This window comes from Saccopteryx leptura, chromosome 10 (assembly GCF_036850995.1).
Source record: "Saccopteryx leptura isolate mSacLep1 chromosome 10, mSacLep1_pri_phased_curated, whole genome shotgun sequence".
NCBI classification, from domain to species: domain Eukaryota; kingdom Metazoa; phylum Chordata; class Mammalia; order Chiroptera; family Emballonuridae; genus Saccopteryx; species Saccopteryx leptura.
The window spans coordinates 62702864-62991221 of record NC_089512.1 but is presented as its reverse complement, the minus strand read 5'-3'; the positions used below and the strand labels follow the sequence as shown (position 1 = coordinate 62991221).

At 41.6% G+C, this 288358-nt stretch overlaps 1 protein-coding gene, 1 non-coding gene and 2 pseudogenes across 41 annotated transcripts; 2 read left to right on the top strand and 2 right to left on the bottom strand.

Annotated features, from left to right (window-relative positions):
* Positions 1-58755: 58755 nt before the first annotated feature.
* Positions 58756-59026, top strand: LOC136382258 (small ubiquitin-related modifier 2-like; annotated as a pseudogene).
* Positions 59027-64194: 5168 nt separating this feature from the next.
* On the bottom strand, positions 64195-271932 carry SLMAP (sarcolemma associated protein). 40 transcript variants are annotated; one of them, XM_066351570.1, is made up of 25 exons: positions 271810-271932; positions 270310-271606; positions 171873-172026; positions 159014-159086; positions 153077-153113; positions 149387-149449; positions 143607-143702; positions 143301-143372; positions 140843-140983; positions 139628-139765; positions 138437-138605; positions 138300-138350; positions 137780-137830; positions 130785-130847; positions 109887-109946; positions 100926-101006; positions 100377-100436; positions 84897-85019; positions 83275-83349; positions 80369-80689; positions 79815-79932; positions 73865-74036; positions 69460-69594; positions 67420-67509; positions 64195-66046 (listed from the first exon to the last, which is right to left on the bottom strand). In XM_066351570.1, exons 2-24 carry the CDS (start codon positions 270505-270507, stop codon positions 67426-67428), a joined length of 2535 nt encoding a protein of 844 aa, XP_066207667.1. In that variant the 5' UTR covers positions 270508-271606; positions 271810-271932; the 3' UTR covers positions 64195-66046; positions 67420-67425. The 40 variants fall into 40 exon arrangements, with proteins under 40 accessions (XP_066207667.1, XP_066207668.1, XP_066207664.1 ...); XM_066351571.1 differs by having other exon boundaries at positions 171879-172026; XM_066351567.1 differs by lacking the exon at positions 67420-67509.
* LOC136382708 (small nucleolar RNA SNORA33) lies at positions 135594-135734 on the top strand (annotated as a pseudogene).
* On the bottom strand, positions 203566-203672 carry LOC136382650 (U6 spliceosomal RNA). Its single transcript, XR_010747276.1, has one exon. It is a non-coding gene; the product is annotated as a U6 spliceosomal RNA (small nuclear RNA).
* Positions 271933-288358: the final 16426 nt, after the last annotated feature.

The following is a 288358-nucleotide window of genomic DNA, read 5'->3' as shown; positions in this document are numbered from 1 at the left end:
ACAGAAATGTCAAGTTACTTACCCAAATCACACAGCTGGGAGATTGCAAGTCTGGGTCTTATACTCAGGCCCTCACAGAAACCACCCTCCTAACCATTGCACCTCATAACTTCTATCCTTTCTCCCTCAAACCCTGTTCTCTGGCCAGATCGAACCATTTCAGTTCCTCCAAAGATTGAGCTTTCTCTCACCTCCCAGCCTTTGTACTCCCTGCTTGCTCTGCTCAGCACCCTCCCCTTCCCGGGCTCCTGGGCTCCAGCAGCACTTACTCAAGAAGTTTTCCCTGACCCTTCAGACTGGACAGAGCCCTTCTCCATCACCAGCTCCAGTAATCCCCTGTGATGGTTTGCAAAGTGCCCTCTCTTTGATGATGTGAGTGCCGGAGGTCAGCCTCCTAACTGTTGCCAGGAACTACACTGAGGCCAGTGCTGTGCAATAGAGACTGTTATCATTTCCCCTTTACAGAAGCAGAAACTGACTCAGCGATGGGGCTTGATGCCAAGTGATTCCTACCATGAACTCACTCTCTAGCCAGCCTGAATTGCTTTTGGATCCTCAAACTGCTGTGCTAGCTCTCCTCCTGCCCTCTGCCCTTTGAGGCACGGAGGGGTTGAATCACTTGGTCACACAGCAAGTTAGGCATTGAATGACATCACCGTTATTGTAGGCAGAACAGTGACCCCTCAAGATGGCCACATCTGGAACTTGTGACTGTCACCTTCTATGACAAAAAGACTTCGCGGATGTGATTTATTAAGAATCTTGAGATGGGGAGTTTCTCCTGGATTATCAAAAAGGGCCTGATACAATCGTAACAGTCATTATAAGAGAGTGTCCTCCTGTCACTTTCATAAATGATGGTCTCTATCTCACAGTGTTAAATGAGTTTAGGCTGTCATAGTGTTAAATGAGTTAAGACATGTGAAGGGCCTGACCAGACGGTGGCGCAGTGGATAGAGCATCGATCTGGGATGCAGAGGACCCAGGTTCGAGACCCCAAAGTCGCCAGCTTGAGTGCGGGCTCATTGGCTTAAGCAAAAAGCTCACCAGCTTAGACCCATGGTCGCTGGCTTGAGCAAGGGGTTACTCGGTCTGCTGAAGGCCCGCGGTCAAGCCACGTATGAGAAAGCAATCAATGAACAACTAAGGTGTTGCAACAAAAAACTGATGATTGACGCTTCTCATCTCTCTCCAATCCTGTCTGTCCCTATCTATCCCTCTCTCTGACTCTCTCTCTCTATCTCTGAAAGAAAAATAAAAAAAGACATGTGAAGGGCTGGGCATGGTGCTTGGCGCAGAGGAAGTGCTCCATAAATGTTGGCAATTAGCTACTGTCTTAGTTTGGGTTTCCTCACAAGTAGACTCCCAGTCTAGGATTCAAATGCAAGACATTTATTGGGAAGTGACCCCAGAAAGCCTAGGAAGGGGCAGTGGGAGGTGAGATAGGCAAGGAAGGAAGCCCACAAGGGTGTTCATGAGGGGGCTGCCTGGCCCTGAGGGCAGGAATGGGGGTAAGCCTCAGTATTGCTATCAGGCCTGCTGGGGAGGAGGGCCGTTCGTTAGAGGCTCTTCTGGCCTACCGAGAGTGCAGGCAGAGTGTGACACTGCCAGGACTGAACAAGGCACTTCATGAAAAACACTCACCCAGCAACCAGGTGACCAGAAAGTCACTGGGCTAAAGCCCTGGATGCTGGCAGCTGAAAGAAAATGGCCAAGCCTGAGGGGAAGCAGGTAGCACTGGGAGTGTGCTACGGACATCACACAAGACCATCCCAGCCTGGGAACCTTGGTCCTGGGGACTAGGATCTGGGGCTTACACACAAAGTGGCTCCTCTAGGAGAGTGTGGCATCTTCACCTTGAAAACAAGCAGGCCCAGGACAGAGGCCTGAGCCTTCTGGGTCCCTCTGTGCAGTTAGGAGAGACCCTTGCCCAGTCTCATTTACTGAATTTCTCCACATATAAGATGCTCCCATGTGTAAGACACACCTTAATTTTGAGGCCCAAGTTTGAAAAAAAAAATGTATTACATAAAGTTATTGAACTCAAGCTTTATTCATCATTAAAATTCATACAACTCATCACTATACAAACTGCCATCCATTAGCTTGTCCTCATCTGTGTCTGATGATGAATCACTGTCTTCATAGATTGCCTCGTCCTCAGTTCCATCTATGGCATTTGAAATGCCATAACCACTATATAAGACACACCCAGTTTGTTTGTTTTTTGGTTTGTTTGTTTTTGTATTTTTCTGAAGCTGGAAACGGGGAGAGACAGTCAGACAGACTCCCGCATGTGCCCGACCGGGATCCACCCGGCACGCCCACCAGGGGCTACGCTCTGCCCACCAGGGGGCGATGCTCTGCCCCTCCAGGGCGTCGCTCTGCCACGACCAGAGCCACTCTAGTGCCTGGGGCAGAGGCCAAGGAGCCATCCCCAGCGCCCGGACCATCTTTGCTCCAATGGAGCCTTTGCTGCGGGAGGGGAAGAGAGAGACAGAGAGGAAGGAGGGGGGTGGGGGTGGAGAAGCAAATGGGCGCTTCTCCTATGTGCCCGGCCGGGAATCAAACCCGGGTCCCCTGCACACCAGGCCGACGCTCTACCGCTGAGCCAACCGGCCAGGGCCGACACACCCAGTTTTTAGACCCCAGATTTTTCAAAAAAGGGTGTGTCTTATACATGGGGAAATACAGTACTTTCTCCAAAACACAAGGGTGGGTAAAAGTAGGTTTAGTGTTTAGTATGGAAAAAGACATGCAGAATATGATTATTACAATAGCTCTTATTTTATTAAACATTTTTTAATTTATTGATTTGAGAGAGAGAGAAACATCCATTTTATTGTTTTACTTATTTATATGTTTATTGGTTGACTCTTGCAAGTGCTCTGATGGGGGATTGAACCCACAACCTTGGTGTATCGGGAAGATGCTTTAACCAACTGAGCTATACAGCCAATACTACAATAACTATTAACTCAAAAGAATTTCACAATGTAACAACAATAATAATAAGACAGGTAATACAAATAAATAATACAATAATTAGTAAATAGATAATAGAATAAACTCTGTGTTTCGTGTACTCTCAACAGTAAACCTACTTTTGCCCCACCTTGTACAGGGGTTGTCCAGGATAGGCTAAAGTGGGAATATTAACAGATCCCCACTGTCCTGGTGAGGTCTTGACTGCGGGTGGCTGAGAGGCTGGCTTGGCAGCCAGGGCCCCAGAGGCTGATGAGAAGGTGCTGTTTATGGGCAAATTTCTGGTGGGAGCCAAGCAGCCAGAACACCAGTCATATCCCTGCTTCCTCCAGGAAGGCAGAGAGGCAGGAAGGGCCCGGGAAGGAGGGAGGGGGGGTGGGTTGAAAAGGTGAGGGCAGAGAAGATGACCTTTTAAGAGAACATGAGCCATGAGGCTGAGTAGTCTCGGGTGGAGGCAAGGCTGTCATAGCTTTCTGAGATATTTGGGGCATGAATAATGCTCGGATTGTGGGGGTGGACACAGAAAGGAAAGCAGGGAGAAGTCTTGAGAGACAGGGAAAGGCCAGCTGCTCTGTAGCCACAGCAAGTTGAGGCCTCAACCGCATCTTCCCCAGAACCAAGGGATGAAGTTTGGTTACCATCCCAGGGCACTGGCAGGTAGTTGATGGTAGGGACTGGGAGCACGGGAACGGGCTTGGTTTGAACATCAGGCCAGAGCTCTGGGACACTGCACCCCAACATCTTCTCAGTCCTTTATTTGTTCTGAACCCTAGAGGAGCCCAGTTGAGAGATGTGGCCAGGTGTTCAAAAACTGGGATTCAGGACAGACTGTGACTTCATCTGAGATTCCAAAAAGAAGCTTTTTTTGAGGTGTTGCTTAACCCTGGGACCTCCACCCTCAGCCTCATGACCTGTAGGTTCAACCTCATCTGTCCTCTGAGAACAGAAGAGAATTCAGTGTTACCTGTTAGTCTCCCTGATCCAGGAGAGCCCACAGTCAAGAGCCAGACAGTCCAGGTTCTATTCCAGCTCTGCCATTCACCAGCTATCTCCATCTCACCCACAGCTCTACCCCTGCACCTGGCACAGGGTCAGCCAGACTGTAAGTGCTGAATGAATAAAGAAAACATGTGGCCTGACTGGGCGGTGGCGCAGTGGATAGAGCATCAGACTGGGATGCAGAGGACCCGGGTTCAAGACCCCGAGGTCGCCAGTTTGAGCACAGGCTCATCTGGTTTGAGCAAAGCTCACCAGCTTGGACCCAAGGTCGCTGGTTTAAGCAAGGGGTTACTCGGTCTGCTGAAGGCCTGTGGTCAGGGCACATATGAGAAAGCAATCAATGAACAACGAAGGTGTCACAATTAAACACTGATGATTGATGCTTCTCATCTCTCTCCGTTCCTGTCTGTCTGTCCCTATCTATCCCTCTCTCTGACTCTCTCTCTGTCCCTGTAAAAAAAAATAATAAAAATAAATTTAAAAAATTAAAACAAAAAGAAAGAAAACATGTGGCTTGACAGGTGGTGGCACAGTGGATAGAGCATCGACCTGGGATGCTGAGGTCCCAGGTTTGAAACCCCAAAGTCACTGGCCTGAGCATGGGCTCATCCAACTTGAGTGCAGGGTTGCTTGCTTGAGTGTGGGGTCATAAACATAACCCCAAGGTCACTGGCATGAACCCAAGGTAGCTTGAGCAAGGGGTCACTGGCTTAGCTGGAGTCCACAAGTCAAGGCAGTATGAGAAAGCAATCAATGAACAACTAAGGTGCCGCAACTATGAGTTGATGTTTCTCATCTCTCTCCCTTCCTATCTGTCTGTCTCTGTCTCTCTCACTAAAAATAAATAAATAAATAAATAATAGAAAAAATAAAGAAAACAATTGGATGGATAGATGGTTGGATGGATAGGTGGTGGATGGGTGGACAGATAAATGATGGGTGGATCAACAGGTGAATGCATGAACAGACGGGGCCAGGATGAGGGGCAGCACTCTTTCAGGCTACAGGTAACGCAGGGCATCACCAGTATGTGGCCTGAAGAATCTACGTCCTGTCCCTGCCCTGGGTGAGTGTTTGCTCAACTTTTATGTCCACAATGCAATTAACTGCAAATACCCTCAACCCACAGAGACAGCTTCTAGAAAGTCAAAGATCCCTGACTTCCCTGACCAGGAGGAAAGTGAGGGTCCTGCCGTCCATTGTGGTTGGCTTCAGGGTCTTTGGTATTGAGTTCCTCAAAAGCTCACAGTCTCATCTTTTTATTTTCTTTTTATAGTATATGGCAAAACATTATACTTCAGTCTCCCATTTTATATCAGGGATTTACAGTTTCCTGTGACTTCTTCTGAACTTTATGCTCCTGAAAAAGTATTCACCCAGTAGAAATCATATGTACTCTGCACTCTATTTCATTTTAATATGACATTATTTTTCATGATACTATTTATTTGTGTAACTGCTGGTGGCTGTGGCCAGGCTACCAGCTGCACATTAATTTACTTAAGCATCTATCATGGTCTGACAACTGAGTGGTTTAGGTCTCACTAGCCCAATTATCCCTGTGGGTGGGTGCAGAACAATGTGGCCAGTGTGTGCTACCTTTGTGTAAAAAGGGTGGGGAAAATATATACATATTTACCTGTCTGTGCATAAAATACCTTTCCAGTGAATCATAAGAAAATGGTAACGTTGTTATTTTCAAGAACACAGATGGGGAGAGGTTTTTCTCCTGTATCCTCTGCATAGATTTATTTATTTATTTATTTATTTTTTTTTACAGAGACAGAGTCAGAGAGAGGGATAGATAGGGACAGACAAACAGGAATGGAGAGAGATGAGAAGCATCAATCATTAGTTTTTCGTTGTTATTTATTGACTGCTTTCTCATATGTGCCTTGACCGTGGGCCTTCAGCAGACCGAGTGACCCCTTGCTCAAGCCAGTGACCTTGGGTCCAAGCTGGTGAGCTTTGCTCAAACCAGATGAGCCCGCACTCAAGCTGGAGACCTCGGGGTTTAGAACCTGGGTCCTCCGCATCCCAGTCTGACATACTATACACTGCGCCACCACCTGGTCAGGCAGGAGCATAGATTTCTCAAAAAATAAGTTGAGCCCTGGCCGGTTGGCTCAGTGGTAGAGCATCAGCCTGGCGTGCAGGAGTCCTGGGTTTGACTCCCGGCTAGGGCACACAGGAGAAGCGCCCATCTGCTTCTCCACCCCTCCCCCTCTCCTTCCTCTCTGTCTCTCTCTTCCCCTCCCGCAGCCAAGGCTCCATGGGAGCAAAGTTGGCCCGGGCGCTGAGGATGGCTCTGTGGCCTCTGCCTCAGGCGCTGGAATGACTCTGGTTGCAACAGAGCGACGCCCCAGATGGGCAGAGCATCGCCCCCTAGTGGGTATGCCGGGTGTATCCCAGTCGGGCACATGCGGGAGTCTGACTGCCTCCCCGTTTCCAACTTCAGAAAAATACAAAAAAAAAAAAAAGTTGAATTAACATTTTAAAAATTCAGATTTCCTCCAGAGGTAGAAGCTAGTTCCTGCCCTACCCACTTGAGGGTGGCTTAGACTTACTGACTCGCTTCCAAAGAGTGAAGTTTGACAAGTGAAAAAGAGTCACTTCACAGCAAAGCAGACATGCTGACCAGGCACCACCTTAACCACAAGCTCAAGGTGAACCTCATCAGTGGTCCCTGTGGGTGTCACAGATGTGATAAGAAGGGCACCTCACCCTGGGTATTTTTTCTAAAAACCTATAATCCAGTTTTATTAGCAGAAAACCTCCAAATGAACCCAGATTGGAGACCACTCTCCAGGGTTCCTGCCAGCCCTCCTCAAAACCTTTCAGGAACAACTGTCATAGATCAGAGGAGAGTCATGAAGCTAAATGTCAGGTGCTTCCCTGGAATGAGTCTTGGAACAGAAAGAGGACATTAGTGGCAAAATAGATGAAACCCAAACCAAGTCTGAAGGTCAACTAACAGCAATGTGCCAATGCCAATTTCAGTTTCTTGGTCTGGCAACTACATACACTGTGGTAATATAAATGTTAACGGGAAAAACCGGTGAGGGAACTCTCCGCATTCCCTTTACGACTTGTCTGTAAATCTGAAGCAATTCCACAGTTAAAAGTTCATTTAGCCTGACTAGGTGGTGGCGCAGTGGATAGAGCATCGGACTGGGATGCAGAGGACCCAGGTTCGAGACCCCGAGGTCACCAGCTTGAGCGCGGGCTCATCTGGTTTGAGCAAAAGCTCACCAGCTTGAACCCAAGGTCGTTGGCTTGAGCAAGGGGTTACTCGGTCTGCTGAAGGCCCCCAGTCAAGGCATCTATGAAAAAGCAATCAATGAACAACTAAGGTCTCGCAATGAAAAACTGATAATTGATACTTCTCATCTCTCTTTATTCCTGTCTGTCCCTCTCTCTGACTCTCTCTATCTCTGTAAAAAAAAAAAAAAAGAAAAAAGAAAAAAAGAGGCCCCAAGTTTAATGAGCTATAAAATAAAACAAGCAACCGTACCATAGGCCTTTTGGAATAAAAGTTTTTCTCCTTTGGTCTCTGGTCTTAGGAGCACCAGTTGTGATGAGTCAGGAAGGGTGGGGCAGGCCCCACGTTTTCATCAGCAGTTCATCTGGTGAGGTCTGTTCAGGTCTGGTGTTTGTCTGGGGTGGGGGGAGGCTGCTTCCACATGAGAAATTGCTGTTCCATTAGAAATAACATGAATTCCCTCAGTGTTGTGGTTTGCATCATTTGAACATTCTCTAGATGGTTTCTTGTGTTCCTTTTTGCTGGAAATGGTTTCATGCTCAGGAGGTTTGGAGGCCAAAGTTTTGGTGCCACATATGCTACTGGCAGGAAGACACCAGCTTGGGTGGGGAGAGTCTGGAGCTCAGTTTGCCTAACTATAAAATGGGATGGTAATTTCTCTCTCATAAAGAACATGTGGGCCCTGGCCGGTTGGCTCAGCGGTAGAGCGTCGGCCTGGCGTGTGGGGGGACCCGGGTTCGATTCCCGGCCAGGGCACATAGGAGAAGCGCCCATTTGCTTCTCCACCCCCCCTCCTTCCTCTCTGTCTCTCTCTTCCCCTCCCGCAGCCAAGGCTCCATTGGAGCAAGGATGGCCCGGGCGCTGGGGATGGCTCCTTGGCCTCTGCCCCAGGCGCTAGAGTGGCTCTGGTCGTGGCAGAGCGATGCCCCGGAGGGGCAGAGCATCGCCCCCTGGTGGGCAGAGCGTTGCCCCTGGTGGGCGTGCCGGGTGGATCCCGGTCGGGCGCATGCGGGAGTCTGTCTGACTGTCTCTCCCCGTTTCCAGCTTCAGAAAAAATAAAAATAAAAAAATAAAAAGAACATGTGAAAGCACGCTGCAAAGGTATGATCAGTTCAAACATGGCAGGATGGAGAGTGAGAGGTTGAGGGTCGGTGTGGAAGTAGCCCAGAACAGCTATCCTCAAATAGGCTTGGTGGACGGGGGAGAGGGGACATGAATCTCAGGCTTTTGCTTTAAAATTCTTGAAAACTTAGCGTTCTAGACCATGTGGGCCATGCACTAGGGTCAGGGTCAGCTTCACGGCCATGTGGCCCTTGCTGTTGACAGGATTCTGTGCTTAGAAGGGCCCAGCACTTGCTTCCTGCTATTTTGTCATCACCTTGAATGCTTCATAATTTCTGAAGCAGGGGCGTCACATTTTCATTTGACACCAGGACCTGCAAGTTATGTAGCCACTCCTGCTAACGGCACTCTTATGTGTGAGGGCTGAGGTTGACTGGGACTTGAAGGGCAAGGAGGAAAGGAGTGGCTGGAGGGGCAGAGAAGTGTGAGGCTGAGGCCTCGGGAAGGAGCTGGGCTGGGAGGGAGGGTTTTCAGGAAGTCCTGCCTCTCTGGGAAACTTGCCTTTCAAATTCCTAAGTAGCCATTGGTGACACTTTCATTTTTTGATGACGGGTGGAATTTGGTTTTGGACGGAGAATGTGTCAGGATTGGGTCCCGCTCACATCCTGGCGGGGAGGAACGGTGGAAGCAGGTCCTGGGTGTGCACTGGATACCAGCTGCCATGTTGGCTGTGTTCGCCCTGAGAGAACAAACTAATAAAGTAGGGCTAAAGGCCCCTGCTCACTCTCCTTAATCTCTGTCCCAGGTTGAGTCTGAGCAGGGGGTCTATTATTTCCTTGAGTCTCCATACTCTGGGATTTTGAGGGTAAGGGACAATAGTTTCTAGTTGGGAACTCAAGTCTTTTGAGTCTTGGGGGAAGGAAAACCTGGCTAACAGGAAAAGAGAGCTCAGACCTTCACTGGGGCCTCTGCCTCTTGCGTTGTGCCTGGATTCCACTTGGAGGCTGGCCAGCCCCCTACCTGCCCTGACTTTACCCCTGGCACTGCCCCTGGCTGAGGTCCCATAGGGCCCTGCCCAGCCCCACCTCCACACCTTTGTCCCCACCTGAAGCTACACTCCTCCCAACTCAGCAGTCCAAATTCTACCTACGCCTCAGGGCAGGCCAGACCTCCTCCTCCTTAGGCTTCACCAGCTTCTCAGACTTCCACCGAACCCTCCCTCTGAACACTCACAGCACATTGGGTGATGGTACGGGGTTGCCAGGCCACTGTCTCAAGGTTTTACAAGGGTTTATATATTGGGTTTATGTATTATGTACCAACCTCTCCCACAGTCCCCATAAAATTCAGTGATGGCCCTTAAGTGCAACTTAGTAAATGGCCACGAGTGTGGGCTCTGAAGTCAGAGAGACCTGAGTTCAAGTCCTGGCACTACCAGTGTGATCTTGGGTACCTTACCCAGAATTCCCGAGCCTCAGTTTCCCCACCAATAAGGTGAGAATTATGTCAAAGTTTCATTAAGAGAATGTCTAAGTGAAAGGACAATAAACAGTGCCTGCTGACATTATTATTATTGTTATGACTGGATATGGATGAGGAGGATTCTAACAGAACCAAAGAATATCAAGGATAATGGTCAACACAGACTCGTCATGTTCCAGGCAATGTTCTAAGTGCTTAATGTAGGAGTCAACCCTGTGAGGCCAATGTTATTATTATTTTCCCCATTTTACAGAGGGGAAAACTGACATCCATAGAAAGTCATTCAGTGGTTTGCCCGACATCACAGTTAATGACAGGTGGAGATGGGCTTTTGAACCCAGACACCCACTAGCTACACTAGCCCTCCACCACCATGCTGCCCACCTCCTCTTCCATGAGCCGGGGCTGGGCTGCTGCCAGCCTCTTCTGACCTGGTGCCAGGTACCCCCAACACTCAAGAAAAAGTGCTTTGCTTTCAAATGTGTTAGCTTTCCAGGTAGCTAATATTTACTAGCAAAGACCATACTCTTGGGACTAGGCAAAAGATTAAAGTATCTCATTTAATCCTCAAAGCAACACTGCGTTAGATACCATTGTTAGATACCACCGTTTCAGAGATAGCAACTGAACTCTGACAGTTTAGGTAACTTGCTCAGGGTCACAGTGGAGAACATGGCAGAGTGGGGACTTGAAGCCAGGTTTGTGCTGTGCTCCTCCGCAGATGGAAGCAGACAGGTCCCTTTCTGCAGCGGGTCCTTGGGGCCCATTGGACATTCCTCAGTCTGTAAGCCAGCCTCTAACTCACAGCAGCAGACTTTGGGAGGCTGGAAGAGGGATGGTCCACCCACTCCCTGGCTCCAGGAATGTGATTAGGTTAGGGTAAGCTGGCCCCCCTCCAGCTCTTCCTACTTTTCCAGCCTACTCTTCCCTGACCCTCCCCCAACTCCCAGGCTGGAAGAGGCAAGCTCTCACTCCTGGTTTCCAAAAAGCTTGGTTTTCCTGGAAGGCAGGATGAGAAGGGAGCAGCTTAACTTTCCAGTAAACGCTGAGGGTGAGTCAGCCCTGGACTGGATAGCTGATGCCCTGCCTCCAGTCAGGGGCTGGACCAGATGACTTCATGGGATCCTTCCCTCCTGGCCTGGCCACTTTAATGCCCAAGAGAGACTGAGGGTGGCTTTAGCCATGATGTTAGGGGCATCCTATCAATGTTTGGAGCCTGCTCCCTCCCAGTTTGGGGTTTTTGCAGATTTTACATGTATTCTGCTCCTATCCCTGTTCCAAACCACCCTAGCTGGATACCATGTTCTATAGACTTTGATTCAGTGTTTCCTTTAAAAGGACAAAAAAAGTTCTGGAGGTGGATAGTAGTGATGATTGCACAACAATGTGAAAATACTTAATGTCACTGAACTACACTCAGAAAGAAGTAGACTGGTAAATTAAAAGAAAATTTTTTAAATTGGTTTTAGCCAGAGAGGAAGGGAGAGAGAGAGACAGGAACATCAATTTGTTCTTGTATGTGCCCTGACCAGGATCAAATCGCCAACCTCTGCACTTCAGGCTCTGCATTTCTAACCAATGGAGCAACCCGGCCAGGGCTAAACTGGTAAATTTTTAAAAGACAAAAAAGAGCCCTGGCCCGTTGACTCAGTGGTAGAGTGTCGGCCTGGCGTGCAGGAGTCCCGGGTTCGATTCCCAGCCAGGGCACACAGGAGAAGCACCCATCTGCTTCTCCACCCTTCCCCCTCTCCTTCCTCTCTGTCTCTCTCTTCCCCTCCCGCAGCCAAGGCTCCATTGGAGCAAAGTTGGCCCAGGTGCTGAGCATGGCTCCATGACCTCTGCCTCAGGCGCTAGAATTTCCTCTGGTTGCAACAGAGCTACGCCCCAGATGGGCAGAGCATCGCCCCCTGGTGGGTGTGCCGGGTGGATCCTGGTTGGGCGCATGCGGGAGTCTGTCTGACTGCCTCCCTGTTTCCAACTTCAGAAAAATACAAAAACAAAACAAAACAAACAAACAAAAAAGACAGAAAAGAAACTAAGTTTATTATGAAAAATTTCAAATAAACACAATAGTAAAAAACATAGTTCAATGAATTTCCTTATACCCATCATCCAGATTTAACCATCAGGATTTTTGACATTCTTATTTCAGCTATTCTTGTTTTCTCTCTTATTCCTTTTTTTTTTTTTTTTTTACAGAGACAGAGAGAGAGTCAGAGAGAGGGTTAGATAGGGAACGGAGAGAGATGAGAAGCATTAATCATCAGTTTTTCGTTGTGACACCTTAGTTGTTCATTGATTGCTTTCTCATATGTGCCTTTACCGTGGGCCTTCAGCAGCCCGAGTAACCCCTTGCTCAAGCCAGCGACCCTGGGTCCAAGCTGGTGAGCCTTGCTCAAACCAGATGAGCCCGTGCTCAAGCTGGTGACCTCAGGGTCTTGAACCTGGGTCCTCCACATCCCAGTCTGACACTCTATCCATTGCACCACCGGCTGATCAGGCTCTTATTCCTTTTTTTAAAAAAAGCACTTTAAAGCGAATCCCAGATGTTATGTCATTTCATCCCTACATTAGTATTGGTCTCTTAGAAAATGTGGATTTCTTCAGATGTAACCTTAATTCTATTATCACACCTGATACAATAAACTGATTCAAATAATACTCTCTTTTCATTAGAGGATTTTAAAATTACAACTTCATCTCCTTACAATTATAACAATATCCTGTTATACTTTTCACTTTCTATTGTATATAACTTATTGTATTTTTGCTTATCTTCTGTCTGTCCTCATTCGCCTATAAATTCTACAAAGGCAGGAATCTTTGTTTTGCTCATCGATGTATCCTTAGGTCTCGATCAGTGCCTGGCAGATACTGGGTGGCTCAATAAATCTTTGCAGAATGAATATTTATGAATAACTTACTGAAAAGATATCTGAATGCTATATAAGATGATAAAATAAGATAAAAATAAGTCAGAAATGGAGATATGAAATAAAAATAAGAGTAAAAGGAGGCTAGGAGTGAGGTTGAAATAGAACAGAGCCATGAGACCTCCTTACTTACTAGAGATAGGTCATCAATTTTGCTTGAGCTCTTAGCAAACAAGGTAAATATAGAAACTTCGTTCATTCATTTGACACATATTTATTGGGTGTTCATTATGTGCTAGACACTGTACCAGGAATTGGAGGATACAGTAGAGAACAAGAGAAATATGGTCTCTGCTCCACTGGGGTTTATATTTCGTTGGGAGGGAGACATAATACATCCTTATAAGTCTAGACAGTGATTTATGCTAAGAAGAATATAGAACACAGACAACAGACTTGGTGGGGGCTGGTTTAGCAGGCATGCTTAGGGAAGTTGATGAGGTATGCAGTGGTTTGGGTTTTTTTGTTTTGTTTTGTTGTTTTTTCTTTTTCCCTTAATTTGAGAGGGTGGGGAGGAATGGAGAAAGGGAGAAATGGAAAGAGAGAAACATTAACTCATTGTTCCACTTATTGTTTGATCCCTGACCAAGGATCAAACCCATGACCACAATGTGCCAGGATGGTGCTCTATCCACTGAGCAACCAGCTAGATCCAGGTATGCAATGGTTTGAACTGTGGCTCCCAAAACATATGTCCATCAGGAATCTCAGAATGTGACCTTATTTAAAATAAGGGATATTGTAGATATAATTAAGGTAAAGACCTCTAGGTGAGATGCTCCTAGAATAGGGTGGGCTCTAAATCCAATGATAAATACCCTTTTAAGAGAATATTAATTTAAGAAGACACAAAACATGGAGAGAAGAGGGCCATGTGAAGCTAGAGGCAGAGGTCTGAGTGCCGAAGCCCCAAGCCAAGAAACACCAGAGGTTGCCAGCAGCCACTGGAGGTGGAGAAAGAGGAATGGAATGGATTGTTCCTCAGAGCCTCCAGAAGGAACCAAACAAGTTGACACCTTGATTTTGAACTTATGGCCTTCAAAACTGTGAGAGAATATATATATTTCAACTGCTTTAAGCTGCCAAGTTTGTGAAAATTTGCTATGGCAGCCCTAGAAAATTAACGCAAGGCCTGAATGATGAGAAGAAGCCAGCCCTGGAAGGTTCTGGTTATAGTCTTCCAAACAGTGGAATGTGCAAAGACCCAGAGACGTGGTTGATACGTCAGTGGTTCTCAGCCCTGGCTGCACATTAGAATCATCAGGGATCCTCAAAAACAACTTCTGAAGAACAATAAAACCAGACTCTCTGGAGGTGGGGCCCAGGCATTAGTATTTTAAAAAATAATTTATTATTATTATTTTAAAATTTTTCCATTGATTTTTTTTAAATTTTATTTATTCATTTTAGAAAGGAGAGAGAGAGGGAGAGAGAGAGAGGAGAGAGATAGAGAGAGAAGGGGGGAGGAGCAGGAAGCATCAACTCCCATATGTGCCTTGACCAGGCAAGCCCAGGGTTTCGAACCTGCGACCTCAGCATTTCCAGGTCGACACTTTATCCACTGCACCACCACAGGTCAGGCAATTTTCCATTGATTTGAGAGAGAGGAAGGGAGAGATGGGAGGAGAGGAGCAAGAAAGAGAAAGAGAAAGAGAGAGAAGTATCAACTCATTGTTCTACTCAGTTGTTCCATTCAGTTGTGTCCTCCTTGGTTGCTTCTCACACGCGCCCTAACCCGGGATTAAGCTTGCAACCTCGGCACATCAGGACACTTTGCTCACTAAGCCACCCAGTCAGGGCCGCATTAGTATTTTTTAAAATCTCAGACCATTTTAACTTGCAGCCAGGGGTCTACCACTGAGTTCCATGTTTCACAATCTTCACAAGGCAAAATAATTTATAAAAACAAATTATTAAATTCTGAAAATAATTTCTGGCACCCTTAGCACCCCTGGGAAGTTTGCCCGGACCCGAGCTGTCAGGCTCTTCAGGTGGTCACACATACTGTATAACTCCAGTAGATTACAAAAATAAAGAAACAAAACCACAATTTTCAGCTAATCCCATCAAGAGCTGGAGTCTATTTCTCTCCCTTAAGTCTAGGGTTGGCCTGTAACTTCCTTCAGCCAATGGATCCTTAGCAAAAGTGATGCAAGCAGAGACTAGCAAAGTGCTGGGGCGAAGTACTGGGCTCGCGCCCTGTTGCTGCTGGGCAACATTAGACACCTCGGGAACGGGCCCAGGCTGGCCTCTGCAGGGTGAGAGGCTGGGCAGATGTTCCAGCCGCTGCAGGGTGAGAGGCTGGGCAGATGTTCCAGCCGCTGCAGGGTGAGAGGCTGGGCAGATGTTCCAGCCTCTGCAGGGTGAGAGGCTGGGCAGATGTTCCAGCCGCTGCAGGGTGAGAGGCTGGGCAGATGTTCCAGCCGCTGCAGGGTGAGAGGCTGGGCAGATGTTCCAGCCGCTGCAGGGTGAGAGGCTGGGCAGATGTTCCAGCCGCTGCAGGGTGAGAGGCTGGGCAGATGTTCCAGCCTCTGCAGGGTGAGAGGCTGGGCAGATGTTCCAGCCGCTGCAGGGTGAGAGGCTGGGCAGATGTTCCAGCCTCTGCAGGGTGAGAGGCTGGGCAGATGTTCCAGCCGCTGCAGGGTGAGAGGCTGGGCAGATGTTCCAGCCTCTGCAGGGTGAGAGGCTGGGCAGATGTTCCAGCCGCTGCAGGGTGAGAGGCTGGGCAGATGTTCCAGCCGCTGCAGGGTGAGAGGCTGGGCAGATGTTCCAGACTCTGCAGGGTGAGAGGCTGGGCAGATGTTCCAGCCGCTGCAGGGTGAGAGGCTGGGCAGATGTTCCAGCCGCTGCAGGGTGAGAGGCTGGGCAGATGTTCCAGCCTCTGCAGGGTGAGAGGCTGGGCAGATGTTCCAGCCTCTGCAGGGTGAGAGGCTGGGCAGATGTTCCAGCCGCTGCAGGGTGAGAGGCTGGGCAGATGTTCCAGCCGCTGCAGGGTGAGAGGCTGGGCAGATGTTCCAGCCTCTGCAGGGTGAGAGGCTGGACAGATGTTCCAGCCGCTGCAGGGTGAGAGGCTGGGCAGATGTTCCAGCCGCTGCAGGGTGAGAGGCTGGGCAGATGTTCCAGCCGCTGCAGGGTGAGAGGCTGGGCAGATGTTCCAGCCGCTGCAGGCTAGAACTGCTTAATCGTCCCACCAAATCAGAAGAAATATTAACTGTTGCTCTTCAAAACCACCATGCTTTGGGGGTTTCCTTATGCAGCAAAGGGTAATTGATACACCTACCTTTAATTTTCCCCCCCAAATTAAGAGTAGAGACACCTTTGTCATCAAAATAGAGTTGTGTCTTCTTAGAATAACATAGTTATAAGTTTCATAAAGCCATTTCTTTTTTTAAAAATTTTTATTTTATTTATTTATTTATTTATTTATTTATTTATTTATTTATTTTTCTGAAGTGAGCAGCAGGGAGGCAGATAGACTCCCGCATGCGCCCAACCAGGATCCACCCAGCACGCCCACTAGGGGGCGATGCTCTGCCCATCTGGGCCATTGCTCTGATGCAACCGGAGCCATTCTAGCGCCTGAAACGAAGGCCATGGAGCTGTCCTTAGCTCCTGGGTCAACTTTTTGCTCCAATGGAGCCTTTGCTGCAGGAGAGGAAGAGGGAGAAAGAAATAAAAGAGAGGGGGAAGGGAGGAGAAGCAGGTGGGTGCTTTTCCTGTGTGCCTTGACTGGGAATCGAACCCGGGACTTCCACACACCAGGCAGATGTTCTATCGCTGAGCCAACTGACCAGGGCCTATTTTTATTTTTAGAGAGAGAAAGAGAGATGGCAGAGGAGCAGGATGCTTCAACTCCCATATATGCCTTGACTGGGCAAGCCCAGGGTTTCAAACCAGTGACCTCAGTGTTCCAGATCAACGCTTTATCCACTGTGCCACCACAGGTTAGGCCAAGCCATTTCTTTATTGTCCTGAATTGGGTGATGGCATGTGTCAAAATGAACACTGGGGGTGGTGGGTGGAGGTAAGTATGATGGGGCTCCAGTGTCCTGAGAGCACCTCCTCCCCTCACCTGTAACCACCCATTCTCACCCTGCTTCCATTCTTAATTAAACAACCAAGAAGAGCTCTTCCCCATGCCCACCACATTTTCCAATCTAAGTATCAAAAGGTTGTAGGTGTGTGTTGGGTGTCACTTGTGGGTGAGAAAAGTAGTCAGGACACTTAAGTTTGGATGCCAAGGTGTTAAATTTTGGGACCATCTGGAAGATTTATGTAGTCAATAAGAGAGACAGTTGAAATCAGGATAACTCCAGAAAATTGCAGTTGGGCAGCCACAGCACATTTGGGGGATTCCAGACTCCTCTGGACCTGGAGAACACAAGGTAAACCCCCTCCTTCCCTCCCTAAGCCTGTCTCTCACCTACCCTGAGAGATTTATGCCCTTCAGGGAGACCACAGGGAGTGCAGCTCAGGGCTGCATTCAGGACTCTGGTTAACTCCATCCTGACCTGCTGCATGTTGGCAGGAGCATGACTTCTGGGACGAGCAGGACTTAACTAGTGCCTCCATGTGCCAGGCACCACACTGATGCTACTGCTAACCTCTCAACCTTCCCCTCCCAGCACCCCTATGTTACAGGTGAGGAACATGAGGCCTAAGAGCTGAACTGATTTGCCCCAAGTCTAACAGTCAGTAATGATAGTACTAATAAAAGTAATCATTGTAATAATATAAAACAGTACAGTAATAATAGCAATAATGATAGAGTAACAATACATTCTATTGAGCTCTTCTGTATCAGCTACTATGTGCCTTATGTGTATTTGCTCCATTTAACCCTCAACTTACCTCTCTGAGGTAGGTACTATTATGAACCGCACTTTCCACTTCATGCAGCGGGAAACTAAGGCAGAGACAAATAAGGACACTTATCCAAGTTCACAAATCTAGGAAGTGAGGGGGAGCTCAAACCCAACTGTGGCCAATCTCAAAGCCTCTTATTAGGGTCACTTTAGTCATAGTAATCACAACAGCAGCAGGTATAAACTTCTTTCTCTGAGTTTTGACTTATACGGGAGCCTTGCCTGCATTATCTAATTGAGTCCTCACCACAAGCTTGTGCAGCAGAACCCTCTCTGTGCCCAGTTTCCTCGTCTGTGGAAAAAGGCTTACCAAGAGAATTAAGCGAGTTACTTTTTTACATCACATAAGACAGTGCCAGGCACATAGGAAGCATTCAGTTAAGTATTATTCTCTTATGTTATTGCATCGTATTATTTCCTTGTTTTTTTAAGGATAACAACCCCAAATCTCCATCATAAAAGTTTAAGTCCAGCTCACATCTTGATTTGGTGTAGGTCAGGGAGGCAGAGGAAGAACTCTGCAAACATCATTCAAGGGCCCAGGCTCCTTTTACCTTTTGGCTTCACCGATTTCAGGTGCTCTAAATCCTCTCAGCTGAGTCAGTAGGAGGGATGAGAGCTTGGATGGTGTGTGGGAGGTTTGTCAGGGGCCAGGCCTAGAAGTGGCACTTATGATTTCTGCGGCACAAGTCATATAGTCACTCCATACTTCAAGGGGGTCTGGGAAATGCATTCTTGTTGGTGCCCATGAAGAAAAGAAGAATGTGAATATGGTATATACTATTTCCATTTTAATTCTGTCTCTAGATAAAGAACTGAGGCCTGCCTGACCAGGTGGTGGCGCAGTGGATAGAGCATCGGACTGGGATGCTGAAGGACCCAGGTTTGAAACCCTGAGGTCGCCAGCTTGAGCATGGGCTCATCTGATTTGAGCAAGGCTCACCAGCTTGGACTCAAGGTTGCTGGCTCGAGCAAGGGGTTACTCGGTTTGCTGAAGGCCCATGGTCAAGGCACATATGGAAGCAATCAATGAACAACTAAGGTGTCGCAATGAAAAACTGATGATTGATGCTTCTCATCTCTCTCCATTCCTGTCTGTCCCTATCTATCCCTCTCTCTCTGACTCTCTCTCTCTCTCTCTCTGTCCCTGTAAAAAAAAAAAAAAAAAAAAAGAACTGAGGCCTGATCAAGGTCCCAGCACTAATCAGTGGAGCCACACACTTACATGTGTATCCTGAGCCTTACGGGCAAGTGGGAGTGTGGTACCCTTTGCCACCTGCAGTGCGGTGGTGGCTCCCATGGCTATGTCACATTGTCCATATACCTCCCCTTTCCATGACCCAGCTTATTACCCTCACTCAGGAGACAGGCATGGTGTCCAAGGTACAAGCTTGCTCTAATCAAGCCTTTAATGAGCCCCAGCATCTGGTATAAGCAAGAGGCCACATTTAACAGATGCTCATCACAATGGGATTTTATACAAGGACTCACGATGTTCAGTCAGTGTAGGGTCCTGAGGGGAACTAGACCTGCAAATGCTCATGGTCTGTCCTAATGGGAAAGAGCAGAGAGCTCCTTTGGGAACCTAATGCCAGGCCCCTAACAGCCCCTGAAGATCACCTTAAATCAACCAGAGGAAAGTGGTTGGAGCAGAAAAGCCTGGGGGTGGTGGAGAGTGGAAGTCAGCTGGATCCAGTGGGAGACCCAGACACGGGTCACCTAAAGCAGAAATAGAATGAGGGCTGATGTATAGTAGGCACTTACTGCATTTCAGGCCTCCCCAGATTGTCTTCTTCAGTCCTCATGACAACCAAGTCAGTAACATACTATCATTACCCCCATTTCCAAGATGGGGAAACTGAGGCACATAGGGAGGCAGTGTCACTTGTTCATGGTCAGGTAGCTGAAAGCAGGCAGAATTGGAACTTGAGCCCTGATGTGTCTGAGGCTAAACCCTGTATTCTTCCAACTCCAGACTCTGCTGCCTTCCTGGGCCTGGGAGGTGGACCCTGCAGAGCTCAAGAGCCAGGAAGACACAGCAGTTTCTAGACTTTCCTGACGTTGAGTATAACAATGGGAACCTCAGGCTGAGGGTGTGGGACTGCCCAGGGCCTACCGACAGCAGCTTTCTTTTCCCCAGCATCTAACAGGGCAATGACTTGGGAGACCTTTGTGTAGGGGAGGATCAGAGGCCCACACTCTGGACTCCCCAATGCTCCCACCCCAGCTGGGCTCCCACCTCATAGCTCCTAGGTCTTCCCGGGGGCAATTCCTGGCAGAGTATGTGCTCAGGAAATACTTGTCAAGTGGATGAGTAAACAAATGAACAAAAGAATAAAAAGGTACAGACTTTTCTCTCAATGTTATCTTGATTTTTTGTTCATATTTCTGTATTCTGTATTTTGTCGTTCATAAGGAGCACATTTTACCACCTCTGTGATTAGGTCAATAAATCTCATAATCGCTGTTGGCAAGGTGGCAGTTGTACTAAAATTGTCACTGCCTAACAAATATTTTGATCCACTTATTTCAACTCTATTTTTTATGCATGTAGAGATGCTATGTCATATAATAAAGAAACTTTTCCAATGAGAAAAAAGTGAAAATTCTAAGTGATAGTAGCTTTCCATCAGTTTAATTGGTAGAGTCTTCTCTCCCTTAGTGGCACATGAAATATGGTGTGTTCTTAAAACCCATGGCATCACCCCATTAAAATTAATAAAAATTTATGAAAAAACCCCAAAAAACCCATGACATCTTGGAGCCAATGAAACACAGTATATATCATGAGCATCTGCCTCTCAAGGAGGGAGACAGCTAATAAGCACTGAGCTCCTCCCGGATTCACATTCACTATCAAATTACAATTAGATAATTAGCGTCTAGATCTTATTATTACAGTGGTCCCTCATCTATCGCGGGGGTTAGGTTCCAGAACCTCTGGCAGTAGGCAAAAATCTGCTAATTAGCGACCTTATATTTATTTTACTATTTATATATATTTTTAGGCTTTATAAACCCTCCCCACACTCTTATAAACCTTTCCCACACCGTTATTAACCTTTCCCACACTCTTATAAACACTTACTATGCTCTTAAACCTATATAATTTTCACAACATATAAAATTCTATGTGGGTACTCACCAGTGAATATACTACAACATGAATGATGAAGATGATGAATTAGCTGTGCGGTACTGATGATGATGAAGGTGATGACAAGTGAATGTACTGTACAGCAGTGGTCCCCAACCCCCGGACTGCGGACCAGTACTGGTCCGTGGGCCATTTGGTACCAGTCCGCAGAGAAAGAATAAATAACTTACAATATTTCCGTTTTATTTATATTTAAGTCTGAACGATGTTTTATTTTTTAAAAATGACCAGATTCCCTCTGTTACATCTGTCTAAGACTCATTTTTTTTTTTTTTTTTTTGTATTTTTCTGAAGTTGGAAACAGGGAGGCAGTCAGACAGACTCCCGCATGCTCCCGACCGGGATCCACCTGGCACGCCCACCAGGGGGCGATGCTCTGCCCCTCTGGGGTGTTGCTCTGTCACAACCAGAGCCATTCTAGCACCTGAGGCAGAGGCCATGGAGCCATCCTCAGCGCCCGGGCCAACTTTGCTCCAATGGAGCCTTGGCTGCGGGAGGGGAAGAGAAAGACAGAGAGGAAGGAGAGGGGGAGGGGTGGAGAAGCAGATGGGCACTTCTCCTGTGTGCCCTGGCTGGGAATTGAACCTGGGACTCCTGCACACCAGGCCGACGCTCTACCACTGAGCCAACCAGCCAGGGCCTAAGACTCACTCTTGACGCTTGTCTCAGTCACGTGATACATTTATGAATCCCACCCTGAAGGCTGGTCCGTGAAAATATTTTCTGACATTAAACCGGTCCATGGCCCAAAAAAGATTGAGAACCACTGCTGTACAGCCAAGAAGAGCATTACAGCTCTTTTTACCACAAAAATAATTAAAATAATAAGTATATAAAAATACCTATATACCGCAAAATCCTGCAATATAGCGAAAAATCTGCAATACAAAATTAGATATATACAATTTTAAAATCCACAATACAGTGAGACCACAAAAAGTGAACTGTGATATGGTGAGGGATGACTGTATTCCCTCTTTACTGGTGGGAAACTGAGGCATACAAAAGTCAAATTACTTCCTCAAGGTCAGTGAGATGCAGAACCAAGACTTGGCAAGCAGCAATTTCATGCCAGAGCTGGGGCGCCAACCACTGGTCCACCCTGCCTCCCATTTAGTGAGCAAAGAGAAACACTAGGGTTATCATTTCCATTTTTAACACCCGGTCGGGTGATGTGACAGTTTGTCAACGTTTATTGAGCACTTACTGTGTGCTAGGTAAGCCCTGTGCTGGGGGCCATGGGGAATCTCTGTGAAAAGTCCCCAGGCTTCTCTAGGTATACCAGATCGTTCTAGGTGTACAGAACCTTCACCTATCATTTAACTTAAACATCCATATAATGGTCATATACAATTTCAGTGCAAGCAAGGTATCTCAACAGCTAGGAAGAGCAGACTGGAGGGGCACAGCCAGTGTGACAATCCAGTAGGGCTTCACAGAGGTGGTAGCTTAGACCCACAAACCTCTTCCAGGGCTTTAACCAAGATCCAACGGGAGCTGCCTTCCTGAGACAGCAAGAAGTGGATTTCATTGGTAGGTGGTGCGTTGCCTACTGTTGGCTTTGCCCCTTCCTGCCTGTCGCAGCAGGCACTTCAGCCCAGACCTTGGCCCTGGCCCCTCTCGGAACCTGGGGAGGCTGTGAGGCAGAGAAACACAATGCCTAGAGCCTCCTGGGGGATAGACACTCAGCCTGGCTGCTGTGTAATCTCTGGGCAGGGACAGTCACCAAGTCTCAGACCCACTCAGAGGCTGTCCTCCATGCCAAGGCCAGCAGCTCCTCCTTGGCTGGCCTGGACCCAGGACTTGCCAGCTCAGTCTGCTGGATAACTCATGCAGCTCTGGGTCTGAATCCTACATCAGTCATTTATGAGAGTAACTTGGGCTTGTCCTGCTAAGCCTTAGTTTCCTCTTTTCTAGAATGAGGATGTTAACAGTACGGATATTGCAGTGCTTCTGGGAGGATTCAGTGACAAGGCCTGTGGGCCCCATACTCAACACAGTGCCTGACAGCGAGTGAATGCTCAGGAATAGGAATGGTTGGTGGGGCCAGGAACCTGGGGCAGGGTGGAAGATGCCTGCAGAAGCCAGAGTCAACTCTCAGGTGCCTGGGGAGAGTTGGACAGCTTATTTTTTCTTGGCCTCAGTTGAGGCTTCTGTAGAATGGGGATAAGAACAGGATGGCTGCCTTATATTGTCATGATTCAGCAACATAAACACACATACAGCAGGTACTTAATAAATGGCAGATTTTGTGATGATCTTATTCACCTCTGGCAAAAACCTTCCAGTTATCTCCATTTTTTCAGAAAGAAAAACGTACAGAGAGGTGGAGGACTCGCCCCAGTCACACAGTGGGAAGGGGTGAGGTGAGGCTTGACTGGGAGTCCTTAGGCTGAACCACCAGCTCTCCCCATCACCAGCTCTGATAAAGAATCAGTAAGGGGCCTGACCAGGCGGTGGCGGAGTGGATAAAGTGTCAGACGGGGATGCCGAGGACCCAGGTTCAAGACCCCGAGGTTGCCAGCTTGAGCGCGGGCTCATCTGGTTTGAGCAAAGCTCACCAGCTTGGACCCAAGGTCGCTGGCTCGAGCAAGGGGTTACTCAGTCTGCTGAAGGCCCACGGTCAAGGCACATATGAGAAAGCAATCAATGAACAACTAAGGTGTCACAACGAAAAACTGATGATTGATGCTTCTCATCTCTCTCCATTCCTGTCTGTCTGTCCCTATCTATCCCTCTCTCTGACTCTCTCTCTGTCTCTGTAAAAAAAAAAAAAAAAAGAACCAGTAGGGGTAGCCCTGGCCAGGTAGCTCAGTTGGTTAAAGCTTCTTTGCAATATGCCAAGGTTTCAGGTTCGATCCCCAGTCAGGGAATATACAAGGATCAACCAATGAATACATAAATAAGTAGAACAACAAATCAGTGTTTCTTTCTCTCTCTCTCTCTCTCTAATCTTTCCACTTTCTCTAAAATCAATAATTTTTTTTTTATTTTTCTGAAGTGAGAAGTGGGGGGACAGACAGACTACCACATGTGCCCGACCAGGATCCACCCAGCATGTCCATGCTCTGCCCATCTGGGCCATTGCTCCGTTGCAACTGGAGTCATTCTAGCACCTGAGGCGCAGGCAATGAAGCCATCCTCAGTGCCCAAGCCAACTTTGCTCCAATGGAGCCTTAGCTGCGGGAAGAAAAGAGAGAGACAGAGAGGAAGGAAAGGGGGAGGGGTGGAGAAGCAGATGGGAATTTCTTCTGTGTGTCCTGGCCAGGAATTGAATCGGGACTTCCACATGCCAGGCCAATGCTCTATCACAGTGGTAGTCAACCTAGTCCCTACCTCCCACTAGTGGGCGTTCCAGCTTTCATGGTAGGTGGTAACAGAGCAACCAAAGTATAAATAAAAAGATAGATTTAACTATAGTAAGTTGTTTTATAAAGATTTATTCTGCCGCCTGACCAGGTGGTGGCACAGTGGATAAAGCATCGGACTGGGATGCAGAGGATCCAGGTTCGAGGTCGCCAACTTGAGCGCAGGCTCATCTGGTTAGAGCAAAAAACCCACCAGCTTGAACCCAAGGTCGCTGGCTCCAGCAAGGGGTTACTCGGTCTGCTGAAGGCCCGCAGTCAAGGCACATATGAGAAAGCAATCAATGAACAACTAAGGTGTCGCAATGTGCAACGAAAAACTAATGATTGATGCTTCTCATCTTTCTCCATTCCTATCTGTCCCTGTCTATCCCTCTTTCTGACTCACTCTCTGTCTCTGTAAAAATATAAACAAATAAAAAAAAAGATTTATTCTGCCAAACTTAGCGAAAATCCAACATAAAGTACTTGCTAAGTAATTATTATTAAATGCTTTAACTTGCTGTAACTCTGCTTTATAAATTTTATAAAGTAAAGTTACTTCCCTACTTTATAAATCACCATTACTGTGGAACCGGTGGGGGGTTAGATAATTTTACTACTAACAGAGATACAAAAGTGGGCGGTAGGTATAAAAAGGTTGACTACTCCTGCTCTACCACTAAGCCAACTGGCCAGGGCCAAAATCAATAAATTTTTAAATATTAAAAGAAAGAATTAGTGGGAGTAGAAACATCTTGGGTGTTACAATCAGTCAACAGCACCCAGGGCGTCTGACTCCCTATCTAGGAGTCTTCCTCTGACTCAGTCTTCCTGTGTGGCACCTACCCTGGGCGGGAGGGAGCTGTGAGCTCTGGAGTGAGTACCCAAGGGGAAAGCTGCCTCAAGAGTCCGGCAGTCACTAACGGAAGAAAGGACAGCAAAGCTACTTATGTGTCCACCACATTATTTCTTTTGAGCCTCATAACCCCTGAAAGCATGTATCAGGTGTCATTAGCCCTAGTTCTCCCTATATAGGAGAAATCCGAGCCTAGAGAGGTTAAGAAATCTGCCTGAGGTCACACAACCTGAACATAACAGGATCAGGATTCTAATTAACCAGTGGGGCTTGATTCACGGGAAAGACAGAGCTAAATAAGGAGAGCTTAGGGTGAGGAAGCCTCAGAAAGGGTCCTCAGAGGCAGCCCTTCCTTACATGGTTATATTGCTGGAAGGGGACAAAACAAGGGAAGAAGGAGGAGGAGATTCTGTTTGGCATTTTATTATTTTATTTTATTTTATTTTTTCCAGAGTAACAGGCTTTATTGAAAGGAAGAAAGGAACCCTGCCTTGCACTTCTCAGGGGAGAAGAGCGCAGGTTACAGACTAGGGGCAACTTATATAGTGTTTGGGAGAGCCTGAGGGGATACTGAGGCAAAAGTCCTGGTATGTCTGGAATGCTCCTCCTTGGGGTGGCTTGCCAGCTTCTTGGAATTCCTCTGTCTCAGGGGCAATAGTCCAGTAAGGGTGAGGTCTGACAGATAGCGGAACATCAAGAGGGCAGTTTGGAATTCATGTATCTATCATTTCTCAACTCTTGCCAAGCCAAGTCCCTCATCCAGTTAAGGAGGTCATCAATTTCCGTGCTGTGAGGTCTGAACCAGGTGATGTCCTCGAAAACCTTTCTGGTCCAGCAGGGGTTCAGGACAGGGTTAGACTGCCGGCCAATCAACCCTGTCCTGGGTTTCGGCACCAAATGTTGGAATCCATGGGAGTCCGAAAGACCAGAGTAACAGGCTTTATTGAAAGGAAGAAAGGAACCCTGCCGGCAATTCTCCAGGGGAGAAGAGCCCTGTTTGGCATTTTAATTTTTTTTAAATTTTTATTTATTGATTTGAGAGAGAGGGGGAGAAACACTGGTATGTTGTTCCACTTATTTATGCATTCATTGGTTGATTCTTGTGTGTGCCCTGCCTGGGGGTTGAACCCGCAACCTTGGTGTACTAAGATGACACTCTCACCAACTGATTTACCTGGCCAGGACTTTCTGCCTGGCATTATTGAGTGTGTTCCCACATGCCATGTCCCTTACCACTTCAGTGTCTGTGGCCTGGCTTTCAGCTGCCAGCACCAGTTTTCTCCAAGTTGCCATGGTCCACCCTGTGCCACTGAGCAGGCCCAACATGACCCTTCTGTCCCAGCACCCTCAAGGAGACTGACAGCAGACAGCCCATACATACTCCAGCTCCCTGGTTCCTCAATTGGCCTGTTCCAAACCATTTCCCAGCGTGGTGGTCCTAAGCCCGTCACCCACAGTGATGACCTGCCCATTCACAGACTGGGTACCAGCTGCCTTCTCCCTGCACCACTTACCCACTTCCCTGCTTGTGCTCTCTGAGGTTTCTCATCTCAGGATCTACTTCTGGGACCAGCTTGACCAGGGGTGATTTTGTCCCTAGGGACACTCAGCAAGGTCTGGAGACATTGCTGATTGTTACAGTGAAAGAGGGGGAAGATGTTACAATGCACAGAGCTGTCCCCAACAGCAAAGTTATCTGGCATAAAACATCAACAGTGCTCTGGTTGAAAATCCCACTGAGAGGCCTCTTCCTGGTGAGAACCCTCTGGCATCTTTGACCTGTCAAGAATGGCCCAGCAAAGGTGGGGTAGGGACAGGCTTGAAGGGTGGGGGATTAGTTTGTGGTCCTCTGGCTTTTGCCTGCCTCCCATCTCCCCCTTCCATCTCCCACCCATTCCGTGTGGTTGTGCTGCTCTGCTGTCTCAGAGCCACAAGATCCAGTGCAAAGGAGGGCATCCAAGGCAAGGCGTGGCCAATCCGAAACCCCCACCCCACACCATGGTGGTCTGTTCAGGGGACAGCCAGTCCTGTTCTAGACAAGCTAATCAGAATATTCTCTAGAACTTTCCCACCAGAGATGCTCACTTTCCACTAGGACTAGCAAAGCTTAACTGACAAATGCGAGAGGGCAGACCCTCATGACAAATAGATAATTTGGTGACATGAATCAGAACCCTCCCTTTCTTGGAATGTGTAAAGCCAGTAGGCACGGCCACCATCACAGCTGCCTGGCCCATGCAGGTTCGCACTGAATTCGGACAAATGGTAATGAAACAGAGCCAAGAACTGATGGGCCATTACCTTTAATCCTAGCTTGCTCCCAGAGGGCAAGTAAAAACACACACTAAGCTCCAAAACCCACTCATTCAGGGCTCACAAAGCTACTGACTTATCCGAGTTTCCTAGAATCAAAGGTTTCTAACTCACTAGCCTTATTCACCTCTGTTCTCCATCTCCTTCTCTCTACAGCAGTTCTCAACCTGTGGGTCGTGACCCTGGCGGGGGTAGAAAGACCAAAACACAGGGGTCGCCTAAAGCCATCGGAAAATACATATTTCCCGATGGCTTTAGCCGCTTAGAAGCAGCGCTACCGTCTGCAGCAGCGCTATTCAGCTTGAACGCACGCCATTATGGACGTGCGTTCCAAACTGAATGTCCGCGGTCATGCGCAGATGTGATTGCATCATCCGTCCGGGGCCTAAGGGGCGGGGGAAGCGGGGGGGGGGGGGGGAGGGGGGGACGCTCCACAGTCCATAGCAGTGCATTATGTGTGTCCGTGTGTCCGGCGCTTGTGGTGTCATCAGTGGGCGGGTGCAGCAAGCGCCGGAGGACAGAAGCCTAGGAGGCGGAGAGGCAAGAGGCGGAGAGCCAAGAGAGCCTGCGAGACAGCCTGCTGGTGTAAAAAAGGTTAATAATGTAAAAACAGTACACACACCATACACACAATACTGTGTAAGGGTAGGTGCTTTGTGTGTAATCATTACACAGTACACAAAGCAGCTTACACTTACACAAAGCACCATACATTTACACAGTGTGAACTACATCGATCTTATACTATAAGAGACCACTATAAGATGTAGTTCACACTGTTCCCCAATGTATAATTATCTCTCACTATTTTCCCATATTCTGAATGAGGAAACTGCTGAAATCAGCGGTTTCCGGCATTGACTCCGCCTCCTATTGATTTCATTGGGAGTGCGGTAGATTTTGTGGAACAGAGCTCCCGAGAATCTCGGGTTACCACACAATCCACCGCAGCCTCCTTTTGATTTCAATAGGAGGTGGAGAAATGACAGTTTCTGACACATTTCTTCCTCTCCTATTCAAGTCAATGGGAGGCCGTAGCAGATTCCGCTCAAATATAGAGCATGTTGCTTAACTTTTTCCACGCTAGAACTTTTCCTAGAGCAGAAAAATTCCAAAGGTGGAATCCGCCCAATAGACTGAAAGAGGCCTCACACTGAGGAATCTGCTGTGTGGATTCTGCAGTGTAAAAGATCTGCCTCCAATAGAAGTCTATTGGGGGTGGCGGATTCCACCTTTGGAATTTTTCTGCTCTAGGAAAAGTTCTAGCATGGAAAAAATTAAGCAACATGCTCTATATTTGAGTGGAATCTGCTGCGGCCTCTCATTGACTTGAATAGGAGAGGAAGAAATGTGTCAGAACTGCATTTCTGCCGTACAGGGGATCTCTCTTCTGCAGAATCCACGGGTCTCCCATTGAAGTAAATGAGATGTGGATTCCACCGCAGGAACTGCTGCTTTATAGTGTGAAAGAGCCCTGAAAGATACCATGCTGTGCAGAAACTGCAGTGTATCCTATGACGTAGTTCACACTGTTCTATATAGAAAACTTGCCACTAACCTGGAAAAAAACAGATCTATTAGTTAAGCAGCTATTTACGGAATGGTAGCCCCAATACACTAGGTAAGGAGGTCCATTAGTAATAAATATTTCTCAATATATAATTAAATATTGTTTTTGTGATTAATCACTATGTTTAAATTGTGTTTGATTTGTAGCAATGAGAATATATAATGCATATCAGGTATTTACATTCTGAATCATAACTGTAGCAAAATTACAGTTATGAAGTAGCCACCAAAATTATTTTTTGGTTTGGGGTCACCACAACATGAGGAACTGTATTGCGGGGTCACGGCATTAGAAAGGTTGAGAACCACTGCTCTACACAAACTGGCTTCTCCCTCAGCACTCCACCATCTTGGCTGCTTCTCCTCTCCTCCACGTGGCCCTTCTCTGCTCTCTCCTCTCTAATGCTAATCTCAGGAACCGAGAGAGCAAGCTCCTGATCTGCCCTACTTTATAGTGTAGAAATCAAAACCTTTAATCCAATATACAAACAAGGAAGTCTCTGATACAAAGTCACTTATATGAGGCATAATGGGATTCCTCATGAGAGTGCACCATCCCACATCAAAAAGGGTGGGAAAGGCTTAGTCTTAAAACTAAGCCTTAGGCTATAAGGATCCTGACTGCTTACAGCCTGTCCCCCCACATCCAATGCAAACTATAAGCGAGCAAACATATATATCATATTTACAAACTTATTTGACCAACAGAGTGCCTTTTCTGTCCTGACTAATAGGGCACTGTAGCTGCCACTGGGTTGGGAATTTCCTGTTCTTTTATTGCATCACGCCTCTTCCCCCTTCCAAGAGCCTTAAAGAGGAGTCTGCCCTCCACAGGGCCACCCAACTGCTCATTGATGCCCTCAAGTGACTCACCTGTCTGTCCACAGAGAACACCTGCCCCAGCCTCTCATCACATCACACAGATGAAGAGATTGTAGCTGGGTGTAAAGCCAGCAGGCACGGCCAGGGCCACTATCACAGCAGCCTGGCTCATGCAGGTTCGCATTGGATTCGGACAGTCGGTAAAGAAACAACGGAGCCAAAAGCTGATGGGCCATAGTCTTTAATCCTAGCTTGCACTCGGCGGGCAAGCAAAAAACACACACTGGGCTCCAAAACCCACTCACATTCAGTGCTCACAAAGCTACTGACTTATCCGAGTTTCCTAGAATCAAAGGTTTCTAGCTCACAAGCCTTATTCTCCTCAGTTCCCATCTCCTTCCTTCTCTCTACACAAACTCTACACAAACTGGCATCTCACTCAGCACTCCACCATCTTGGCTGCTTCTCCTGGCCACATGGCCTCTTTCTGCTCTCTGCTCTGCTCCCTCTGCTCTCTCATGCTAATCATCCCAGGAACCAAGAGCAAGCTCCCGCTCCGTCCCCATTTTATAGTGTAGAAATCCAAACCCTAATCCAATATACAAAATAGGGAAGTCTCTAATACAAAGTCACTTCTCTGAGGCATGATTGGATTGTACCACACCACATCAAAACGGGTGGGAAAGGCTTAATCCCAAAACCAAGCCCCAAGCTACAGGGATTCTGCCTGCCCACAGAGACACACATTAATATCACCTGGGCAACGGCCTCCACGTAGGCAGCGCCACTTTAACAAAGTGAGCATAATACATTTTATCTGCCCAACACTGGGAAAGCAGCATGTCAGCTTGGTAGGACTCCCCGGGGCAGTGGTCTGCTTGGGCCCCTTTGAGGACCTGATGTAAGCTATGGATGGCCCTCCGGCAGGGGTCCCCAAACTGCGGCCTGCAGGCCACATGCGGCCCCCTGAGGCCATTTATCCGCCCCGACGCACTTCCGGAAGGGGCACCTCTTTCATTGGTGGTCAGTGAGAGGAGCATAGTTCCCATTGAAATATTGGTCAGTTTGTTGATTGAAATTTACTTGTTCTTTTATTTTAAATATTGTATTTGTTCCCGTTTTGTTTTTTTACTTTAAAATAAGATATGTGCAGTGTGCATAGGGATTTGTTCAGTTTTTTTTTTATAGTCCGGCCCTCCAACAGTCTGAGGGACAGTGAACTGGCCCCCTGTGTAAAAAGTTTGGGGACCCCTGCCCTCGGGGGTTCACAAAATTCCTGATGCCCGTCCCTGCCCTGCCTATCCTCTATTTGGGTTTTTCAGGGGACCTTTCTATGAATTTTAGACTGGGTTTGAATCCTGAATCTGCTGCTTCCTGGATGAGTAAATCTGAGCAATTCATTCCCTCTGAGCCTCAGTCTCCTCATCTGTAAGATGTGAAGAGTGAAAAACACCAATCCCTAGGGTTGTTATTGGGGTGAAGATTACAGGAGATAGTATAGGCAAAACCCTCAGTCTAGTGTCAGGTGCTTAGCAGGCAGTCAATATTTTGGGGTAATAATATTCTGAAAATATTTCTGTTTGAGAAATAGAGGAGATGCCCTGGGCCATCTTTCCCATCCTAAACTAGCAAGGCAAGAGGCAAGGAATCCTCCCTGTGGCTGCGGAGGAGGTGGGTGTGGAGGCCAGAACACTCCCACAGGGGACCTTCCTCGTCAGTTGGTTCTTGGTGGTGCAGCCTGGCGTTTGCAGGCTCCCCTCACCCCTGGCACACCCAGGCCCCCACCCCTGTGAGTCAGCCCCACTCCTTAAGGCACAGCAAAACCACAAGTCACTTCCTGGCGGCCCCAAACAAAGGTCTAGGATCCACATTGCGGGAACTGACCCCTTATCACTCCTCAGGCCTGATAAGAGGAACAGGAGGGTCTGAGTCACCCCAGAGCAATTAGCTGTTTCGTGACTTGCCCCAGCCTCAGGCCTGCTCCAACCCCACTGAGAGCTCAGAGCTCCTCTGATTCCCCAGCTCCTCCACAGCCGGCCTGGTGCAGGTCCACCGGAAGGAACCAGCTGAATGCCTCTGGGAGGAGCAGCCACGCAGCGCTCCCTGGAGTTGATCAGATCGGCAGGCTCCTGTGGGGCGGGGAGGGGGGCAGGGGACAGGAGCAGTGTGCAGAAGGAGGGGAAAGGTGAAGGGAGGGGCAGGCCCTGCCCTCCCGCAGGAGGAGCCGTGGTGGCTCGGCCTCCTCAGTGGCCCCCAGCCTCCCAGCAGCCCCACTCTGGTCTGACTCTCCTCCAGCCAGCAGCTAGAACCATCTTGACAGGACATCTGCTTGTCCTTTTCTGCTCAGAACCCAGCCGTGGCTCCCTGCTGCCCTTGGGGGAGAGGCCAGGTTTTCTTCTGACCCCCACGGATCATTCCTGCCATCCTGCAGATGGAGCCCCTCACAGTTCCTACCTAAGAACTTCTCACACTTCTGGGTTTCTACTCCCAGGACCCTAAGGAGGATGGGTATAGGAACTTTCTGGGTGAGTGGGAGAGGTTTGAGGAAAGGCATCCTGGACAACGTAGCATTTGAGCTGTCCTGGTATTCTGACAAGAAGGAGAGGCAGAAGGAGAGAAGGCAGGTGATTCCCAAACAAGCCAACAATTCCACTTCACTAGTTTCTCCCCGAGCAAGAGCCTGGCCCTCTTCCCAGGCAGTGGCTTCTAGTGGAAAGAGTGGGAAACTCAGCACTTACCAGTTTTGTGACCTCAGACAAGTGTCTCTTTATCTCTGATCTTCTCTGTTAACCAGGCTGAGGTAATCTGTCAGGACTGCTGGGGGAGAGGAGAGCCTGCCCGGTGTATCGGTGCCCAGTGGATGCCTGGCCGTTTGGTCTAAGGTGGTCTTCTCTGGGCAGTCCCTTGGTTGTCTCGCTGGTCTGGGTCACGGGAAAGGGCCAGGGTTGAGGGGAAACAAGGTCAGGCCAACCCTGCTTTTCCAGGTGTTCCCAGCTGTTTGCTCCTTGGGGCTGGTGGGAGCAAATTCTTTGCACAAAGACAGGAAAGCAGAGGTGCTCTGTGGCAAAGGCAAAGCTCACAGTGGTGCCTGGTACAATCTGAGGGTCTGCAGCACAGAGAACTGGGCAGAGGAGTCACAGAAGAGGCTCTGGATCCCCGCACTGCTCACCCTCTCGAAGCGCATCCACTCAGGATGTCACAGAAGGGGACACTGAGACTTGGACAGAGTTGGGACCTGCCCTAGGTCACATAAAGGCTTCCAATTCAGCTCCCCCTCTGCTTATTTGCAAATTTACAATCATTGACAGAGGACATTCTATCAACTATCTAGAAGATGGTATTCCCTCACCAACGGTGGTTCTAAGAGAATTCATTTTATAATATATACACATTTTAAACAGCTTTATCGAAGAGTAATTTACATGCCATACAATTCACCCACAGTAAGTAAACTGATGACTGATTTTCAACAGCTGCTCAACCACTTCCATCACAGTCACTGCCTCCCCCACCCAACCCCAGGCAACCACTGGTCTGTCTGCCTCTATAATTTTGCCTTTTCTAGAAATCTCTACCCTCTTTAAAAAAAAAAGGAAAAGAAAAAAACAAGAAGAACTCTGCTCTCTTCCAGGCCTGGAAAGGGGAGGACTTTGAGGACAAAAGAGATGTGTCCATGAGGGGCCTGGCGAGTGACTCCTGGGCCTCCTGGGGGTGAGCACACTTAGGGGCAGCGAGGCCTGGGAGTGGGGGCTTCTCAGTCCTAAAAACCTATGCCTTGCCTGACCTGTGGTGGCACAGTGGATAAAGCGTCGACCTGGAAATACTGAGGTCGCCGGTTTGAAACCCTGGGCTTGCCTGGTCAAGGCACATATGGGAGTTGATGCTTCCAGCTCCTCCCCTGTTGGGCAGATAAAATGTATTATGCTCACTTTGTTAAAGAGGCCATCGCCCAGGTGATATTAATGTGTGTTGGAGATCGTTGTAACCTGGGGCTTGGTTTTGGGATTAAGCCTTTCTCACCCTTTTTGCTGTAGGGCGGTACAATCCAATCATGCCTCAGAGAAGTGACTTTGTATTAGAGACTACCCTATTTTGTATATTGGATTAAAGGTTGTGAAGCTACACTATAAAATAGGGGTAGAACGGGAACTTGCCGCTTGGTTCCTGAGGTTAGCATGAGAGAGCGGAGAGAGTAGAGCCAGCAGCTAAAGGAGGCCACGTGGAGGAGGCCAGGAGAAGCAGCCAAGATGGCGGAGTGCTGAGTCAGATGCCAGTTTGTACAGAGTTTGTATCTGGGATAAGGAAGAAGATGGGGAACTGAGGGAAATAAGGCTGGTGAGCTAGAAACCTTTGATTCTAGGAAACTCGGATAAATCAGTGGCTTTGTGAGCACTGAATGTGACTGGGTTTTGGAGCCCAGTGTGTATTTTTACTTGCCCGCCGGGTGCAAGCTAGATTAAAGACTATGGCCCACCAGTTTTTGGCTCCATGGTTTCTTTACCGACTGTCCGAATCCAATGCGAACCTGCATGGGCCAGGCTGCTGTGATAGTGGCCCCGGCCCTGCCTGCTGGCTTTACATTTGGCGTAGTCGGCAGGATTCGAACCTGCGCGGGGAGACCCCCCCCGGCACTGCCTGCTGGCTTTACATCCCCCCTTCTCTCTCTCTGTCTCTCTCTCTCCCTCTCTCTCTCCTCTCTAAAAATGAATAAATAAAAATTAAAAAACAAACAAAAAAAAACCTATGCCTTCATTTCACAGACAACAATGACAGTGACAGCACGATGGTTACTACTCAGGGCTGGCCTGGCCAGGTGTAAAGCCAGTAGCCACGGCCATCATCACAGCCGTCTGGCCCATGGAGGTTTGGACAGATGGTAATGAAACAATGGAGTCAAGAACTGGTGGGCCATTACCTTTAATCCTAGCTTGCTCCTGGCAGACAAGTAAAAACACACACTGGGCTCCAAAACCCACTCATTCAGTGCTCACAAAGCTACTGACTTATCCGAGTTTCCTAGAATCAAAGGTTTCTAACTCACTAGCCTTATTCACCTCTGTTCCCCATCTCCTTCTCTCTGCACAAACTCTACACAAACTGGCTTCTCCTTCAGCACTCCACCATCTTGGCTGCTTCTCCTGGCCTCCTCCACGTGGCCTTTATCTGCTCTCTCCTCTAATGCTAATCTCAGGAACCGAGAGAGCAAGCTCCCAGTCTGCTCTACTTTATAGTGTAGAAATCAAAACCTTTAATCCAATATACAAATAAGGAAGTCTCTGATACAAAGTTACTTATCTGAGGCATAATAAGATTCCTCATGAGAGTGCACCACCCCACATCGTGCAATCAGTCAAGGGTGTGGGGAAAAGCTTAGTCTTCAAATTAAACCTTAGGCTATAACCACCCTGCCTGCTTACAGTCTGTCCTCCACACCCAATGCAAATTATAAGCGAGCAAATATATATCATATTTAAAAACTTATTTGAGGCCCTGGCCGGTTGGCTCAGTGGTAGAGTGTTGGCCTGGTGGGTGGGAGTCCTGGGTTCAATTCCCAGCCAGGGCGCATGGGAGAAGCACCCATCTGCTTCTCCACCCCTACCCCTCTCCTTCCTCTCTGTCTCTCTCTTCCCCTCCCGCAGCCAAGGCTCCATTGGAGCAAAGTTGGCCTGGGCGCTGAGGATGGCTCTATGGCCTCTGCCTCAGGCGCTAGAATGGCTCTGGTCGCAACAGAGCAATGCCCCAGATGGGCAGAGCATCGCCCCCTGGTGGGCATGCCAGGTGGATCCCAGTCGAGTGCATGCGGGAGTCTGTCTGACTGCCTCCTCGTTTCCAACTTCAGAAAAATACAAAAAAAAAACCCCAAAACAAAAGAACTTATTTGAGCAGTGGCGCAGTGGATAGAGCATCGGACTGGGATACAGAAGGAACCAGGTTTGAGACCCCAAGGTCGCCAGCTTGAGTGCGGGCTCATCACCAGCTTGGACCCAAGGTCGCTGGCTCGAGCAAGGGGTTACTCGGTCTGCTGAAGGCCCATGGTCAAGGCACATATGAGAAAGCAATCAATGAACAACTAAGGTGTCGCAATGAAAAACTGATGATTGATGCTTCTCATTTCTCTGCGTTCCTGTTTGTCTGTCCCTATCTATCCCTCTCTCTGACTCTCTCTCTGTCCCTGTAAAAAAAATAAATAAAAAATGTATATTATAAAACAAAAAGTTATTTGACCAACACCAGGTTGGCTACCCTACCTTGAAGGAAGGATAGGTCTGGATGTAGATGGCAGGATGTCCTGGCTTCCCCAGGACCCGTGTGTAAGGTGCTCACTGGGGTGCTGACAGGGCTAGTCCTCCCAGCTTGGATGGCACGCTGTGGGGCCCAGGGAGGCCTGCTCTCTCTGGCTGGCCTAGTTCTAGTTCTAGCAGAAAGGTTCTTGTTCCCAGCTTCTACTTCTGAACCCTGATAAGTTCTCCATGGGTTAGGAGTGTTGTAGTGACCAGGGAAATCACATTCCAAACTAGACCCAGAGCAAGCAGCCAAAAAAAGGCTCATTTACAAAAGCAGGACAAGTTCAGAAGCAAAGCTGGGACCTGGGCTGACTTGGCCTACAAATCTCCTGGACAGGTGAAAATCACAGAGGCCTCCCCTGTCCTAATTAGGAACTTGCTGTGTTTTCTGGAGACTGGAGGCAGACTATACATTTTTTTTTCTGCCATGACCATGCCTGGGAGGAAGGGAAGCTTTCCAGTACTTCCAGTAGGAGAGACTTCTCTCCCCAAAAAGAGTAAAGCTGTGAATCTGTGAATGGGCGTGACTATGATGATAATAATGATAAAAACAGTGAACATGAGCTTCATATGTGCTATGCCAGGTGCTATCTTATGGAGGATGTACCATTATTATCTGTACTTCCCAGATGAGAAAACAGGCCGAGAGAGGTGAAGAGGAGTCACACACAGAGGAGTGGGAAATGGAGCTGGGAGCTGAACCTTGGAAGTTGGCTCCATTCACGCCCTATGCAGTACTGACTTCTGCCGCAGATGCCCTCCCTTCCCCTGAGCCTTGTGAATAGGCCAACACTCAATCTTGAAATATCAGAGACCCATCAAAGCTAACACCAAAGGGGCTCGTGCCTCTGCTCTTTTCAGTACTCTAAACTGACCCTATGAAGTCAGGGGTCTGTGATCCTGAGTAATGAGAAATGAATTTGGTAGGTAGTTGTTACAAGCTGAATTGTGTCTCCCAAATGATGTTCAAGTCCTAACACACACATCCCCACCTGTGAAAGTGACCTTATTTGGAAATAGGTTCTTTGCAAATATAATCAAGTCAAGATGAGGTCACACTGGATTAGGACAGCTCTAAACCCAATGACTGGTGTCCTTATAAGGAGAGGATGATTTGGAAACCACAGATACACACACAAGGAAGAGGGCCACGTGATGACAGAGGCAGAGACTGGAGTGCTGTGTCTACCAGCCAAGGGACACCAAGCACTGCCAGCAACTAAGAGCACCTGGCAGAGAGGCCTGGGACAGGTTCCCCCTTGGAGCTTCCAGAAGGAGCCAGCCCTGCCTGCATCTCGATTTTGGATTTTTGGCTGTCTGAGCTGTGAGAGAACACATTTCTGTTGTTCCAAGTTACACAGTTGGTGGTAATTCGTTATGGCAGCCTGTAAAGCCAGAAGCCACAGCCAGGGCCACCATCATAGCAGCCCAGCTCATGCAGGTTTGCATTGGATTGTACCACCCCACATCAAAAAGGGTAGGAAAGGCTTAATCCCAAAACCAAGCCCCAGGCTACAAGGATTCTGCCTGCCTTTAGCCCACCCCAACACACATTAATATCACCTGGGTGATGGCCTCCTCGTGTCATCTTTAACAAAGTGAGCATAATACATTTTATCTGCCCAACACAGCCCTTGCAAACTATTTTTCCCCTCAAATCTCTTCATCCAGCTTTGTCATTTTTTGGGTTCCCCCATTAGTGCATTAAAATAAACTTTGACATGAGGTTACTATATACTTGTATAAGAACCCTTTTGCAAATGATTTTTGCCATAGCATTGACTCTGAGCTGTTACTTCAGTTTACTCCATTCACTGTCTGAGTGGAGTGTCCCCACTGCCAGTCCCTCTGTCTCAGGCACTTGGAAAATCCAGGCTGAGTCCCCAGCTCCCCATGGATGGCGGGAGGAAAACAGCCCTCTCAGCCTTGGTCTTTTTAGCAGCTGGGGGGCAGGTCAGCCCCTGCGACTGCATGCTGAGAGGTGGAGGGCTGGGAGGATTATCTTCTTAAACCTAGCCACACCTGAGGAGTGGGCAGAGAAAATATGTGTGAACCCATGCCAGAGGTGCTGGGGGCTAGAGCTGTGACACGAAGCAGACGGCCAAGCAGCCCCCTGAGGACAGGGAGGTCACTTTGAGGCTGACTCACTCCGACTGGCAGAGGAGAGTGTACGAGGAGGAAGTCAGCCCCCCTGAACCAGAAATAGTGGGAGCACAGGGTGGGCCTGGGAGCGGGCACTTCATCCTTCGCCCCAGTGCATGCCAAGGCTTCCAGGACGAGGCCCAGGGGCCAACTGACCTCCTCTCCCAGGACATCTTCAGAGCTTAGGCATGTGATGAGATGTGGGTGGGACAGCAAGCGGGTTTGAGTCTCATCTCCCTCGTCTACTCACTGTGTGGTCAGGAATAAGATTCTGACCATCAGTTTCCTTACTTGGAAAATGACCACCTTTCCCACTAGTTCCCAGGAGGACTTAAAAGACCCAGGCCCAGAAAGCACCTCACACAGGGCTGGGAATAAAACTGGCATTTAAATGCTTAAAATTTTTTAAAAAAAGAAAGAAAAAAGAAAAAAATCAACATTAAGTCATCCTCAAATACTCCTTTGGATTTTGTTGAGGAAATCACTCTGAACAGGAGAGTGGAATGTAAAAGCAACTTGTCATTTTTTTCCCCCCAAAATTGAAAATGTTTTTCCATGTAAAAAAAATTACTGCATTCCACTAATTCTAAGATGCACATTTTTTTCATATTTTAGCATCTCAAAAACATCTCAATTAGTAAGATATGTCTTACCAATTGGTGACATGTTGGAGTTTAATTGGTAGCAGTTTGCCTTCAGGGTAGAGTATAAAATAAGGGTATCTTTCAATCGATGACTTCTTAGACTTATGAAATGTGGTCTAAACTGAACTCATTGTATAGAGTTCAGACACAGAGAGGTATACACAGGAAAGGTTCCAAAGTCCAGAACACCGCCGCCCTGACGACAGCCCCCTCTGGGTGAAAGTGCACATTTATTCTCATTCTCTTTAATTGCCCAGCAAATATCAGACCAGTCACCCCCACTCCCTCCAGTGCACCTGAGCCAAATGAATGCTCATCCAAAATGGCAACATGTTACAAGTTTGGAGTTCATGATCATCACCTTCCCCATGTGGCTGATACTGCCCCTGCTGCCCAGCCCTGACTGCATGGTAGTGCCCTGTGCTGACCGGGCTGAGGGAGTTGATGACTTCAGCCTTCAAAAAATGTATGTGCAGTGCAGTTTGCAGTGTTACTACTTGCAAGTGACACCATCAGGGAGGTGTGGGCCCTGAGGAGGGAAAGCAGTGGAACTCGGAAACGTGCAACAGGCTTTTTTACCCTGTGATATGATTTAGCAGGACCACCACGGAGCCCTCACACTCAGCTCTGTGCCAGCTTAACCAAAATGGGAAGAAAGAGGCACATAGTTTCTTGGGTTTTTAAAAAATATTTTATTTATTGATATTTTAGAGAGAGAGAGAGAGAGAGACAGAGAGAGAGAAGGGGGAGGAGCAAGAAGCATCAACTCCCATATGTGCCTTGCCCAAGGTTTTTGAACGGGCAACCTCAGTGTTCCAGGTCGATGCTTTATCCCACTGCGCCACCGCAGGTCAGGCAGAGGCACATAGTTTTATAATAACCATGTGTTGACTCTGATGAACAGGTAGTGTCTGTCAGAAACACTGGATCTGACTCTGAGAACCACATTCTTCAAAGGAGAAAGGGAAAGTGATTTGTCTAAGGTCATTTTATTAGTGATCAGCAAAACCAGCCTGGAAACCTGTCTAGTCTCTTAGCATGCAAATCTAGGGTTCATTCAGCCACGTCACGTGACCTCCGGGGAATGCCCTCCCAACCCCATCTGCCATGTACAAAATCTACTTTGCTCTTAGTCTACCTTCCCCCCACCCCTTCTGTGGATTACAACTTCAACAGGAGACTGAAATGAAAGGCAAGGGGAAGGAGGCGGGAAATACACCAGCCTGGGGCCCACCGGCTATGAATGAGACTTCTGTTTGCCTGCCTTGTGCGCCTGGAATTTTGTATGAAAACAATGAACTGGAAAGAGGTGAAAGCATGTTCCCCAAAGCAAGGCCACCCCCCTTGCTTTATAAAAGACCTGCTTTGTTTAAAAAAAAAAAAGTAGCGGAGAATCTGGGGAATACACTGAGATCTGGGGGTGTTCAGGAGTTTGGGGTTGACATGCCAATGCCTAGGAAGAGGCAACTTACCCTAAAAATCAGGAGCCACACTGAAGCCTAGGATTTCACTGTATCTTCCTAACTGCGCTCATATTTGTGTGATGAATTACACAAGCCTGCAAATGCTTTCTCAGACATGTTCTCAACAGAGTGAGAGCTTGGGGAGGGTCAATTAGTGTGATTTCTTCCTCCTTATCTCTGGCTGTCTTGGGAGTTGGACAGACTGGCTGGGGTCCTGGCTTCTGCGCCTGTTAGATTCAGTACTTTGTGCACGGTACCAGCTGCAAAAGGGAGACCGATCCGTGGCTGCCTGGCAGAATGGCTATGAGGATTAAATGAGCTCCTGGGTAGCGGGTCTGGCTTACGGCAAGACCTCAATCAGTGGTGGCCACCAGCTGCTATGGCTAGTAAAAGGTTTACAGTAAGGCTGAGCATACCGTCTAGCCTGGAAGCATCTGAGTATATCATCTGGATGTAAGTCCCATCCATAAAACAGGGCATGTGGGGGGAAGCAGCATGTCAGGCAGTGGACTGAGTGATGCTTCAGGTGGGGAGGGCTCGACAGAGTTGGGGTGCTGGTTGAAAGTCAAAAAGCTGTGCAGCTGTTCATTTGATCTACAACACACAAGATCTATTGAGGGTCCAATTACATCACTCTTCTCCCTCAACCCTCCCAAGTCCTCACTGCACTAAGGGAAATAGTTACTATCCTTACAGTGGCCAAAGGGCCTGGCACAATTGGGTTTCCACTACCCCTCTGGCCTCCATTCCTACCACTCTCTTCCTTACTCACTCTGTCCTGGCTCTCAGGCCACAAGGCAAGCATGCTCCTGCCTCACCGGTCTTTTTTTTTTTTTTTTTTTACAGAGACAGAGAGTGAGTCAGAGAGAGGGATAGACAGGGACGGAGAGAGATGAGAAGCATCAATCATTAGTTTTTCATTGCACGTTGCAACACCTTAGTTGTTCATTGATTGCTTCTCATATGTGCCTTGACCACGGGCCTTCAGCAGACCGAGTAACCCCTTGCTGGAGCCAGCGACCTTGGGTTCAAGCTGGTGACCTCGGGGTCTCGAACCTGGGTCTTCCGCATCCCAGTCCAACGCTCTATCCACTGCGCCACCGCCTGGTCAGGCTGCCTCACCGGTCTTGCTCGTGCTATTCTTGCTGCCAGATGTGTTATTCCCTCATATAATTCAAACAGCTCCCTCATTTACTTCAGACTTCTGCTCAAATGTCATCTTCCCAAAGAGGCCATCTTTGACCACCTTATATAAAATAGCAACCTGCCACTGGCATCCCCATCAGCTGTATCATGCTAACTTTTCCTCCAGATACCTTATCAGACCATGACATACTTCATAAGATATATAAATTTGTTATCTCTCTCTCCACTAGAATTTAAGTTCCATGAAGGCAAAGATTTTGTTTAGATAACTTGCTAGGACTTAGTATTATGCCTGACATGCAATGGGTGTTCCAAAAAGTAAAGATTAAATAAATAGCTCTCTGGTAAGAGAACACAACAGGCTGCTGAACACTAATATGGCATGAGTCCTTTTTTGTTGTTTAGAACCAACGTTTGTTGGCAATTGCTTCATACCAGGCATTGGATTAGGCCCTTGACATGATACTAGCTTATTTAAGCAAGTATTATCATTATTTCATTTTTTATTTTTATTTTTTTACTTTGACAGAGAGAGAGTCAGAGAGAGGGATAGACAGGGACAGACAGACAGGAACGAAGAGATGAGAAGCATCAATCATTAGTTTTTCGTTGCGCATTGCAACACCTTAGTTGTTCATTGATTGCTTTCTCATATGTGCCTTGACCGCGGGCCTTCAGCAGACCAAGTAACCCCTTGTTCGAGCCAGCGACCTTGGTTCCAAGCTGGTAAACCAGATGAACCCGCACTCAAGCTGGCAACCTCGGGGTCTCGAACCTGGGTCCTTGGCATCCAAGTCTGACGTTCTATCCACTGCACCACCGCCTGGTCAGGCATCATTATTCCATTTTACAGATGAAGAAACTGGATCTCAAAGTTCAGTCCCCTTACTCAGGCAGTAATGGCAGAGCCAGAACTGCACACAGTGCTCACAGACCTGGAGTGTGGGCTTCTAGCTACAACAGTGCTCATGCCTGATGCAGCTGGAGTCTGGGAAGGTTGGACACTGGAACTAGGAGGTTTGACAGGTGACCTGTACCCATTACTACATTATTCTAAATTTATAAATCCTCCCTCAATAAGCAGGCATTTATTTTATAAATTTATTTTATAATAGGAAAAGGATACAGGTTGATCTGACTGTCTGGCCATCTACCAGGAATCACCACAAGAGTGAGTACCCTAATGTGGGAGGTTGCCCATGGCTCTTCTGCGAGCCTCTGAATCTCAGACTCTCTGGGAACCTGGTTAAGAGCAGCAGGGATCTGAGGACTACTGTACAGACGGTGATGGCAGGAAGATAACTTTCAGGCCAGCTGTGAGGACTGCAACTATTACCAGGGGTAGGTAGGGCGAAGATGGAGGAGAAACCTTCCTCCACAAGTGCAACCACGTGACTTCTTTTCCTTCTGGATTCCCACACCACGTCAGCTGCAAGGTCTGAGCCTGGCTCGCTTAATTGATGACACCTTCCCCAAATTGAACTTGGCTTTGGAGCAGTGACAGGGCTCGCCTTTCCACCCAGAAACAACAGACAGACTTTTCTAAGATGACCCAGCCCCACCCCTTGTTGCAGTATGAGTTTTTGTCCCTGCAGGTGTAGCTGGGAGGAAAGGAATGCTACCACGTTTGAACCCTCAAGTCCATGAGACCGCCCTTCTCCTCACCCTCCAGTTCTCAGTGAACATTATATCAGGGTTAAGAAACCAATACTCGAAGCAAGAAGTGAAAAACCAAGAGAATGCCCTTGTTCTTAGGTAGTACACATTAATGCAAAGGAACACGATGAATGAGTTGACATTCTTTAGCAGTTCAGAAAAAATTGTGTGTGTGCGTGTACACATATGTCGAGAATGATAAAGCCAATTGGGCAAAGTATATACAAAACATTAGTGAATCTGGGTGAAGGGTAAATGTGAGGTCCTTGTGTTTTCTTGCAATGTTTCTGTAAGTTTGAAATTACATCCAAAAAAGTTACAAAGAAAAGAAAGTATATGTGTGCTAAATTAACAAGGTGCTCAGCTTGGTGTTTAGAAGAGCCAAGCAAAGGGTCCAATTCTTTTTCTTGTGCTAAACCCAGTCAGGAACTGGAGAAAATTGTGATCACCTCATTCCTCTTCCCATGGGTCACTCTGGATACTCTTAAGCTTCCTGGTATGGAAAACATCCTGCTTGGACAAGAGCTTTGATCATAAAAATGCACTAGATGCCTGGAGCCTGAGATTGCAAGGGACTGCTGGATGAGATAACATGGAGGGTGAATTGTGGGTACTACCCCATAAGGAGGCCAAGGCAGGGTCAATATGGAGAGAAAACTTGCAGTATAAGACTCCTAGGGCAGTAGGGGCTGGAGTTCTGGCCTTGCCCTTAGGAGCTCACAGTTTAATAGAAAAGCGAAGCTACTCATAAGCAACTCCTAGTGTGGAAAGTGATCAGGGCAGGAGGAAGAGGTCACAGAGAAAGTCCTCCAGGGGCCAGAGCACTGAGGCTGCTTGGGGGAGTTTTCTAAGGAGAACTAGAGAGACACAGAGAGACAAATAGAAATGTCCTGCAGTGTGGCCTCCTGATAAAGTCCTGCATATGGCAGCCCGCTGGCTCCTCACTACCAAAGAGGGAACCCTCCCCTGCAGCCTTTACAAGGTTCAAGGTCTGAATGCTCACCCAGCTCCCTCGGTTTCAGCCATTTTCCCACCACCAGTCCTCTCTTCTGTTTCCTCCCAAACCCTGCTCTTCCTCCAAGCCCAGCTCCAGTCTGCATGAAACCACTCACACACACCTGATGCTTTCCTACCTTCCTTGCAATGCTTTCCTGTTACATCCCCAACAAGCCCCATTTTTCTTGCCTTTCAAGACCGCTCCGCAAAGTCTGCCCCCTTCCAATTTCTCAAGCTGCTCCCTGGAGAAGTCATTTGATTCTGAAACAATATGGCCATTAGTATGATTTGGTTGTTCAAACATTTAAATCTCCCTTGGGATGCATGAACAGAGAGAGCTATTCTGAACTGACTGACCCCACCACATTCTCTGCATGCAGTTCAGATGCTTCTGGGAGCTATTCTTGAAAATCCTGACAAACCAACACTGGCTGTTCCAGAAGACACTCAGTGTGGAAAAGCAACCTTGTCACATGAACAGTGAAAGGAACCAAGCTTGTTGGGACTTATGCCAACTTGGAAAGGTGCATCCCAGCAACTCAAGAGTTGTCAGGAAAGGAGTTGAGTTCTGGGTAGCAAAGATTTCAGAACTAGGGCCAATGAAGTTTGGAGATACAAGGTCTCCAGACTCCAATGGCAAGGACCACTTTACATTATGACATGCTGTCATATGTGGTTGTGCGCTTCCTGTTGCAAGAGAAAGCCAGTTGAAAATGGGGAAGCATATAGACTTATCTTGCCCACAGAAGCTCTCAAATGTTTATTAGGGTAGTCTCCAGCGGTCTAGGGTGACCTGAGAAAAATAAGGGCAACATGATGCTGAGGTTTTCATTTAAAGGGCTTTTCCTTTTTCAGTGAGTGAGAGAGAGAGAGAAGAGAGAGAGAGAGAGAGAAAGGGAGAGAAGCATCAACTTGTAGTTGTGGCACTTTAGTTGTTCATTGATTGTTTCTCATACATGCCTTGACTGGGGGCCCCCAGGTGAGCCAGTGACCACTGGCTCAAGCCAGCGACCTTGGGCTTCAAGCTAGTGACCATGAAGTCATGTCTATGATCCCACGCTCAAGTCGGGGACTATGCGCTCAAGCTGAGGAGCCTGCCCTCAAGCCAGCGAACTTGGGGTTTCGAATCTGGGTCCTCAGCATTCCAGGTCGATGCTTTATGCACTGAGCCACCACCTGGTCAGGCAGGGCTTTTCTGTTGGGGACTGAAAGCCAACAGGGTCTTTGCAGTTTAGAGTTTTGGGGGACAGAGGTATAGGGAACTGGCAATAAGCTGACAGTCTGCCCAACCCCCCACTTCACTTGTTCTGTGAAATTGCTAAAGGCTATTTTTTTCCACACCTTCATGTTAGCTATGGTGCTGGATTATTTATACTCCTCCTATCCCCCATGTCCCTCAGAAAGTCTTGAGGCAATTTATTTTATCCTTTGTTTTGTGAAGTTAAGATGTTATGTATGGTGGGAGTTTTCTGCACTTGGTAGAATTCTTGGGATGCCTTGGAAAAGTGACTTTGTTTTAATGATTCTTTCATTTGCTAATGGCCTCACTTTGCCCTATAAATAAAGCAGGTAGTGGGGTGGAGGCTTGCTTTTTGCAAGCTATCTCTTGTGTTGCAAAGAGACACCCCTCCCCCAAGCCCATCCTTTTTCTCTGTAAGCCTATTTTTCTTAATTCCGCACCGTTCCCACTCAGGACCTGGAATTACTAGCCACGCTGGATCGTGGCACTTTTCCTTTTCTGATGAGTCCATAATACAAAAAGGTCAGAAACCAGGTTTTTTGGTTTGGCACCAAAACTCATTTGGCAAAAACTCCTGTTCTGAACTGACATAGTTATTTATAGCCTTTACTTATTCCACTTAGTTGAATATTCATATGGTCCACTAAGGAAATTTTACATTTTACGGCCCCGGCCGGTTGGCTAAGTGGTAGAGCATCGGCCTGGCGTGCAGGAGTCCCGGGTTCGATTCCCAGCCAGGGCACACAGGAGAAGCGCCCATCTGCTTCTCCACCCCTCCCCCTCTTCTTCCTCTCTGTCTCTCTCTTCCCCTCCCACAGCCAAGGCTCCACTGGAGCAAAGTTTGCCCGGGCGCTGAGGATGGCTCTGTGGCCTTTGCCTCAGGCGCTAGAATGGCTCTGATTGCGGCAGAGCGACACCCCAGAGGGGCAGAGCATCGCCCCCTGGTGGGCATGCTGGGTGGATCCCGGTCGGGTGCATGCGGGAGTCTGACTGCCTCCCCGTTTCCAGCTTCGGAAAAATACAAAAAATAAAAAATAAAAAAAAAAAAAAATTTTACATTTTATGATGGAGTGTTATATGTACCATATTAGCTTTCAAAAATGTAAAAAACTTTCAATTCCAAAACAAATCTGGCTTCCAGGATTTTGTAAGGAAATGGGAACCACTGTTAAATGCATCCTACTTTTTAGGTGTTTAATGAACTTTCTTTAATGACATTGTGAAAGTAAATAGTAGCTGTATGTGTTGTTTGCTTGTTTGTTTTTATTGATTTTAGAGAGAAGTAGGGAGAGAGAGAGAGAGAGAGAGAGAGAGGAACCCTTATCTGCCTCTGTATAGGCCCTGACTGGGGATCGAACCAGAACCCTTTGCACATTGAGACGACACTCCAACCAATCAAGCTATCCGACCAGAGTTGCATATAATTTTTTTCTTTTCTTCTGTTTTTTTTTTTTTAATTTTTATTTATTAATTTTAGAGAGGAGAGGGAGGGGGTAGGAGCAGGAAGCATCAATTCCCATATATGTGCCTTGACTGGGCAAGCACTGTGTTTCAAACCAGCAACCTCAGCATTCCAGGTCAATGCTTTACCCACTATGCCACCACAGGTCAGCTCTTCTGTTTTTTAATAAACATACATTGTTTATTTCATAATATAAAGAGTCGACAACCCTGTATCTAGCTCTGCAACTTCTGGAACATTTTATTGTTCTGTGAGATTCAATTCTGACTTCACAGATTTAAGCTTGATTGGAACAGAGGTTGCCAGCTGGTAGCCACACTGGCCACAGTGAGCCTGCAGGAACATCGTGTTCACCTCACACAGTACATTCTCCTTTCGCTTTAATTTGGAATGTGGACAAAAAGAATAGTTTCCAGAGTCTTTTTCTTTTAATTAATTAATTAATTAATTTTTGTATTTTTCTGAAGCTGGAAATGGGGAGAGACAGACAGACTCCTGCATGCGCCCGACCGGGATCCACCCGGCATGCCCACCAGGGGCAACGCTCTGCCCACCAGGGGGTGATGCTCTGCCCCTCCGGGGCGTCCCTCTGCCGCGACCAGAGCCACTCTAGTGCCTGGGGCAGAGGCCAAGGAGCCATCCCCAGCGCCCGGGCCATCTTTGCTCCAATGGAGCCTTGGCTGCGGGAGGGGAAGAGAGAGACAGAGAGGAAGGAAGGGGGGGGGGGTGGAGAAGCAAATGGGCGCTTCTCCTATGTGCCCTGGCCGGGAATTGAACCCAGGTCCCCCGCTCGCCTGGCCGATGCTCTACCGCTGAGCCAACCGGCCAGGGCCTCTTTTAATTTATTGATTAGAGTAGAGAGAGAGGGTGTGTGTGTGTGTGGGGGGGTAGTGGGAAACATACAGTTGGGTTTGTTTTTTTTTCTTTATAGGGACAGACAGAGAGAGTCAGAGAGAGGGATAGATAGGGACAGTCATCAGACAGGAACGGAGAGAGATGAGAAGCATCAAACATCAGTTTTTCCTTGCGACCCCTTAGTTGTTCATTGATTGCCTTGACCACAGGCCTTCAGCAAATTGAGTAACCCCTCGCTCGAGCCAGTGATCTTGGGTCCAAGCTGGTGAGCTTTTTGCTCAAGCCAGATGAGCCCGCACTCAAGCTGGCGACCTGAGGGGTCTTGAACCTGGGTCCTTGGCATCCCAGTCCGATGCTCTATCCACTGCGTCACTGCCCGGTCAGGCTGCAGATGCTTCTTGTACGTGCCTTGACCTGGCAAGCCCAAGGTTTCAAACCAACGACCCCAGCGTTCCAGGTCCACACTTTACACACTGTGCCACCACAGGTCAAGCTCGTTTTCAGTTTCTCTTGAAAATTCAGAAGCTTCTGACAACAGTCCTGCATGGCATACAATCAGCTGAAACCAAGAAGCAGGTGGGCCTCTCAGTTTTCCAGCTGACCCCTCTGTCTACTCAAACACCCAGCTGGCTTCACTGCCATTGCACGAACTAGAGAAGACTGCCTTTCCCACGGGAGGATTGCTGGTCACCAGCTCCATGTAGGAATGGTGCTCCAGACAAAACTGCCACACAAAACTAGGAGGCTCCTGTGCCAGGGAAGGCCTGGAGCAAAGGATGCTGGAGGCTAGGAGGCCAAGAGCCACTTGCTCGACTCAGTGCACTCCTTAGCAGATGACAAAAAAATTTCCCTTAATTAGAAATTCCTTCTCCCTTTCACAGAAACTCCTGCAGCTGCAATTGTTAGGAATATTGTCACAGCCTGTCTGATGCCCAGCTGTGGAAAGCCTGTGTGGAATATGGTCCTTTGTCCACAAGGATGGCAGTATTGTTTTCTGAGAAAAGTTTCAAAAAATGGTATTAGTACATTTGATTTTTTTTTACAGGGACAATATAAAGCAAAATAAAAGTTATAATTCTTGGTTATTCAACCAATACATGTCCAAACAAACTCATCATAGCACTTTAGCAGTTCCCTCTTATCCATGGTTTTACTTTCCAAGGTTTCAATTATCCGCGGTCACCTGTGCCCAAAAGTATTAAATGGAAGATTCCAGAGATAAACAACTCTAAATTATAAATTGCATGCCATTCTGAGTATTATAGGGAAATCTCAAGCCGTCCCATCCCATTCTGTTTGGGATGTAAATCACCCGGCTGTCCAGCGTATCCATGCTGTATACCAGGGGTCCCCAAACTATGGCCCACGGGCCACATGCAGCCCCCTGAGGCCATTTATCCGGCCCCCACCGCACTTCCGGAAGGGGCACCTCTTTCATTGGTGGTCAGTGAGAGGAGCATAGTTCCCATTGAAATACTGGTCAGTTTGTTGATTTAAATTTACTTGTTCTTTATTTTAAATGTTATATTTGTTCCCGTTTTGTTTTTTTACTTTAAAATAAGATATGTGCAGTGTGCATAGGGATTTGTTCATAGTTTTTTTTTATAGTCCGACCCTCCAATGGTCTGAGGGACAGTGAACTGGCCCCCTGTGTAAAAAGTTTGGGGACCCCTGCTGTATACACTCCCTGTACCTTAGTAACTTTAGCTGTCTCAGTTATCAGATCAACTGTTGTAGAACTGCAGTGCTGTGTTCAGGTAACCCTCATTCTACTTATTAATGGCCTCAAAGTCATTTACTGGAACTTTTATTGCAGTATGTTGTTATAATTGTTCTATTTTATTTTCATTGTTGTTAATCTCTTACTGTGCCAAACTTATAAACTTTACTTTAGGTAAAATATGTACAGGGAAAAAACAGTACACATAGGGTTCACTACTATCTGCATTTACAGGTATCCGTTGGGAGTCTGGGAACGTATTTCCCTCAGATTAGAGGGGCCACTATATTGGTAAAATATGCTACTCTTATAGAGATGGTCTGTTTAATGGAGACAGAACTTTCTCCCTCAAACACAAAGCATGGAAGACAATATAAGAAACATCTATGTATCTGTCATCACAAATGAACACATGTAAAATTCTGCCCCCTGTGCCTTTTTAAAGAAATAAAGCACTCATCATCTCAGTGAAAGCTGACGTCCTTTCCGCTTCCCCTTTGCTTCTCTAAATCTCATTTTCTTTGCACCACCATTCCAGAAGCAAATATATGAAGTTAGTATTTCTACTGCCACTAGTTACCATTTTCCTATGTAGAAAACAGAGTGGTTGTCTTTCATTCAATATTGTTTGAGTTCTAGCAGAGTTGATGCACATAAGCCCACTTACAAATTTTAACTGTTGTATAGTATTCCATCATATAGACCAATATACCCCTATTAATCTTTCCTTATTGACTGACATTTAGGTTGTCTCTAAATTTTTGCTGTTATATAGAATGCTTCTGTGAGCAAAGACTGTGCACATACATCTGAGATTCTCTAATATATGTAATCAGAATAGGGATTGTTGGCCAGTGTTATACATTTTCAGCTTTGCTAAATACTATACTGGTCAATTGCTGTCCCAAGTGGCCATGTCAACTTACATTCTTGCTTGCTATGAATAATTCCCATTTTCCCATACCTTTACTAACTGCATGGTCAGGCCTTCAATATTTAAAATATGAAGATGCATTTAAAACACCTAAAAACAGGGCACAATGAAAAGCAAAGTGAAGATGGAGATTTTCGATTTTCATATATCTCATTGGTGTTTTAGTTTGCATTTTCCTGACCTTTATAATATATATATATATTTTTTTAATTTTTTGTGTGTGTGGCAGAGACGAAGATAGTCAGAGAGAGGGACAGATAGGGACAGACAGACAGGAAGGGAGAGAGATGAGAAACATCAATTCTTTGTTGCGGTTTCTTAGTTGTTCATTGATTGCTTCTCATGTGTGCCTTAATGGGAGGGGGGTGCAAAAGCCAAGCCAGCGACTCCCTGTTCAAGCCAGCAACCTTGGGCTCAAGTCAGCAACCTTTGGGCTCGAGCTAGTGACCTTGGGATCATGTTGATGATCCTATACTCAAGCCTGCGACCCTACACTCATGCTGGCAAGCCTATGCTCAAGCCAGATGAGCCTGCAGCTGGTGACCTCGAGGTTTCTAACCTGGGTTCTCAAAAGTCCCAGGTCAATGCTTTATCCACTGCACCACCACCAGTCAGGCTTGACAATTCTTGAATCTTTAAATTTCTTCATAAATATATCAGTTTTTATATATAGTCAAGTTGGCAGTTTCTTATCTATAGTAAAAAAAAAATCCAGTTGGTATGTTGATTGGAATTACATTTATAAATTCGTTTTGGGAGAATTCACATCTTTATGAAGCCTTCCCCCTCATGAACATAATATATTTCTCTATTAATTTAAAGCTTTATTCTCGATACTTCATAGTTTCTGTTGTTATCAGACATAGGCTTTTTTCTATTACATATTAAAATTAGTTATTACTGGTACTCAGAAACATTACTGATGTTTGAATGTTGATCTTATTCTGAACAACCTTTATTCAATTCTCATGAGTCCTAATATGAGAGCTGATAGATGCTCTTGAGTTTTATATATACTGTAGATCAGTGGTCCCCAGCCCCCGGGCCGCGGACCGGTACCAGTCCATGGGCCATTTGGTACCAGTCTGCAGAGAAAGAATAAATAACTTACATTATTTCCATTTTATTTCTATTTAAGTCTGAACGATGTTTTATTTTTAAAAAATGACCAGATTCCCTCTGTTATATTCGTCTAAGACTCACTCTTGATGCTTGTCTCGTAAGTTCGACAATTATATTTAAAAATACCACAGTTTTGGCCCTGGCCGGTTGGCTCAGTGGTAGAGCGCCAGCCTGGCGTGCGGGGGACCCGGGTTCGATTCCTGGCCAGGGCACATAGGAGAAGCGCCCATTTGCTTCTCCACCCCCCCCCCTTCCTTCCTCTCTGTCTCTCTCTTCTCTTCCCGCAGCCAAGGCTCCATTGGAGCAAAGATGGCCCGGGCGCTGGGGATGGCTCCTTGGCCGCTGCCCCAGGCGCTAGAGTGGCTCTGGTCACAGCAGAGCAACGCCCCTGGTGGGCGTGCCGGGTGGATCCCGGTAGGGCGCATGCGGGAGTCTGTCTGACTGTCTCTTCCCGTTTCCAGCTTCAGAAAAATACAAAAAAACCCCCAAAAAACCACAGTTTTTACGCCGGTCGCATAATTTTATTTTGTGCATTTATCTGTCCCATCCAAAAGGCCAGTCTGTGAAAATATTTTCTGACATTAAACTGGTCCGTGGCCCAAAAAAGGTTGGGGACCACTGCTGTAGATGACAAAATCTGAAAATGACAAATCAATGTCTCCCTGTTCAGCCCCTTCATTGCATTTCTTCCCCCCCTGTATTTTTCTGAAGCTGGAAACGGGGAGAGACAGACAGACTCCCGCATGCGCCCGACCGGGATCCACCCGGCACGCCCACCAGGGGGCAATGCTCTGCCCCTCCCGGGCGTCGCTCTGTTGCGACCAGAGCCACTCTAGCGCCTGGGGCAGAGGTCGAGGAGCCATCCCCAGCGCCAGGACCATCTTTGCTCCAATGGAGCCTTGGCTGCGGGAGGGGAAGAGAGAGACAGAGAGGAAGGAGAGGGGGAGGGGTGGAGAAGCAGATGGGCGCTTCTCCTGTGTGCCCTGGCCGGGAATCGAACCCGGGACTTCTGCACGCCAGGCCGATGCTCTACCACTGAGCCAACCGGCCAGGGCCGCATTTCTTATGTCATTATAGCATTAGCTGGTACAATGTTGAGAATTTGGGGTGACAATGGGTATTATATCTAGTTCTTGACTTTAATAAAAATGTTATTTAAGTTATCCCATTAAGTATGATGATTGCTGTACATTTAAAAACACACTTTAAAAAACTATTGTGGAGCCTTGGCCAGTTAGCTTGGTTGGAGCATCGTCCTGATATGCCAAAGTTGTGGGTTCAATTCCCAATCAGGGCACATACAAGAATCAACTAATGAATGCATAATAAGTGAAACAACAAGTCAATGTTTTTTTCCCTCTCTCTCTAAAAAAATTAATAAAAAGAAACTATTGTGGGAAGATCAAATATATACAAAAGTAGAACAAACAGTATAATGAATCCTCATTGACCCTTCCTCATTTTCACAGATGGTGGTAATCTTTTTCATCTACTTTGAATACTTTTTTTTTTTAAAGATTTTATTTATTCATTTTAGAAGAAGACAGACAGAGAGAGAGAGAGAGAGAGAAGGGAGGAGGAGCAGGAAGCATCAACTCTCACATGTGCCTTGATGAGGCAGCCCAGGTTTTTTGAACCAGCGACCTCAGCGTTCCAGGTCGGCGCCCCATCCACTGCGCCACCACAGGCCAGGCTACTTTGAATACTCTTGAAAGAAGATTCTCAGGATTCCCTATATCATATAGCATACATTAAAAAAATCTTTTTAGAGCAATTTTAGGTTCAAAGCAAAATTGAGCAGAATATATATGTAGAATGCTTTTTTTTTTTTAAGTTTTATTTATTTATTTCAGAGAGAGGAGAGAGAGAGAGAAAGGCAGGAGGGAGGAGCAGGAAGCATCAACTCCCATATATGCCTTGACCAGGCAAGCCCAGGGTTTCGAACCGGTGACCTCAGCGTTCCAGGTCAACGCTGTATTCACCGTGCCACCACAGGTCAGGTGAATGCATTTTTTTTTTAAAGCTCAGAAAATTCCTTGTTTTTGCACTTCTCAATAATGTTGGTTAACCTTATGAACACTGACTTTGGTAAGTGACTACAATTTTTGGTTTGGTTACTAGAAAGTTTAGAGCTTTATGTTCAGGGTTGCATGAAGTAATTTTTTCCCCCTGTTTTATATCCTTACTCATTTTACTTTCTTTTTTCCCTTTCCCCGCTCATTTTAACCACACTATTCCATATTTTAGGTATCTGTGTAGGCAGATACAGAAAAAAGGCAGGCCATAAATAAATGCTTACTCAGTATAATTGGTAAAAATCCGGCCTGACCTGTGGTGGCGCAGTGGATAAAGCGTCGACCTGGAACGCTGAGGTCTCCGATTCGAAACCCTGGGCTTGCCCAGTCAAGGCACATATGGGAGTTGATGCTTTCTGCTCCTCCCCTTCCTCTCTCCCCCCTTCTCTAAAATGAATATATAAAATCTTAAAAAAAAAATAATTGGTAAAAATCCCATTGAGATTTTATTATTATTATTATTTTTTTTACAGAGACAGAGAGAGAGTCAGAGAGAGGGATAGACAGGGACAGACAGGAAAGGAGAGAGATGAGAAGCATCAATCATCAGTTTTTTGTTGCGCGTTGCGACACCTTAGTTGTTCATTGATTGCTTTCTCATATGTGCCTTGACCGTGGGCCTTCAGGAGAGCGAGTAACCCTTTGCTGGAGCCAGTGACCTTGGGTCCAAGCTAGTGAGCTTTTGCTCAAACCAGATGAGCCCCTGCTCAAGCTGGTAACCTCGGGGTCTCGAACCTGGGTCCTTCCGCATCCCAGTCCAACGCTCTATCCACTGCGCCACCGCCTGGTCAGGCAAAATCCCACTGAGATTTTAAAAAAATGTAATGATTTTAGAGAGAGAGCAAGACTAGCAATTACAGCCTAGGGAGAGGTAAGCTGTGAGGAGAGGGGTGTGTAGCCCAGTGTGCTCAATAAAATCTGTCCCTTTAGTTTCTAACCCAGTGGTAGAAGGATGTAATTTTAAGAAAACTGTCTACTTTGAGACATATTTTTCTTTTTTAAATTGATTTTAGAGAGAGAAAGGGAGGAGAGAGAAGCAGAACTCATAGTTGTTTCACTTTAGCTGTTCATTGTCTCTTATTTGTGTCTTGATCGTGGGGCTCAAGCTGAGCCAGTGACCACTTGCTCAAGCTAGCAACCTTGGGATCATGTCAGTGACCCAGTGCTTAAGCTGGTGACCTTGGGGTTTTGAACCAGGGACCTCACTGTTCTGGGTTGACACTCTATCTACTGTGCCATCAATGGTCAGGCACTTTGAGAAATCTTGGATGAAAATTTCTAAATGTAAATTGCAGGTATGAAAGCTATCTTGAAGATACAGAAGCTTGGTAATTCTTCATCAAAAGAAATGCATTTCCTAAGTGTATTTCCTTGTTTTGGAATTTCTACAACTTGTTCAGAATCAATATAAACGATACAAGGTATGGGGACACAAGAAATAATTTTCTTCTCACCTTTCTAAGTTCTTCTGGCTGGGCTAATGAATTAACATGAAACAGATGAACAGAACATGTCAAAAATTTATTACATATATACATGCAGGGGTTCCATAAGAATATGAGACCGGAGGTTGAAGCTTATGTGCCATCTGGACTGAGAAGGGGGGCAGGGGTGTGGGACTTCAAAGGGAAAGTTGGCAATTCGCTGATAGATGAGAAACAGCAAACATGTGGTAGACAAATGTCCCAGGAACAATGGGACAGAGGGGAGTCCAACAAACAAGCTCTGCGAGATTTCCCCATCTGCCACACTTCATTCATACATGCTAGAGCAGCGGTTCTCAACCTGTGGGTTGCGATCCGGCGGGGGTCGAACGAACAAAACACAGGGGTCGCGACCCACAGGTTGAGAACCGCTGTGCTAGAGTAAATATGCTAAGGCTCCCTTTCTGAAGCAGGTTATTTCTAATCTTAATTCCTTTAGGCAGATAAGGGGGAGGGTCAAAGGATCTTTCTGAGTCTTTTGTTTCTTAATAACCAGCTTAAAATCAATAGCCCCGAAGTCCTATTTTGGGGTGGCAAACTCTGGTCCACCTCAAAGGAAGATATAATTCTTACAGAAGTCTTTTTAGTTTTTCCGTAAAATCAAGTTGAGCGCCTGACCTGTGGTGGTGCAGTGGATAAAGCGTTGACCTGGAATGCTGAGCTCACCAGTTCAAAACCCTGGGCTTGCCTGGTCAAGGCACATATGGGAGTTGATGCTTCCTGCTCCTCCCTTCTCTCTCTCTCTCCTGTCTAAAATGAATAAAGTCTTAAAAAAAGATCAAGTCGAGCAACAATTCATAAGTTTCCTAATGGGAAGCCAGGAGAGGAACCTGTCTCTAACTCCCAATGATCCCTTAAGTTTCTTGGTATCTATACCCTAAGTAGTCCCCTACCTGCATTGTATCTGAGTCAGTCTGTGTGACCAATAAAATATGGCAGCGTGGTGCTATATCACTCCAGATTCCAAACATTTCTGTCCTTGTGCTCTCCTCTCCCTTGCATTACTTGCTCTGGAGGAAACTGGCTGCTGTGTCTTAGCAACTCTGTGAAGAGGCCTGAGTGGTGAGGAACTGAAGCCTCATGTTAACAGCCACTTGAATGAGTTAGAAACTAATCCTACAGACCCAGCTAATGGTTTGATTGCAACGTTATAAGAGACCCTGGTCCAGAACTATCCAGCTAAGCTGCTCCCAGATCCTCAGAAACTTTATGAGATAATAATCAATGTTTGCTATTTAAGGTGATAAATCTTGGGGTAATTTGTTATATGACAATGGATAACTAAAATAATAGATTTTGAGGACTTTGCTATAAAACAAGACCAGAAAAAATAAATGCATTTTAGGTATTCAAAGATAAATGACTTGAGCATCAGATAAAAAATTGTTTATTTGAGGTGCTCTCACAGGACTTACTCATCTCCACTAATTAGAAGGGTTTTATGTAGACCCAGCACATATATAATCCATCACCTAATTTTTGGCTCAAGTATTTAAAATATAAAGCAGTTTCTTTATTTTTTTTGGCTAAGTTACATGACAATAAGCTCCTCCCATGGATTTTTTTTTTAAAGATTTTATTTACCCATTTTTAGAGAGAGGAGAGAGAAAGGCAAGGGAGAGGAGCAGGAAACAACTTGTCGTTGCTTCTTGCATGTGCCTTGACCGGGTAAGTGCAGGGCCTCAAACCAGCGACCTCAGGTTGACGCTTTATCCACTGTGCCACCACAGGTCAGGCCCTCTGGATTTTTTTTTTTAAAGATTTTATTTAATTGGCCCTGGCCAGCGGTTCAATGGATAGAGCATCAGTCTGGCATATGAAAGTCCTGGGTTTGATTCCCAGTCAGGGCACACAGAAGAAGTGACCATCTGCTTCTCTCCCTGCCCCCTTCTCTCCCTCTTTCTCTCCCATAGCCAGCTTGATTGGTTCTAGTGTGGCCCACAGTGCTGAGGATGGCTCTGTTGGAGTGCATCAGCCTCAGGCGCTAAAAATAGCTCCGTACTTGAGCTTCATCCCCAGACGAGGTTGCTGGGTGGATCCCAGTTGGGATGCATGCAAGAGTCTGCCTATCTCCCCATCCTCTCTCCTAAAAAAAAAAAAAAAAAGATTTTATTTATTGAATTTACGGGGAGGTGGGAGGGAAGCGAGGAGCATCAACTCATCGTTGCTTCACTTTAGTTGTTCATTGGTTGCTTATCATATGTGCCTTGACTGGGCAAGCCCAGGGTTTTGAACTGGTGACCACAGTATTCCAGTCAATGATCCATCCACTGCGCTACCACAAGCAAGGCTTCCCTTGGATGTTTTTATTTTATTTATTTATTTTTAAAATTTTTTTTTTATTTGTTCATTTTAGAGAGGAGAGGGAGAGAGAGAGAGAGAGAAGAGGGGAGGAGCTGGAAGCATCAATTCCCATATGTGCCTTGACTAGGCAAGCCCAGGGTTTCGAACCGGCAACCTCAGCATTTCCAGGTCGACGCTTTATCCACTGCGCCACCACAGGTCAGGCCCTTGGATGTTTTTAAATGTGATTTTATTAGCTACATAAAATGCTAAATTAGAATGTCCAACGTTAAAATTATACCAAATTTAGTTTGTAGAAGAAAATGTGATTAGTTCTATATAAACTGACTCAAGAAAAACAAAAAGTTGATTAAAAACATCCAAAACACATTAACTCTTTGAAAATTAGTTATGAAGTGCATGAGGAGGAGGGGTGGTGTGTGTGATGGGGCAGTTAAATAAGCATAGGCTACTTCTCAGAGCAAGATTTCAACCCAAACCAGAATAGCATAACTACATAAAGATTTTAGAAACAGTGAAGTAACATCTAACAGAAACCTGTTTTTCAAAAAGTGAAAACAGATGAGGCTTCTGTGTTCCCTTTTCATCTTCTTGAAGAGCCCACCAGGAGAAACGGTTCTCAGAAGGAATGGCTCCGCCCCATTGAGAGGGAAAGGAATGCTATCTAAGCAGGCATGCTTGCCTCAAATTCTATATGGAACAAAATGATGGGACAAAAATTACATACAAATTTAGGATAAAGAAATCCTCTGGGATGTAATTTCATAGAGCAGATGTTTAAATCTCTGCTAAATGAAGTCTGGCTCTCTAGATATACTCTGGCCAATTTGAAGTCAAAATAAAAAGAGATGAACAGTAATAGTGGACAGTGGGAGCATAACCAGTTCTTTTGCTCTCCCCTCCCCACACCTCTACCCATGCCCCTATTGCTTTTATTTATTCTCAGTGTTCTTGTGTTGTTGTTTTTGTGTGTGTGTGTGTGTGTGTGTGTGTTTTGTTCTTGTGTTTTTCACAGGCTTTATTTCAGTATCCTTGTACAACAGGGTAACAAATCATCTAAGATCTGAGCTGAAAAAAGCTTAATTTTTAGGAAGAAATAAACAGCTGCTTAGTCTACTGAATGAGCAGCACTGCAAACACAAGCAATAAGGTATAGTGAACACTTGCTTCTATGTGTAAAAGGTCTATTGGCTCCATCTAATTCATAACCCAACCCATCAATGGGAGATAGATTTCTTTCAAACAGTCTTGCTAAGACACTTCCCTGGCTTAAAAAAAGAAAAAAACCAAAACCTTCATTAGTTACCTGTTACTTGCAAGGTACAGTTCAAACCATTTAATAGGGCAAAACTTCAAGACAATATGTCAAACCTTAAAAATGCTTTCCAATCACAATGCCTTTTCTAGGAAAATCAATCTCATATCTTAATGGATTTGCAAAATTAGGTATTTCAAGAGAAACCAGTTCCTGGTCACTTCCTTCTTCTTCTGCTCATGGTGCTGCTTACGTACTGGTTTGGTGCAGACCTGGATTCTCTTTTGTGAAGCGACAGCTGAGGAGACTCAAGCATTCACCATGGCCAAAGAAAAGCCCAAGGAAGGAGCCAAAACTGAGAACAACGATCATATTACTTGAAGGTGGTGGGGCAAGATGGTTCTGAGGTGCAGTCTAAGATTAAGAGGCATACACCATTTAGTAAACTAATGAAAGTCTATTGTGAACACGTTTGTCAGTGAGGCAGATCAGATTCTGGGTTTGATGGGAAATAGACACACCTGCACAGTTGGAAATGGATGATGAAGACACAATTGATGTGTTCTAGCAGCAGACAGGAGGTGTCTACTAAAAGGGAACCTGCTACTTTACTCCAAAACTATGTTCCTCACACTAAGAAGACATTCTCGACTAGAAAACCACAGTGTGGTTCCACCACATCCTGATGACTACTGTATAGTTCTTTCTTCTTTCATTTTCCCCTTCCCCATTCCTTTATTGTACATCAAGTAATTGTTTTATGTGCCTAAGCATTTGCATTTTTTAAAAGTAAATGACCAATAGTATGTTTTAATCAACATCAAATGGAGATGGGATGGGGAAAAATACTGGTTCTGTGAAAACACCCCTTTTTCCATTCATGGCATGCTCATTGAGCTCTTATCTTTATATTCCAATAAGTTTTTTTTTTTTTTTTTGTATTTTTCTGAAGCTGGAAACGGGGAGAGACAGTCAGACAGACTCCCGCATGCGCCCAACCAGGATCCATCCGGCACGCCCACCAGGGGTGATGCTCTGCCCACCAGGGGGCTATGCTCTGCCCCTCCGGGGCGTCGCTCTGTCGCAACCAGAGCCACTCTAGCGCCTGGGGCAGAGGCCAAGGAGCCATCCCCAGCGCCCGGGCCATCTTTGCTCCAATGGAGCCTCAGCTGCGGGAGGGGAAGAGAGAGACAGAGAGGAAGGAGAGGGGGAGGGGTGAAGCAGATGGGCGCTTCTCCTGTGTGCCCTGGCCGGGAATTGAACCAGGGACTTCTGCATGTCAGGCCGATGCTCTACCACTGAGCCAACCGGCCAGGGCCTCCAATAAGTTATTTTGCTCTCATTGTATAACAACAACAACAACAACAGAAACACAGAAGTCCTTGCATACCTTCTTCAATTGGATTTTTTTTAAATGTTTATTTTATTAATTTTAGAGATAGAGGAAGGGAGAGAGAGAGAGAGAGAGAGACAGGAACATCAATCTGCTCCTGCATGTGCCCTAACCAGATACTGAACTGGTAACCTCTGCACTTTTGGACGATGCTCCAACCAGCTGAGCTATCGGCCAGGGCTCATTTGGAAAAATTTTAATGTTTTCATTTATCACTATAAAACCAAGAATAACTTTATAACTTTTTTATAAGTAGCTGTTACATGTAGAACAACCTGTCTTTAAGTGGGGATAAATTACTTTAAAAGAAATGAGTCTTAGATAGTTTTCCCTTAAGTCAAATGTCTTAAATGTCTTTTTTTTTTCTTTTCCAAGTGAGAGGAGGGGAGATAAAGAGACACACTCCTGTATATGCCCCGACCAGGATCCACCTGGTAACCCCTAACTGGAGCCGATGCTCTGCCCATCTGGCTACTTTTAGCACCTGAGATAGAGGCTCCATGGAGCCATCCTCAGCACCTGGAGCCAACTTGCTCAAACAATTTGAGCCATGGCTGTGGGAGAAGAGAAAGAGAGAGAAAAGGAGGAGGGGTGGAGAAGCTGATGGTCGCTTCTCCTGTGTGCCCTGATTGTGAATCAAACCTGGGACTTCTACAGTTAGGCTGATGCTCTACCACTGAGCAAACCTGCTAGGACTCAATTGTCTTGTTTAAATAAATTTATTTGCAATTTAAAAAGAGAGCATGAGAAACCAGTCTTGTTCTGCAGACTTAACTAGAAGGAAAACTCACCTCTGGCTATGCAGCCAAGCAGCTCTGGCTTGGATGGTTAAGGATGAGAAAGAATGCATCCCTCCTCTATGGCTTTATAGGCTCCTCTAGTTCACTCTATTTTAACTGCCAGCTCCTTTGCCTGTATTTTTCCTCACTACAAAAAAACCTCTATGATGATAGGGACTGAGTATTATGCCAGTATCTGGCACAGTGCCTCATATCAGACACTTAGGAAGTACTTGCTAAATGAATGGATATAAAACCATTGAAGCCTGGAGACAGTGGTGAGTAGCAAAAAGAAAAAAAATCATCTTAATTCTAAACTTTATACCTATTATTCTGACTTTGAGTAAGAAATTATCTGGACTTTTCCCCTAATAGGCAAAAAGGTGAGAATGGATTGCTAAGATTTCCTACAACATTCTATGTATATGTAAACAAATCATGTTTAAAATTATGGTATAAGACTGATTTTTAAATGAACACATCAGAAATTCATAAATGCAAATGCACTTAATCCTCTTTAAATGTAGATATTTTGCCTGACCAGGTGGTGGTGCAGTAGAGTGTCGACCTGGGACACTGAGGACCCAGGTTCGAAAGCCTGAAGTTGCCAGCTTGAGTGCTAGCTCACCAGCTTGAGTGTGGGGCTTGAGCGTGGGATCACAGACACCACCCTAAGGTTACTGGTTTGAGCAAGGGGTCACTGGCTCAGCTATAGCCCCCCAGTCAAGGTACATATGAGAAAGCAATCAATGAACAACTTAGGTGCCGCAACTAGGAATTGATGCATCTCATCTCTCGTCCTTACTGTCTGTCTGTTTCTCACTATAAAAAAAATGTGGAAAATTTGACAAGTTACTTAAGTCATTCAATTATGGAAATCAATTTGGAATTCTGCAGAATTCTTTTTCTTTCTAATTCAGAGCAAAATTAAATAGCTTTTTAAAACCTTACAATAGCAACATATATTTACTATTAAAAATAAGTCAGAAATCATAAAAAGAGAAGAGAATTAACCCACAATAATTGAGACAGAAGCACTACTGTAGCTTGGGGTATAACTTTCTGATTCCTCCTGCTATAAACATATCCTGTATGTCTACATTCTTTCTTTAAAAAAATTATTAATTTCAGAGAAAGAACAGAGTGAAAGAGTAAGGTGAGGTGAGGGGAGGAACAGAAAGCATCAACTAGTAGTAGTAGTTGCTTCTTGCATGTGCCCTGACCAGGGAAGCCTGGGGTTTCTAACCAGCAACCTCAGCATTCCAGGGTGATGATTTATCCACTGCGCCACCACAGGTTAGACTACATTATTTCTTTATAAAACCACGGTTATTCTACACTGGTAACCTCTTTCTTTTACCGAATACAATATAAATATCCCACCTCCCCCACATAACTTGCAAGCACAGTAATCTGCAGAATGGCAATATTAATTTAACCAACGACTCATTGCTAGATATCTAGATTGTTTACCCATCACTATTACAAAAAGAAAAAAAAGCTACACTAGCCCTGGCCGGATAGTTCAGATGGTTAGGGCATCCTCTCAAAGTGCAGAGGTTGCCAGTTCGATCCCGGGTCAGGGCACATACAGGAACAGATAGGTGTTCCTATCTCTGTTTCTGTCTCCTCAAAAATAAAATCAACAAATAAAATAATAGAAATGGTAGTTAAAATTTTGTGCACATAATTATGTTCTCAGAATAAATTTCCAGAAGTGAGTTTTTTTGAGCAAGGCTGTACATTTTTAAAAACTTTATTTATTTATTTTTTTACAGGGACAGAGAGAGAGTAAGAGAGATAGACAGGGACAGACAGGAACGGAGAGAGACGAGAAGCATTCATCATCAGCCTTTCGTTGTGACATCTTAGTTGTTCATTGATTGCTCTCGCATATGTGCCTTGACCGCGGGCCTTCAGCAGACCGAGCAACACCCGCCTCAAGCCAGCGACCTTGGGTCCAAGCTGGTGAGCCTTTTGCTCAAGCCAGATGAGCCCGCGCTCAAGTGACCTCGGGGTCTTGAACCTGGGTCCTCTGCATCCCAGTCCGACGCTCAATCCACTGCGCCATTGCCTGGTCAGGCAAGGCTGTACATTTTTAACACAGTTATTTTGTATGTAGTTTTTTTCTTCTTTAGTAGCAGATTTCCATCTTTTTGCTAATAGATAGAATCACTGAAAGCAGCCAAAAGTTACTGGGGGTCAAGTTTGGAGATTAAAGTAAGAGATCAAGCTAGACAATACTATATTTGGTTGGAAGCCTCTGATTATTCAGCAATGTGACTTGTTTTCACATGCCACTCAAAGTAATTCTGAAGGCAGTTACAACGGGCTTTTCATATTACTTCCCAAAGACACAACTATGAAGAGGATAGAGCTAAGTGAACATGCTTTTTTTCGTTTATGACTTTGCAGTTATATCTCATTCACACACAGAGAAAATCTTGCCTGACCAGGCAGTGGTGCAGTGCATAGAGAATTGGCCTGGGTTGCTGAGGACCCAGGTTCAAAACCCCAATGTTGCTGGCTTGAGAGCAGGGTCACCAGTTTGAGCATGGAATCACAAAGATGACCCCATGGTTGCTGAATTGAGCCCAAGGTTGCTTGCTTGAGCAAGGGGTCACTCGCTCTGCTGGAGCCCTCCGGTCAAGGCACATATGAGAAAACAATCAATGAAAACTCAAGTGCCGCAACTACGAGTTGATGGTTCTCACCTCTCTCCCTTCCGGTCTGTTCCTATCTCTCGCTAAAAAAATAAAAAAATAAAAATCTTAACATCTCAGTCAATCAAAATAATTTTAAACAACTGTAATTTTCATCTAACTTAAATATTTTTGATATTTTTTATAGTATGACATTCTCATAAACACTCATTTGGCACTCAAATGACAGTTCACATACATTCATAACACCACTAAGAATATAGATATTATTCTCTCCATTTTATAAAGGGGGAAATGAAGACTCAGAGAAGATAAATGGTTTGCTCAAAGCAACACAGCGGATAAAAGGCAGAGTTAGGATGCCAGTTTGGTTCTGTGTAGCTTCAAATCCCATGTTCTTTTCATTTTCTGACTCAGGCACTTTGTGCCTTTGAATAATTCTTAAGTGTATCATTATAGGGTTGTTCAAGTCTTAACTGCTATGATTAAAATTCCTTAATGGTTCTATTACTACCAGTGAATAATCCTACTCTTTATTTAACCTGGAAGTGAACTAACAAAGCTGGAGGTATTGCTTATGAATAGGTTCATTTATATTCTTAAGAAAAACTGGCAGTAACTACAAAAACCCATTTATTCAATTTAAATAAAGTAAATATTGATACTAGACTTTACATTTAGAAAGACTTGTCTGGCAAGTGAGTCATGTTTTAACAATAACCATAGTAAAAGGGGAAAAAATTAGAGCAGCAGGTTAAATAAAAGGTTAATAAAACCTGGAGGAAACAGCTCAGCGTTTTCTTTTAAACCCCGTAGAACACCAAACATACATATGTTGCACAATGAGTCACTTTAAGAAAAGACTTATTAACAATCCAATAGAGTCAGCACTAAGAATTTCAATCATATCCAACTCAAAAATGCATAGGGAGAGTAAAGTTATTTTATTAAATCATGCACATCACGTGTGTTAGTGCAAATAGTTTAATCTGTACTCCAGAAATTCTATTGTACTTTATATCTTTACAAAATAGATTTAAAACAATTATTTACTTTAAAAAATGTAATTCTGAAGTTAAGCATTTCAGAACATTATTTGCAATAACCTATATACAAGAGGTACTGGGTACCACTGGCATATTAGCATTCTGTGGTGGAGTGGCTTCCTGCAACAGAAAATGATGAAATGAACTATATATGACAGTATTTTCTACAAGTCATCTGTGACTAATTCCTCCATAAATCTAGTGATCCTTCCAACAGCAAATCCCAAATAGCCTAAAATATAGTATAAACAATGACTTCCAAACATCACAAGGCAAATTATAACCTAAATTTCTATTTCAATATTTGGCTGGCCTGTGGCTTGCCACAGAACATTCAAGCCAGTTCACTGACATTCCCTCCCAAGTCTTCATTGCCTGAATAATTTTATTATGTGATACTTTAGGATATATTGTGATCTAAATAAACTTTATTGACATAACTGTAGTGCCGCACAAAACCACCTGTTTTAAATTTATAATATCAAGCAGTGTTTAGGTGCTTCACTGTGCATGGAACACTATTAATCTTGGGTATAGTGCTTCTCATGCACAGAACATCCCAATTAACAACGAAAAAAAAAAAAACCATTTGCATACCCAACCAGGAAATCTGTTGGTGGGTAACAATAGCTTACTTCGAACATGAATTAACTTTGCAATATTATAATCAAATTAACTCAGTAAAAGCTTATCTAAAGAGATATCAATTCTTTCTTCAATTAAACATGCTTTGGAGGAAGAGATGATAGAAAAAAAAATCATGCTTCCTAAAATGCTGCATATGAAAAAGTAACTTGGCTTTTAAAGAAAATATCTCTTTAAATACATGAGGTTCAATAAATTACATTCCAATTGACTCAACAGTTTGGTTTACTGCATTGAAATTATATAATTACCATGTTTTTTGCTTCCAGAAATACTTCAGTTTGCTCAAGAAAATACACACTCTCATGGAAAGTTTTTCAGAGTTGATGTCCTCCACATCATCAAGTCACGTTAAGGCTGAACAAGTGTGCACATAGTCCCCAAATTATCACTAGAACAGAATATTTACCAAGTGTATTATTTCTCCTTAAAAAAAAAAACTCACACAAAGAGTTGTCTCTAAGTCTTGTTCCCAATAGCTCAGTGGTTTTATAACAAGTAAAAATGGCGTAAATATGTAAAAAATATATATATATGTGTGTATATATTTAAACTGATAGGCACTGAGCACACAGGGCCTCTCTTCCCATGTATGTATCATTGTTTGGTTTGGGTAGTTATCAAATCAGAAAAATGGATTATCTGGCCATTAGAATTCAGAGTAAAATACCCATAAATTTAACGTTATAAATGATTTGGTGTACCAAGAAGCCTACTTTAGGCCACCATAATATTCAGAATCCCAACATACTAATTTAAAAATTACATGAAAAATTGCAAGCAAATTATTGCTTACAATAGAATAAAGTCACAATTTTATATTCTCTTTATAGACAGATACATTTTATATAATTTAAAGCAATGACCCTACATCTATATTCTTGCACTTCTGTTTTAAGAGGTAAAAAGGAAGAAAATGGTTCTGTTTGTCCCCAGCATGAGTGTGATGCCAGCTTCTAGAGGGAGGACGGTGTACAGACTCAAGAAACGCTCTCATGGAGAAGCTCTGGCCAGACCTGGCACGTACAGCACGATGGCTGTCACTGCAACCAGGGCAGCCAACATGGGCATCCAGGGCCAGGGTTTCTGTGTGGAAAGAAACCAAGAGTCAATATCACATTCTCCCCTCTCTTTTCATACCTATGACCCCTTGGATTCCAGGGAGTCCTGAATACTTAGAATATTAGAAAAATCTTGTCTTTGCATAAGAATAAATTTTAAAAAGAAAATAAATAAAGGTGAGGGAGTGCAGATGTCAAGAGAGCCATAATAGCAGAAACTCTTTTAGAGGACCACTGTGTAGAAGCCTGATACATCTCAGCAAGTCCTGGGCAGTTTTCAATTTTGCTATAGCTGAAACCTAATAATGACTTCTAAGAAACCCTCTGGGTTCAGCCTGCTTTATTTACTCCGGTACCCACATATTACAACTAACTGATGTACACAGATGTCTGGAGTATGTTTCTGCCTAAAATGTTTATTTCTTGATAAAAACCAGACTTGCATGGTAGAGTAGTTTTATACAAAAGGTTGATGGGTAAGGTAATAGAAAGAAAATGGTATAATCTTTTAATCTTCTAATTTGAAACCACATAAGACAAAATCAGATAGGGTTCAAGATGGGAAGATGCTATTTAGGGACTCTGCATATCTGATACTTTTGGTAAAGACCATGTCCAGTGTAATAATGTCATGTGATCTTCTCATATGATCTGCTAACATGCATGCCTGTTGGAGGCAAGCATGGAGGGGGGGCTGTTACCTCTTAACTTTCAGAGGGACTTATAGTATCAACTTGCTTTTGGTTGATAGCTTTATTTTCACTAGTGTTCTGACTGAGAAAGTTGGCTCTTAAGGAAATATTTTAATGTTGCAGAACAGGGCTCAGAAAGATATGGGATAGGTTTACTCTCTTAAGTCAGTGCACATTGGGGTTGAGATTCTGAGCCAGTGGTCCATTATGCTAATTTCATCCTTTTTCATCTTCATAGCCACAGTGTAAATATAGCAAAGGGTTAGAACAAAGAAACTACACTATGGAAAAGAAGAGGGAAGGGAGGAGAGGGAAGAAAGGTGGCTAAAAACTTCATAGAGGCAAACTCTTCATTTCTCATTAAAATCTGATTAAGAATATAATTGGGAAGGGATGCTAATATTGCAGAAATTCATAGTTTACTCCAGTTTGCTAGAGACAAAGACTCAGTTAAAGGCAGAATATTAACAATTGATTAGGTTGCAATTAATTCATGGTTAGCATTACTACAAAGGAAACAAGACAAAATGTTATATGATTAGTTGATTGTTCAGTTCATTCGTATGACACAAAACATGGCATACTAAATGAAGGGTTTGCTTCAGGTAACAAATACCTGTGTGGTTTTGCCATGCACTATATTACAAATATGGCACAAACAGGTGACGGGGACAAACAGACAAGGACTCAACAGTAGTGCTTGTACCTTTCTCTACCACAATGGACCGAAACACCAAAACAGGAAAGCCAGGAATAGGCCGATGAATACGGCTGGGACGGGTTGTAAAATGGAAGGCTAAAGAAGGGAAGGGATATTAAAATCATTTTATGCTATAAAAATAATTTAGATAAGATGATTTATGCCCCAGGAGGGTGGGAGGAAGGGTAGAAAGACTAAGGTAATAGAAGTAATAGCACTCAGATTTTGCAAAGATCCAAACATTTTAAAGACATCTAATACAATCCAGAATGATGGACTGTGTGGTATGTAAGCTGACAAACTACCAGTCTAAAAGGAACAGCTGGAGGCAATGGGCAATGTGGGTGTTCTTTACATCCTAATGAAATGCAGTACAATGAGATAGAGCAATAAAGATACTGCAACAACTGATGCTCTGCTTGATAGTACATTATTTTTGTTCCATACTTGGAATCCATTATTTGACAATAAGTATATTGGAAATGGCTAAAGTTTATTTTATCTCTGCACCAAACCTTTTTTTTTAAAAAACAAAAACAAAACTTTTGCTTGAGGTGGTATTGCTTTACTTAAAAATAAATGCCCTGTGGTGCATGCTTTCTAAACCAAGCAAGAAATCTGACACACTGTATGATAAACTTTGATACAAGAAGATAGGCAGCTAAGTGTCAGGGCTTTCAGTTATATTACCAAATGTAATCAATTGTTTAAAATTAGGAGAAAATTACTACAATGAGTCCAATATCGTAAAAAAGAAAACTGACCCTTAAGGGAAATTATTTGTACAACTACAAATCATAGCAAGATTACTTTTGAAAAGGTTCTAAATGATATAGGGGACCAATTCTGATTATGCTAGATGTCTTCATAGGTTAATTTAGTAGAAGGTAGACTGAAATTCCATATTCAGAAGGGTATGAATTAACATAAAAAAAAGGAGTAACCATATTTGGAATCAAACCATTATGAATTTGATTTTAGAAAAGTTCTGTAATCTACATTTTCAAAATAAATGCAATCCATTTTTGCTTAGCCTAAAGCCTCTGGACCCATCAACTTCTAAAAGGCTTCTAACTAAGCAATATACTTTATGTTCTAAAAAACTAAGACTTTCTTTAGCAAAGGACAGTTGGACACAACTCATGAGCATTCTGTGACGGTCATGCAACATCACTCTTGTACTTGTGCAAGTTAAGCAGAGTGCTTTCCTCTACAGGAAGTGTGTGACTCATGCTCACTGCAGTGTCTAAGCCATAACAAAGGTTTGAAATAAGTCAGAGCACAACCAATCACACTGAACACCATCCATCAGTTAGGTCCCACAAAGGCAATGATTACCAAAACATATAACACAACATTTATTTAGTATAACATCTTTTTAAAGACCACCTGCCTTTCTAGCAAGTGAAAAACAAATCAATATTTTAAAAACTCAGTGTACACCAAATTATTCTAATTTCACACACACACACACACACACATACACACACACACACACACACCCTACAAAAACTCACCAGTATTTCCTAACATTTATGGGAGGCCAAAATGACACTAAGTTTTTTAGGAATGTGCCTTAGTGAGAAAATTGTTAGTATAAAATGAAAATCACAATTAAATCCCCATTTTTGGATACAGCCAAATGCTAAAGAATCAAAATGAACTACTCTGTCTCAGGTGGGTCTGTGGAGGTACAATGCTTCATTTCCCAGCAGGGGAAAAATAAGAGCCAGATAACAATTTAATGATAGAACTTCAGATTAATTTGGGAAAAGCAGACAGTTCATAGGTAGTTATTTTTTTGCAAACAGGCTCTTCCTCCAGGTAGTCCTCAGGCTCTTCTAGAGGTACAGGTTAAAGGAGTAAATTCTTAACTAAAAATTTGATAACACAATGATTCCATCATGGCATTTCATAATGAAAAGTTTAGTTCATGTGTAGTACAGGCCTTAGTTTCTTAAATCAGTAATGAAATCCTCTGAAGACTCAATTTCACGGCTCTCACCTGCCTCTCAAGCAAAGCTAAGCCAAGTTGCAAAGACTTACATTATTTCCTTTCTCTCGGAGCAGCTTCAGGTTGTCTTTACATTGTTTGAGCTCATCTGTGATTGATTGTTTTTCCTGCTCAGTCATTTCAAACTTCAACTTCAGTTCTGACAGTACAGTCTGTGTCTTTTCATACTAAAGGCAAAGAAAAAAAGTGTGCAGACTCAACTTAAATGTGTATGAAGTTACAGTTCTAATCAGGCTTATAAACCAGACCATATTTAGTCACCTATAACACCAAAGTCAAGTCTTTTTGTTTTAAAAAGGATAAGAATCACTTGCACTAATAGTCCTTAATGTTAACTTGATTCTTTTAAAAAAATTTTTATTATTTATTTATTTATTCATTTTAGAGAGGAGAGAGAGTGAGACAGTGAGGGAGGGGGAGAAAGAAGGGAGGAGCAGGAAGCATCAACTCCCATATGTGCCTTGACCAGGCAAGCCCAGGGTTTTGAACTGGCGACCTCAGCATTCCAGGTCGACACTTTATCCACTGCACCACCACAGGTCAGGCCTAACTTGATTCTATGTAAGAATTTTCCTTCTGGCTCTGAAGTTAAAAAAATGTTGAGAAGTCACCATTGTGTCATCTGTTTCTACTATAAAGGATCACTTTTTCCACTAAAGTGAGTTAGAGGAGAAAAGTAAAATTTCAAACTTGAGCAAAAGAAAACAAGTAAAGAAAAACTCCATAGCTTAATTAAATGGCAAGGTTAGAAAGTATGAGTTTATATCCTGGTAAGCAATGTCAGCCAAACTATTTTAGTCTTGAAGTAGAAAGTATTAATTCCCATTATCCCTCTCTTTATCCAGCATCATAGGTTATTAAAATGTTTTGATAAGTGTATTTCTAGGCAAATAAAGCAAAGAAATGTATCTAAAGTACCAACCATTATGTCTAGGGACATTTCTATTTCTCAACTTAAACTTATAAGCATCAATTAAAAACAATTTTAAAAAATATATTTCTGATAGATGTTTTTCATAGTGAAACATGCTACTTCCTGCTCTGGAAAACAGTTCACTGTATATAATTTGATCTTCAGATTCACTAGCTATCCCTCGAACACAGGTGAGGTCAACAGGAAACACAGTATGGTTTCCCCCCAATTTACATGCCCCTGGAGGCAGGAATTCTAGACTGATTCCTCTTTTAGGTATTGCATCTTACATGCAAGCTGGGCTCTCAACCAAAGAGCAAAGACTGTTGCTGCTGGCAGTGCCTTTGTCTTGGCCTCTGCTGCCCTACTCTGCCAGCTCTGAAGGTTTCAGATGGAAGAGAGAAAGACAACGGCTGAGTATAAAATAAATATGCTATGGATCTGCTATACTGAAAAGATTTCTCCTCTCCCCTAAACATAACCCATGAGGCTGGAACATTTCCAGTTCCTTTCTGCCTGTATCCTAGAAACTCCTCCATAAAGGACATATCTTGATATGGAGCTTCTGAATAATGCAAATACCTTGGAGTGATTGATTAATTTAGGAACTTATCATTATGTACTCTAAAAGTAAATAGTAAAAAGGATGTAAATGTATAAAAACATCAGTCAGAAGAGATAGGGGTAGGGGAAACAGGGTCAGCAGAAAAGTCACCAGAAAAATGGGAAGATATGAATACAGAGAAGGGGATAGAATCTGAAAGAAGCGCGTGGTCACCTACCAATGTTCCCAGAACAAGTCCAGGTAGTATGCCAGTGCATGAGTTAAGGAGTAAGATTCGTGGACTTTCAGACAGACTTTTTTGTGGGGTCTGTGGACTTCCTTCTGGAAGGCAGAAGGTTATGGGCAGGCTGCCAAGAGAAATTCAGTGTACCTAGACTAGTCTCTGCACCTTAGAAGACAATCCATTCTCAATAATCTGACTCTTAATAGTGAAAAACAAATAAATGAAAAGTGCCTTGCTGACCTAAATGTTCCCTTACTTTCCCTTTCCACCATTCTCACATCCAGCCTGCCCCTTACACCAAAGCACTTAAGTTACTTCTCCATTCCAGGAGCTGTGAAGCAGTGACAGACAGGAAGGAAGGCGGCTCAGTAGGGAAGATCCGGCTTTTTGCCTTCGGCATGTGAGAGGGGTAGGAAGCACTCTGTCCTCAGGGCAAGCTGGTGAAGCCAACCGCCTTTTCTGAGTCAGTCTGTGCAGGGTGACTTGTGTATTCAATGTATTATGAATCCAAAAGATATTCCTACTCAATTAAAATTAATGTAGATGCTTTCTTAAGTCAAATATAAAGATGATAGACCATTTTTTAAATTAATATTAAGGATTCAAATTTCCTGTTCTCATGAATATTTTTGTTGTTGTTAAATGTTCAAATAAAAGCTGCCATATATAAGCATTTAATTGTTGGAACAAAGGTCCCCAGAAGTCTTAGTTTCACACCTCGCTTGGATGTCAGTTATGCTCCATCTTGCTTTCTAACTCAGAGGTGAGAAACGAGCTAGTTCTGGTTAAAAGAAAAATACCACACAATATTACCAACACCTTCGGTTTGCTTTGTAAATAACCTTGCTTAAGAGCTGGTACTATTTTAGCCTTTCACAGTGCTGAAGATATACATAATGATTATATACGCACATTAGTATGATTCTATGAGAGAAAGGAGAACAAAGGGGAAACACTGAAAGGGAATATATGTGCATTGATAAAAGGTAGTAATTCATTTGCAATGGATTACACAGATGTAATAACCTCATTAAAGAACATTTTAGTTACAGACTAGTATCCAGTAGTTGATATCAGGATAAACGGAAAGAGAAGCAATTTTACATTACATAAGAGTGTGATGACTACACAGCATTTCACAATAGAAAACATTGAACAAGAAAATAGAAAAGAAACATATTGACAAGATCAGATATATTTTTATATATGCTGCATTTAATGCAATCCAGAGGCTATCAACAGTTTAGATTCTGTGACAACATGCCACTGCCATTTGTGGAAACAGATAAAGCATTTTGCACTGATGGCTCAGTGACCAAAAACAGGCATAATGCAACAAAAGGGTAATGAATTCATAGTAACATACAACAAAATCATCCTCCAACCACAGCATTCGTCCCAGACTTTGAAAGAATTATGGCACATGGACTGGAAGAACACAAAGTGCTTACAGTATTAAATAGTAGGATATTTACTTTGGCACAAAATTTGTGTTCCAACCAAATAAAATAATATTTCTCCCCAAACAAATATCCTTAGCAAGAGGATAAAACGAATATATTACAAAATCAATATGGTCACATATAATGTTACAGTTTTGGTTTTTTTCTGTAGCAACAAACATGAAGACAGAAGAACAATCACTTCCAAGTTCAAGAGATACTACAAGGAAAGTAAAGTACAAAGAAAAACTGCTTTGATTAAACAGATCTTCTAAAAACAATTTTGGGAAAATGTGTTACTAAAGACAAAGAATTGTCTTCAACTTTCTTCTATTTATAACAAATCCTTTGTTTAAGAGAGTCTACAACTAGGGTGGGCCCCAGTAGTAGATCAAGATGCATCAGCCTTCTCTATCCCCAGAGCTGGTCAGAAGTCAATACAGGGAGTAGTCCAAGGCCACAGGACTGAAAACAGCTCTTACTGACCCACTGTCAGTTTCAAGGCTTTGTTCAGGAAGAGGCTGGGTGGGGTTTCTGCTTTAAAGTCAACCCTCACCGTTTTTAACATGATTCTTTTTAAAAGCCACTAAGTCACGATTTTAAGCAAAATGACATGAAAAGGAAGCATGCATAATTGTGAAGAGGAAGAAAATAGGATGGGGCAGTGGGAAGAAAGTAGGTCAAAGCATATTATGTTTGGCTGGCTGGCTGTGAGGTGAATTTTAAATAACTTTCCAGGTCAGTTTCATTTGAGGGGTGTAAACAGCATTATGGTTTGGCCTCACTTTGCTTTCTAAAGTATTATAAGTTAAATAAAATACTGTCTTTGAGAGAGAAAGAATGAATTTAGTGATCTGGTACAAAGGGCTTATCATACATGTCAACTAACTGGTATAGAACTGTTTGTTATTTTTTATTTATTTAATTTTTTTGAGAGACGCAGGGAGAGGAAGACAGGAACGTTGATTGAGCTGCTCCTGTATGTGCCCTGACTGGGGATTGAACTGGCAACTTCCGTGCTCCGGAGTGATGTTTCAAATGACTGAGCTCTCCAGCCAGGGCTGAAAAAAATTTTAAGGTAATTCTGTATATTTATATTTTTGAGGCCAAACTCTACAGATGAATTGTCTATATGTGGACCATGATACACAGCTAGAAATCACCAAATATAGATGTTTCGAGTATCAACTTTGTAATAGGTAATATAACTTCGTTTCTAGCTAGCATGAATATCTGGTTTGCTTTTGGCTTTCAGTCCAACCATAATTGGGCTCAAAATGTCTTTTCGCTTTACCTCTTTCTGTACATCCTTTGCTTGGTTTTCAGCCTTAATGAGAAGAGTTTTTAAATTAGCTGAATCCCGAAGATGCTGTTCTTTCAAGAATCCCATTTGATTCTCAAGCTCTTTCCTAGTCATCTGAAGGATGCTGAGATCACTGGTAAGTTCTAAACTTTGCTTCTGAGAACTGTAAAATAAATATTGACAGAGTTATTCATATAGAAACTAGACATAGCAGGAAGTCCAACTCCTTATACAATTCACTAGGAAGGATGAAGTAGATTTCAAAGGAAAAAAATGTAAAAAAAGAGTACGATTTTCAATAAGCAAAAAGCGTTAAAACACTAAAAAATGCAAGTAAGTTTAAAGCTGTGTCCTATTTTCAGATAATCAAATATACACAAAGGCTGATATTTAAAAAACAGAAGTAGGAGGTGACTATATTTTGTTATATCACATTATATTAACTATCATAAAAGATTCAATGTAGGGCTTCTATAGGAAAGAATAGCATGTATTTCAACTATTTTCTTATAAGTTTAAACTTCACAAATAGGATGGTGGACAGAAACTCAAAGTTTAGAAGCCACTGCCAACTTAAGTAAAGCAACCTAATCAAATGAGAAGATACACAAATTGGGGAAAAGCACGGAACAGAGAAGTAGGAGGCTGCAATCAAGACCTCAATTCTGCCACTATTTAGTTGTGGGATGTTAAGCAAGTCATTTAACTGGTATAATATCCTTCTCTGAGTAAGCATTTCCTGAGCTCTTATATCTGTGCCAGGAACCATGATATACAGATACAAATAACACAGGGAGAGCCTCAGTGCCCTCCACGGTCCAACATGAAGACTGAACCCAATTTCTGAGGCTGTTTTTTGGCTTAAATTCTATTATTTTTATAACTTGATTATAAAAAAACACCAATTTACATACCAGGAAAACAGCTTGACAGGCATAAATAGAAATTCTTGATTCAATTCCTTCTACATCATAGACAGCAAAAAACAAAACACCCATATAATGTACTTGTATTAAAAAATTTGGCTCCTGCCCTGGCCGGTTGGCTCAGTGACAGTGTTGGCCCAGTGTGTGGAAGTCCCAGGTTCGATTCCCAGCCAGGGCACACAGGAGAGGTGCCCAACTGCTTCTCTACCCTTCCCCCTCTCCTTTCTTCCTCTCTCTCTCTCTTCCCCTCCCGCAGCCAAGGCTCCATTGGAGCAAAGTTGGCTCTGGCGCTGAGGATGGCTGTGTAGCCTCCATATCAGGCGCTAGAATGGCTCTGGTTGCAACAAAGCAATGACCTAGATGGGCAAAGCATCGCCCCCTGGTGGGCTTGCCAGGTGGACTCCGGTTGGGCACATGCAGGAGTCTGTCTCTCTGCCTCCTTGCTTCTCACTTCAGAAAAATACAAAAAAAAAAAAAAAAAAAAAAAAGGCTCCATATACAACTGAAATAGTTAAAGGAAGGTAGGGTTTTCAAAATGACTGCTTTATGCCTCTCGGGATTAATCATAAGACTCAGATTCAATACTGTAACTGAGGTACTATGGAGTATAAATCACATTTTGATTGTATGCTAGACAGATTCTTAGGGGGCAGGGTCTAATGTCAGGCCAATATAGCTAGGAACTAAAAGGCAGAAAAGAACCTGTGAAGAAAGACTAGCTTCTAAATACACATATGCTGAGGAAGCTTACCAAATAAATTTAGAGAACTACTAAACCAGAAAACTTTAACAAACAGAATTAATTTCTTTAAATAGTTTATGTGAGTTTAGGCAGACAACTTAACCAATGATTTAATAATATATATATTCCACACTCCAGCACCTAATATTTTTAAACCATAAGCTCCTAACTCAAAAGGAGTTTGTTGGCTTATTCAATACTTAAACAAAACTTAAAAGTAAAAAAAAAAAAAAAGCAATTAACAGTCTGTCAGAATCCAATTAATTACATCTCAAAATGAGAGATCAAGTCTGAATATTTAAAATATCAATAATTGCAAAGTAAGAATAACTTAAGATAATACTGGTAATCAAACATCAGTATTTCTTCTTGTTTCCAAATTAATGGATTCACTAAGGTCCTAATATACTCCAAATATGAAGAACTTGAGTGTCTACATCAGTTTACACATATTTTATACCAAAACAATTTGCCTAAATGTATTGTTTTGGGCCTTTATTTTGTCCTAGATATATTTTGGAATTTCTTTTACAAACTTTTACATGTTATAAACAAACATGTCTCTAAACATTCAAAAATATGTATAAATGTGTGAAAAGACTACGTAAAGATTCGACTCTGAAAGAGGAAACAGTACTGTACAGATGCCGATATGAGAACCTGTGGTACTGTCAGGACACTCAATCAGCACATCTTGTTCCTTCAACTACCAGTAGTTCTTGATCTTTAAAAATGTTCAATCAGGCCCTGGCCGGTTGGCTCAGCGGTAGAGTGTCGGCCTGGCATGCGGGGGACCCGGGTTCGATTCCCGGCCAGGGCACACAGGAGAAGCGCCCATTTGTTTCTCCACCCCCCCCCTCCTTCCTGTCTCTCTCTTCCCCTCCCGCAGCGAGGCTCCATTGGAGCAAAGATGGCCCGGGCGCTGGGGATGGCTCCTTTGTCTCTGCCCCAGGCGCTAGAGTGGCAGAGCAATGCCCCGGAGGGGCAGAGCATCGCCCCCTGGTGGGCAGAGCGTCGCCCCCTGGTGGGCAGACTCCGGGTGGATCCCGGTCGGGCGCATGCGGGAGTCTGTCTCTCCCCGTTTCCAGCTTCAGAAAAATACAAAAACAAAAAAAAAAAAGTTCAATCAATATTACAGCTGTTTTTGTTTTTTATAAGCAGATAATGAGGCTTACTATTTTCTGACAGATCTGGTTCTTTCTTGTTTTTTTCTAAAGCTTGTTTTTATGGGAGCTGACCTGGATCACTGAGTTTTTGCCAACCTTAATGCTCTTGAGGGGTGTAACCATAAAGTTAGCAAGAGAGTAATGACTCCCATTTTTGGTGTACTGGGGAGAAGGAGATAGATTAATTAAGAGTGGCTTCAGCCTGGCCTGTGGTGGTGCAGTGGGTAAAGCACCGACCTGGAATGCTGAGGTTGCCAGTTTGAAACCCTGGGCTTGCCTGGTCAAGGCACGTACAACAAGGAAGCAGTGAACAGCTAGAATGAAGCAACTACTTGTCACCCCCCTTCTCTCTGTAAAATCAATAAATAAATTCTTTTTTTTTTTTTAAAGGTTTTATTTATTTATTTTAGAGAGAGAGAGAAGGGGGAGGAGCAGGAAGCATCAACTCCCATATGTGCCTTGTCTGGGCAAGCCCAGGGATTCGAACCAGCAACCTCAGTGTTCCAGTGTGATGTTTTATCCACTGTGCCATCACAGATCAGGGCAATAAATAAATTCTTAAAAAAAAAAAAAAGCAATGCCTTGAGATTTAAAAAAAAAAGAGTGGCTTCAATAATAATCCTGATCAGGTGGTAGCACAGTGGACAGAGCTTCGGACTGCGACGCAGAGGACTCAGGTTTGAAACCCTGAGGTTGCCGGCCTGAGCACGGGCTCATCGGGCTTGAGAGCGGGCTCATCCAGTTTGAGTGTGGGGTCACTGGCTTGAGCCTATGGGTCACTGGCCTGAAGCCTAAGGTCGGTCGCTGGCTTGAGCAAGGGGTCAGTCACTTGTGCTGCTGTAGCCCCTCCAGTCAAGGCACATATGAGAAAGCGATTAATGAACAACTAAGGTGCCACAATGAAGAATTGATGCCTCTCTTTTCTCTCCCTTCTTGTCTGTCCCTCTCTGTCTCTGTCACACACACACACACAAAATGGCTTCAATAATAAACAGGCAAGCCCTGGCCGGTTGGCTCAGCGGTAGAGCGTCGGCCTAGCGTGTGGAGGACCCGGGTTCGATTCCCGGCCAGGGCACACAGGAGAAGCGCCCATTTGCTTCTCCACCCCTCCGCCGCGCCTTCCTCTCTGTCTCTCTCTTCCCCTCCCGCAGCCAAGGCTCCATTGGAGCAAAGATGGCCCGGGCGCTGGGGATGGCTCTGTGGCCTCTGCCCCAGGCGCTAGAGTGGCTCTGGTCGCAACATGGCGACGCCCAGGATGGGCAGATTATCGCCCCCTGGTGGGCAGAGCGTCGCCCCATGGTGGGCGTGCCGGGTGGATCCCGGTCGGGCGCATGCGGGAGTCTGTCTGACTGTCTCTCCCCGTTTCCAGCTTCAGAAAAATGAAAGGAAAAAAATAAATAAATAAACAGGCAATACTCCCAACTCCTGAATAAGAATACAAACACTGCTTAAATAAAAATATAGAATATCATTTTAAGTGAGATGGAGACAGGAAGGGAGAGAGATGAGAAGCATCTTTTAATTGTTTTATGGGTTGCTTCTCATACATGCCTTGACTGGGGGTACCTTCAGTTGAGCCAGTGACCTTGGGCTCAAGCCAGTGAGCTTGCGCTCAAGCCAGATGAGTCTGTGCTCAAGCTGGTGATCTCAGGGTTTCAAACCTGGGACCCCAGTGTCCCAGGTCAATGCTCTATCCACTGAGCCACCACTGGTCAGGAATAGAATATCACATTTTTAAGGAAAAAATAAATTTTGAACTCTGCAACAAAATTTTTGTGGGAAAGGAGGACTCCACTAAATTTGCTGAAATAAATCTATTGTATTCATTGGTTTGCATGTAAAGTACTAGATTTAGGTTCAACTGATTTAGAGCTTTTTTTTTTTTTTTACAGAGACAGCGTGAGAGTCAGAGAGAGGGATAGACAGGGATGAATAGACAGGAACGGAGAGAGATGAGAAGCATCAATCATTAGTTTTTCGTTGCGACACCTTAGTTGTTCATTGATTGCTTTCTCATATGTGCCTTGACCGTGGGCCTTCAGCAGACCGAGTAACCCCTTGCTCAAGCCAGCGACCTTGGGTCCAAGCTGGTGAGCTTTGCTCACACCAGATGAGCCCGCGCTCAAGCTGGCGACCTCTGGGTCTTGAACCTGGTCCCCCGCATCCCAGTCTGATGCTCTATCCATTGTGCCACCGCTTGGTCAGGCTAGAGAATTCTTGATCTTATACATTTATATGTATAACTTATATGTAATATAACCATTTGAAATTCAGAAGCTGAATCTGTATCTTTCAATAGTATGAATTCTTTATTATTGTCAACTACTGATCACCCTTCTTAAAAGAAGGCGGGATCGGCCCTGGCCGGTTGGCTCAGTGGTAGAGTGTCGGCCTGGCGTGAGGGGGACCCAGGATCGATTCCCGGCCAGGGCACATAGGAGAAGCACCCATTTGCTTCTCCACCCCCCCCTTCCTCTCTGTCTCTCTCTTCCCCTCCCGCAGCCGAGGCTCCATTGGAGCAAAGATGGCCCGGGCACTGGGGATGGCTCCTTGGCCTCTGCCCCAGGCGCTAGAGTGGCTCTGGTCGCGGCAGAGCGACGCCCTGGAGGGGCAGAGCACCGCCCCCTGGTGGGCAGAGCGCCACTCCTGGTGGGCGTGCCGGGTGGGTCCTGGTCGGGCGCATGCTGGAGTCTGACTGTCTCTCCCTGTTTCCAGCTTCAGAAAAATACAAAAAAAAAAAAAAAAAGGCGGGATCACTGACATGAAAGAAAAGCAAAATTGTATTTAAAATTTATTATATTTAGTTTATAAGGTAAGTTCAATCACTAATTATAGATCTTTGCTGTTTGTTTAGAAATTTTTTTTCGGGAGGCAGCATTTAATGAATCTGTATTCCATGAGTATAACAAAAGGAAAGGAAGTTGTATGATGATGGTGGTGATACAAAAAAAAATGAAGTATTCATTTAGCATAGTGACCCTGCTAAATAGCCAAAATGAGTCTGGCTGAACAGTTTGTTTTAAAAGTATATTTAAGTATCAAAATTAAATTAAATTTAGATTAAAATTTAAGGTAAATATTTTGAAGCTAAAAAAGTTCTTGCATACTTGTGCAGTTCTTTTTCTTGTCGCTGAAGTTCTGATGAGAGCAAAACATTTTCCTTTTTTAGAGAATGGCATTCAGTTTCCAATACATTCCATGCCTTTCTCAACTTCTCTAGTTCACCTAAAAGAATCACAAAACATATTCATTAATATAGTAACATAACTCCCATAATAATTCAGAGAATAAAGGGAAGAATTTCAAAGAACATCTTTCTTTCCCCTGAAAAACAGATTTTATATGGTTATTCTTAGTTTCCTGTTACTCTGCATCTATAACTGCAGAAAAGTCCCATCACCTTGAACTTTGGTAATTCTTTTTCCTACTTTACTTTTATAAGACAAATAGTTTTTAATAGTATTTAAATAAAATATAAAATTATTAAAAAAATTATTTTATTATAGAACTTGTAGACTTGAAGAATGTTTATAGCCCCACTACAAGACTCTGCTTTGTACAACCAGTTGCTATCAAAGAGAAAAATAGCCTGAATGGTTAATGTTTACAGGTTATAAGGTTATCATTGTCAAGAGTTAATATGTAAAATACACTTATTCACCTTGTAGCCTTGTTGTTTCCTCTCTCTGCTGGTCTTCACACTGTTGACATCGAAGTTGAAAATTGTTTTGTAGGCTTGTGATTTCTTTCTCATATTCAGACGCTGCTTTCCGCCACCGCTCAAGATCACCTCGTACCTTCTTAAGCTCTTCTTGTAAAGAAGCAATGTCAGTGTCCCGCTCAGAGGCAGCCTTTGCTGCTGCTTGATGAAGAAGCAAAATTTCATCTCGGGCACTAAGCAATTCATCTCGAGTGCTTGTGATTTCACTGTCCTTCTCTTCCCGGAGATTCTCAATATTGATGTGCAACCTCTGCAGTTGGGCTAAAAAAGTATATTTATTTATCATTTTCTTAATCCACAGCAATCAGGAATAAAAGAACAGCCCATACAGGACTGTAGTCACTACACAGCCCAGGCTGTCATAGCTGTTTGTTGCTTTTGAGTAAACTGGACAAGCAACCTATGTTTAATGCACAAAAGGTCAAAATACAGAAACACAAAGGAACCAAAGTAATCTTTATTTCCCCCACACAGAGAAAATTGATTCTATAGTACTTGGTACTTATTCTTCTAGGTATTTTCCATGCATTTATATATACATAAAAACAAAAAGGGAGGGAGCATAATATATGTAATGTTCTCTATCCTGCTGGTGACGAACATCTCTTAATAACAAAAAATCATTACACTAACTTTTTTTTGACAAATCCTTTATTTTAGACATTGTAGGCTATTAAGCTTTTATAACTATAAACAATATTGCTTATAACACAATTCTAATTTTTTTTCTTATGGTGAATTCCTAGACATAGACTTGCGTGGTCAAATGGAAGCATTAGAAAAATCTTTGATTTTCTTGTTTCAATTTTCTGTTCAAATGTCAATTCCTTGAAGCTTTCTCTGATGATTTACCTAAAAAAACCTCTCTATCATTCTCTATTTATTCTGTCCTTATTGGATGTCTCATTATATATTTATTTTCATGTCATTTATCTTTTTAACTAGACTGTACATCTCATGCATGTTCTATCCCCAATACTAGCAGAGTAAATAATCAAGAATTATTGGTTGAATTAATAAAATTAATGAATACTGCCTAATCAAAGAGGTACATTTTAAAAGATCTGGTCTTATGCCCTCACAGTAGAACAGGAAATAATCTGTATAAAATAATAACTAGCTTTAGGACTAAAATACTAGTTTTGATAACTATAAAACAAGAAAATTATAGATAGAAAAAGTTCCTTAGATAGAAAGAATAATTAAAATAATTAAGAGGATTTAAGGCCAGGAAGGCAGGAGGTTGCTCCATAAATAATCATTAAAGAAAAATATTATGCCTTTAAAAATTTTAAGAAGCAGAGAGGTAATAGGTTCAAAATCTGAAAAGACAGAGGTAATGACCACAGACTTGTGGACTAAGTACTGAAATTACATGCTGGCACTAGGGGGCACTCCTTGATGCCTAGGTAAGCCATCTTTAGGACAAAAGGCAGCACTAAGTCAAAGGACCTTCAGGGAAATCTGCCTTTATACAATACAAAATAGTACTTTAGATTCAAATAAGACTTATATAAACTAATGAGTAATAGCATTACACTATAATAAAGATTTAAAGAGTTTTCAACTGAGACATATAACCTACACCAGAAATTCTAATTTAATCATAAAAAAATTAAAAATTTAAATAATTCAAATATCCCACTCAAAAAAATAAAAACAAAAAATGAAAAACAAGCCCAAAGACTGGTTTTTCTCTGGGATAATTTAGGGCAAATATCACAGGCTTCATACAATGAGTCTTCATTTCTTCTAAAGTGAGATTACTTGTCTATTTAATTTCTTTTCACCCTATTTCTCAAACTAAAATTTTTATTTTTTTGTATTTTTCTGAAGTTGGAAACGGGGAGGCAGTCAGACAGACTCCCGCATGCACCCGACTGGGATCCACCGGCATGCCCACCAGGAGGCGATGCTCTGCCCATCTTGGGGTGTTGCTCTGTTGAAACCAGAGCCATTCTAGCGCCTGAGGCAGAGGCCATAGAGCCATCCTCAGCACCCGGGCCAACTTTGCTCCAATGGAGCCTTGGTTGCGGGAGGGGAAGAAACAGACAGAGAGGAAGGAGAGGGGGAGGGGTGGAGAAGCAGATGGGCGTCTCTCCTGTGTGCCCTGGCCGGGAATCACCCTGGGACTCCTGCACACCAGGCTGATGCTCTACCACTGAGCCAACCGGCCAGGGCCTCAAACTAAAAATTTTAAATATCATTGGTTTCCTCTTTGACAATGAAGGCAAATTAATCTTGTTTTAGGAATCTTACAATAGCATAGGAAAGAAAGATCTCTCCTGGGGTATCTCACAATTATAGCTGCACAGTAGCAGGAGCTCCAGTTCAAAGAAACCCTTAATAGGCAGTGGTCTTTCTGGTCATTTCTGTACCAACCCTGTGATAGCCCACTAAACGGGGGTTGTGAAGAGGAGCCTTTACCACTAAAGGCAGCACAGGAACCATTATTCTATTTCATGTGGTGTATGATTTTTGTTGCAATGACAAGTGTGTTTGGACATTATTAATAATGCCACCAAAAAGCTAAAAGTGCTGATGCACAGAGCAGCTCAAACTCATTTCCGGTCTCAAGGGTCTCTCTGTAGTAACTCACTACAATAACTCAGAAAATGACAACCCTATCAAATCCGTAGTTTCACTCCTGCTCTTCCCACTCCAGTGTCTTGTTGGAGTATAGGGGAATCTTCCCTTGTATCATCTTAAAAAAAAGCTCCCCCAGTTAGAGTCTCAAATTGTAGAGAAGAACAAAAGCCATGAAAAATGGGAACTCTCTGCACTCTTATTTTCTATGCCTCTTGAATCACTAAAAACAATCTCAAATACCTGGGAGTGTTCCATACCTTGAAGAACCTGTATTTGTTTAGTGGATTCCTCAACTTGATTTCGATAGGCTTTTCTTTCTTCTTCCAAAAGAGCTAGAAGTAAAACACAGTATATCTAATTTTGTGAGTTAATGAAAGTATTCAGGTTGGGCAGCTGGAAATTTCTTAAACATTCTCTTCTAAAGGTTAATGAAGGAAACAAAAGTTAGGCAATAAGTATCATCAGTATCAGCAGACAGTTTACAGATTTTAGGAGCACAAAACAGTAGCAAATAATAAATCTATTCAATTGAGTAAGTGGCATTTTCTAGACATTGAATCACCAAGATACGTGCTATTCTTCACATGAGAAGCATTCTTGATAGTTGTTAATCAGCATTTTGTGCTTAAATTTATAAAACAAACTTAAAATCCTCATGTGTACTACCAAGTACCTAGAAAGTACTGACTAAATAACTGCTGTTGCCCTGGCCGGTTGGCTCAGCAGTAGAGCGTTGGCCTGACGTGCAGGAATCCCGGGTTTGATTCCTGGCCAGGGCACACAGGAGAAGCGCCCCTCTGCTTCTCCACCCCTCCCCCTCTCCTACCTCTCTGTCTCTCTCTTCCCCTCCCGCAGCCAAGGCTCCATCGGAGCAAAGATGGCCCGGGCGCTGAGGATGGCTCTGTGGCCTCTGCCTCAGGCGCTAGAATGGCTCTGGATGCAACAGAGTGACGCCCAGAGGGGCAGAGCATTGCCCCCTGGTGGGCGTGCCGGGTGGATTCCGGTCGGGCGCATGAGGGAGTCTGTCTGACTGCCTCCCTGTTTCCAGCTTCGGAAAAATGAAAATAAATAAATAAATAAATAAATAAATAACTGCTGTTTGCTAAAAACTTTTCAATTAATTAATTAGCTTGGACTCTCCAAAAGGTTCAAGTCAAATGAGTACCAACTCAAATTTCTTCAAGAAACAGAAAAGAAAGGAAGTAGCAACTTCTCCTTGAGAATCTTCTTCCAGGTCAGGAAGGCCATCTTAGAGATCATGAAGACTCCAGAGGCCATTAACTATCTCCTCATGTTAAGGCTTTTTAAAGTACTAATTGACTACAACCAGATAGTTACAATAAATGATACAGAAATGTAAGCTCTAGGGGGAATAGCACAGACTCCATTGGCCTATGACACTATAGGTAAGTGAGCTACTAGAAAAGAAATGGTTGGGATGTTAGAAGATTCTATACCTTAACCTAGCCTGATTCCTCCCATTTACTGATAAATACACTAAAAAGTCACACAGAATATAAATCTTCCTTACCTTATAAACTGTGTAGTATACATTAGAGTAACTAAAATTGAAATGTATATACATTATGTTTTTTCCTTGTGCTGCACTTAATATGTAATTAATTATTAAGATCTTTCATTGTTAGAGGTCTTTCTTGATGGTCACACCAAAAATGTGAAGGAAGTAGAGCAACTGAACGCTCCCAACTTTACTTATTTGAAACATAAGTTCAGAGAGGTTATGCCCCAAGATCACATATCTAATAAAGTTGTGGATCTGAAACAAGATACCATGCCTCTGGACTCCAAGTTTGGGGCCATTCAGTTGTATCATGTTGCTTCCATATCCCGTAAAGAATCAAAGTAACCTTGATCTCACCTTGAAGTTCAAAGCATTTTTGTTTACTTGCTCTAGCTAGCTCCTGGGCTTCAATCAAATCCTTGCGAAGATGATGAATTTCTTGTTTTGCCTCAATTTCTGACTGTGCACCTTGCAAGTCATCTGACAAAAATGTTTATTTTAAAAGCAAGAGTTAGTATCATAATATAATTGCTACTCCCAAAGATTAGCAATCTCTTTCATGTTTAGACATGCATAGTTAAACACAGAACAACTGAGTTAAATAAAACTTGGAAGCAAATTATATTAAGCATTTTAGTCATTTTACTCTGAAGAAAGAACACAAGTACAGGTTAAATAAATATATTAGTAATTCATAGCATGGTATTATAAAAATACATATTAATCCATACTAAAATGATAAATTTCACTCTGTAGAGCTTATGTAAGGTCTGAAATTTAGTAAAACAGGCATAATGCTATTCTTTATCAATTTTGAAATTCTTGATATCAAGTCAGAAAAATTTCTCTTTTAACTTAACTGGAAATGGAAAAACAGAAACAAAGTTGGTTTTTCAAGAAACAGTGTTTAGCATGATTTCCCCGATTGTGCGATACAAAATAAAAAGTAGGCTGAAGGCTGCACTGTGCTTACTGTGGTATCACTGTTTTCCCAGCACTATACACAGCAAATATACTTGCTGAATTATTAAATGATGCAACCGAAATGGTTTTATCAAAATAAATTAGGTCCACCATTACATCTCAAATATGCCTGCTCCCCTCCCTGGCTTCTTTCCTGTTTAGTCACGCTGCTCATCCTTCACTGTATGAAAACTTTCTGCTACTGAACAATGCCTGAATAAATCAGGTAGGTCGTATTCTTTAAGTACATGCCATTTGGCTATTACTTTCGTTTACAAGTAGCTCAGGCATAACAATTTTAATCCACCAAAAGAGAATTGAGAATAAAATATTACAATACAATCACAGAAAGTCTCAAATGTTATATACACATATTTTCACACTCATCGATCACATGAGGGGAGGAGGGAAAACTCTTTCTTATAGTAAAAGCCAGCTAATAAATGTAGAAGAAATGATAGAATTATAAAATCACTATTTGACAAGTGAGAGTTGATTCAGGAAAAAATCAATAGATGCTAAAATTAAATAGATAAAAGGAGTAACAGGAAATTTACATACCAGTGATAAAAAACAGTTCAAAATCAGATACCCCCTTATATGATGTCCAGTACTATTATTGTTATATCCCAACCAAAAATGCACAGCTAATAATGAGGAAACATAAGGTATAGCCAAACTAAGGGACATTTTATAGAATAATGGTTCTCTTCAAAAATGCCAATGTCACAAAATACAAAGAAAGACCTGAGGAACTGTTCCAGATTAGAGACTAAAGAGACATGACAACAGAATGCAACATATAACTCAGGATTTTCTTTGGTCATAAAGGTCATTATTATTATTTTTTTACAGAGACAGAGAGAGAATCAGAGAGAGGGATAGATAGGGACAGACAGACAGGAACGGAGAGAGATGAGAAGCATCAATCATTAGTTTTTCATTGCAACAACTTAGTTGTTCATTGATTGCTTTCTCATGTGTGTCTTGACCGTGGGGCTACAGCAGACTGAATAACTCCTTGCTCGAGTCAGCGACTTTGGGTCCAAGCTGGTGAGCTTTGCTCAAACCAGATGGGCCGTCTGACTAGGCAGTGGTACAGTGGATAAAGCGTCGGACTGGGATGCAGAAGGACCCAGGTTCGAGACCCCAAGGTCGCTAGCTTGAGCGCGGGCTTATCTGGCTTGAGCAAAGCTCACCAGCTTGGACCCAAGGTTGCTGGCTCCAGCAAGGGGTTCCTCGGCCTGCTGAAGGCCCGCAGTCAAGGCACATATGAGAAAGCGATCAATGAACAACTAAGGTGTCGCAATGAAAAGCTGATGGTTGATGCTTCTCATCTCTCTCTGTTGCTGTCTGTCCTTATCTGTCCCTCTCTCTGGCTCTCTCTCTGTCCCTGTAAATAAGTAAAAACAAACAAACAAACAAAAAAACCAGATGGGCCCACGGTCAAGCTGGTGACCTTGGGGTCTTGAGCCTGGGTCCTCCTCATCCCAGTTTGACACTCTATCCACTGCACCACCGCCTGGTCAGGCCATAAAGGTCATTATTAAAGCAACTGACAAAATGTGAGTAAGGTCTGTGAATTTGATAATAGTAATAATATAACAATGTCATTTCCTTTTGAGATCTGTATGATGGTTATGTAAGAGAAATAGAAAATTCACACTGAAGTATTTAGGAGCTATGATACCTGCTGTCTTCTCAATGGTTCAAAGGCACAGAGGGAGGGGAAAGGAAGAGACAAAGGAAGATAAAGGATCTATCAATTTCGGCAAAATGTTAACACCATATAGGGTGAAATGTTAACATTTGGAGAATCTGGATAAAGAATATAAAGAACTCTTTATTCTATTCTTAAAACCTTTCTAAGTCTGCCCTGGCCGGTTTGGCTCAGCGGTAGAGCGTCGGCCTGGTGTGAGGGGGACCCGGGTTCGATTCCCGGCCAGGGCACACAGGAGAAGCGCCCATTTGCTTCTCCACCCTTCCGCCGCGCTTTTCTCTCTGTCTCTCTCTTCCCCTCCCGCAGCCAAGGCTCCATTGGAGCAAAGATGGCCCAGGCGCTGGGGATGGCTCTGTGGCCTCTGCCTCAGGCGCTAGAGTGGCTCTGGTCGCAACATGGCGACGCCCTGGAGGGGCAGAGCATCGCCCCCTGGTGGGCAGAGCGTTGCCCCCTGGTGGGCGTGCCAGGTGGATCCTGGTCGGGCTCATGCGGGAGTCTGTTTGACTGTCTCTCCCCGTTTCCAGCTTCAGAAAAAAAACAACAAAAAACCTTTCTAAGTCTGAAATTATATCAAAATAAAAAGTTAAGAAAATTTCTACATATACACACATACAAGTAAAGAAAATATGGTAAAATAGTAACAATTGTTGAATCTTGTTGGTGGGCATGTATGGGTACTCTTGGTCCTCCTCAACTTTTTTGCTTTTTATTTTTATTTTATTTGCAAGATAGAAGCAGAGACAGAGACAGACAAGAAGGAAGAGAGATCAGAGGCATCAACTCATAGTTGCGGCCTCTTTAGTTGTTTACTGAATGCTTCTCATATGTGCCTTGAATGGGGGGCTCCAGCCAAGCCAGTGACCCCTTGCTCAAGCCAGCGACCTTGGGTCTTGAGCCCAAGTCCTCAGCATCCCTGTTTGATGATTTATCCACTGTGCCACCACCTGGTCAGGCCAATTTTTCTTGTGTTTGAATGTTTTCTTAATTAAAAAGGTCTTTGAAATTACCAATCCTAATGACACAGTCTTAGAACGAGTCCCAATCATTTCTTCCCAAATTCTTCTTCCTAACCTATCTTGTTTTTCTGTATTCTAGATCAGGGGTCGGGAACCTTTTTGGGTAAGAGAGCCATGAACGCTACATATTTTAAAATGTAATTCCATGAAAGCCATACAACGACCCATGTACATTATGCATTATCCAATAAAAATTTGGTGTTGTCCCAGAGGAGAGCTGTGATTGGCTCCAGCCACCCGCAACCATGAACATGAGTGGTAGGAAATGGATTATAATACATGAGAATGTTTTATATTTTTAACGTTATTATTATTTTTTATTAAAGATTTGTCTGCGAGCCAGATGCAGCCTGTGGCTCATAAGCCATAGGTTCCCAACCCCTGATCTTAGATTGTAAGACTAGAGCAATTCTCTTATTTATATTAAGGACCTATGTTGACTCCTTTGTGTATCAAATCTAGATATCTTTATCTGACTTTTATTTATTTATTATTCTGAAGTTGGAAACAGGGAGGCAGTCAGACAGACTCCCGCATGCGCCCGACCGGGATCCACCCGGCACGTCCACCAGGGGGCGATGCTCTGCCTATCTGGGGCATCACTCTGTTGCAACCAGAGCCATTCTAGCGCCTGAGGCAGAGGCCACAGAGCCATCCTCAGCGCCCGGGCCAACTTTGCTTCAATGGAGCCTTGATTGCGGGAGGGGAAGAGAGAGACAGAGAGGAAGGAGAGGGGGAGGGGTGGAGAAGCAGAGGGGCGCTTCTCCTGTGTGCCCTGGCTGGGAATTGAACCCGGGACTCCTGCACGCCAAGCCGACGCTCTGCCACTGAGCCAACTGTCCAGGGCCTTTTATCTAACTTTTAAAGTTCTCCATAATCCAGTCATCACTTATTTTCATTTACTCACTAACATACTCAATTCCTAATAGTCCCCTTAGTAACTCCAGCTCCTGACTACATTCCTCATTTATCTTTGCTCATGTCAATCTCCTTTCCCCCTCTGAACCTGTCATTTAGAGCCCAGGCTCAAGCCTCCACATCTAGCACCATGACTGCATCTAACTCCCAGCACACAGTGGTTTCTTGCTTCATTTCTAGAATTTGACAGTAAAACCCAAGCAAACCAGGAAGCCTTCCAAGTTCCCTAATTGTTTAATAGCATTTAGTTTCATTTTTAAAAGAACATGAATCCATATAGGATTTTTGAAAAGACCTTTGAGGTCAAGTATCACACTCCTTTCAATTGATAGATGAGGAAATAAAGGTTCAGATTTCAGAAATGGCTTATACATTTGGGAAATGGTGAAGACAGTACTAGAATTCTCACTCTAGCTCAACCATCTTTCCTATAAATGATGGTACCTTCTTGGTTATATCACAGCTATTAAGCAGTATGCTTTCCTAAGAACCAACTCTTATTTTTTAATCTAGAAATAAGAGGATTCCTATCATTGTTTTCTTTTTAGTCATAAATGTTAAATGCATATATGTTTCACACTTCTGCTCCATATTATACGGAACACACTATACCCCATCTAATATGATGTTAGACATACAGTAAGCACTTAACTGGTTAATATACAAGATAGTCAAAGGTTTGCATATAAAATGTGTAAACTTTAAAAATAATAACCATAAATGGCCCTGGCCGGTTGGCTCAGCGGTAGAGTGTCAGCCTGGCGTGCGGGGGACCCGGGTTCGATTCCCGGCCAGGGCACATAGGAGAAGCACCCATTTGCTTCTCCACCCCCCTCCTTCCTCTCTGTCTCTCTCTTCCCCTCCCGCAGCCAAGGCTCCATTGGAGCAAAGATGGCCCGGGCGCTGGGGATGGCTCCTTGGCCTCTGCCCCAGGCGCTAGAGAGGCTCTGGTCGCGGCGGAGCGACGCCCCAGAGGGGCAGAGCGTCGCCCCCTGGTGGGTGTGCCGGGTGGATCCCGGTCGGGCGCATGCGGGAGTCTGTCTGACTGTCTCTCCCCGTTTCCAGCTTCAGAAAGAATAAATTTAAAAAAAAAATAAAAAAATAAAAATAATAACCATAAATAAATACAACTAAAGAACTTTTATCTTGAGGAAGGGGATCTTTTCATAAATGAATCGTTAAGTAATCCTTCTATCACAGCAGATCTATCAAAGCAAACTTTTTATTATTATTGATTTTTAGAGATAGAGAGGAAGGGAGAGGGAGAGAGAGTCAGAGAGAGAGAGAAAGAAAAGATAAAGATTTGTTGTTTCACTTATGTATGCAGTCATTAGCTATATGCCCTGACTGGGGATTGAACCCGCAACCCTGGAGTATCAGAATGACACTAACCAACTGAGCTACCTGCCCAGGGCTAAAGTAGATATATTTCTTGTCTGCAGCAGAACAATTCTCCTGATCAGTGATGTTGTGAAATAAAACTAATACTTGCCTTTCAAATTTTCAGATTTTATGTTAAGTAATTATTTTCAGGAGACAATTTTAATTTAGAAAACAAGTTCTAAAACAAGAATCAACAGCCTGACCTGTGGTGGCGCAGTGGATAAAGCGTCGACCTGGAAATGCTGAGGTCGCCGGTTCAAAACCCTGGGCTTGCCTGGTCAAGGCACATATGGGAGTTGATGCTTCCAGCTCCTCCCCCCTTCTCTCTCTCTGTTTCTCTCTCTCCCTCTCTCTCTCCTCTCTAAAAATGAATAAATTGCCCTGGCCGGTTGGCTCAGCGGTAGAGCATCGGCCTAGCGTGCGGAGGACCCGGGTTCGATTCCCGGCCAGGGCACACAGGAGAAGCGCCCATTTGCTTCTCCACCCTTCCGCCGCGCTTTCCTCTCTGTCTCTCTCTTCCCCTCCCGCAGCCAAGGCTCCATTGGAGCAAAGATGGCCCAGGCGCTGGGGATGGCTCTGTGGCCTCTGCCTCAGGCGCTAGAGTGGCTCTGGTCGCAACATGGCGACGCCCAGGATGGGCAGAGCATCGCCCCCTGGTGGGCAGAGCGTCGCCCCTGGTGGGCGTGCCGGGTGGATCCCGGTCGGGCGCATGCGGGAGTCTGACTGTCTCTCCCTGTTTCTAGCTTCAGAAAAATGAAAAGAAAAAAAAAATAAATATGAATAAATTAAAAAAAAAAAGATTTCATTTCTAAAAAAAAAACAAAAAAAACAAGAATCAACAAACTAGTTCTCTGTACCACATAAGAAGGACCAGTATTTTAATTAGAGCAAATATGATGTCATGTATCAAATAATGTATATATATAAATTCTACATAGTGTTTCATCATAGAAGTAAAAATATTAACCCAAAATCTTTACAAATTAAGTTTAATATAAACACTAATTACTATATTCAAACTAATCAAGTAGTTAAGTGTGCAGATACTCATTTCAGAAAAGCAAGTGACAAATTTTTTTCCCCCAAAGACAAATGAGCAAATCTTTTTCTGCTAAGGTTGATCAACGGCTCATTGCATTTCACACAGTTGTGTAGGAAAATGTACTACTAGTTTATTGTGGCTTGAGTCTATTCTCATGGTGTCTTACTTTTGTCACAGAAAGGGACCTTTTGTATCAATCTACTTCACCATCTTGGGAAAAGTGTTGTGATGTGTATCAGTGGAAAGTATTTAGAATAAAGAGAAAAGAAAGTCTTACTGACCCAAATCTATTTTGTTTAGATGTACAAGTCAAATGGAAATAATTTTTTTTGGAGCTATGATGGCATAGAAAGTAACAATCTATTTTCCCTTTAACACAAATGGTTTATATTTAGAATTACCTGGTGTATGTACAGTATGGGTCAGAGGTTAGCTTTACTCAGACTAAGGCTAAATCCTGTAAAGACATCCATGCCACACAAGAACCCATTAAATCAGTGGTAGTCAACCTGGTCCCTACTGCCCACTAGTGGGCATTCCAGCTTTCATGGTGGGTGGTAGCAGAGCAACCAAAGTATAAATAAAATAGATTTAACTATAGTAAGTTGTTTTATAAAGATTTATTCTGCCTAACAGTGAAAATCCGACATAAAGTACTTGGTAAGTAATTATTATTATATGCTTTAACTTGCTGTAACTCTGCTTTATAAATTTTATAAAGTAAAGTTACTTCCCTACTTTATAAATCACCATTACTGTGGAAGCAGCGGGTAGTTAGAAAATTTTACTACTAACAGAGATACAAAAGTGGGCGGCAGTATAAAAAGGTTGACTACCCCTGCACTAAATGAACCAACCTTGGCACATGCTATACTTACATGATATTCTAAATTAAATTTGGTCTATTTCTTCTTAAGAATAACTGGAGATTTAACTTAAACTCTGCTCTTTGCTCTAAAAATAAAGATACTATGAACTACTTGGTAAGGGCCAAATCAAAGCATTTTCCCAAGTTCTATTTTGCATGTTTGCTGAGGCTGATGTAGCCACATGTTAACTCATCTACTGATAGAAGTGATCTGGCTGAGGCAGCAGGCCAGGTGGGTGTTTCCTTTTACAACTACCAGCACTCCTCCCTTTGGAAGGTCTGATGACAGTTCAGGCTTGGTTGATGAGAACAACCTTTATAATGGAAAAAGACTGTTTTTCCCTTGTGGGTATGTGCAGCCATATGAGACAGTCCTAGGGAGCAGCCTGCAATTGCTGATTTTCACACCTTTGCCATTCCTTCTGACCAGCTAAGTTCATTATTTATTTATTTATTTTTGTATTTTTCCAAAGTGAGAAGCAGGGGGTGGGGGTGGGAGTGGACAGACTCCTGCATGTGCCCAACTGGGATCCACCCAGCATGCCCACCAGGGTGTGATGCCCGGCCCCTCTGGGGCATTGTTCCGACACAATCAGAGCCATTCTAGCACCTGAAGCAGAAGCCATGGAGCCACCCTCAGTGCCTGGGCCAACTTTGCTCCCATGGAGCCTTGGCTGCAGGAGGGGAAGAAAGAGATAGAGAGGAAGGAGAGGGGTAAGGTTGAAGAAGCAGATGGGCGCTTCTGTGTGCCCTGGCCAGGAACCGAACCCGGGACTTCCACAAGCTGGGCTGACGCTCTACCACTAAGCCAACTGGCCAGGCCTGCTAACTTCCTTCGTGATAATTGGATCTTTAATTGGTTCCTTTGTCCTCCCCATTGTTCTCTTCTTCCTCCTCTATAATTTTCCCTTGCTTCTATGGTCCACCCCTATGCAAAGAATTTCCCAAAGAGGTTAGCTGTGCTCTCCAAAGTTTCCACCACACCTATTTAAAACACTATCAACACTCTTTCATGATTGTAGCCTGTGCATGTGTCTTATCTTTGTATCTCTTAGATCAATGAATCTTTCAAAAATAAATGACAATGACTTTCTAGTCCTAGTTTCTGTTTTGCACATCCAAAAGCATTTCTAGTTTCCAGGGTGACAATATCAAACAAGGGCACTTTCAAATGTGAAAGGGACCACTTTTAATAATTCCCTGGGACAACAGGCATAAATGGTTCTAGGCAAACCAGAGCCTATGGTCACCATTTCTGTTTGGCCCAAGCCCAAATAAAACCATTACTTTCTTACCAGGATACCTCTTCTTCCAGAAAGAAATACTTCTTTAAATAACATCACCATCCTTTTGGGCATTCAGGGTCAAATGCTAAAATTATATCTGACTTTCACTTCTCTCTCATATACTGATTCTTAGACCTATGGATTCCAGATTATTATAAAGGGATTCCAGATTGTGATCAAGAACTACAGGGCCCCAAACTAGACTTTCTTCTTTGATTTAAATTTCCACAACAGTCATTGCAGTTCAGACTGTCAGTGATTACCTACACCTCCTAAATGATTGCCCTACCTCCAGCTTCCAATTTATCCAACAAATCCCCCAGAAATATAGGTCTAATCAAATTTCTGTGCTGAGGCCACTGAATTCCACCAAAATAATCATCCCAACTTATCTAGCTTGTCGTTTTTTTTTTCTAGCTTATAGTTTTTAATATTTCCTTTGAGACAATATCTCAATCTTCTCTTCTTAAAACCCTAAAAATGTATTGCTATCAATATATTCTCCAAAAGTCAAGAACTAAAAATAAGAAATAACTGTAATTCAATTATCACATTGAAAATAAGTAATTCCTTATTGTTGGGCAGATAAAATATATTATGCTCACTTTGTTAAAGATGGCGCTGCCCACATGAAAGCTCGTCGCCCAGGTGATGTTAATGTGTGTTGGGGGCGGGCTATGGGCAGGCAGGATCCTTGTAGAATGGGGCTTGGTTTTAGGACTAAGCCTTTCCCACCCTTTTTGATGTGGGGTGGTGCAATCCCATCATGCCTCAGATAAGTGATTTTGTATTAGAGACTTCCCTATTTTGTATATTGAATTAAAGGTTTTGATTTCTACACTATAAAATGGAGGCAGGACGGGAGCTTGCTCTCTTGGTTCCTGGGATTATTAGCATTAGAGAGGAGAGCAGAGAGGAGAGAGCAGAGAAAGGCCACGTGGAGGAGGCCAGGAGAAGCAGTCAAGATGGCGGAGTGTTGAGTGAGAAGCCAGTTTGTGCAGAGTTTGTGCAGGGAGAAGGAAGGAGATGGGGAACAGAGGTGAATAAAGTCTGGTGAGCTAGAAACCTTTGATTCTAGGAAACTCGGATAAGTCAGTAGCTTTGTGAGAACTGAATGTGAGTGGGTTTTGGAGACCAGTGTGTGTTTTTACTTGCCCGCCGGGTGCAAGCTAGGATTAAAGATGATGGCCCACCAGTTTTTGGCTCCATTGTTTCTTTACCGACTGTCCGAATCCAATGCAAACCTGCATGGGCTAGGCGGCTGTGATGGTGGCCCTGGCTACTGGCTTAACACTTATTATCAAGTATCCATTTGGAATTAAAAACTTCCCAATTGTGTCAAATTTCTTTGGCAGTTGGATTGTTCAAATGAATATGTAAGCAATGTTCACACATTACATTTAGTTGATAATACATCTCTTAAATCTCTTTTAATTTATAGGATCCCCATTCCTCTTTACTTTTCCACCGCAAATCTTGCAATTTACTTGAAAGTGGGTCATGCATCCTACAGAATTTTCCACATTCTGATTTTGCTGTTGTATCCACATTTAGAATAAGCCCCTAGCCTAGCTCTTTACAAGTCCTGGAAGTTGACCAGATTCAGATTCAGGGTTTTTTTTAGTATTGAATACGTCATAAATGGTGTTACACATTTTCAGGGTCATCTCAAAAGATACTTCTTCTATGAGCTCAACCTGCTTTCCTCCCCATCTTCCAAAATAAACAAATTTTAAAAATCCGAACATTCTTTCTCCTTTCTTTGACTCCTAATTGCAACATCTACCAAGAAGCAGCTTATCTTCTGTAACCTTTCAATCACCATTTGACTAGAAACTCCTCCCACTCCAAGGACAGTCTTATCAGACTTTGAAACCATGAATTGCCCTGGTACAGTTCCCTAAGTCCAGCAATCTTGCATTCAATACCACTTGGACTGAATTCCAGTTTTCTTTTTATCATTTTTTGAAAATGATTTCAAGCATAGAAAAACTTGTGGTTTAAGCCATATTTTTATTTCTCGTTCAAAAGTGGCATAAATTGGTTGAAAATAATTAATATTTCAGGAAAAAGGTACTCTTGCTATCATCCTCTGTTGGTCAAATACATTTTTAAATATGATATATGTTTGCTCGTTCATAGTTTGCATTGGGTGTGGTGGACAGGCTGGAAGCAGGCTGGTCGTTACAGCCTGAGGCTTAGTTTTAAGACTAAGCTTTTCCCCACACCCTTGACTGATTGCATGATGTGGGGTGGTGCACTCTTATGAGGAATCCCATTATGCCTCAGATAAGTGACTTTGTATCAGAGACTTCTTTGTTTGTATATTGGATTAAAAGGTTTTGATTTCTACACTATAAAGTGGGGCAGACCGGGAGCTTGCTCTCTCTTTGTTCCTGAGTTTAGCATTAGAGAGGAGAGCAGAGAAAGGCCACGTGGAGGAGAGGAGGAGGAGCCAAAATGGCAGAATGCTGAAGGAGAAGCCAGTTTGTGTAGAGTTTGTGCAGAGAGAAGGATATGGGGAACAGAGGTGAATAAGGCTAGTGAGCTAGAAACCTTTGATTCTAGGAAACTCGGATAAGTCAGTAACTTTGTGAGCACTGAATGAGTGGGTTTTGAGCCCAGTGTGTGTTTTTACTTGCCCGCTGGGAGCAAGCTAGGATTAAAGGTAATGCCCACCAGTTCTTGGCTCCGTTGTTTCATTATCGTCTGTCTGAATCAAACGCGAACCTGCACGGGCCAGGCGGCTATGATGGTGGTCGTGCCTACTGTCTTTACATCCTCTTATTTACATCTCATGGTAAATGTTTAATCTACTTTATTTTCTTAATCCTAGATGACTAACATGAAGGTTAGCATACTATAATTCCAAAAAAACATTAGCTATTTTTTTAAAAAAAAGAGTAAAATTTGAAAATAATGGTTCCAGAAGTCCAGTGTAGGGTTTCAATAAAGAGAATAAAGGGGCTACTTAATCATAGCTCCTTTATACAGTTATAAAGGTTAATACTGTGGTCTAATAATTTACTATTCATTTAAGAAAAACACTCTGTCAACCAATTGAATTTATATAGATTACAAAGCACAACCACACATAATCAAGCATAACCCAAATGTTTCTAATAAACAGCAGTGAATACCGTACATTATATTTAAGAATTTATAGCCTGACCTGTGGTGGCGCAGTGGATAAAGCATCGACCTGGAATGCTGAGGTTGCCGGTTCAATACCCTGCACTTGCCTGGTCTAAGGCACATATGGGAGTTGATGCTTCCTGCTCCTCCCCCCTTTCTCTCTCTCTCTCTCTCTCTCTCTCTCTCTCTCTCTCTCCTCTCAAAATGAATAAAAAAAAAATTAGGAATGGAGTTTATGGGTGTTAATTATATAAAAAAAAGAATTTATACAAATCTTACAAAAGAAAAAAACAATGAATTAAACAACTATTTAGGGCCATCGTAGCTGTTTCTTGGAGACATTTCTAAAATATCCCTGACTTTAAACTGGTTGATTGTTCTTTATATCTAATTAGCGACTGAATTAAGTCCATTCTTAAAATCAAGCTGCAAAATCTTTCAATAGGTGTTGATAAAGATACTACTTTGTTACCAAAAATTGGCAATCATGGCCCTGGCCGGTTGGCTCAGTGGTAGAGCGTTGGCCTGGCGTGCAGAAGTCCCGGGTTCGATTCCCAGCCAGGGCACACAGGAGAAGCGCCCATTTGCTTCTCCACCCCTCCCCCTCTCCTTCCTCTCTGTCTCTCTCTTCCCCTCCCGCAGCCGAGGCTCCATTGGAGCAAAGATGGCTCGGGCACTGGGGATGGCTCCTTGGCCTCTGCCCCAGGCGCTAGAGTGGCTCTGGTCGCAACAGAGCGACGCCCCGGAGGGGCAGAGCATGGCCCCCTGGTGGGCAGAGCATCGCCCCCTGGTGGGCGTGCCAGGTGGATCCCAGTCGGGCGCATGCGGGAGTCTGTCTGACTGTCTCTCCCCGTTTCCAGCTTCAGAAAAATACCAAAAAAAAAAAAAATTGGCAATCATATAGTAACCTAAGACAAGTTTGGGGGTTCTATTTTTGTTTTTCTACGCTAATGTGAAGTAAGGTTAAGAAATTCTTCACCAATGGCACCCCAAGCAATTAGCATCATCAGGACACCCACCCTCCCCTTCCACAGGCACCTTGCATTTTCCAGTCTTTCTCTCCCACAATTTTCCCTTTTTATGGGCACTCATATAGATATAATTTAGCCTCCTGTGGTACTCAAGGATTAAAAAAAAATTCCGTGACATGGTAAAGTAACAAACACATTATTATTATTTTTGAAGATCTAATTGTCTTTATTAAGTGATTTATGAATTGGGTAGTATCCCATCTAGCAACTAGAAGGGCATTCATTATTAATTGGTAAAGATCCACCACCAACAACCACTTTTTCCTAATAGATAAAGTAGACAATTTTTTTTTTTTAAATCTCAGAATCTCATTCAATTGATAAAAAGGTACTCTGTAACAGACTGGTCTGTTTTTATCAATCACCATTACTATTATAAGTGTCTTCATTATGGTGCAGTGCTTAACATGTTATATTTCCAACATCATGGTAAATGCATTATTTAATTTAATCCTCAAAATAATCCTATGAAGTCAGTTTTTCCCAGTCTGACAAATAAAAAGAAGTGAAGCACAGAGGGTTAAGCAATCTGCCCAAGGACATATTACAAGTAAATGGCAAAACTGAGATTAAGCCCAGAGCTCTTTGACTCTTAGTTTCTTGGCTAGAGTGTTACTTTCCTAATGCTCTTGTGGTTTTATAACTTTGATGTAAGAGGTCTGTTATTAATTCATTCAACAAATATCTGAGTTTTACTGAACATCTGGCATTCTGGTAGGCAGTGATATAAAAATAAAAATTTAGAACAGACTGACAGAATTACAAAAGCACAAGTAATAGTTGAATATAATTAACACGATCATAAACGCTACTTATAAATCAATCTGAACTTGCTGCTGAAAAGATTTCTGGAGATTTCTATAGTAAAAAAAAAGACCGTAAGAACAGCTACCTTTGTATGACAGATTTTCATTACTCATTCACCTTCCTTTTTGTTTCTCTATGTTCCCACAAAGGCCCAAGGGTTTTCAGTAACAACTTTTTAAAAATTTATTTATTTATTAATATTAGAGAGGAGAGACAGAGAGAGAAGGGAGAGAGAAGGGGTGAAGGCACAGGAAGCATCAACTCCCATATGTGCCTTGACAGGGCAAGCCCAGAGTTTCAAACTGGCAACCTCAGCATTCCAGGTCGACGCTTTATCCACTGTACCACCACAGGTCAGATCAGTAACAACTTTTTATATAATAACAGTATTGCATTTCTGTGAGGAATCAGAAATGATCCAAGATGATTTCTGGACTATGCGATTATTAACTTAGATTTTTTATTTCAACACTAGAGAAAAAGCATGCCTTATCAACATTAAAGATGCTCTGAGAGGTGTGATGGAAAATATGCTCAGACTTAAAGACAAGTTGGCAATTCATTGCCTGGGTCAGTAATCTTCAGGGCTTCCCTTGGTAATGGAATTCAACCAAAGGTGGCTCAAAGAATCATATGAGCTTCAGTGTCCAAGGGAAGGAAAAAAGGCCAGGATGCCCAGACTAAGAAACTCTTAAGAAAAACAAGTAATCTCTTTGTTAATCACCCTCAATCCTCATTATTGCACAACCAGGACAACAGAGAGGTCATGCAAGGTGAAACGAAGGCTTCCTGTGTAATCTAAAACTCAGGGTCTGGACTGGGAAATCCCTTAATAGCCTAGCCAGAAGCAAAAGTATTTCTACACAGAAACTTCCATAGGCTGCTTTTCTGCTGCTGATTTCAGAGAGCTTCCTGGTGTTGGTCCATTGCTACCAACATGCTTAACCAACTGGTCTGAACTTATATGTATTTCCTGTGTTCAATAAGGCAACATAAAAGAGTCTAAAATGCTGATAATCACAGATTTATAAATAAGCCAACCCAAGGCACTTCATTTTAAAAACACTTCTATAAATGCTGATTTATTACCTACCCACTTCATTCTAAATAAATAAATATCAAGACATTATATACTCCTTATTTACAAGTGAGACAAGTGAAAGAATTTATTGCACACAGCACTTATTTTACCCCCATATCTAGATGAATGTCCTCGAACCTGGCTATTTTTATTAGAGAAGAAAAACCAGAAAATGAGAAAATTTACAACTGCTATGCTATCATATGATAACAGAGCAAACAGATGGCTTTTTCAAGAAAGTTAATAGTTCTACTTTTTTCTAATTTATGTTAAAAGTAATAATAAATTTCTATCAGAGACATCAAGGTAAACACAAAAAAACATAGCTACATCTCACAGTCTATCACTTTCTGCTTTGCCCTTTATAAACTAGATTGATACAAATAATTTCACAATTTAACTATTTTTGTTTGAAGCATTGGCATCAACACCAACATTTTTATTTTAGCTCCTGCTACTTTACAGAACCTATCCTAAATTTTTCATTAAAACTTAAAACTTCACATTATACCTGAAACTAATTTTGTGGCAAGGGGTAAACAACCTGATCCCCTGGTTTAAAATGTCATAAAAACATGTTAAAGTACCTTTTAATAGGGACACTTTAGCAAGCGGTTCATTTAGGTCTTGCTCATCCATTTGGATGTCTATAGGGGGAAAAAGATAATTACAAACAGTACTCAACTCGATCAGCAAGTTGTCACAATCAAAATAAATAACTAAAATTTATATTCCTATATTCCTATTATATTGTTTTCTTTTTATGATTTTATTTTTTTAGAGAGAGAGAGAAAGCAGTATCAGGAAGCATTAACTTGTAGTTGCTTCACATTTGTGCCTGGACCAGAGAAGCACAGTTTCTAACTGGTGACCTCAGCATTCCAGGTCCATGCTCTATCTACTGTGCCACCACAGGTCAGGCTCCTATTGCATTTGAATAGTTGAAATTTATACAGCTATTGTATTTGGATAGTTTTATCAATATACCAAATAATCAAGAAAGTGATTTGATAAGTGGAAGCACTGCTTTTCCCTCAAACACAAACTTTCAAATCTCCACCCACATTAACCTAAATATCTAAACTGTTTGCTAACGGTAACATCTACAGATTAATAAACATTAATTTAAAGCTCACCTGTAGTGTCGTCACTACTTTTTTCCTTGCTTGGACTCAGAGTATCTGATAAATCAGATTCCTTTGCTCTTGCCTGGTTTTCTACCAAGAAAAAAAATTAAAAGTAGAATCTCATTATAATCAAATAGCTTCCATCGATAAAACTGCTTCAGGCTATGCGTGCTCTAAATCTACTGGTATGCAAAATACTTTCAAAATCAACTGAGGTCACTAAGTCTCTTACTTCTTCACCACTCTAGTCCAAAATGGAATGCTGGTTATTACACGTAGCTCATATTAAATTATAATGTGGATCATGTCTGCTGTGCAGAGGGCTGGGGCTTTTGTTCAAGGCTGTCCACTGGCCAACTGGAAATAAAAATGAAGCAAGCTTTGCTCAAGTATTCATAGAACTGCAACAAATATAGCAAAATTCCCAGGACAATGTGGCATTGTATGAAGATGATGAAAGAAAATGGCTCTATTATATAAAAACACTAGTAATGTCGCCTTAGCAAGAAATATTTACATTCATAACAAAACTGAAATAAAATCACAATTAGTTGTTATAAAAGTAACGTTTAAAACAATAAAATTAACAGCTTTTTATATGTAAAGAAAATACAACAGAACCTAAACCACAATGAGAGAAAAACCTTTTTAAAAAGTTGTATATTTGCAACTAGTGTGCTACCTAATCCAATGAAGGTATTTTAGGTATAATTTTCAACAAAATAATCTCAAAAATCCTTCCTGTAACTCTAACAATTAATTATAGATGACTGACAATAAATTAGGCCCTAGACTTTCATCTAAAATGACACATCTATACATTCTATGATATGCATTAGGATAGCATTTACAGTGATGATTATTCCTCTGACCATAATCCTATAGCATCTCCCTATTCTCCACAAAGCCTTGGACAATTAACCATAATCTGGTCCCTGCATTGATTCCCACATGAGCTCTGTTTCACTCACACCCAACTCTTTACAGGGCCTCAGCATGTCAGCTCATTATGACCTGAAATTCTTTGCTTAAAGCTGAATTTCCCTAAACTCAATGACCATTCTCTCTTCTTTATTCATTCTGTAAGGTACAGCTTAAGTCCTATCACCTCTAAGGAAGTCTTCATATCTCCAGCATGCTGCTCCATTTTATTGCATCTTCTGTGTCACATAATTTAGAAATTAATCATGTTCTATTTGATATTATTCTGTTTGCATATATATCTTACTTCCTTAGTGAGATTATAAATTCATTAAGCATATAATTATGTTTATAATGTTATAAAATTATAACTTACTTTATATGTAATTGACTGTACTATTTGCGGTGATATGTATAAGAACTTAAATGTACATATCTACTTCTAGTATTTTTCCTAAGGAAATAATAGACTACATATAGTATCTATAAAAATGTTCACTGTAGCATTGTTCATTAAGAAGTGGAAAATAGCCTGACTAGGTGGTGGTGCAGTGGATAGAGCGCCGGATTGGGATGCAGAGGACCCAGGTTTGAGACCCCGAGGTCGCCAGCTTGAGCACGCAGGCTCATCTGGTTTGAGCAAAGCTCACCAGCTTGGACCCAAGGTCGCTGGGTCGAGCAAGGGGTTACTTGGTCTGCTGAAGGCCCGCGGTCAAGGCACATATGAGAAAGCAATCAATGAACAACTAAGGTGTCACAATGCGCAACAAAAAACTAATAATTGATGCTTCTCATCTCCTGTTCCTGTCTGTCCCTGTCTATCCTTCTCTCTGACTCTCTCTCTGTCTCTTAAAAAAAAAAAAAGTAGAAAATATTCAAGATATTGAGTACTATTAAGTAAAAATAAAGTCTGTTAAAGAACAGTATACATAGCCCTGGCTGTATAACTCTGTTCATTAGAGCATCATCTAGATATAGATATGCAAAGGTTTCTGGTTCAATCCCAGGTCAAGCAAATACAACAGAAACAGATCGATATTTCTCTCTCTCACTCTCTCTGTCTTCTCCTCTCTCACTTTCCTGCTCCCTCCCTTCCTCTCTCTAAAATCAATAAAATAAAAATTAAAAAAAAGAAAAGTAAGTATAATATAACCCCATTTTGATAGAAAATAGTTATACATTTAGCTATGAATTTTTTAAATGTTTATTTTACTGATTTTAGAGATAGAAAGGAAGAGAGAAGGAGAGACAGGAACATCAAATCTGTTCTTGTATGTGCCCTGACCGGGGATCAAAAAGGCAACCTCTGCACTTCAGGACGATGCTCTAATTCAGTGGTTCTCAAACTTTTTGAAGTTGGGGTGCATTTAAAATCCTACAAATAATTGTAGGTGCACTATATACAAATTTCTGAGAAATATGTTATAATAATTAAGTCAAATATTAAAGAAAAAAAATAAAGTCCAAGCGTGCTTTTATGGTAATAAAACAAAATAAATATGACAAAATTAAATTTATTCTGACATTAAAAATCATTTTAGGGCCCTGGCCGGTTGGCTCAGCGGTAGAGCGTCGGCCTAGCGTGCGGAGGACCCGGGTTCGATTCCCGGCCAGGGCACACAGGAGAAGCGCCCATTTGCTTCTCCACCCCTCCGCCGCACTTTCCTCTCTGTCTCTCTCTTCCCCTCCCGCAGCCAAGGCTCCATTGGAGCAAAGATGGCCCGGGCGCTGGGGATGGCTCTGTGGCCTCTGCCCCAGGCGCTAGAGTGGCTCTGGTCGCAATATGGCGACGCCCAGGATGGGCAGAGCATCGCCCCCTGGTGGGCAGAGCGTCGCCCCATGGTGGGCGTGCCGGGTGGATCCCGGTCGGGCGCATGCGGGAGTCTGTCTGACTGTCTCTCCCCGTTTCCAGCTTCAGAAAAAAAATGAAAAAAAAAAAAAAAAAAAAAAAAAATCATTTTAGGCCCCCGGGTTCGATTTCCGGTCAGGGCACACAGGAGAAGCACCCATTTGCTTCTCCACCCCTCCCCCTCTCCTTCCTCTCTCTCTCTTCCCCTCCCGCAGGGAGGCTCCATTGGAGCAAAGATGGCCCAGGCGCTGGGGATGGCTCCTTGGCCTCTGCCCCAGGCACTAGAGTGGCTCTGGTCGCAACAGAGCAACGCCCTGGAGGGGCAGAGCATTGCCCCCTGGTGGGTGCGCCGGGTGGATCCCGGTCGGGCACATGCGGGAGTCTGTCTGACTGTCTCTCCCCGTTTCCAGCTTCAGAAAAAGAAAAAAAAAAAAATTTAATGTTACATTTTTTGAGTTATACTTTTTAGAATTTGTAAAAAAGAGGAGTTAAAAAATAAAAAAACGACAAAAAAGTTATCTTTATATATATATAGATACATTCTTAGTAAGATTTAGTAAATTTGGCAGGTCTCTGTGCAAATGTGTTAAGTTTTTTCATTCTTGTGTTTATGAGAAACATGAACCTGATATGTCCTAGTGATTTCTTCAGTGTTTGGGCATATATTTGAAAGGCAAACTCTCATTTCCTCATCAATACATTGAAGAATTCCTCTCTTTCTACTCTTAATTGTGTTGAGTGCAGAAAATCCCCACCAGGGGTCCCCAAACTACAGCCGTGGCCACATGCGGCCCCCTGAGGCCATTTATCAGGCCCCCACCGCACTTCCGGAAGGGGCACCTCTTTCATTGGTGGTCAGTGAGAGGAGCACAGTTTCCATTGAAATACTGGTCAGTTTGTTGATTTAAATTTACTTGTTCTTTATTTTAAATATTGTATTTTTTCCCGTTTTGTTTTTTTACTTTAAAATAAGATATGTGCAGTGTACATAGGGATTTGTTCATAGTTTTTTTTTTATAGTCCGGCCCTCCAATGGTCTGAGGGACACTGAACTAGCACCCCGCGTAAAAAGTTTGGGGACCCCTGACCTCCCACCATACATATCATCTTAACTTTACACTGAGCAAAAGGACAGAAGAAACTTGCCTCCAGTCTCTCCCAGAACCATGGGGGTAGTGTAAACAATCCAGCACCACAGCTTAACAGACTTTTGCAAGCTAATCAGGCAAGGGAGGTGGGGGGTTGGGCAGACTGTCAGTTTACAGCCAATTCCCCACACCTCTGTCCCTCAAAAATCTAAACTCCAGGCCCTGGCTGGTTGGCTCAGTGGTAGAGCGTTGGCCTGGCGTGGCGTGCAGAAGTCCCAGGTTCGATTCCCGGCCAGGGCACACAGGAGAAGCGCCCATCTGCTTCTCCACCCCTCCCCCTCTCCTTCCTCTCTGTCTCTCTCTTCCCCTCCTGCAGCCAAGGCTCCATTGGAGCAAAGATGGCGCTGGGGATGGCTCCTTGGCCTCTGCCCCAGGCGCTAGAGTGGCTCTGGTCGCAACAGAGCAATTCCCTGGAGGGGCAGAGCATCGCCCCCTGGTGGGCAGAGCATCGCCCCTGGTGGGCGTGCCGGGTGTATCCTGGTCGGGCGCATGCGGGAGTCTGTCTGACTATCTCTCCCCGTTTCCAGCTTCGGAAAAATACAGAAAAAAAAAAATCTAAACTCCAAAAACCCTGTTGGTTTTTTGGTCCCCATCAGACACATATTTCTTTGGAATAACATAGGACGCGGCCCCTGGCCGGTTGGCTCGGTGGTAGAGCATCAGCCTGGTGTGCAGGAGTCCCGGGTTCGATTCCCGGCCAGGGCACACAGGAGAAGTGTCCATCTGCTTCTCCACCCCTCCCTCTCTCCTTCCTCTCTGTCTCTCTCTTCCCCTCCTGCAGCCGAGGCTCCACTGGAGCAAGGTTGGCCCAGGCACTGAAGATGGCTCCATGGCCTCTGCCTCAGGCGCTAGAATGGCTCTGGTCGCAACAGAGCAACGCCCCAGATGGGCAGAGCATCGCCCCCTGGTGGGCATGCCGGGTGTATCCCGGTCGGGCGCATGCGGGAGTCTGTCTGACTGCCTCCCCATTTCCAACTTCAGAAAAATACAAAAAAAAAAACAAAAACAAAACATAGGACGCACCTGGAAATCTTCTAGGGTTGCACCAGTGCACCCTGGCGCACACTTTGAGAACCACTATTCTAATCAATCAAGGTATCTGGCTAGAGCTAGCTAGTTGTAAATATTTATTTAAATGTAGGAGAACCTACAGCAGAGATACTAATGGTTACTTCTAAAAACGGACATAGGGGACATTTACTTTCTAACTTCATATAGTCATACTTTGTTTAAAATTATAGTGAATATATACTGTTTTATAATCAACTAAATCAAGATGTATTTTTCAGTTTGAAAGCAATAAAAAACCTATCTAAAACCATTTCTGTCCAAATATTTAATATAATGTTAAAATAGAACTTGTTATGGCTATTCTATACAAGAACATCCCTAGAATTTGTGGCTTAACGTGTGAAATGGATGCTGGATTACAAAAAGCCTTTGCTTCTTTTTTCACTGACATTTCTAGTCAAAGGTCAACGCTGACAGAAAGGGAATTAGACCAGAAGTAAAGTCACTGTATATGGAGGCCCCTAGGCATCCGATGGTGCATTCATAGTGTGCTATAATCAGACATTTCTGAATGTTCTAGTTTTGATCACAAAGTTTCAGCCTCAAATAAGGCAGACTAATACGTCTAACCCATATACAGGATGAGGCAAAAGTAGGCTTAGAGTTGTTCATATAGAAAATACAATAATAAATACAAGAACAAACTCTGTGTTTAACGTACTTACAACTCTAAACCTACTTTTGCCCTACCCTGTATATAGATAGAAAAGGAAGCACTCTAGGGGAACAGAAAGGAAGAAAAATGACTCCTTTGATTTTGATACTATTGGCAATTTTATGATCAAGACAGTGAGGTAAAAATTCTTTTGGCTCAAAATTTTTATTTTATATTTAGAGTATTAGCCAAGAATATAAAATTGCCTTAAAAGTTGGACCAAATCTAGCCCTGGCCAGTTGGCTCAGTGGTAGGGCGTCAGCCTGGCGTGCAGGAGTCCCGGTTTCGATTTCCGGCCAGGGCACACAGGAGAAGTGCCCATCTGCTTCTCCATCCCTCCCCCTCTCCTTCCTCTCTGTTTCTCTCTTCCCCTCCCGCAGCCAAGGCTCCACTGGAGCAAAGTTTGCCCGGGCGCTGAGGATGGTTCTGTGGCCTCTGCCTCCGGCGCTAGAATGGCTCTGATTGCGGCAGAGTGACGCCCCAAGATGGGCAGAACATCGCCCCCTGGTGGGCATGCCGGGTGGATCCTGGTCGGGCGCATGCGGGAGTTTGTCTGACTGCCTCCCCGTTTCCAACTTTGGAAAAATACAAAAAAAAAAAAAAAAAAGTTGGACCAAATCTTTTATTAAGATCTTACTAGAATATAAGCTCCATGAAGGCAGAGATTTTTGTCTGTTTTGTTAACTGCTATGACCCCTCCCACCTTATTGCATAGAACAGTATACAGTCCATAGTGGGTGCTTCAAAAAAGGATGATCAAAGGCACAAATAAAAAAAAAGCAACATTTTAGCTAGTCAATGTATGATCCATCATATTTATGTCCATTACAATTATTATATGGAGGCAAACCCAATCTATTTAAGAATGAATCACAGGATACAACAAATGACTGGTGAAGTAACAACTTCTTTTCAAAACCCATATTCTTCAGTTCTGAAGCAGCACCCAGCTTTCTAGTATAAAAAGTCATTACTGGTTCATTTTCTCTGCAATATTCAATCACTAAGATAAATACCAATAGTATACAGAAAGAATGGAATAACAGCTACCCACATCAATACCAAAACTATCTCCAAACTGGGAAGTCACAACGTGACTACTATTTTCACTGAATCTTGGTGAAGACATAACAAAACAATCATACAGGCTGCAGGCCACTTCAGTTAGCACTAGAATCAGTACTTGGAAAGAGAGCAACGTTAAGGATCAAGAAGGAAATGAAGATCTAATATTTGTGTGGACACCAGAAAGGTGCTTTCTGCTTTATAAACAATATTTCATTAAGTTCCCCCAAAACCCTACAAGCTAAATCTTGTCGATCCCATTTTACAAATGAGAAAACTGAGGTTTAAAGAGCTAAGGTAAGTTGCTGAACGGCATATAGCTAGTGGCAGAACTTGAAACTGAATCCAGCTGTCTTACCCACTCATATTTTTACTACTTTCACCCCTAAAGCAACTGTAAACATACAATAACTGCAGACCGAATAAGGGCTTAAACAGAAAGCATATGCAACCTATGATTACATTTGTATTAAATTAGGTGAAATATCTGAAGAAAATACTAAGATTGTACAGCTCAAAATTGGCAATTTCTAGCAACTGATACTTTCAATGCAGAAAAGAAAATTCCCCCCAAAACATCACCAATGAAATAAAAATAAGACAATATAGCCAGATCCAAAAGAAAATATATACTTTATGCCAGATATGAAATATTTAAAATATAATTTATTTCAGTCACCCACTTTGTTACAAGTACTACCTCTGCATGTTTACTTGAGAAGTATTAGAAAAATGTCTGCTGACAGAAATGTCTCTGGGTATACAAAACTTGTATTTGTACTATTATTCGTAAAGAGTGTATTGTATTCTCTTATATGGACTTACTTGCTGTAATTTATTTAACAAATGCCTTTCTTATTAGACACTTATGTTTTTCTTTTTGCTTTTAAAACATTAAAACAAATACCCTTGCACATTTGTTCAATTGCTGAAATTGCTGGATCAAAAAGCATGTTCTTTAAAACTTTCAATATATATTTTACAGCCAGGTTTCAAAAAGAAACCAGTAAGATTGCATAAAACTTTTTCAAAAATGACATTACATACTTTTAAGCATATATAGTCTAATTCAGAATGCATTAAAAACAAGAACCAAGATACTTTCATTTAATTAAAGAAGTGCTGATTTTCTTTTCCTTTGATATTTTTTCCTAAGGCTCTACTTCTACTTCCAAGTGTTGGCTATTCAACCGGCTAATCTGAATAGGTATTTAGGTGGTGAAGTAAAAGTTATTTTAAAGTCTGTCCTCATCTCACTTTAATAAGATGAAATAAATTGCCTTATGTACTAAAAATAGTTCACTGTTCTGAAACTCAATGCCTGTTTGCCAAAACAATATTAGAGATACATAGTCTATGCATTCTTTCCCCAAATATGGCATCTGCCATATACAAAATTCAGAATGGAAGCCACCAGATATCTGAAATAACATTATCCTTTCAAATATTTTAAAAAGCCAAATAGATCCAATTACTTTCATTAAACAGAATATATTGAAATCGAGTATCCAAACCTCGACCACTCGTTTTAATTAAAATGACCGGGAATCTAGCTTTAGATTTTATACTGCTATGGTCTGACAAAAGCCCTAGAATAGGAAGCATATCCCATCAAATCTGCCCAATTTCCCTATGCACAAAAGTGACTTGACAATAAGATTCTTTAAAACTCATTTATCTTCTCTAAGTCTGACAACTGAACAGAAAATAAATTAACAGAATAAACTACTTCAGGCAATTATAGGACTATTCATTATAAAATATAAGAAGAATCTAACATATTCACTTTTGTTTAAATCAAATTGAGATACCAAAAATGAAGAAAATATTAATTGTAAGAAATGTTAAAGGTATAATATCCCTCAAAATGAAACTGCAAACATTTTTGACCTGTTGTTTCAAATAAATCTTATTTGTATTGATTAAAAATTGTATTGATTAAAAATGTGAGATCAAAGCTAAAAATAATGCTGGAAGTGAGAGAGCCCAACAAATCTTTAATACTTAAAGAGACCTATTCTTAGCATTTGAAAACACACACACACATATATACCTCTTTTAAAAATAAACTTTCCAATTAAAACATCCTTCTTAAAACAGAACTATATTTTATATTATTATACAATACTACTACCGGACTGCCATCTTGTGAGCTATAAGAAAGAAACTGATTATTAAAATACTATAACCTTGAAAATGTACACTAACCTTCATTATTCAAGAGTTGACAAACCCACAGAAAAATCCCACAGAAAACAAACCTTTTGAAAGCTTTGTGTCTTCTACCACTTTGGTTAGATGCCCCTCGACGATCAGCTTCTCTGCCAAAGAAAATAAACGTTACTATCCAAGCCCAAACAGAGTAGCATTTCCCTGAGCAGGGCAGTGTAACACATTCCATGACCAAATTTAAAGATGATAACATTACTCCCATGACTAGGCTTGAACAAAAGCTAGACCCTGACAGGGGAACTAAGAGAACTCGAACTACAACAGAGGAATCAGAGTAATGCAGAAATCTGAGGGTAGGGGAACAATTTGCCTTTTATTTTCATTAGTTTTCACTTTATTTTAAATGCTTAGAACTTTTTTAAAAAGCACTCGGAAAAGAAAACACAAAGCAATCCTCTTTAAATCAAGGATATTAAGTTGGAATAAAGAAATTCTGAGAAGGTAACTGATTTAAAGAATTCAAATTATATTATACTAATAGTTTACTTTTCTCTATTGATACAAATCAGCAGAGAAGCCTATACAATAAAACATTTTTCAGGAAAATGAATCATTTTAGAAGAGCTAATTTAAAAAATAAACATTTTTTTGTTTTGTTTAATGAGGAATTCTCTGTAAGGCTCCTTATAATTTAAGTCAGATTTTCATATTCTACATTTCACTGAAGAGAATAATATATCCATCCCATATATTCCCTTATTTAATCCTGTATGTCAGCTGGTTTCCTTCAGCTTACACTTTTGTGGTATGTGATATAAATTCTCTATTCTTTCACTCTTCAACCCACCACAGCTTGGTCTACACTACACTCACAACACAACTGAAACTGCTCCAAGATCACTTCCTATCTTTCACATCCCATGGCTCCTTTTCAAATTTCATTTCTTACTGGCTCTGCAGCATGAGGCACTATTTGCCCCAGCCTCCTTAAATAATAATAAATAATAGTAAACATTAAAAAAAATTTTAAAGGCACCAAAGTAATAGATTTAGATAATTTTTAAAGTCACTAGTCCTACGATAGTCTTACAAAATATATAATGTGAGCTATACCACTCCACTCCATTCCTGAAATTCATTTCCTATAAGCAACAACTTTTAAACTTTAGACATTTGCTCTGGTTTTTACATTTATATTTTAAAATAATTTATTGTGACTTCTTTATTTTTCATTTTAGACATTATTTATTGACAATCTCTTTGGGGGATTAAACCCTTATATCCTACTATCGTCCTCATAAAAAATACTGATTATGATTGCCCATTTATAATCGGTATTTATACATGTTATGACTATTATTTATATATCAGTCATATAATATACTGTATTTCTCTTATACAACCATTTAGTATTTTTGGAGCTTATAATGCCTTATGTTTTGTTAATTATTTTATGTATCTATCTCAAACACAGCCAAATTTCTTCTTTTTTTTATTTTTTTAGTGAGAGAGACAGGGATAGAGAGAGTGACAGAGAGGAACAGATAGGGACAGACAGGCAGGAAGGGAGAGAGATGAGAAGCATCAATTCTTTGTTGCGGCACCTTAGTTGTTCATTGACTGCTTTCTCCTATGTGCCTTGACGGCGGGGAGGGGCTACAGAAGACCGAGTGACCTCTCGCTCAAGCCAGTAACCTTGGGCTCAAGCTGGTGAGCCTTGCTCAAACCAGATGAGCCCGCACTCAAGCTGGTGACCTCGGGGTTTCAAACCTGGGTCCTCCGCGTCCCAATCCAATGCTCTATCCACTGCGCCACCGCCTGGTCAGGCTCTCATATGTGCCTTGACCAGGGGGGCTACAGCAGAGCGAGTGACCCCTTGCTCAAGCCAGTGACCTTGGGCTCAAGCCAGCAACCTTGGGCTTCAAGCCAGAGACCTTTGGAATCAAGCCAGAGAACATGGGGTCATTTCGATGTTCCCACACTCAAGCTGGATGAGCCCACACTCAAGCCGGTGACCTTGGAGATTTGAACCTGTGTCCTCTATGTCCTAGTCTGATGCTCTATCCACTGCACCACCGCCTGGTCAGGGTTTTTTTTCCTTAATTTTATTTTTTTTACCAAGTCCTTATAGAACCATAAAACTTTCAAAACTGTCAAACATATAAAGTAATCTATCACATTATATATTTCCCTATCCCTCCCTTCCTCCAGCCCTTTAATCTTCCTTTAGTACAGTCTGGGCTGTATCCTGTGCATAATCCCTTGCTCCCAAATTCCAAATCTTCCTCTTCTTGCTTTTACTCCCTTGGTTTATTGCAGGGGTCAGAAACCTTTTTGGCTGAGAGAGCCATGAATGCCACATATTTTAAAATGTAATTCCGTGAGAGCCATACAATATGTTTAACACTAAATACAAGGAAATGTGTGCATTTTGTGTAAGACCAACACTTTTAAAGTGCAATAAGTCTCTGAATTCTTCTTAATAATGTTGTTATGCTGTTGCTAACCAATGTTGAATAAAGTACTTCTTACCATTAATGCGACTTCTGGTGCTGCATGGTTTTGCTGATGGCTTTGTAGTCTGGTTGATATGTGGTGAGGTTAAGCTTCATGCAGGCGTTGAAACTTCCATCCGTTAAACGTGATTGTAGGTTGGTCTTAACAGTCTTCAGATGTGAGAAAGACTGCTCACAAGCATACATAGAGCCAAACATTGTCAATACAGCAATACTCACATGCTGCAGCGTGTGGTATGTGACGGGAAGCGCGTTCCAAGTTTTGACAATCAGCTGGTCCGCGGGTTGAAGTTTTTTCATTTCTCCCCACTTTTGTTTGCTCGCCAACTCTGCTTGCTGTCGTGCAAGTCTTTCCAAATCTTCATTCAGTGACTTGAACTTATTCACCCACATGTCTGAGGCCTTCATGTCAGCAGCTTGTAGTTCAAATCTCTGACAAAGACACCAGGGATGTAACTCAGGTCAGTGCTGTCCACTGCACATTCGTGCGGATGGGTGATGAACTTAAAAGACGAGTGCGCTCACAAAATTCTCCAAAGCGCGCTTTGAATGACTGCAGGAGATTAGATGTGAAGCCCGCTAGCTGCTGGAGATCAAGATGTTGAGCAGAGTCATTTGCTGTGCATGCATCTTTAAACTCTCCCAGTTTTTCAAAGTGTAGTAAACAACCTGTTTCAATGTCAATGTCGGCAATGAAGAGTTCCAGCTTGTTTTCAAATGCAAACACTGCTTGTTGAAGGGATAAGACTGTATTTCCAAAGCCTTGCATTTTCACATTGAGCTGGTTCAGATGTTCAGTCATGTCCAAGAGATAGAACTTCAGGAGCCACTCAGTGTTAGCTAACTCAGGATGCTCGACATTTTTCATTTCAAGAAAAGTCCGGATTTTGCTCAGACAAGCCGCAAAACGGCTAAGCACCTTCCCTCTTGACAACCAACACACATTGCTGTGCAGAAGCGGACCAGGATAATTATTCCCAACTTCATCCAGCAGAGTTTTAAACTGGCGATCATTTAAAGCTCGGGCAACAATAAAGTTGACCACCCGAATGACCAGTGACATCACCTCAACAAGCTGCTCACCACACATCTGAGCACAAAGTGCCTCCTAATGTAGGATGCAGTAAAAACTTAGGATGGGTCTCTTTTCATGTTCACGAAGCGCTACAAATCCTCTGTTTTTCCCCACTATGCATGGAGCACCATCAGTACACATCGAAAAAAATCGGTAGATTTTTTTCTTTAGCAAACTCAGTGAAATAATTGAATAAATCCTCCCCTCTTGTTGTCTCTTTCATAGACAAAACAGCAAGACTTTCCTCATGTACTGTGTCACCGACAGCATACCTTGTAATCAAGCTGAACTGGGATAAATGGCTTATGTCTGTCGACTCTTCTAAAGCGAGAGAAAAGAATGGTGCTGCAGGCCCTGGCGGGTTGGCTCAGCGGTAGAGCGTCAGCCTGGCGTGCGGGGGACCCGGGTTCGATTCCTGGCCAGGGCACATAGGAGAAGCGCCCATTTGCTTCTCCACCCCCACCCCCTCCTTCCTCTCTGTCTCTCTCTTCCCCTCCCACAGCCGAGGCTCCATTGGAGCAAGCATGGCCCGGACGCTGGGGATGGCTCCTTGGCCTCTGCCCCAGGCGCTAGAGTGGTGGCTCTGGTCGCGGCGGAGCAACGCCCGGGAGGGGCAGAGCATTGCCCCCTGGTGGGCAGAGCCTCGCCCCTGGTGGGCGTGCCGGGTGGATCCCGGTCAGGCGCATGCGGGAGTCTGTCTGACTGTCTCTCCCCGTTTCCAGCTTCAGAAAAAAAAAAAAAAAAAAAAAAGAATGGTGCTGCATTTATGTCTTTCACTTGTGTTGCTTCATTTTGATTTGCCATCATGATGGTACGATCGTGAACAGTTCTTGCCGACAGAGGCATGTCTTTTATTCATTTGATTATCTTGTCTTTATCCAAAAAGTCATCAAAAAGTTCACTGGCAACATTAAGCATGAATGTTTTGACATACTCCCCATCTGTGAATAGCTTTCCATTTCTCACAATTGCTAAAGCACCAGCAAAGCTAGCCAAATTCCAGCCACCTTGTTGGGTCCAAACACGGAGTTGCTGGTGACTAGCTTGCACTCTGTACAGTAGCTCATGACATGCTTTCTTCCTGCTGTCTCGCACTGGATATTTCGATGCAAATGTAGTATGGCGTGTGTTGAAGTGCCACTTTATAATTGACCGTTTCATCGATGCAATTTTATCATTGCATATTAGACACACTGCAGAACCTGTTCTCTCCACAAAGGCGAATTCCTCTGTCCATTCCTGCTGAAAAGTACAATACTCCTCATCTTTTTTTCTTTTAGCCATCTTCTTCGTCAAAAGGGTTTCTGCAATTAGCTAGCTGACTACTTGATTAAAAGGAGGGAAGTTTACTTCCTGACCTCACAACAACTCATGTACGTTATGCATTATCCAATAAAAATTTGGTGTTGTCCTGGAGGACAACTGTGATTGGCTCCAGCCACCCACAACCATGAACATGAGCGGTAGGAAATTAATGGATTGTAATACATGAGAATGTTTTATATTTTTAACATTATTTCTTTTATTAAAGATTTGTCTGTGAGCCAGATGCAGCCATCAAAAGATCCACATTTGGCCTGACCAGGTGGTGGCACAGTGGATAGAGCGTCGGACTGGGATGCGGAAGGACCCAGGTTCGAGACCCTGAGGTCACCAGCTTGAGCGCGGGCTCATCTGGCTTGAGCAAAGAGTTCACCAGCTTGGACCCAAGGTCGCTGGCTCCAGCAGGGGGTTACTCAGTCTGCTGAAGGCCCACAGTCAAGGCACATGTGAGAAAGCAATCAATGAACAACTAAGAAGTCGCAACGCGCAACGACAAACTGATGATTGATGCTTCTCATCTCTCTTCGTTCCTGTCTCTCTGTCCCTGTCTTTCTCTGCCTCTGTAAAAAAAAAAAAAAAAAAAAAAGATCCACATTTGGCTTATGAGCCATAGGTTCCCGACCCCTGTTTAGTGTAACATATCCTTGGATAATTTCCTGAAACAGGTAGAGAGAAGGCCACTGCTTTGTGGCTTTGTTCCTCTGAAAATGTTCTTTTGCCCTCACAATTGACTGATGGTCTGACTAGATACAAAATTCTACAGGAAATAATTCTCTTTCAGAATTTTGAAAGCATTTTTCCATTGTCTTCTAGTTTAGACTAGGTAAGTTTAATGCCAGTCTGACTCCTGTTCCACCAGTATGTATAGTAGAGACTTCTTGTGCTTAGCAATGCCTAGCTTGCCTCTCCTTTCTGGGCATCTGGGAGGAATGCATGTTCCAATTCCTTAGAACTGAGGAAGGTCCACATGACTGATTCTATTGAAAGTGTTTGAGAGTAGAATTTTCTATACTTTTCTCTTTCTCACTCTAGAAACTACATGTTGAGATGGCAAAATCATAAAATGATAAAGCCTCCATTAGCCTAGATCCCTGAGTAACAATGTGGAACAGAGTGTTCTCCTTCACCATAGACGTGTAACACAAGTGAAAAATAAATGTTTATTCAATTAAGCCATTACAATTCCAGGGTTTATTTCTATACTATAATTTAGTTTATTACAAGTAATATAAAATCCTTTGTTTCTCTTGGCTTTTTTCAGAATCTTCTCTTTATCCTGGGTATTCCTAAATTTCATACACCTCAGTATATGCTCTTTTTTTTTGAGATAAAATTCACATAACATAAAATAATCTTTTAAAGTAAACAATTCAGTAGCATTTAGTATATTCACAATGTTATGCAACCACCACCCTCATCCAGTTCCAAAACATTTTTATCACCCCAAAAGGAAACCATATATCCTCCCTCCCCAGCCTCAGCAGTCAGTCATCTGCTTTCTGTCTCTATGACTTCCTATTCTGGATATTTCATACAAATAGAATCATACAATATATAATTTTTTGTTTCTGGTTTCGTGTGTGCTCTTTTAAAATACATGGTGTTAAGCATTCAGTGCATCTTTTCAATTTAGAATCTCATAGCTTCAACTCTAAGAAATTTTTTCATTAATAAATTCTCTATTCTCTCACTTCCTCTTCTACTCTCTCCTTTCTCATACTCTGGGAATATTATTCAGATGTCAGATCTCCAGGATTAATTCCATAATTTTCTTAAAACTTCACTTTTTTCTTAAAACAAAAAAATCATTGAGTTTTTTTCCTGTATTTTCTAGATGATCCCCTCTATTTTCTCTTCTAATCCTTCTACTGCTTAATTTAAAATATATATCTGATATCATTTTTTTTTTTTTGTATTTTTCTGAAGCTGGAAACGGGGAGAGACAGTCAGACAGACTCCCGCACTCGCCCAACCGGGATCCACCCGGCACGCCCACCAGGGGGCGATGCTCTGCCCCTCCGGGGCGTCGCTCTGTTGCGACCAGAGCCACTCTAGCGCCTGGGGCAGAGGCCAAGGAGCCATCCCCAGTGCCCGGCCATCTTTGCTCCAATGGAGCCTCTCTGTGGGAGGGGAAGAAAGAGACAGAGAGGAAGGAGAGGGGGAGGGGTGGAGAAGCAGATGGGCGCTTCTCCTGTGTGCCCTGGCTGGGAATCGAACCCGGGACTTCTGCATGCCAGGCCGACGCTCTACCACTGAGCCAACCGGCCAGGGCTGATATCATTTTTTAGTTTTCAAGAATTCTACATGTATTTTGTTCCTTTTTAAAAATAGCATCTTTATCTTGTTTCATCCATGAACCATCTTATCTTTCTGAAAAAAAAAAAACATTTCTCAAAAGTTTTATTGTTTCCTGTAGTTTTCGTGTTTCTTCCTCTTTTTTTTTTTTGTCACAGAGATAGAAGACAGACAGAAACAGGGACATACAGGGACAGACAGACAGGAAGAGAGAAAGATGAGAAGCATCAATTCTTTGTTGTGACTCCTTAGTTGTTCATTGATTGCTTTCTCATATGTGCCTTGACCAGGGGACTACAGTAGAGTGAGTGATACCTTGCTCAAGCCAGTGACCTTGGGTTCAAGCCAGTGACCTTTGGGTTCAAGCCAGCGATCATGGGGTCATGTCTACCCTGTGCTCAAGCTAGTGAGCCCACTCTCAGCTGCGAGCTTGGGGTTTTGAACCTGGGTCCTCTGCGTCCCAGTCTGACGCTCTATCCACTGTGCCACTGCCTGGTCAGGCTCACGTTTATTTTTTAGTCACCATTTCTGTTTGCTTTTTATTTGTTTTGATCTCTTTCTCAACAGAAAATTTCCTCACAGTCTGATGATGTTGGCCATCTCATCATATTTAAGGTGAGGCAATAAAAAGCTGACAAAGCCTGACCCGTGGTGGCGCAGTGGATCAAGCGCTGACCTGGAACACTGAGGTCGCCAGTTCAAAACCCTGGGCTTGCCTGGTCAAGGCACATATGGGAGTTGATGCTTCCTGCTCCTCCCCCATCATCTCTCTCTGTCTCTCCCTTTCTCTTCCTCTCCAAAATGAATAAATAAAATCTTAAAAAAAAAAAAAAAAAAAGCTGACAAAGTTCTATGTGCATGGGCAGGACTTGTTACCTGCTGGGCCACACACTGGCAGTTTGTTGAGACCTTCAACTGTCAGTATCAGTGTTTTCTCTTGGTCTGATCAGTTTCTCTGGAGTAGACTTCTCTAACCTCCTTTCTGAGGAATGTAAACCAAGTGACCAGCACTATGATTCAGCATACAGGCTTTCATTTTACTTCCCCAACTTTTTTTCCCCTCATTTTAGTGAGAGGAGGGGAGGCAGAGACAGATTTCTGCGTGAGCCCGGACCGGGATCCACCCAGCAAGCCCACTAGGGGGTGATGCTCTGCCCATGTGGGCCCTTGCTCCATTGCATCCAGAGCCATTTCTTGCACCTGAGGCAGAGGCCATGGAGCCATCCTCATTGCCCGGGGTTAACTCACTCAAATCAAGTGAGCGTTGGCTGTAGAAAGGGAAGGGGGGGGGGAGAGAGAGAGAGAGAGAGAGAGAGAGAGAGAGAGAGAGAGATAAAAGCGAGAGGGTGAGGGGTGGAGAAGCAGATGGGCACTTCTCCTGTGTGCCCTGAGCAGATTTCAAACCCAGGACCTCCCCATGCCGGGCCAATGCACTATGCACTACCACTGAGTACACTGGCCAGGGCTCCCCACCTTTTTCTTTTTTCTTTTTTTGTATTTTTCTGAAGCTGGAAACAGGGTGAGACGGTCAGACAGACTCCCGCATGCGCCCGACCGGGATCCACCCGGCACGCCCACCAGGGGCGATGCTTTGCCCCTCCGGGGCGTCGCTCTGTTGCGACCAGAGCCACTCCAGCACCTGGGGCAGAGGCCAAGGAGCTATCCCCCGCGCCCGGGCCATCTTTGCTCCAATGGAGCCTCAGCTGCGGGAGGGGAAGAGAGAGACAGAGAGGAAGGAGAGGGGGAGGGGTGGAGAAGCAGATGGGCGCTTCTCCTGTGTGCCCTGGCCGGGAATTGAACCCGGGACTTCTGCACGCCAGGCCGACGCTCTACCTCTGAGCCAACCAGCCAGGGCCGCTCCTCACCTTTTTAAGTAAGATGCTCATACCTCACTTACAGCCATGTCTGAGTATCCCAGTCTAGAGACTCTCTATTTTCAGGCCCAGAGAGCAAACCTTCAGTCTTTATGCAGGAGAAAAGAAACATTTGTCTCTCTGCATGGACTAGGGGAAGAAAGATGTACCACCTCTCATTCCTGCTCTGCTCTGCCTGACAGGTACTAAGAGCCTCTGATAACTCAGCCACATTTTTAACTTTCTTTGGGCTTCCTTTACCTCTTCCCACTTGCAAGCCCTTCAGCAAGCAAGAATAAAAATCCAAATTTCTTACCACTCAATTATCTGTTTTATGTCTTCCAAAATTTTGTCGACATCTATTATCCATTCTAATCTCCACTCCCATTCTCTTTGTCTTTGCAATCTTATGTCTTTTATGAACTTTTATTATGAATGGGTCCACATTTAACAAAAAATTTACTGCCTCCCTTTTAAAACTCTTTTTCCTTTGACTTCTAGGATACCACCTATTCCTATTTCTTTTATGTGCTTGCTCATTCCTTCCATCTCAGCCTCTTTATTGGCTTTCCCTTCTTCTGATTATTATCTAAATATGTGTTAGTCTTCAAAATCTCTGTCAACAACAAGAAAAATTATTTTTAATAGCATTAACTACCTGCTATGCTTATAATTTCTAAATGTTGATGCTTAGTGTAGGCCTTGCTCTTAGGTCTCAGAACCCTATTGTCTAACTACTTCCCAAACATCTTCACCCAGAAATCTCACAGAACTTAATCTCACCATCTCTAAAATAGAATTTATCTTTTCTTTTCTTTCTCCTCTACATACATGGATATGGTATCTCTCTCTCCTCCTTTCTATAGCTTTTCATTTATATCTCTATTTAGCTATTGAAGCATCTATTTATGCCTACCCATCCCAATATACTACTAATCTTTGTGTGTGTGTGACAGAGAAAGATAGAGAGAGGGACAGATAGGGACAGACAGACAGGAAGGGAGATATGAGAAGCATCAATTCTTCGTTGCAGCACCTTAATTGTTCATTGATTGCTTTCTCATATGTGCCTTGACCAGGGGGCTACAGCAGAGTGAGTGACCCCTTGCTCAAGCCAGAGACTTTGGGCTCATGCCAGTGACCTTGGACTTCAAGCCAGAAACCTTTGGGCTCAAGCCAGCAACCCCATGCTCAAGCTGGTGAACCTGCACTCAAGCCAGTGACCTTGGGATTTTGAACCTGGGTCTTCTATGTCCCAGTCAGATACTCTATCCACTGAGCCACCGCCTGGTCAGGCCATACTACGAACTTTTAAGATTCCTTCAAGTGTTTACTATGCATCAGATACAATACTAGGAACTCTTCATCGAGTATCAAGAGAATTGTGGGAAATCTAGGAATTTAGAGTCTACTAAAAGTAGGGAGATATCGTTAAATTAGTTTTTCCCATTGATTTGCAAGACAGAAACAGGGAAAAAGAGGAAGAAAGAGAAAAAGAAAAAGAGCACATCAACTTGTTCCATTTAGTTGTGGATTCACCGATTGTTTCTCCCACATCCCCTGATGGGGGATCAAACCCATGACCTCAGCATGCTAGGATGCTTTATCCACTGAGCCACTGGCCAGGGCCTTGTATTAATAATTTAGTTCCTAAAACAATTCTGACACAAAATACAAGTTTCACAAATGTTTGTTTGTTCTATGAATACAGCAAATAATAAAACATGAACTTTGAAAGCCATTCTAAATCTCTAGTATGCTGAAGATCTAAGTACCATCTTGTTTAATAAATTATAAACACATAACACATCAGGAGTAATTTATTCCTTAAAACTCTCTCACCCTTAGAATCAAGTCTGAAGTCTTTACTATTACCCACAGTATCTATGTGATCTAGCCCAGGGATCAGTCAACTACAGCCACATAGGCCTGTTTGGTAAATACAAACACAGACAGGTCCATTCATTTAGAGATTAAACTACATTGGCAGAGTTTAGCAGTCTCAAAGGAGATTTTATAGCCTACAAAGCCTAAAATACTTACTCTCTAGCCCTTTATCTTTTTAAAGCATTTTTATTATTCTAAAACTCCAATTTCAGACCCACTTTGGGTTCCACACATTTCTAGCTCACAGACTCATGTACAACTCTTCAGTTTAATACTATTCCTATTCAGATCCCACATACCATCTTTGTCACTCCCTTTTGCATTATATTCTTTTATTTTTTCTTCAGTGGACTCATTATTACCCAACATGATGTTTTATTCGTTTTTGTCTCCTCAAGGAAATGTTTCCGTTAAAGCAAAGCTTTCTTTGTCTTGTTTATTTCTATAACAACAGCAGCTAAAATAATGCATGGTATATGCATAGTAGACGCTTAATAAATATTTGGTGAATTAATGAATTGAGCATCTTTTTTTTTTTTTTTTTAACAGAGTCAGAGAGAGGGATAGACAGGGACAGACAGACAGGAACAGAGAGATCAGAAGCATCAATCATCAGTCCTTCGCTGCGCACAGCGACACTAGCTGTTCATTGATTGCTCTCCCATATGTGCCTTGACCGCGGGCCTTCAGCAGACCAAGAGTAACCCCTTGCTTGAGCAAGAGACCTTAGGTCCAAGCTGGCGAGCCTTTTGCTCAAACCAGATGAGCCCGTGCTCAAGCTGGCAACCTCGGAGTCTCGAACCTGGGTCCTTTTGCATCCCAGTCAGACGCTCTATCCACTGTGCCACCGCCCAGTCAGGCTGAGCATCTATTTTTAAAGGGACCAAACTAGGAAAAATTATTTGAATATTTTCTTCATTCTAAAACTAAGACTTATATACATATAAAAATATTTGAATAGTACTAGTATATAAGTGCTAAATATTAATTACCTGCTGCTACTATTACTATTGAAATTATTTAAGGTTTTGTGTATTATCAAATCTGGTGAATTATTAGTAGGCTATGATTAAAAAAGAAATATTGTTTTTAAAAAGGTTTCTATAACTGGTTCACAAACTTGGGGTAGAGACCTCAGTTTGTTAGGAGTACTAAAAGTCAGAGACCTCTAAGAATCTCAAATGAGAAATTCCAAGTAATAAAAACTGGAGGTCTAGGCCCTGGCCGGTTGGCTCAGTGGTGGAGCGTTGGCCTGGCGTGCAGAAGTCCCGGGTTCGATTCCCGGCCAGGGCACACAGGAGAAGCGCCCATCTGCTTCTCCACCCCTCCCCCTCTCCTTCCTTTTTGTCTCTCTCTTCCCCTTCCGCAGCCGAGGCTCCATTGGAGCAAAGATGGCCCAGGCGCTGGGGATGGCTCCTTGGCCTCTGCCCCAGGCGCTAGAGTGGCTCTGGTCGCAACAGAGCGACACCCTGGAGGGGCAGAGCATTGCCCCTTTGTGGGCAGAGCGTCGCCCGCTGGTGGGTGTGCCGGGTGGATCCCGGTCGGGCACATGCAAGAGTCTGTCTGACTGTCTCTCCCCGTTTCCAGCTTCGGAAAGATACAAAAAAAACGAAAAAAAAAACTGGAGGTCTTGAAGGAGCTATTTACTTTGGCACAACTGGGAAATAAAATAAGAGGATTTTCTGTCTTTTTGAAAATTTCCTATTTTTGAGGAATACTCTAGAAAGACAATTATTCATTTTCTCTTATTTTAAAACAATATTGTGTCCTTTGCCAGAGGGCTCCGTTGGGAGAGTGTTGTCCTGGCATATGGATGTCCCAGCATTGATTCCTGGTCAGGGCACACAAGAGAAGTTATCATCTGCTTCTCTCCCCCTTCTTCTCTCCTTTCTCTCCCTCTTCCTCTCCCACAGCCAGTAGCTCCATTGGTTTGAAAATTGGCCCAGGTGCTGAAGATAGCTCGGTTGTTCTGAGTGCATCAGCCTCAGGTGCTAAAAATAGTTTTGTTGATTTGAGCATTGGCCCTGGATGGGGTTGCCAGGTAGATCCCAGTCAGGGTGCATGCGGGAGTCTGTCTCTTGATATCCCCTCCTCTCACTTAAAACAAAACAAAACAAAACAGCCTGACCAGGCAGTGGTGCAGTGTGACCATTAGGATTAGGATGTGGAGGACCCAGGTTCGAGACCCCGAGGCCTCCAGCTTGAGCGCAGGCTCATCTGGTTTGAGCAAAGCTCACCAGCTTGGACCCAAGGTCACTGGCTTGAGCAAGGGGTTACTTGGTCTGCTGAAGGCCCATGGTCAAGGCACATATGAGAAAGCAATCAATGAACAACTAAAGTGCCACAACAAAAAACTGATGATTGATGCTTCTCATCTCTCTCCGTTCCTATTTGTCCCTATCTATCCCTCTCTCTGACTCTGTCTCTGTAAAAAAACAACAACACAAAAACAAAAACAAAAAAACCCAAAAATACAATATTGTGAAAAACAACACAGAGAGACATAAAACACAAAAATTCAGGTTAATAAGCCTTTTTACAGTGGTAGAGCGTTGGCCTGGCGTGCAGAAGTCCCGGGTTCGATTCCCGGCCAGGGCACACGGGAGAGGTGCCCATCTGCTTCTCTACCCCTCCCCCTCTCCTTCCTCTCTGTCTCTCTCTTCTCCTCCCGCAGCCGAGGCTCCATTGGAGCAAAGATGGCCCCGGGAGCTGGGGATGGCTCCTTGGCCTCTGCCCCAGGCGCTAGAGTGGCTCTGGTGGTGACAGAGCGACCCCCCGGAGGGGCAGAGCGTCGCCCCCTGGTGGGCATGCCGGGTGGATTCCGGTAGGGCGCATGCGGGAGTCTGTCTGACTGTCTCTCCCCGTTTCCAGCTTCAGAGAAATACAAAAAAAAAAAAAAAAAAAAAAGCCTTTTTAAAGCAAATGTCTATATGACTAGAATGACTAGACCCCAAATCAAGAAACAGAACTAATCCCCATCCCCAAAGACTTCCACATTCCTTTTTCCAGTCCTGACTTTTATGGTAATTTATTTCTTGTATTTCTTTATGGTCACGCTACCTAAATATGCATGACCCAATAATACAATATAATTTTAGTGGTTTTGAACTTTAAATAAATGAAATACTACAGTATATATTCTGTTGTATCAGGCTTCCTTCATCTAATACAGTGGTTCTCAACCTGTGGGTCACGACCCACAGGTTGAGAACCACTGATCTAATATATCTCAGTGTATTTATCCATTTGACTACTGAAGGTCTTCTGGGTTGTTCTGGACTACTGTGAATAATGAGGTTGCAAAAAATCTTATATTTGTACCTGAGGTATATGTGCAGGCATTTCTGTAGGGAACCTACCAAGGAGTAGAACTAATAAATGTGTATTTGCCAACATTTGAAAACCTAAGCACTTAAGTTTGGTCAGAAAACATGATGAAATTGCAAAAACTAACAAAGCTACAAAGTCTGAATAGAACAGAATCAAATTTATTTCCTGGTTGATAAAAATACACTTGAACTAACTACACTACCATGCACAAAATAAAAATTAGAAACAATGCAAACAATGCATTGAAAAGAAGCTCAAATATAGCACAGGTGTGCCTAGACTGGATTAAGTTCTTAAAGCTAAAGAGTCACCTTCTTCACAAGACAGCTACAACCCACTGAAAGAAGAAAATAGACAATATTGACTTTCAGATATTGATGTCAGTTGCCTAGGAATCTTATACTGACAGAGAGAATACATGAATATAAAAGAACTATATAATTTGTTGTTGTAACTAACAACCTGGAAAATATTTCTAAATCTCAAAGATAGGTTTCACCCAAAAAATAATGTTGTAAGTAGGGCATCAAAATAGTGTGCTTGAAACCAATTTTTAATATGGCATGCATACTGATATAAAAGTTAATCTCTATGTAAGATACATATTACTTTATCAGGAACAATAAAGCTAGATCAATCAGCTTTCACTATCTTGTGACTGGGAATAAAAAGGAGAAAACCAGGCCTTGGCCAGTTGGCTCAGTGGTAGAGTGTCAGCCTGGCATGTGGAAGTCCCAGGTTCAGTTCCCAGTCAGGGCACACAGAAGAAGCACCCGTCTGCTTCTCTACCCTTCCCTCTCTCCTTTCTATCTCTCTCTTCCCCTCCTGCAGCCAAGGGTCCAAAGCAAAATTGGCCTGGGCACTGAGGATGGCTCTGTGGCCTCCATCTTAGGCGCTAGAATGGCTCCGTTTGCAACGGAGCAATGCCCCAGATGGGCAGAGCAATGCCCCCTAGTGGGCATGCAGGTGGATCCTGATTGGGCACATACAGGAGTCTGTCTCCCTGCCCTTCTGCTTCTCACTTCAGAAAAATAAAAATAAATAAATAAAAAGGAGAAAACAAGTTACTTCAATAAGAAAGTACCCACTAAAATCCCCCTCCCTAGCATATGAGTAAGTTTTCTACCTATCTATTATTATATGTACCAGGCATTACTTAGAATGTTTAGTAAATATCATCTCATTTAATTCTCATACTAATCCTATTAAGTAGGTACTACCATCCTGTTTTACTAATGAAGAAATTGAGATTTAAAGAGGTCACAATGCCTACAGACATACTACTGTCAGTGAGGGAGCAAATCAGAATTCACACCAACATCCCTATGATCTTATTCTAAGCATTATAAATAAAAATGCGCTGAAGTCACCTAACGTATTAAAGGGAAATAGAGCAAAGAAACTGACATTATAAATAACATCAAGATACAATAAAAATAAATATAAATAATCAGCATTCAATCTCAAATCAACAAATTTCCAATAAATTTTGATTTTCTATACCTGTGTCATCCAATTTAGTAGCCATTAGTTACATGTGGCTACTGAGCTCTTAAAAAGTGAGACGTGCAGTTCACAAAGTAGAAATAGAGCTTTAGAAACTCAAAGAGGAAGTCCTGTGAGTTTGCTAATTTCAATAATACAGATTTTTACAAGGTTATTTGTTCCTGCGGCAAAATAAAATTAAAGCAATTTTTGCTACAGAAGACAGTTTGCATCTTTATAAAAACAATTACAGAAGCTATTTGTTCTAAAACCTAAGAATAAGGAAGAATAAATGAAAAAATTGGAATTCAAAAATAGATTGAAAACTAAATGAAATGAGCCCTGGCAGGGGTAGCACAGGTGGTTAGAGCATCATCCCTATATGCCAAGGATATGGATTCGATCCCTGGTCAGGGCACATACAAGGATAAGCCAGTGAATGCATGGATAAGTGGCACAACAAATCTCTCTCTTCCTCTCTCTCTAAAATAAATAAATAAAAATTGAGAAAAAAAAATTGAAAAGCCAGAAAATTAGTAACATCTAATTTAAACTCAGGAGTTTTCTTATAATGAGGACATAAACTATTATGAGCAGGGAGGGACCCACACCAAGTATTTTCTATTCTTTGTCATAAAGTGTTTTGGCTTAGGAAAATAAGTTTAAAAAAACGAAAAGTTTAAAATCTGTTTGATGTAGTATATGTAATCAGAATAATACAGAGATTGTTTATAGCAGCTGATCTCAGAGTGATGAAAAGTAAACAATAACAAGAGCAACACCAATTCAATGCATTCATTACTCCAAATAAGGCAATTTCTATGTGACAGCAAAGCTCTAAAGAAGAGGAGGAAATGAGAGAAGCAGACCCAGATAGTAACTGTGATTTTAAAATGCAGTGGGAGACAGGGAAAGAATTTTTCTAAAAATCATGAAAAAAATCACTAAGACACGAAATATAAGAGAATTAGACTCTTGTCTAATAATAATAAAAACTGTTCAGTCTCCTAATAAACACAGATTAAGAATTCAAAGACATGAGGTTTACTTCAGGGAACTTTTTAACTCTGCCATCAAAAGTAAGATGCCCTTGCTGGAGGACACAATTTCTGTCTACAAAGCAGACCTCACTGGAAAGTTTCTCTGGCACTCAGCAGTGAGCCTCTGCCCTCTCCTAGACACAGCAGCAAAAGAAATCAAAGGGGCAGGCAGCAGTCCAAAGAAGACTGTCTTTCACTCTATGTCCATGAAGTGATAGCAGGTCTTCATGTCCTTAGATTCTCTTTTATCTTTTTACTCAACATACAAGTTAATCAAGTGACTGAGTTCAAGAAATATGTATGAAACAGATTTAAGAGATGCACAATTTAACTGAGAAAGCATCTTTAGCAGAACACAATAGTCTCAACACATTAAGTTTCACAGTAAACTTTTAAGTAACTTAAAACTTGCAGGGAACATGGAATGTCGAATTCTCCTTAAATCAAACTTCATGCCTGAATCTCTGAAGAAGAAAATATTGCTAGGGCTTTTTAGCAAGTTTTACTGAAGTTACTGGTTAATGGTAGATTTTATATGGTGTATTTTTTGTTTGTTTGTTTGTGGCAGAGAGAGTCAGAGAGAGGGACAGATAGACAGGAAGGGAGAGAGATGAGAAGCATCAATTCCTTGTTGAAGCTCCTTAGTTGTTCATTGATTGCTTTCTCATATGTGCCTTGACCGGGGGTGGGGGCTACAGCAGACTGAGTGACCCCTTGCTCGAGCCAGCAACCTTGGGCTTAAACTGGTGAGCCTTGCTCAAACCAAATGAGCCTGTGCTCAAGCTGGCAACCTCGGGGTCTCGAACCTGGGTCCTCCACATCCCAGTCTGACACTCTATCGACTGTGCCACCACCTGGTCAGGCTATATATGGTGTATTTTTATACAGAAAATTTATTTCACAGTTCTGGAATTATACAAAAATATGTTCAAATCTAATCTCTTTGCCTTGAATTAAAAGCTTTTCTCCTAAAAAAAGAATGAAAGAAACAGTGTATTTTACCATAAAAACAAATTGAAATGTATTTCAACTCATTTAATATCCTCAAAATCACTTTATAATGGAGAGAAGCAACAACTAAACTGTCTCTTATGGCTTCATAAAATCTCTCAATAAATTAAAAACAGGCCCTGGCCGGCTGGCTCAGTGGTAGAGCGTCGGCCTGGTGTGCAGGAGTCCCAGGTTCGATTCCCGGCCAGGGCACACAGGAGAAGCGCCCATCTGCTTCTCCACCCCTCCCCCTCTCCTTCCACTCTGTCTCTCTCTTCTCCTCCCGCAGCCAAGGCTCCATTGGAGCAAAGATGGCCCAGGCGCTGGGGATGGCTGCATGGCCTCTGCCTCAGGTGCTAGACTGACTCTAGTCACAACAGAGCAACGCCCTGGATGGGCAGAGCATTGCCCCCTGGTGGGCGTGCCGGGTGGATCCCGGTCGGGCACATGCGGGAGTCTGTCTGACTGCCTCCCCGTTTCCAGCTTCAGAAAAAAAAAAAAAATACAAAAAAAAAAAAAAATTAAAAAAATAGACATCCAGAATCCTACAGAGGTGAATTATTTGCTTTCTAATTTTTAAAACACAACGTGAATTTACACTGTACAAGCACAGTAAATAATGAAAGCTATGTATTTAACATCTGCTTTTTAAAATACTGGAAACAAAAATATGAAGTGTCACTGCTCACAGAATACACACTTCATGTGCAAGATCATAAATCAGTTCAAGATAATAAAATAATCCAAAATTGTTTCAGAAGTTCACTTGAAGATTTTTGCTGAAACTGCCTTGCTTACCACAATACTAATTAAACACAACAATTTCCATAATGGCAGCTTGTCATATAATAATAAAAATGATCCTTGTGACAACAAATTGAACTAAAGGTAACCCTTACTATGCCAACTCTGGCTATTCAAATTTAAGGAACCAAACAGATTTAGAAATTTTTGATATAAAACTGGTATCCTCATTAACCAAAATCTTGCTACTGAAACACAGGACCAAACAAATTCATATAGTGGGCTATATTCTCCAGCTACTTGAATTTCCAGTCCAAACTTTCACAATTTATACTTAAGAATCAAGTAAATTCCTATGTCTAGAAATACTTCTTTGCTTATAAATCTTTTCCTCCTATCCCTTCCTCCCTCTTTCCTGTCCTGTCCTTTTCTTTCCCCTTCTTCTCTTCCACCCTCCCTCCCCTCTCTCTTTTCCTTCTTTTCCCTTCTTTCAAGATTTTATTTATTGATTTTATTTATTGATTTTACAGAGAGAGGAGAAAGAGGTAGGGGGAGCAAGAAGTATCAACTCATAGTTGCTTCACTTTCATTGTTTATTGATTTTATGTGCCTTGACTGGGCAAGCCCAGGGTTTCAAACCAGCGACCTCAGCATCCCAGATTGACACTTTATTCGCTGCACCACCACAGGCCAGGCATTTCCCTGTACTCTGGTTTACTCTTTGTCCAAAAGAACATGATTTTATATTCTTATCTCCCCACCACCACCCATGTACCACATTCAGCATCTTCCCATGCCATTACATAATCCTCATGAACATTTTATGGGTTAATACTCCCAATGAGAAGACTGTTACAATTTATGTAACTTCTGCTCTACCTCTGAATATCTATTTGGTTCATTTTCTGCCTATAACTATGATCCAATAAAAGTCTCCAAACATCTTTTTATTTAAAGTAAACTTTGTTCTGCATTACAACTATAGCTAAATATTTTATACATTTTATATTTTAAATGATTTTTGTAAATTGTTACTTAGTAAAACACTGTTTTGACAGTTCTCTGTTCTTAGTTCTTTAAGCTCAAAATATAAATGTTATGTTTATTTTGAATTCAAAAGTTCAAAATAAACATAACATTTAAAAAATCATATGTATTAAAAATAAGTATAAAATCTTTCTCCTAAAAATTTATATTTGTTTTTTATATATTCTGCTTTTAGTTGGTTTCAGTGGGTACCACTTATTTTGCCCCAAACTGTGTGCCAATTTTCTATAAAAGTGAGATTTAGTAATCAAAAGATAAAAAGATGTACTTATTTTTGCTTCATGAAAAATTTTTGTTCAAAAGAATTTTAAAGGACAAAGAAAAATGTCATATTTACTAAATAATTTGCCTCAAAGTATTATTAGATTTACATTCAACATTATAGTCTCTAAATGGACAAAAACAGAAGCTTTCCTAAGACTATTAAGTGAAATCCCTTAAAATATCTCTAAGGAGTATAACATTTGATCTGCTGCAATATCAGGTATAACCCTTACAAACCCCAGGTGCCGTGGAATGGAGGTCGGGGGAAGCAGACCCACAATATGAATTCCTGAACTAAAAACTAGGAAAACCACTCATTTCAGAAAAAGAGAGCAAAGAAGAAGAGAAAATGCCTGACAAAGTATATGCCTGATAGGAAAAGTATAGCTATCATCAACGAACTTCACTACACATAGTAACCTTTAATTGTTACTAACAAGTTCAACAGAATATCTTGACCTTGTGATTGTTACAAATTTAAGAAGTCATGAGCCATGTAATTTTCAAGAAGGAATTCACCATACTTTTGTTCAGAATTCAGCAATCACCTCAAAACCAACCTATCAATCTTTAAAGATAGCCTTGCACAATAACTTTCCATGGGGAGGCAGCTGATGTCAGACTATAGGACAATCTGTTGCTACTCCTTCCCTAGAAAACTCATGTTAGCCTAACGGTCACCTTCATATCTGTGTGTTCAAACTAAATCACTGTTTCTGTGCTTCATCTAAGCAGCTTATTTAAGAACCTCAAAATACAAACCTAAGACAGAACTAGAACATAAGTAAAACAGGCTAACGTTATGACTATCTCTTAAGTTTAGGTGCTTGACATTCTATTTTATTTCCTGCTCAATAATGAGTTTTAATTAACAAGCTTGAAACTTCCTTTTTTTTTTTTTTTGGGGGGGGTGGGCAATATGAAATGTTCACCTCCATCTGTGAAGGGCAAATGCAACAGAAATATTTTTCTCAAAAGAGAAACATAAACAGTATGAAAAGGTTCACTGCTGTCTGAAGATGGTCCTTTGTGCACTGCCACAGTAACAAACACATTGAGCTCTTCAGTTTTCCTCTCCCTTTTTCAATTTTAGTCCCTTACTTCATTAAAATCAATGTAAAAAATACTCTGTACTCACTCTGGCATTCTATGAGTTGATGAATAAAAGTGCAGTCCTCGCCACTCTTTGAAAGCAAGTGCTCTAATGAAGAGAGAAACGCCTTTAAGGATATAATTTGTTGCTGTTTTTGAAAACCAACAGCAAAGGTAGAAAAACTAAAATGTTTCAACATAGGTAATTCTGAGTAAAGTTAATAAAAGTTTAATATATTTTAAACCTAACATTAGACATATTTTATAGTTAGGGTGAAATGACTAAAGATTATAGTTATATAATCACTAATTTATATCCTGAATGGTTAGCTTTTAAAGGTGCAGTTTCTATCCAAAGTACTCAAGAAAACCACAGAAATCTATTGCTTTAACAAGTTTCAATTCCTGATCAGGGCACACACAGGAATGGATTGATGTTCCTGTCTCTCTCCCTCTCCCTTTCTTCCTTTTAAGATCAATAAAAAAATAAACATAAAAAAAAAGAGTTTGTAACACTTTTAAAATACACCTTTCTTCATGAGAGCTTAATAAATAACCTTAACTAATTTTAAAAATTTACATTTGTTCTTACTGAATTAATTTTCAAATGACTGTACCCTAACAGTCCCTCTTCAAACCTATTCAAATTAGGTAGGACAGAAAAGTACTTTATGAATAACATTAAATAATGCCTTAAAAATTTTAAGAAAATGGGCCCTGGTCGGTTGGCTCAGTGGTAGAGCGTCGGCCTGGCGTGCAGGAGTCCCGGGTTCGATTCCCGGACAGGGCACACAGGAGAAGCGCCTATCTGCTTCTCCACCCCTCCCCCTCTCCTTCCTCTCTGTCTCTCTCTTCCCCTCCCGCAGCCAAGGCTCCATTGGAGCAAAAGATGGCCCGGGCGCTGGGGATGGCTCCTTGGCCTCTGCCCCAGGCGCAAGAGGGACTCTGGTCTCTGCCCTGGTGGGCAGAGCTTCGCCCCTGGTGGGCGTGCCGGGTGGATCCGGGTCAGGCGCATGCGGGAGTCTGTCTGTCTCTCCCCGTTTCCAGCTTCAGAAAAATACACAAAAAAAAAGAAAAGAAAATGATGCAATATTTCAATTTTACACTTTCATTTCTCAGTCTTCCCTTTGAGTCACTTAATCTGTACTTCATATACTATCAAAATACTACATTGTTTATCTCTGTCCACATAATTAAAATTAGTGCCTGCACATTTTAAAATAAGAGCTTGGTAAATGGTTTTTCTTAGGTCAAACAAAATTTTTTTATTTTTTAATGGGTTTAGAGAATTAAAATATAACAGTAGTTTAATAAAAATTTTAGCCCCTTTACTATAATGATCTTGAGTTTGTCAAAGAGTTAATTTCTAAATTTGGATAACATCCTTCAATTACATACTTGTATCTTTCAAAACTACCAAATAGAGTTAGGAAGTTCAAGTCTTAAAAATATACTCTAATACGATGACTCTCTGGAAAGTGTGAAAGCACTAAAACCTGTCAAAGAGAACAATGAGTTAGTACTCCTCTGTAAAGGTCTTTTTTCTCTTCTCCATCTCAATCCACCCTACCCCTCTTCATCTCAACTTTGCTTAAGAAGCTGGCATCCCTAATCTGGTCACTTGTCAGCCTCTCTTGACATCCTTACTGATAAGTCTTCTTTTTCATTTTCATAATCAAATCCATCATTGTCCTTTATCTAGTTACACATGTGCAGAGCCTCCAGTCTACAGTCGTCACCAGTATAAGTCAGAAACATGGAAAGAAAGGTCATGTTCTAGAGACCAAGGCATTACATACTTAGAACAGAGATATAATATAGCCCCCAAAAGAAAAAAAACTGCAACAGAAAATTGAAATTTAAAAATAATCAAATAAATAGCATTTGCCAATTGGAGCCAAAAAAGTCCAAACAGGAGCCCTCAACTCAGTAGTAATTACTAAGATAAAAATATTTGTTTTGGGCCCTGGCTGGTTGGCTCAGCGGTAGAGCGTCAGCCTGGCGTGTGTAAGTCCCGGGTTCATTCCCAGTAAGGGCACACAGGAGAAGAGCCCATCTGCTTCTCCACCCTTCCCCCTTTCCTTTCTCTCTGTCTCTCTTCCCCTCCCGCAGCCGCAGCCGCAGCCAAGGCTCCATTGGAGCAGAGTTCGCCTGGGTGCTGAGGACAGCTCCATGGCCTCTGCCTCAGGCGCTAGAATGGCTCCAGCCACAACAGACCAATAATCGCCCCCTGGCGGGGATGCCGGGTGGATCTTGCTCGGGCGCATGCGGGAGTCTGACGGCCTCTCTGCTTCTAGCTTCAGAAAAATACAAAATAAATAAATAAATAAATAAACAAACAAACTTGTTTCAGCCTGATCTGTGGTGGTGCAGTGGATTAAGCGCCAACCTGGAATGCTGAGGTCTCCAGTTCAAAACCCTAGGCTTGCTTGGTCAAGGCACATACAAGAAGCAACTAGGAGTTGATGTTTCCCGCTCCCCCCCATTTCTCTCTCTCTCCCTTCTGTCTGTAACATCAATAAATAAAATCTTAACCCTTTGAATAGTGAGTTTTTTTCATGCTCGCTGACCCTCGCAAGTGAGTTTTTTTCAAAAAATGAAATTAGTTCCAGTTACAGTTTTAGTAACTTAAAATGATGTTTGTTTGATAATCAACTTATGGAAATAAGAAGAACATACATTTGCCTTTTTTTAATGTTACACATTTTAAAAATAAATCGATCGTACTCTAGATGGTCAGGAGGCACAAAAACGTACATGAATGTTCGTACTACTAAAATAGTTAAGAAAAAAACTTGTTTTACATAAATCCTATCTAAGTTATAACATTTTTAGAACTAAACTATACAAACATTGTTAAATATAAAAACTCACTTGAAACCAAATCTTAACCTAACTAAAGGACTTGATAAAACTTATTTGAAACCAAATTTCAAATGAATACCACAGGACCTTAGATGACATTTATTTTTTATTTTTTTGTATTTTTCTGAAGCTGGAAATGGGGAGGCAGTCAGACTCCCACATGCACCCGACCGGGATCCACCAGGCACGCCCACCAGGGGGCGATGCTCTGCCCATCCAGGGCGTCGCTCTGTCACGACCAGAGCCACTCTAGCGCCTGGGGCAGAGGCCAAGGAGCCATCCCCAGCGCCCGGGCCATCTTTTGCTCCAATGGAACCTTGGCTGCGGGAGGGGAAGAGAGAGACAGAGAGGAAGGAGAGGAGGAGGGGTGGAGAAGCAGATATGCGCTTCTCTTCTGTGTGCCCTGGCTGGGAATTGAACCCGGGACTTCTGCACACCAGGCCGACGCTCTACCACTGAGCCAACCGGCCAGGGCCAGATGACATTTATTAATTCAGGTAATTCCACCATCTGTCACTAAACCAAAAAAATCACCCTTTTATCTACTGACTTTAATACCAGGATTTGGCCTGACCTGTGGTGGCGCAGTGGATCAAGCGTCGACCTGGAACGCTGAGGTCACCAGTTCAAAACCCTGGGCTTACTCAGTCAAGGCACATAGGGGAGTTGATGCTTCCTGCTCCTCCCCCCTTCTCTCTCTCTCTGTCTCTCTTCTCTAAAATGAATAAATAAATTTTATAAAATTGAAAAAAAAAATACTAGGATTCTTCATTAAAATGTTTACTGTACCAGTTTAGGTAACATACAAGATTAATATGAAAAGATAAATATATCTATGATTTCCACAAAGGCATCTCCTGAGACACATAGAGAAATGTCTTTCAGATAATATACTTTGAACAATGACACTTTTAATATTCCATTACCTGCCTGACGGATGGTGTCTGACAGTGGATAGCACATCAATGTGGGACACTTAGGTCCCAGGTCAAAACTCCCTAGGTTGCCAGAGCTTAAGCATGGAGTCACTGGCTTGAGTATGGGATCATAGACATGATCCCATGGTTGCAGGCTTGAGCCCAAAGGTTGCTGGCTTGAGCAAGGGGTCACTGGCTCACCTGGAAACCCCCCCGCCGGGGTCAAGGCATGTATGAGAAGTAATCAATGAATAACTAAAGTGATGCAACTACGACTGATGCTTCTCATCTCTCTCCCTTCCTGTCTCTGCCTTCTCTCTAAAAAAAAAAGAAAAAATACTTTACTTGATTTCCTGTCCTTGGGAACTCACTTGGCCAAAACTATAGAAGATGTCACTGAAAATCTGAAAGAAGTGTGGGGGTGGGTGGGTGGGTAGTATGTCTATGATACTAAATAGGACTGTAGAAATATAAAGAAAAAGACAGATACAGAACCATAATAGAGAACCACAATACTTAAAATGCATTTTATTTATCCATAGAGTTTCCGATAAAGTTTGATTTTCTGTATGTGTCGTCCAATATAGTAGCCATTAGTTACATATGGCTGCTAAGCTCTTAAAAAGAGAGATGTGCTATAAATAAAATATAGACTGACTTCAAATACTTATTAAGGAAAAGAGAATATTAAATACTTCATTTATAATCTTTTAATGTTAAAATAACATTTTGGATATAGTGGGTTAAATTAACTGTTTTACTAAAATACAGTATTAAAGTTTTACCTGTTTCTTTTTATATTTTCAATGTAGTGATCAAAAAAGATTTAAGTTTTCCATTGATTTGAGAGAGAGAAAGAGAAGAAGAGAAATGAAGGGAGAAAGGGCAGGAGGGAGAGAGGGAGAGGGAGAAAGAGGGAGAGAGAAAGAGAAAGAGAGAGAGAGATATCAACTCATCATTCCACTTAGATGTTTCATTTAGTTGTGCACTCATTGGTTGCTTTTTATATGTGCCCTGACCAGGGATTGAACTCGCAACCTCAGCATGCCAGAATGACTATCTACCAAGCCACCCAGCCAGGACCAAAATCTTTTAAATTACGTATGTGACCCTTGTGTTTCTTCAGAATTTTAGAGAAAGCTGGCCATAGTAAAGCCAAGTTACGAGCCTTAAAGACAGTGAAGTCATTAAGGTCCTTGAAAATGGCTATAAGAAAAAAAAATTACATATGTGGCTCTCTTAATATTTGTATTAGTGCTCTTTTATACCCTCTAATATATTCAATTCAAATGCAAATATATTCAAATTATGCTTATTAATAAGATATTTAAAATTTTACAGTACAAACCTGTATTTATAACAGCTATGTTAGATTTAATTTCAAAAATGGAGTTTACTGGAGAAGTTTTAATCTTAACATCTCCAGACATTTTTGAAATATTCTATTATATTATACTTGGTTGTCTTTCTACTATTTAAAGGGTAATTTTAGTTAAAATCATATCTGATAGCCCATTATGGCTATAAACTTTGGTAATATTGGAATACTTGATAACTGGCTTATTATTTTATCACAAATGATTCAGAATAGATTCATCTTATTCCAAAATCCTCTCTGTAACTAACTCTGGTATATGAAGGTTTTGTGCATATCCAGATATTTAATACCCAGTTTCTTTAAAAATGTTTTATTAGTCACTGTCACACTACTCAATTTATCACCACTAAAAAAGCAAACATATCAGAAAAGGGAAAATAATTATATCAAGGAATATCTCAAAGTAGCCAAAATATCTTATTCAGTCCTAAGTCAAGGAGCTGTCTAAAACTAGCTTATATACATCTATTAGAACTGGCAAAAAAAATTTAGGCAGTAATTTGACAACTCTAAATAGTATAAAGATGGTTCAGTATATATAAAAGGATTCTCTCAACTGAAGGAATTCATACTCATATCAAAAGAGTAAAGAATTTGAATAAAAAGTATACATGCCAGAAAGAGAATAAAAAGGCAAAATAATAACAGAAAATATAAATTCATTTAAGGATGAAAAGCTTTTAGAAGAGGAGAATTAACTCATTTTATATATGTTTTCTAAATATACTTATGAAACAGAAATTAGTAATATTGGTACAATGAATATAAACTACACCTTTAAAAATTCTCAAATTGGAACTCAAGCAAACTAAAATTTTAAAATGTCAATGTACTTTACAAAACATATATAGAATAGTCAAATAACAATGATTAAAGAAATTTTTTAAAAATTTAGTTTCAAAATTCATTATATATTCAATATTAGGTCTTGATCTTGCGGCTTACATATACACAATTACTTGAGTATATTTTGCCAGTACTTTGATTAAAAACCAATCAAATAAAAACAAAACAAACACAAAGTACTTCCTAACTTTATCAGAGTTTGGCTGTGCCTGAGAACTATAAAAATATCCCGATACATGGAAAAAAAATATTTAGTAAATTGTTCTGGGTATCAACCATTTATCTTCCACTGGCTTTTATATAAAAACTGAGCTGAGAGGCATATAGATTTGCAAACAGAAAAAAGTTTTATTCATATTGTACTCCAAACATCTAATGCAGAATCTGGCACATATTTGGTACTCATTTAATGTTGGATGGATAGGGAAGGGGGAAAAGTGTGTAGGTATCTTCATGACTGAAGGAATTTAGAAGCCATTGGGAAAAAGTACCTCACGTAGTAGTAGGAACACCAACAGTGGCTACAGATTTTTGGCAAGAGATAACCCGAACTATCCCCAAGGTAGGATCATAGTGCCAAGAACTAATAAAGGATTTTTCAGATGGCAGAAATGACTGACCCTGTTTTCTCTGATCTCTGAAACAAACGAATAAGAAAGCAGTTTCTACGACATGCCAAGGGCTCAAAGGGATGGTAAGTAAACTCTTGGCTGGGGCACAAATATGAAAAATGGAGGCCAATTATCCCCAGGAAGCAGTATTTGGTGAAAGAAAAGTATAGTTCTTTGAAAACTGTAGTGGAGAAAAAGCTATATTATTTTCTTATTATTTGAATAATCGTAATTTCCATATATAACAAAGGATATTGAACCATAGATTATAACATTAAGAATAATAAAACAAAGGGATTCAGTGGTCAGTGAACTGCATGCTTTTTATTCCAAACACTTAAAACCTTAAAACCCTGACCTCTCTATTCTGCTTAAATAATAAAAGGATATTATGAAAGAAAAATATTTAAGTTTTTTACACTACCTTTTTCTGTGCTCCCATTTATTTTAGGTAAGAAGTCATCAACTTGTATCCCTAGGATTAAGACAGTGTATCATTGCCTGATCAAAGAAAGTATTGCTTTAAACCTGGTCTCAAGTGAAACCATGGCATTTCGTATTCCTACTTTCATTAACACTGCATAGAATACTTTACATTTATTTTTATAAGAAGTGTTCAACTTGCCATCTTCTCTCAACACAGAGAAAGACTACAACTGTTTAGTAGTCTTCCAATGACTCTCAAAACAAACAAACAAACAAACAAAAAAAGACCCTGCTATCCATGTATTTTTCTCATTTAAATATCTCTAGTGTAATGTCTCAGATGCAGAAATTCCATTCATCTCAAAGGACTAAACAATGGTGCCCACTGGTGGAAATCAAGCATATTTTAAAGCAAATTTTATGAAAGAGTATAGATACTTCATACCTATGTGAGGTAGTAAACATCAAAAGTTTAATGATAAAATTCAGTTTTAATTAAGAAACTTGATGACACCTACCTAAGCTGTTGCATTCTTTAAGAGTTTTCTCCTGAAGATGTTCTAACCGTACTGTAAATAAAAGTCCAAGAAAAAGATATTTCACAGATAAAAAGAAAAAAATCAAATTAAATCAATTTCTGAATTAGCTAATTTACCTTGTAGAGCTGTTAGCCTTTCATTGGTGAAGTCATTATCAGCTTGTAAAGCTTCTATTTTTGCCTGGAGCTCCTGTTCTTTTTCTTCCATTTCATCTATTTTATGCTGTAATTCCTTTTTCTCAGCTTGTCCTTTCTGTTGGATTTCCTCTTGTTTTCCCTCTGCTACCTGTTGAAAAACAAATAGAAAATTCAGTTATTTAATAAAACCTGACCTTGTTTTATTTTTTAAAATTTTATTTTATTGATTTTATGGGGGTGGGGAGGCCATGTGAGAAGTATCAACTCATAGTTGCTTTGCTTTAGGTGTTCATTGCTTGCTTGTTGCTTGTCATATGTGCCTTGACCAGGCTAGCACAGGGTTTCAAACCATTGACCTCAGCGTTCCAGGTACCACCACAGGTCAGGCAAAACCTAACCTTGTTTTAAGATACCTAAATCAAAACTGCTTTTACTCACGAAACTTCTAAGGAGACTATTCAATATTACAGAACATATTTATAAATATCAAAATGATGTCAAAAGTGATCCGCACTGGGCATGTCTTCAACACCTAGGAGAAAAAAACTTGTGGCAAGCAAGCAGGCCTCAGTATAGAAATCAAGTGGTCAAACGAAAACAGATTTTTTAAAGAGGGAAGTAAGGTTTTTCCCTTGAAATTACTATTGCTGCAATTAGTTTACAAGTTCTAAAATATAACTTATAACATTTAAAGGACAACTTGTATGATCTGTCCTCACCCTACATGTCCTACAGCTACAGAGAGCTGAAGATGAAGCACAGGCAAAAGCATCCCTAGGAAACTACAAGGTTAAAGCAGATCACTCCAAGGTTCTTCCAGGGCTTGATCAGCACTAACAGCTCGGCCTTGCCCTTGGGCCTGCCTATAGATAAGCAGATCGAAGTTAAAAATATAAAAGTCTGAAAATCTTGAGTTTCACTGCCCATTGTGATGTACTGACTATTTATTTCCATCCAGAGAAACTATGACAGCTTTTATAGACTTTCAATTATCTATGCCTATGGCAATGGAGTTTGGGCTAAATGGAATATAAGCACCTTACTTTTACTATAAATTTCAACCATTACCAAATTTTACATCAGCAACTGTTCAGCAATACCAATTCTTAAGCTATCCAGTGTGTTAGGGTCAATTAACTTAATATATTTTCAGATTGAGTAAATACATACCTTCAATTTATCAGATAAATCTTTAATTTCATTAACTGCTCCATTATATTTATTGGCTAATTCTCTTAATTCTTCCTGAGTCCGTTCATTCATTTCTTTCAGGTGGGTACATTCATCTTCAGTATTACTCAGACTTCGCTGCAATTCAAGTTTACAGGTAATTGATTTAGAATAAATGCACATTCTAAATGTAAAACGCCGTGGGCTGTTCTAAATCAGCATCTGCCCTGAACTTCATTTAAGTCTGAGTTAAATAACAAAAATTTCAATTTATTCCAGGTACATGCTAAAACATAAATACAACTAAGAATTTAAAAAAACACAAACAAAACAGGGACAGAGAGGAGAGAATACTAACTTTATATAATTATACTTTTAAAAGGCCAATGTACATATTATTTAGTCTTAAAAATATTTTAAGCCTATCAATTCCTGAAAGCAATTTAATAATATGCAGTAATCCATTTAATAACAAAATTATAAAACAATTAGCAACTTTCTTTCCTTGTATGTCAAGTTAATGGCATGACAGTGAATCAGTCACTATGGGATGGGGCTATTATAGAAACTATCCCATTATGAAGGTATGTTTACTATTTATTTTACAACAGGCATTTAAACTAAATTCAGTTAACAGATAACTTCTGTGGTAATTCTACATTGGTTCAAAGGAATTGACCTGTGTTATCAATAAGGTTGTTTTTAAAGCAATGAGAATCATATTTTGTTTGTAATAGACTTAGAAAGGATCTTAAAGATAATCTCCCCCTTTGAACCTTTAAAGTTAAGACACAGTTCTCCTCTCTAGGGAATGGGTAAAGGAAGAATAATTAGTGTAAATTATCTGCCTTATACTGACTATTCTTAACTGGAAGAAAAGCAAACTAAGGTGATGGGAAGCAATTCCCTAGCACATATCACAACCCATTGTGTGGAGGATGAATCCTAAGCAGAGTGCAAATAGTAAGATGCCCTGGTTAGACTTTCTTTCCACAATCACTGACTAGGAACCATAAGCACCAGGACTCACACAGTGATGTTGCTTATGTTGGAATTTCTGACAATGAAAACAGCATACTGCTCCTTCCCATCTGACAGACAAAAAATATTTCCTACCTGTATAATAATACCCAAGTTTAAAATGTCCTGAAATATTAGCATTTTATGCTAAAATTAAAAAAATCATACTATTTAATATTTGTTAAATCGAAATACCTCAACTTCTGAAAGTTTTCTAACCACTTCAATTTTCTCCTGAAGAACCCGCCTCAGGGACTCTTTGGCTGTCATCTCATAGTTGTGTTTATCCTCCTGTAATGCTATGAGTTCCTTCCGTAAACTGTCTTCTGTTTGATTCTAGGATTAAAAGATATTTATAATTATAGCCAAGTTATTTTTAAAAGTATTTACCATTTGAAAAAATAACATATTATGATGCTCTTTAAATTGTATTGATACCTCCAAACACAAATGATGCTGACCCTGTATTAATTGAAGCTGCATTGAAAAGATGCGTTAGTTAAATTATGCCTTCACAACTATATTAATTCATACTTCCAATAGAAAAAAAAAGTCAAAGGAAATTGAGAATTTGTCTCAAATATACAAAATGAATTATTTCTTCTATTTTTCATATTCTTTGCAATCCACAATATTTACATTTGTGGACAAAAATAATCTATTACCTTTAAAGGGCCCTACCATTTTAAAACAATGATTAACCAAAAGGAATAAGAACACCATGGGAAAAGTTGATTCTAAGTCTGAGGCAGGAAATATAAAAGATGAACCTGGAATATCTTGTCTTATCTGATAGAAGGAAGCTATTGAAGTCTGCTAGGGTTCTTCCAAAAGGACTCATGTGCCAACATACAGAAGTTTCCATGGATCAAAGATGGGATAATTTCAGCATCAATAAGAAAAACAAATACAATAGGTTGAAACAAGACCAAATATATTTAAATTTAAGTTGGGAGGAAGAAACAGTTCTTGGTTGTTCTTTGGTAGATAAGAAGAAACCAATTCATTATTTTGAAATTTAGTAAATAAAGAGAGAAAATCACTTATTCTGCTTTTCCTAAAGAAAATGTACCTCAGGGTAACCAAACGGTTTATGAGAAGTTTTTCTTATACAAGTAATTCAGCTAATAAATGAAAGAATGATGAACTTACATCACCATTTTCATAACCCTTAACCATTTGAGTAGTGAGTTTTTTTCATGCTAGTTTTGTTTTCAAAAAATGAAATTAGTTCCAGTTCCAGTTTCATTAACTTAAAATCATGTTTGTTTGATAACCAATTTATGGAAACAAGAAGAACATACATTTGCCTTTTTTTAATGTTGCCTTACACACTTTTTTTTTTGTATTTTTCTTAAGTGAGAAGTGGGGAGGCAGAGAGACAGACTCCCGCATGTGCCCAACCAGGATCCACCCAGTATGCCCACCAGGGGGCAATGCTCTGCCCATCTGGGATGTTGTTCTGTTGCAACCAGAGCCATTCTAGAGCCTGAGGCGGAGGCCGTGGAGCCATCCTCAGCGCCTGGGCCAACTTTGCTCCAATGAAGCCTTGGCTGTGGGAGGGGAAGAGAGGGAGAAAAAGGAGAGGGGGAAGGGTGGAGAATAGATGGGTGCTTCTCCTGTGTGCCCTGACCGGAATCAAACCTGGGACATCCACACACCGAGCTGACGCTCTACCACTGAGCCAGCCAGCCAGGGCAAGCCTTACACATTTTTAAAATAATTTTTTTTTTTTTACTCTGGATGGTCAGGAAGCATGAGAGCATACATGAATGTTCATTCTACTCAAAAGGGTTAATGAAATAGTGGATCTAGGCAAGGACTATCAACAACTGCTAATATCTCAATAAGAAAGAGAACTAGACATTATGGTACCTCCTGATGAAAGTACACAATACCATTCATGAAGTGTGTTGGCAAAAAATTAAATGAGACCTGGGCTAGTTGGCTCAGTAGCAGAGTGTCGGCCTGGTGTGTGGATGTACTGGGTTTGATTCCTGGTCATGGCACACAGGAGAAACGACCATCTGCTTTTCCACCCCTCCTCCTCTTCCTTCTCTCTATCTCTCTCTTCCCCTCCAGCAGCCATGGCTTGGTTGCAGCAAACTGGCCCTGGGCACTGAGGATGGCTCCATGACCTACACCAGGTGCTAAAATAGCTCAGTTGCTGAGAAATGGAGCAACAGCTCTAGACGGGCAGAGAATCACCCAGTACACAGCTTGCCAGGTAGATCCTGGTCGGGGCACACCCGACCTCAATGCCTCCCCACCTCTCATTTAAGAAGAAAAAGAAAAGTAAATAAACTGAACTTAAGTCATATCAAATCCTCAGGTCAAACTATCAATTTATGGTGTGAGAGGGGAAGTTACAAGAATGTTTAAATAACAATCCAGATTGACATAAATTATAGAGAACAAATGACCCAAATTCTCCAACAAATATCAACTGTGATAGAAAAAGACAAAAAGTTGTACATGGATATTCACTATACAGTTCTTTCTACGTACATGTATGTTTGAAATTTCCTATAATGACAAAAGATGAAAAAGAATGGTGAAATGTTGTAGCATGTACTCAAAATGACAGTCAAAGAAATGAAGCTACATTAAAAAACTATGCATTTTTCTTTATGTACTTTAGATTAATACCTACTTTGGAGCATGCCTGTAATTGGTTTCCCATAACTTCTAACCGTGATAAGAGTCTATCTTCATCTATTAAAGCCTGTTAAAGAAAAGTCAAATATAAATAAAGTCCCAGAGTAATGAAAAATAATATATCAAGAAGGTTGCTACTGCTAAAAAAAGAGAAAACCATAAAACTGACCAATATCCAGTGTAAAATGCTAAAAAAACTTTGCTTTTGCTTGCTACAAAATTTTAGTTTTAGTTTAATCAACATCTAAGGAATATTAAACTATGGTTAAATGTTTCTTAAAAATAAAGGTAACCAGAATACCTGCCAACTGGTATCAGAAGCCTCTTGGGTGATGGCTAGTAGCCGCTGAAGTGTAGCTAACTTCTGCTCCAACATCTGTTCTCGATGTAAGGCCTCCTAATATTACAAGTTACAAAAGAAATTCTAATTAACTCAGCATGATTCCTTTGAAAAGTAATCAATTTTTAGCACATTCTGAAAATTCTCTCATATTACATTCCACTTTGTATCTTACATTCATTCATTCATTCATTCATTTATTTATTTATTTATTTATTTATTTATTTTACAGAGACAGAGAGAGTCAGAGAGAGGGATAGATAGGGACAGACAGGAACAAAGAGAGATGAGAAGCACCAATCATTAGTTTTTCGTTGCAACACCTTAGTTGTTGATTGATTGCTTTCTCATGTGTGCCTTGACCGTGGGGCTACAGCAGACCAAGTAACCCCTTGCTCGAGCCAGCGACCTTGGGTCCAAGCTGGTGAGCTTTGCTCAAACCAGATGAGTCTGTGCTCAAGCTGGCAACCTTGGGGTCTCGAACCTGGGTCTTCCGCATCCCAGTCCGACGCTCTATCCACTGCAACACTGCCTGGTCAGGCTGTATCTTACTTTTAAACTTGATAAATCTACTTTGTAAAATATATATAAGCCACATCACGCTGGCCTCATTTTGGCTGTAACTACTATTATTAGGGGTGCTCTAGCTGCAACTTCCCCATAACAGAAAACAAGAGTTAAAAATAAACACTTAGAGTAGAAGAATCTAACAAATGTTTTAATCTTGAACTTTATAAAAATCAATCCATCTCAGAACAAGCTAATCAATTTCATTCCAAACTAAACCAAAACAATCTGGTGTGTAACAAATACTTCTTTATTTCTTTTTTGACAGAGACAGAGAGAGTCAGAGAGAGGAACAGATAGGGCCAGGCCGACAGGAAGCGAGAGAGATGAAAAGCATCAACTCGTTGTTGCGGCACCTTAGTTGTTCTTCGATTGCTTTCTCATATATGCCTTGACTGGGGGGCTGCAGCAGACCAAGTGACCCCTTGCTCAAGCCAGTGACCTTGGGCTTCAAGTCAGAGACCTCTGGGCTCAAGCCAGCGACCCCGCACTCAAGCTGGTGAGCCCGCGCTCAAGCCAGTGACCTCGGGATTTCGACCTGGGTCCTCCATGTCTCAGTCTGACGTTCTATCCACTGCACCACGACTGGTCATATACAAATACTTTTTAATGGCTTAGCTGCACAGATATGACAGCTAAAATAAAAATATCTTAATTTTTCCTGTGCAAAATTTTATATATATACACACAGTACATACACTGTTTACAAAAAGAGAAACTGCTTCACTCTCAAAGCCTATTGTATTTTCAGGTGTTTTGATTCTGTGACTGTATATCACTTAGCAGCAATTCGATATGCCAAAAATAAGTAAGACTCCAAGTACTAGTTCAATGTAACTAAGGATCAAGGAGTAATATAACTATTGGCAGCTGCAAAGAAATACTTTTACAGAGAAGGACATTGGTGATTAAGGCCTTATTGCTAGGTCACTTGTTAACATCTGATAGCTGTTAAGAGGGTCTCCTTTACTGGAAGTCAAAGTGAAAATGCTCACACAATTGTGGTTTTGGCACATCTTTAATTTCACTTCTTCTATTTCTGTTGTTACCTGAAAAAGAATAGTTCCTACTCTAATACCTCTGAGCCACCTCAACAGAGAAGTATATGCTTCAAACACAGTACTTGAGTTTTAAAGCATGCACTTATTGCTCTCCACATCCTTGGAAAATAATGGTTAGGAAAAATCTGGTCTAATTAGATTTAGAGGCATTGTTTTTAATATAACTCCAAAAGAATATATTAAAAAACCTAATAAAAAGCCATCCTGCCCAGAACCCACATTAAAACACAGCTTATACTTAAAGAGATTAAATGCCAGATTTATTTAAACTTCTAAAACACTCCCAATATTCAGGAAATTATACTCACGCTGCAAGAAATTTTACTTAAAAACAAAACCTTGAGGCCCTGGCCAGTTGGCTCAGCAGTAGAGCGTTGGCCTGGCATGTGGAAGTCCTGGGTTCAATTCCCAGTCAGGGCACACAGGAGAAGCGCCCATCTGCTTCTCCACCCTTCTCCCTCTCCTTTCTCTCTCTCTTTTTCCCCTTCCGTAGCTAAGGCTCCTTTGGAGCAAAAAGTTGGCCTGAGTGCTGAGGACGGCTCCATGGCCTCTGCCTCAGGCGCTAGAACAGCTCCCGTCGCAATGGAGCAATGCCCCAGATAAGCAGAGCATCGCCCCCAGGTGGGCATGCTGGGTGGATCCCGGTTGGGCGCATGTGGGAGTCTGTCTGACTGCCTCCCTACTTCTAACTTCGGAAAAATACCAAACAAAAAAACAAAAAAAACCTCTCTAAACAACCACTACCTCCACTAGATGGTGTAATTTCACCTTAAAAAAACAACAACACAAAACTCAACTCTCCACTTAGTAAATCTTCATACCTCCATAAACCACATCTTAACAGAAATCTAATACTTCTAGGAATGGGCTTTTAGTTCTAAGGCATGAATTGCATCTAGTCCAGTTTTTATTTGAAAGATTTACAATTTACATTTAGAATTTTATTCAAAAAGATATATGCAGAAAAGAAAAGACAGTGCATAATTTTTTCTTGAAGAATAAAAGAACACTGAAAGAGTATGTCTACAATGAGTACTCAAAAAACTGATAAGAAAGTTAGAAAGAGTACTGGAGTGATTCAGGGCATTAGATTTACCATCTATGATAACTAGTAACAACAATGTATATAGTATTAGGAAATCATTTTATCTATATGAGCCCCAGATTTCTCATGTGAAAATTTGAAGGTTAGGCCCTGGCTGGGTGCTCAGTGGATAAGCAGTGGCTCAGAGTTCAATCTCACTCAAGGCACATAGGAGAAGCAAACATTGAAGGCACAATTAAATGGAACAACTAAGTGGAAGGGTGAATTGATGCTTATCTCTTTCTCTCCCCCTTTCCCTCTTTCTCTCTCAAATCAATAGAAAAAGCTTTTTAAAGTAAAGGTTAGATTAAATTAACCTCAAAGTTTACTTCCACCTCTCTTATATAAGAGAGACTGAGGCCAATTAATGTGTTTTCCTACTGAATGGTAAACAACTACTAACACTTACAGGATACACTTCATGTGCCAAGTACTGTTTTAAGTGCTTTACATGTATTAATTGATTTATTCTTCACAATCCTGTGAGGCAAGTGCTATTACTATATCCATATCACAGGTGAGAAAAACCCTCACAAAAGAGTTCAACAACTTTCCCAATGGGTCAGAAGTTAAAGCCACAGGGAATTCTGGCTACAGTCTATGCTTTTAACTCTATCAAACTGCAAGTGTTTAAAGCTGCTTTTCCATGTACCATTATATTATGACCAGTAGAAGATAAAATCTGATTAATACACTGATAATTTTTATTTTCATAGATGTGTAAATTCTTTTTTTTTTAAGATTAAAAAAATTATTTTCCATTGCTTTGAGAAAGAGAGAGAGAAAGGGGGAGGAAGGAGCAGGAGGGAGGAGGGAAGAGGGAGAGAGGAGGGAGAGAGGGAGAGAAGGAGAGAGAGAAGTGTCAATTTGTAGTTCCACTTAGTTGTGCATTCATTGGTTGCTTCTCGTATATGCCCTGACTGGGGATCAAACCCGTGGCCTCAGTGAGTCTGGATGACGTTCTAATCACTGAATAACCCGGCCAGGACCTGAATGTGTACATTCTTAACTGAGGTAGAACTGTTCTTATTGACTAATTCCTATAAAGAATGTAGAGACCCGGGATCACTGGTTTAGTTCTATTGATTTAAACAAAAGGCAACTGAAGACCTACACATATAAAATGACTCACCTAAGGTCACCGAACTCATTGAGTAGCCAAACCAAAATAAAAATGTCAGTTGCTCAATTCCTCATCCAGGGTTTTCCTTAACCATGCTCTCTCACCAGAATAAGAACCATAATCCAGCCCCAACATACCAAAACCAGAAAAGAAAAAAAAAAGAGAAAAAAAAGCATTTGTTTCCTTTTCAGAGATTTGTCTGACTCTTTAAGTATGGTATTAACTTCCATTTTAAATTATTTGCCCTACTAAGAAACCTTTTTAGCCTTACCAGGTGGTAGCACAATAGATAGAGCATTGACCTGGGATGTTGAGGACCCAGCTTCAAAATTCCAAGGTCACTGGCTTGAGTGCGGGCTCACCAGCTTGAACATGGGATTATAGACATGACCCCATGGTCACTGGCTTGAGCAAGAGGTCACTGTATCAGCTGGAGCCACCAGGTCAAGGCACATACGAGAAGTAATCAATGAATAACTAAAGAACTGCAATTATGAATTGATGTTTCTTATCTCTTTCCCTTCCTGACTCTGTCTCATTCTCTCTAAATAAAAAAAAATTTTTAATCTTTTTATAGATCCAACAGCATAGCATGGTACTTAAGAGCAGAGGCTCTGAAGTCTGACTGGGTTCAAATTCCAACTCTACCACATACTATGTATGTGGTTTTGTGTAAATTGTTGAACCTTCCTGTCCCTCAATTACTCCATCTATAAAAATAGGAATAAAATACAAGCCCTGGCCAGTTGGCTCAGTGGTAGAGCATTGGCCCAGCATGTGCAAGTCCTGGGTTCGATTCCCAGCCAGGGCACACAGGAGAAGAGCCCATCTGCTTCTCCACCCTTCTCCCTCTTTCTCTCTGTCTCTCTGTTCCCCTCCTGCAGCCAAGGCTCCATTGCAGCAAAGTTAGCCTGGGCACTAAGGATGGCTCCATGCCTCTGCCTCAGGCGCTAGAATGGCTGCATTGCAGCAGAGCAAAGCTCCAGACGGGCCGAGCATCGCCACCTGGTGGGCATGCCGGGTGGATCCTGGTTGAGTGCATGCAGGAGTCTGTCTGCCTCCCCCCTGCTTCTCAATTATAGGATTGTTGTATTAAATGAACTAATTAAAGTGTTAGACTATAGTCTAGCATATAAGTGCTATATAATTATTTGCTATTAGTATCATACTAAGCAACCAACATCTCTCTAGGTTTAACTTTATTTAAAACTCATCTATATGTAAAGAATTTTTAAAATTTCCTCATATTTGAAGAAAAAAATTTCACTTGTACAGAGTTTTAGCTTCTCTAGACTTAACAATGCTAACTCCTTTTATCCTTTCTTCATAAGAATTATTTTTTTATAAGAATTATTTTTAATGATCTTTTTACTTTGAAAAGATATTTGTTTTGTACTTGATTCCAACCAATATTTTTTAACCTATATTTGTGAACTAACAAAATCAAACCTAAGTTGTTTAATTTTGCTTTTAAAGACTAAGAATTCTTGTCCTGGCTAGTTGGCTCAGCAGTAGAGCATCAACCTGGCATGTGGAAGTCCCAGGTTCAATTCCCAGTCAGGGCACTCAGGAGAAGCGACCATCTGCCTCTCCATTCATTTCCCTTCTCTCTCTCTCTCTCTCTCTCTCTCTTTCTCTGTCTCTTCTCCTCCTGCAACCAAGGCTTGATTTAAGCAAGTTGTTCCCTGGTGCTGAGGATGGATCCAGAGCCTCGCCTAGGCACTAGCTTGATTGCTGAACAACAGAGTAGCGGCCCCAGATAGGCAGAGAATTGCCTGGTAGTGGACGTGTCAAGTGGATCCTGGTTGGGGTGCATGTAGGAGTCTGTCTGTGCCTCCCCACCTCTCATTTAATAAAAACAAACAAACAAAAGAAACGACTAAGAATTCTCAAGATTTACTTTTACCTGTAGATACTGAGAAAGCTGGAATAGTTCCTGAGAGTACATACTTGGAGTGTTAGCAGCAACCTAGAAACAAAATGACATAATGTCAATAGTCACACAAAATATTTATAGAAGACATTAAAACCAAACCAAGTCCTTAAAATACCTATTTACTGAAATATGCAAAATACAATTTATTTTTCTTTTTTTTTTTTAAGATTTTTTTTAATTAATTAATTTTTTTACAGAGACAGAGAGTGAGTCAGAGAGAGGGATAGACAGGGACAGACAGACAAGAATGGAGAGAGATGAGAAGCATCAATCATTAGTTTTTCATTGCGCCGTTGCAACACCTTAGTTGTTCATTGATTGCTTTCTCATATGCGCCTTGACCGTGGGCCTTCAGCAGACCGAGTGACCCCTTGCTAGAGTCGGCGGGCTTTTTTGCTCAAACCAGATGAGCCCGCGCTCAAGCCAGCGAGCTCGAGGTCTCGAACCCGGGTCCTCTGCATCCCAGTCCGACGCTCTATCCACTGCGCCACCGCCTGGTCAGGCTTATTTTTCAAATTAACCAGCTCCTTTGGTTTTCAAATTATTTCTGCCCCATATCTAGAATTTGTAAATGGTATTATATCATGCTGACCTAGACTGAGATTTATAAGAAGGGTGATGAAACAAGTGCTACTCATGAAAATATTCCTTAGTAAACTAAATCACAGACTTATAGCACAAAAGCTGTACAGCTTTTTTTTTGTATTTTTTCCAAAGTTAGAAGCTGGGAAGCAGTCAGACAAACTACTGCATGTGCCTGACTGGGATCCACCCAGCATGCCCACCAGGGGGCAATGCTCTGCCCATCTGGGACATTGCTCTGTGGATGCGGGAGCCATTCTAATGCCTGAGGCAGAGGCCATGGAGCTGCCCCTCAGCTAATTAGAAATTTAATTTAATGGGATGACACCGATCAATAAGAGTACATAGGTTTCAGGTAAACATTTCTATAGCATTTGAACTGTTGATTGCATTATATGCCCATCACACAAAGTCAAATCATTTTCCGTCACTGTATATTTGTTCCTCTTTTTTTTTTTTTTTTTAAATTTCCTGAAGCTGGAAACGGGGAGGCAGACAGATAGGCTCCCGCATGCGCCCAACCAGGATCCACCTGGCACGCCCACCAGGGGGCGATGCTCTGCCCATCCGGGGCGTCGCTCTGTCGCGACCAGAGCCACTCTAGCACCTGGGGCAGAGGCCAAGGAGCCATCCCCAGTGCCCGGGCCATCTTTTTGCTCCAATGGAGCCTCAGCTGCAGGAGGGGAAGAGAGAGACAGAGAGGAAGGAGGGGGAGGTGGAGAAGCAGATGGGCGCTTCTCCTGTGTGTCCTGGCCGGGAATCGAACCCGGGACTCCTGCATGCCAGGCCGACGCTCTACCACTGAGCCAACCGGCCAGGGCCGTATTTGTTCCTCTTTACACCCTTTCCCCTGACCTGTGAGATCATATAGTTCTTAGTTTTTTCTGATTTACTTATTTCACTTAGTATAATGTTCTCAAGATTCATCCATGTTGCTATAAATGGCAATATGTCATCATTTCCTATGGCTGAATGGTATTCCATTGTATGTATGTACCCCATCTTTATCGAATCCTCTATCAAGGGACACTCTGGTTGTTTTCATGTCTTCTGGCCACTGTAAATAATGCTGAGATGAACATTGGGGTGCATATGTCTTTGCATAGCAATGTTGTTGCGTTTTGGGGGTAGATATCCTGTAGGGTATCTGGGTCATATGGTAGCTCTATTCTTATTTTTTTGAGGAAACACCATACTGTCTTCCATAATGGCTGGACCAGTTTATAGTCCCACCAGCAATGAATGAGCGTTCTTTTACTCCACAACCTCTCCAACACTTTTTATTACCTGTCTTGTTAATAGCAGTCAATCTAACAGGTATATAGCCTTTTCTTAATCCAGAAATAATAACTCCTAAATCAATCAATTGACATTTCCCCCCTTTCAATCAGTCACAATTCATTTAGAAGTAACCATCTTTCTTTCTCTTTTCTTTTTTGATCTTGAGGTTACATTTATTAAACCTGGAGACAGTGAACAAGGGCTTTGGATAGAAGAAGCAACAACAGAAAGCCTAGGCAGGACTGCTTTGGCTCACTGAGAAGCCAGAGAATAAGGGCCTTGGAGACAAGTTCAGAGGTTTAGCCCAGGATGAGCTGCCTCTGTCCACTGCTTCCCCAGTAGCAAGCCTCAAGGGATTCCATAAGAGTTTAGGAGATGCAAGCCTGTGGAGGAGGAAGAGGGAGAAGGAAAAGGCACAGGCATGCTCCTGGGAGGAGAGCGTGCCAGAAGTAGCCACCTTCAAAATTTTGTATGTATGATTATGTGGCGAGGCAGGACAATGAAATATAACACTGAATCCAATGACCAGAGGACAATGAAATATAACACTGAATCCAATGGCCAGAGGCAATGAAAATATACTGCTCACAAAAATTAGGGGATATTTCAAAATGAATAGGAAACTATAAAATATCCTCTAATTTTTGTAAGCAGGTAGTTCCTCCTCCCCCTTTAAACTATAGGTAGGTTTTAAGAAGAAAAAGATGAAAAATAGCGGTTGTTAAATATTACAAATCAGTCAAATGGTTAGAATTCAAGCGTATAAGAACACATTATCTTCTAGAAGGGGTTTCTCCCGAGTTTGAAATATAAAACCATGACATGATTCCAAACAACAAACAAAAGAAGGGCACTAATAGGTTGCTGTAAGATTTCCCCAAATCTTCAACATTCCCAAGCCTTATATCTTAACTTATTCATGATCACATCATTACTAAGTTACTAATGATCATTAATAAAATCATTCTTTATTAAGATCAGGAAGTATACTTTTATTAATATGCTAATATAAGACAGAGAGGTGGCATTATTTTTTAAAGTTAGTCCTAAATCAACAAGGCTATCATTTACTTCTATAATAATTCTTGGTATTGCTGAAGATTAAGATTTTAGAAAAAAGGAATCTAACAGAGAGCTTAAGTTTCAAGTAGGCTGTCATTCTTTACCCAAATGGAAGAAGAAAAGAAAAAGTAAAATATTTTCCCCAGTAGTTTAGTTATGTCAAAAGATACAAAAGATGCTTGGATTTTTTTTCTCATCATTTAACAATGATATCTACAGTTTAAGGCACCATTACTGTTGGACAAAAGAAAAAATATTTTCTAAGAAGTAATTATTGCAAAGTTTTGGGGAAAATCAGGCTGAAACAGATCTTTAAGGATAATAAAAGAGTAATTTTTATAAGCCCATATTTTTGTATTATTCCCATGTATAAGGTATATGTTACATGAACTCTCCAGGCAGAAAAATTCAATAAATATTTCTAGACAGACTGTATTCCAGAACAAAGAGCAGTAATTAACACTTCTTACCTTGGACTAAGCACAAAACAAGTATTGTAGTCTATACAGCTATTTACTTGAAATAACAAAAGCTTTTTCCTAAGAAACATCCATTCTAAAATTTCCAGATATTAAAGATCAGAAGACTATAGTAACTATATAGCTATATGAAGGCTATCAATTTGTTACAAAAAAAGAAAAAGCTCCAAGGCAAAACATATTAAAAACAAATAGAAACATTTTCCAAAGCAATACAGCTGAGTCAGTTTGGAAAAAATAATCATTAGCAACTTACTTTGTCAACAGGACTTGGTAATGGAGCATGGATGACACTGAAAAGTAAAATTTAGAATTTTTATCTCATTTCCGGACAATAGAGGAAACAGAGTATGACAGTAGCAGAATATCTTAAACCCCAAAGTCGATATATAATTATCTTCATATGATTAAAATAATTATTTTTTAATCCTTCTTAAATGTATAGAATTCTTAGAAAACAAGATAATACGTAAACCTCCCTTTCACACAAATATATTTCTAAACACTAATTCAAAATCCAAAACGCATTAAATGCCCTGTAAGCATCTTCTACTTAATTAGGGTTATGATTAATTCCTTGGTCATAAGAACTTCTTTACAGAAAAGAAGCACCCCTTAAATTGTCCATGTGCAATTTCAGAATATATAAATTAAGTTCTTTTCAAATTAAATATTCCTATACAGAAAGTCTTAAAAAGCAAAGTATTACTGAAAAGAAAGCTATAATTTGGAAGCTTGTTCTAGTGGAGAACAACTTTAGCTAATCAGAACAGTAGTACTACTCTTCTTTATCCATCAGCCCCCTCATACAATTGACAACTGAAAGCTTATGTGTATCCCTTTAAAACTAAACAGTAAACAGACTGTATCAATTGGTAGTGTTGTCTTTTGACCTTATAAAGTACTACTGATAGGCAGTATAGTGTAAACAGTTAAACATATAAGCTCAGAAGTTATACTGACAGAGCCCAAATTATGGTTCTACTTACCAGCTGTGTAATCCTGGCAACTACTTACCAGCTGTGTAATCCTGGGCAAATTTATAGGTTTTAGTTTCCTCATCCGTACAATGGTATTAATTATAAAACCAACTCCCTGGGATTATTTTGAGTATTAAATGTGCTAATATCAGTACCTAGGACACAGTAGCACTTGATCACTACACCACTACTCCCATGAGACACAGCAGCTAAAGAAGCCAGGGTTCCTATCTTACAGTGTCCTGTATGAGTAGAGGGATCAAAGAGTAACGATGATGCCACCCATGTCCCCTACCAGTTGCTAATCACTCCATATCCTAGAGGTCGCTCTGGTGATGGTTAGCTTGCAGGTCAACTGGGTAAAATTTCTAGATTTAATGGGTTAATCATGTGTAAGTTCCTGAGAAACTGATCTGTCAGGACTTAAAAACAGAAATGACAATTCTGATCTCATTGTACTAAGTGCAAACATCCTAAGAACTGTTTCAATTCAATTAATCACAAATACACTAAAATGCTGAACAAAGGGGAATATTAGGTACCAGCAAAAAGTTCCCTTCTGAACATTTGATATTCTATACAGACTCCAACTGAGACCTTATAATCCTTCTTTGATTTTATGTCTGTGCTCCCTAGCACTACAACCAATTTGCCTTAGTATCGGAACCTATCAGAAGGCACTAACAAAGCTGGTGCCTAATGAAGATTTAAAAACAGAACAGACAGTGCTGGCCAGTTGGCTCAGTGGTAGAGCGTCGGCCTGGCGTATGGGAGTTCTGGGTTCGATTCCCGGCCAGGGCACACAGGAGAGGAGCCCATCTGCTTCTCTACCTTTCCCCCTCTCCCTCCTCTCTCTCTTCCTCTCCCACAGCAAGGCTTCATTGGAGCAAAGTTGGCCTGGGCGCTGAGGATGGCTTCATGGACACCACCTCAGGTGCTAGAATGGCTCCAGCCTCAATGGGGCAATGCCCTAGATGGGCAGAGCATCGCCTCCTGGTGGGCATGCCGGGTGGATCCCGGTCAGGTGCATGCGGGAGTCTGACTGCCTCCCTACTTCTAACTTCAGAAAAATACAAAAAAATTAAAAAAATAAAAACAGAACAGACATTTTAAAACATAAGTTTCTTTTTCCTGACTATATAGGTAATGCATACTGATTATGGAAAAATGTGTGTGAAGCATAAGGAAATAAATAAAAATTACCCACTGCCGGCAGCCAGAGATCATTTTGGTTATATATCCCCACATCTTTTTTTTTTCTTTTTTTTTGAGAGAGACAGACAGACACACTGAGAGAGATAGGAATGGGGAGAAATGCGAAGCATCAGCTTATAGTTGCGGCACTTTAGTTGTTCATTGATTGCTTCTCATATGTGCCTTGACCATACTCTCCAGTCAAGCCAGTGACTACTTGCTCAATCCAGCAACCTTGGGCTTTAAGCCAAAGACCATGGGATTAAATCAATGATCCCATGCTCAACTTGGTGAACCCGTGCTCAAACTGGTGAGCCTGAGCACAAGCTGGCAACCTCGGGGTTTTGAACCTGGGTCTTCAACATCCCAGGTTAACACTATATTCACTGAGCCACAACCGGTTAGGCAGGTATATATTCTTTTATGTGCAAGTATGCACATATAGGGAAATGGACTTTAAAAACTCTAAATAGAAACAAGTGGTATCAATGAAGGCTTTTAAATCCAGTTTTCTTAGTGACCCAAGTACAAATTTTTCTGTTCTCATGAAACTATTAACAAACAGAAAAATAAATACCCACCAAAAACATTTTATAAGTGATATATAATTGTATTTTATAAAAACTATTTTGGAGCCCTGGCCGGTTGGCTCAGTGGTAGAGCGTCGGCCTGGCGTGCGGGGGACCCGGGTTCGATTCCCGGCCAGGGCACATAGGAGAAGCGCCCATTTGCTTCTCCACCCCCGCCCCCCCCTTCCTCTCTGTCTCTCTCTTCCCCTCCCGCAGCCAAGGCTCCATTGGAGCAAAAGATGACCCGGGCACTGGGGATGGCTCCTTGGCCTCTGCCCCAGGCGCTAGAGTGGCTCTGGTCGCGGCAGAGTGACGCCCCGGAGGGGCAGAGCATCGCCCCCTGGTGGGCAGAGCGTCGCCCCTGGTGGATCCCGGTCAGGTGCATGCGGGAGTCTGTCTGACTGTCTCTCCCCGTTTCCAGCTTCAGAAAAATACAAAAAAAATATATATATATATTTTGGGCCTGACCAGGTGGTGGCGCAGTGGATTGAGCATCGGACTGGGATGCAGAGGACCCAGGTTCGAGACCCCAAGGTCGCCAGCTTGAGTGCGGGCTCATCTGGTTTGAGCAAAAGCCCACCAGCTTGAACCCAAGGTCACTGGCTCCAGGAAGGGGTTACTCGGTCTACTGAAGGCCCGCGGTCAAGGCACATATGAGAAAGCAATCAATGAACAACTCAGGTATTACAACGCGCAACGAAAAACTAATGAATGATGCTTCTCATCTCTGTCCATTTCTGTCTGTCTGTCCCTGTCTATCCCTGTCTCTGACTCACTGTCTCTGTAAAAAATAAATAAATAAAATTAAAAAAAATTTTTAAAAACTATTTTGGATATGGGTGTATTCTACTTGAATTATGAAAAAAGTTCACATGAAACAAGAAAGGTAGAAAATGAAAATTATTGTGTTAGGGTGGTGGGACTTGTTTCTTACTATTTAAAACAGATTTGTAAAATAAAAATCAAGCAAGAAAAAGAAGTAACTTTTTGAGAACTATTTACTGAAGATCTGAAAACATTAAATGCTATATATACAATGTACTCTAAACCCTAAGTATTCCAGCATATCTAAAAACATCTTGATTGCTAAAAAATATTAGATTACAATTAACAGAAACATCATGTACTTATCTTGATGCCAGTTATCATATGACAAGCTCTTTAAGTATACAATCTTGCTTAATCCTCTTCATACAATTCCTGTTAAACAGGTACTTTATTGTCTTAATTTTCAAATGAGGAAAGGATGGCCTGATCAAGTCACAGAACAGGTGGAGTCAGGCCTTGAACTGGACTATCCACCTCTAAAGACCATTCTAATCATCCTCCAACTCTAGAGACTTGCCTGTTCAAAATCCATCTTGTCCAGAAAGTCAGCTAGATTATGTTCAATAAAATTGGCAGTAAATTTTAAATGATGCTAATATTTAACCACATAAGGAAAACCAAACAATGAGAAGGAAATGGGGCAAAAATGAAAAGCACTGGGGAAACAAGAAGGGTAGGGTCACAATTCTGAGACACAGTTTGAAAAACTTGACATGCCCTACTAGGTGAAACCTGAGAACACAGATGACCCTTTATGTAATTGTTCAAAGCTTTTGACTAAATGAAAGAAAAATCTTACTATCAAATACAAACACCAAGGTCTCTAAGAAGCCATACTTCATTAACTGATTAACAGTAACTCTTATTTTTAAATCTTGACTTATAAAAGGGGAGTCACCAAAGTTCCCCAAAGTTATTTTTTTAATTAAACTATAATTTAGAATAGGAAACATTAATGTTTTACATTTATGTTTTTAAATATCTGATTTGCTTCAGATATCCATGAAACTAAAAATAAAATTAGTAGCTTCTAACTGAGGCATAATACATATATAATTCTAACAAATACAGACTCTCATAGTAATGAAGGCCTCTCTCTGCTTTCTTACTCCTTCTCTTTCTTACTCACTACTCTATCTACTTTGCCTACAACTTGCTTCTCTCAACCTCCCATCCTCAGATCTCTCTGCTTTCAAAAACAGAAATTATGTTAGAGAAACAAGCTTCTAGCATACTCAAGGTTCTCCTCCCAAATAAAAAAATACTAAAGTTTAAAGACTATTTAGCTTCCTCCAACACTTCATAATGATAATTTGTGAAAGGTACAAATTAAAATGTACTTATGTTTACATATTAACACTAGATTTTGACTAATTTTTCACTTTTAAGTTTGTCCTTCTCTAAGTGTTCTTCAGAAAAAAATTACAGCATTGAAAAATCTGTCCAAGGAAAGAATTTTGCACCTTATTAATAGTAAGATAAACAGCAATCTAATAAACATGGGCAGATACTTTATAAAAGAAGATATAAAAATATATAATGAGCACACAAAAAGATATATAATATTAGTCATTGGGAAAATGCAAATCAAAACCTTAATGAGGTACCACTTCATACCTGGATTTTACCGAAGTCTGACAGTTTTAAGTATTGGAGATGTTCTTCTGTCAAAAATGTGTAATGTGGGCCCTGGCCGATTGGCTCAGTGGTAGAGCGTCAGCCTGGCATGCAGGAGTCCCGGGTTCGATTCCTGGCCAGGGCACACAGGAGAAGCGCCCATCTGCTTCTCCACCCCTCCCCCTCTCCTTCCTCTCTGTCTCTCTCTTCCCCTCCTGCAGCCAAGAAGCAAAGTTGGCCTGGGCACTGAGGATGGCTCTATGGCCTCTGCCTCAGGCGCTAGAATGGCTCTGGTTGCAACAGAGCAACGCCCCAGATGGGCAGAGCATCACCCCATGGTGGGTATGCCAGGTGGATCCTGGTCGGGCGCATGCGGGAGTCTGTCTGACTGCCTCCCCGTTTCCAACTTCAGAAAAATACAAAAAAAAAAAAAGTGTAATGTGAATATATTCTCCTCTCTGTGGCTTGTTTTCTAATTTTCTTAACAATGTTTGTCATAGAGCCAACATTTTTGTGTGTGTATGAGCACCAATTAATAATTTTTATATGGCTATAAAAAAAAGAAAAAAAAATCCCTCCAAAAATTCCCACTAAAATGGGCTACTAACTATTATCAACATCTTCAAGGTTCCATAAGATTGTGACACTGGCATTAGTCTCAGAGGCAATCAAGTCTAAGACGTCATATATTAAATGCAGATCAAAATGAATACAGTTATCACTCACCACTCACTTGTGAGTAAATACTTGGAAAACAACTAATTACCCATTAAAATATAAACTGCAAAGATAATCTGAAAACAAAATAACCCGTGCCTCCATTATTACTTAGTAGAATTACAACTAATATAAAAAAACCAATTAAACTGACATGCATATTCCAAAGTACTACATAAATTTTCTAACATTGTTAGAATAATCCTGAAGTATTAGCAGTACATCATCTAGAATATTAGTAAGCAAGGTAATTAATACAAAAACTTCATAGCACTGAATTATACTTACTCTGAGCGGAGTCGGGCTTCCATACCATCTGGTAGAAAAAGTTTTATTGTGGAAACAATACACCCATGGGTAACTGGTTAAAATAAACAAATTAAGATAGATAAAATAATTGTTTAAAAATATAAATATTCATACCTATCATATGTAAACATTATTTTATTCTTATGTGTAATAACTTTGGGAAAAGAAAATAAATCTGGTGGTTTAATGGCAATATTCATTCCCTGGAGAAACTCATCCCTATCCATTATAAATAATAATTATAGGCAGAATTATGGTTTGAAAAGTATCTTAGACTCCAATGCTATAACAAGCCAATAAAAAGTCAACTGAATATATAGAAGTACAATGGGGGGGATACACTTTCTCCCCTATTTGCTGGCATCAAACCTAAGTCCAACTATTCCCCAGTTTAAAATTTAGCTCTATTCCTAATTCACCTGTTCCCAATTTATAATCTTATCATCTCTTGTAAAACTCTAAAGTTCTGCATTATACAGCTTGAAATATGCCTTTCGATTCCTCATTTTATGAGTGAGAAAACCAAGTCCTCAGACAAGTGAAATTGTTTCTACAACTCTCCACTATGAAGTGGAGCTACTTATTCTCTAGGTTCAGACTTTATAGTTCCTTCACCAAAGCTCAGTGTTAAGTGTCCCCAGAGCCTCCTATGTCTACTCATTATAACACTAAGCACACTGCATTTTGAATATTTATCATTTACACAACCAATGTCTCAAAAATTAGATTCGACTCTTTGAGGGCAGCAAGGATTGGTTGCTTCTGGTACAAAGCATGCATTTAATAAATGCTTATTGAATATGTCAAAGAACATGTCTGGTTAATATTTTACAGCTTCCATTACTCAGGGGAGAAGCTGCCTGCCTCTCACTTAGAGAATGGCAGGGTTCATCTCCACTTGCAAGCTTTGGTAGATGAAAGGAAAGAAATGGATTTATTCCAGCTCTATGGTTCCCCCAGAAATTTACTATATACAGGCTATAATTAATACAGCAGCACAATACAAGAAGATCCAGCAAGACTGATAGTTTACCAATACATTTAAATTAAAAATAAAGTGTTTTTTTTTAATAGGCATAGTTAGCCCTTCCCACATACCTCAGCTGGTAAGAGCATCGATCTAATATGCCAAGGTGGTGGGATAGATACCTGGTCAAGGCAGATATAAGAATCAACCAATGACTCATAGACATAGACAAAAGTGAAGTGGTTACCAAGGGGAGGGGGACAGTGAGGAGGGGAATAAAGAGGGACAAATATATTACCCACATAGGAGGGATATAAGACTCATGGACACAGATAAAAGTGAAGTGGTTACAAGAGGAAGGGGATCTGGGGAAATGGAGTAAAGGGACAAATATACAGTGACGGAAAATGACTTGACTTTGGGTGATGGGCACACAACACAATCAACAGTTCAAATGCTATAGAGATGTTTACCTGAAACCTATGTACTCTTATTGATCACTGTCACCCCATTAACTTTAATTTCTAAATAATAAGAATCAACCAATGAATACATAAGTGGAACAACAAATCGGTTTCTCTTTTTTCTCGTCTTCCTCTTTAAAATCAATCAATACAGCGGTAGAGCGTCAGCCTAGCGTGCGGAGGACCCGGGTTCGATTCCCGGCCAGGGCACATAGGAGAAGCGCCCATTTGCTTCTCCACCCCTCCGCCGCGCTTTCCTCTCTGTCTCTCTATTCCCCTCCCGCAGCCAAGGCTCCATTGGAGCAAAGATGGCCTGGGCGCTGGGGATGGCTCTGTGGCCTCTGCCTCAGGCGCTAGAGTGGCTCTGGTCGCAACATGGCGACGCCCAGGATGGGCAGAGCATCGCCCCCTGGTGGGCAGAGCATCGCCCCATGGTGGGCGTGCCGGGTGGATCCCGGCCAGGCGCATGCGGGAGTCTGTCTGACTGTCTCTCCCTGTTTCCAGCTTCAGAAAAAAAAAAAAGAAAAAAAAAAAAAATATCAATCAATAAATTAAAAAAAAATCTTATAAATGTAGCGAGTTACAGTGCTAAACAAACTGTGAGGATTTCTGTTATTCAGATATAGCACCAGGAAACCCAGTAACTGAACTATGTACAAATTGTGAGATGAACAAGGGCTAACACTGACTGGGCAATACAGAGTTGCCACACTGCTTAAGGCATTAAAGACCACATCTGATTAGGCTGAGAATGCAGTCTAGCCAACCCTGCCTTTGAAAAGATTTTTGTGACAACTAGATGCACAGAAACGTTAGTTACTTCTTTAACATGCATTATTTTCCATACAAACAACTGTAAAAAACCTACTTTTGCCCCACCTTCTACTTTGGAAAATGCTGCTGTACAGTATTCTATAAAATACTTTAAAAATAAACTTTGTTCTCAAAATTCACCCAGAGCACTATTACTGTATTTCTAAGAATCAAATAGGAAACTGATTACTAAACACAATTTAAAAGTTTCTCTGGCAGGGTAAGGAGGCTGTAGGTACACTGCCATATTAAATATACACATACATTATAAGCTACATGCAAATTTCAGACATGTTTAAACATGAAGAACAGGAGTATCTGAATAGGGGAAATGGTATCTGCAGAAGAAAAATCTGCAATCACCCACCATAGTTATGAGACTGAAAATCAGAATTAAGATTCATGAGCTGCAGAAAAAAAGAACTGACTGCCATTTATATGAAGTTTTTATTTATTATCTTACAGATTATTTATTTTGCTTTTGAGCTAGCCTTTTCTATTGCCTCTTCACACAAACACAACTTAAAGGAACCATTTTCATTATGATAAGTTTAAAAGCTGTTTAAGACCCTAGACTAGGAAACTAAAACTTCTTAAGTATATTGCAGTCTGGATCTGTCTCCCTTTCTGCATTGTGTAGTAAGGTCAATACAATCTACTTGAGTTTGAAAGATTTCTTTTTTTTCTTTTTTCTTTTTTTACAGAGACAGAGAAAGAGTTAGAGAGAGGGAAAGATAGGGACAGACAGATAGGAAAGGAGAAAGATGAGAAGCATCAATCATCAGTTCTTCATTGTGACACTTTAGTTGTTCATTGATTGCTTTCTCATATGTGCCTTGACCGTGGGGCTACAGCAGAACGAGTAACCCCTTGCTCAAGCCAGTGACCTTGGGTCCAAACTGGTGAGCTTTTTGCTCAAACCAGATGAGCCCGCACTCAAGCTGGTGACCTTGGGGTCTTGAACCTGGGTCCTCCGCATCCCAGTCCGACGCTCTATCCACTGCACCACCGTCTGGTCAGGCTTGAGTTTGAAGGATTTCTTGAAATGACTGGTTATACTAGGAAGTACAATTCCCCCAAGATGGGGATTATTTGCTTAATCTCCTTTTGACTGCAATCTAAGATAAAAGAGTTATCAAACTTTCACTTCTGAATTTTTGCTTAATAAAGTTCCTAATTCAAATACCCCCCCCCCAGTTAGCAAAGAAACAGGGAAAGTTAATTGAATAGGCAAGTACCCAATTCTAAAAAAAGTATTTTTGAATGGATCTTGTATCATTCTGTCTTCATTTCTGAGCTGAGTTCAGTTATAAAAACTTTCTCTCAGGTGTAGTTCCTATAGGAAAGGTCACATAAAATGCTTTAGTCTTTCTCTTTGTTTACCTGTTTTCAAAATGATTAAATCTTTTCTAATTTTTATTTTGAAATAAAATTTAATGGGATGACACTGATCGATAAGAGTATACAGGTTTCAGGTGAATATGTCTATTTGAACTATTGATTGCATTGTGTGCCCATCACCCAAAGTCAAATCACCATAGATTTGTCCCTGTTTATCTCCTTCCCCTTCTCCTCTAACATGGGTAACCATTTCACTTTTACCTATGTCCCAAATCTTTCTCTTTTCTTTTTAGAATCACTATGCATTTGTGGATTTAAATAAATCTGATACATTTCAATCCACTGCTGTTATTATTATTTGATGCTCAAATTGTCCCAACTTTGATGAGTCAGAATACCCATTAATTCCTGAGTCCTTGCAACAGAAACACAGCAATTTTAGACAGCTTCATTTCTTTCTAATATAATAAATCTTCCAGGCTCAATTTGTATATTTCCTGCCTTATATTCAGAAACAGCTACTATCTCTACCAGGAATCCTGTTTCTACCGAATTATTTGGTGGGAGGAATTCTTTCTCTAGATATGTAAATTCATTCAACATTCTCTTGCATACAAATATTGATCGACTTACGACCTATGCAACTTAACGACCATTCGACTTTACGACCACAATCGCTAGACACGACTGCTCCGTATCTGGTAACGCAAGCGTTGCCCGACAGTGCGGACCAGCTTCCCGCAGCACTACCATCTCCGCATGTACCATTTCAACTGTTATCCCAGACTCAGTACAGCAATTTGTGTTTTGTGTCTTGGATATTTTTCATCAAACCCCTCCCAAGATGTCTACCAAGAGGAAATTGTCTTTGCAAATATTAAACCAATTGTACTGGTAATGCAGTGTTTTACTTAAATCTGATGAATGTAAAAATAAGAAACAAAAATGGTGTAGAGATGATACAAATGGTATAAAATGAACAAAGAAGATTATGATATATAACAATAATGAAAGAAAATTATGATAACATATGACTTAAAGACTTTTATAACATCATTTCACAGTACTGTACATATAGCCTACTCAACTTACGACCAAATCATGTTATGACTGGTCTTTCAGAACCAATCGTGGTCGTAAGTCAAGCACTAGCTATACTGTGGAATGATACTACTCCTTGGCTTATTTTTCAGTTCACCCACAAGGAATGGTGGTTCTTTGGTTTTACCTGTTTGTTCAATGTTCACTGAAAACTGCTAGCTAGAAAGCAGTTGAGAATGATGGAAAAAAACAAGATGATTACGACTAAGTCTTTGTTCTTGAGATTTCAATTTAGTTTATAGAGAGAACTAGAAATACTTAACATAACAAAGGAAGAAATTTTCAGAAATGCTACAAGAGGTACAAAACACTATAAGAACTTGGAATGGACAAGAGCAGGGGAAGGATTTATGAAAAGGGTAAAAAAAAAAAGAATAGAATTGCAAAAGTTGGAAATGGAAGAAAAGGCAGAGAAAATGGTATGAGCAAAGAAACAGAAAAAGTGAAGGGCATGAAAAAATACAAATCTAAGTAAAGAAGGCAAAGATAAGAGGTGAAGAATGTATTTCAAGGCCCTCTAGGTGGCAGCCCTCATGCTAAGCACACTATATGTGTTAACTACTTATGACAAACCATGCAAATAGTTAAGTTTTATGTTCTATTTTACAGATGAAGAAACTAAAGTCAAAGAGGCTAAAGTAACTTACTGAGATCACATCTTTGGCAAACTCTAAATAATCTAGTATAATAGCTTAACATTTATAAGTGAAGTAATGGGAAATAAAATCAAAAGGTTAAATTTAATCCACATTTTTTTTTAAATAAGTGAGAGATGGGGAGGCAAAGACAGACTCCCACATGCACCCCGACCGGTATCCACCCAGTAAACCCCGTACCAGGTGATGCTCTGCCCATCTGGCCCACTGCTCTGTTGCTTGGCAACTGAGTTATTTTAGCACATGAGGTGAGGCCATGGAGCCATCCTCAGTGCCTGGGGCTGTGGGAGGGGAAGAGAGAGAGAAAGATTGGGGAGAGGGGTGGTAAAGCAGATGGTCACTTCTCCTGTGTGCCCTGACTGGGAATTGAATACAGAACTTCCACATGCCGGACTGACACTCTACAACTAAGCCAATCAGCCAGGGCCTTGAATTCATATTTTTGAGGGCCTCAAGTGTAGTTAAGCATTTCAGACTTTATTCTGCAATATGGCACAGTCACTAAGGCTTCTTTCTAAATTTTTATTTATTGATTTTAGAGAGAAAAGGAGAGAGAGAAAGAAAGAGAGATCAATATGTTGTTCCACTTACTTACGCATTCATTGGTTGATTCTTTCTTGTATGTGCCCTGACCAGGAAATAAACTCACAAACCTCAGCATATCCGGACGACACTTAACCTGGCCATGGCCTCACTAAGGCTTGTAAAAAAGCAGGAGAATGACATAAATAAATCTGTAAGAGAAGAATGATGTCTAGAAGGGACAGCAAATGTAACACTCTAGGTTGGCAACAAGAAAGACAAGTAGTAGCAGGAAAAAAGGCAAATGGTATAATGACAACTGCTGGAGGTAAGAAAGAGGATTCAGAAAAGATACCAGGAAGCTGAGCTGGAATGTTTGGGAGAATAATGGAATAAGAAAAGAAATAGACAAGTCAGTAGAATGCTCTAGTTTGAAGAGCAAATTAAGCTTTGTAAAGAGTAATTATAAGGTGACAGCAGGACATTCAAGAAAAAACAAGCAAGGAGCTGGAAATACAGGTATAGAGCAAGCATGAACAGATTTACAGCAGCAGAGCAAGAAGCAACACTTGGGGCTTGAGGATAAGGGAAAGCATATAAAACAGTTGTCAGAAATGTAATTGATCAGGGTTCTTAAACTTAGTTGTTTGAAATAACAATCAGAGGCTTTTTATGTCTAGGCCCCATGCCTAGCAATTTTTCTTCTTAGGGCTAAAGAGTGAGATCCAGGCATCTGTAGTTTTGCAAAACTCTGCAAGTAATTCTGGTGTATATCTGGGTACAGAATACCTTTCTTAAATGAAAAAAAGAAAAGACTGCCATGCCATACCATCAGAAAGATTCTCTCAGTCAACCTGAGAAACCTGATGCAGTCAATGCTCAATCAGCTTTGTGATTTTCCCCAGCAGCTAAAAAGTGGAAAGCTTACGGTGAAAGGTACCAAGAGCAAGGACAGTATAGCCAAAACCAAGGAGCAGTCTAGTTGATCTTTGAAATGGCCAGTGATGAGTTCCAAAGGACATAGGTAAAGGAGCCTGGGTCTGAAAGTTACTGAGAAGGACGGGTAAACTTATTGGCAAAATACAGATGACATAAACGATTAGCAAGGGTTTTCATGATAATAAAAGTACCTGACCCTGAAAAAAAAAAAAAACACCTGGCCCCGTGATGAGCACTTTATAGATACCCTTTCAATGTTCACACTGAGCACTGAACCAAAATCTTGAGGTAGTTAGTAGTATTATGAGTTCCATTTCATAAGATGAGGAAATTAAAGCGTAGGCAGGGTAAGGAGAGGTAATTGAGTCACAGCAGAATAAATGGGGCAGTGAGTAACAAGAAGGTTGTCAATTTCTAACCCTCATATTAGGAACAAGGTTGTAAAAATCTTAGCTAAGATGGTAGAAAGAACTTTTGTAAAATGGTGGATAAAGATCCATGGACATTTTAAAATGTATTCAATCAATACTGGTGCCAGGCTGAGTGTGGAGTTTCTATAATGAAGACAGACACACTGCCGGCTCTTGCACAGCTTACAGTGTAGTGAGGGAGGCAAACACATTAAGGGGAGGAGTGCAGTATGTAACACGGACATGGAAGGGCACCTTGTCCAGCCCAGAAACATCTCTAGGCCAACGAAGAAGCATGTGTGTGCAATGGCTTGAAGGCCAGAAAAGGCAAAAAAGGTCTATTGTGGGGAATAAAGGTAATTCAGTACATGAAGCAAAAGGAAGATACCATTCACCTTGCTCTTGTTTTTTTTTTTTTTGTTTTTTTTTTTTTTTTTTCATTTTTCTGAAGCTGGAAACAGGGAGAGACAGTCAGACAGACTCCCGCATGCGCCCGACCGGGATCCACCCGGCACGCCCACCAGGGGCGGTGCTCTGCCCCCCAGGGGGCGATGCTCTGCCCATCCTGGGCGTCGCCATGTTGCGACCAGAGCCACTCTAGCGCCTGAGGCAGAGGCCACAGAGCCATGCCCAGCGCCCGGGCCATCTTTGCTCCAATGGAGCCTTGGCTGCGGGAGGGGAAGAGAGAGACAGAGAGGAAAGCGCGGCGGAGGGGTGGAGAAGCAAATGGGTGCTTCTCCTATGTGCCCTGGCCGGGAATCGAACCCGGGTCCTCCGCACGCTAGGCCGACGCTCTACCGCTGAGCCAACCGGCCAGGGCTCACCTTGCTCTTAATAGGCTCTTTTTTCATAGGGGCCTAACCTAGGAATAGATATTGGTGAAGTGGACCAGAACAGACAAGCTGATTGAAATTTTATGTGAAATTTAAAGAACTAGCTAGTCCCAAACTTTGCACAGAGGATTTCTGTAATGTGTGACCCAGACAACTCATGCCCTGTCTGAGTAGTTTGTGGGTTTGGGAACAAAGTAGTAGCCAGCAGTTGGTTTGCTAAGGCTCCCATTCCAGAAGAATTGGACAGGTTGGCTTTCTTTCTTCCTTTAAAAAGAAAAATCTATTAAAATGTCATCCTATCTGTTTACAATGATTATTTTTTATCTAAAAGGCAGAACTAACCACTGAGTTTTCTCCCTAGAGCCACATTATATGGAAAGCCAAAAAACAAAATCAGCTTGTTTTAAAAAACTCAGAATAGAAAAAACACTATATGAACAGATACGTTCAATGACATTAGGCTCCTATCACCTTTTAACAAAATCCTGACTTATACACACACACATTTTTATACATTATATATGTATTTTAAAGCTTTCTTTTACACATTTATATTATATAAATTTCATATATACTGGAGGAGTTTTATTAGCCCTGTCTTTTTTTTTTTTTTTTTCAGAGACAGAGAGAGAGTCAGAGAGAGGGATAGACAGGGAAAGACAGACAGGAACAGAGAGAGATGAGAAGCATCAATCATCAGTTTTTCGTTGTGGCACCTTAGTTGTTCATTGATTGCTTTCTCATATGTGCCTTGACTGTAGGGCTACAGCAGACTGAGTAATTCCTTTCTCAAGCCAGCAACCTTGGGTCCAAGCTGGTGAGAATTTTGCTCAAACCAGATGAGCCCGCGCTCAAGCTGGTGACCTCGGGGTCGAACCTGGGTCCTCCGCATCCCAGTCCGATGCTCTATCCACTGCACCACTGCACCACTGCCTGGTCAGGCTAGCCCCATCCTTTTGACTCCCTCTTCCCCCTCTCCCCGCACCAAATTCTCCAGGATGACTCAACATTAATGACTCAACATTAATGCAATCTTCCATGTTTTTCCTCCATGTTCATATAATCATATACAAACATATACGTATACGTGTAGATGTATAAAGATTGGTGAGACTTTTAAAAATAATTATTAAAAGTAATTTCTTTCCTCTCTCAACAATGTATCTTATGGAAATTCCTGAAATTCATATAATCCTAATTTTTTCTTTTTAAAGCTGCATATGGGCAATTTAAAAATTATGCTTCCATTTTTTTGTACTATGTACACTGGTGAAAAAAATCCTTTCAAAATCCTCACAATTTTTATCATTTCAATTGTCTAATTTTATATCCTTATTATAAATATATTCAAAAGCACTATATAGCCTGACCAGGCGGTGTTGCAGTGGATAGAACGTCGAACTAGGATGCCGAGGACCCAGGTTCAAGACCCCAAGGTCGCCAGCTTGAGCCGGGCTCATCTGGTTTGAGCAAAGGCTCACCAGCTTGGACCCAAGGTCGCTGGCTCAAGCAAGGGGTTACTTGGTCCGCTGAAGGCCCGCAGTCAAGGCACATATGAGAGAGCAATCAATGAACTAAGGTGTCGCAATGCGCAACAAAAAACTAATAATTGATGCTTCTCATCTCTCCGTTCCTGTCTGTCCCTGTCTATCCCTCTCTCTGACTCTCTTTCTGTCTCTGTAAAAAATAAAAAAAATTTTTTAAAAAGCACTATATAGTATTGTTTTGCATGAATTCATGTTTTTTGTAAGTAGTACCATGCCATACACATCCTTCTGCAATATGCTTAAGATGTTTGCAATTTATCCCTATTGATATTGCAAATATAGTTCATACATTTTAATAGCTGTATAATATTTTTTGCTATTTTATTCTGTTTTTTTTTTTTTTTTTTTTTTTTTTTTTTCTTTTCATTTTTCTGAAGCTGGAAACAGGGAGAGACAGTCAGACAGACTCCCGCATGCGCCCGACCGGGATCCACCCGGCACGCCCACCATAGGGCGACGCTCTGCCCACCAGGGGGCGATGCTCTGCCCATCCTGGGCGTCGCCATGTTGCGACCAGAGCCACTCTAGCGCCTGAGGCAGAGGCCACAGAGCCATCCCCAGCGCCCGGGCCATCTTTGCTCCAATGGAGCCTTGGCTGCAGGAGGGGAAGAGAGAGACAGAGAGGAAAGCGCGGCGGAGGGGTGGAGAAGCAAATGGGCGCTTTTCCTGTGTGCCCTGGCCGGAATCGAACCCGGGTCCTCCGCACGCTAGGCCGACGCTCTACCGCTGAGCCAACCGGCCAGGGCTTATTCTGTTTTAATTGTAAAATAGGGTTAGCGTTAGTGAGAAGGAGTTGGGAAAGAGCCGCATTCTGTAGCAGTCACCCCCTTGGAGATCTGCATGTATGTTAACATACTAAAATTTCTGGGAAGTTCCCCTTACCTTGGGATAGCTAAGATGTCCTAAATGTATTTGATTACCTTATCCTTTTATCAATTAACACCTATCAATTCTTTTTGGGAAAAGCAAGCCAAGGAGATAGACATTCCTTGGAATGAAGTACAGTGTAATCAAATTTTCTGTCATTTGTGGGTTACTCACACCTGGGGCTCAGGTAAATGTTTCTAAATAACTTGGTAGCAGAGGAGGTGTGATGTGGCAACAGCAGATGTTAGAGTGTCCACTGCAGCTGCTCTCAGTATGGCCATGAGTAAGTTGAGTTTTGTTTTTTGGGGGTTTTTTTTGTTTTTTGTTTTTTTACAGAGACAGAAAGAGAGTCAGAGAGAGGAATAGATAAGGACAGACAGGAATGGAGAAAGATGAGAAGCATCAATCATCAGTTTTTCGTTGCGACACCTTAGTTGTTCACTGATTGCTTTCTCATATGTGCCTTGACCGTGGGCCTTCAGCAGACCAAGTAAACCCTTGTTCGAGCCAGTGACCTTGGGTCCAAGCTGGTGAGCTTTGCTCAAACCAGATGAGCCCACGCTCAAACTGGTGACCTCGGGGTCTCGAACCTGGGTCCTCTGCATCCCAGTCTGACTCTCTATCCACTGTGCCACCGCCTGGTCAGGCTAAATTGAGTTCTTGTATTAAGAAGTACTAAATATTGTGCATCAAAATACACACTTTCCTTTCTATTTTACAATCATAAATGGAAATTCCTAAAACTGGCACTACACAAATTCAAATATCAAAACCCAACACCTTGTGGAGGCCAACAAAACCCAGTAAAAAAATAATACTTTGCATGCAACATCAATGAAAGTATGTACAAATATATACACATGCACACACACACCAGCATCACCACCACCACGCCATCCTCACCTATACTGTGTAAAATGTCAGAGACTGATAACTTAGGGTGTCACCAGATCAGAGTATGTTCAGAGAAATGAAAAGAACTTTCCAATTGGTTCCAATGTCCCTACTATACTATGATAGTGGAACTGCACTCTTTTGTTTCCTATTCATTTAGTTTTATGACTCAGTCATAAAATTTCATGATCATAAATAAAGGGTTACTAGCTATAGCCAGAAAGCTTCAGAATGCTAAAAATACAGACAATCTACATTTATTTAGCTAGAGAACTTCCAGTTTCAAACACGGAGACATGAAATTTTGTATCTATGATAGGTACTATTAACTGCTTTCAAAACTCTGATTTTGTTTGGGGCAACAATGCATACAAAACTGGAAGGGATAAATTATAATTGATCTATGTCAATAATCAATCTCCTCCCCTTTGCCAGGCAAGTAACTTCCCTGGCTCCTTTGTAGCTAGAGGTAGCTACGTATGTAAAATAACCATGTGGCCAATTAAACAAAAGGAGAAATCTCATGAGAAGATTCTATGAAAGACTGTTCTTTAACATAAAAAGAGAGCCACACAGGAAGGTATTTTGTCCCCACCTCATCCTTTAGTGAGGAAAATAAGGCCTGGGGCTGCAGCTATCACCCTTTGATCATGAGACAAAAAGCTAAAGCATAAGAAACCAACACATTAAGGATAACAGCATGGGAGGACAGTAAGACCTGGTTTCCTGTAACATCACTGAGTAAAGTGAACAAAGTCTGGACCTACCTGTCTCTAGACTTTTTTTTTTTAAAGAAGCATTTGATTTTTTAAAATTATTTTTATTTATTTATTTTTATTTATTTATTTTTTACAGACAGAGAGTGAGTCAGAGAGAGGGATAGACAGGGACAGACAGGAATGAAGAGAGATGAGAAGCATCAATCATTAGTTTTTCATTGCACATTGCAACACCTTAGTTGTTCATTGATTGCTTTCTCATACGTGCCTTGACCACGGGCCTTCAGCAGGCCTACTAACCCCCTGCTGGAGCCAGCAACCTTGGGTCCAAGCTGGTGAGCTTTTGCTCAAACCAGATGAGCCTGCGCTCAAGCTGGCAACCTCGGGGTCTCGAACCGGGGTCCTCTTCATCCCAGTCCAATGCTCTATCCACTGCGCCACCGCCTGGTCAGGCATCTAGACTTGTTAACAATAAATATCCTTATAGTTTAAGCTCCTACTGATTGAGTATGGAGTCACTGCAGCCAATTGTTTCCTAACTGACACAGTCATGCCCTATGTTTTCATACTGTGAAGAATATAAATTACTTATTAACATTTCAGATTTTAAAATTTTATAAAAAGAATAAAGGATATGACTTTAAACTTTCACTCCATAAAATGCCATATTTAAATTGCTTCTATAAGCACAAAATATTTTTCTAATATTTAATGATAGAATAAAAAAAGTTAAAAAGACAAATAATAGGAAACATTGATCCATACCCGTACCTTTCCGTGTGTTCTCCGTCACATCTACCCCAAACTGGATAATGTCACCAGAAAGAATTTCACATGGTGGACTTTCTTCAGAGCCTCGACTCAATCTCTGGCTGTTTATAAAGGTACCATTACTACTTTTAGTGTCTTGAAGATAAAACTGCAAAAATAAAATTGGAAAGAAAAAAGCCAAAAGATTAATAATTCCAAACTTAAAATAAAAAAGTACTTTATTTTGCAAGCTACCGCAGATGGAACTTTATCCCACTATCAATTAAAATTGCTTGTTTCAGCTGAGCTTCTTCTTTAATATATATAAAATTAGAACACTGAAATTGGCAATTTAAAACCTAGCTAGACAATATAATACAATCATTTTGGAAAAGAATATATAAGGTCCTCAAAATATTAAACATAAAGTTAGCATATGACACAGGAATTCCACTCCAAGCTATATATTCAAGAGAACTGAAAACATATGTCCTCACAAAACTCGTACAAAATGTTCACAGCAGCAATATTTATAACAGCCAAAAAGAACAACCTGAATATCCATCAACTGATGAATAGGTATCCATATGATGTTATTTGGCAATAGTAAGGATGAATAGTATGGATGAATCTTTGAAACATTATGTGAAGTAAAAGAATTCAGTTACAAAAGACCATATATTATATAATGCCATTTACATAAAATATACAGAATAAGCAAATCCATAGAGATATATTAGTATATTAGTAATCACAAGGGGCTGAGGTGCCAAGGCATGGGGGTGGGGGTTTGCTGAGAATGACAGCTAATGGGTATAAGGTTTCTTTTTGGAGTGATTAAAAAGATCTAAAATTAGATAGTGGAGCCTCGCTGGGTAGCTCAGTTGATTAGAGCATCATCCCCATACACCAAGGTTGCAGGTTTGATTTCAGGTCAGTGCACACACAAGAATCAACCAATGAATGCATAAACAAGTGGAACAACAAATTGACGTTTCTCTCTCTCCCTTCCTCTTTCTCTCAATTTTTAAAATGATTGAAATTAGATAGTGTTGATGGTTATGTAACTGTGGATATATTTAAAATTCGCCCTGAGTGGTTAGCTCAGTTGATAGAGTGTGTGTGGATAGTCCAGTGTGTGGATGTCCCAGGTTCGATCCCCAATCAGGGGATACATGAGAAGAAATCATCTGCACCTCTTCCCCTCCCTCTTCCTCTTCTTTCTCTCTTACCCTCTCTCAGCCAGTGACATGACCAGTCAGAGCACTGGCCTCAGGCACTGAGGATAACCTGGTCGATTTGAGAATCAGCCCTAGACAGAGGCTGCCGGGTATATTCTGATCAGGGTGCATGCAGGAGTCTGTCTATCTTCCTTTCGCTCACTTAAAAAAAAAACACACCTGACCAGGCGGTGGCGCAGTGGATAAAGCATCGAACTGGGATGCGGAGGACCAAGTTCGGGACCCGAGGTCGCCCACCAGCTTGAGCACGGGCTCATCTGGTTTGAGCAAAGCTCACCAGCTTGAACCTAGGGTCGCTGGCTTGAGCAAGGGGTCACTTGGTCTGCTGAAGGCCCATTGTTAAGGCACATATGAGAAATCAATCAATGAACAACTAAGGAGCTGCAAGGAAGAATTGATGTTTCTCATCTCTCTCCCTTCCTGTCTGTCTGTCCCTATCTATCCCTCTCTCTGACTCTCTCTGTCTCTGCCACAAAAAATTAAAACAACAAAACAATTTCTGAACCAAATGGTGTGTTAAAATATTAAAAAAAAAAAAAGCCCTGGCCTGTTGGCTCAGTGGATAGAGCGTCAGCCCAGCATGCGGACATCCTGGGTTTGATTCCCGATCAGGACACATATGAGAAACAACCATCTGCTTCTTTTTCCCTCCTCCTCCCATTTTTCTCCCTCTTCCCCTCTTGCAGCCAGTGGCTTGAGTAATTTGAGCCCAAGCACTGGTCTCAGGCACTGAGGTTAGCTCAGTCGATTCAAGCATCAGCAGTAGATGGGAGTTGTTGAGTGAATCCCAATCGGGGCACATGTGAGGGTCTATCTCCCTTCCTCTCATTTAAAAAATAAAGCCTCTAAAAATCAGGGGTAATCAACCTTTTTATACCTACCGCCCACTTTTGTATCTCTGTTAATAGTAAAATTTTCTAACCGCCCACCAGTTCCACAGTAATGGTGATTTATATAGTAGGGAAGTAACTTTACTTTATAAAATTTATAAAGCAGAGTTACAGCAAGTTAAAGCATATAATAATAATTACTTACCAAGTACTTTATGTCGGATTTTCGCTGTTTGGCAGAATAAATCTTTATAAAACAACTTACTATAGTAAATTTATCTTTTTATTTATACTTTGGTTGCTCCGCTACTGCCTACCATGAAAGCTGGAATGCCCACTAGTGGGCGGTAGGGACCAGGTTGACTACCACTGCTCTAAATTGTATACTTGCCTGACCAGGCAGTGGCGCAGTGGATAAAGCGTTGGACTGGGATGTGGAGGACCCAGGTTCGAGACCCCAAGGTCGCCAGCTTGAGTGTGGGCTCATCTGGTATGAGCAAAAAGCTCACCAGCTTGGACCCAAGGTCGCTGGCTCGAGCAAGGAGTTACTTGGTCTGCTGTAGCCCCAGGATCAAGGCACACATAAGAAAGCAATCAATGAACAACTAAGGTGCCACAACAAAAAACTGATAATTGATGCTTCCCATCTCTCTCTGTTCCTGTCTGTCTGTCCCTATCTATCCCCCTCTTTGACTCTCTGTCTCAGTAAAATAAAAAAGTATACTTTAAAAGGGTGAGTTTTATGGTATAGAAATTATATTTCAATAAAGCTGTTATATATGTATTTTAAAGCCAGCTGGACAAAATTCTGTCTTTACATCTCACTGAGTTTGTAGTTTTCCTAGGATGTCTTGGTTAAATCAAAGGAAGTGTTGATTTAATGGTTTTAGGCAACATTATAATTAATAGTTATCAGTTAGCTAACATTCTTGATATCAGGACCAATATATCTTCAGTAAATTTTTTGTGAAAAAGCACAGTGGAGACACTAGAAACTAAAACAATGGAACCAATTATGAAAGTACTTTTTCCTGGCATCTCGAACTTGCCTTTCATCACTTAGGTAATATTTACTCTTCAAAAAGGGAAGGGAGAGAAGGAAGTACAAGAAATCTACCTGTTGATCACCTACCTATCCTACAAGAAATTAGGAACTGGGAACACAAACAGTAGACTTACTAGGAAGAGAACAACCAATAAAAAATGATGTACCTTCATCTGATTGGTGGTGATGCAGTGGAGAGAGCATCAACCTGGGACACTGAGGTCCCAGGTTCGAAACTCAGAGGCTGTCAGCTTGAGTGTGGGCTCATCCAGCTTGAGCATGGGATCATCAATGAGATCCCAAGGTCACTGGCTTGAGCACCCTGGTCAAGGCACGTATATGAAGCAATCAGTGGACAACTAAAAGTGACACAACTATGAGTTGATGCTTCTCATCGCTCTCCCTTCTGTCTCTCTCTCTCTTCAAAAACAAAAAAAAAAGGATATATGTTTCCTTTAAAAATTTTCTACACTCTCCAGGCCTGCTTATTCTAGCAACATATTTTCACTGAATTCCTCCTTAAGGGAAAAAAGAAAGAAAAAAACCCTAATATTTATTAAACTACATGTCATACCACCAGGCCTTCATTTAACTTTAACATTAAAGCTGTGATATGTGGGCCCTGGCCGGTTGGCTCAGTGGTAGAGCATAGGCCTGGCGTGCAGGAGTCCTGGATTCGATTCCCGGCCAGGGCACACAGAAGCGCCCATCTGCTTCTCCACCCCTCTGTAAAGCCAGAAGCCACGGCCACCAACACAGCAGCCACCCGGCCCATGCAGGTTTGCATTGGATTCGGACAGTCGGTAAAGAAACAATGGAGCCAAGAACTGATAGGCCATTTTCTTTAATTCTAGCTTGCACCCGGCGGGCAAGTAAAAACACACACTGGGCTCCAAAACCCACTCACATTCAGTGCTCACAAAGCTACTGATTTATCTGAGTTTCCTAGAATCAAAGGTTTCTAGCTCACCAGCCTTATTCTCCTCAGTTCCCCATCTCCTTCCTTATCCCAGATACAAACTGCACAAGCTCTCTGCTCTGCTCCCTCTGCTCTCTCATGCTAATCATCCCAGGAACCAAAAGGGCAAGCTCTCATTCTGCCTCCATTTTATAGTGTAGATTCCAAACCTTTAATCCAATATACAAAATAGGGAAGTCTCTAATACAAAGACACTTCTCTGAGGCATGATTGGATTGTACCGCCCCACATCAAAACGGGTGGGAAAGGCTTAATCCCAAAACCAAGCACCAGGCTACAAGGATTCTACCTGCCCACAGAGACACACATTAATATCACCTGGGCAACGGCTTCACGTGGGCAGCGCCATTTTTAACAAAGTGAGCATAATACATTTTATCTGCCCAACACCCACCCCTTCTCCTTCCTCTCTGTCTCTCTCTTCCCCTCCCACAGCAGAGGTTCCACTGGAGCAAGGTTGGCCCGGACGCTGAGGATGGCTCCATGGCCTCTGCCTCAGGTGCTAGAATGGCTCTGGTTGTGGCAGAGCGACGCCCCAGATGGGCAGAGCATCGCCCCCTGTAGGCATGCCGGGTGGATCCCGGTCGGGCGCATGCGGGAGTCTGTCTGACTGCCTCCCTGTTTCCAGCTTCAGAAAAATACAAAAAAAAAAAAAAAAAAAGCTGTGGTATGTATCACTACCTTTTATAAATGAGAAAAGTGAGGCACAGGCAAGTATTTTTCCAAAGTTCACAGAACAAGGATGCAAATAACAATTAAAAGGACCATCTTTTCCATTACTTCACATTGACCTTTATGTTTCGTTTATCCTTCACTCCTCCCACAAGCTCTCTTCCCAAATGAAACACAACAAAAGAATAAGCAATTTGCAAAAATACAAAAATGACATATTATTAATTCTCAGATGACAATATAAAGGCCACCAGGCTGTCTATAAATAACTTACTCTGTTTATAATTCAAAAGAGATCATCAGGCCCTGGCCGGTTGGCTCAGCGGTAGAGCGTCGGCCTGGCATGCGGGGGACCCGGGTTCGATTCCAGGCCAGGGCACATAGGAGAAGCGCCCATTTGCTTCTCCACCCCCGCCCCCTCCTTCCTCTCTGTCTCTCTCTTCCCCTCCCGCAGCCGAGGCTCCATTGGAGCAAAGATGGCCCGGGCGCTGGGGATGTCTCCTTGGCCTCTGCCCCAGGCGCTAGAGTGGCTCTGGTCGCAGCAGAGCGACGCCTGGAGGAGCAGAGCATCGCCCCCTGGTGGGCAGAGCGTCGCCCCCTGGTGGGCGTGCCGGGTGGATCCCGGTCGGGCGCGTGCGGGAGTCTGACTGTCTCTCCCAGGGAGTCTGACTGTCTCTCCCAGTTTCCAGCTTCAGAAAAATAAAAAAAAAAATAAAATAAAAAAAAAAAGAGATCATCAACTCTTACTTTGGCTAACAGTTTGTATATTTAATTACAGACCATAATAAAAAAATTGTTTTAATATTTTACAAGTCCTTTTGAAATTTATAGGCCTTAACATTCCACACCAGGGAGAAGAGCACAGGCAATACACTCAAGTAAGACCACTTAGCCTCAAAAATCTTTCTAGACTGGAGCCTACCATTACACTGCATAAGGAAGTTTGTTTTTTGCTTTTTAATAAATATATTCTTGGGAAATGTGGCAATATCTGTATTTTGGTTTGGTCATTTTTCAGTAATGTATGCCTTAGAAAACCAAATAAAGGGATTATACTATATTTACAGTGGTTTTCAAACTTCAAATTCTGATCCATTAGTGTTACTAAGTTAATTTAGCAGGCTACAACTAGCATTTTATTTTAAACATTAAAGAGAACAGAAAAGAAATAAGAATACATGAAATGAGGTTCAGTACTATTTAGCAAACTTTGGAAAACAGAAAGGTGTGTGTGTCTCAGTATCTCATGATCGTAATTCTTACATAACTCCACCACAAAATTTCAAATTAAAACAATATTAACCCAGGTTCTTTCATCCTGGCACACCTATATTACTATCTAACACACTCCACAGTACCTTGGTACCCATTTAGCTAGAACATGTATCATTTATATTAGTTGCTCATTCTTTCTTTGCTCTCAACCTAAAGGCTTCCACACACCTTAGAATAAGGTCCAAAGTTCTCACCATTACAGATTATAAAGTCCCACATAATCTGGCTCTTGGTTCTTTCTCCAAACTCATTCACTTCCACCACTCTCTTCCCTCATCCCTCTCAGCCACACTAACCTCCACTCATGATCCTGAGTCTCTGTGCTTATGTAGAGCTAGACATCATTTGTTTATTTCCCTAAAGAAATATTTTTATTGGTATGATTTAACCTTCCATCCTTGGCTGCTTTGAAAAATTGATATGAAAAATGATTCTAGCCCTGGCCAATTGGCTTAGTGGTAGAGGGTCAGCTGGCATGTGGAAGTCCAGGTTTTCCCAGTCAGGGCACATAGAAGCGACCATCTGCTTCTCCATCCCTTCTCTCTCCTTCCTGCAACCAGGGCTTGAAAGGTTCGAGCAAAGTAGGCCTCAGGCTCTGAGGATGGCTCCATGGCCTCCGCCTCAAGCGCTAACATAGTTCGGTAGCTGAGCAATAGAACTGCAGCCCCAGATGGGCAGAGCATCACCCTGCAGAGGCTTGCGGTGGATCCCTGGCAGGGCGCATGCGAGAGTCTGTATCTGCCTCCCAGCCTCTCACTTAAAAAAAAAAAAAAGTTCTGCAACACCTATGAAATACTCTGCCATTATTCATGAATCAGTTTTTTAAGGTACATATATAGAAATCAACTTGTTTGCAAGGGACTGAGAAAGGAGTATGCATACAGTACCTGGATGTATTTCCTGTAAGACAATATGTTGGTTGGCCCTTTGTCACTTTCAAACCCGTTATGTCTTTCTCCTCTATGCTGATAAACCTTCCTCTGTCAGGCTTGCCCCTACATATCCCAAAGAAATCAGTTTTGTCTACTTAAAGAAAATCCTGTTGAAGCTTTAACTATATTTCCTACCAGCCCAAGGAACACCCAAAAGCAGCTTGAGTGCTTGCATAGCCAACCAGCAGCCATTTATTTTTACGTTGAGGTGTGTAAGCAACCTAGAGTTCATAAAACCATCTGTAGCCTGTGGCCAAAGTTCAACTTTCATTGTGTTCAGGCTTTAACTCGAATTAACCCTTTGTTTTCTCCTGAATGAATATTAAACTCCCAGATATCAGGCATTGACAGTGATCCTTGCACTGAAAGATGTCCGTGACCCAGGACCCTTTTCCTGGTCTCTTGCTGATCACTGACCATGGGACCATGTTGATTACCTTCAATGACACAGGCACAGCACTTCACAGATTGCATAATTTGTTCTTTGGCCTTCTGAACAGGAAGTTCCTGCTGTTCATTCCATAAACAAATACATTTTGAGTCATTTTCAACTTTGTTACAAACAGTAAATACTTTCATTTCCACTATTATGATAAACTGGTTCTTATTAGCCTTTTCTACATTGATAAGTTTCACAATATCCAAACACCAATAAATTAATATTAGAACTAAAGCTTCAGATCAAAGCACAGACATATTAGACATGCTATAGGCCAGAGGTCAGAAACTATGTCCTCATAGGGGAATTTTCATTTATTTATTAGTTTTATTTTTTTAATGAGAGAGGGAGAAAGGTGGAAAAAGATAAAGGAAAAGGGAGAGAGAAAGAGACCAGAAGGAATAAAAATGAGAAGCATCAATTTATAGTTGCATAACTTTAGTTATTCATTGATTGCTTTCATATGTGCCTTGACTGGGAGGTGGGAGGCTTCAGCTGAGCCAGTGACTCCTTGCTCAAGCCACCGACCATAGGATCATGTTGATTACCCCATGCTCAAGCCCATGACACTATGCTCAAACTGGTGAGCCTGCGTTCAAGCCAGATACTCCAGGGTTTTGAACCTGGGACCTCAGCATCCCAGGCCAATGTTCTATCTACTGCACCACCACCAGTCAAGCCATACAGGGAAATTTTTAAAATATGCATGCAGAATGGATTAGGATTTTTAATGGCAGATGCTGTAGCATCTATTTTTAATTATCCAGATCACCACCTAAACTAAAACTAAACAGTGTTTTACTATGATAGCAAAACTAAAATCCTATAGACAACAGTTACAACAAAAGTAAGTGACAAGGTATCCACATGAACCTTATAGGAAAACCTCGGCAGCCACAGAACCTGCATGATATAAGCATCTGTGCATTAGGACACAAGGGAAGCAATGGGGCATTTGAGAAACTTAAGGAGAACATCAAAATAGTCACCAGGTATTTACTGGACAGTATGATGGCCAGTATGAGATAAGTTGAAAACTGGAAAGGTTTAGCCAGGTAAGTTCTGGAAAAGGATGGAGTAGTATGAGTCATAATAAATTCTTAAAATCAACGCCCTAACCACCTGACCAATGGTGGCGCAGTGGATAGAGCAGGGGTCGGAAATCTTTTTGGCTGAGGAAGCCATAAATGCCATATATTTTAAAATGTAATTCCATGAGAGCCATACAACAAACCATGTACCTTACGCATTATCCAATAAAAATTTGGTGTCCCAGAGGACAGCTGTGATTGGCTCCAGCCACCAGCAACCATGAACATGAGCGGTAGGAAATGAATGGATTATAATACATGAGAATGTTTTATATTTTTAACATTATTTTTTTTTTATTAAAGATTTGTCTGCAAGCCAGATGCAGCCATCAAAAGAGCCACATCTGGCTCGCGAGCCTCAGGTTCCTGACCCCGAGATAGTGTTGAACCAGGACATTGAGAGCTCCACTTCAAAACCCCAAAGTCAGCCCTGGCTGGTTGGCTCAGTGGTAGAGAATCGGCCTGACGTGCAGGAGTCCCGGCTTCGATTCCTGGCCAGGGAACACAGGAGAAGCGCCCATCTGCTTCTCCACCCCTCCCCCTCTCCTTCCTCTCTGTCTCTCTTTTCCCCTCCCGCAGCCAGGGCTCTATCGGAGCAAAGTTGGCCAGGGCGCTGAGGATGGCTCTGTGGCCTCTGCCTCAGGTGCTAGAATGGCTCTGGTTGCGGCAGAGCAACGCCCCAGATGGGCAGAGCATCGCCCCCTGGTGGGCATGCCAGGTGGATCCCGGTCGGGCGCACGCGGGAGTCTGTCTGACTGCCTCCCCGTTTCCAACTTCAGAAAAATACATAAAACAAACAAACAAACAAAAAAAAAACCCCAAAGTCACAGGCTAGAGCATGGGCTCGCCAGCTTCAATGCAGGGTCATGGATTTGAACAAGGTGTCACTGGCTCAGTTTGAGCCCCGGTCAAGGCACATATGAGAAGCAATCAATAAGCAACTAAGTGAAGCTCTGGTCATCTCTGCCCTTCTCCCATGTCTCTCTCTCTCTCTCTCTCTCTCTCTCTCTCTCGCTTTTTCTCTAAAAACAAACCAAAACAGAACCCCCCCCCCAAGCTTTGGTTGGAGGCTCCATACTGAGGGAAAGCTACAAGGTGTGGGACGAAAATTGAGCAAAACAGAAACAATAGAGAAAAGGAAAGAAAATGTCCACATAAAAGTAAAGAAAGGAAAACTAAGTTTGCCATATTTCTTAACATTTTACTAAAAAACAAAAAACCAGAAGAGGGAGCTCTATGACAGAAAAGTTACCCTGAATCATGACCCCTTCTAAAAGTTCAGGAAAACAAATTTCACATAAATATAAGCAACAGGGCCCTGGCCAATTGGCTCAGTGGTAGAGCGTCAGCCTGGCGTGCAGAGGTCCCAGGTTCGATTCCCGGCCAGGGCACACAGGAGAAGCACCCATCTGCTTCTCCACCCCTCCCCCTCTCCTTCCTCTCTGTCTCTCTCTTCCCCTTCCACAGCCAAGGCTCCACTGGAGCAAAGATGGCCTGGGCGCTGGGGATGGCTCCTTGGGCACTGCCCCAGGCGCTGGAGCGACGCCCCGGAGGGGCAGAGCATCGCCCCCTGGTGGGCGTGCCGGGTGGATCCCGGTCGGGCGCATGTGGGAGTCTGGCTGTCTCTCCCCGTTTCCAGCTTCAGAAAAATACAAAAAAAAAAAAAAAAAGCAACAGAAAAAATGTCAAGGTCTCATCTGATACAGTTATTTTAAGAAAAAAAGACACTGAAGAGCAGAATAAGATCCCTACAGATAATGAAAGACAGACCTTGGGCACACATCAAAATTATAATTTACTACTTTAAAACAAGCTAAAAGACATTAAAAATTAATTCAAGGCATGAAAGAAAAATATAAATCACAATTATAATATTCTAAAAAAGGCGAAAGAACTCCAAAGAATAAGAAGAACAGAGAAAAGTCATTCCAGAAAAGAATACAAAACTAGAAGAACATGAGTGGTTAAGTATAATAATACATTAAGGGAAATAAAAGGTAAAAAGGAGGAAAGTTTAAAAAAAAAAATTAAGGCCCTGGCTTGGTAACTCGGTTAGAGTATTGTCCCAAATACACCAAGGTTGCGAGTTTGATTCCATCAGGGCACATACAAGAATCAACCAGTGAATGCATGAATAAGTGGAATAACAAACCGATGTTTCTCTCTCTCTCTCTCTCTCTCTCTTTCTCTCTCGCTCTCCCCCTTCCTCTCTCTCTAAAATCAGTAAATTTAAAAAAAGACTTTTTAAAGAAATTAAGAAAGTGATATCAGCAAAATGGTTGAAGAGACAGCTCTAAGCTCCCAGCTCCCTTCAGAAATGTTGAAAAACAAGCAAGAACCATGAGAACTAACTTTGTTAGAACTCTGGAGAATAGTGTTGTACAGAAGCCAGTGAATACTTAAGAAAAAGTCAACTTAAAAATGGCAGGAAATCATTGTGGCATTACTTACCCTAGTCCCATCCACTTCCCTAGTACAACAGAAGTCCTGAAGACACGAGCTTGCATTCCCAGTGTGGGACCCTGGTTACTGGTGCCAGAGGGAGCAAAGCAGACCAAATCTCAAATCATTGTGTTTGTTCTAACCTGTCTGGGAGCAACCTGATGGACTGACGCAAGGCTCTCATCTCTTTTTAGCCTAACTGGGAACTTCCCCAAGCTAAAAAATAAGTGACTGGCTAAAAAAGTGAAATTTATCCCAAGTGGTTCAACATAACAAAGTCAATCAATGTACCACATTAACAGAAAAAAGAAAAAAAACACATGAGATCATCGATCATCTCAGTTGATGAAAAAAAAAAAAAAGGCCTGAGAAAGCTAGAAAACTTCCTTAACATGATAAAGAACATTTATGAAAAACTCACAGGTAACACAACACTCAACCATAAAAGACAGAAAGCTTTCTTCCTAAGATCAGGAACATGACAAAGAAGCCTGCATTCACCAATGCTGTGTAATACAATACTAGAAGTTCTAGCTAGGCACAAGAAAAAGAAATAAAAGACATACAAATTGGGAAGGAATTGAAGAAATCCAAAATGCTCATTTGAAAAGATATATGCTTCCCTATATTTATTGCAATATTATTTACAATAGTCAAGATATTGACACAACCTAAGTGCCCATCAATAGACAACTGAATTTTAAAAATGTGGTACATATATACAATGGAATATTACTTGGCCATAAAAAATGAAATCTTTGGTAGAGCGTCGGCTTGGCATGCAGAAGTCCTGGGTTCGATTCCTGGCCAGGGCACACAGGAGAAGCGCCCATCTGCTTCTCCACCCCTCCCCCTCTACTTCCTCTCTGTCTCTCTCTTCCCCTCCCGCAGCCGAAGCTCCACTGGAGCAAAGATGGCCCCGGGCGCTGGGGATGGCTCCTTGGCCTCTGCCCCAGGCGCTAGAGTGGCTCTGGTCGCAACAGAGCGATGCCCCGGAGGGGCAGAGCATCGCCCCCCGGTGGGCAGAGTGTCGCCCCCTGGTGGACATGCCGGGTGGATCCCGGTCGGGCGCATGCAGGAGTCTGACTGTCTCTCCCCGTTTCTAGCTTCAGAAAAATACAAAAAAAAAAAAAAAAATGAAATCTTACCATTTGTTATTAGACTAAGTGACATAAATCAGACAAAGATAAATATCATAGGATTTTATATATATGTAGAATCTAAAAAACAATACAAAGAAAACAGAAGGAACCACATAGATACAGAGAAACTGATGGTAGCCAGATGAGAGGAGGTTAAGGGGGCTGGATGAAAAACGGTGAAGGCATTATTAAGAAGTACAAATTGGGCCTGACCTGTGGTGGCGCAGTGGATAAAGCGTCGACCTGGAAATGCTGAAGTGGACGGTTCAAAACCCTGGGTTTGCCTGGTCAAGGCACATATGGGAGTTGATGCTTCCAGCTCCTCCTCCCTTCTCTCTCTCTGTCTCTCTCTCCTCTCTTTCCCTCTCTGTCTCTCTCTCTCCCTCTCTCTCTCCTCTCTAAAAAAAAAAAAATGAATAAATAAAGAAGTACAAATTGGAAGTTAAAAAACAGTCATGGGGATGTAATGTACAGCATAGGGAAAATAGTCAATAATATTGTTAGTAACTATGTATGGTGCCAGTTGGGTATCAGACTTATGGGGGACCACTTTATAAGTTATAACCACTATGCTGTACTAATATAATACTGAATGTCAACTGTAATAGAAAAAAACATTTTTTAAACATTCTGTGTAAGGTACCACTAGAAATAGAAAAAAAAACTGGAAAGAAATAAGTAAACTACATCTACTGACAGAAGACTAATTTTATATGTGAAAAATCCCACACAACCTACAAAAAAGCAAATAGTGCAAATAAGTGAATTCAGCAATATCGCAGCTTAGAAGATGAACACACAAATCAATTGTGGTGGGGGGTTTTTGTTGTTTTTTTTTTTGTTTTTTTTTACAGAGACAGAGAGAGAGTCAGAGAGAGGGGCAGACAGGGACAAACAGACAGGAACGGAGAGATGAGAAGCATCAATCATTAGCTTTTGGTTGCGCATTGCAACACCTTAATTGTTCATTGATTGCTTTCTCATACGTGCCTTCACCGCAGGCCTTCAGCAGACCAAGTAATCCCTTGCTCGAGCCAGTGACCTTGGGCTCAAGCTGGTGAGCTTTTGCTCAAACCAGATGAGCCTTCGCTCAAGCTGGAGACCTCAGGGTCTCGAACCTGGGTCTTCCGCATCTCGGTCTGACGCTCTATTCACTGCGCCACCACCCGGTCAGGCTCAATTGTGTTTTTATACAGCAGCAATGAACAGCCCAAAAAGAAAATTAAGAAAGCAATTCCATTTACAACAGCATCTAACTAAAATACCTAGGAATAAATTTAATAAAACAGGTAAAAAAAAACTTGTATATGGAAAACTACTTGTATTGGAAAGCCACACACAAAAGAATAAAACTTGACTTCAGTTTGCCTCTATGCACAAAAATTAATTCAAAAATCAATAAAAGACCTAAGTGTAAGATCTGAAACAATAAATTACATAGAAGAAAAACTAGGTGTTAAACTTATGGACCTTGACCATAAAAAACATTTTATGACTTTGACCCCAAAGGAAAGGGAAGTAGAGGCAAAAATAAATGAATTGCACTATATTAGATTAAAAATCTTCTGCACAGCAAAAGAAACCAGAAACAAAATAAAAAGGCAGCCAACTAAATGGGAGATGATATTCACATACAACAGCTCTGATAAGAGTTAATATCCAAGCCCTGGCCAGTTGGCTCAGTGGTAGAGCGTCAGCCTGGCGTGCGGAAGTCCTGGGTTCGATTCCCGGCCAGGGCACACAGGAGAGGCGCCCATCTGCTTCTCCACCCCTCCCTCTCTCCTTCCTCTCTGTCTCTTTCTTCCCCTCCCGCAGCCAAGGCTCCATTGGAGCAAAGATGGCCCGGGCGCTGGGGATGGCTCCATGGCCTCTGCCTCAGGTGCTAGACTGGCTCTGGTCGCAACAGAGTGACACCCTGGATGGGCAGAGCATCACCCCCTGGTGGGCGTGCCAGGTGGATCCCGGTCGGGCGCATGCGGAAGTCTGTCTGCCTCCCCATTTCCAGCTTCAGAAAAATACAAAAAAAAAAAAGAGTTAATATCCAAAATGAATAAAGAACTCACAAAACTCAACAAACAAACAATCCAATTAAAAATGAGAGGACCTAAACAAACCCTTCTCCCATGAAGTCTTACAAACAATAACCAGATATACGAAAAGATGCTTAACTTTGCTAGCTATTAGTGAAATGCAAATCAAAACTACGAGATACTACCTCATACCTGTCTGATTGCCTGTTATCAACAAGACAGATAATAATAACAAGTGTTGGAGAGGCTGTAGAGCAGTGGTAGTCAACCTGGTCCCTACCGCCCATTAGTGGGTGTTCCAGCTTTCATGGTGGGTGGTAGTGGAGTAACTAAAGTATAAACAAAAAGATAGATTTAACTATAGTAAGTTGTTTTATAAAGATTTATTCTGCCAAACAGCAAAAATGCGACATAAAGTACTTGCTAAGTAATTATTATTATATGCCTTAACTTGCTGTAACTCTGCTTTATAAATTTTATAAAGTAAAGTTACTTCCCTACTTTATAAATCACCATTACTGTGGAACCGGTGAGCGGTTAGAAAATTTTTACTACTAACAGAGATACAAAAGTGGGCGGTAGGCATAAAAAGGTTGACTACCCCTGCTGTAGAGTAAAGGAACCTTCATTCACTGTTGGTGAGATTGTAAACCGGCACAGCCATTATGAAAGACAGTATGGAGGTTCTTCCAAAAATTAAGAATAGAGTTACCATAGGACCCAGCAATCCCTTTCCTGGGTATCTATCCATAAAACTTAAAAATGTTGGTATGTTAAGACACATGCAATCCCATGTTCATTGCAGCATTATTCACCATGGCCAAGACATGGAAACAACCAATGTGTTCTTTAACAGAGGATTGGATGAAGAAGATGTGGTACATATATATAATGGAATACTATTCATCCATAAGAAATGGTGAAATATTGCCATTTATGACAACATGGATGGATCCTGAGAACATTATACTAAGTGAAATAAGCTAAGAACTATATGATTTCATGTATAGGTGGGATATAAAACTGAGACTCATGGACATAGATAAAGGTGAAGTAGTTTTCAGGGGAAGGAGGGGAGAAAATAAGGACAAATATACAGTGACTTTGGGTGATGGTCACACAACACAATCAACAGTTCATATGCTATAGAAATGTTTACCTGAAGCCTATGTACTCTTATTGATCACTGTCACCCCATTAAATTTAATTTCTAAATAAAAAATATAACTTAAAAAAAGAAAGCAATTCCATTTACAACAGCATCTAATTAAAATACCTAGGAATAAATTTAATGAAACAGGTAAAAAACTTGTATATGGAAAACTACAAAATACTATTGAAAGAAATTAAAGAATTAAATAAGTAGAAAGACATCCCATGTTCACGGACTGAAAGACTTTATTTTATTTTATTTATTTTTTAAATGATTATTGTTTTGTTTCTTTGTGACAGAGACAGAGAGAGGGACAGATTGGGACAGTCTGACAAGAAGGAAGAGAAATGAGAAGCATCAATCCTTCACTGCAGCTCTGTAGTTGTTCATTGATTGCTTTCTCATGTGCCTTGACTGGGGGGCTATAGCAAAGTGAGTGACCCCTTGCTAAAGCCAGCGACCTTGGGCTCAAGCCAGCAATCATGGGGTCATGTCTCTGATCCCATGCTCAAACCAGCGACCCTGCGCTCAAGCTGGAGAGTCCATGCTCAAGCCGGATGAGCCTGCACTCAAGCTGGCGACTTAGGGGTTACAAACCTGGGTCCTCTGTGTCCCAGTCCGATGCTCTATCCACTGTACCACCGCCTTGTCAGGCTGTGTTTGTTTTTTCAATTTATTCATTTTGGGGGGAGAGAGAGAGAGAGAGAGAGAGAGAAGAGGGGAGGAGCAGAACTGGAAGCATCAACTCCCATATGTGCCTTGACCAGGCAAGCCCAGGGTTTCAAACTGGTGACCTCAGCATTCCAGGTGGACGCTTTATCCACTGCGCCATCACAGGTCAGGCTTTTTAAAATGATTTGAGAGAGAGAGAGAGAGAGAGAGAGAGAGAGGAAGGTGTGGAGGGAGTGGGAGGGCGAGAGAGAGAGAGACAGGAACATAGTATGTCTCCTGACCAGGGACTGAACTGGCAACCTCTGCGCTTTGAGACAAAGCTCTAGTCTAACCAACCAAGCTATCCAGCCATGGCTGTGAAGGTTTTATCCAAAGTGATAATGCAATTCCTATCAAAATTTCAACAGCCTTTTTATTACAGAAATTGAAAAGTTGATCCTCAAATTCATATGAAATTGCAATGGACTCTGAATAGGCAAAACTATCTTTAAAAAGAACAAAATTGGAGGATTCACACTTCCTGAATTCAAAACTTATATAAAACTACAGTAATCAAAATAGTGTGATACTGCCATAAGGCTAGACATAAAGAGAGTAACAGTCCAGAAATAAACCTGTACATCTATAGCCAAATTAATTTCAACAAAGGTGTCAAGTCTAGTCAATGGGAAAAGACTAGTCTCTTCAACAAATGGTGCTAGGATAATTGGATAACCACATGCAAAATAATGAAGTTCAATCTTACTTCACTCCAAATACAAAAAATTAATTTAAAATGGACCAAAGACCTAAATATAAAATATAAAACTATAAAATACTTTTTAGTTATTATTTCTTTAAATATTTTTTTTCTGCTTTTTTCTCCCAATCTCTCACTTTCTTTTTTTACTTAAGTGAGAGGAGGGGAGATAGTGAGGTAGACTTCTGCATGCACCCCAACTGGGATCCACCAAGCAACCCCATCTAGGGCTGACACTCAAGTACAGAGCTACATCAGTGCCTGAGGCCGGTGCGTCCAGACCAACGGAGCTATCCTCAGCGCTTGGGGCCCCGCTTGAACTGAGTCACTGGCTGCAGGAGGAGTGGAGAAGGGCAAGGGAAACAGATGGTCACCTCTCCTATGTTCCATACACCAGGCCAATGCTCTATTCACTAAGCCACCAGCCAGGGCCTGCACTTTTCTCTTGCTCTTCTCTTTCTGGGATTTCCATAATATATACATTGATTGGTATACTGGTAGTGTCCCGTAAGTCCCTTAGGTACTATTATTTTTCTTCATCATTTTCTCTGGTCCTCAGACAGGGTAATTTCAATTTGAATTCTTCAGGTGTTTTGTCTTGGTTTTTTTTTTTTTCTTCATTTTTCTGAAGCTGGAAACAGGGAGAGACGGTCAGACAGACTCCCGCATGCGTCCGACCGGGATCCACCCGGCACGCCCACCATGGGGCGACGCTCTGCCCACCAGGGGGCGATGCTCTGCCCATCCTGGGCATCGCCATGTTGCGACCAGAGCCACTCTAGCGCCTGAGGCAGCGGCCACAGAGCCATCCCCAGCGCCCGGGCCATCTTTGCTCCAATGGAGCCTTGGCTGCGGGAGGGGAAGAGAGAGACAGAGAGGAAAGCGCGGCGGAGGGGTGGAGAAGCAAATGGGCACTTCTCCTGTGTGCCCTGGCTGGAATCGAACCCCGGTCCTCCGCACGCTAGGCCGACGCTCTACCGCTGAGCCAACTGGCCAGGGCTGTCTTGTTTTTTTAATTCGTTCTTCCTGCTCAAACCTGCTACAAAAACTTCCATTGAATTTTTATTTTCACCTACTATACGTTTCACAATTTCTATCTATTGATATTCCCCATTTGTTCATAAATTACTCTCCTGATTTCCTTTAGTTCTTTGTCAATAGTTTTCTTCAGCATTCTCAGCATATATAAAATAGTTAAAGTCTCTGGCTAATAAGTCCAATGTCTGGCCTTCCTCAGGAATGAGTTCTATCAATTTGTTGTTCCTGTGAATGTGCCATAATTCCCTAATTATTTGAATGGTAATTTTTTGTTGAGAATTGGACTTTTTTAATATTATAATGCAGTAACTCTAGAAATTAGGTTCTCTCTTAGGGATTGTTAATGTTTCTTTTCTTTCTTTTGAAAGAGACAGAGATGCCTAACAGGTGGTGGCGCACTGGATAGAGTCCACCCAGGTTTGAAACCCCGAGGTCACCGGCTTGAGTGCAGGCTCACCAGCTTGAGCGTGGGGTTGCCTACTTGAGCATGGGATAGTTGACATAATCCCAGGGTCACTGGCTTGAGCCCAAAGGTCGCTGGCCTGAGCAAGGGGTCAGTGGCTTGGCTGGAGCACTCCCCCCATCAAGGCATGTATGAGAAGCAATCAATAAACAACTAAAAGTACTGCAAGTTGTTTGCTTCTCAACTCTCTCCCTTCCTGTCTTTCTCTATCTCTCTCTTGCAAAACAGAAAGAAGAGAGAGAGAAGAGAGTCAAGGAGAGACAGGGAAAGGAGGGGAGGGAGGGAGAAAAGAAGAGGCAAAGAGAGAAGCATCAACTCGTAGTTGCTTCACTTTAATTGTACATTGATTGCTTTGGACCTTGACTGGAGATCAGATCAGCAACTGTTCAAGCTAAGCCAGTGACCCCTTGTGCTCAAGCTGGCAACCTTGGGCACAAGCCAGTGACCTTTGGGCTCATGCCAGTGACCTTGGGTTGGTGTCCATGATCCTGCACTCAAGCTGGCAAGCTCACGCTCAATTCAGGGAGTCCATGATTAAGCCAATAACGTCAGGTTTCAAACCCAGTGACTGTAGTATTCTGTGTCCATGCTCTATTCACTGCACCACAAACAGTTGGGCTTCATTGCTCGAAGGCTGCAGTTGTCTGTTTAGTGACTTTTCCAAACTTTTTCCTTTTGCAAAGACTGTATTTCTTATGGTGTGTTGTCATTGAAGTCTCTGTTCTATTATATCCAGTCAGCCAGTGACCTGACAGAGATTTCCTTAAATGCCAAGAGCTAATAAGGAAAAAAAAAAAAGAGGGGGTGGTGTGGGGTGTTTTGTCTCTTTAAATCCCCTTGACAGTTGCCAGAGAAGGTACTAGACTTGTAGTGTTTGAAACAATGACCAGCTCCTCATCAATCAAAAACAATGGTCAAAACACACAACTCTGATTTCTAAAGGACAAGCAAGTCACACTCGAAACAACGGGTCACAATACTCACAGCTGCATGCTGCAGGGCTAGAGAATAAAATATGGTAGCCACTATACAAAACACCAAAATTCTCAAAAATTTACCAGTCTTTTTTTACTTAGCACTCTGCTGGATGCAGCAAGTATCTGACCAGACTCCAGAGTTCTAAATTAACTGCTTCAGACAATTCATGCTAGCTTAATAGTTTTGATGAAGGAACCAATTTTTTTTTTGTAATTTTTTTTTTCACAGAGAGAGGGATAGATAGGGACAGACAGACAGGAACAGAGAGAGATGAGAAGCATCAATCATCAGTTTTTCGTTGCGACACCTTAGTTGTTCATTGATTGCTTTCTCATATGTGCCTTGACCATGGGCCTTCAGAAGATCGAGTGACCCCTTGCTCAAGCCAGCGACCTTGGGTCCAAGCTGGTGAGCTTTTGCTCAAACCAGATGAGCCCGCGCTCAAACTGGTGACCTCGGGGTCTCGAACCTGGGTCTTTCGCATCCCAGTCCGATGCTCTATCCACTGCGCCACCGCCTGGTCAGGCGGGACCAATTTTTGAAGCTTCCTTCTCTGCCATTTTTTATGACATCACTCCTATTAGCCATATTTACACCTACAAATGTCTTCTTGGGCTAAACCAATACCTAATCTATAATAATAGTTACCATTTATTGACTGCATGCTATATGTTCAGGCTCTTCTCATGACAATCCTACAAAGTAGATAATACCATTCCCATTTTTTAGATTAAGAAACTAAGGTTCAAATGAACTAAGGTGCTGCAACTATGCATTGATGTTTCTCCTCTCTCTCCCTTCCTGTCTGTCTGTCCCTTCCTCCCTCTCTCTCTTGCATATATATATATTAAGCAGCCTGACCAGGCAGTGGCGCAGTGGATAGAGTGTCAGACTGGGATGCGTAGGACCCAGGTTCAAGACCCTGAGGTTGCCAGCTTGAGCGCAGGCTCATCTGGTTTGAGCAAGGCTCACCAGCTTGAGCCCAAGGTCGCTGGCTCGAGCAAGGGGTCACTTGGTCTGCTGTAGCCCCCAGGTCAAGGCATATACAAGACATCAATCAATGAACAACTAAGGAGCCACAACTAAGAATTGATGTTTCTCATCTCTCCCCCTTCCTGTCTGTCTCTTCCTGTCTGTCTCTTCCTATCTGTCCCTCTCTCTAACTCTGTCACTGCCACAACAACAACAAATATATATATATATATATATATATATAAAGTAGATTGCTCTTGTCTCATAGATACTGCAGATTTGAGTCATTCCTTCAAAACTCCTCTCCTACTTAGTTAGACTAAACACTCTTTGGTCTCTGAGTCCAAACTTATGAAATCCCACTTTGTTTAAGAAGTTTTCCTGAAGCAATCACAATAAAAAGAGCCTATTTCAATTCTAACTCCACCCCTTTAAGGCAAATCAGTCAGTCTATAACATTTACTTGGCACCTGTCTCAGAAAGATTGCACATCTATAAAAATCAAATGCAGAGGAACTCGACACTGACAATAAACTAAGAGAGTATGAATTAAGTACCAAAATTTTGAGAGGCTGGTGAGAAATATAGTTAGGCACAGTCAGCTGGTAAGAATGTACTTATGTGTGAGAGTGGTGATCTGAATGAAAGGCAAAAAGAAAAAGGTGGAGAAGGAACAGGTTACTGCAGTACGTTTACACATGGTTAATTCAAGGCCCAGCCCCAGACGGTAACAAAAAACCAAAGCAAAGAAGTGATAGAGTGAAGCAGTATGCGGGCTTTGCATATTATACTAAGGAGCTGATAATTCTTAAGAGAGATGCCATCATTACTAAAGAATTTGATAAAAATACTGTTTTAGGGAGATTATACTAACAGCTCTGATCATTGAGCAGCTATGTGTAGGATGAATTGCAGAAGTCACAAGAAAGGGTAGAGCTATGATTTGTACATTTTAGCTATTTCTTAACAGTACATGAAAGTCTTTATAATTTATTTTAGAAAGGGAAAGAAAAAGAGAGAGACATCAATTTGTTATTCTATTTACTTATGCATTCACTGGTTGATTCTTTTATGTGCCCTGACTGGGTATCAAATGCATAACTGAGGCATATTGGGAGGACACTCTATTCAACTGAGTTACCCAGCCAGGGCTCACAAAAGTCTTTATATGAATATTATATGCAAATTTATTTGTTTAAATAACTTTCCTAGTTTTCTGACTAGCAAAGCACCACATGTTTCAGAGGCTGGAATTTTTAAATTGTGCCACTAAGGGGGGAAATATAAAGTTGCATTCATATACTATAGGAAAAGACAAACAAGTGATAAAGTAGTTCTTGCCAAAATCAAATTAAATGTAAACTAGAACGGACTGGTCAACATATACCCAGAGGTCTTACAAACGTTATAAATTTGCCAAGATTTTTTTCCATCTCTAAGTGACATTCCAGACACATTCATTGCAATTTTGTTCCTATGAAGTTAGCTCACAAGAGAAAAGTAGATATGTTCTCTAAATATGAACTGAGATAAGATTATGAAGGATAGAAGTAGAGAAGGTAAAAAGGCAAAATTTAAAAAGATTTAATGAGAACATTACAAAATATATAAAACACAGCTAGAGTGATTACATCCTTTTAAAATATGTAATAAAATTGTGACAATCCTTTACTAGAATTTAGGACAAAGTAAATTGAGCTTCTGAAGCTCAACAAGATATCATCAGAAAATTACAGTTCTGAGAGGTGAAACTATTGAAAGCCTACACCAAATTCCAATTTGGAGATTAACCTATTTCCCACATTCCAAAACTGATGGGCTAACAAGCAAATCTTAATTATTTTCACTTTTAATGGTGTTTTAATCACAGCAAGATGCATTGAGTCTTCTACTTAGGTAACTGGTATTAAACAACAGATACTGATTCTAAACTCAATCTTTTTAACCGCAAGAGATATCAAATCACCTCAAAGAATGTCAAAAATTTAATTTCAGTATTTAAAATAATATATATTTATTAAAATACCAATGTATTTTAGCATATTAAGAGTAAAACGAGATATTGTGATATTTTAAATACACAATACTGACTATATTTTATAGATCATTATTTTCCTCACAAAATGTTAGTTTAAATCATCCTGAGATCAGCTGAAACAACAAAATAATTGCAGTGCCACTCCTTCTCTCTAATAGCTAAAAACCTCACCCATAGAATAACAGCCTCGTTTGCCACAAAAGGAAATCATTGTGATCACTTTTGTGGGAAATAGAGAACAAGGTCACTATGCTTGAAAGATGCAGGCTTACTTACTGTTTAATAATGCACACAATGGGCTTGATCTAAGGACAGTTAATACTGATTTGTATAGGCACTAAGAGGTCAAGGAAAGGGAGAAACATTTAAAAATGTTTTCTGTTAAAGGCAAAATTGGTAAAACACAGGACTCTAGATCTTAGGGGAAAAAAATTGCCCAGACAAAAAAATATTTATTTAGCAAACAAATTCAATGGAAATGTTAAAAGATGCAAGTAGTACATCTGCCTCCCAAAACAAACATTCATAGCTTTTTAAAGTGCTTGCTTAATAAGGTAATGAAATAATCTTGGTGGCCTTTCTCATTCTGTAGGCACAATTATTTAATTTTAACATTTAAAACACCTTGGTGTTTACTCATGTTTCTCCATTGTCAGTGATAATTAAGTTTTTTTGTTTTGGGGGGTTTTTGGGGTATTTTTCTGAAGCTGGAAACGGGGAGGCAGTCAGACTCCTGCATGCACCCGACCAGGATCCACCCGACATGCCCACCAGGGGCAATGCTCTGCCCATCTGGGGCGTTGCTCTATTGCAACCAGGGCCATTCTAGCGCTTGAGGCATAGGCCAGGGAGCCATCCTCAGTGCCCAGGCCAACTTTGCTCCAGTGGAGCCTTGGCTGCGGGAGGGGAAGAGAGAGACAGAGAGGAAGGAGAGGGAGAGGGATGGAGAAACAGATGGACGCTTTTCCTGTGTGCCCTGGCTGGAATCGAACCCGGGACTCCTGCATGCCAGGCTGACGCTCTACCACTGAGCCAACTGGCCAGGGCTAATTAAGTCTTTAAGAGAGTTTTCTCCTCAAGGCTTTGACAAGCACACATCCATAGGTGAGTTCACCAGAAATCATAATTGTACTTTAAAAGAGAAAAGAAGTCACTAACTCAGAATTATAAATGAGTAAAACAGAAATAATAACAATGCAATTTATGAAACAATAATTTTGACTGAGACGGGAAATGATTATAGGGACCAGGCTCTGGCCAGTTGGCTCAGTGGTAGAGCGTCGGCCTGGCGTGCAGGAGTCCCGGGTTCGATTCCGGCCAGGGCACACAGAAGAAGCGCCCATCTGCTTCTCCACCCCTCCCCTCTCCTTCCTCTCTGTCTCTCTTCCCCTCCCGCAGCCAAGGCTCCATTGGAGCAAAGTTTGCCCGGGCGCTGAGGATGGCTCTGTGGCCTCTGCCTCACGCGCTAGAATGGCTCTGATTGCGGCAGAGTGACGCCCTGGATGGGCAGAGCATCGCCCCCTGGTGGGCATGCCGGGTGGATCCTGGTCGGGCGCATGCGGGAGTCTATCTGACTGCCTCCCCGTTTCCAACTTAAGAAAAATACCAAAAAAAAGGAAAAAAAGATTACAGGGACCAAAGAAAATAAACCCCCTACAGGGTTGAATATAGTGCAGAGGCTCCAGTTTTCCTGCCACCACATGATTCACATATTCAGATAGTCTACTCTCACTACCTTACCCCTCATGACATGCACCAGTTAAGAGTCACTAATTCTTTTTTTTCCTTTAATTTTGAACTAAAATTTAATAGTAGAAAATATTACATCTTGATGGGTAGATAGATAGGAAAAACTAAACTGGCTTGTATAATGCAGTACAAATGAGCCTATAGAGTTAAAGAGTCTCTAGAAATTACAAAGCGGCTTTCATATACTTCAATCTCTTTGATTATAAAGATCCTATATAGTTGACTAAATAGAATATTTGATCCTTATTTATAAACATGGAAACTGGCTCAGGGAGGCTAGGAAAATAATGTATCACATTTCAAATTCTACCTCCATGTATGGCTTCAACATGAGGCCTTAAACATTTTTCCCTAGAAAACTAATTTTAGGGCCAAACTGAAGTGTTCTTTTAAAAAGATCATTTCCTTTCATTACCATGAAAGGAAGTATCATCTATATTCAGAATTCATCTTTATAAAAAATTTTTAAAACATAGCAAAGCCAAATAAAGAAGAGTTTATGGTTCAGTAGTATCATAATTTACAATAAGCACATGTTTCTGAGTGCTTACTATGTGCTTGGATAAGCTACTTTCCTTGCATCTTTCAATTAATCTTTACAACAATCATATGAGGTACATGTTTCCCTATTCCTATACTACAGAGAAAGAAATTAGGGCTAAAAGAGGTTAAGTAACTTGCCAAAGGGCTTCCCAATGCTAGTAACAGGGAGGAATGTACACTAGTCTTTTCAGTCCCAACCATTCTGCTATGCTACTTATGTACACTTTTAAAAATGCATTCACTGCCTGACTGGTGGTGGCATTGTGGATAGAGTACTGACCTGGGACACTGAAGTCCCCAGTTCAAAACCCTGAGGTTGCTGGCTTGAGTATGGGGGTTGCTGGCTTGAGTGTGGAATCATCAACATGATCCCATGGTTGCTGGCTTGAGCCCAAAAGTCACTGGTTGGAGCCCCCCAGGCACGTATGAGAAGCAATCAATGAAGAACTAAAGTGATGCAACTACAACCTGATGCTTCTCATCTCTCTCCCTCTCTCCCTTCCCATCTCTCCTTCTCTCTTAAACAAACAAACAAACAAACAAAGAAATGCATTCACTGTCTACTCTACCTACTTGACGCACAATCCTAGTAAATTTGTGTTTCCTAATTTCTGTGTCTATGGCAGATTAAAGGGAAAAAGCATTTGCTCTTGTCAAGCACTTTATTTGCATTACCTCATCTAAACTTCAGAATACTATGATAAAAGCAGTATTCCGTAAGATCAGACAGGGTTAAAAATGAAATCATCACCCAAAGATTACACAGAAAGTAATAAGAGCAAACAAGGCCTGCTGGACTCCCCATGACTATGGAAAATTCCTTGAAGATCAGGATCAATGATACCCCTAGACCTTAACAAAATGCCTGCTTCATAGTTACCAAATAAGTGTTTTAAATAAATATTTCATGAATACAACATTTACAACCCAGATCCACTCCATCCTTTACCCACCATTTCCTAAACACCTGTAGGAAGGAATTCGGCCATCAGCCACATTCTAATAATAGAATGAATATGTGACTATCTGAAGCCACTTATAGCAAATGCAGAACTGTAGTAATAACAAATACTATGAGTAATAAAAGTAATATCTATAACCCTCTAGGGTATCTACTATGTCACCAATTCTTATGAATTCTGATTCAGAACAATCTCTCAATTCCCCATGACTTTCCCTTTTCATTTTTGTTCCTCTAACCCAGGCCCATAACCACTGCCAAGATGATGGCTATAATTCCACACTCTCCACCCTATACATGGATGCTAGAGTTATTTCCTAAAATACAAACCTGATCACTTATTTCCCTTTATAAAAGGGCTGCTGACCCTCTGCTGCCTTCAAAACCAAATCCAAGAGCTGTGATAACTTTCAGAATCTTGCAAAATGACCCCAATCACTCTATTTAACCCAATCTCTCACTCTTCATAAAAGAAGTGCTTACCGGCCCTGGCCGGTTGGCTCAGCGGTAGAGCGTCGGCCTGGCGTGCGGGGGACCCGGGTTCAATTCCCGGCCAGGGCACATAGGAGAAGCGCCCATTTGCTTCTCCAGCCCCGCCCCCTCCTTCCTCTCTGTCTCTCTCTTCCCCTCCCGCAGCCAAGGCTCCATTGGAGCAAAGATGGCCCGGGTGCTGGGGATGGCTCCTTGGCCTCTGACCCAGGCGCTAGAGTGGCTCTGGTCTCGGCAGAGCGACACCTCGGAGGGGCAGAGTGTCGCCCCTGGTGGGCGTGCCGGGTAGATCCCGGTCGGGCGCATGCGGGAGTCTGTCTCTCCCCGTTTCCAGCTTCAGAAAAATACAAAAAAAAAAAAAAAAAAGAAGTGCTTACCTACTAGCAGTTCCCTACATAACCCCCAGATCACTGTGTGTTTGCTTATGCTGTTCTTGGACCTGTAAAAATTCTTGTTTCCACCCACCCACACTCTTGACTTGTTTAAAGCCTTCTTTTCTTTCTGAAGCCCAGTTTAAACATCTTAACAAATTAAGATTTTTCTCAGATAACATTTTCCACTAAATAAACACCTAAAACAGACTCAAGGCTTTATTTATTCCAAGTTAAGCAGCTAACTCCCAAACTTCTACATTCAAATCACACTTTGAACAGCACTATAATCCCATTTTAACTAATTTACAACATTCATTCCCTATGACAAGTCACAAATGATTTTCTAATGAATAAATAAAATAATTCATACTCTAGAACAGAAGCTATAATGTTTTCACATTTTTTTTTAATTTGAGAGAGCAAGAGAGAAATATATACATACTGATTTTGTTCTACTTGGTTATGCATTCACTGGTTGATTCTTGTATGGGCCCTAACCGATTGAACCCACAACCTTGGCATAACAGATCAATGCTCTTACCATCTAAGCAACCCAGAAATGGAAGCTATAATGTTGTTTTTTACATAATGCTTTGATTAACATAACATAGACCAAACTGTATTACATCCAAATAACAATATACTATATGTGACTGACCTTGAACATCTTTCTTAACCTCTCTGAGCATCCCTTTAGTTATAAAGACATGTTTATAAATCTCTATGTATAACTTGAGAATAATATCAGTACCTACCTCAGAGAGTTTGTGGTACAGGTTAAATTATGTTATTCCTGTTAAGTATTTAGAAAAGCGTATATACATAGTAACTGCTAAACAAATGGCAGCTATTAATATTAAATTCATAGTATACACATAAATATATAGTCACTTTGACTTTCTCAGTCAAGGAACTGATGTAAGACTTTCCTTTACTGATAGAGATATAAATAGATCAGAAACAGCTGAACTCTAACACATACAGGTATTAAAAATAGTATGCCGCCTGACCAGGCGGTGGCGCAGTGGACAGAGCATCGGACTGGAATGCAGAGGACCCAGGTTCAAGACCCCGAGGTCACCAGCTTGAGTGCGGGTTCACCTGGTTTGAGCAAAAGCTCACCAGCTTGGGCCCAAGGTCGCTGGCTCGAGCAAGGGGTTACTCAGTCCGCTGAAGGCCTGCGGTCAAGACACGTATGAGAAAGCAATCAATGAACAACTAAGGTCTCGCAATGAAAAACTGATGATTGATGCTTCTCATCTCTCTCTGTTCCTGTCTATCCCTCTCTCTGACTCTCTCTCTGTCCCTGTAAAAAAAAAAAAAAATAGTATGCCATTACCCCGTTACACACAACTATTACTGTAAGTAACCACAACCTATATACAGAAGAAAAGCCTTTGTCTCACACTACAGACTGAAAATCTTTTATGAAAAACATGAAACATATATCACAGTATGATTAGAGAATTCCCTCATAATATTTAAATCAAAAGGAAATTACTGGCCCTGGCTGGTGGCTCAGTGGATAGAGCATTGGCCCGGCACATGGATATCCCGGGTTTGATCCCAGGTGAGGGCACACAAGAGAAGCGACCACCTACTTCTCTACCTCTCTCTCTCCCCATTCTCTTCCTTTGAGCATGGACCCAGGCACTAAGGATAGCTCTGTTAGTCCTGGAGCATCAGCCTCAGATGCTAAAAATAGCTCGATACTCAAGCATCAGTCCCAGACGTGGTTGCTTGGTGGCTCCCGTTTGGGGTACATGTGGGAGTCTACCTGACTAGCTCCCCTCCTCTCACTTAAATTAAAAAAAAGGAAGTTATTATTCTTAGGTGTATTTAAATATTACATAGATGAGCAATCTACAACTCAGTGAATAGTATGAACCAACTTATGAATATATTAAGCCAAGTGATATTTAGCAGATCTCATAATTCCATTTCTAACCCAGAACCATAGTGTATTCTTGGCCTAGCATGACAGGGTTGTAATTCCACTAAATTTATGAAATAATGCAACAGAAGGCCAGAATGCACTCAGTGCAAAATTCAAAATGCTTACTTTGGATACCCTATAAACTATAAGGGTGGAAGTAAAAGATTACACCCTCCTGTACTATCTAAATTTTATGTTTAAAAAAAAGAGACATATATGAGAAGGGGCAAAATAAGCATCTAACTCTAAAACTCTCAAGAGACCAGAAGGCTCAGGAAGATGGACAATTAATAAAGTAATCATTATCAGTTCCGCAAATATTAAGACTAGTTTGGCTATGGCAAGAATGTAGAAAAAATAGTACTCTCATACTCCAGGTATGAGAGTGTAAACTGTTACAGTCTTTTTGAAAAATAACTCAGCAAAAACTATTAAAATTTCAAACACTTATATTCTTGAATGAGTAATTCCACATCAGAATCTAACCTACAGAAACACTGAAATACACGCATGTACAATAACAAATACATAAGCACACTAACTGAAGCAAAAACAAAAGGAGTTAAAAACTGAAAACTAATACCCACCCAAAGTGAACTATGCTCATCTGATGAAATAGCAGACATCACAACCACAATATCACAATCATCAAAAATAATAAAGCAGGCCCTGGCCGGTTGGTTCAGCGGTAGAGCGTCAGCCTGGCGTGCGGGGGACCCGGGTTCGATTCCCGGCCAGGGCACATAGGAGAAGCGCCCATTTGCTTCTCCACCCCCCCCCCTTCCTCTCTGTCTCTCTCTTCCCCTCCCGCAGCCAAGGCTCCATTGGAGCAAAGATGGCCCGGGTGCTGGGGATGGCTCCTTGGCTTCTGCCCCAGGCACTAGAGTGGCTCTGGTCGCAGCAGAGCGACGCCCCGGAGGGGCAGAGCATCGCCCCCTGGTGGGCAGAGCATCGCCCCTGGTGGGCGTGCCGGGTGGATCCCGGTCGGGCGCATGCGGGAGTCTGTCTGACTGTCTCTCCCCATTTCCAGCTTCAGAAAAATACAAAATAATAATAATAATAATAATAATAAAGCAGAGTTATTGGCACCGAAATTAAAATATATCAGATATACAATGATCTCTTTTGATTAAAAAACAAAAAATGACATTCTAACACACCATTAGAAAACAAACGTCTGAATCAATGTGTATATACACTGTTTACTGAGCTTATCTACCCAAAAACAAAACTTAAAGAGTTAAACTTTAAAACTATAAAACTTTATTCAATAATCCTTCCAAATCTTCAATTACATATTATGGTCATTTAGTGGAAGAGAGTGGAAGAAAAATGGAAGGAAGGAAAACAAACAAAAAACAAACAGGAGTTTTACTCAAAAGGGAAGCAAAAAAATGAGCATGCACACCAAAGGCAACACAAACTGAAAACGCAACCTACTGAATGAAAGAAAATATTTGCAAATCATTTATCTAAAGGGTTAATATCCAAAATATATAAAGAACTCATACAACTCAATAGAAAAGAAATCAGATTAAAAAGATGAGGAGAGGATCTGACTAGCCATTTTCCCAAAGAAAATAGTTAACAAGCACATGAAAAAAAATACTCATCACTAATCATCAGGAAAATGCAAGTCAAAACAGTGAGATGTCACTTTACAGCTATTAGAACCACTACTACCAAAAAGACAAGAAATAAGTATTGTAAAGAATGTGGAGAAAAGAGAACCCTTGTACACTGTTGGTGGGAATGTAAACTGTTACAGTCACTATGAAAACAGTATGAGGGTCCTCAAAAAATTAAAAAAATACAACTACTACTATATGATCCAGCAGTTCCACTTCAGGTATTTATTCAAAGAAAACACTAACTCAAAAAGAAATATGCACTACCCTGTTCATTGAAGAATTATTAACAACAGCCACGATAAAGAAACAGATCCTATTGACAGATGAATTAGAAAGAAAGAAATCTTGCCATTTGTGACAACTTGGAAGTTGTCGGGCATTACGCCAAGTAAAATAAGTCAAAGAAGATAAATACCATATGATCTTCCTTGTATGTGGAATCTTAAAAATAATCAAACAAATCCGCACCCAACCTCATGGAAAGAGAACAGACTATTGGTTGCCTGAAGCAGAGGGAGGGAATAGTGAAATGGGTAAAGGAAGTCAAAAGGAATAAGCTTCCAATTATAAAATAAATAAGTCATGGGGTGTAATATGTACAATATGGCAGCTATAGTTAGTAATACTATATTGTAAGAACATTATATGTGAAATAAGTAAATGAGAAAAAGCTAAGAACTATATAATTCCACACATAGGTGGGATATAAAACTGAGACTCATGGAATTGAAAAAAGTGACATGGTTACCAGGGGAAGGAGAAGAAGATAAAGTAAAGAAGACAAATATATGGTGACAGAACATGATTTGACTTTGGGTGATGGGCACACGACACAATCACAGTTCAAATGCTGTGGAGGTTTTTACCTGAAACCTATATGTACTCTTATTGATCACTGTCACCTCATTAAATTAAATTTAATTTCTTTTCTTTTTTTTTTTTTTAAGTAAGAGGAGGGGAAATAGAAAGACTACCATGTGTACCCAGACCAGGATCCACCTGGCAACCCCCATTTGGGGCCAATGCTTGAATCAACTGAACTATCCTCACCACTTGGACCAGCTGAGCTACACTCAGCGCCTTGGCCAATGCTAGAACCAATCGAGCCACTGGATGTGAGAGGGAAGAGAAAGAGGAGGGGGAGAGGGAAGGGAAGAGAAGCAGATGGTCACTTCTCATGTGTGCCCTGACCAGGGATTGTAAAGGATTGTTACAGTCTTTTTGGAAAATTACTCAGCAATAACTATTATAATTTTAAACATTTATATATTTTTTGGTATAAATATAATAGTTTATTTGGGTTACTAAGGAAGAGACAAATATTGAGAATAATTTGTAAAACAAAAAGGTGTGGTTAGACCACAGTGTAGTGTACTTTATCTATGAAGAATTAGTCATACTAAAGCTAAATTAAAAGAAAAATATTTTCATTTACAATTTGAAAAAAGGCCCTGGCCGGTTGGCTCAGTGGTAGAGCGTTGGCCTAGCGTGCAGGAGTCCCGGGTTCGATTCCCGGCCAGGGCACACTTCTCCACCCCTCCCCCTCTCCTTCCTCTCTGTCTCTCTCTTCCCCTCCCGTAGCCAAGGCTCCATTGAAGCAAGGTTTGCCCGGGCGCTGGGGATGGCTCTGTGGCCTCTGCCTCAGGTGCTAGAATGGTTCTGATTGCAGCAGAGTGACGCCCCAGATGGGCAGAGCATCGCCCCCTGGTGGGCATGCCGGGTGGATCCCGGTGGGGCGCATGCAGGAGTCTGTCTGACTGCCTCCCCGTTTCCAACTTCAGAAAAATACACACACAAAAAAAAGAAAATAAAATTTGAAAAAAATTAAAAGAACAAATTAATATTTTGTCATTTAAAAATATGGAACACTTCATGAATTTGCGTGTCATCCTTGCACAGGGGCCATGCTAATCTTTTCTGTATCATTCCAATTTTAGTATATGTGCTGCCGAAGCGAGCACTAAATATTTATATTCTTGAATGAGTAATTCCACATCAAAATCTAACCTACAGAAATAAATAACACAACTTTGAAAACTGCAATTTTGGCCCTGGAGAGTTTGCTTAGTGGATAGAGCTTTCATCCCATATGCCAGGCAAATGCTCTATCCGCTGAGTCAACTGGCCAGGGCTAAATTTAATTTCTAAATAATAATAATAATAGTCCCTGGCCAGTTGGCTCAATGGTAGAGCGTCGGCCTAGCATGCAGGAGTCCTGGGTTCGATTCCCGACCAGGGCACACAGGAGAAGCGCCCATCTGCTTCTCCACCCCTCCCCCTCTCCTTCCTCTCTGTCTCTCTCTTCCCTTCCAGCAGCCACAGCCAAGGCTCCATTGGAGCAAAGGTGGCCCGGGTGCTAAGGATGGCTCTGTGGCCTCTGCCTCAGGCGCTAGAATGGCTCTGGTTGCAACAGAGCAACACCCCAGGTGGGCAGAGCATCGCCTCCTGGAGGGCGTGCCGGGTGGATCCCCGTCGGGCGCATGTGGGAGTCTAACTGCCTCCCCGTTTCCAACTTCAGAAAAATACAAAAAAAATAAAAATAAATAATAATAATAATATTCTATTGCATACTAGAAATATGCAATATTGCTAAGAGAATAGATCTTAAATGTTCTCATCACAAAAAAAATAATTCTATAACCATGTATGGTGGTTGGTGTATATTAACTTGACTTACTGTGGTGAACATCTTGCAATATACATATATGAATATCAAATTATTATGTTGTATACCTAAAACTAATGTTGTATATTAATTATATGTCAATAAAAAAATTCTGCAATAGCTAGAAGGAAAGTTAAGGTTATAAAGTTAAGGTTACTTTTTATTAAGTAAGGGAAAAATCACATTGTTTCATACACTAACAAGAATGATTCAGTAGCCTGACAAGCGGTGGCACAATGAATAGAGCATCGACCGCTGATGTGAAATCTAATGTTGCTGCCTTGAGCCCGGGGTCGCCAAGCTGAGCCCAGGGCAACTAGCTCAATCCCAAAGTCTTCAATCTGAGCTTGGGGTCACTGGCTCGATCCCAAGGTTGCTGGCTTGAGCATGGAGTCACCAATATGATCCCAACGTTGCCGGCCTGAGCCCGAAGGCACCAGCTTGAGCCTAGGGTCACCAGCTTGAGCACAAGAGCACTGGATTGAGCCTAAAGTCACTGGTTCAATCCCCAGTCAAAGCAGGTATGAGAAGCAATCAATGCACAACTAACTGGAGTAATGAGTTAATGTTTCTCTCTCTATTCCCCTTCCTCTCTCTCTAAAAAAAAAAAAAAAAAAAAAAATCCAGTAATGGGGAGGGGCATTTAGCCAAATCCTCGAGGAATTAGAAAAGGCTTCCTAAAGGAGCTGACGCATGCTGAGTCATGCAGGGTAAGAATGAGTAAGGATGAGTGGGGAAGAGACTGAGCAAACAGAGGTAAAAAGAGAGAGAGCATGCACGCAAGGGGGGAGGGACGACAACATGTGAAGTAGACAAAAGTGAAAATGATAGGAAGTGAGTGTAGGGATGGAGAAGTAAGCAGTTGCCAATCCTTTTCAGATAAGTCAAGCACTACAACTATTATCAGATAGATAATAGGGGCCTAGCCCAGTGGTTTTCAGGCAGGAAAGTACTAAAATCAAACTGACATTTCACTGAGGGAGGGGATGGCTTGAGGAGTATTAGAAGGCAAAGAAAATAGTTATGAGGTTACTAAAATAAAGAAATAATAAAGTCCTAAACTAGGACAGCATTAATAGTGAAAGAGGCTTAGTGACAGATCCTATATGCTCAGTAATAAAGGCAATACTAGAGTTTCTAGAGTGGACTACTGGAAAGATGATAATGCCATTACCTGTATTTGGAGGGAAGGTACTGAATAATTCATTTCAGTTTGGACTATACTGCTTTTGGAGTCTCTAGGACACCCAAGCAAGTACATGTATGCAGGCAGTTGGGCAAAAAACTCAGACCTTAGGGCTCAAGACATATGAAAAGCATCAGCATTTGAGAGGTTTACAATGAAAATAATTGTAATATAAGCTGATTCAAGCCTGGCTAGAGAGCTCAGTTGGTTAGAGCATCATGCCAAAGCACAGAGGTTGCTGGTTCGATACCCACTCAGGGTACATACACAAACAGTTTGATGTTCTGTCTCTCTGTCTGCCTGACCAGGTGGTAGCACAGTCAATAGAACGTCAACCTGGGATGCTGAGGACTCAGGTTGCAAACCCTGATGTTGCCAGCTTGAGCATGGGCTCATCTAGCTTTAGCACAGGCTCAACAACTTGAGCGTGGGATCACCAGCTTGAGCATAAGGTTATCAACATGATTCTATGGTCGCCGGCTTAAGCCCAACGGTCACTGGCTAAGCTCAAGGTTGCTGGCTTAAGCAAGGGGTCTCTGACTCAAGAGCACCCCTGTCAAGGCACATATGAGAAGCAATCAATGAACAACTAAAGTGCCAACTATAAGTTGATCCTTCATCTCTCTTATCTGTCTCTCTCACTAAAATAAAATAAAATATTCAAAAATAACATTTATAGAGAAAACAATGACTGAACTTTAGAAACACTAACATTTAAGGAAAAATTAGTGGAGCAAATACCTGAAGAAATTTCATATAGTACAGTCAGAAAGGTACAAGAAAAATTGGGAAAATATGCAAAGGCCAGACAAACAGCTAAAAGCTAATATCCAGCAGTCAGAGAGGGAGAGAGAGGAGAAAGAGGAGAGAGGGGAGGGAGGGAGGGAGGGAGGGAAGGGAAGGGAAGGGAAGGGAAGGGAAGGGAAGGGAAGGGAAGGGAAGGGAGGAAGGAGAAAGAGAGTAAGTTGGCAGAGATCAAGAAGTGTCAAATCCCATAACAGTTTGGATTTTCCAATTCTGTTGTATTAATTTTTTAAAAATCAGGGCCATTTCTTTCTGAGGTTCTTAAGTAGTGAAACCAATCTGAGTGGAAAAAACTAAAGTGATTAAACACTATTGTAAACTACCTATAGAAGATTATCTACAGTTTAGTAGAAGAGTATTTACAGTTGCTCTATACAAACTAAATCAGTAATATATTTCTTAATAAACCAAAAATTGTTTTCAACCATAATAAAATGAATAGCAAAATGTTTACATTTTACCTTTCCTGGCTTCCTGATCGTTACACATTACCTCATCTATGACTTTCACAAAACTCAACTAACAATATAAAATCTTACAGCCTTACATAACAAGGGAAAGGATTTAAGTATGGGTGATGTAGAAACCTATAATGCTAGTAATTAGGGGAAAGTATTACCAATACAATAAAAATTTATCAGAAATGGAAAGAATTTTTGATGTTGAAAGAAAAAAGGTATTTTAAAAGATAAAGGGAGACATAAATAGAGCAAGGGTCAATTTCTGTTTATTGATTTTAGCTCTATTTTATCTACAATACACTTTTTGACAGACCATCTAAAAAAATCACTCCCTCTTGGATGACTGTAGTGTACTGTACTAACTGAGAGTGGTTCCTAAGTGTTTGGTCCCACCCATACAGAAGAACTCCACAAAAAGCTTTAAAAAAAATTAATATGAAGCATATTCTCAGATGACCACCTAAAGCAAAATCAGTGAAACAAAGAAAAAACATGACTCAAAATGGGAAAGGTAGCAGCATTTTCTTGGAATGGGGTGAGGGGGTGGGAACTCCCAAAGTATGTGTCATTAGTCAAAGCTAGAAAAGCAGGATTCAGACTACGGCAGAGCAAACATGCACTCTCTAGGCCAGAAAGAAAAAAGGGCATGTTGGGTCAGTGCCTGTAGAGTTGGGTGAGTCAGGGACACAGTGGAGAAAAGTTACCTCAGAATTCTACTACTCAGGATTTGGACAGGCTTTGCCACGTTGCTTTGCACATGGATGAGACTAACATATAAAGCTAACATCACTATCACTACCTTTCTAGCACTAGTTTGATTTTACTTTAATATAATAACCAATTTGTAAAATATTTATTTCTATGGTTGATAACAAGAATGAATGTTTATTTACTACATATATTTATCTTGAACAAACTCCTTATTTTTTGGTCATATATTTATCTACAATAATCTTGATGGCCTTCTTTTATTTTGAAAAGGGCATTTTATATGTTATACATATTCATTTTTCTGTCATAATACAAATGATGCCCACTTTCCATTTGTCTTGGAACAAAAGTTTCTAATGTTTATTTAGATGCTCATTGATTTCATTTGCCTTCACTTGGCTTTAGGCTGTAAGTTACTCTTCTAACATTAAATTCTGAAGTGGTTTCCATTATTACACAGTCACAGTGCATGTCTTGGACCTTTTCAACTTGTCTGCTCCAATCATTTCCCTTTAATTCTTTTATATTATTTAATTGTTTCTTATCAAATATATTGTTATCATCCATTCTTTAAAATAAATATTTTGCCTGACCTGTGGTGGCACAGTGGATAAAGTGTTAACCTGGAAACGCTGACGTTGCCGGTTCAAAATCCTGGGCTTGCCTGGTCAAGACACATATAGGAGTTGATGCTTTCTGCTCCTCCCCCCTTCTCTCTCTTTCTCTATCCCCTCTCTATAATGAATAAATAAAATCTTAAAATAAATAAATAAATAAATAAATATTTTTTGTGGATAAGTACTTATATGAAATTTAATGGGTTCCATGCAATTCTACTCCTAGATTGCTACTCAAAATAACTGAAATACACTAGAACTGTACACAAATGTTCCTAGCAGCACTGTTCATAATAACCAAAAGTTGGAAGCAATCAAAATGTCCATCAATCACTGAATAAAATAAGATATATTGCCCATCAATCACTGAATAAAATAAGATATATTGCCCATCAACCATTGAACAAAATAATTAGCAATAAAAATGAACTACTGATACATAGTACAATGTTGATGAACCTCAAAAATATAATGCTAAGTGAAAGAAACCACTCAAAAATGATTACATATAACATTTTTTTATTTGCTATTTCTAGAATATGTAAATCTACAGTGCCAGATAACAGACCAGTGGTTGCCTAAAACTAGGTATGGGATCAAGGACTGAATACAAATGATGTACAAGGAAACTTTTAAGGGTGATGGGAATATCTTACAGCTGGGTTGTGGTAATAGTTGCAAAACCACAGATTTACTAAAATTAATTAACTTCAAGTAAACTCATCTTACATTTATAATGGAGGAATTTTATAGAATGTAAATTATAATTCAATAAAGCTGCTTTTGAAAAGTCAGTGAAGAAAGGAAGAAGAAAATATAAATATATACACAGATACTAAGTAATCTTGAAAAATAAAATTTTGCCTGACCAGGCGGTGGCACAGTGGATAGAGCATCGGACTGGGACGCTGAGGACCCAGGTTCAAGACCCCGAGGTTGCCAGTTTGAGCGCGGGCTAATCTGGTTTGAGCAAAAGCTCACCAGCTTGGAACCGAGGTTCTGGCTCGAGCAAGGGGTTACTCCGTCTGCTGAAGGCCCGTGGTCAAGGCACATTTGAGAAAGCAATCAATGAACAACTAAGGTGTCACAACGAAAAACTGATGATTGATGCTTCTCATCTATCTCCGTTCCTGTCTGTCTGTCCCTATCTAGCCCTCTCTCTGACTCTCTCTCTGTAAAAAATAAAATAAAAATTTAAGGGATTCAATTTGTTACTGATAAAAGTAGCAGAAGGTATTTTAAAAAATAAATACTCAGTGCTTCCAAGAGTGACATAAGAGAAACATTTTCACAAACTGGTCATGGGTGTATAAACTGGCACAACCTGTCTAGAAAAGAGTTTGTCAAGGTTTACCAAAAGAGTTTTAAACATATGTCCTTTCACAGCCTAAAGTAGTAAAATATATGAATAAAAATGTATTTATAAAGATATTCAGCAAAGCAAAACTTCTAAGAGTTTTCTTTTAATAGAAACTGTAAATGGTCACCATAGGAAGAATGTTAAGAAAATTACCGCCTGACCAGGCAGTGGCGCAGTGGATAGAGCATCAGACTGGGATGCGGAGGACCCAGGTTCAAGACCCTGAGGTCGCCAGCTTGAGCGCGGGCTCATATGGTTTGAGCAAAAAGTTCACCAGCTTGGACCCAAGGTCGCTGGCTTGAGCAAGGGGTTACTCGGTCTGCTGAAGGCCCACAGTCAAGGCACATATGAGAAAGCAATCAATGAACAACTAAGGTGTTGCAACAAATAACTAAGGTGTCGCAATGAAAAACTAATGATTGATGCTTCTCATCTCTCTTCCTTCCTGTCTGTCTGTCCCTATCTATCCCTCTCTTTGACTCTGTCTCTGTAAAAAAAAAATAAAAAAATTAGAGTACATCCAAGAATATTACCTTAAAAATGTTTGTGGGCCCTAGCCGGTTAGTTCCATGGGTTAGGGCAGGAGTCCCCAAACTTTTTACACGGGGAGCCAGTTCACTGTCCCTCAGACCGTTGGAGGGCCGGACTATACAAAAAACTATGAACAAATCCTTATGCACACTGCACATATCTTATTATTATTATTATTATTATTATTTGTATTTTTCTGAAGCTGGAAACGGGGAGAGACAGTCAGACAGACTCCCGCATGCGCCCGACTGGGATCCACCCGGCACGCCCACCAGGGGGCGACGCTCTGCCCCTCCGGGGCATTGCTCTTCCGCAACCAGAGCCACTCCAGCGCCTGGGGCAGAGGCCAAGGAGCCATGCCCAGCGCCCGGGCCATCTTTGCTCCAATGGAGCCTCGCTGCGGGAGGGGAAAAGAGAGACAGAGAGGAAGGAGAGGGGGAGGGGTGGAGAAGCAGATGGGCGCTTCTCCTGTGTGCCCTGGCCGGGAATTGAACCCGGGACTCCTGCACGCCAGGCCGACGCTCTACCACTGAGCCAACCAGCCAGGGCCAGCACATATCTTATTTTAAAGTAAAAAAACAAAATGGGAACAAATACAATATTTAAAATAAAGAACAAGTAAATTTAAATCAACAAACTGACCAGTATTTCGATGGGAACTATGCTCCTCCCACTGACCACCAATTAAAGAGGTGCCCCTTCCGGAAGGGCAGCGGGGCCAGATAAATGTCCTCAAGGGGCCGCATGTGGCCCTCGGGGCCGTAGTTTGGGGACCCCTGGGTTAGAGCATCATCCAAAACAACAATATTGCGGCCTTCATCCTTGGTCAGGGCACACACGGGATGCAACCAATGAGTGCACAACTGAGTGGAACAACAAATGAATGCTTCCCTTCCCCCTATCTTCTCTATCCCTTCCTCTTTCTGTCTCTCTAAAAATCAATTAATAAATAAAAAATTAAGCCCTGGCCAGATAGCTCAGTTGGTTGGAGCATTGTCTGGAAGCACGGAGGTTGCTGGTTCAATCCCCGGTCATGACTCAATGTTCCTGTCTCTGTCTCCCTCTCCCTGCCTTTCTCTTAAAAAAAAAAAAAAATTTTGTGGACCTACAACCCAGTGCAGAGCATAATGGCATAGCCACTGCCACCACAGGCACTCAAGAGGAAGATGCTCTAGGAGGAAGATACCATTTCCTGCATGCTATGACTAGCAGAGTGCTGGTGTTATATCCTTTAACTTTGCAAATGATGCTATACACATTTGACATTTTTTAAATGTGACCTTCATTGGTTGGAAGAGAGTCCAATCAAAACAGTGCTCTGGAGGGAAGAGGGACTAAATATAGGATGATACAGATTGTTCACCAATAGAGTTAAACAGAAAATTATTTGTAGTTACTGTCACTGTGTAATGTCTAGAAGCATGTGGTGGGGCTTGTGACTGGGAAAAATAAATATCAAAGATCATCTAAGCACAGCCAGTTGGGTTCATGGCTTTAGATTTACGTGTAGACCTTCTGTTCCAGAATTTTTTTATTTTTTTTTTGTATTTTTCCGAAGCTAGAAACGGGGAGAGACAGTCAGATAGACTCCCGCATGCACCCGACCGGGATCCACCTGGCACGCCCACCGGGGGGCAACGCTCTGCCCACCAGGGGGCGATGCCCTGCCCCTCCGGGGCATTGCTCTTCCGTGACCAGAGCCACTCTAGCGCCTGGGGCAGAGGCCAAGGAGCCATGCCCAGCGCCCGGGCCATCTTTGCTCCAATGGAGCCTCAGCTGCGGGAGGGGAAGAGAGAGACAGAGAGGAAGGAGAGGGGGAGGGGTGGAGAAGCAGATGGGCGCTTCTCCTGTGTGCCCTGGCCGGGAATCGAACCCGGGACTTCTGCATGCCAGGCCGACGCTCTACCACTGAACCAACCAGCCAGGGCCAGAAATTTCTAAGTTTTACAAAAAGAAAGAGAAAGTTACACTAAAGGAAGTCAGATCAATGCACAAGTACACCAAGAACTTCTACTAAAGTAATGGCACTGTCAGAGATCAGGTTCCCCTAGGAGCTGGTACTGGTCTGGCCTAAAGATATAATGAAAAGATGAGGTCTGCCTGACTTCATATATGAAGCTTACAATATGGCAGCTTTGTGGAAATCACTGTTTATTTTTATCTGTGAAAATAACCACAATGGAATGGGAGCATCCAAAGCCAGTACTGATTACTATAAAAGAGGCAATTTTATTCCTGGGCTAAGGGCAGATAGAAGAGATGCTCCATGTGTCCAGGAGGCAACAAAGATTTCAGCAGCCTATTATAGGAGACCATGTAAATACAGCTGCAGATTTACCATTATCAAGAACACAGCCTGACTTGTGGCACGGTGGATAAAGCATCAACCTAGAAAGAATACTGAGGCTGCCAATTCAAAATGCCAGGATTTGCCGGGTCAAGGCCCCTACGAGAAGCAACTACTACTACTAGTTGATGCTTCCCGCCATCTTCTTCTTCTTCTTCTCTCTCTCTCTCTTTAAAAACTCAGATAAAATCTTAAAACACACACACACAGAATGTTAGTGATCCTAGAGTCAGTTATCATTCACAAGAAAAAATTCAAGAGTAACTTTATTATGCATCTCAGAGAATAGTACATAACATTGCCAGTGTTGACAAATTAAAAGAAACTGATGTTGAAGTGAGAAAAGAAATAGAGAATACGGTCCATTTTGCTACCCAGTTTATTCCAAACCACTTTGGAAAAATTAAGCTATCACCTTTACAGCAGCGATCCACCTGTTGAAGCTTGTGGTGAGAATCAGTGAATCAAGTTTAAGTAGATCATTTTTTTAAAAAGACAAAATTTATTATTATGCTTTCAAAAAGACTTCATGGTCACCTTTAAAAATTTCTGTGACCTCAACTTCAAATGGAATTTTTAAACTGAAACAAAAAAAAAACATAAAATGACTGCTCAAAATGTTTAAAGGGAAAGCTAATAAATTCTTATTCAGAAAGAAAAGCACTGAGGGAAAAATACAAATATTATATAATTAGCATGACCCAAGTAGCAGAAGATACAAAATGTATACACTTGGGGAACTGGGAGGCATTAAGTTAAATTTCTGGGAAAACAGAGTAAGATACTTGACACATAGGACATGTAGGGTAGGAACTCTCTCATAACTACAGTTACAGAAACAAAACTCACCCTAAAATAAAATCTAATCTCTAAGGCAAGCAAAGCTCTCCCCTCTTGTCAGTGAGTCACAGAGCTTTCTTAGGGTGATTTTGCCTATTAAGCCAGTAGACACACCATCTCTCTCCTGTTACAGGGAGAGAGATGTTAAGTACAGTATGTTTTATAAACAAAAGTTATTATGATTAGAGGAAAAGATCTTCTAATATCAGTTATAAGTAACAAATTGCATCACTCAACTATAGCCAGCAAACTCCTATATTTCACTTCCTGGCCATGTTACTATATTAATTTACTCCCTAAAACAGAAATAATGACCCCCTCACTAGGTGGCCTACTGCAGCTACACTATACAAAAAAGAAGAGAGCTTCTGAAAATCTAAAAATAAATGTATAAAAATACAACTTTCTTTTTTTACCCCTCAGAGGGAAATGTATCATCACTTCATTATGACTACCATTATAAACTGAGGTACCAGAGTAACTTGCTCACGAACAAAATTTCCCCCCCAAAATGGAATAGCTGACCTGGTTGCATAGTTCAGTTGGTTAGAGCATCGTCTCAACACACCAAGGTTGCAGGTCCAATCCCCAATCACGGTACATACAAGAATCAACCAGTAAAGCATAAATAAGTGGAACAAATCGATTTTTCTCTCTCTCTCTCCTCCCACCCTCTCTCTAAAAAACCAACAAAAATAATTTAACTTAATTTAAAAAAACAATGGAATAGCTGAGTCCTTTATTCACTGAAGATTTAATTATCTCATACAATCAGTGAAAGAAAACAATATAATATTATTGTTTTGGGGTTTTTTTGTATTTTTCTGAAGCTGGAAACGGGGAGAGACAGTCAAACAGACTCCCGCATGCGCCCGACCCGGATCCACCCGGCACGCCCACCAGGGGCGATGCTCTGCCCACCAGGGGGCGATGCTCTGCCCCTCCGGGGCATCGCTCTGCCGAGACCAGAGCCACTCTAGCGCCTGGGGCAGAGGTCAAGGAGCCATCCGCAGCGCCTGGGCCATCTTTGCTCCAATGGAGCCTTGGCTGCGGGAGGGGAAGAGAGAGACAGAGAGGAAGAAGGGGGGGCAGGGGTGGAGAAGCAAATGGGCGCTTCTCCTATGTGCCCTGGCCGGGAATCGAACCCGGGTCCCCCGCACGCCAGGCCGACGCTCTACCACTGAGCCAACCGGCCAGGGCCAACAATATAATATTATGAAAGTCATCTATTTCTATAGTCTTTGCTTCGTAGGGTTCCAAATTGAATTTCAACATGGTTGCTGACTCTGAAAGTGACTTTCACATACTCAGAAATAACTTTTTTTTCTTGCATTTTTTCGAAGTTAGATGGGGGGGGGCAGATAGACAGACTCCGGCATGCACCCCACCAGGATCCATCTGGCATACCCACCAGGGGGCGATGCTCAGCCTCTCTGAGAAAGGAGAGGGGGTAGGGTGGAGAAGCAGATGGGCACTTCTCCTGTGTGCCCTGTGAAAAGGAATCAAACCCAGGACTTCCACACAGGGGCCGATGCTCTACCTCTGAGCCAACCAGCCAGGGCTTCAGAATTAACTCTTAAAGCATTTGGTCATTTTAACCAACTTTTAGCTGAGTTCCAATTATAATGTTAATTTTTCCTAGAATGGCCCAGTCAATTAAGCTATAACATTCCCTTGGGCTTTATGCCATTTCCTAAGTTTAAAATAGAAACATCACTGACTTGTGGTGGCACAGTGGATAAAGCGTCGACCAGGAAATGCTGAGGTCGCCGGTTCGAAACCCTGGGCTTGCCTGGTCAAGGCACATATGAGAGTTGATGCTTCCAGCTCCTCCCCCCCTTCTCTCTCTCTGTCTCTCCTCTCTCTCTCTCTCTCTCTCTCTCTGTCTCTCCCTCTCCTCTCTAAAATGAATAAATAAAATAAAATAAAATAAAATAGAAACATCAGGTGAAAAAAAAAAAAGGTACAACCTAACAGTCTATGCAACTTAATCAGAGATAAAGCTGTGCCCATAGTTTCATAACAAAAAGTCAGATAAACTCCAGAAAATCAAGGATGACAGTTTTACTGCTGAAAAGGCCTGTAAAATACCCTCACAGATGAGATAACTTAGGGCCTGAAAGAAATGGCCAGTATAAGAACAACACAAGACAAATAAGGAAAGCTGGGCGAGGGGACAGAGACTCCAAAATATTCTATTTCACAAATCAATAGTCTCCATAATCTCAAAAATATCTCAAGACAAAATTGGTTAAAGTTTCAAATGATAGACAAATTTAAGAATCATTCACTTGCCTTAGCTGGGTTGCTCAGTGGATAAAGCATCATCCCAGCACATGGAGGTCATGCGTTTGATCCTCGGTCAGGGCATGTATGAGAAGCAATGAATGAGTGCACAACTAAATGGAACAACTAAGTGGAACAGCAAGTTGACGCTTCTCTCTGTCTCTCTCTCTTAAATCAATGGAATTTAAAAAAAAAAAAAAGAATCACTCACTTAAAAAGAACTTAAGTCCTTGCTATGTGCCAGACTCTATATTAAGTCATTTACATATATAAGCTAATTTGATTCTTACAACTCCCTGGTAAAGTATTATTATTCCTACTTTATAAACAACAAAACTGAGGCACAGAGAAGTTACTTGCCAGAAGTAACCAAGGACTAGGTGTTGGTGCAATAGATAGAGCATTGACCTGGGACGCTGAGGACACACGTTCTAAACCCCGAGGTTGCCAGCTTGAGCATAGGCTCATCTGGCTTGAGCATGGGGTCACTGGCTTGAGCATGGGATCATAGACATGACCCCATGGTCACTGGCTTGAAGTCCAAGGTCACTGACTTGAGCCCAGGGTTGCTGCCTTGAGCAAGGGATCACTAGCTTGGCCCAAAATCAAGGCACATATGAGAAAGTGATTTATGGACAACTAAGGTGCCACAGCTGAGTTGATCCTTCTCATCTCTTTCCCTTTCTGTCTCTCTCTTAAAAAAAAAAAAAAAAAGTCACCAAGCAAAGAAGAATCAGGATATGAACCCATCTAGTGATCTCAGCTGTAGTCCCTAAATCCCCATTTCTGATCTCCTAGCTCTTAATTACTCAACTACATTACCTTTTTAAATTTTGGTTAGCCCAACCATGCAGATGAGAAAACTGTGACCCCTGAGGAAGAAACAGAATTTGTTCAAGGTTCAAAACTATTTAATAGCAGGACTAGGTCTAGGACTCAAGTTTTTTTAATGTGAATTCAAATTACGCTTTTCTATTTCACACTGAGCTTCCCCTCCATTTAGTCTTTTTCAAAAATAACTTGTTTTTCTGAGTAGAAAATACTTATTGTTGAACTCAAGAGAGTACTATAAAGTACAGAAGAAATTAAAACCACTCCTTCCAGTTTCCAAGAATAACCACTCAACAGTTTAACATATTTCTTTGTATGCATTATAAGACTAACATTCTACTTGCCTGCCTGACATTTTTTAAAAAGTTTAGAAGGCCCTGGCCGGTTGGCTCAGTGGTAGAGCGTCGGCCTGGCGTGCAGGAGTCCCGGGTTCAATTCCCGGCCAGGGCACACAGGAGAAGTGCCCATCTGCTTCTCCACCCCTCCCCCTCTCCTTCCTCTCTGTCTCTCTCTTCCCCTCCCGCAGCGAGGCTCCATTGGAGCAAGGATGGCCCAGGCGCTGGGGATGGCTCCTTGGCCTCTGCCCCAGGCACTGGAGTGGCTCTGGTCGCGACAGAGCGTCGCCCCGGAGGGGCAGAGCATCGCCCCCTGGTGGGCGTGCCGGGTGGATCCCGGTCGGGCGCATGCGGGAGTCTGTCTGACTGTCTCTCCCCGTTTCCAGCTTCAGAAAAATACAAAAAGAAAAAAAAAAAAGTTTAGAGACAGCCTGACCAGGCGGTGGTGCAGTGGATAGAGAATTGGACTGGGATGCCGAGGACCCAGGTTTGAGACCCCGAGGTTGCCAGCTTGAGCACAGGCTCATCTGGCTTGAGCAAAATAAAATGAAAAAAAAAAAAAAATGCTCACTAGCTTAGACCCAAGGTCGCTGGCTCAAGCCAGGGGTTACTCAGTCTGCTGAAGGCTCACAGTCAAGGCACATATGAGAAAGCAATCAATGAACAACTAAGGTGTTGCAACGAAAAGCTGATGATTGATGCTTCTCCTCTCTCTCCATTCCTGTCTGTTTGTCCCTATTTATTCCTCTCTGACTCTCTCTCTCTCTGTCCCTGTAAAGGAAAAAAAAAAAACTTTTTAAAAAAAAAAAAAAAAAAAAAATAAAAAGTTTAGAGACATACTTTTTATATAGTTGTATATTTACTTGACTTTTTCACTTATATTATTATTTTCCCATGGCATTAAATTTTTTTTTTAAAATATGACTAAATGACAAATGACATTTCATAAGATTCATTAGTTTATTTAACGTGTCTACTGATAAAATATGATAGATTTCTTGGAATTAATCTGTTATGAAGTTGCTATACATACATCTTTAGGCGACATCTCTGATAATGTTCTTACATTAAGTCCCTAGAAAGAGCATTACTGAGTTAAAGGGTATATATAACAATATCTAACACTTATATGGTGCTTACTATTGCCAAATTCACAGATATTAGCTTGTTTAATCCATGCAACAACCCTTTGAGAGGAAATGAATACCCAGAGAGAAAAAAGTGACTTGCCCAAGATTGTACAACAAGAAAGTAACACAGCCAGAATTCATACCCAGGTAGTCAGGCTCTAGAAGCCACGCTTTTAATCACCATGCTGGACTACTTTAATTTGATACTTTTTTCAATCACACGATGCCAGGTCTACAAGAAGTTTTCTACAAAAGTCATCTGAGGAACCGATGTTTTAGTAAGCATCTCAGGAAATTCTAATTTTAAAGTTTGAATTCCACTAACTTGATCTAAAAATGTAAAAAGAGAACACTTAATAAACACTTCCCAAAAAAACCTTGATAATTGGCCCTGGCCGGTTGGCTCAGTGGTAGAGTGTCGGCCTGGCGTGCGGGGGACCCGGGTTTGATTCCCGGCCAGGGCACACAGGAGAAGCACCCCTTTGCTTCTCCACCCCCACCCCCCTCCTTCCTCTCTGTCTCTCTCTTCCCCTCCCGCAGCCAAGGCTCCATTGGAGCAAAGATGGCCCAGGCGCTGGGGATGGCTCCTTGGCCTCTGCCCCAGGCACTAGAGTGGCTCTGGTCGTGGCAGAGTGACGCCCCGGAGGGGCAGAGCATCGCCCCCTGGTGGGCAGAGCGTCGCCCTTGGTGGGTGTGCCGGGTGGATCCTGGTCGGGCGCATGCAGGAGTCTGTCTGACTGTCTCTCCCCATTTCCAGCTTCAGGAAAAAAAAAAAAAAAAACCTTGATAATTATATTGATGTTTTAAATATGGATAGGAGGGTGAAGTAAAAGAGTACTCAAAAATGGTTAAAGTGAATATTCATAGCCCTGAACTAGGCAATGGCTTCTTAGATATGACACCAAAAGCACAAAATACAATATAAATTTAAAAATTTAATATCATTGGCCCTGGCCAGTTGGCTCAGTGGTAGAACATCAGAACAGCATGTGGATATCCTGGGTTTGATTACAGTCAAGACACACAGGAGAAGGGACCATCTGCTTCTCCACGCCCCTCCCTTTTCTTACTCTTTTTCTCTCTCTTCCCCTCCCGCAGCCATTGCTCGAATGGTTCAAGCAATTTGACCCCGAGTGCTGAGGATGGCTCCGTGGAGCCTCTGCCTCAGGCGCTAAAGGTGGCTCAGTTACTGAGCAATAAATAGCCCTTGATGGGCAGGGCATCACTACCCTGTAAGGGGCTTGCCTAGTGGATCCCAATTGGAGCGCATGTGGGAGTCTGTCTCTGTTTCTCCTCCTCTAAAAAAAATTTAAGATAATTAAAAATTATTTAAAATATAAAAAAAAGAGAAATTGAGCATATATAATAGTCCAAGCACTTTGGAAAAGTTTGGTAGTTCCTCAAAATGTCAAATATAGTGTTATGATATAACCCAGCAATTCTATTAAAGGTATATTACCAAGAGAACTGAAAACATATGTCTACATAAAAACCTGTACATGCATGCCTGACCTGTGGTGGTGCAGTGGATAAAGTGTCGACCTGGAATGCTGAGGTTGCTGATTCAAAACCCTGGGCTTGCCCAGTCAAGGCACATATGGGAGTTGATGCTTCCTGCTCCTCCCCCCCTCTTCTCTAAAATGAATAAATAAAAAACAAAAAAACAAAAAACTTGTACATGTATGTTCTCAGAGGCATTATTCATAATAGTGAAAGAGTAGAAACAACCCAAATGTCTATCAACTGATGCATGGATAAATAAAATGTGGTATATCCCTACAGTGGAATATTATTTAGCAACAAACGTATGAAGTGTCAAAACATGCTACAACATGGATAAACCTTGAAGACACCATGCTAAATGAAAGAACTCTGACACAAAAGGCCACATGTCATGTGATTCCACTTATATAATATATGAATACCCAGATAAACAAATCTCTAGACACAGAAAGTAGATTGAGATTAGTGGTTGCTAGGGACTGAGAGGGGAGGAACCGGGGAGTGACTGCTAATGGGTGCAGAGTTTCTTTTTGGGGCAATGAAAACGTTCTAGAATTGAATAGTGGTAACAGCTGTACAATTCTTTAAATATATTAAAAGCCACTGAAGTGCACACTTTAAAAATTTAAAAATAAACTAAAAATATGGCTAAAAGATTCATGATAAGGACATAAATTCAGAAATAAATCGCTTAGAAAAGTCTCGCGGCAGCAATATGGCGATGGAGTAGGTGGATGTACCAACTTCCAACTCCCAGAACCAAAGTGGATTAAAGAACCATCATCTGAAAAAAACAACTTTGAACTAAACTAAGAGGACTCTTCAGCAAAGAACACTGAAAAAGCCACATTGAGACTAGTAGGAAAAGCAGAAACGCGGAGAGCGCTGCCCAGCTCCCTGGAGTGAACAGCAGCCCAGAGAAACTCGTGTGGTGGGAAGAGAGTTTAGTGGAGAGCGGAGGGACCTGGGACCCAGGAACAAAGTCCCAGCCTGCAGCCCCAGAGCATAGAAGAGGCGTAAGGACAGTATTTAGCAGCTAAACAAGTCAGGATACTGTTTGTGAGAAAGAGACAGTTTTCTCAGACCCAGGATTCTTCTTTTCTTTTCTTTTTTTTTTCATTTTTCTGAAGCTGGAATCAGGGAGAGACAGTCAGACAGACTCCCGCATGCGCCCGACCGGGATCCAATTGGCACGCCCACCATGGGGCGGCGCTCTGCCCACCAGGGGGCGATGCTCTGCCCATCCTGGGCGTCACCATGTTGCGACCAGAGCCACTCTAGCACCTGAGGCAGAGGCCACAGAGCCATCCCCAGCGCCCGGGCCATCTTTGCTCCAATGGAGCCTTGGCTGCGGGAGGGGAAGAGAGAGACAGAGAGGAAAGCGCGGTGGAGGGGTGGAGAAGCAGATGGGCGCTTCTCCTGTGTGCCCTGGCCGGGAATCGAACCCGGGTCCTCCGCACGCTAGGCCGACGCTCTACCGCTGAGCCAACCGGCCAGGGCTTCCAGAATTCTTCTTAAAGGGACCGGCAAGAAAACTTCTTTCACAACCACCAACCCAGGGCTACAGGGCACGGGAAGAGAAGAAAGGACCGGAGTAGCAGGAAGAGAGTGTAATCTAAGAGGCATAGGGAGTAACACTTTGAGGCACAGCCACCCTAACACCTCTCCAAAACACCCCCTGGAAGCTGGGAAACAGGCAGAGACCCACAGCTGGGCAAAGGTGCCCTTAGTGTGAGGCTTGTGGCCCATGCACAGCATTCAACCCCACCTGCGGGGGCGGGGCAAAGGCCGAGACAACTGAGGCTTGTAGAACCGGACACATGAACACAGCCCCTCCCATGGGGGAGAGGCAGAAACCGCAACGACAGCCTCAGCAGGCTGGAACCTACAACACCCATACCTGAACACCCTAGGCAGCAGCAGAGGGGATGGCAGGCCTGCAAACAGACTACACCAAGGAAACACAGAGGCAACACCCATTAGGCTCCAGTGGCCAAACCCTTCTTATACAAAGACAAAATGAGCAGGCAGAGAAATGCATCCCAAATGAATTAAGAGAAATCCCTAGAGAAGGAACTGAATGAGTCAGATATAACCAAATTACCAGATGCAGATTTTAAAAAAATGATTGTTAGGATGTTCAAAGAACCTAGAACAACGATAGATGGTCATTATGAACACCTAAGTAAAGAAATAACAAATATAAAAAAGGAAGTTGAAATTATAAAAAAGAATCAGTCAGAAATGACAAATACAATATCAGAATTGAAGACCACAATGGAAGGAATTAAAAGCAGGATGGATGAAGCTGAGGATCGAATCAGCAAGTTAGAGGACAAGATAAACGAAGGCATGGAAGCAGAGCAGAAAAAAGAAAAGAGACTCAAAAAGTCTGAGGAAACTCTAAGAGAGCTCTGTGACAACATGAAGAGAAATAACATCCGCATCACAGGGATTCCTGAAGAAGAAGAAACAAGGGATAGAAACTTTGTTTGTTCAATCAAATCATAGCTGAAAACTTCCCTAAATTGAGGCAGGAAAAAGTCTCACATGTTCAAGAAGCAAAGAGAACTCCATTAAAAAGAAACCCAAAAAAATCTACACCAAGACACATCATAATTAAAATATCAAAGCTGGCCCTGGCCGGTTGGCTCAGCGGTAGAGCATCAGCCTAGCGTGCGGAGGACCCGGGTTCGATTCCCGGCCAGGGCACACAGGAGAAGCGCCCATCTGCTTCTCCACCCCTCCGCCGCGCTTTCCTCTCTGTCTCTCTCTTCCCCTCCCGCAGCCAAGGCTCCATTGGAGCAAAGATGGCCCGAGCGCTGGGGATGGCTCTTTGGCCTCTGCCTCAGGCGCTAGAGTGGCTCTGGTCGCAACATGGCGACGCCCAGGATGGGCAGAGCATCGCCCCCTGGTGGGCAGAGCCCCACCCCATGGTGGGCGTGCCGGGTGGATCCCGGTCGGGCGCATGCGGGAGTCTGTCTGACTGTCTCTCCCTGTTTCCAGCTTCAGAAAAATGAAAAAAAAAAAATCAAAGCTAAGTGATAAAGAAAAAATACTAAAAGCTGCTAGAGAAAAAAAGGCTATCACCTACAAAGGAGTGCCCATAAGGATGACATCCGACTTCTCAAAAGAAACACTTGAGGCCAGAAGGGAATGGCAAGAAATATTCTAAGTAATGCAGAACAAGAACCTACAACCAAGACTACTTTATCCAGCAAAGCTATCATTGAAAATTGAAGGAGAAAAAAAAAAGATTCCCAGACAAAAAAAAAACTCGAAGAATTTACTACAACCAAACCAATGCTGCAAGAAATGCTAAGGGGCCTATTGTAAACAGATCAAAGGGGAAAAGGAATATAGCAAAAGAGGAATACAGCTTTAAAGAATAAAATGGCAATAAACAACTACATATCAATAATAACCTTAAATGTAAATGGATTAAATGATCCAATCAAAAGACATAGGGTAGCTGCATGGATAAGAAAACAGGACCCTTAAATATGCTGTCTACAAGAGACACACCTTAAAACAAAAGATGCACAAAGACTGAAGGTAAAAGGATGGAAAAAAATATTTCATGGAAATGGAAATGAAAAAAAAGCTGAGGTAGCAATACTTATATCAGACAAAATGGACTTTAAAACAAACGCTATTGCCTGACCTGTGGTGGCGCAGTGCATAAAGCGTCAACCTGGAAACACTGAGGTTGCCGGTTCAAAACCCTGGCTTGCCTGGTCAAGGCACATATGGGAGTTGATGCTTCCTGCTCCTCCCCCTTCTCTCTCTCTCTCTTCCCCCCTCCTCTCTAAAATGAATAAAAAAAAATTAAAAAAAGAAACAAACGCTATTGTAAGAGATAAAGAAGGGCACTACATAACGATAAAGGGAGCAATCCAACAGGAAGATATAACCATAATACATATCTACGTACCTAATAAAGGAGCACCGAAATATATAAAGCAGACTTTGATAAATATAAAGGGCGAAATCAACAGCAATACTATAATAGTAGGGGATTTCAATACCCCACTAATATCACTAGATAGATTCTCAAAAAAGAAAATTAACAAAGAAACAGCAGACTTAAAGGACACACTAGATCAACTTGATTTAATAGATAATAGATATCTTCAGAACCTATCACCCTAAGGCAGCAGAATATACATTCTTTTCAAGTGCTCATGGTACATTCTCTAGGATAGACCACATGTTAGGGCACAAAAGCAGTCTCAACAAATTTAAGAAGATTGAAATCAAATCAAGTATTTTCTCTGATCACAATGGCATGAAACTAGAAATCAACCACAAAAAAAACTGAAAAATACTCAAACAGTTAGAAACTAAATAGCATGTTATTATATAACAAATGGGTTAACAATGAGATCAAAGAAGAAATAAATAATTCCTAGAAACAAATAATAATAAGTATATATCGACTCAAAATTTATGAAACACAGCAAAAGCAGTACTGAGAGAGAAGTTCATAGCATTACAGGTATACCTTAAGAAGCTAGAAAAAGCTCAAATAAACAACTTGACCCTGCATCTAAAGGAACTAGAAAAAGAACAGCAATTAAAGTCCAGGGGTAGTAGAAGGAAGAAAATAATAAAGATGAGAGTGGAAATAAATGACATAGAGGCTAAAGAAACAATACAGACAATCAATGAAACCAGAAGATGGTTCTTTGAAAAGGTAAACAAGATCAATGAACTTTTTTTTTATTTTATTTATTCATTTTTAGAGAGGAGAGAGAGAGGGAGGGAGGGAGGGAGGGAGGGAGGGAGGGAGGGAGGGAGAGAGAGAGAGAGAGAGAAGGGGAAAGGAGCTGGAAGCATCAACTCCCATATGTGCCCTGACCAGGCAAACCCAGAGTTTCAAACCGGCGACCTCAGCATTTCCAGGTCCACGCTTTATCCACTGTGCCACTACAGGTCAGACATCAATGAACTTTTAACTAGACTCACAAAGAAAAAAAGAAAGAGAGGACTCAAATAAATAAAATTAGAAATGATAGTGGATAAATAACAACTGACACAACAGAAATACAAAATATTGTAAGAAAATACTATGAAGAACTGTATGCCAAAAAACTAGACAACCTAGATGAAATGGACAAATTCCTTGAAACATACAATCTTCCAAAAATCAATTTGGAAGAATCAGAAAACCTAAACAGACCAATTACAACAAATGAGATTGAAACAGTTATCAAAAAACTCCCCAAAAAGAAAAGTTTAGGGCCTGATGGCTTCACAAGTGAATTCTACTAAATATTCAAATAAGAACTAACTCCTATCCTTCTCAAGCTATTTCAGAAAATTCAAGAGGAAGGAAGACTTCCAAAAGCTCCTTTTATGAGGCGAGCATAATTCTGATTCCAAAACCAGGCAAAGAGAACACAAAGAAAAAAATTACAGGCCAATATCCCTGATGAATATACCTGCTAAAATTCTCAACAAAATATTAGAAAACTGGATCCAGCAATATATGAAAAAAATCATACACCATGATCAAGTGGGATTTATTCTGGGGAGGCAAGGCTGGTACAATATTTGCAAATCAATCAATGTGATTCATCACATAAACAAAAGGAAGGAGAAAAATCACATGATAATTTCAATAGATGCAGAAAAAGCATTTGATAAAATCCAGCACCCATTCATGATCAAAACTCTCTCAACAAAGTGGGAACACAGGGAACATACCTCAACATGATAAAGGGCATCGATGACAAACCCACAGCCAACATCATACTCAAAGCGCAAAAATTAAAAGCAATCCCCTTAAGATCAGGAGCAAGGCAGGGGTGCACCCTTTCACCACTCTTATTCAACATAGTTCTGGAAGTCCTAGCCACAGCAATCAGACAAGAAGAAATAAGACATCCAAATTGGAAAAGAGGAAATAAAACTATCATTATTTGCAGATGATATGATACTGTATAAAGAAAACCCTAAAGTCTCAGTCAAAAAACTACTGGACCTGATAAATGAATTCAGCAAGGTGGCAGGATATAAAATTAATACTCAGAAATCAGAAGCATTTTTATACACCAACAATGAACTGTCAGAAAGAGAAATTAAGGAAACAATCCCCTTCACTATTACAACCAAAAAAATAAAGTACCAGGAGTAAATTTAACCAAGGAGATTAAAGACTTGTACTCGGAAAACTATAAAACATTGATAAAAAGAAATCAAGGAAGATACAAACAAGTGGAAGCATATACCATGCTCATGGTTAGGAGGAATAAACATCATTAAAATGTATATTATATTGCCTGGCCTGTAGTGGCGCAGTGGATAAAGCGTTGACCTGGAACGCTGAGGTCGCCGGTTCAAAACCCTGGGCTTGCCTGGTCAAGGCACATATGAGAGTTGATGCTTTCTGCTCCTCCCCCCTTCTCTCTCTCTCTTTGTCTCTCTTCTCTAAAATGAATAAATAAATAAAAATAATTAAAAATTTAAAAAATGTATATTACTCAAAGCAATTTATAAATTCAATGCAATACCAATTAAAATACCAATGACATACTTCAAAGTTATAGAACACATAATCCAAAAATTTATATAGAACCAAAAAAGAACACGAATAGCCTCAGCAATCTTGAAAAGGAAGAATAAAGCGGGAGGTATCACACTTCCTGATATCAAGTTATATTATAAGGCCACTGTACTCAAAACAGCCTGGTACTGGCATAAGAACAGGCATATAGATCAATGGAACATAACAGCGAATCCAGAAATAAACCCACATCTTTATGGACAACTGATATTTGACAAAGGAGGTAAGAGCATACAATGGAGTAAAGACAGCCTCTTTAACAAATGGTGTTGGGAAAATTGGACAGCTACCTGCAAAAAAATGAAACTAGATCATCAACTTACACCATTCACAAAAATAAACTCAAAATGGATAAAAGACTTAAATGTAAGCCATGAAACCCTAAGCATCTTAGAAGAATACATAGGCAGTAAGCTCTCCAACATCTCTCGCAGCAATGTATTTGCCGATTTATCTCCACAGGCAAGTGAAATAAGAAAGGATAAACAAATGGGACTATATCAAACTAAAAAGCTTTTGCACAGCTAAAGACAATAAGAACAGAATAAAAAGACAAACTACACAATGGGAGAACATATTCGACAATACATCTGATAAGGGGTTAATAACCAAAATTTATAAAGAACTTGTAAAATTCAACACCAGGAAGACAAAACAATCCAATCAAAAATGGGCAAAAGAAATGAATAGATACTTCTCCAAAGAGGACATACAGATGGCCAATAGGCATATGAAAAGATGCTCAACATCACTAATCATTAGAGAAATGCAAATTAAAACCACAATGAGATATCACCTCACACCAGCCAGAATGGCACTCGACAAAACAACACAGAGTAAGCGCTGGCGAGGATGTGGAGAAAAGGTAACCCTCCTGCACTGCTGGTGGGAATGCAGACTGTGGGAAACAGTATGGAGATTCCTCAAAAAATTAAAAATCGAACTGCCTTTTGACCCAGCTATCCCACTTTTAGGAATATACCGTAAGAACACCATAGTACTGTTCCAAAAGGAGAAATGCACCCCCATGTTTATGGCAGCATTGTTCACAATAGCAAAGATCTGGAAACAGCCCAAGTGTCCGTCAGTGGACGAGTGGATTAAAAAACTTTGGTACAAATATACTATGGAGTACTATTCAGCCATAAGAAATGATGACATTGGATCATTTACAACAATATGGATGAACCTGGATAACATTATACTGAGTGAAATAAGTAAATCAGAAAAAACTAAGAACTATATGATTCCATACATAGATGGGTCATAAAAATGAGACTCAGAGACATGGACAAGAGTGTGGTGGTTACCGGGAGAGGGGAAGGGCACAAAACAAAACCATATAGAAGGTGACGAAGACAATTTGACTTTGGGTGATTGGTATGCAACATAATCAAATGTCAAAATAAGCTGGAGATGTTTTCTCTGAACATATGTTCCCTGATTTATCAATGTCACCCCATTAAAATTAATAATAAATAAATATATATCTGACACTAAAATAAAAGTCTTTATGGAAATGTCAAAACTGTCAAAAAAAATTAAGAAATAGAAAACTACAGTGTCATGAAAATAAAAGTTTGAAAAGTCCTATTAAAATTCATACTGAAGAAGACAGAAAAGAGCAGGGAGAGAAAAAGAATAACTACTACAACAAAATCATCTAACAGGTTCTCTAATGACTGTGAAATTTAACCAGAATATGTTGGAGACATATGATAGTATTGCTTTTGCACAGCAAATTTGATGAACTGAACTATGTTAAATTCCCTGTCAGGCCCTGGCCGTTGGCTCAGTGGTAGAGCGTCGGCCTGGCGTGCAGAAGTCCCGGGTTCAATTTCCGGCCAGGGCACACAGGAAAAGCGCCCATCTGCTTCTCCACCCCTCCCCCTCTCCTTCCTCTCTGTCTCTCTCTTCCCCTCCCGAAGCCGAGGCTCCATTGGAGCAAAGATGGCCCGGGCGCTGGGGATGGCTTCTTGGCCTCTGCCCCAGGCGCTAGAGTGGCCCTGGTCGCAACAGAGCGACGCCCCGCAGGGGCAGAACATGGCCCCCTGGTGGGCAGAGCGTCGCCCCCTGGTGGGCGTGCCGGGTGAATCCCGGTCGGGCGCATGCGGGAGTCTGTCTGACTGTCCCCATTTCCAGTTTCAGAAAAATACAAAAAAATAAAATAAATAAATAAATAAATAAATAAATGAGAAGCACTCCTATTTGTCCTAAATAGGATGAGGTAACGATGATAGATGGTAGATGGCACACTGCATACTTGAATGTTAGCTCCACAGCAGCAGGGACTTTGTTTGTTCAACCAGGGCAGTGCTTGGCACATAGGAAATAATAATGGCTAAATGAATAAACAGCACTTTGAAATCTATAGAACAGTGTACATATGCTTTAAGAATTCACATCTAAATTAGGGAATTCTATACATCTAAAAATGTAATGTTGGCCCTGGCCGGTTGGCTAAGTGGTAGAACGTCGGCCTGGTGTGCAGGAGTCCCAGGTCGATTCCAAGCCAGGGCACACAGGAGAAGCGCCCATCTGCTTCTCCACCCCTCCCCTTCTCCTTCCTCTCTGTCTCTCTCTTCCCCTCCCGCAGCCAAGGCTCCATTGGAGCAAAGTTGGCCCAGTCGCTGAGGATGGCTCCATGGCCTCTGCCTCAGGCGCTAGAATGGCCCTGGTTGCAACAGGGCAACGCCCCAGATGGACAGAGCATCGCCCCCTGGTGGGTATGCCGGGTAGGTCCCCGTCGGGAGCATGCGGGAGTCTGCCTGACTGCCTCCCTGTTTCCAACTTCAGAAAAATAAAAAAATAATAAAAAATGTAATGTTAATGGGTAGAAAACCAGAAATACCTGAAATCTGAAACTAGAGTTTCAGGGAAGAAAAGAATTTCTCTCTAATAGCACACTGACCAAGAAGTACATAATTCTGCCTGACTTATGCTTTGTTTTGGTTTTTTAACTTTTTTTCATTTATTCATTTTAGAAAAGAGAGAGAAAGAGAAGGGGAGAGCAGCAGGAATCATCAGCACCCCAATGTACCCTGACGAAGCAAGCCCAGGGTTTCAAACTGGTGAACTCAGTGTCTGGGTCAACATTTTATCTACTGTGCCACCACAGGTCAGGCTTTTTTTTTTTTTTTTAAATGAAATAGTTACTTAATGAAGCAGTGAGAGAGTAGGCTACTGTTCTTAACTGTTTAAACATATTCATTAATTTCCCTTATTTTGTTAGTATAATAAAAAATATAAATGATTCCAAAATAGTAAAAATAACTATATACACTTAGTATTTATCATAATCAAGTTAAAGGAACACAAAGTATAGATGATAAAATCCCTTAAAGGTATGATTTAAGTAAACTCTAATAGAAAAAATGAATATCTGAGATATAAGAAAACATAAAACCTGTTAAAATTTATTGAATCCTAACTAAACTCAGAACAATGAATTTTAATAAAAGACAAAGTCACAGCTTACAGGAATTCAATTAGGATAACAGAGAAGAAAAAACTACAATACAGTCATAAATGTCATAAAAGAGATAAGGGCGGGAGATGACGTCAGAGTAATGGCGGGGTAGGAAGCGATACCGATAAATCTCCCCCAAAACTCAACAAGATCTTCAACCAGAAACAGAAAAACCTATACTTGGAGCCTCCAGAAGCTTCGCAATACACCCAAAGGTATGGTCGAGTGAAAAATTGGCTAAATATATAACCAAACCCCGAAGGAAATAGGGAGTAAGAAATGCGCCGCCTTCCTCACTAACCTAAACAGGGCGGCTTTCTCTGGTAACTGTGAATATAGAAACTGAGGTGGGCAAAGGGGGTGAATAGATCCAGGCCGCGGCACAAACGGCCGAACCAGGCTGTGGCACGGAGATCCAAGCCGAGGAAAAGGTGATCCTGTGGCAACCCGGGCAATACAAGCTAACACTCGCGCCAAACCCAAACAAAGAAAGACAAGCAGGGCGGCCATTTTACCCGGTCTCCTAGTTGGCGTGCGCGCAGTTAGTGGGCGAGAGATTTCTTCCTAGGCCCCGAGAGTGGGTGCCCGTGTTGCCCCACGGAGAGGCAGGTTCACAGGTCTTTCTGTGGGCCGAGGGCAGAGTCTCTGGGCAGCCCCAGCGCCCTGGGAAAGCCACGCACGGGAGGGAGTGAGAACTAATTCCAACGGTGGAGATTTTCCGTGCTGTAGGGGTTTCACTCAGAGGGAAACGCGGCCCGCCTCATATCCTGGTTTGCGCGCGCAGATAGTGAATGAGAGATTCCTCCGAGTGCCTCGGCAGGGCGCGCCCGTGTTATCGCACAAAGGGGCAGAGTCAGGGGCCTTTGTGTGGGCCAAAGCAGAATCTCAGGCCGCCCCAGCGCCTTGCAAAAGACCCGCACGGGGACAGAGTGAGACTCAATTCCAACGCTGCAACTTTTCCCTGCGGTTGGGGGTTTCACTCAGAGCGTGAGACTGCTGGCCGGATATCCTGGTCTGCGCGCGCAGCCAATGAGTGAGAGTTTCCTCCAAGCGCCCCGGAAGTGGGCGCCCGCCTGTGTTACCGGACAGAGTGGCAGACAGAGCCAGAGGTCTTTGAGTGGGCGGAAAGCCCGCCTGATTATGCTAGCAGCTCTGACTGACTGAGCCTTACCCAGAGCCCTGTGCTGAGTGGAAATAGAGTGGGGAGTTGCCAGCTCTTTGAGCCTCTTACTATCCAGGCAGAGGCAGCAGCAACCCCATAGCTGGATTATCAGGCTACTAATTGAGGAAGGAAAGACTAGGAGAAAGGCTCCAGGAACATGGACTCACTCACTGATGGAGCCTATAAATACTAATGAGCCTCAACTACCAACGAGACTAAAGCACAATACATGACATTGTCATAGAGACTTATCAACTGCAAACCTCTACCTGAGCGTGCCAAAGGGGCAGAACCCGGGGTACAGAGTCACCGACCAGGAAGAGGGAGAGAAAAGAAAAAGCAAGAAGATAACCTCTCAAAATCAAGAATAATCTGCACACTTTATAACCTATCCCATTTTATTATATTTGTTCGTTTGTTTCTCTTATCTTCATTCTTGATACTTTTTTTCCTCCTCCAATTTGGCCGATTAACTCTTTGCCGGTCTTACTCTCTCCTCTCCTTGAACTACACTACCCATAAGTGTTACATCTCCCATTATCTTTTCTCTTCTCTTCCTTTCTCTCTATGAGGGTTGCACTCCAAAACCCTTAACTCTCTCTCTCTCTCTCTCTCCTTTCTTTTTTCTTCTTTTAGTGGTTCCCTCTTTTTTTCTCTCTCTCTCTTTCTTTTCTCCCTCTATATTAGTTTCTTCCTTTCTCCTTTACATCTCCTCTCATTCAAACCTCAATAACAAACAAATTATCTTATCTGAGACTCAAACTTATGTTTGTGGCATTTTGGGGGGTTTTTACTTCACCTTTTTAACTCACTAGCAGTGCTCCCATCCCTGGCTCTCCATTTTATCTAGTTCTTGTTCCACTAAATACAATAGTAATTTTTTAATTTGACCCCCCATTTTTCCGATTTCCTCTTATTCCTCTCATCATAACTCTTAGACAACCAACACCTAAAAGCAAATAATTTTATTCTTGACCCAAATTTTTTCCTTATTTGCTTTTTGTGGGTCCATACGCTCTTTTTTTTTTTTTTTTTTTTTTTGCCCCTTTATTACTTTTCCCCAATTCAGGCCCTCCATCACAGGCATTGTTTGTTATAATTCACAGTTCACCACAAGATTTTATCAAGAAAGAGGGGAGAGGAGAGGAGAGGAAAAAAGGAGGGGGGAAATAATATCCTTTTTTAAAATTTTTTTTTTAAGTATTTTTTTAAGTCGTTATTTCTTATTTATTTATTTATGACAGAGACAGAGAGTGAGTCAGAGCGAGGGATAGACAGGGACAGACAGACAGGAATGGAGAGAAATGAGAAGCATCAATCATTAGTTTTTCATTGCGCTTGCAACACCTTCGTTGTTCATTGATTGCTTTCTCATATGTGCCTTGACCATGGGCCTTCAGCAGACTGAGTAACCCCTTGTTGGACCCAGCGACCTTGGGTTCAAGCTGGTAGACTTTTGCTCAAACCAGATGAGCCCAGCTCAAGCTGGCGACCTCAGGGTCTCGAACCTGGGTCCTCTGCATCCCAGTCCGACGCTCTATCCACTGTGCCACCACCTGGTCAGGCTAAAAATTTTTACTTTATTTTATTTTTCTTTATTTCATTATTAATTTAAAAAAAAACAAAAAAAAACAACTCTTTTCAATTTTTTTTTTTTTTAACTTTTTATTCTTCATTAAATCTCATTAATACTATCAACAAAACCACCCTCAGATGCCATTAAGGAAGAAAAAATCGAATATCATGGATACAAAAGAAAGAGAGGTAACACAGCTAGATGATGAAAAATCTATGGAGAAAAAATTTAATATATTGGAAACCTTGGAGCTAAATGACAGAGAATTCAAGATAGAAATCCTAAAAAATCCTCCGAGATATACAAGAAAACACAGAAAGGCAATTTAGGGAGCTCAGAAAACAACTCAATGAACACAAAGAATATATGTCCAAGGAAATTGAAACTATAAAAACAAATCAAACAGAGATGAAAAACTCAATTCACGAGCTGAAAAACGAAGTAACAAGCTTAGCTAATAGAACAGGTCAGATAGAAGAGAGGATTAGTGAAATAGAAGACAAGCAACTTGAGGCGCAACAGAGAGAAGAGACTCAAAAATTAAAAAAAAATGAGATAGCCCTACAAGAATTATCTGACTCCATCAAAAAGAATAACATAAGAATAATAGGTATATCAGAGGGAGAAGAGAGAGAAAATGGAATGGAGAACATACTCAAACAAATAATACATGAGAACTTCCCAAGCCTGTGGAAAGAACTAAAGCCTCAAGTTCAAGAAGCAAACAGAACTCCGAGTTTTCTTAACCCCAACAAACCTACTCCAAGGAATATCATAATGAAATTGACACAAACCAACAGCAAAGAAAAAATTCTCAAGGCAGCCAGGGAAAAGAAGAATACAACATATAAAGGAAGGCCCATTAGGTTATCATCAGATTTCTCAGCAGAAACTCTACAAGCTAGAAGAGAGTGGACCCCAATATTTAAAGTCCTGAAAGAGAGGAACTTTCAGCCACGAATACTATACCCATCAAAGCTATCCTTCAAATATGAAGGAGAAATAAAAACATTCACAGATACAGAAAAGATGAGGGAATTTATCATCAGAAAACCCCCACTCCAGGAATTACTAAAGGGGGTTCTCCAATCAGATACAAAGAACAAAAAAAAACAGAGCCACAAGTAAAAGCTCCAAGAAGAACACAATAAAACCAAATTTAAACTGTGACAACAACAAAAAGAAAGAGGGGGAGAAGATGGAGATTAACAGTAGCAAAGGACGATGGAGTGCAAAAGTACTCACAAAATAGTTCGCTACAATGAACAGGGTAGGGACCCTTTTCATTATTCAAAGGTAACCACCATTGAAAAAACCACCACAGAAGCACATGAGATAAAAAAGATAGCAACAGAGGAAAGATGTATGGAATACAACCAAATAAAAACAAAAGATAGAAAAACGAAAGAGAAGGATCAAACAAGACACAAAACTAACAGAAAGCAAGATATAAAATGGCAATAGGGAACTCACAAGTATCAATAATTACACTAAATGTAAACGGATTAAACTCACCAATAAAAAGGCACAGAGTAGCAGAATGGATTAAAAAAGAAAATCCAACTGTATGCTGCCTACAGGAAACTCATCTAAGTAACAAGGATAAAAACATATTCAAAGTGAAAGGCTGGAAAACAATACTCCAAGCAAATAACATCCAAAAAAAAGCAGGTGTAGCAATACTCTTATCGGATAATGCTGACTACAAGACAGCAAAAGTACTCAGAGACAAAAATGGCCATTTCATAATGGCTAAGGGGACACTGAATCAGGAAGACATAACAATTTTTAATATATCTGCACCAAACCAAGGAGCACCAAAATATATAAGACAGCTACTTATTGACCTTAAAACAAAAACTGACAAAAATACAATCATACTTGGAGACTTCAATACACCGCTGACGGCTCTAGATCGGTCATCCAAACAGAGAATCAACAAAGACATAGTGGCCTTAAACAAAACACTAGAGCACCTGGATATGATAGACATCTACAGGACATTTCATCCCAAAGTGACTGAGTATACATTTTTCTCCAGTGTACATGGATCATTCTCAAGAATTGACCATATGTTGGGCCACAAAAACAACATCAGCAAATTCAGAAAAATTGAAGTTCTACCAAGCATATTTTCTGATCATAAAGCCTTGAAACTAGAATTCAACTGCAAAAAAGAGGAAAAAAAGCCCACAAAAATATGGAAACTAAACAACATACTTTTAAAAAATGAATGGGTCAAAGAAGAAATAAGTGCAGAGATCAAAAGATATATACAGACTAATGAAAATGACAATACGACATATCAGAATCTATGGGATGCAGCAAAAGCAGTAATAAGAGGGAAGTTCATATCACTTCAGGCATATATGAACAAACAAGAGAGAGCCCAAGTGAACCACTTAACTTCACACCTTAAAGGAACTAGAAAAAGAAGAACAAAGACAACCCAAAACCAGCCGAAGAAAGGAGATAATAAAAATCAGAGCAGAAATAAATGAATTAGAGAACAGAAAAACTATAGAAAAAATTAATAGAACAAGGAGCTGGTTCTTTGAAAAGATCAACAAAATTGACAAACCCTTGGCAAGACTTACCAAGGAAAAAAGAGAAAGAACTCACATAAACAAAATCCAAAATGAAAGAGGAGAAATCACCACGGACACCGTAGATATACAAAGAATTATTGTAGAATACTATGAAAAACTTTATGCCACTAAATTCAACAACCTAGAAGAAATGGATAAATTCCTAGAACAATACAACCTTCCTAGACTGAGTCAAGAAGAAGCAGAAAGCCTAAACAGACCTATCAGTAGAGAAGAAATAGAAAAAAACATTAAAAACCTCCCCAAAAATAAAAGTCCAGGCCCTGACGGCTATACAAGCGAATTTTATCAAACATTCAAAGACTTGGTTCCTATTCTACTCAAAGTCTTCCAAAAAATTGAAGAAGAAGCAATACTTCCAAACACATTTTATGAGGCCAACATAACCCTCATACCAAAACCAGGCAAGGATGGCACAAAAAAAGAAAACTACAGACCAATATCTCTAATGAATACAGATGCTAAAATACTAAACAAAATACTAGCAAATCGAATACAACAACATATTAAAAAAATAATACATCATGATCAAGTGGGATTCATCCCAGAATCTCAAGGATGGTTCAACATACCTAAAACGGTTAACGTAATACACCATATCAACAAAACAAAGAACAAAAACCACATGATCTTATCAATAGACGCAGAAAAGGCTTTCGATAAAATACAACACAATTTTATGTTTAAGACTCTCAACAAAATGGGTATAGAAGGAAAATATCTCAACATGATAAAGGCCATATATGATAAACCATCAGCTAACATCATATTAAATGGCACTAAACTGAAGGCTTTCCCCCTTAAATCAGGAACAAGACAGGGTTGTCCACTCTCTCCACTCTTATTTAATGTGGTACTAGAGGTTCTAGCCAGAGCAATCAGACAAGACAAAGAAATAAAAGGCATCCATATCGGAAAAGAAGAAGTAAAGGTATCACTTTTTGCAGATTATATGATCCTATACATCGAAAACCCCAAAGAATCCACAAAAAGACTACTAGAAACAATAAGCCAATACAGTAAGGACTCAAGATACAAAATTAACATACAGAAGTCAATAGCCTTTCTATATGCCAACAATGAAACAACTGAGAACGAACTCAAAAGAATAATCCCCTTCACGATTGCAACCAAAAAAATAAAATACTTAGGAAAAAACATAACAAAGAATGTAAAGGACTTATATAATGAAAACTATAAACCATTGTTAAGGGAAATCGAAAAAGATATAATGAGATGGAAGAATATACCTTGTTCTTGGCTAGGAAGAATAAATATAATCAAGATGGCTATATTACCCAAAGCAATATACAAATTTAATGTAATTCCCATCAAACTTCCAATGACGTTTTTTAAAGAAATAGAGCAAAAAATCATCAGATTTATATGGAACTATAAAAAACCCCGAATAGCCAAAGCAATCCTAAAGAAAAAGAATGAAGCTGGGGGCATTACAATACCTGACTTCAAACTATATTATAGGGCCAGGACAATCAAAACAGCATGGTATTGGCAGAAAAATAGACACTCAGACCAATGGAACAGAATAGAAAGTCCAGAAATAAAACCACATATATATAGTCAAATAATTTTTGATTAAGGGGCCAACAACACACAATGGAGAAAAGAAAGCCTCTTCAATAAATGGTGCTGGGAAAACTGGAAAGCCACATGCAAAAAAATGAAACTGGACTACAGTCTCTCCCCCTGTACAAAAATTAACTCAAAATGGATCAAAGATCTAAACATAAGACCTGAAACAATTAAGTACATAGAAGAAGACATAGGTACTCAACTCATGGACCTGGGTTTTAAAGAGCATTTTATGAATTTGACTCCACAGGCAAGAGAAGTGAAGGCAAAAATTAATGAATGGGACTACATCAGACTAAGAAGTTTTTGCTCAGCAAGAGAAACTGATAACAAAATAAACAGAAAGCCAACTAAATGGGAAATGATATTTTCAAACAACAGCTCAGATAAGGGCCTAATATCCAAAATATACAAAGAACTCATAAAACTCAACAACAAACAAACAAACAATCCAATAAAAAAATGGGAAGAGGATATGAACAGACACTTCTCCCAGGAAGAAATACAAATGGCCAACAGATATATGAAAAGATGCTCATCTTCTTTAGCTATTAGAGAAATGCAAATCAAAAAGGCAATGAGATACCACCTCACACCTGTTCGATTAGCTGTTATTAGCAAGACAGGTAATAGCAAATGTTGGAGAGGCTGTGGAGAAAAAGGAACCCTCATCCACTGTTGGTGGGAATGTAAAGTAGTACAACCTTTATGGAAGAAAGTATGGTGGTTCCTCAAAAAACTGAAAATAGAACTACCTTATGACCCAGCAATCCCTCTACTGGGTATATATCCCAAAAACTCAGAAACATTAGCGTCGGCCTGGCGTGCGGGGAACCCGGGTTCGATTACCGGCCAGGGCACATAGGAGAAGCGCCCATTTGCTTCTCCACCCCCACCCCCCTCCTTCCTCTCTGTCTCTCTCTTCCCCTCCCGCAGCCAAGGCTCCATTGGAGCAAAGATGGCCCGGGCGCTGGGGATGGCTCCTTGGCCTCTGCCCCAGGCGCTAGAGTGGCTCTGGTCGCGGCAGAGCGACGCCCCAGAGGGGCAAAGCATCGCCCCCTGGTGGGCAGAGCGTCGCCCCTGGTGGGCGTGCCGGGTGGATCCCGGTCGGGCGCATGCGGGAGTCTGTCTGACTGTCTCTCCCCATTTCCAGCTTCAGAAAAATACAAAAAAAAAACAAAAAAAAAAAACCTCAGAAACATTGATATGTAAAGACACATGCAGCCCCATGTTTATTGCAGCATTGTTCACAGTGGCCAGGACATGGAAACAACCAAAAAGCCCATCAATAGATGACTGGATAAAGAAGATGTGGCACATATACACTATGGAATACTACTCAGCCATAAGACATGATGACATCGGAACATTTACAGCAAAATGGTGGGATCTTGATAACATGATACGAAGCGAAATAAGTAAATCAGAAAAAACCAGGAACTGTATTATTCCATACGTAGGTGGGACATAATAGTGAAACTAAGAGACATTGATAAGAGTGTGGTGGTTATGGGGGCGGGGGGGGGGGAATGGGAGATGGAAAGGGGGTGGGGAGGGACACAAAGAAAACAAGATAGAAGGTGACAGAGGACAATCTGACTTTGGGTGGTGGGTATGCAACATAATTGAACGACAAGATAACCTGGACTTGTTATCTTTGAATATATGTATCCTGATTTATTGATGTCACCCCATTAAAAAAATAAAATTATTAAAATAATAATAATAATAATAATAATCTGAATCTCCAAAAAAAAAAAAAAAAGAGATAAGGGCAATTTATAACAATGACTGAGGAAATTGTAAGTTTACATGGAGAATTAAAAAAAGACATTTTATTTTAAAGCATTAGTACGTATGTTAAGTTTCTATGCCTGTCACATATATAGTAAAGTTAATACCAACAAAAGGTATTTAATATTAAAATATCACTGACAATGTTGCATTTAAATATTTAATCAATAAAATTAATACAAAATTGTGTTCTTTAAAGCACAGTACACTATTGTTAGAATAATGACAGATGTCACTAGTTAGTTCATTTTAACTCACTTTTCTTTTTAAACAAGACACCTGCAGGCAATGGACATAAAATTAAAGCTGCAGTTCAAGTTCAAACAATTCCCTCTGAACAAATTAAAATGATAGCCCACATAAAAATCCTGTTATACTTCTATTTGAAACTGTTTTTGATTTACCTCTGTTTACTTTATTTGAATCTAAAATATCAAGCAAAATTTGATGTGAAATTATTTGATTTCCATTAATAAATAGTATGTTTTCTATGGGTTAACGTTTAGTAAAAGACATAAATTGGATCAAGTATGAGATTTCTTTTTTATTCATTAAAATTACAATTTTTAAATACTTATCTGAGTGAATTTAGATGTCATGCCAAAAACAAGTGGTTTTCGAGTTTTCTGTTGATATAGGACTTCATTTGAGAGTTTTTTGAAAATTATTATATTGACAATATTAAAATATACTTTTAAAAATATATAACTAGAAAATTAATCATACCTTAACTGTTCTTACATTCTCAAACTGTTTTTCAAGAACCTTAGAAATCTGCTTTTTTTTTTTTCAGGCATGTTATCTTTGCAGAGCCAGAATTACAATTAAGGAAGTGATAATGCAAATTCTGGGTTTTGACATACACGCTTTACAATAGAAAACATTGTGCAAGTAAAAAAGTACAAACGTTCCCAACTGCAACATATGCTAAATATAAATGGTATTCTTTTTTTAAAAAAGACTGCTGCTATATACTACTAAGCCAAACTCATAAATAAGTCAGTCCTCCAAAATCTTCTTCTTTCCCTCCCCCGGCTCAAAATAAGTTTTCCCATCCCAGAATTCATAAAATGTATTTAAAATACAAGTATTGATCGACTTACAACCTATGCAACTTACGACCATTCAACTTTACAAGCACAATCGCTAGCCACGACTGCTCCACTTCTGGCAACGCAAGCGTTGCCCAGCTGGGCGTACGACAGTGTGGACCAGCTTCTGGCAGCACTACCATCATCTCTGCGTGCTCCATTTCAACTGTTATCCCAGACTCGGTACAGCAATTTGTGTTTTGTATCTTGGATATTTTTCATCAAACCCTTCCCAAGATGTCTACTAAGCGGAAATTGTCTTTGCAAATATTAAATCAGTTGTACTGGTAATGCAGTGTTTTACTTAAACCTGACGAATGTAAAAATAAGAAACAAAATGTGTAGAGATGATACAAATAGTATAAAATGAACAAAGAAAATTATGATATATAACAATAATGAAAGAAAATTATGATAAAATATGACTTAACGATTTTTATAACATCATTTCATAGTACTGTACACGTAGCCTACTCAGCTTACAACCAAATTGTGTTACGGCCAGTCTGTCGGGACCAATCATGGTTGTAAGTTGAGCACTAGCTGTATAAGGAAGAATATGCCCTTTAGTTACCCTCTGTATCAACTCAGTCAAGCACTTTCAGAGCTGTCACACTCACAGCCTTCTTAACCCATTGCCAGTGAGCTTCACTACCCACCACTCCACTGAACAGACCTCAAGCCACTGATGAGACTCTTACCCAAGGACTATTTGGGCTACTTAGACTTTGAGTGCTACTAATAATTACCTTCTCAAAAACTCTCCCCTGCCTTGTACCTCACAAATCGGATCTTTCCCAGTCCTTTTATTTCTCTTGTTCTTTTCCCTCTGTTTTCTTTTTCCCTGCCAGCTGTTCAAATGTTGATCATCCCCCAGGGTTCTTCCTTAGCCTCTACTTTTCTAGAAATGTACAACTTCTCTGGGAGTGTATTTCCTACAGCCTTCATTACACTAGTGTCTCTCTCTCTCCATCCAGATGATTTGGTTGGACGCCAGAAATGTATTTCTAACTGGCCTTTCTACTGTGTATCAGTCTACCAGGTCTCCTTGCCTCAACGCAAAATTCCAATGTCTTCCACATTATCATCAAAACTGCTACTCTAAAAGCAAAGATCTAACCATGTGATTCTATTACTTAAAATTTCTTGGAACTCCTCACAACCTGTTGTAAATGAAAAAGCAGCATGACATTAAAATCCTTCAAAACTTGCCTGACCAGGTGGTGGTGCTGTGGATAGAGCATCGGCCTGGGATGCTGAGGACCCAGGTTCCAAACCCTGAGGTCGCAGGCTTGAGTGTGGGATCATAGGCATGACCCCATAGTTGCTGGCTTGAAGCCCAAGATTGCTAACTTGAGCCCAAGGTCGATGGCTTGAGCAAGGGGTCACTGGCTTGGCTGGAGTCCCTGGCCAAGGCACATATGAGAAAGCAATCAATGAGCAACTTAAGGTGCCACAACCATAAGATGATGCTTCTCATCTCTCTCCCTTCCTGTCTGGACCTGTTCGTTTGTCTCTTTCTCTCACCAAAAAAATAAAATCTCTCAAAACTCATCCTCAAGTACCTTTCTGCCTTATCTTCTGATCCTTCCCTCATATGATGTCACATAAAATCACTCAAAGTTTCTCAAACAAGCCACCTATTTTTACTCCTTCATGCTATTACTCATGCTATTAATGCTGCCTAAAATGTACTTCCCTCTCTTTGCATGCTAAAATCCTGCTCTTCTTTTAAGACTTGTTTCAGTTATCCAGAGAAGCCATTCTATTCTTTCCTTCATTGCCTTACCAATTGGTTATTCCATCCTTAACATTTGTACTGTAGTTCATTAAATATTACCTCTCAGCAATTATTTCACTTTATTATACTTATCTGTAAACATGTCTACTTATGCAGAATCCCTATATGCAGGAGTCACATCTTCTCACTCTTGTATCCCTCTCAGCTAGCAAATATGTCACACAGACGCTTATAAAGAGATGCTCAATAAGCGAATGCTATGTAATTTGTCACTATTTTTTTTTCCTTTTTTTTTCTGAAGCTGGAAACAGGGAGAGACAGTCAGACAGACTCCCGCATGCGCCCGACTGGGATCCACCCGGCACGCCCACCATGGGGCAACGCTCTGCCCACCAGGGGGCGATGCTCTGCCCATCCTGGGCGTCGCCATGTTGCGACCAGAGCCACTCTAGCACCTGAGGCAGAGGCCACAGAGCCATCCCCAGCGCCCGGGCCATCTTTGCTCCAATGGAGCCTTGGCTGCAGGAGGGGAAGAGAGAGACAGAGAGGAAAGCGCGGCGGAGGGGTGGAGAAGCAAATGGGCGCTTCTCCTGTGTGCCCTGGCCGGATTTATCACTATTTTAAATATCCTAATATTTGACCTTATGAACTAATATATCTCAGTGTTTTATTTGAAAATTGATGTAGATTCATTCTGTGACAAAGCAGATGAATAAACAGAATAAAGTAGATTAAAGAGATATTTTGAAAAAAACTATGACTAAACTTCCTAACTCAATGTCAATTATTCACAAAAGACATTCAGCAGTGTATCAATGATGTAGTCTTCTAGCTCTCATATGAACACTACTTCAAATTTTAACTTTTCTGAGAGACAAATCATTTCACTTATGAATATCAGAATGCTCATAAGTGACTGTAAAACAACTTGATTTTTGCTAAAATGCACTTATTTGATAGCTCTCAAAGACATAATTTTCACTTTGAGTTGGAAAGGAGCCAAGTGTAACAGCATGCATGATTGTACTCAATTATTCCATTGCTTCTTCCTATATAAATACTAATTACACCTGTCCAACTGCGACATGTTGGGCCAAGTGACTTGCTTTGGCCAATGAAATATGAGTGTAACAGATTTATGCCACTTCTGGGCAGAAGCTTACACTGTAACTCCATGGTTCTGCATAGACTTTTCCTCCTACCACCAGAACATGGCCCAGATAGGAACTGATACTTAAGGCTGAATTCCAGAAAGAAGAACTGTGAATAGTACTGCCATCTACCTAAACATGTAACATGAACAAGAAATAAATCAATGTTATAAAACACCGAGGTCACAGTAGAACTAGCATAAACTAACTGATAGATTGAATTAGATGCTCCTCCTCTAAACTACCATAACATCCAAGCATATACCACTATAAAAATATTATACTATACAATGTTTCTTGACTTACAATGGGATTATGCCCAATAAACTCATCATAAGCTAAAAACATTGTAAATCGAAATTCATTTAATACAACTACTCAACATCATAGTTTAGCTTAGTCCACCTTAAATATACTCAGAACACTTCGTTAGCCTACAGTTGGGCAAAATCATTTACCACAATGAACACACTGTAGGTTACTGGTTGTTTAACTCGTGATCACATGCCTGACTGGGAGCTGCCACTGCCTAGCATCACAAGAGATTATCTTACTGTGTATCACTAGCCCCGGAAAAGATCAAAATTCGAAGTACAGTTTCTACTGAATGCCTATCAGTTTTGCACCATTGTAAACTTGAAAAATCTTAAGTCAAACCATCATAAACCTGGGAAATTCTATACACCAAAAAGTTTTCCTGCTATCCTTATCTCATATCAACCCAGCCTCCACTTTATCTCACTCCCAGGTAACCACAGTTACTAATTCCTATGTATCCTTCCTAATTTCTTTATTCATAAATAACAAATATAGTAACCTATTTTTCCTCTTCACATATAAGGTAATTACTATATATACAGTGCTATTCTTTGTTTGTTGTATTGCTTTGTTGCCTGACAATATATTTCCTCATTTATTTTGTAGACTTTCCAATGAAACAGAATCTCAAAGTTAGCCCCTTTACTTTATAACTCATCTTAAATCCCCTTACAATCATCTCAACAAAGGCATATATACATTGCAGGCACAATAAAAAAATCCTGGAATTAAAATTTTTTTTATCTGATATCATTATTATAAAGAATTTACTGAAGTATGGAACACCTACAAAGAAGTGAACAAATCTAAAGTCTACAGATTGGTGAATCACCCTAAGTAAACACCCTTGTAACTACTACCCAGGTCAAGATATAAAATATTAAGTATATATCATCTATTTGATTTTTAAATATTTCATGATTTACTAATATCTAGAAAGTGTTAGACAAAATTAATTGTGTTGACTTCCTAAACTTCCATTTGGAATACAGTTAAAAAAATTGTTTCTTACATTCTACTTCAGATGGATTGACCATTGTTATTTTAACTAAATAGTTCATACATACAAAAATAAACATAAATAGCCTGACCAGGCAGTAGCACAGTGGATAGAAGCGTCAAACTGGGACGCAGAAGACCCAGGTTCGAAACCCCTAGGTCACCAGCTTGAGAGTGGGCTCATCTGGCTTGAGTACTGGCTGGTTGCTGGCTTGAGAGTGGAATCATAGACATGACCCCATGGTCGCTGACTTGAGCCCAAAGGTTGCTGGCTTGAGCAAGGAATCATTCCCTCTGCTTTAGTCCCCTGATCAAGGCACACTGAGAAAGCAATCAATGAACAACTAAGGAGCCGCAAAGAAGAATTGATGCTTCTCATCTATCACCCTTTCTGCCTATCTGTCCCTCTCTCTGTCTCTGTCGCTAAAAAAACAACAAACAAACAAACAAAAAAACCCCTAAATACAGGAATGAAAACTAAAGAATAAAAATAACATCCATTTACCTAATTAATATCCAGCTTCAAAAGCTCCCTCCCCCTCCCACCAGGACAAGCAGTATAGCTTAATGGTTAAGAGTATAGAGTCTGGGCCCTGGCCGGTTAGCTCAGCGGTAGAGCGTCGGCCTGGCATGCGGGGGACCCGGGTTCGGTTCCAGGCCAGGGCACATAGGAGAAGCGCCCATTTGCTTCTCCACCCCCACCCCCTCCTTCCTCTCTGTCTCTCTCTTCCCCTCCCGCAGCCAAGGCTCCATTGGAGCAAAGATGGCCCGGGCGCTGGGGATGGCTCCTTGGCCTCTGCCCCAGGCGCTAGAGTGGCTCTGGTCGAGGCACAGCGACGCCCCGGAGGGGCAGAGCGTCGCCCCCTGGTGGGCGTGCCGGGTGGATCCCGGTCGGGCGCATGCGGGAGTCTGTCTGACTGTCTCTCCCCGTTTCCAGCTTCAGAAAAATACAAAAAAAAAAAAAAAAAGAGTATAGAGTCTGGAAACAGATTGCCTGGGTTTGATTAGGTTTACCACCTATTAGACATGTGATTTTGGGACGTTAAGGTTTTCTGAACCCTTACTTATAAGTTCCTCTATTTATTTATTCATTCATTCATTCATTCATTTTATCAAGTGGATCTTTAATCATTTATTGATTACACATAATAATGAATGCTACACAAGCTTCATTCTCATCTATAATTTTATCTAGTACCATAATTCAATTTAGATATAGTGCATAGGATGTGCCAACAATCGTTAATAACCAAATAAAGCCCACACCTCTGCTTGGGTGACCCTTTTAATGGTGAACTCCAGATCACAACATACTATCAACTCAACTATACCAAGGTTTCTGATGACAATGGCTTCTGTGCCCAAGCAGGTTGTAAACAAATTTCAAGCAGAACCTGGCATCAACCTGAAGGAATTTTAACTTCACGCTGTTGGGGTAATTTATCAAGATGACATCAGAGTAGAGTAACTTTACATAACACATTTTTTAAAAAGACACATTTATTCAGTGTCATGATCAGACTATTACATTTAGCAATCAACAGCATGATTGCAAAAAAGGTCTACATTAAAACTCTTTGTTGGAATGCTTTCCACTTTCCATGGAACAGAAACTAAAATAAACTGTTACACAATGCTCATTCACATGGGTACTGTCTAAAACGTGTATTCTTTGCAGCAGATAGGCCCTGCCACCACTGTACTTAGCTGACTTCACAAATCTGTTGTAACCTATGACAGGCTTCCCTGTCACTTCTCTGGCTCTCCTCTCCGGCTAAGCTTTGTTTCCTGGCAGTAATTAAAACCTTCTATCTCCGCTTTAGCTACTGCTGCTGCTGGAACCACCATAGTCACCTTGGTTCCACAATTTAGCAAAGCATTGTCCTCCACCACCACAGGGGCCAGAGTTTCTGCCTCCAAAGTTTCCTTCTTTCATAGTTCCAAAGTTTGAAGACTGATTGTTTTAACTGCCAAAATCATTGTAGCTTCTGCCACCTCCAAAACTGCTATCATTACCAAATCCATTATAGCCATCCCCACGGCCAGCATATCCACCACTGATTGGCTGCCACCAAGGCCACCTTGACCACTGTAGTTTCCTCCATCACCAAAGCTGTCACTTCCACTAAAACTACCTCCACGACTACCTCCAAAGTTTCTATAAGCACTTTGACCTCTTTGGCTGTATGAAGCACCAGCTGTCTAGATAGTGCTTTCCTTACTTGGCTGTTGTGGCCATTCACAGTATAGTATTTCTGAATGACAATCTTTCTAAAGAGTCATGGTCATCAAAGGTTACAAAAGCAAAGCCTCTCTTTTTGCCACTGTCTTGGTCAGTCAATTTTTCAATCACTTCAATTTTCCCATACTGTTCAAAATAATCTCTTAGGTGATGTTTTTCAGTGTCTTTAATACCACTGACAAAAATCTTTTTCACAGGTAAGTGGGCAACAGGCCTTTGAGAATCTTCTCTTGAGATAGGTTTTTATTTTTGGTTACACAACTCTTCCATCCAGCTTGTGCAGCCTTGCAATCATGGCTGCCTCCACGTCCTCCACAGTGGCATAGGTGACAAACCCAAAGCCTCTGGAGCACTTGGTATTTGGATCTCTAATCAACACAGAGTCTGTGAATGTTCCCCACTGCTCAGCGTGGCTCCTCAGACTCTCATTGGTTGTTTCAAAGCTCAAACCTCCAATAAAGGGCTTCTGCAGTTCTTCAGGCTCTTTGGGAGACTCTGACTTAGACATGATGACTGTGGGAGGGGAGACTTCAATGATGCTTGCTTTGTGGCATGCACTGGCAGAAAAGAACAAACGTATCTCAAGTTCCTTTATTTATAAATGAGAATAATAATAGTGCCTCTTCACAGCAAATATTCATCTAATTATGAGAATTAAATAAGTATATATTTATAAAGTATTTAACACTTTCCAGCATATTTTATACAAAATTTAGCTATTTTTAGTTCCCTCTCTGCCTCTCTCATAAGGAAATATGTTTACCACTCTATTACTGTATATGTAGTAAAATAAAGATTTATGAATAAATTTATGCCTTTTCAGTTTTATATTAACTGTCATAGTCTAAGTATTCTTTTACAACTTGCGTGTTTCATTCAACATTTTAGAATTTAATCAAACTAATAAATACAGCTGTTGTTAATTCATATTTACTCCTATACAGTATGCCATGGTGTAAATTTACAGAAATGTGTACACAGTCCTGTAAGTGGACATTTATCTGAATTATTTCCATTTTTTTACTATCATGAAAAATGCTACTATAAACATGCTTGACCATGTCTCCTGCTGCAGATATAAAAAGTATTTTAGAGTATATACCTAGGTAAAGAACTGCTTTTTATTAGGTATAAAAAAGTTTAGCATTATAACAATGGTTATATCATAGCATAACATGCTTTTATTAGAAGAGATGTCTGCCCTGGTCAGGTAGCTCAGTTGGTTAAAGCAGTATTTTTCAACCACGGCTCTGTGAACAAGTGGTTGAAAACCACTGAGTTAGAGCACTGATCAGATTCACTGAGAATGCAGGTTCAATCCCCAGTTAGGGCACATGTAAGAACCAACCAATGAATGTATAAATAAATGGAACAACAAATCATGTTTCTCTCTCTCGTTCTCTCTTCCCCTCTCTCTCAACCCTCTTCCTGTCTCTCAAATCAATAATAAAATTTTTTTAAAATAAAGACATGTTAAATCAATGATCTAAAGTTTTCAATTTAAAAATCTAGAAAATAGAAGAGGAAAGTAAACCCAAAGTAAGCAGAAAGTAGGATATCATAAAAACAAAAATCCACAAAAAACAAAAAGGAAAAATCTATAAAAAATAACGATTCTTTAAACGACTAGTCAAAACAACAAAGTAGCCCTGGCAGGTTGGTTCAGTGGTAGAGCGTCAGCCCAGTGTGTGGAAGTCCTGGGTTCAATACCTAGCCAGGGCACACAGAAGAAGCACCCACCTGCTTCTCTACCCTTCCCCCTCTCCTTTCTCTCTAGTTTTTTCTTCCCCTCCCACAGCCAAGGATCCCCTGGAGCAAAGTTGGCCTGGGCACTGAGGAGGGCTCCATGGCCTCCATCTCAGGCGCTAGAATGGCTCTAGTTGCAACGGAGTGACACCCCAGATGGGTGAGCATTGCCCCCTGGTGGGCTCGCCAAGTGGATCCCGGTCAAGCACATGCATGCAGGAGTATGTTTCTCTGCCTCCCCACTTCTCACTTCAGAAAAATAAAAATTAAAAAAAAGAGAAAAGATACAAATTACCAATATTGGAAATGAAAAAGGTGACATCATTACAGATTCTATAGACAATAAAAGGATAACAAGGTAATGTTATAATTTTATACAAATAAATCCAACTGAAATGAAATAGGCCAATTTCTTCAAAGATACAAACTACCTAAGTTAGTTGGAAAAGAATGAAATAGGACAAAGAGCCTTATAGCATATCAAAGAAATTGAACTTATAGCTTAAAACTTTCCAAAACCGGTTGGCTCAGTGGTAGAGCATCAGCCAACTGTGTGGAAGTCCCAGGTTTGATTCCTGGTCAGGACACACAGGAGAAGCATCCATCTGCTTCTCCACCCCTCCCCCCCTCTCTTCTCACACTCACTCTCACTTTCTCGCTCTCTCCTCCTCTCCTCCTACAGCCATGGCTCGATTAGAGCACGTTGGCCCTGGGCATTGAGGATGGCTCTATGGCCTTCACCTCAGGCACTAAAAAATGGCTCTGGCTGCAACTGAGCAAGGGCCCCAGATGGGCAGAGCATCTCCCTAGTGGGCTTGCCAAGTGGATCTGAGTCTGGGTACATGTGGGAGTCTGTCTCTGCCTCCCTTCCTGTCACTTAAAAAAAAAAAAACAAAAACGAAACAAGCCTGACCAGAAGGTGGAGCAGTGGCTAGAGCATCAGACTGGGACACGGAGGACCCAGGTTTGAAACCCCGAGGTTGCTGGCTTGAGCGCTGGCTTATCTGGTTTGAGCACAGCTCACCAGCTTAAACCCAAGGTTACTAGCTTGAGCAAGGGGTCACTCACTCTGCTGTAGCCACCCTGGTCAAGGCCTGTAGTCCCCCTGGTCAGGGCGCATATGAGAAAGCAATCAATGAACAACAAAGGTGCTGCAACAAAGAATTGATGCTTCTCATCTCTCTCCTTTCCTGTCTGTCTGTCCCTATCTCCTATCTGTCCCTCTCTCTGTCTCTCACTCTCTGTCACAAAAACAAAAACAAAACAAAAAAAATAAACAACCAAAATACAATATAAAATATAAACAGATCCAGATGGTCTTCATTGGTGAATTCTAACAAGCATTTAAGGCTAATCCTTCAGATGCAAAATTCCTTAATAAAATGTAAGCAAACCAAACCCAGCAACGTAATACAAAAGGATAATACAGGACAATCAAGTGGAATTTGTCCTAGGTATGTAAAGTTAGTTTAACATTCAAAAATCAATGTAACTTACCAAAAACAGAACATGAGAATTGCTATTGTTCTACACTGTCACCCACATTTGATATTATCCAACCCTGTAAATGAGTATAAATGCTATCTCAAGTTTAAGTTTACTATTCTCTAGTTATGTTGAACATATGATACTATTGTATGTTTGAGTATCAGCCATTCTTACTTCTGTCACCGTGTGTGTGTGTGTGTGTGTGTGTGTGTGAGAGAGAGAGAGAGAGAGAGAGAGAGAGAGAGAGAGAGAGACAGACAGAGAGACAGAGAGGGACAGAGAGGGACTGACAGGAAGGGAAAGAGATGAGAGGCACCAATTCTTCATTGTGGCTCCTTAGTCTCCTTAGTTGTTCATTGATTGCTTTCACATATGTACCTTGACCAGGGGATTACAGCAGAGCGAGTGACCCCTTGCTCAAGCTAGCAACCTTGGGCTTAAGCTGGTGAGGTGTGTTCAAACCAGATGAGCCTGCACTCAAGCCAGCAACCTCAGGGTTTCGAACTTGGATCCTCTGCATCTCAGTCCGACACTATCCACTGCGCCACCACTTGGTCAGGCTGTTAACATTCTTTTTTTGTTTTGTTGTTTTGTTTTTTGTGACAGAGGCAGAGTCAGAGAGAAGGACAGATAGGGACAGGCAGACAGGAAAGGAGAGAGATGAGAAGCATCAATTCTTTGTTGTGGCACCTTAGTTGTTCATTGATTGCTTTCTCATACGTCCCTTGACTGGGGGGTTACAGCACACTGAGTGATCCCTTGCTGAAGCCAGTGACCTTGGGCTCAAGCTGGTGAGCCTTGCTCAAACCAGATGAGCCCGTGCTCAAGCTGGCAACCTCAGGGTCTCGAACCTGGGTCCTCCGCATCCCAGGCCAATGCTCTATCCACTGCACCACCTCCTGGTGAGGCAGGCAGGCTATTACATTCTTATTGTGTGTCTTTTGACCATTTTTAAGTTGTATTTTTTATTAATTTAGACAAGTCTTTCCTATATTCTGGATACTAATTCTTTGCATGTGATATGTATTATAGTTATCTTCCCATTGTTTGTTTGTTTTTCACTTTTTTCATTCTATTTTAATTTAGAATTTAATTTTTTGAGAGAGAGAGGAAGGGAGAGGGAGAAGTATCAACTCATAATTGCATCACATGAGTTGTACATTGATTGTTTCTATACTTTCCTTGAATGGGGGCTCCAGCTGAGCCAGTGACCCTTTGCTCGAGCCAGCGACCTTGGGTTCAAGCCACCAACCTTGGGCTTCAAACCTGTGACCTTTGGGCTCAAGCCAGTGACCTTGGGATCATGTTGATGATCCTGCACTCAAGCCAGCAATCCTGAGCTCAAGCTGGTGAACCTGTGTTCAAGCCAGATGAGCCTGCAGTCAAGCCAGTGACCTCATGGTTTTGAACCTGAGACCTCTGATCCCCAGGTCAACACTCTATCCACTGCACCACCATCAGTCAGGCTAAAAATTAACTTTAATATCCTAACTTTAATAACCTAAATTTATCAATCTTTTACTTCAATGTGTGCTCTGTGTGCATTATGTACTTACTATTGTTCCCTACGCCAAAGTCATAAACATATTCTATATTCTTTTTTAAGAGGCTTTAAAAAAAAAGACAAATTTCTTAAGTTAGTACTTCTATAATGTAATTTCTTTGGAGAAAAGTATTATGTTGGCAGTAATTTTTTAACTACCTACTAACTACTAGGCACTGTTCCTTTATTGTAGGGTTAGAGGCAGCATAGGCTATTACAGCGGTCTTTAAGGAGATTATAAACAAATTAGGGCCATAATAAATAAAGAGCTAACCCAGAATAATATATACCGTATTTTTTGCTCCATAAGATGTACTTTCCCCCCTCCCCCAAAAGTGGAGGGGGAAATGCCCGTGCATCTTATGGAGCAAAAAATACAGTATTTTATTAAATATTTTAACACACCATTTGGTTCAGAATATTTTTTTTCTTATTTTCCTCCTTAAAACCCTAGGTGTGTCTTATGGTCAGGTGTGTCTTACAGAGTGAAAAATATGGTAATCAAGGGTTAAGTTTTGTAATAAATATGATCAAATTTCAAACTATTACTAGAAGGGCTAAATCAGTAAGAACTGTGGTAATCAATAAAATTCCATGAAAACCTTCACTTAATGCTGATTTAGAATAACAACAAAATCTATAATTTACCCAAAACATACCCACACTTAAAATAGCCAACAGATAAAAACCACCAAACCTGAAAATTTGCATGTGAAAGCCTTACTGGTTGTGGCGCATTAGATGGAGCATTGACCTGGAATGCTGAGTCCCAGGTTCAAAACCCCAGGCTTGCCTAGTCAAGACACATATGAGAAGCAAGTAAAGCAGATGGGTGTTTCATAATCTATAAAACATATCAGTTTAGTTATTAGGGTTAGCTAAATGGATTAAGGGGAGGTATGGATTTCCCCAAAGTTGTAAATTCAAGATTCTTACCCCCAAGTTCTGGGCCTTGGTTCCCTAAAGGTTTTTGACTATACTGCTCCATCAATCTTTGTACCTTAAACTTTGTACAGACTTCCTGAAATGGAACCTTACTCAGCTTCACCTCTATTGTTTAATCCAGGAGTCCCCAAACTTTTTACACAGGGGGCCAGTTCACTGTCCCTCAGACCGTTGGAGGGCCGGACTATAAAAAAAACTATGAACAAATCCCTATGCACACTGCACATATCTTATTTTAAAGTAAAAAAACAAAACAGGAACAAATACAATATTTAAAATAAAGAACAAGTAAATTTAAATCAACAAACTGACCAGTATTTCAATGGGAACTATGCTCCTCTCACTGACCACCAATGAAAGAGGTGCCCCTTCCAGAAGTGCAGTGGGGGCCGGGTAAATGGCCTCAGGGGGCCACATGCGGCCCATGGGCCATAGTTTGGGGACCTGATTTAATCTCAACTATTTAATCAGTCCAGTAGTAGGGCTCTTTAACACAAACTGCCTCCTGACTATCCCTCTAAGAGTATGCCTTTTACACAGACCTCTCTACACCAAGAATTCCTATTACTCTCTACCCTAAATCTTCAAAGTCCAATTTAAGTCCGCCTTCCCAGACAAACAAACCTTTCCTACCTTAATTATACAAAGCTCTTAATTCCATTTAGAACTTAATTCTTCCCTGTTTAGGAGGGTTAGCTTTCACTTCCCAATTAAACTGAACTCATTGAAAACTGAAGTAACATCTTAACATCTTCTTTATGCCCCATGTTACCTAATATACGCTCTTTTACATGCTTCCAGATTAACTGACTAGATTCTTGTCATAAAATTTACTTATCCCTGGCTGGGTAGCTCAGTTGGTTACAGCATCATCCCAACATACACCAAGGTTATAAATTCGATCTCCAGTCAGGGCACATACAAGAATCAACCAATGAATGCATAAATAAGTAAAACAACAAGTCAATGTTCCTCTCCCTTCCTCTCTAAAATCAGTAAGTTTAAAAAAAAAAAAAAAAAAGAGCTTCAGTTTAAAGAAAAAGTTAACTTTATTTCAAATCTTCAAGGAAGGCAAGCCAAGTATGTTACTGATCTTTATTGCTTTAACAGGTAAACTATATAAACTTGGTAGTACTGGATAACAGTTACTAATTATAAGACTATTGGAACTGTTTTTACTCACAACACTTCTAACATCAAATGCAGTGTCTTTTCCAACACCACTGCAACTCTCTGATACAAGTTGGGTGTCCCACAATTCAATTCAATTTTATTCTGATACCATCTAGAGTTAACATTAGAACCCACAAGTTAGATGTTCAGTCCCACAAGATTGCCACTTCAGAAACCAGTCCAAAAGCCCCAGGTTGTCACTGATACCTTCAAACAACCAGCTATAAATTCAGGTTTGATAATTCACTAAAATGACTCCTAGATCTTGGCAATGTGCTTTACTATTACCAGTTTGTTACAAAAGATACAACTTAGGGACAGCCAAATGGAAAAGATGCAAGGGTAAGATATAAGTGATGCTGATTCGAGTTTCCATATCCTCTCTGGGTGAGCCACCCTCCCAGCACCTGAATGTGTTCATCAAATCCGAAGTTCCCTGAATCTCAATATTTTGCAGAGTTTAATTTTCAACCTGTCACAACCCCTCTCCAGGAGATTGGTAAACGGGAATGAAAATTCCAACCCTCTAATCACTAACTAGGTCTTTCTGGTGACCAGCTCCATCCTGAAACTACCTAGGGGTTCCCAATCATCTTATTAGTATACAAAAGACATTCTTATCACTCCAGAGATTCCAAGAATTTTAGGAGTTGTATGCCAGGAACCTGGGACAAAGACCAAAATTTTTTATTATTATCATTATATTACATACACTCCCAAAAGTTTCACGGTATTAAAGAATTATGTTAGCCCTAGCAGGAAAACTCAGTGGATAAAGATCATGCAGGCACATTAGGAGTCATGGGTTCAACCCCTGGTCAGAGCATATCTGAGGAGCAAGCAATAAACACACAACTAAATGGAACTAAGTGAAACAAATTGATGCTTCTTTCTCTCTCTCTCTCCCTTACCCTCCTCCCTTCATCTCACTCTCTCTCTCTCTCTCTCTCTCTCATCTCATATCAATGCAAAAATAATTTTTTAAAAGAATTATTTTAGTTTAAATAACTCCAAAGACATATATTCAAAGAAAAATACTTTTTTGGCCCTAGCCGGTGGCTTAGTTGTTAGAGCATCGACCCAGCATATGGATGTCCCAGGTTCGATTCCCAGTCAGGGCACACAAGAGAAGTGGCCATCTGCTTCTTTCCCCCTTCCTTTCTTCCCTCTTTCCCTCTTCCCCTCCTGAAGCCAGTGGCTCAATTGGTTCAAGCATAGCCCTGGGCGCTGAGGATAGCTCAGTTGATCCGAACATGTCAGCCTTGGGTGCTAAAAATAGCTCGGTATTCAAGCATCAGCCCCAGATGGGGTAGCCAGGTGGATCCCGGTAAGGGCGCATGTGGGAGTCTGTCTCATTAATCTCCCCTCCTCTCACTTAAAAGAGAAAAAAAACTTTTTTTAACAATAAAAAAGCACACTTATGAAAAATAAACACATAAGTTTTACTATGTAAGCACATAGCTAAAAACGGAAAAATTGTAATAGCCACAAGTTAGAGTACTTATTCTACTAACTGCTATACATAAATTATCATTAAGTCTCTACAACAATCCTATGAGGTGAATCCCACTATTAGCCTCCTTTTACAGATGAGGGAAACTGAGGCACAGAAACTCCCAAGTTCACAAAACTGGCAAGCAGTGGAGCCAGAATTTTAACCAGGTAGTCCAACTCTAGAACCTTTAAGCTTTTTGTCACACTGCCTCTCCTAGGCCCTCAGTAAGCAGTTTGTAACTACCCTCAAAGTTTTGAGAGAAGCTCTATTTTCCCTTTCCTAATTCTCTGCTAACTTCTGAGTTTACATTTCCCAAAGTACATCATTCTCTTTTAGGCTTTTCTGCCTTAAGCACATACTGTTCCCTTGGACTGGAATGCCCTACTCTTTTTTTATCCAGTTAGCAAAGCCCTACTCTCTCCTCAAACAGGCTTAAAAACAACTTTCTCTGTGAAGCCCTCTTCATTCCATCCACATTTTCTGCCCCAGTCCTGGAAGAGAGAATACATCACTCCCTTAGCTCCTTGGAAACAATGATTCACAGATAGTTCTATTGTTGGACTTATTTGTACTGTAATTATATTTTTCAGTACTATGTACCTACTGGACACTACACTACACTGCAAGCATGAGACACTCAGATACTTGTTGAAGACTAGGAATGAATAACTGTCCCAATTTAAGTTCAACTATAATTTAAATGAACACCTTCTTCTGGTCAAGACATAACTCATTCTAACAACATTTTATAGCACTTTATGTGCTTGCATACATGGAAGATTCACTAGTGAGTCAGACTAATATCTTAAGCTTCCTATTTTCAGACTGAGATTCTTAAGCTGTATTTTTCTAACCACTTCTCAACTCCCACATTAAGACTTTGACACTACAACTTCTCAATAATACCCAAATTGTGCCTATTAACAAATATTTCAAAATTGAAAACACTCTCCATCTATTAAATTTCTTAGAACAAAAGTCTAACCATGAGCAAGACAATTCACAATAGGAAAGTAGTAACAAAAATTAAGCTAAAGGTACTTCAAAAACTGACCTGTTTGTTTGGGGGTTTTTTGCATTTTTCTGAAGCTGGAAACGGGGAGAGACAGTCAGACAGACTCCCACATGCGCCCGACCGGGATCCACCCGGCACGCCCACCAGGGGGCAACGCTCTGCCCACCAGGGGGCGATGCTCTGCCCCTCCGGGGCGTCGCTATGTTGTGACCAGAGCCACTCTAGCGCCTGAGGCAGAGGCCATAGAGCCATCCCCAGTGCCCAGGCCAACTGTGCTCCAATGGAGCCTTGGCTGCGGGAGGGGAAGAGAGAGATAGAGAGGAAGGAGAGGGGGAGGGGTGGAGAAGCAGATGGGCGCTTCTCCTGTGTGCCCTGGCTGGGAATCGAACCTAGGACTCCTGCACGCCAGCCCGACCCTCTACCACTGAGCCAACCAGCCAGGGCCTTAAGAGCTTTTTGAGACATAACTCACATACCATACAATTCACCAATTTAAAGTATACAATTCAGAGTTGTGCAACCATCACCACAATCAATTTTATAACCTTTTCATCATCCTAAATACAAACCTATACTGTACCTGTTTAGCAGTCACTCCCTGTATCAGTCAAGGTTCTACAGAGAAACAAGGGGTGTGTGTGTGTGTGTGTGTGTGTGTGTGTGTGTGTGTGCGTGCGCGTGTGTTTGGGAGGAGGGGAGACTGATTAATTTTAAAGAATTGGCTGACATGACTGTGGGGGTTGTCAAATCTAAAATCTGCACAGCAGGCCAGCAGGCTAGAAACACAAAGAAGAGTTGCTGTTGTAGTCTTGAGTATGATGGCTCTCTGAAGGCAGAATTCCTTCTTCATGGGAACCTTAATCTTTTCTCTTAAGGCCTTCAACTAATTGGATGAGGCCCACCACATTATGGAGGATAATCTGCTTTACTCAAAGTCTACTGATTTAAATGTTAATCACATTTTTAAAAATACCTTCAGAGCAACATCTACACTGGTATTTGGCTAAACACTGAATGTCAGGCATAGCCAAGTTGACATTTAAAATTAATTATCACTCCCTGTTACTCCCAGTACCTGGCAACCACTAATGAACTTTCTGACTGTTGATTTGCCTATCCCACGTATTTCATATAAACAAAATTATACCATATGTGGCCTTCTATGTCTGGCTTATTTCGACTTAGCGTAGTATTTTCAAGATTCATCCATGTTGTAGCATTTATCAGTACTTCATTCCTTTTTATTGCTGAATAATATTCCATAACAAGGTATACTACTTTTTTTTTTTTTTTTTACATTTTATTTATTCATTCATCAGTTGATGGACATTTGGGTTCTTTCTACTCTCTTTTTTTTTTTTACTACTGTGAATAAAACTGCTACGAACATTCATACAACTTTTTGTGTGGACGTATGTTTTGATTTCTCTTGAATTTATTATACCTAGGAGTAGAATTGTTGGGTTACATGGTAACTATAACATTCCTTTCCACTGTGCAAACTTTCTGAAAAATTCAAAACTACAAATTTTATTTTACAAGCATAACTACCATTCCTATACTTGTAACTTACAACATAATCTTATTTCCTATCCCTGAATTTTTTAAATGGAAGGAATCTTATAACTAGCATCTAATAATATAGTTACTATTTCTATAACTAAACACTTAAAAATGATATATATAGTTACTTTTCTAAATTAGATTTACCTATGGGGATATATATATTCCATTTAAAACACAAACTCCATATATACTAAACTTAGAAATTACCCAGTGGAAAAAGAAGTACCCTTTTTACTATATTATAGTATCTGAACAGTGATACTTCAATATACCCGGGGGGGGGGGGTAAAACTAGGTTTACAGTTGTGAGTACGTATGTGGAACAGTTTATTCTTGTATTATTATTTATTAATTATTGTATTATTTTCCATACAAACAACTGTAAGCCTACTTTTGCCCCACCCTTAATTTACATGTAAAGAGTTGTTTTTATTCAAACTGTAAAGTGTTAAGTGATGAATAAATACATACTGTTTGGGGAACGGATCTTCAACTAAAACTCTAAACTGATTTACTACCAAAATATCTAAGCATTAACAGATAATAAGGTTTTTATTTCAATGCACTTTTGTTAGCTAACAGATTGGTGACGAAATTAAATAACTAAGAGATCTGAGGCACGCAACAGAGAGGCCAGGAGTGTGCATTCTGCAATCAGATAGTTTGAATCCTAACTCCATCACTATTTGTGTCTCATCTATAAACTTAAAATAATAATACTACCTACTTCAAAAATTTGCTGTGAGGATTAAGATAAAGCATATAACTCTTAGCACACCACCTAGTAAGTGCTCAATAAATGAAAGCTATTAATTTTACAACAGTCTGAATGGTCAAACTTAGAGAATATTAACACATTTCAGAATAGCTTACCACAATTCATTTGATGTAATCAGCCAAAAAGTACATTTCAAATTATGATTTAAACATGAAAAAAAGTAACAATAACAAAACCTATGCTTCTTTACCTACATACCCAAATAGGTAAATGCACAGAAAAAGTTCAAAAAGTCACATACCAAACTTGTAACAACCATTACTTCTGGAGGAACGGAAGAGAATGGGAAGTACCTATGTGAAGGAGGACATATACAGAATAGGGACATATACTTCCCTATTGCTTCAATTTTTATGAGAATGTATTCCTGTCATTTGTATTAGTAAAAAATAAGAAAAGAAATAACAGCTTGAAAGTCCACATTGGAAATTCATTTCCACTTGGCTCAACTAGAACAAGTCAGTAGTTATAAACGTAGATAAAATTATAAGCCTGCAAGTACTGATAAAACCTTAATGTAAATAAAGAAAACAAAGTTTTCTAATTCCCCCCAAAAAACAAGAAAAACAAAATTAAAATCAAACCTAAATTGTATATTTGACAAAGGATACAGTACTAATCACCAAAAGCTTCCATGTGTTCAAGTACCAATATAAACTTCACTTTTTTTTTTTTGTATTTTTCTGAAGTTGGAAACGGGGAGGCAGTCAGACAGACTCCCGCATGCACCCGACTGGGATCCACCCAGCATGCCCACCAGGGGGCGATGTTCTGTCCATCTGGGGCGTTGCTCCGCTGCAACTAGAGCCATTCTAGCACCTGAGGTAAAGGCCATAGAGCCATCCCCAGCGCCCAAGCCAACCTTGCTCCAATAGAGCCTCGGCTGCAGGAGGGGAAGAGAGAGACAGAGAGGAAAGAGAGGGGGAGGGGTGGAGAAGCAGATGGGCGCTTCTCCTGTGTGCCCTGGCTGGGAATCGAACCCAGGACTCCTGCACGCCAGGCTGACGCTCCACCACTGAGCCAAATGGCCAGGGACTAAACTTCACTTTTTAATTTACATCTATCAGCTATTCTCTTTAAAGGATAAAAAATTTACATGGCAAACAAGTTTTTCTAAGGTTGTTCCATTCATTTCCATGAACACCCAAATCCAAATCAGTTGCCTGAATGCAAGCCTAACAGAAAATATATTTATTGCTAGGAGTAGTAGAGATGTGTTTTTAAAATGCTAGTTAGAGAAATAATTAACTCAGGTTCTCTCAGTCTTTAAAAGTCTGTCATATGACAGGCGTTTTAGTTCTACACGCCCCCAAAAATATCTTAGATTATCTTTCAAGAGAACAAAAGACAGATTTTCATTACAGTAATTGTTTAGTCTATTAATATAAATATAATGAGATAGTTCAGAATAAATGTCTTAGCAGTTGGCATTTATTTCAGGAAAAATCTAGATTCTGGTTCCAATTTCCATAGTTCTTAATAGGTGAACTTGTACAAATAACCTCTAAACATCAAACTCCTTTTGGATAAAAGGGAGTCAGTCTGTAGCTGCTCTACGTACCTAACAGTGTTACATAAATCAAGTAAAATAAGAAAGCACTCCGAATATTATAAAATCCTTAAAAGTATTATTTTGCATGAGAATAGGGGTACATGTAATAGCTCAAAATTATTATCACCAACCAAATTATTTATAATACCGAAACACTGAGCAAAGTATCTTGCAAATTGGTAGTTCTTAATAAGTAATGATTTATATAAAGACTACTTATTGGTAATTGAGTCCATGATCTCAAATTAAGAACTAACTCAAATGAGCTTCTGTCCTTTGATCCTCCTCATGGTTTGCAGAAATACAAACTACTCCATTGTTCATGTTTCACTCAAACATTTATGTAGTGCTTCTTTGTTCTCAAGAGCTCGCATCTGGCAGGGCAACAGTACATATTTGCATCATAATTATTTTGTTGTCTGTATCCCGTAATGAAATTATATACAAAGTTCTATGGGAGTATAGTGGAAGAATCAATTAATTCTTCAGTTAGTGAAAGTCAGGAAGGGTTTCACATTGGAACTGGGCCTCAAGGGATGAAGGGGAAAGGTCATTCTGAAGGACAAGACAAAACAGCAAAAAAGGCATTTGTTTTAGGAACAGTCAGCACTGTTACATAGCTACTGCACAGAGTTTGGGGCAAAACAAATAAAGGCGTAATAGAAGACAGAGCTGAAGAGGGAGGAAATGGGAGCCGGATTTTGATGGAATTTGTATTATTACGCTAAAAATTAATGGAGCAACAAGCAAGATTTTTTTAATCACTTTTATTTTTCAATTAAGGTTAACATACATCAACATATTAGTTTCAGATGTACACTCCAGTGATTAACTATTACATTACTTACTAAGTGATCATCTTGATATATCTTGTACCCATATGACCCCTCATTAAGTTGTTAGAATACTGACCATACTCCCTATGCTGTACTTAACATCACTATGACTATTCCTTAACTATCAATTTGTACTTCTTAATCCCTTCACCTTTTTTCACCCACTTCCCCAATTCTCCTCTCATTTAGCAACTGTCAAAATGTTCTCTGTATCTATGACTCTATTTTTGTTCTGCTTCTTTGTCTATTTTGTTTAGATACATTTGTTGGTAAATATGTATTTATTTATTGCTATTTTATTACTCACATTTTTTATCTTCTTCTTAAAGAAAACCCTTTAATATTTCACATAAAACTAGTTTGGTAGTGATGAACTCCTTTTCCAGGAAGCTTTTTATGGGTATGTCCTTCAATTCTAAATGATAGCTTTGCTGGTTCGAGTAATCTTGGTTATAGGTCCTCCTTTTTCATCACTTTGAATTTCTTGTCAATCCCTTCTGGCCTGCAAAGTTTCCATTGAGAAATCAGCTGACAGTTTTATGGAAGCTCCCTTGTAGGTAATTAATTGCTTTTCTCTTGCTGCTTTGAAAATTCTCTCTTTGTCTTTAACCTTTTGCATTTTAATTATGTGTCTTGGTATGATTCTTTTTAGGTTCATCTTGTTTGGGATTCTCTGTGCTTTCTAGACTTGTATGTCTATTTCCTCCACCAGGTTGGGGAAGTTTTGTCATTATTTTTTCAAGTAAGTTTTCAGTTTCTTGCTCTCTCTTCTTCCAGCACCCCATGATATGAATGTTGGTATGTTTGGAGTTGTCCCAGAGGTCTTCAATTTTTTGCATTCGTTTTTCTTTTTGCTGTTCTGATTTGGTGTTTTTTGCTTCCTTATATTCCAAATCCCTGATTTGATTCTTGGCTTCATCTACTCTGTTGATTTTCTGTAAATTATTCTTCATTTGGCCCTGGCCGGTTGCCTCAGCGGTAGAGCATTGGCCTGGTGTACAGAAGTCCCGGGTTCAATTCCCAGCCAGGGCACACAAGAGAAGCGCCCATCTGCTTCTCCACCCCTCCCCCTCCTTCCTCTCTGTCTCTCTCTTCCCCTCCCGCAGCCAAGGCTCCACTGGAGCAAAGATGGCCCAGGCGCTGGGGATGGCTCTGTGGCCTCTGCCTCAGGTGCTAGAATGGCTCTCGATGCAACACAGCGACGCCCCAGAGGGGCAGAACATCACCCCTGGTGGGCATGCCGGGTGGATCCTGGTCGGGCGCATGCGGGAGTCTGTCTGACTGCCTCCCCATTTCCAGCTTCGGAAAAATGAAAACAAAATAATAATAAAAAAATAAAAAATAAAAATTATTCTTCATTTCAGTTAGCATACTCTTCATTTCTGACGGGTTCCTTTTATGGTTTTCATGTCCTTTTTTATGCTTTTGAAGTTCTCACTAAGTTCATTGTGTCCCTCCCGGGTTCGATTCCCGGCCAGGGCACACAGGGGAAGGGCACATCTGCTTCTCCACCCCTCCCCCTCTCCTTCCTCTCTGTCTCTCTCTTCCCCTCCCGCAGCCGAGGCTTCATTGGAGCAAAGATGGCCCGGGCGCTGGGGATGGCTCCTTGGCCTCTGCCCCAGGCACTAGAGTGGCTCTGGTTGCGACGGAGCGACGCCCCAGAGGAGCAGAGCGTCGTCCCCTGGTGGGCGTGCCAGGTGGATCCCGGTTGGGCGCATGCGGGAGTCTGTCTGACTGTCTCTCCCCGTTTCTAGCTTCAGAAAAATACAAAAAAAAAAAAAAAAAAAAAGTTCATTGTGTATCCTTATAACCAATGTTTTGAATGCTGCATTTAGTAGATTGCTTTGTCACCATTTTGTTTAGTTCTTTTTATGGAGTTTTGTTCTATTCTTTCATTTGGGACATGTTTTCTTCTCTCCTCCTTTTGGCAGCCTTCCTGCATTTGTTTCTATGTATTAGGTAGAGCTCCTATGTCTCCCAGGCTTGGTAGAGTGGTCTAATGTAGAACGTGTCCTATAGAGTCCAGTGGCACAGCCTCCCTGTTCACCTTAGCTGAGCACTTCAGGTGTATCTCCCACCCCTCTATGTGGTCTCTGTATACCCTCCTGTTATAGTTGAGCCTTGACTGCTGCTGACATTTCAATAGCCAATCAACTGCAAGGACTGGCTATGACCACTGTGGAAGATCAGCTGTGCAGAGGCTGACCCCACAGAGCAGGACATACTTCACAGGGCTCTGGTGCCCACTGAGTCCCACCCTTGAGTACGTCACTTACAGAGGTGCCTGGATGGTGCTTCAACATGATCTGAAGCCGTTCATCAGATTTGATGGCTCTGGGGCCACCCATGAGGTATAGGCCACGGTCCACAGCATCCTATATCCTGCCTGGGGCCTCCCAGTATGAGCTACAAAGCTATCTGCAGTTGGCTGCTACCTGTGCTGGGCTTGGGAGTGGGGCACAGGAGAAGCCAAGTGGTGATCCAAAGGCTGGCTGCTGCTAGTGCCAGGCCTAGGACCAGTTAGCAAGAGGTACATACACATCATGCTTAAGCCAGATGCTGCTTGTTTGAGAGATTTTGGGAAAGTCTGAAGCATAAGCCACGACAGGCCATTGGTATGGAAAGACACTGTAAACAGCTTGGGTAAGCTCACAAATTGGGTGGGCGGGGTCTCCGGGGATCAATCAGGGTGGGACAAACAGTGATAGCCTGGTTGATGGAGACTAAGACAATGACCTCTACCAACACTTCTGTATGGGAGAAAGCCACCTCTCCAGACCCATCCTAATGTCAGACAGTTCAGTTCATCCCCATAGGTTCCTGGTGCCCTTCCGGCTGCTGCCCCAGCATTGGAGCTTAGAGTCCAAGTAGGTCCATGCGTGGGCCCTTTAAGAGAAACACATGGGACTCAGGCAGACCCCCATCTCACTCAGCTACAATCCTTGCTGGTTTTTATAGCCAGAAGTTGTGAGGACTTCTTTTCTTGGCAGTGGAACCCTGGGCTGTGGGGGACTGCTATGCGTCTAGGGCCTCTCATTCCTCAGAGTGGACTTTTGCAACAATACTATATATCTCAAACAATTTTTATCCACCACAGTGGGTGTGGAACCAGCTCGTCCCTTATCTTCCCCATCCTACCAGTCTCAATTTAGCTTCTTCTATATATCCTTAGTTGTAGAACTTCCATTCAGCCAAATTTCAGGCCGTTCTGAATGATAGCTTTTCTGTAATATAGTTGTAATTTTGACATGGTTGTGGAAGGATGAGGGTACCATTTACCTACACCGCCATCTTGACTAGAAGCCCCCAACAACAAAGATTTTTGATCAGTGGTGTAAACTGTTAATTTACCTGTACTGGCAGCGACAGAAGCATGGGCAGGACAGAGTCCTGAGAACATTTCTACAGCTAATAAATGCCACCATCTTTCTTGATTCATGTAACTTACATACAATAAGAAACAATCTCACGGCCCTGGCTGGTTGGCTCAGTGGTAGAGCATCGGCCTGGCGTGCAGGGGACCCGGGTTCAATTCCCGGCCAGGGCACATAGGAGAAGCGCCCATTTGCTTCTCCACCTCCCCCCTCCTTCCTCTCTGTCTCTCTCTTCCCCTCCCGCAGCCAGGGCTCCATTGGAGCAAAGATGGCCCGGGCGCTGGGGATGGCTCCTTGGCCTCTGCCCCAGGCGCTAGAGTGGCTCTGGTCGAGGCAGAGCGACGCCCCGAAGGGGCAGAGCTTCGCCCCCTGGTGGGCAGAGCGTAGCCCCTGGTGGGCGTGCCGGGTGGATCCCGGTCGGGCACATGCGGGAGTCTGTCTGACTGTCTCTCCCCGTTTCCAGCTTCAGAAAAAGAAAAAAAAAAGAAACAATCTCACAATCTTTTCACTTAAAACTCTAAATGATAGTTTCCCTATTTATCAAAGAGAGTAACTACTAAGCTCTAACATAAATACCACCTAAGAAAACCAAATAGGAGCCTAAGAAAGTAAAGAATAAATTTAACCTAAGGAGTAAAGTCAAATAACTATATAGGAAAAAAATGTTTTAAGTACATATACCATCCAAATGTTTTACAACTTGAAATAATAAATAAAGCATTTCATTAATTTTCCACTCCTATAAAAAGTAACATAGAAGAAAATGAGTATGTGCTTTGGATATAAAATGTGGCCTTCTAAACATATTTATATTAATGTGCCTTAAATAAAACATGTCAAATAAACGACTTTCTCACAAAAAGCAGAACCTCCTAACCACCTTTTTACTTTAGTCAACAAAAAATTAGGTATCTGTCAAAACAAAAGACAAACAAAATCAATAAATGTATAATATGCCATTCTTCCAAAAACTAAGGCCAGAATCTTTTTTGTCATATTTAGATAAGGGAAGGAAGAAGGAAAAAACGATCTTGGTTGTAGAATTCTGGAGAATCTTCCTTTGCAATGATTTCCTTGAAATGTCCTTGGAACATGCTGTATCATTCCTGTTTCTATGCCTTTGCTTGAGCAGTTCTTCCCACCCAAAATTCCTTTCCTAGACTGACTCTATCTTTTGCCCTATTCAAAAAGTCCTAGGGTTTAGCTTAAATTGCATCTCACTGTGAAACCGTCCCATCCATGAAACCATCCCTAAAATCTCAAGTCCATACAGAACCTCTCTCTTTGCTAAGTCCCAATGGATAAGTTAATACACTTATCTCTTCTTACTTTCTGGCATTTAATTACATACTTTCATTCCTAATGTGAATCTGATCTACACCTTACAAAATGACATCATATCTAAACTATTAGAGAGTCTCAGAAGAGCAGCGTGGTTAAGAGCTTGGGTTCTTGACCCCAGAATCAAGAGTCAGAATACCTCAGTTCAAATCCCAGCTCTATCATTTATTATCTATGTAAACATGGACAAGTTAATCTAATCTAATCTTCCTGTGCCCTATTTTCCTCATATGCTAATATGGGGGAAATAAACACCTATCTTGAACAGTTATTTAAGCATTAAATAAATTTACACATAAAGCATTTAGAACAGGGCATCATGGTACATAGTGCATCACAAGTTGTTAATTAAGCTATTACTGATTTTTCCCTGCTCCATGCCTCTCTAAATTTTGTTCTATCACTCTCAAATGGTGGTTTTGGTATGTCAGTACTCTGCACAAAACTCTTCCTGGCTTTCCATAACCTATGTATCCATGTACTTAGTTTGGTAATCAACGCACTCCACAACCTGGCACTACACTATCTACTCAGCTTCAATTACCCCAAATCTACTTTATATAAAATTAAAAGGAAACAGACATAAAAGGCAGAGGCCCTCTCCTCCAGGTCCAACAACTAATTACAAAAACCAGGAACAGCCTGACTGGTGGGGGTGCACTGGATAGAGCATCAACTCAAAATGCTAAGGTACCCAGTTCGAGGTTGCCAAATTGACAACAGGGTCATTGGCTTCACCGTGGGGTCACTGGCTTGAGCACAGGGCGGCTGGCTTGAGCACAGGATCATCAACATGATCCCAAGGTCACTGGCTTGAGCCCAAAGGTCCCTGTCTTGAGGCAAAAGGCCACTGGCTTGAAGCCCAAGGTCATTGGCTTGAGCAAGGGGTCACTGGCTCAGCGTGAGCCCCCACCCCCTACCCCAGTCAAGGCAGTTATGAGAAGCAATGAACAACAAAAGTGAAGCACTACAAGTTGATGCTTCTCAACTCTCTCCCTTCCTGTCTTTCTCTCTTAAAAAAAAAAGGGAACAAATTAAAACCATCACATAGAATGGATGTTCACCAAAGCTGCTCTCCAAAAGAACTCTACAATCGAACAAAATCCATTTCCACAGTGTTTGAAAGATGTCAGACTTATTCAAAATTATCTGCTTTTGTCTGTTTTATTCTACTGTCATCCCCTCAAAACACACAAAACAACCCAGAAATCACTTTTTCTTAACTGGTATCTATCCACCCCTTATTTTAAAGACCAATTCACACACTACCTCTCTTGCCATTTGAATTTATATAATTCTATCTAATCTCAACCAACTGTTTAAGTGTATACAGTGGTCCCTCGTCTATTGCGGGGGTAGGTTCCAGAACCCGCCCCCCACCCCCACCCCTGTGATAGGCGAAAATCCACAAAGTAGCAACCTTATGTTTTTATTATTTATATATATTTTAAGGCTTTATAAATCTTCCCCAAACTCTTATAAACCTTTCCCACATTTATTTTGCTTATTTTACTGCAAAAATAATTAAAATAATAAATATATAAAAATACCTATGTACTGCAAAATCCTGCGATATAGCAAAAAATCCACAATACAAAATTAGATGTATACAATTTTTAGGTCTGCAATACAATGAGATTGCGAAAAGTGAACCACGATATGGTGAGGGATGACTATAGTCACCCTCTCTAAAATATAAGCTCCTAGAAAGAAATAACAATTTCTTACTAGTTCTTGCCATTTCCTCCCCTCTCAATGCCTTCCACTAAAATAGATCGTGCTAGAACAGGAGCTCAAAAGTATGTGCTGAAATTAAGTAAAAAAGTGAAAATGGAACTAAACAGCAACTATTATTACTACAGTGAGACTGGAAATAGACTACATACTGTGTCAAACACTTGATTATCATATTACCTGTCCACAGAGCCTCAAATCAGATGGAGCCATCAAATCAGAAAGAGGCAGTCCACTCACTATCCTTTCTCTCCAACAACCATATGGGTAGATTTGCTTTTCAATGGTACCTTGAGTCAATAGGAGGATTAACCATTCTGTTATTACAATCTAACTTGAAAAGCTTAACCTTCAAAAAGGATGATGCACTGGGCCAGCATCCAAGCAGGGCAATATCCAACTGTTACCTCCCTGAGTAGATGATTTGGGAAGGCCTGTTAAAGTCCACTTTGTGGCAAGCCTATCACCCTTTACCATGTAGATTTTAAGTACCATAACACATTCCACGAACTTAGCATTCAAAAGTGTCACCTACATTTCTATGTGCTCACAGTTTGCAAATTTCCTGTAATGGACATCTACTACTTGAATAGTAAGAAAGTTTCAAATGTTTATTATTTCTTCCACATTTTAATGGGCCTCCCATAATGGCCAATGCAGAACACAACAATCACAATGAAGAATCAACCAAAGGGCATATTACTTCAATTTTCCATCTCTCAGGTAAATAAAGTGCCCATTTAGACAAAGTTCTCAATTTTGTATGTTTCAATTTTAAAAATTATTTCTGGCCCTGAAAGGTTAGCTCAGTCAGTTAGGAGCATCACCCGGAAACAAGGTTGCGGGTTCGATCCCCAGTCTGGGCATTCACAGGAAGCAACCGAAAAAAATTGAACTGAGTGGAACAACAAATGCTTCCCTTCCCCTTCCCCTTCTCTCCCTTCCTCTCTCTATCTCTCTAAAAATCAATAAAAATTAAGCCCTGGCCAGATAGCTCGGTGGGTTAGAGCATCATCCTGGAGTGCAGAGGTTGCCAGGTCCAATTTCCTGGTCAAGACACATTCAAGAGCAACTCAATGTTCTTATCTCTCTCCCTCCCTCCCTCTCTCTCCCTTTCCCTCTCCCTCCCTCTCTCTCTCTCTCTCTCTCTCTCTCTCTCTCTCTCCTTGCCTCTCTCAAAAGAAAGAAAAAGAAATTACTTCTACAGATGCTTCAGAGAAAAATATTTCTCATTACCTTCCTAAGACTCCAGAGCACAACAAATTGCAGAGAGCTGCCTAGATGGTTCCTTCTTCTTACCCCCACCCCAAACACCCACCTCCCTAAGTACTGAGCCCTTAATAAGGCTCAAGAAAAGGGTGCTAAGTGATTTACATGATTATCTCAATCCTCAAAACAAAAAGTAGGTACCTTTATTAGTCCCAGAAGAGAAAACAAGAGGCTCAGAGATGTTTGGGGGGGGGGGGGGGGATTGCCTGAGGAGATGCTTACAGAAGGAGAGGATTCATATGTTGTACATAAAATTTTACTGGGAATGGCCCAGGAACTTCTGTTATGAGACAATTAAAGCAAAAATCCTCAAACTGGAAATTTCACAGGGAAAATAAATGGTATTTGGTCAAACCATAGGTTTTCTTTGGAACTGTGTACCTCACAATATTGGGCATATAATAGATCCTCAATAAAAACCAGTCTGTTCAAATTTAAATTTTAAATAGTTAATTCCTAAAATAACTTGATCATATAGCAAAATCTGACAGATTTTTTGTTTTAACTAGATTAGGTGGTACAATAGACAATAATTATGTCTACATCTAAAGTAATGGCCTCATATTCTAGTTTGGCTAATAAAGCAGAAATAAAAAGAAAAATGGCAGAAATTAAGTTGTGTATCCTTTAAAGGTAAGTTTTTCTTTTTTTTTTTTTTTAAAGATTTTATTTATTCATTATAGCAAGGGGGGGGGGGGAGGAGCAAGAAGCATCAACTCCCATATGTGCCTTGACCAGGCAAGCCCAGGGTTTTGAACCGGCAACCTCAGCGTTTCCAGGTTGACGCTTTATCCACTGCGCCACCACAGGTCAGGCCATGGGTAAGTTTTTCTAATAACAAATCCCATTTAAAATTTTAACATGTCAACACCATTTATACAATAAACACTCACTACTGACCTATTATTAGTCATCTCAAACTATCTTACTGTGGGGGTTTTAGTATAACCATAAAAAGCACTGTTCATGTACATAAGTAAATAAGTAAAAGAAAAAAAAACCTGAGTCTCCTTTGAGTACTGAATCAAACTAAATAATGTGCATTTTCAGAGTATGTACTTTAAGCAAACGTGTAATCTAATTAAGCAGGACCATAAATGTTGCCCAGGGACATAATGAGACAAAAATGTAAAAGCTGATTGAATTAATGCACTAGCAGTTAACTGATGTTTGAATCCGACTGATGGAAAGATAAGATCTATGAATATTCACTTTAGATTATTACGGGCAAACTATGGAATCTTTCAGGCACCCAAACTTTAGTTTCCAGGGAGGAAAAAAGTGTCTATTCCACAAGTAAGTGAGCATCTGGTGTTAAGAATAGGATAAAGGTATTATGCAAGAACACAGCACTTGGGCAAGCTTTTCTTCCTTTCTTTGAAAAATGATTTATATAATAGTAATTCCTTAATTCAGTAGCAAGAGTGTCACTTTCTTCCTTTTGAGGCTCAGGTTTCTGTATTTCAAAACACTACTTTTGAAGACTTAAATACTTCTTTTAAAAAAGAATTATTTAACTCAAAAAAAGGGAGCAAAAGTCAGGAGGTGAAATCTGAGATATTCTTATTAGTCTTAAATAGCTATAAATTGGAATTGATTCTGTTGCTCAACTAAAACCAAAGTTTTAAGCACAAAGATGAGCTCTTTAGTATCCCACATAGTTTTTAAAAACTGAAAGGATCTTTACTTTTTCCTTGCATTCTTAAAATATAAGCACCGACTTGTATAGTAAATTAGGATGCAAACATAAAAATAATAAAATGGTAACACTTAAAGAGCACTAAGTTCATCCTATCACAGCTAGGTAATGCAATAATTGATAGAATTGAATATAAAATCAGAAAAATTAATTTCAAACACTGATTTTTAAATATCACCTGTTAAGTATGCATAAAGTATATGCATACTGTAGGCAACATTAAAAAGTGATTTCCAGAAACAATATATACTGCCCACAAAAACTAGGGGTTATTTCAAAATGAATATGAAGTGATAAAAAGAAAAAGCATTTGATTTTTTTTTTTTATTAAACAAGAACATCAGAAAAGCAAATGACAAGACAAAGAAAGTTGTTCAATTATGCAAATGATGCAAAACCAACTTTGATTTCATTGGTGAAAATGCACTATACAAAAGGCTGAAAGTACTGGAGTATCTGCACTTTCTCTGATCCCCTAATTTTTGTGAGCATTGTGTGTTCACTTAATTTGCAAACAAAACTCTGCAAATGCAGTTAGTTGCTCATGCCTAATTAAATTGGCTTTGATAATTGCAAATTACTCCTTCATGGGTATATATATATGTGACAAATCTTCCAAAATCTAACTGTACACAAACCACTGCCTTTACTAGACAGGCCCTGATCTGAACTCAACTAAAAATTATGTGTCAATTACATCTCAGCACTGAGACACTTAAGCCTCAGTGAAATAATGGCCACGGATTCCCCACATTGCTTTGGGAACTGCTGCTTGCTTAATCAAGCTCTGAACTGCAAATTCACCTTTCTAAAAAGACTGAAAGCAAGAAGCCAAGTTTCACTATCTAGTTTTCCAAAACGAATTATGGTTTGGGATTTCACTGGGAATGACCATGTTATCAAGATGCCATCGCCCTACCAAGGCATTTAATTACAATACCTTCTCTGTTTTCCATTCAACCAACATCAATTAAATTTCTACTAAAACCAGATACACACAAAGTTGATTCCGTGGCCTTGCTGAAAGTCTCCTCTGGGTCCAACCCTGGGATCCCGCATACATTATGCATAAAAAGTAAAGGGAAACAAAAAGTAATGATTGTTAAACAATGTGATGACATTACCTTGCCCGTCTTGTGATCAAACCAGACCAGAGCATGGTTCCTTGACAGCACTTTGCAATCAAAAGTAGCATTATTCTGCGCGGGTCGACAACGGGCCACTGAGCGGCCAATTTTAATGGGCTCGTCCAGGTAGACATGACGCTCCTGAAATGGGTGCGAGTTCGGGCGGCAAGTGAAGATGGCCAAGGCTGACGGCATCGAGGACAGACTGAGGGTGTCTCTCCTACCAAAGGACAAAGAGGAGTTCCACCGGATCCGACTGCCCTTCACAAGCCTATTCCCCTATCCCCCCCAAAATTTTATATTAAAACAAACTGCGCATTGTCTAAGCATAACCAGTGAGCATCAACAACTCTTCGCTTGAGTGGGAAGACAAGCCAGCGCAAGCCCCATCACCTCCCAAATCCAGCAGCGCCTGATCGCAGAAAGTCCCCTGGCAGCTTTCAGTCCATCTTCTTCCTCGAGAGAAAAAGGCTCAAACATCGGACAGCTTCAGCCAAGAAACCTCCTGGAAGACAGTTTGGAGACTGGAGGTATCCAACCAGATGAGTCACACACCAATTCTTGTGTTTTGTTTGAGATCGCGGCCGCTTTTGCCCCTTGGCGGCGGAAATGTTGCAGCACTGCAGCATGAAGGAAGGATCGGTTTGATGCAGCCAGGAAGGCAGGTCCTTTCGGGGCTGAGGGAGGTGTCGCCGAGCACCTGTGGGCAGCCAGCACCCGTCCCCGAGGGCCTCGGAAGTGGAAGGGCGAGAATGGTCCGGGGGAGTCTAGACCGCCGGCGGGACAGTCGGCATCGCCCCAGATGCGCGGAGGCCGCCGGGAGGTGGCACCGGGTCCCGGCCCGCACAGGCTGAGGCGGCGGGGCTGGGTTCCTCGGCTCCAGGGGCAGGGACCCGCGGGGGCGCGGGCGGCGGCCGCAGCGAGTCTCCCAGGCACCTGGCGGGAGTCCGCACGACGAGGGCGGGGATCTGGCTCCGCAGACCGGCGCGGACCGAACCAGGCAGGACCTCGCGGAGGCTCGGAGGTCTGAGCCCGCAGGAAGTTGGTCCCTGGACGCCTGGGCGCCTGGGCGCTGGTCAGCACACCGGCCGCCTCTTCTCAGGGTCGCCCCAGCGAGGGTCGCATCTCAGGGACACCAGCCGCCGCTCTCGGCGGACGGGGTGGGGGAGGGAGGCTGGCCCGGAGGTTGAGGGAAAGGCCTGGAGGCCCCAGGCTGAGTCCGCCGCAGCCTCCACCACTCTTGGCGGATGGGACACACTCAGGCTGTGCCGGGCGAGCCAGGAAACTTTCCGACCTGGTAGGGAAACACCAAAACAAACGGCCGTCAAGCGCGGTGCCCGCCCGCCTCAGCTCTCGCTTCCCTCAACCCGCCGCCCTCCAATCCCCACGACTGGCTGCAAACTCCGCCGACCTCTCTGCAGACGGGGTGCGGGGATTTGAAGGCCGGACGCCACGACAAGTCCACATTCCCTTGCCGCCGCCACCGCCTCAGCTTACCTTGCCAGCGCCGGCCGCCATAGTGACTCTGACTGAAACCTACCGGGTGCACCGCCACGGGAACGCGCACCCTTCAAGGGCCCTCCTACCCCCTCTACCGCGCCGTAGTCCGTGGACGTCACGTGATCGACGCCGTGGGAGCCATGATGGTAAGGGGCAGAAAAGAGGGCAAACTAATTTTTAATTTGCCTCCGGACGCCATCTTAGTTAGGGCCGGAAGCTTCAATTGATGGTACAAACCTCAACGTCCATTTTAGTTGAGGGCAAGAAAGAATTTGACCCATTGAAGGTTTTATCAATAAAACGGGCTAACTTCCTACTTAACCATCTTGGTAAGAAGGCACCAACTTTTACTAAGTTTTATTCACTATAGCCCTCGTTGAAAATACTAACGAACAAAGAGGATAGACCCATCCACAGGAGATGTTATTAATAGCCATCTTACCTGTGGGCAATACTGTTTACCCACAGCTGCCTTAGGTGTAAGCAACCAAATTCCCACAAGTCCTAGAATTTGTGCATCTAAGATGAGAGGGTCCTTATCCCCTTGTGGATCTTGGCGAGAGAAAAACTCTTTTCTTAGTCTCTGCTTTCCATTTCGAATGACGAGTCTTCTCAATGGATCTATCATGTCTCCCAGGGCTCCAAACGCAGATGATACCCCAGAAAAAATGTGACTATAGCAAGATTAAATCACGCTCACGCTGCTTCCAGGAAGAGGTCGTCCAATTTCCGATATGAAAAAAGGGGGTATTTCCCCCACTCATCATGTTAAGGTAGATAAGGCGTCGTTGATCTCAAGAAGGAAAACTACTGTCTTAAAGAAAATTTCAAGAAAAGACAGTGAGAAGGAGTCTTATTTAGAATCAATGTCAGCTTCATCAAATTCCCTTGACAACAGAGTCCACCAGTATGACCTTTCCAAATCTTTTCAGCCAGGTTTTCTCATTTATTGCATGGAGATAATTCATAGCTCACTTGTTATTATGAGAATTCAAGGTGGTAATCCACATTAATAAAGAGTAACTACCTGTTCTTTATGTCAGTACTTATATATAGGATTTTGGCGCTGTGCTAAACTTTGTCCTGAGTCCTGGGGACACATAGGTGAACAAAACCTCCATCATTGTGCTCTGAGAGCACACCTGGGTATTTTGGGATAAGGATGCAGGTATAGGGGGATGACAAACACAGATACAGGTAACTTGACTGTTATGTAATTAGGGCTAAAGGGTGGAGGCAAGCATGGGGTGCTGAAGAGGTCCAGGGCAGCCTTCTAGCAAAGGTAATTGAACTGAAGAAAGTAAGGTAGGAAAACTATGATAAATATATTTGCTGAATAGCTTCATAATTTTCCAAAAAGAGGAATAGCGAGAAAAAGAACAAGGCTATTTGAAACAGTGGAGCAATGTGTCTAGCACATACTAGTGACTCAATAAATATTTGATACATAGATGAAAATTACATACTGTTACTCATTATTACCGGATAAAGTAGGAGTGGCACAAAGTGAGTCTGGAGAGATGAATACTCACTAGATTATAAAGAATTTGTATTACTTTTCTAAGACTCTTCACTAATTCAACATACATGTATTGAACTACCCCTGTGTTCAACATACTTTATTCTAGAGAAAAACAAGGATATGCTGAAAAGTTTTAAAATAAGAGGATGAAAAGTTTTTATTTTGGTAACTTTTAGGCTTATATGCAATAAAGTTATATAGGTCCCTCCACACATTTCTAATGACTACTATACATAAATTTATAAGTCATTTATGAATTCTTTCATTTATTCATTCTGTAAATATTTCATTGAATGCCTACTGGGAAACAGATACTTTGAAAGTACCTGGAAATACAACAGTGAGAGAAAAAAAGACTTCCTCAAGTTGCGCACAATATAAGTGATGACACAATAAAAGCCATAGTAAGTGCATATATCAAAAGTAATGATACGCCCTGGCCGGTTGGCTCAGCGGTAGAGTGTCGGCCTGGCGTGCGGGGGACCCGGGTTCGATTCCGGCCAGGGCACATAGGAGAAGCGCCCATTTGCTTCTCCACCCCCACCCCCTCCTTCTTCTCTGTCTCTCTCTTCCCCTCCTGCAGCCAAGGCTCCATTGGAGCAAAGATGGCCCGGGCGCTGGGGATGGCTCCTTGGCCTCTGCCCCAGGCGCTAGAGTGGCTCTGGTCGCGGCAGAGCGACGCCCCGGAGGGGCAGAGCATCGCCCCCTGGTGGGCAGAGCGTCGCCCCCTGGTGGGCGTGCCGGGTGGATCCCGGTGGGGCGCATGCGGGAGTCTGTCTGACTGTCTCTCCCCGTTTCCAGCTTCAGAAAAATACAAAAAAAAAAAAAAAAAAAGTAATGATACTTCCAGTTAAGACGGCAGCATAGGTAAATACAGTATTTCATTCTCCCACAACCATATCAAAGTTACAACTAAGCTATGGAACAACTATAATTCAGAACCGCCCAAACTATAGCTGAATAAAAGTCCTCCAACTAGGGATTTAAAGAAGCAGCCACATTGAGATAGGTAATAGGGGTGGGGATGTGGAATGGCTGGTCCCACACCCATTCCCACCCAGGAGGGATATCTTGGCTGCAGAGGTCCCCTCAGAAGGGTAGGGTTGGGGGCAGTGTTCCAGCCCCACACCAGGCCCCCAAGCCTAGGGTTTCAGTGGTAGAAAGAGAAGTCTCCATAACTGGCCCTGGATGATTAGTTCAGTTGGTTAAGAGCGTCATCCTGAAACAACAAGGTTGCAGGTTTGATCCCCAGTCAGGGCACACATGAGAAATAACTAGTGAATGCTTGACTGACTGGAAATGACAGATGAATGCTTCCCTTCCCCCTCCTCTCTCTCTTCCTTACTCTCTCTGTCTCTCTGAAAATAAAAAAGAAAATGCCTGGCTGGATAGCTAGGTTGGAGTGTCATCCCAGAGTGTAGAGGTTACCAGTTTGACTCCCTGGTCGGGGTATATATAGGAGCTGTTCAATGTTCCTGTCTCTTTCTCTCTCTCTCTCTCTCTCTGCCTCTCTCAAAAAAGAGAGAGAAGGCCTCATAACTTCTAACTGTAAAATTCAGCAGGTATTGAGGCTGTGTGAGATGGAGGGCTACTGGAGTCCCAGGCAGTTCCTCTTAATGGGCCCATACTCAGACTTACTCTGACTCGCTCCTTCTGAGCTCCAGCACTGGGAGAGCAGCTCAAATGGTACCAGGGACATATGGGGAGGAACTGAAATATCTGGAATCAGGACAGGCCTAGAAAGGTGGCTTTCTCTCAGAAGTGCTGGCAGAGGCCACTGTTCCTTTGTGAGTCCTCCCCACACAGAGGGCACTATATCTGAGTCTCTATCAACCTGGCTATCACTGTTTGCTCCACCCTGGTGAGTCCTTGAGACCCCACCCCACCTAACTTGTAGGCCCACTCAAGCTGTTTCCAGTGGCTTTATGATATGAATGACTTGTCTTAGCACATCCTTCAAACTCTCCTAAAATCTCTCAAACAAACAGCATCTGGCCTCAGCATGCCTCATACCTCTAACTAAGTGGCCCCAGGCCTGGTACCAGTAGCAGCTGGCCTTGATTCACAGCTTGGCCTCTCCTGGGCAACCCTAAACCCAGCACAAGTACCAGCCATTTGCAGAACACTTTGTAGTTCAAGCTTGCAGGGGGGGAGGGGTTGTCACAGGCAGGGCACAGGTGGCAGATGACCTTGATCTGTACTTCCTAGGAGACCCCAGAGCCAGCATACCCAGTAGACAGCTTCACATCATGTTGAAGCACCGTTTAACCACCCCCACAGTGATACACTCAAAAGGCAGACTCAGCAGGCACCAGAGCCCTGCTGAAGTATGTTCTGTTCTGTAGGGTGAGGCTGGCACAGGTGATCTTCCATGGTGACTGGTAATTGGTGGTTACAGCCAGTCCTTGCAGCCCATCAGCCTCCTCAGGGATTGATGTGCCAATAGCAATCAAGGCTCAACAACAAAAAGGGTATACACAGACCACATGGGGGTGGGGGCTGTAGTGCACCTGAAGTGCCCAGCTTGGATGGACAGAGAAGCTGTGCCACTGGACCCTGCAGGATACCTACTACTCTAGGCCACTCTACCAAGCCTGGGAGATGTAACAGTTCTGCCTAATACATAGAAACAAACACAAAGAGGCTACCAAAGATCCAGAAAAAGAACTAAACAAAATGGAAATAAGCAATCTGCTAGATGCAGAGTTCAAAGCACTAGTTCTAAGGATGTTCAATGAACTTAGGAGAGAATCTTAAAAGCAGTAAGAGAAAAGTTACCTACAAGGGAGCTTCCATAAGACTGTCAGCTGATTTCTCAACAGAAACTTTGCAGACCAGAAGGGAGCAGCAAGAAATTCAAAGTGATGAAAAGGAAGGACCTACAACCAAGATAACCCAACAAAGCTATCATTTAGAATCAAAGGACATATAAAGAGTTTCCCAGACAAGAAAAAGCTAGAATTCATTAGCACCAAACCAGTATTACATGAAATGGTAGTCTTCTTTAAGAGGAAGAAGAAAAAGATTTAAAAAGATGACTAATAAATTTGGCTATAAATACATATATATATATATCAACAATGAGTCTAAAAAAACAAAATAAATGAGTGAGCAGAACGAATACAGACTAATAGATACAGAGAACATTTTGACAGTTGCCAGAAGGGAGGAGGATTGGAGGGATGGGTGAAAAAGTGAAGGGATTAAGAGTACAAATTGGTAGTTACAGAGTAGTCAGGGGGATGTGAAGTACAATATAGGGAATATAGTCAATAATATTATAATAACTATATATTGTGTCAGATGGGTACTAGGTTTATTGGGATAATCACTTACTAAATTGTATAATGTCTAATGACTAGGATGTATGCCTGATACTAATATAATATTGTATGTCAACTGGAATTTTTTTCAACTATAACTGGAAAATAAAATATGATTTTAAAAATTCAGGGAACATGGTAGAATAAGTTAAACTCAGACTTGACAAGTTAGTAAGAGTAGGCCAGCTAGGTTTGTAGTAGTGACACAACAACATTTTAAGTCAAGAAAACATAAACAAAATCCAGAAGCTTGATACAGCAGGACTTAGGAGAATTACAAGTAGCCTGTATTACTGCATGAGGAGCATGAGTTGTGGGAGTCAAGGAAAGGGGCACGAAAGTGTGGTTTTAATTGCTGAAGAACTTGGAGGCAATCCAATGGATTTCAGAACATTTCCATCTTTCTCCGAGAAGATCAAAGTAGAGTAGTGAAAATTAAGGTTTCAGAATCAAATATTGCATCATCATTTACCAGCACTATGAATGGTAAATTATTTAGTTTCTCTAAGTCTCATATTCCTCATTCGAAAAAAGTAGGTATTGTCTGACCAATGATGGCATAGTGGATAGAGCATTGTCTGGGACATGAGCTTGCCAGCTTGAGTGTGGCGTCGCTACCTTGAGCCCAAAGGTCGCTGGCTTGAAGCCTAGTGGTCACTGTCTTGGCTTGGTTTGAGGCCCCGGTCAAGGCACATGTGAGAAACAATCAATAAAGACAAAGTGAACCAGGCCTGACCAGGCAGTGGCGCAGTGGATAGAGCGTCGGACTGGGATGCAGAGGACCCAGGTTCGAGACCCCGAGGTCGCCAGCTTGAGCGCGGGCTCATCTGGTTTGAGCAAAAGTCTACCAGCTTGAACCCAAGGTCGCTGGGTCCAACAAGGGGTTACTTGGTCTGCTGAAGGCCCGCGGTCAAGGCACATATGAGAAAGCAATCAATGAACAACTAAGGTGTTGCAATCGCAATGAAAAACTAATGATTGATGCTTTTCATCTCTCTCCGTTCCTGTCTGCCTGTCCCTGTCTATCCCTCGCTCTGACTCACTCTCTGTCTCTGTAATAAATAAATAAATAAATAAATAAATAAATAAATAAATAAATAAAAATAAAGACTTAAAAAAAATACTTTAAAAGACAAAGTGAACCAACTGTGAATTGATGCTTCTCATTTCTCTCCCTTTCTGCCTCTCTCTCTCTCTCCCTCAATCTTGGGGAAAAAACAAACAAACAAACAACCACATCTCTTTATGTTCAGTTCTACAATACCTTTTAAAGTTAATGTTAAACAAACAGAATAAGGGTTTGTTTTTTGAGGGTTTTTTTGTATTTTTCTGAAGTTGGAAACGGGGAGGCAGTCAGACAGACTCCCGCATGCGCCCGACCAGGATCCACCTGGCATGCCCACCAGGGGGCGATGCTCTGCCCATCTGGGGCGTTGCTCTGCTGCAACCAGAGCCATTCTAGCGCCTGAGGCAGAGGCCATAGAGCCATCCTCAGCACCCAGGCTATCTTTGCTCCAATGGAGCCTTGGCTGCGGGAGGGGAAGAGAGGGAGGAGAGGGGGAGGGGTGGAGAAGCAGATGGGTGCTTCTCCTGTGTGCCCTGGCTGGGAATCGAACCCGGGACTCCTGCACGCCAGGCCGATGCTATACCACTGAGCCAACCGGCCAGGGCAGAATAAGGGGTTTTTTGCAAGAAAATCTGAGATTGCTATAACCTGAAGGGTAATGAATCCTACCAAGCTATGCAAGGTGCTGGAAATGCCAAAACAACATTGAAGGCGTTCTTCACCCACTGGTATTCAGCAGACACAGAAAACAATTAAATTAAGAAATCTCATACATGAGATATTTAGAATTCTAGGCCATGTGGGTGTTCCTCTCTATGATATTGTATCTATACAATATTTAAAATAAATAAAAAATATTTTGAGAAATTTGGAACAGTAGTATTTCCCAATGTTGTGGCTTTCTCTCCCTTTTTTATTTTTACCATTTTAATAAACAAATAATTATTACCTCTGCTATGAACCATGCTACTTTCAATCTTAGAAAAGCAAAGAAAGAATTGTAAAAATCATTAGTCTGACACCATGAAAGACAAGCTTTTCAGATGTGTAAGAGACATCTCTATTAAATCTTAGAATGTAAGCTCTCCCAGCCCTGGGTGGGTAGTTCAGTTGGTTAGACTTTAGAGCAGCTTTAGAGCATCATTCTGATACACCAAGGTTGTAGGTGTGATCCCCAGTCAGGGCACATATAAGAATCAACTAATGAATGTATAAACAAGTGGACAATGAAACAATCTCTCTCTCTCTCTCTCCTCCTTCACTCTCTCTAAAATCAATCAATCAAATAAAATAAAATGCAGCCCCTCCCTAAGTAATAATGATCTAACTGGACTTTAACCAATGACATTTGAGATAATGAATTATAGAACACTTGCATAACTTCTTAAGCAAAGTATGTGGATTGCAAATATAGGTAAGTAAACTAAAGAGGAGGCTTGGAATCTCAAGATTAAAATTGAGAGTATATAATATATATTTTTAACAGCACACACTGGCTTATTAAAACTAAGTTTGATCCTTTTCCCAGTAAGGAAATCTCTCCTCATCAGGGAGATTCTAATGAGTGGAAATAACCCTGTCATTTCCCAGGTGCCCAGGGTGGAGTGGCCCAAACATTCCAGCAGTACTGCTCATCTGTTTTTGGCTTCCTGGTTCTACAGGAAATAAAATAAGTATAATTACTTGAGGACGAGTAAGACATTTATTTTTCAATTAGCAATCTTTTTCTGTGAACATAAAAAGAGGGTATCAGAACATTAATTCTCAAAAGGATCACAGACAACTAATCTAGCTCCCTCATTTTGCAGGCAAGGAACGTGAGGCTCAGAGAAGAAACCTATACTGAATGTATATTTGCCATATGGTAAGGCATTTTTCTCATGATATCTCTCTGGGTTGTTATTAATCCCATTTTATAAGTAGGAAAACTGAGACCCAAAGAGATTAAGTGACTGATCCTAAATCACCATGTTATATCTAAAGTACATGTTGGTGGGGATTTTTTTCGGTTAAAATTTGTTTTTAACTTGTTCATTTTAGAGATAAAGAGAGAGAGGAAGAGAGAGAGAGAGAGAGAGAGAAACATTGACTTGTTGTCCACTTATTCATGCATTCATTTATTGATTCTTGTATGTACCCTGACCAGGGATTGAAACTGCAACCTTGGCATATCGGGATGACGCTCTAACCAACTGAGCTACCTGTTCAGGGAGCTTTCATTTTTCTTCAAGAAAAATTTTTTAATGATTTTGGTGGGATCAATAAAACTAATACATATTCATTGCATATATTTAAATGAGGAAAGTAAAAGTCCTTTCTAGCCTCATCACAAATCCTCAGTGTAGAACTAACCACTGTTAACAGCTTGTGAGGTATATCTTTCCAGATGTTTTTCTAAGCCACTGAGGCATGCTCTTTTTTTAAAAAAAATGTGACATGGGCTCTGGCTGGATAGCTTCATGGTTAGAGAATCGTCCTTATGGACAGAGGTTGCGGGTTCAGTCCTTGGTCAAGGCACATACAGAAGCAGATTGATATTTCTGTCCCTTTCTCCCTTCCTCTCTTTCTAAAAATCAATAAATAAGTTTAAAAAATTTTTTTAATGTCACATGATCCTGGCCAGGTAGCTCAATTGGTTAGTGTGTCATCCAATGTGCCAAGGTTGTGGGTTTCATTTCTAGTCAGGATACATACAAGAATCAACCAATTAATGCATAAATAAGTGGAACAACAAATCAGTGTTTTTCTCTCTCTAAAAATAAAAATCAATTTAAAAAGCCACATTATTTATTAGAAATGGAAAAATGAACAGTAGGAGCCTTATTCTTAAAAGTGATAGACACTTTATATCAATAACAAAAAGCCATTGTTGAGAGGAAACGGAAGAAATTATGTTTATTTTTGTCACTCTTGTGTAAGTCCCCTTTTGATTACTGAAAATGTTCTTTTGCTTTTATAATCAATTGAGGGATGTTACCTGGACTGCAGTAAATGCATAAGAAAAAAAAGGATGGGTCAAAAAGGCACATGAGGCACTTTTTTTCTGATTTTTTTTATTGGTATATCTGGGTTTATTCTTACATAACTTAGTTAAATAACCAATTAAAATATCAGAGACTGGGCCGGTTGGCTCGGCGGTAGAGCGTCGGCCTGGCGTGCAGGAGTCCCGGGTTCGATTCCCGGCCAGGGCACACGGGAGAGGCTCCCATCTGCTTCTCCACCCCTCCCCCTCTCCTTCCTCTCTGTCTCTCTCTTCCCCTCCTGCAGCCAAGGCTCAGTTGGAGCAGAGATGGCCCGGGCGCTGGGGATGGCTCTGTGGCCTCTGCCTCAGGCACTAGAATGGCTCTGGATGCAACAGAGCGACGCCCCAGTGGGGCAGAACATCGCCCCCTGGTGGGCATGCCGGGTGGATCCCGGTCGGGCTCATGAAGGAGTCTGTCTGACTGCCTCCTCGTTTCCAGCTTCGGAAAAATGAAGGAAAAAAAAAATATATATATATATATATATATTGTAGGTGTGATCCCCAGTCAGGGGATCACAGATATATATCAGAGACTGTTTTTATGTAGTGGCTTCATTCATCCAGTAGTTTAAAATTTTTAAGTATATTCTTTGTTCTGGGAAAACTATGACACTTTAAATCATTGTTTTGGATATAATTATTTGTTTCCTTTTAATAAACTACATTAGAGCTTTTGTTTTAAAGAAATGCGTTGTTGCTACTACTGCACAACACTGTCATTGATAGTAGTCAATAGCATCTCACCAAATGGCTATACTTTGGAGAATAGATCAATTTCTCAGAGACCTTTGAGACCTTTTTAAATGAAATCAGACAGGTTCATCTCCCCATTTCCTGGGATCTAATTATATAACGATATCAGTGGCAAAGATGGTTGCAGAAGAAAACTTGTCTTGGTTTTTTAACTTATCCACTCTAGCTTAGATGCTGAAGTTATTCTTGAAAATGATAATGAGAATAATATAAAATATAGAATTTTGCCTTTTATTATAACTTTCCTTATAAAAATTTTCAAATGTATGGGAAAATTGAAATAAAATTACAATGAATATACAGAGGTGGGCGAAAGTAGATCTGCAGTTGTTTGTATGGACATGCAGGTTATGATTGTTATAATAGCTTTAGTAACGCTAAAGAATGTCACAACAGCCAACTATACTTTGGTACAATCTTGTAAGTGCTCAAGAAAAAGACAAATAATACAAAAATGACAGAATAATAAATAATAATACAAGATAAACTGTTCCACATATTCACAACTCTAAACCTATTTTTGCCCACCCCTGAACATATATATCCGTCCTTGATTTAAAGTTATCGTTTGGCCATATTTGCCTTATCTTCCAAAGTATGTGTTTTCTGCAACTTTTGACACTAAGTTGAAGACGTAATTACACTTTATACCAAAATAGATTAGCATGCATTTCCTAACAATATATCCTCCTAAAAAGCCATAATATATGGATTTTGTTTATAAAGTGTTCTATTTTTAGTGTAGAAACAGAAAATCATAAATAAAAATTACCCATAGTTCCACTGCCCAAGATAACTACTGTAAGCAGTTTGGTACTATAAAAAAAAAATGGTATCCATCTTACACCTATTGCTTTACCCACACAGAATGAAGTATCTCCATGCCTTCTGTGGTAAACAGAATAATATCTTAAAGAGACCCATGTCCTAATTCTCAGCACCTGTGTTAAGCGAAGGAGACTTTGCAGGTATGATTACAGGTACAGAATCTGAACTGGGGAGATTATCCTGGATTATTTGGGTGAAGCTACATTTAATCACAGGAGTCCTTAAGAGTGGAAGAGGGAGGCAGAGGTCAGGACAGAGAGACATGACAAGAGGGCTCAACCTGTTGCTAACTTTGGAGATGGAAAAAGGTGTCCAAGAACCAAGGAATGAAGGAAGCCTTTAGAAGCTGGATGAAAGCAAGGAAACTAATACTTTCCTAGAGCCACCAGAAAGGAATTAAATTCTGCCAACACCTTGATTTTAGCTTAGTGAAAACCAGTTAAACATCTGACCTATAAAACTTTAAGAAAATAAATTTGTGTTGTTTTACACCACTCAATTTGTGATAATTTATTACATCAACAATAAAAACTGAATACATCTCTCCATTTGTGTTTGCCTTTCAAACGGTAATCTTTCATCCATTAGGACATTTTATCGGAGTGGTGTTCCTCTCCTATTTGGCTTTGAAAACATTAATAATTAAAACGAGAAAATAAAGGCAGAATCCCTGCATTTCGTTCTGAAAAGGACACTTGATTGTCTATGGCTTTTTCTTTTCTCTCTTTCTCTTTTTCTTTTTTTTTTGCAAGAGAGACAGAGAGAGAGTCAGAGATAGACAGGAGGGAGAGAGATGAAAAGCATCAACTTGTAGTTGCAGCACTTCAGTGGTTCACTGATTGATTCTCATATGTCCCCGGGGTGGCTCCAGCAGAGCCGGTGACTCCTTGCTCAAGTCAGTGACCTTGGGCTCAAGCCAGGGACCATGGGGTCATATCTATGATCCCATGCTCAAATCAGTAATCCTGCATTCAACCTGGTAAACCCATGCTCAAGCCAGTGACCTTGAGGTTTCGAAATTGGGTCCTTAGCATCCCAGGTTAATGTGCTATCCACTGTGCCACCAACCTGGTCAGGCTTGTCTATGGGTTTTTGACCAGGGCTGTGCAGATATATTTACCATTGTACAGTGTGTCCATAAAGTCATGATGCACTTTTGACCGGTCACAGAAAAGCAACAAAAGAGGATAGAAATGTGAAATCTGCACCAAATAAAAGGAAAACTCTCCCAGTTTCATATCTATTCAGTACAGTTCGATGTGGGCTCACGCACAGATTTTTTAGGGCTCCTTAGGTAGCTATCCCATATAGCTCTACAGACTCGTCACTGACTGATGGCCTACCAGAACGGGGTTTCTCCACCAAACTGCTGGCATACTTCAACTGCTTATCCCACCGAGTAATGTTATTCCTATGTGGTGGCACTTCATTATAAATGCGCCGATATTCATGTTGCACTTTGGTCACGGATTCGAATTTAGCGAGCCACAGAACACACTGAACTTTTCTCTGTACCACCCACATCTTGACTGGCATGGCTGTGGGCTGCTCCGCTGTATACACGGTGTTAGATCATCATCTGCGCATGCGCACATGCTGCCACATCATCCTACAGAAACTGGGAGGGTTTTCCTTATATTTGGTACAGATTTCACATTTCTATTGTCTTTTGTTGCTTTCCTGTGACCGGTCAAAAGTGCACCATGACTTTACGGACACACTGTATATAGGCTAATTGAATAGGAGAAAGATTGCCCTATAGTACTTTTAAGATATTCACATGAAATTATGGAAACTACTTGTTTTGAGGAAAGTGGTTTACTACTCTTATTCATAGCATTAGTAACAATTTGTAATGAAATATGAGGATAACATCTTCATTAATATTTGTTTTCCATCTGGACTTATTTCTCCAGCACTTAGGACATTGCCTGGCACATAGTAGGCACAAAAATTTGTTAAATGATTGGATCTTTGGCTATACAAAGATCTGGTTCTTGAGTGGTTAATGAGAAGCTAAACTGCTGTGTAATAAAAGTAATAATTATATATGATATATCATTATATGTAATATATAGTAGATTATTGTAAATAATATTAAAATTAAAAATTTTTAAGAAAGAAACAGTTGTTTTCAGCATGAGCTTGGGAACCTTTTTGCAGATGATTATGCTTTTATGAAGTTTTTTTCCTGGATGCAGATTTAGACTACACTGTCTGAATGCCTTACTTGCATGTGTGAGTTCCTTCCAAAAGTCTCAGGAGGTCAGAAACAGATTGTCAGTAAAGACAATGAGCGGGGTCTTCACTTCTACTGACAGCAGGCCCCACAGTCAATCAGGCAGGGAGCCCACCCGGCGCCTTTGTGCTCAAGTCAGATTGTATTTCAGCACTCTTAACAGTCCAGATGGAGTAAGTTGAGGGAAATGGAGTTAAAATAAACACTGACTAAATTGTGCCCCCATGCTAAAGACATTTCTAAGAGCAACAGCTAACAGAAAGGTTACTTTATTTTTCTAGGAATAGTCACTTCTGCGAGTGCGAAAGTGAAGTGTCCTAAGTTAAACTGAACAGCAGAATGATGAGCCTGGAAAGTACTTCCACACTAAGCTTTGAGGAAGGATGTACTCAGGCCCAACTTTTCTTCTTCTCTTTTCCCTTCTACTCCTTTTCCTTCTTCTTCTTTTTAAAGATTTTACTTATTGATTTTAGCAAGAGGAGAGAGAGAGAGAAGGGGTGGGAGAGCGGGAAGCATCAGCTTATTGTAGTTGCTTCTCGTATGTGCCTTGAGGAGGCAAGTTCAGGGTTTCAAATGAGTGACCTCAGCACTCTAGGTGGATGCTTTATCCACTGCACCACCACAGATCAGGCCCAACTTTTTTTTGTGCAACCCAAATCATAGTTCTGGTTGGGCAAGTGTTTCTGAAAGCAAAAATATTTTCTAGTCTGCTGTTATTGTTTAGGGTCCTGGTTTTATAAGCAATGGAATCTAACCCTGACTGATTTAAGGCTATGTAAATTATTGGAAACATCATGGGGGGGGGTACCTGAAAGAATGAAAATAAACACTAAAGAAGCAAGTCTCAAGTGGGATCGGAAGCAGAATGGATGAGAAGCAAAAGCCAATAACCAGTCTCTTCAGGGCACCACCTTTAAGAGGAATCAGTTCACCATTTTTCTTTTTCTTTTCTTTTTTTTCAGGTCACCATTTTTTACTCCTTGAGATCCTCTCCTCAAAATTTAAAAACGCCAGAGACCATTGACCTAGGTTGAGTTACATGCCCATTTCATGACCAGAAGGGCAAGGCACTTTGAAGGACAGTCCCACTAATTTTGTATCCAATAGAAGAGGGATGGTTTCCCAAAACTCTTGCCTGAAGGAGAGGGAAGGATTATTGGGCAGACTAACATGTTAGATACTCACTTAATTTATTCACTGAATATGCATTCAGGAAAATTAGTGTTCTCCTCGAGCCTCTTAGCAAAGAGGTATAGCTGCCTATGGAGTCCAGGCAAATAACTTCCTATATAACCTTAGACAAATTATAAACTTTCTCTGAATCATGGTTTCCTTATTTATAAATTTATTGAACAGTTTGGACCACATGATCTCTAATGGCTTATACAGTGGGAAGAGACAGAGAGAGGAACTTCTCCTAGTACTGTCAATATGACGTTGGCTGACTCGTTTGCTAATTCTGGGTTACTCTGTGTGTAAAAGAAAGAGTCGAACTAAACCCCTTTGGGTTCCTTCTACCTCTTAAAGTCCATGATTCTCTAAAAAGACAATTGGAAGTAGCCAGATCAGTCCTTTCCCCACAAATCGATGGGATATCCTTGTGTTTAGGAGATACACACCAAAGTATCAAGGGGTAAAGGGGCATTGTGTATGTAACTTACTCTCAAATGATCCAGGGGGGAAATGTATGTATTATATATTAAATATAATTATAAAAATATATTTAAATATATATCCATATATATAAAATGAGAGAGAGAGAAAAAAAAAGAGAAGAGGCATTGGGGTGGGGGGGGGATGTGGCCAAATGTTAAAAAACACAGAATTTGAATAAAGAGTGTGTGGTAGTTCTCTGCTATTCTTGAAACTTTTTTTTTTTCTGAAGTGAGAAGCGGGAGGCAAACAGACTAGGATTCACCTGGCATGCCCACCAGGGGGCGATGCTCTGGCCATCTGGGGCATTGCTCCAATGCAAATGGAGTCATTCTAGCTCCTGAGACGGAGGCCATGGAGCCATCCTCAACGCCTGGGCCAACTTTGCTCCAAAGGAGCCTTGACTGCAGGAGGGGAAGAGACAGATAGAGAGAAAGGAGAGGGGGAAGGGTGGAGAAGCAGATGGGTGCTTCTCCTGTGTGCCATGACCGGGAATCAAACCCAGGACTTCCACATGCCCTGCCAATGCTCTACCACTGAGCTAGCTGGCCAGGGCTGAAACTTTTTTTTAATCTTTTTTTAAAACTTCATTCATTTTAGAGAGGAGAGAGAGAGAGAGAGAAGGGGTGGGAGGAGCAGGAAGCATCAACTTCTATATGTGCCTTGACCAGGCAAGACCAGGGTTTTGAACCAGTGACTTCAGCATTCCAGGTTGACGCTTTATCCACTGTGGCATCACAGGTCAGGCTGAAACTTCTTTTTAAGTGTAATTTCTTTCTTTTTTTTTTTAAATATTTTTCTGAAGCTGGAAACGGGGAGAGACAGTCAGACAGACTCCCGCATGCGCCTGACCGGGATCCACCCGGCACGCCCACCAGGGGCGATGCTCTGCCCACCAGGGGGCGATGCTCTGCCTCTCCGAGGCGTCGCTCTGCCGTGACCAGAGCCACTCTAGCGCCTGGGGTAGAGGCCAAGGAGCCATCCCCAGCGCCCGGGCCATCTTTTGCTCCAATGGAGCCTTGGCTGCGGGAGGGGAAGAGAGAGACAGAGAGGAAGAAGGGGGGGGAGGTGGAGAAGCAAATGGGTGCTTCTCCTATGTGCCCTGGCCGGGAATCGAACCCGGGTCCCCCGCACGCCAGGCCGACACTCTACCGCTGAGCCAACCGGCCAGGGCCTAGTGTAATTTCTAAATTAAGTTAAAAAAAAATCAGTGGGAAGGGCAAGAGGAAATCTGTTCTTCCGCTTGCATATCCAAAAGCCTTTTGATTAATTATTTGTGTGACAAATGAGTATTTGTATGTCTGTATTGCTAGATCCAAATTCTCTAGGGGAAGTTTTTAGTGCCAAGGCATGGACTACACAATAACTTTTCACTATTAATGTGACAAAGCTCTACTGTGGACTTGGAAGACACTGGATAAGGCCCATATATTTACTCCTCTTAAGGAGAATAACTAAGTGGGTGGAGATTTCCTGTTGGTTTTTATGGTTTTCTTTTTTTTTTTTTTTTTTTTGTATTTTTCTGAAGCTGGAAACGGAGGCAGTCAGAAAGACTCCGGGATCCACCTGGCATGCCCACCAGGGGGCAATGCTCTGCCCATCTGGGGCGTTCCTCTGTTGCGACCAGAGCCATTCTAGCGCCTGAGCCAGAGGCCATGGGCCATCCTCAGCACCCGGGCCAACTTTAAATTTAGTTCTGTGTACCTCTTTTATTGCTCTTATTTAAGTATTAAAAGCATGAAATAATAAACTATCTTTCGGTATATCATTTTTTTTGTGTGTGACAGAGACAGAGAGAGGGACAGACAGGAAAGGAGAGAGATTAGAAGCATCAATTTGTTGCGGTGCCTTAGCTGTTCATTGATTGCTTTCTCATATGTGCCTTGACTGGGGGGGCTACAGCAGACCAAGTGACTCCTTGTTCAAGCCAGTGACCCTGGACTCAAGCTGGTGAGCCTTGCTCAAACCAGATGAGCCCTCGCTCAAGCCGATGACCTCGGAGTTTCAAACCTGGGTCCTCCGTGTCCCAGTCCAATGCTCCATTCATTGAACCACTGCCTAGTCAGGCCGGCATATCATTTTTTAATACTTAAAATGGTCATTAGAGCAGAGAACTGGTTGTCAAATTACTTGAATCCCA

Coding starts and splice junctions, on each gene's coding strand:
- SLMAP (XM_066351567.1), bottom strand. CDS start 270,507: ATGCCGTCAGCCTTGGCCATCTTCACTTGCCGCCCGAACTCGCACCCA. Junction 101,007..109,886: donor AGACACAAAGCTTTCAAAAG/GTTTGTTTTCTG, acceptor TTTTCTTGGTAG/AAAACCAGGCAAGAGCAAAG. Junction 74,037..79,814: donor CAAGAAAAAGAACTGCACAA/GTATGCAAGAAC, acceptor TTTATTTTACAG/TTCTCAGAAGCAAAGTTTAG.